At 40.9% G+C, this 238,336-nt stretch overlaps 1 protein-coding gene across 1 annotated transcript; it reads left to right on the top strand.

Annotated features, from left to right (window-relative positions):
* Positions 1–4,438: 4,438 nt before the first annotated feature.
* Positions 4,439–141,588, top strand: LOC136851000 (uncharacterized). Its single transcript, XM_067124974.1, has 6 exons — positions 4,439–5,006; positions 19,890–19,969; positions 58,842–58,931; positions 88,422–88,564; positions 124,225–124,378; positions 141,169–141,588. Exons 1-6 carry the CDS (start codon positions 4,439–4,441, stop codon positions 141,505–141,507), a joined length of 1,374 nt encoding a protein of 457 aa, XP_066981075.1. The 3' UTR covers positions 141,508–141,588.
* The last annotated feature ends 96,748 nt before the right edge of the window (positions 141,589–238,336 follow it).

Below are 238,336 nucleotides of genomic sequence, written 5' to 3'. Positions count from 1 at the left end.
ACATTCGGGGCCCCACGCACCAACCAAAGGGTACCACTGATGTGCACACCTGCTTCATACAGTTCCTTGGCCAGGGATACCGAGTTATAATAATTATCCATAAACAGGTGGTATCCCTGATTACGGAAACGATCCACAAGACCGAAGACAGTGTCAGGCAACGTGGAGAAGACCCCAGAATACATAGAGAAGTCAACGACGTATCCAATGTTGGATTCCGTAATAAAAAGAACTTCACACCATATTTCTTTGGCTTCTTGGGTTTGTACACTTTTATGCTTAGACATCCTTTGTATGGCATCATCCCTTCATCCAAAGAAAGGTTCTTGGAAGGAACCATGCGAAACTGGCACCGTTCACGAATGTAGTCCAACACTGGGCGGACTAAGATGAGGCGATCTGGGTTATTCCGGTTGTATGGCCCTTCGGTTGAAGGCATTGAAATACCTGTCCAATGCTAGGAAACTATCACGGGGCATAATCCCGGTCACATTAGGCGTACTTAAAAAAAATTCCACCTCCAATATTGCCTGACGTCGGCAGCAGGCATCATTCCAAAAAAATGTGGAGCCCCAAAAAATGCGCCATGTCCGTGAGGTTGCAGCCCCACCATCGATATGACAGCATCGTCTGCAGTTCCTCACGGCAGTACCGAGCGTAATCCGCCGTCTCTGCAATGAGGTATTCCAGCAATTCCTGCGTAAGGAAGATCTGAATGAACCCCAGTGCAGTGAGAGGCACAGGGATGGTCACTCCAGGTGCTGCCGTGAATGGGTGCATGTTAGGTGGGGTGGGGTCCTCCAACCACCCTCATCACTTTCGGACGAACGGCCTTCACCTAGGCTGCCGCGACGTTGTGACCTTCTACGGGCACGTGCATGGGCACGACTTCGTACCCCCCCTACTGGCCCACCTCCCTCACTTTCACCATCACTTTCTGTCTCGTTCCCACCAGCCACAATCGGTGCCGCCTCCTCCTCAGACTCTCCTTCATTAGCACTGAAACCATTGAACTCGAGTTCACTTTCATGCTGTGGCTCTTGTACGGACATTGGGGAAAATACTCATCATCACTGACATTGGGCGTGATGTCCTCGTCACTAGATGACCAACTGCCATCAAAATGAGGACTTTCCACCTGCTCTCGATCGAGCTCCAACAAGTATTCATCAATGTCCTTTTGTTGGAGGCCTCCCAAATGTTTATGAATGCCTCTCAGGACACCCCAATGTTTCCTAGGGGTGGTAAAAGGCACAGAGTAGGGCCTTTGGGGCCCACGGTCACTTTCGGCCACGTACAACACGGCGTTGAAAACATGGATCACCTTGGGTGCTTTGTCCCTCTCCAGCATCCAAGTCTAAAACGCATCTCACGCTCACTACCGAGAGGCAATACGTGCCTTTCAGGGTCCTGACGACGTTGGGACATCTCTGCATACTTCCTATTGCGTCACAAACATGGTAACACTTGCACAAGTTTGGCAAAACACGAATGTGTCAAGAAATCGCTCTCTGACGATGCGTCGCTGATGCTTTGTAGTGCGAGAAGAAAGAAATTTGCGCATGCGCAGCTGGGTCATGCTTGTAAACAAAACAACAGCGTGATCCGTGAACTCCCAGCATCCCTCAAGGCGCATGATTTAAAATTTTTTGCAAACTAGGCCTATAAGTATTTTTCTGCGAATATTTAAACAAATTTTTGTAGTTGACGTATTTTACGTCCACTTGGCACCCGACAGACAACTTTTGTCGACGTAAAGTACATTCAGTCGGCGTTAAAGGGTTAGTCAACATTCATCGCTGGTGAGTACCCGTATGATTTACGTATGTAGTAATCTTAATATATAAGTAGTGTTAATATATAAGTACAGTAGTGTTAAATTTTTTAAAAAGAAAACGGGACGCTTGTAACTGTATGAAAGAAAATGTGCGTGGCTGAATATGTAGGGGACTGGATTATTTTCACCTACAGCTGTAAGCCATACAGTATCCATTTATAAATGTAATGATAAAATGTTTAAGATGGCTTGGAAATTATATTAATAGTATCATTTCAAAGATTAATACAGTAATAAGGTAATAGTTTAATGTATATTTGATGTAGGCTGGTATTTTTAGGCATACAGTACTTTGGTGTTTGACCTTTCATGGTAGATAGGTACAAATATACGTAGTGTTAAATTTTTAAAATGTGCATACATTTTTTTATTTTGTCTCTCTTTTTGTGAATTACATACTGTATACGTAAATACCAATGGTTCCCCTGAAAAGAAAACAGGATGGCTTATAACTGTATGAAAAGAAAATGTGTGTGGCTGAATACGTTGAGGGGGACTGGATTATTTTCACCTACAGCTGTAAGCCATACAATACTTACGTATAAATGTAATGATAAAATGTTTAAGATGGCTTGGAAATTATATTAATAGTATCATTTCATAGATTAATACAGTAATAAGTTAATACTGTAGTTTAATGTATATTTGATGTAGGCTGGTATTTTTAGGCATACTTTGGTGTTTGACCCTTCATGGTAGACAGGTATAAGCGTTTTTAGAGGAGCGTTGTAAGCATTCACAGAATTGACCTATTCACAAGTGGGGTGTGGGGACGCATTCCCGCGAATACGGGGGCATTCATTGTTTATGTAACTCACCCAGTAATTACTTAGCTAAGAGTTTCTACTGGAATGGCAGTTAGAATACTGAGTTTCACAGTAGCGATTCTTTTTCGTAGGTGACTATGCCCCACCCACTTTTGAGGTAAGACAGAGGAACATTACCAACACGACAATTTGTGTTCTGCCACTTGTAGAGTCAACATCTGGTGTTGTTATAGCAGCTTAGAGTTTTGGATTTGTTATTTTTTTCCTTGGTGAAGTATTTTTGTAGCCTTTTTGGCATTTTTTCTTCATAGTGACTTTTCTGGAATTGTCTTTTCACAATTTTGACTTCTCAACTAGTCAGGTATGTCCGACACTAGTAGTCCTGTTTCTAGTATTGCAGTAAGGCTGCAATACCCAGATGACAAAATTGACTTATGATTCTCACACTTTGTGTTCCAGCTGTAGAGGACACGTTTGCTCTATTAATTTGACTTGTGACGAGTGCAGGGATTGGGGAGAGCAGAAATGGAAAACTGTAACATCACATTTAGCTAAGTAGAGAGAGATTGTAAGAGGAAAGCAGCCACTAAAGCCAGCGGGAAATTAGCTAGTCAGGCTTTGACTCCTAAATCTGATAAGGCTGACATTTCTGTTTATTCTTGAACTGTTAACCCTTCCTCACCTGCATCAATTAATTCTCCTAAACCACTTGCTCCTTCTCCTGGCTCGATCACTTCCGAACCTGATTGCTTCGCCAGCCTTGAGAATAAATTTGAGCAGTGATTAAATCTGGTAGTGAGTACAGTGGCCCAGTTAGGGGCATCAGTGTGTGTCCTGGTGGACAAGTTTGAAAAAGTGCTAAAGGTGAAGTGTCAGTGCAGGAGGCGGCTGCTCGTCCCGCTGATTCTCCTAGGCGTCGGTCCCTGCCATACTCCCCGCTACCTGGGAGGAGGCATACCAGTAGCTCAAGGGAGGTCAGTCTGACTTGTAGCATCCTAGGTTGTGACTAGAGACAGCTGCTGGAAAGGCGTCTCAGAAGTGCATTGGCTTTTGTCAAGCTCTGAGGAGTCCTCGCCTCTTGGGAGCTACCCTCGTTGCTTTCCCGATGAATTGTGCCCGTCTAAGAGACGTTTCTTGGTTAAAGATCAGTCCCTGCATCTTCCTTGCAAAAGGGTGAGGGAGCCTTCCTTCAGTCCTCAGTCCTCGTGTAGAAAGTGGGACAGTTCGGAGCGCTTCTCCTCTCCTCAGAGCCAGGAGTGAGGATCTAGCTCTCTGCACCTTTCGAGCGAGCAGCTCCAGCTTTTGTATAAGTGCCCTGTTCCTTCTGAGCATCCTGTATCTGTGGAACATATCGGTGAGCAGCATGAAGCAGCCAAGCGCCGGACAGCGGCCAGGCGCCCTGAAGCAGCCAAGCGCCCTGCAGCAGCCAGGCGCCTGAGGCTGTCGGACACTCTATTTCATCCAAGCGCCTTGAAGCTTCCAATCTTCGTCTAGCGCTTGAGCCCCTCAAGACTCCTAGAACCCTGTATCTTGTGATAATCCTTCTCCTGCGTTGGACCCAGCTCTTGCGCCTTTGCAATGTCAACTGGATAATATCCTTCAACTTTTAGAGAAACCTGCAGCGCAGACAGCTCCTGAATTAGACCCAGTTTTGTCTCCAATCTCTTCTGAAAACGAGGAAGGCGATCAGGACTCGTCTTCTACACCGTATGCGGCATTCCTCAAGTTCCTTCTGTAGCAGTTCCCTGATGTTTTCACACTGGCCACTCCTTCCTCTCCAGCTTCGTCATTCTTGATGAGCAATCAGCTAGTAGATTTGACGAGACTTCCCAAGATGGTTCTCACTTCTTCTTCAAAGAAAGCTCTACACCAGGCAGAGAACTGGCTTTCTGAGAAGAGGGAACAAGGGAAAGCATGTTTTAGTGTTCCTCCCTCTTGTCTCACACGTATGTGGTACTTGTCTTATGCGATGGGAGAAGCTCCTTCCCTGGGAGTGGCTGCCTCCTCCCAGGGGAACTTCTCTGCGCTCATTGACGTAGGCTGTGGGTCACCTCTTGCTTCGGCCAAGATGTTCGTTTCAGCCCAGGAGATAGACCATCTTTTGAAGAGTTTGTTCAGGTCCTTCGAGGTGTTGAGTTTGCTTGACTGGTGTGTGGGAGCAGTTGCCAAGAAGCTTCAAGATCCGGCTTTTTTGTGTGATGAATCTTCAGACCTGTTTAATTTCCTCTCCTGCTCAGAAAAAGCTGTTAGAGATGGCTCACAGGAGTTAGCTGCCCTTTATGCCGTGGGTGTGCTTAAGAAGCGAGAACTTTGGATCTCTTTCATATTGAAGGGCATTATGGCCCCACAGAAATCAGCTTTTTTCCCCTCTGGACAAGCAACATTTGTTCCCACAATCCACCGTAAGTGAGATTGCATTGAGCCCGAACAAGAAATCGACTCGATTTATTGACCCAATCAACGAAACCCCAGAGGGATTGGTCTGCTCTCTCAGCTAAACCCTCATCTCCTCTTCAGCCAAAGCCTTTTCATGGAGGGAATCAGAGACTGCTCTCCAGGTCCCAAGAATCAGTTAGATTTGTGCCCCGTGCAATCAAGAAATCTTCTTCCAAGCGAGCCTCTCGCATGGGAGAATTCAGTCCTTCCTGCTCTGGTACGGGCCGGGCTTCGCCTCTTCTGGGAGAGATGGAGCGAAAGAGGAGTGGATCAGTGGGTTGTGAAAGTTTTAAAGGAGGGATACTCCATCCCCTTCTGGGAGAATCCACCATTGACCAACACTCCCGTCGTATTGACGGCTTACTCCATAGGCTCGGAGAGATATTCGGCCCTATCGAAGGAAGTGTCCTCTCCTCTGAGCAAGGAAGCCATAGAAGTAGTAAAGAAGGTAGACTCAAAGAATTTTTACATTCCTTTCTGTAGTGCCCAAGGCTTCAGGGGGTTGGAGACAGGTGCTTGATGTAAGTGCGTTGAACATCTTCATAGAGAAGACAAAATTCAACACGGAAACCATCCATTCGGTTCTTGCTTCCATCTGTCAGGGAGATTGGATGATCTCCCTGGGCGTGCAAGATGCTTATTTCCATATTCCGATTCACCTGGACTCAAAGAAATGCCTCTGATTCGTTTTCGAGGACCAGATCTATCAGTTTCGAGCTTTTGTTTCGGTTTGTCAACTGCCTCACAAGTTTTCACTTGAGTGTTGGCTCCTTTGGTGGGTTGGTTACATCTAGCAGGAGTGAGTATCACGTTATATGTAGATGATTTGCTGATTTGATCGACCACGGAGAAACATTTTATGGAGGACTCACAGAAGACTCTTCTCTTAACCCAGAAAATTCTTTATTTGGGAGTTCTGATGGACTCTGAGTTTTCGGGCTTCTCCATAACTCAGGAGAGTAGAAGACTGCCTGAGGAAGATAGACCTCTTCCTCTCGTTTCCCTCTTGCTCTGCCACTCAGTGGATGAGTCTCTTGGGGACGATGGCTTCTCTGGAGCAATTTGTAAGACTGGGGAGGCTACACATGAGACCACTCCAATTCTATTTAAGAGCTTGCTGGGATCGGTAGGTGCATCAGGACCGTCACTTCTTTTCAATAACCCCGGAGATAAAGGAGGATCTGCAGTGGTGGAGGTCTGCAGAAAGACTTTTGGAAGGGAAATATCTCTTTCTGGTGAGCCCTGACCTAGACTTCTTTTCTGATGCGTCAGATCTAGGTTGGGGAGTGCTCCTCGGGAATCTGGAAGTCGCAGGAAGGTGGTCCTCAGAGGAGAAAAGGACTTCATATCAATGTAAGAGAGTTGAAGGCGATACATCTTGGTCTGCAACACTTCGCGATGCAGGTTCACAACAAGATTATAGCAATACATGTGGACTATACCACAGCCCTAGCATATATCAAACATCAAGGGGTTGCCTATTCTTATTCGCTCTGCGAAGTAGCAAGAGACCTGCTATGTTGGGCAGATCGGAATCAGACTCGGTTAGTCACTTGGTTCATAAAGGGCAAGTGCAATGCCCTGGCAGATGAATTGAGCTGCCACAAACAAATTCTGCCCAGAGAATGGACGCTAGATCTTCATGTGTGTTCCAGCCTTTAGAATTTATGGGGTCAACCAACCATAGATCTATTTGCAACTTTCAGGAATCCTCGCCTTCCTCTGTTCTGCTCCCCTTCCGGACCCTCTAACTTGGGCGACGGATGCAGTGATCCTGGACTGGTCCAACCTGGATCTTTACGCCTTCCCTCCTTTCAGGATGATTCAAGAGGTGGTAAGGAAGTTTCACTCACACCACAATGTAAGGATGACTCACACGGCTCCCTTCTGGCCACAGGAGGAGTGGTTCTTGGACCTGATTGATCTTGTAGATTTTCCGAGGCTCCTTCCCGAGATTCCAAGTCTTCTGAGACAACCCCACGTCAGGAAGTTTCATCAATGTCTGTCCTCTCTGGCCTTGACAGGATTTCAACTGTTTACAAACTCATCAGAGCAAAAGGATTTTCTAAGCTAAGTGGGCACTTTTTTAGGAGTTGGTGTAGAAGAAACAAAATTTCTCCTTCTGAAACATCTATTGCTCAGATAGCAGACTTCCTTCTCTATTTGAGATCATTTAAGGGGGCTGTCTGTCTCAACAGTTAAGGGTTACAGAGCAATGCTCAGCTCTGTTTTTTGCCATAGAGGTCTAGACATGTCGAACAACCAAGATTTATCCGACCTGGTTAAATCCTTCAGTATCTCCAAGTCCAAGAAAGCGGAGGCCTTCTCCTGGAATCTTGATGTGGCTCTTAAGTGACCCTCGTTGTGAACCTATGCGTCCTTCCTCTCTAAGGGATCTGACTCGGAAAACTCTCCAGTTGCCTTAGCAACAGATAAGAGATTAGGTGAACTTCAGGCAATAGACAAAAGGATCGTTTTTTTGCAAGGGAATGCAGTTTGCTCCTTTTTGCTAGGATTCTTAGCGAAAAATGAAAACCCATCGCACCCCTGGCCCCGTTCTTTTTCTATTAAAACCTTAACGGATATTCTAGGCACGGAAGAGGAGGAGAGAGAGCTGTGCCCAGTATGTGCCCTCAGATACTATTTACATCGGACGGAGAAGATTAGAGGTCAGTTTGGTAACCTTTGTTGTTCAGTGAAGAATCCCACTAGACCCCTGTCAAGAACTCCATTTCGTTTTTCTTGAGGGATCTTATCAGTGAGGCATACTCGCAATTAGCGGAAACTGACTTATCGTTATTGAAAGTTAAAGCTCACGATGTAAGAGCAGTTGCTATTTCAGTAGCGTTCAAACACAACCTTTCTCCCTTGATCTTGGAGGCAACTTATTGGAATTGCAAGTCAGTGTTCACGATGCACTATTTGCTGGATGTCGAGACTTTATGATAAATGCAGTACCCTGGGACCTGTGTCCATAGCTGGTGTAGTGATGGGTGAGGAAGTGTAGGAAGTGTCCCTTCCTTTCCTTTTCTCTCACCTTGAACATGGTGTTGAGTTCTTGGGGAGCCTTGGAGGGTACTAAGTACCTGGAGTGCCCACCAGTTTTATTGTTGGGTAGTGGTCTTGTTTTTTATCTTTTAATCGTTTATGTTTTTAAGTTATGGTGTAGGTAACTTTGTTTTCTGGTGTATTATTTTTTGCGGTACTGTGGCCAGGGCAGGGGCAATCATGTGTGCTATGTTGGCCTTCGGTGTACACCTTCGTTGCAAAGCTTGGTTTTATACTTCTTCAGCCTTTGGAGCACTCCTTCGCTGCGAAGTGTCCCACTTCAGTAGAGGTGCATATGGCCATGCCGCCACGTCGCTACGGGTTGAGATGAGTGCGAACCAAAGGTGTATCTACCTGAGCAGCTCTCTCACCAGGTAATGAACAACATTAATCTCATCATTAATAACATAGGCTTTTGTCCATGATTCCCCTCTGCCTTTCAATGTGGACTCAGCTAAGTGCCATCCCCCTGTGGGGTAGGGTAGGGGGCGGACATTTGGGAGTTAGTTCTCACTTGTGCCATTAGTGGAAGAATAAGCTCCATGAAAGGCTGATGATATCTTTTTAAGGTTTTCAGGTTTACCCTTTTTTTTTTTCCTGAATCTTTATAACAAGTCATTATAAGGATTTGAGTTCCCCTGGACCCTTTGATGGTAGCGACTCTGCACCGTTGACAACCGCTGGAACCTCATCTGACAACCCTTCTTTAGAAAAGTCAAAACAAATCAGAATGTAATAACACTGGAACCATATGCTCCAGCACAGAGGAAACCAATAAAAAGTAAATACCGTCTTGACCCAACCTTGACTCACTTTGACTCCCTCTTTGGGAGTGGAAGTTGGCCAAGATTCCTGACCTTAGAAACAGAGAAGAAAATATCGGCATTGAAATTAGAAAACTTCCTGTTGAATCAGCATTCAACTACTGAAATGCCATTCAGATAAGTAAAAGAACAGATGTGGTTGATAGAAACTGCAACAAGAAATCAATCGAAAAATTACTTAAATATAAAAAATATTGACAATGTAAAAGTACATATAAAAAAACATGACAGTATGAACAGTGTACAGGGTACTACAGTACTCCCGGATAATGATGAACCAATAGAAAAGAATGTATTTCTAGATTCCCTTGAAAAAAGGTACAACAATGTACAAGATTGTGAAATATACAACATAACCACTAGACAGAGTGATGGAAAGACACTGAGAATAGCAAAGATAAAATTTGAAGGCCAAGAATTACCCTTAAAAATTAAAATCTCAGGCCAAAGCAGAGAACTGAGACCGTATGTTCCAAAACCACTACAGTGCCAAAACTGTAGTATGTATGGACATACAACGAAAAATTACCGTAATACATTGTATGTGCATACTGTGGATCCGACAAACATGCCACACAGTGGAGGTGCGGTGAACCAAAATGTGTGAACTGTGGACAAAATCACCATGCAAGATCTAAGGAGTGTATCTATTATATATACAATACAGAATTAAAATTACCTCAGGAAAGGACAGGAATGCCTATAAAAGAGGCCAAATTAGAATAAAAGGTTAGAGGAATGTATGATCCCTCTAAGAAACGAACATTTTGTACAGTTATAAGATCAAACAATGAAACAAAAATGGAAATAAATAAAGAGCAACAAAACCCTGATAGATCAGTCTCATAAAAAAATAACCAAGAAATGTATACAAATCTTTGCTTAAATTCATTTGAGATATTAAGAGAAGTGGAAGCACTAGAAGATAATACAAACACCACAGAAATATTAGAAGATAGTTATGATGAACTAGAAACTAAAGAAAAAAGGGGCCTTTAGAGAGAACTCGACCGAAGACCAACAAAAAAACCAACTATTATTAGAGATACATCTATACCTTTGTCTCCTAAAGTAATAATAAAACCAGTGGAAACAGATACCCAGAACATCAAAGAAATAGTAGAGGAACAAACCATTAACAAGAATGATTATGTGATGGGAGAAGAGATTACTCCATCATCAGCAATAGGTGCAGCAAGAGTAAATGAAAAAACAACACATGAAAACACACGTGGATGTAATGAATGTTTCATTGAACTGTGCAACAAAAACGAAAGCATAACAAAGGACAGTTTAACAGACACTATACGAAATTTTATTAGATACAGAAATAAAGAAACTACTAGTTTAGACACTCATGAAAAGAGCTGTATGTGCATTGGACACATAATGTCTTAAAAAGAAAAACAAAAAAATATTGTAAATAGGATTTTAGAAAAAATGCAAATTCATGATCCACAAAAAGAAAATAACACTTGAACACACTAACATTTTACTTTCAATAATTATATTATACAATGGAACGTAAATGGTCTACTGACCAGATTACATTTGGGAGAAATACAATGATTACTGAGGGAATATGAACTAATGATACTATGTTTACATGTTAGCAAAACAATATCAGCAGTGAGTAAATATACCTTAGTATCTACATCTAGAGAAGAAGAAGGAAATTTAGGTACTGCTATATATGTACATAACAAAGTATGTTATGACAGAGTACTTGTAAATTTTACTGACTTGCAAATATCAAGTATTAAAATACGAATAAAAAACGATAATTACATAATTTATAACATATAACCAACCTAATAAAAATTATGACATTGATAAACTTAAAGACTTACTTAATACCAAGGAACTAATATTAATTGTAGGTAATTTTATGCTCACAACCCAATATGGGACTGTAATTGTACAAACTCAAATAGAACAGGTAGTAAAATAGAAGAGTTCATGGATTCAAACGACATGTGCTGTATAAATGGTGCCGAAATTAGCACATATTTTTCAAAAACACATGGAACATTTTCCTCAGTAGACTTAACTCTATGTACAACAAGCATAGTTGACAGATTGGATTGGAATACAGTTGATAACTTGCACACCAGTGACCATTTCCCAATATTAATTTCCTTATTACAAAATAATCCTGCAAAACATGTCCCTCACTATAACATTTATAAAGCAGATTGGGAGCGGTATGAAATGCACACTAGAAATATGCCACCATTTAAATATTTAAAAGACCATAATGAAACTAATAAAATTCTTGTTGATTTCATTAAAAATGCTGCTGATAAAGCAGTACCAAAAGTCAAAACCCCATCCAACAAAACACAAAGTTCCATGGTGGTCAGATGAGTTAACAGAATTGATAAATATAAAACACTCAATAGGGGATGATTATATAATTTGAATAGAAAGTTCAGTAAAATGAATAAAAAATTACCGATATTAGAAAGAACTACAAAAACTGACTGTATTATTACTAGAAACTGATACATTAAAATGTGTATACAACAGAATATCTGCAAAATTTAAAAAAGAAGTAATTCAAGGAAGAATCATTTCATGGAGGAAATACGTATCAGATCTCTCTAATAATACTCCCATGCAAAAAATATGGGAAAAATTCAGGAAAATAAATGGTACCCATGTTAAACCACCTAGACAAGCCATAGTAAAAGATGGGAAAAGAACACTTGATCCAAAAGAAATAAGTAGTATAATGGGAGAAAATTTAGCAAATGTAAGTACAGTAGTGATAAAAATTTAGATGAACACCTCCGCACAAAAAAAATAAAATAGTATTAATAACAATAAATTTTGAAACAATGGAAGATATATATTATAATAGAACATTTAATATGTCAGGGTTGGAATATGCTCTTTGGAACAGCAATAAATCTGCTCCTGGAGGTGACAGTATTTGTTTTGAGATGATCTGCCACTTAGCACCTTTGGCAAAGTCATTAGAGTTTTATAATCATTTATGGCTTCTGAAATTTATTTCAGATGAATGGCGTAAAGCTATAATAATTCCTATCTCCAAACCTGGAAAGGATCCAAGTAATGTAAATAATTACAGACCAGTTTCTTTAACAAGCTGCTTAGGGAAATTGTTAGAGAAGATGGTAAATGCTCGACTAACATGGCACACTTGAGAAAATAAAATTTTAACTCCCACTCAGTTTGGGTCACAGTGTAACAGATCTGCATTAGATTCCCTCTGTAACCTAGAAGACCATATATGTAGAGGTTTTGAATGAAAACAAATTACCGTAGCTGTCTTTTTTTTGACACTGAAAAAGCATACGATACTACATGGAGGTATGCTATATTAAAAACTTTACAAAACAACAACATCCGTGGACATTTACCTAGGTTTATATAGAACTTTTTGACAAATCACAATTTTCAGGTCAGAATTGATGATGATCTGTCTAGAACATTTCCACTTGAAAATGGTGTTCCAGAGGGAAGCGTCCTTAGTGGCACACTGTTTACTTTAGCAATTAATGATATCAGTAAAAATCTACCTATTGGCATTAAAAGTAACCTGTATATGGATGATTTTGCCATATGTTATTCAGCATCCCGAATAAAACATACAGAACGAATCATTAATAAAAGCATAGTAAAAATAGATGAATGGGCCTCATCTGTAGGCTTTAAATTTTCCATAGATAAAACTCAAGCAATCATGTTTTATAAAAAAAAAAGGTGGAAAAAAAGTAGAAGAAATAGATTTAAAAATCAGAAACCATAGTATACCAATTGGCCAAACAGGAAAATTTTTGGGATTAGTATTTGATACTCGCTTGAACTGGAGAGCCCACATTATATGTGTAAAATCTAAAAGTAAAAGAGCATTAAATCTAATTAGAAAACTATCGAACACTACTTGGGGAGCTGATAGACATACCCTTACTGTACTGTATAAAGCAACAGTTCTGTCCATTATTGAAGGAAGCGAAGTATATGGTTCAGCATCTGACGCAGCACTGAAAATGTTAGACCCTGTTCACAATGAAGGCCTTAGAATATGCTCAGGAGCCTTTAGATCATCACCAAAATCATCGTTACAAGTTGAATGTGGTGAACTGCCTTTGTCTCTCCATAGAGAGATAATAACAATGAAAAGTGCTTTAAGAATTCAAATTAGTGATTCTCCAACCAAAAAATTATTTGAATTAAGAGATGTATTTATAAATAACCATCCACCACCTTTCCCAATTAGAGCTAGAAGATTGTTTTGAGTCACTGAATATAAATATACAAGTGCCTTTAATAGTAAAATCACCTCCTCTGTGGACAATGAATAAAATGAGAATTTGTACACACCTCAGGTATTTATCAAAAAGTAAATCATATACACCAGAACACCATAGACAACATACAGTTGAGCATATAAGCCGAAAAGGTCCACATTACGCAATATATGCAGGTGGATCTAAATCAGAACACGGAGTGGGATATGCTGTAGTGTCCCAAGACAAAACTTTTCAGTTCTCTCTTCTAATAATGCTTCCGTATTTACAGCAGAATTGTATGGAATTGCATCAGCTGTAAAAATAATTAAAGAATCATCATTCAATAATTTTGTGATTTTTAGTGACTCGAGAAGCGCTATAGAAGCTGTTCAGAGTTACAGATCAAAAAAATAATATAGTACAACAAATTAAATTATATCTCCATAACTTATATAATAATGGAAAAATTGTAGAAATATGTTGGCAGGGATCAAAGGAAATGAAGATGCAGACAAAGCAGCTAAAGCAGCAACTCACATGACAAGATCAAACGTGAATATTCCTGTTACTGATTATGTAACACACATAAAAATGGGTATCATAAATAAATGGCAATATATGTGGGATGAAGAACCTGAAAGTAATAAATTGAAAGAAATAAAACCTAATGTTAAAAAATGGAGTTCATCATATGAGAGAGAGAGACACGCACAAGTAATTTTAACACGTCTCAGAATAGGCCTTACTCGTCTGACACATGGGCACTCAATGAGCAGCCCACATGGCCCGGTTCCCGAGTGCTCAGAGTGCAGGGTAATAATAACAGTCAGACATGTGTTATGTGAGTGTCTAAAGTTAAGTATACCTTAGTTTTACCAGACCACTGAGCTGATTAACATCTCTCCTAGGGCTGGCCTGAAGGATTAGACTTATTTTACGTGGCTAAGAACAAGTATGACCAACAACGAATGAGAACTTTTGAAAATAGATCAATGAAAGAAATTTTGTCAGAATCTTTTACATTTTCAATCGTTCCAATTTTGAAGTTCTTGAGTAACTGTAATATAATTAACCCTTTAACGCCAACTGGACATATTTTACGTCGACAGAAATTGTCTGTCGGGTGCCAAGTGGACGTAAAATACGTCGACTACAAAAAGTTTTTTTAAATATTCGCGGAAAAATATTTATAGGCCTCGTTTGCGAAAAATTTTAAATCGCGCCTTGAGGGATGCTAGGAGTTCACGGATCACGCTGTTGTTTTGTTTACAAGTGTGACCCAGCTGTGCATGCGCGAATTTCTTTCTTACCCCAAAAGAAAGCATCAGCTAACTCTGCTGAAAATCTCAGAAATTCTTTAGTCACTTTGTCGTAATTTTGACATATTTTCATATAAGTCACGATAAATGCCAAAATTTCAACCTTCGGTCAACTTTGACTCGACTGAAATGGTCGAAAAATGCAATTGTAGCTAAAACTCTTACATTCTAGTAATATTCAATCATTTACCTTCATTTTGCAACAAACGAGAAGTCTCTAGCACAACATTTCGATTTATGGTGAATTTTTGAAAAAACTTTTCCTTATGTCCGTGCTGCGCTAACTGAAAATCTCAGAAATTCTTTAGTCACTTTGTCGTAATTTTTGCACAGTTTTGTATTAGCCGTTACATAAAGTTTTATATGTGAAAATGTGTGCAGTTTCATGTAGAATACAACAAAAAATAACTCATGGTGTAGGTTTTATCAATTTTGACATATTTTCATATAAATCACGATAAGTGCCAAAATTTCAACCTTCGGTCAACTTTGACTCGACCGAAATGGTCGAAAAATGCAATTGTAAGCTAAAACTCTTACATTCTAGTAATATTCAATTATTTACCTTCATTTTGCAACAAACAAAAAGTCTCTAGCACAATATTTCGATTTATGGTGAATTTTTGAAAAAAACTTTTTCCTTATGTCCGCAGGCGCTAACTGCTGAAAATCTTGTAAGAGCCTGACGCCGTCTCTTCCAAACACGTGTGTGTTCGTGTGTTCATCGTCCATCGGAGTGGACAAGACAACAAGAGCGTCTCGTTTTCTTTCTCTAAAGGAATGCGATTTCAACCATACAATATTTCCGTCTGTTTCTCCTAATCATTGTTGTCTTGATGTATGTACAATCACCACTACTTGCATTGCCTTGCAAGCATTCTAATCATGTACTCATAATGTTCCAACGAATCTTCTGTATCAAACTGTGTATGTTTCTGTTTGTGAAGACGCCAAACGTCTCGCCACTCCGATGGGCACGAACACACACGTGTTTGGAAGAGACGGCGTCAGGCTATTCAATCTCAGAAATTCTTTAGTCACTTTGTCGTAATTTTTGCACAGTTTTGTATTAGCCGTTACATAAAGTTTTATATATGAAAATGTGTGCAATTTCATGTAGAGACAACAAGAAAATAATTTATGGTTGTAGCTTTTATCAGTTTTGAAATATTTTTATATAAATCACGGTAAGTGCCAAAATTTCAGCCTTCGGTCAACTTTGACTCGACCGAAATTGTCAAAAAATGGAATTGTAAGCTAAAACTCTTACATTCTAGTAATATTCAATCATTTACCTTCATTTTGCAACAAACGAGAAGACTCTAGCACAATATTTCGATTTATGGTGAATTTTTTAAAAAACTTTTTCCTTACATCCGCGCGTGCTAACTGCTGAAAATTTTAGAAATTCTTTAGTCACTTTGTCGTAATTTTTGCACCGTTTTACATTAGCTGTTACATAAAGTTTTATATATGAAAATGTGCACAATTTCATGTAGAATACAAAAAAAAAAATAACTCATGGTTTAGCTTTTATCAGTTTTGAAATATTTTCATATAAATCATGATAAGTGCCGAAATTTCAACCTTCAGTCAACTTTGTCTCGACCGAAATGGTAAAAAAATGCAATTGTAAGCTAAAACTCTTACATTCTAGTAATATTCAATTATTTACCTCCATTTTCCAACAAACGAGAAGTCTCTAGCTTAATATTTCGATTTATGGTGAATTGTTGAAAAAACTTTTTCCTTACGTCCGCGTGTGCTAACTGCTGAAAATCTCAGTAATTCTCTCGTCACTTTGTCGTAATTTTTGCACCATTTTATATTAGCCGTTACGTAAAGCTTTATATATAAAAATGTGTGCAATTTCATGTAGAATAAAAAAATAACGCTTGGTTGTAGCTTTTATCAGTTTTCAAATATTTTCATATAAATCATGGTAAGTGCCAAAATTTCAACCTTCGGTCAACTTTGACTCGACCAAAATGGTCGAAAAATGCAATTGTAAGCTAAAACTCTTACATTCCAGTAATATTCAGTCATTTACCTTCATTTTGCAAGAAACTGGAAGTCTCTAGCACAATATTTCGATTTATGGTGAATTTTTGAAAAAAAACTTTTTTTTATATCTGTGCGTTACGAATTCATGCATCATTTTGTGATAATATTTTCTCACTGTTGCTTTAATCATTTTAAAATTTGTTATATACCAAAATCATCGCAATTTAATGTACAACACAACAACAAAAAATAACTCATTAGCTTTAACCGTTTTGCTCACAGCACGATTTGTATACAGTTATATATGAAATTTTTTTTTCATGCTGTCATATACTCCAATATTTATATATGATAATGATATTTTTTTTTCATTTCTGATGATTGCATACTAAACTTCAGGCAGTGAGAAAAAAAGGAGCCAAAAATTAATTCTTAATCTTAAAAACTAGCATGCTGTGATTTTTTGAAAAAAATTTTCTTTCGACTTCGGCACTAACTCTCAAACCCCGTCGGCATATGGCAGACACTTTTGTAAATAAAGGCTCGGTGTTTAAGGGTTAATAAAATATAAAAATAAGTAAATAATAAAATAACAAAAACCTTTTTAACATTTGGTGAATTTAAAAAAAAGGCAAAATTTTAAAATGTTGCTTAATTTATATTCTGAATTTTAATATATCTTTTTAGTATGTATGTAAGGAAGTCTGAGTAAATGTATTTATTGTAAGTACAGTATGTGTTTCAGTATGAGAGGATGTGCCTATATGCAGTTTTTAATTTCATTTTAATTCATTCATCATTATACCGAATGATCTATTGGGTCCTAGTGCTTGGCCTCAGGCCTGGACCTAGTATTTTAATATAATCCTTCGGGCCAGCCCTGTGAGAGCTGAAAGTCAGCTCAGTGGTCTGGTAAACTACTTTAATAATAATAATAATAACTCTCTCTCTCTCTCTCTCTCTCTCTCTCTCTCTCTCTCTCTCTCTCTCTCTCTCTCTCTCTCTCTCTCTCTCTTACCAAGATGAGAGAATTTTTATGCATACGTAATATGTACGTTTATTTGTTTTGTGTGATAAATAAATGATTTGCTAATTTTCAAATATTAATATTAATGTAATAAACACAGCAACATTAAAGAAAATATGGTGAATTAGTAAGAATTTAGTTCAGTATAAATTCTTTCCCTCATCTTTTTGAAAGCATTGGAGCGAGGGGCAGGGGATGCAACCTGTCAAATGTGTCAAATATCTTGACAAACTTACTGCAAGGGTAGAAGATGTTGCCAGTCGGTGGTAAAATGAATGTTGTCATTTGGTGGTCAAACACCCTATAGAGGATACTGAAAAATGTCTCTCTCTCATCTAATGTAAATCTTGTTCTTTGTATTTCATATCTCTCTCTCTCTCTCTCTCTCTCTCTCTCTCTCTCTCTCTCTCTCTCTCTCTCTCTCTCTCTCTCTCTCTCTCTCTCTCTCAGCCACGTAAAATAAGTCTAATCCTTCAGGGCCAGCCCTAGGAGAGCTGTTAATCAGCTCAGTGGTCTGGTAAAACTAAGGTATACTTATTACTCTCTCTCTCTCTCTCACTGAGATAGATTTTGTATGCATATGTATCATATGTTTATTTGTTTTGTATACTGTAGTTTTATAGATAAATGTGACGTTACTTTGTTATTAATTTTTGTCATATTTTCCATGCTAAAATTACAACTTTTTGCATTTGTGTAGTAAATTATTAAAAATTTTAAACATATCATTCACAGTCTTTTTCTCGGATTCTTCAGAGCGATGGTCAAGGATACTGAAAAATCTCTCTGTCTCTCTCTCTCTTTCTTTTTTTTTTCCTTCAGAAATCATGCCTTTCCATTTTTTGATATCTAACATGAGAATAACTCTCTCTCTCTCTCTCTCTCTCTCTCTCTCCTAAGATAGATAGATAGATAGATAGAAATGGGGAGTGGTTGATAGAAAGATTCTCTCTCTCTCTCTCTCTCTCTCTCTCTCTCTCTCTCTCTCTCTCTCTCTCTCTCTCTCTCTGTTATTGGATGGAAGGGTTAGAAGTATGTACACATATATGTTTTTAAGGGTAAAAACGTTTAAGATGATTTTGAAATGCTATTAATAATATCGTTTCAAAGATTAATAATGTGGGTGCTGGTTTAAGGTAAACATTTGCTATTTGAACTTTCAAGATAGGCAGTTATAAGCATTTGTAGAGGGGGCATTAACTATTTGCGGATTTCAACTATTCGCAGGGGTTTGTGGTATGCATCCCCATGAATACAGGACGTTTATTGTATGCTGTATATGAAACTTAATTTTATTATGAAAATATCATATCTCTTTGAAAATTAACAATTTTTTTCCTTAAAGGTTGGTAGCCTAACAACACATCATACTTTTCATTTTCACTATGCTCATTCATACTCTCCTTCATTCATACTCACCTCTCCTATACCACACACTTCTCTATTCTGCAACTCACCTGTACCTCTTACATACCTTATCTGGTTATACGATTCCTTTGCTCCAGGCATCCTATCTTACTCATGCTTATACAGTATATTACATTTATACCACTTTGGCTCACCATCTTAATGCTTAAGCACTTGTTCACGTTCTTCATCATATTTATACACATTCATGCAAATCCTTTTCTCACATTCTTTACATTTGCACTTTACACAACCAAGACTGAAGGTTCACCCTGATGAACCCTCTTCATTCTTATTCCCCTGATTCTACTGTCCATTCTTTGCCCCATTCACACCTGGGTTCACACTTGATTTCTAACACACTCCTGATGCATGACTTACTACTTCACATGTTGAACATGCACCCCTAGGCTATCACACATCCAGTCAAAATGATCAGGCTGGCCACAATTGCTGCATACACCTGCTTGTGCTTTGCAATTCAGACATTCTTGCCAAATGCCCTAATCTTCCACTTTTAAAGTATTTCACCATCTTCACATCCGGACAATCTCTTACCCCTGATCACATACAAAAAAGGCTCCCAAAGTATACCTACTTCATTTATCAGATGTCTATCCCTTCCACACCTATAGTTCTGAAAGGTACTCCATTACAAAAGGCTCTGGCTTGCATACTTATGAAAAATATAAATTGTTTTTCAAAATTTGTAATATTTCAAGAACCACTATGCTCTTTCACACATCTAATTAACAAGAACTGTAGAAGTCTTCATATAGTACCTCTGTGCATGCCCAAACATGTACAAAAATTTATTTAGTTTTTAATAATTGAGAGTTTGATTACTTGAAACAGTCTTGTGCTGCGCTTAAACTATAAATCAGATTAATGGGACACAATTACCTATGTTGTTATTTTTTTACCCAGATGATTTGTTAAAATATTTTCTCCTTGTTTTCAGATATTCGATGTATGTACAAGGATCTGATTCAATTGATTCATGCCAATGCCATCACATCACCAGCTGTTTTTCGTGGTGGGGTAAGTATATTATGAGAGTCAGTGACAGCAGTGAAGATTTATGTGGACCCTTATATGCCTCCAGGAGACCACACTCAAACGAAAATCATGTCACATACCCTAAACAACTGCTAATACTGTAGATTCAGAGTACCCTTTAATGCACTGACTGATGCTTTGCATGCTTGAGCAACTGCAGTACTTTATGAAGCACCCTAACCCCATTCATAATTAAATCTTACTTTATAAGTGACACCTCAACTTAATGGACTTCTGTATTTACCAGCTGCAGTATTATTATTTAGGATGAGTCTTACCTACTGTTAAAGTTAGCTTACATCTCGGACCAGTAGGCGAGTCAGCATTAAAAAAAAAAAAAAAAATTGAATGGCTGTCTGGATGACTGTCTAGTTCACTTGTTCTCCACCAGGTGTGTTTCAAATATTTAAGCTCTTGTCAGAATTCTCCTCACTGCCATTGGGTGTAGACGAATGTTGGTATTTTATGGCTTTTTCTGCTACCATGGTAGTGTGCATTTATTTTTCCTAGGATGCCTCCACTGGAATCAAGGCTAAGAATGTCAGGTTCTTTAGGAATGATTACTTTGTTAGCAGAATGTGGATTTTTAGGAGATACACACAGTTTATGCTGGCTGCAATGGTTTTAAGTGTGATCTTGAGAATATATGTGATGAAGTATGGATTTTTGAAGGACTTTCTGCTTAAGTTCATTAGTATAGGAAGAGAAGGGAAGCAGCTAGATTGTGAAGCAATTAGTTAGGTCAGGTTATCAACCTGTCATTTCTTCCCCTTCTCCAGGTCCTTCTTTTGTAGTTATCTATACTCAGTCTAGGCTTTTCCTTTGCTGATGCTTTAGTTAGTACTGAGGCTTCCTCTTTAGCTCCGCCTTGCACTCCCCTTTCGGTTCAGGAAAAGCGTATTGAGATTTTAGAACAGGACATAAACCTTATTTGTTCCTAATACAGTCCTTTCAGTCTTTATGTAGGAATTACCTTTAGCACAGCTGGAGGCCGGCCTGGTCAGTAGAGTGTCACCTTACCTTCAGCCGTGCTATGGTGAGGTTGTGCTACGCCACCCTCTGCCCTGCTTGCCATTGTTTTGCCTTGTTTACGACTGTGACCATCACTTCCTTTCCCGGTGGGATTGTTTCATTCTTGTGTATTTTCCATCTGTTTATGTGTTTGTACTGTATGGTTGCTTTGGTGAAATATGGGTAGAAGTGGCCTGGTACCATGGAGAAGGCTTGTATCCATTACCGCTCGGCTATTGATGTAGACCCTCTTACTCTTTGCACACCGTGCAGGGGGTATAAGTGCAACCCTAATTCTGTGTGTGAGGAGTGCCATGACTGGACTCCAGAGCAATGGTCCAGGTATTTGTTGAGGAGGAAGTACAGTATCAGAAGAAGCCCCAAGTCGTCATCTGAGGTAACACGCCCCTGAAGACTCCTAGGTGGCTAATCCTTCAGATACTTTCCTCCCGCCAGCGAAACTCCCTGCTTTGCTACCACTCCTTAGGGAGAGTTCCCCTTCGTTGTCTTTGGTCGCTTCGTCGGGCGGAGATTGTTGTTGGGACTGGAAGCCAGGACGACCTCCCTTCCAGGTGTAGAGGAGGAGGAACTCCAGGAGACCTGGCAGTCACTTGGCCTCCAAGGAGTTCTCTCGATGCAGGGCATCTTCAGTCACCTGTGAGATGCTCATGCCCTTGCACTTCCTCCAGTGACTCATACTGCAATCACAGTGACCACATCAAGTGTCACTATGATGACGAACTACTTGATACCCTTAAGTGTGTCCACAAACCCCGTGTTGACAACCCCAGCAGTAGTACAAGACTCACGCTCCTGTTATGTCCTCCATGGTGCCTGCCCCTGCTTCCCAGGAGTCTGTTCTGGAGTCTTTCTCCAACCTCAGGCAGCAGATCATCCACGCCCTCTTAAAGAAGGCGAAGAAGAAGCAGCTGAAGTCCAAGAAGAGGAGTAGGAAGGTATCGTTGTCTTCGTCTGCTGCTGCTTCCTCCCCTTCCTCTTCCAAAGTGCACAAGTGGAGGAAGGAGGAGGTAGCTTTCCCCACCCGGAAGATGGCCCACAATGGGTCTTCTGAAGGGGTGTCTCTCTCCCCAAGGCAGACACAGGGATCTCTCACTGGCTCCCCTCGGTCTTTGGACTTGGGGGGGCCACAGGTGCGCGGACCAGCACTTCTGCTTGGAGCTCTGTTCCCAAGCTGAGTGCTGTGCCTGCCTCTACTCTAGTCTCCTCGGACATTCAAGCAGAGGGGTCTTGCGCGGAACCTTCATGTACTGCAGAAGCTTCGAGTAAGGGTGCTCAGGTGTCTGTGAAACCTTGAGTTTCCTTGACCAGTAACGAGGAGTCAGCTTTGCGTTCTAGTTCAGGCACGCAAGAGAGGACGGGGTCCAAGCATGCAGGTGCTTCCCCTCCCCCTGCTCCTACTTGCCCGAGTACACGGCCAGGGTCCCGCAATGGTGTTGCTGACTCAAGGGTCTGCTCACTGGGAGTCACTTCAAGGAGGTCCCCCTTACAGTCGTCTTCTTGACAGGAGGCTTCGGCCTTGGAGATGGTTGGAGTACATTGTGAGGACAATGCAAGCTCATGCCCGAGAGTGTGCGACTGCTCTCCCCGGGCTGCCCCCCGCTTGCATTCACGCGAATGGGCTTGCTTGCTGCCAAGAGCCTTTGCATACGTTCGCATGAGCTTCTGCAGTCTCGTCGGGACAGCCCCCCTCCATGTTCTCATAAGAGGAGGGATCCTCCTAGATCCATGAAGCCATGACCACCACGGGTTGGCAATCGCTCTCGGCCTGCATCTCATGTTGGGACCGTCAGTTGCAACAGGACGGGTAAGGGTACTCGCTCCCTCTCTCCTGTCCCCTCGACTTCCCTGGGGTATTCCAGGAATCGTGAGTTGGACAGAAGGGTCCGTGATAGGGATGCCGCATCCTGTCACAGTCCTACAGCAATGACTTATTAAGGGGGCAAGGTTCTTGGATCTACCTGTTCGTATGCCCAAGTGGTTGAGCAGGGAGCCAGGGTTCTGGTGAGGTTCTCCCACCTGCAAGGAGAGTATCGAGGAGGACTGGGATTGGAAGGATTCGAGGGTCCTCTGCCCTAAGAGACACATTCTCCCGAGATACAGAGGACCTTTTTGGAGATTGGCGCATTGATTCGCCAGCACAACTATTTCAGGGAAGGGACCATGGTTATGTCCATCGACTGTCCTTCTCACCTTGAAGTCTGCTGGGTCCTAAGAAGGAACCCAGAGCTTCTGTAGGCTTGCCTTGGTCCTTGCTTGTCAAGGGAGTTTTAGATCAGGTTAACTCATGTCTCTGGGGAGGAGAGTTCGCTTCAGTCTAATCGCTCAGCCATGCTACTTCCTCCACCTCTGCCTCGCCAGAAGAAGTACTACGCGCCCTCGACAGATCCACTGCCGACAAAATGGTTTGACCTGGACTTGGTTCGCTTAGCTCTGGGTCTCTTGCAGCACCTTGGGGCGGAAGATGTAGTCTTCACACAACAGGAAGCATTGAGCCTGGAAGCCATTGCAATGGCAGCCGTCCAGGCAGTCTCCTGGCTGGACCTGTGGTCTCTCACATTGTCCAAGGATGCAGCTTCCTTGGGTTCCATCAACCCCACAGAGGACTCAACTTTCGGGAGGCTGTGCCAATCTTGTGGTAGGGCTATCTCCTACCTTGCCCACCAGACGGCAAACCTGTGGGCCAACTTGGTGTTGAAGAGGAGGGAAGCTGTCCTCACTCGGATCACCAAGCATGTTGGCCCAGACTTGGCTTTGGCTCCTGAAAATGGACTGTTACTAGATTCTACCTCTCTTCTCTGTCAAGAGGAGGTAGACTGCGGTGGACAAACTTCATGTCAAGGACAACAACCGACTTGTTCACCCGTGACAAAGGCCTCCGGGTCTTTGCTCATTACTATGGCCCAGCCTTCGGTCCGGCCAGCAGTTCCTCAGGTGCTAGAAGCCCCAGGCTTCGAAAGGTGCTTGAGGAACCACCCAGCCTTCTTCTGCCTCTGTGAAGAAGGATGCGCAGCCATGCCCTTTCCACCCCCTCTCCAGTCCAGTAAAGGGAAGGGAGGCAAGGGAAAGAAGAAGAGAGGTAAATGCTAGGGTCAACATTCCCCTCCACAAGCTGCTGTTGGGGCCAGGGGGGGGGGGGGATGTTGCTTGTTGAACCATTGGGCAACATGGCAGCGACATGGAGCTAAGACCTGGGTAATGGATGTCCTTTGGGAGAGCTATCTACTTCCCTTGGAGTCTCAGTCACCCCTCACTGACACTCTAGTCCAACCCCAGGCCTACATACACGGCTCGCCGAAGGATCTCACACTCCGGGAGGAGATTTCAGTGATGCTGAGAAAACACGCTGTAGAAGTTGTGACAGATCAGTCTCCAGGCTTTTACAGCTGAATCTTTCTCGTGGAGAAAGAAACTCGAGGGTGGAGGCCAGTCATCGATCTCTCCCCCTTGAACTGATTCGTTCGCCAGACTCTGTTTCGAGATGGAAATGGCTTTTTCAGTCCTTGCTTCCATCAGGGAGAGCGACTTCATGCTTATGGTGGACATGAGCAATGCATATTTCCAAATACCCATTCATCAGTCCTCATGCAAGTAACTTTGCTTTATCCTTGGGGAGACAGTACAGGCAGACCTTGGTTAATGGTAGGGGTTCCATCCCTGGCCGAGTGCCAGTAACTGAATATCGGCAATAATAGCACTAAAAACCCTGCTTAACCCTTAAACGCCGACTGGACGTATCTTACGTCGACTAAAATTGTCTGTTGGGTGCCAAGTGGACGTACCGTACATCGACTACAAAAAATTTCAACCTTCGGTCAACTTTGACTCGACCGAAATGGTCGAAAAACGCAATTGTAAGCTAAAACCCTTACATTCTAGTAATATTCAATCATTTACCTTCATTTTGCAACAAATTGGAAGTCTGTAGCACAATATTTCGATTTATGGTGAATTTTTGAAAAAAACTTTCCTTACGCCCGCGCGGTAACTCGGCCGAAAATTTCAGAAGTTCTTTCGTCATTTTGTTGTAAGTTTTGCACTGTTTTATATTAGCCGTTACATAAAGTTTTATATATGAAAATGTGTGCAATTTCATGTAAAATGCAGCAACATACAACCCATGGTTGTAGCTTTTATCAGTTTGGAAATATTTTCATATAAACCACGATAACTGCCAAAATTTCAACCTTCGGTCAACTTTGACTCGACCGAAATGGTCAAAAAACGCAATTGTAAGCTAAAACTCTTTCATTTTAGTAATATGCAATCATTTACCTTCATTTTGCAACAAATTGGAAGTCTCTAGCACAATATTTTGATTTATGGTGAATTTTTGAAAAAAACTTTTTCCTTATGTCCGCGCCAGAAATTCTTTCGTCACGTTGTCGTAATGTTTGCACCGTTTTATATTAGTCGTTACATAAAGTTTTATATATGAAAATGTGCGCAATTTCATGTAGAATACAACAGAAAATATCTCATGGTTGTAGCTTTTATCAGTTTTGAAATATTTTCACATAAATCACGATAACTGCCAAAATTTCAACCTTCGGTCAACTTTAACTCGACCGAAATGGTCGAAAAATGCAATTGTAAGCTAAACCTCTTACATTCTAGTAATCAATCATTTACCTTCATTTTGCAACAAACGGGAAGTCTCTAGCACAATATTCGATTTATGGTGAATTTTTGAAAAAAACATTTTCCTTACGCTCTGCGCTTGTGTAACTCGGCCGAACATCTCAGAAATTCTTTCATCACGTTGTCGTAATGTTTGCACCGTTTTATATTAGTCGTTACATAAAGTTTTATATATGAAAATGTGCGCAATTTCATGTACAATACAACAGAAAATAACTCATGGTTGTAGCTTTTATCAGTTTTGAAATATTTTCATATAAATCACGATAAATAGAAAAAATTCTACTTTCGGTCAACTTTAACTCGACCGAAATGGTCGAAAACTGCAATTGTAAGCTAAAACACTTACAGTCTAGTAACATTCAATCAGTTAGCTTCATTTTTTCAACAAACGGGAAGTCTCTAGGACAATATTTCGATTTATGGTGAATTTTTGACAAAAACATTTTTTTACGTCCGCGCGTTACGAATTATGCATCATTTTGTGATAATATTTTCTCTGTGTTGCTTTGATCGTTTTACAATTTGTTATATACCAAAATCATCGCAATTTAGTGTACAATACAAAGAAAAAAAAATAACCCGTTAGCTTTAACCGTTTTGCTCACAGCACGATTTGTATAAAATTATATAAAAAATTTTTTTTTCGCTGTCATATATTTCAATATTTATATATGATAATGATATTTTTTTTCATTTCTGATGGTTGTATACTAAACTTCAGGCAATGACAAAAAAAGGAGCCAAAAATGAACTCTTAATCTTAAAAACTAAGCGTGCTGTGATTTTTGAAAAAACTTTTTCTGCTTGGCGCTAACTCCCGAACACCGCGGCATACGGGAGACGTTTTTGTAAATAGAGGCTCGGCGTTTAAGGGTTAATGGCACCATTAACCAGAGATGGGTGCCAAAATCCCCACTTAACGGCACCATGAACTGGAGATCGGCTCCAAAAATCCGGTTAACGACATCGCTAGCTGGCGCCCGTAACACCAAACGCTGTTAACAGATGCCGCCAGTACTGCCTGTATTTCAGTTCAGGGCACTTTGTTTCAGGCTCTCAACCACTCCCTAGGTGTTCAAGCTCTTGTGTTAGCTTGGGCCCATTCACAAGGGATACGTCTGTTGAGGTATCTTGATGTTTGGCTAGTCATGGCAAAGTCTCATCTGCAGTTGCTCCAAGACAGGGGTTTCCTTCTCAAGTTACCCTGCAACCGGGGGGTTGTGGTAACTCTTGAGAAGTCTGATCTCATACCAAGAAGAGAATAAAGTACCTGGGCATGCTGATAGATATGGCAGCATCAAGAGTCTTCTCCTTGGACTCTTGTATCAGCAGGTTCAGGAAAGCAATGCAAATGTTCCTGTCCTGGCGGGAACAACCAGCTCAGCAGTGGCAGGTCGTTGTCGGTCACCTGTCAAATCTGACGACGAGGCCATTCTCCTGCAGGCGCTGCAGGACCACCCGGATGTCTTCTGGTGCTCTTTGTGGGACCTGGAAAATATAAGGATATCATCCACATAGCAGACGCTGAACTTCAGGTCCACCAGCCTCTGGAAAGTCGCCCCCGCGTTCCTCAGGCCGAAAGTGGAGAAGGCAAAGACGTAGGACCCGAAGGGCATGATGATGGCGGTTTTGGGGACATCTTCTGGAGCAACTGGTACCTGAAAGTAAGATTTTAAAAGATCCAACTTGGAAAATATTTTGGCCCTGTGGAAGGAGGCTGTGAGGTCCTGCATGTTTGGCAGGGGTTAATGGTCAAGTTCAGTTTCGAGGTTGAGCCGCCTGTAGTCGCCGCAGGGTCTTCAGGAGCCATCTGGTTTCTGCACCATGTTGTGGGGAGAGGCCCACGGGCTGGAGGCCTTCTTGTATATACCCATGAACTCCATCTCGGCGAAGGTGTCCTTGGCCTCCTGAAGGCGCCGCGCGGGAAGGAGACGCTTACGACCGACGTCGACTGCCAGCCTGAAGTGGGTGAGAAATCCGCACCCAGGAGCGGGGTCCTTACGTCCGCGACGGCGAAGTTCCACGTATACCTCCGGCCAAGGATGGAGATCGACAGGAGCCTGGTGCTGTAGGAGAGGATGGGGGACCTGTTGACAGCCGTCAGGAAGGCAGCCTGGTCCGGTGGTCGCTTGCGGTCCTCCCTGGACAGTGGAAATATTGATCTTATGGGCCCAGTGTTGACCAACATCATCCTGCCGGAGATGGTGTCGCGGACGTAGAAGCCTAGTGGTTTTGGGCTCCTGGGTTCCTCTGCCACCATGGCATCCTGTTCTGTTGGCTGCCGCCTCCCCCGTTTTTTGGATGGGCGAATGAGCACGGGGGTTGGCAGTTCCAGGCGTCCTTGCCCATTACCGCTGGTGGTAGTAGCAAGGGCCTGGTGGGTTCCTCTTTTGATGATACGGTGGCCACCTTCTGGTGACGGCGCTTATCTCCTCTGCGCCCTCCTCCTGCTGAATGGAACTGATGGGGTGTGCTGGCGCTGATGCCCGCTTTGCTGCCCTTGCGGAGTCGGTCAGCTGCTGCACCATTCTAATCAAATCCTTGAGCGGCGTGGTGTAGGGCTTGAGGATCTGAGTCCGGACCTCCGGGAGGAGCTGGTGGAGGAGGATCTCCCTTGAGAGGCTGATCTCGGACTGCCTGCCGTTGCTATTGGTGCCGGGTAGGGTGAGGAGGCCCTGGATTGTGCCCCACGACTCCATGATGCTCTGGTCCTGCCGCGGGTTGATGACGAGGTCGAGAGCACGGGCGGCCCTCTCAGCGACCGGCAGGGAGCAAGTCTCGATGAGGGATGTTTTCAGGTGGCGGTAGGTGAGGGGGCGTGCAGCGGACACCCACGGGACAAGTCTCCTGTAGACCTCCTCCGGCAGGGCGCTGATTACTGCGTCAGCTTGCAGCACCTCGTCCGTGAGTTCTGCCAGCCTGAATTGACCCTCGACCCTGTACAGCCATGATGATGGGTTTCCCTGTGTGAAGGGCGGCAGCTTTATGGCGAGGGCGGCGTGCAGGGCGCGAGTAGCAGAGTGGAGGAGCGTGTTAATCTTGATGCGGGGGAGGGCGCGGGTGATATGAGCTGGAGGTAAACGTCTGAGTCCGCGAGGTTCGCGTTAACTGAACGTGGGAGAGAATGTCTGCGTCCATGCTTGCTCTAGCCCTCTTAATTGGAGTGGGATGCTCATGTCAATACGCACTTGGGAGCGCGTCGTGTGAGTCTGTTAATGACACTGGTGATTTGCCGACGAGAGTCAGCACACCCGAACGCTGGTTACAGTGCCGTCATAAGTCCGCTAGGACCGTGGGTAGTTCCTGGAGCCAAGGCTACGTCGCCGTGTGAGTCCGCTAATGGCTCCGAAACCACTGCGGGGTCACCACTTTTAAGAGGTGCTAAAGAAATGAGCAGGAAAAAGTTACTGCTGATTTATTGAGGACACAGGCGGTTTATATAGCGGCGGACTGACATCGTGCTGAGGAATACAATGAGAACCAGGGTGACCTGAGGTCAATAACGTTTGACAATAAATACAATGAATAAATACACTCTGAGTTGCAAAAATGGACAATAGTGAAGAGGACGACATTCTGATACATGACCAAAAGAAACATATGCTATACAGGTTAGTAACAGGTACATAATTACATAGATCAGTTTAAATGATTGTGTATGGCTGATCCTGCGTGACCCGTTATCCTAGGAGCAGCATAGAAAATGGGTCGCCATCATAGAAGACCCGCTTAGCGGGGATTTTACACTTTAATTTCTCGAGGAATGTTAATCCATTTCTCTTAACTGCGACTGACAACAACAAAAAAGTTTTCTTTCTTTGTCTTCCAAAGATATGCTTATACCTTTATGTGATGCCTTTCTCTTTATTTCTTTATTTCTTTCTGCTATTCGTTGTCAAGTTAAGAAGATTTACTTTCTTTAAAGATGCTTATCGTTCTGGCTTTGTTATGTACAATAGTAGCGTGTTTGTATTTCAGGAGGTTTGACGAAGACACAATGTAGTTTTCTTTGCTTCATTAACACAATAAGAAAGTTACAGTAGTATACAAATGAACTGCAGTGCGAAGTTACAGTGAGTGTCAATTGTGAGTCTGTCCTCTTCTGTCACCCACAGTTAGTGAGGCTTACAACCCCACCCTTTGCTTCTCTGCTACCCTCTCTGCTGTCCTTTCCTCCTCCCTCTTCTTCTCTGCTTTCTCTGCTACCCAACTGGACTTGATAAGGAATTTTGGAAGTTTTTGTCCCCCCCCCTCCCCTGTAGGCGGAATCTTGGTTTTGGTCCGGCCCTGCAGATGCTTAGTTGGTTAGGCTAATCTAAAGACAGCCCATTTTGGTGGACTTCTGGAAAAAACACCGCCTTCAAAACAGGGGTCGCTTTGACGTCACCAGAACCTATAATTTCTGGTGGCTGTTTATCCTACAAAGGTAACCATGCGTTTTTGTTATGAATTCCTTGTGATTACGAACTCAATTAAGAGCAGTCATATGGCTTCGTAGCCACGACACACTCACAATTTTTACTCGTGTTTTGCTTTATGTTCCAAAACATCACTGAACCCAGGCTTTTAAAACACAACACCTTTTGTTGGCCTCGATACAAGGTGAATAAGCAGTCAGGTCTAGCTTTGTCATGAAATTACAGTCAAAACTCCAAACTTATTCCTTTTCCTCTGTTCGTTTCTCTATTCTCTCTATCTCTCTCTCTCTGTTCATTTCTTAAAATCTCTGTCTATCTATCAATGTCTGTCACTGAAAGGTTTCTCTCTCTTTGTCCCTTTATGTAGAATTTCTAGTTATATCCTTACACTACATTTACGCATTTTTAAAACACTGAACACACACACGCACACAAACAGTGTGCATATGTAAAGAAACTCAAATTACCAGTATCTTTTCCTGAGAGAGAGAGAGAGAGAGAGAGAGAGAGAGAGAGAGAGAGAGAGAGAGAGAGAGAGAGAGAGGCTGAACTAAGTATCTATTTATTTATCTATCCATTTCTCATTCCACCCTTTGGCACGAGAAAGAGAGAGAGAGAGAGAGAGAGAGAGAGAAGGAAGGAAGGAAGGGAGAAATTGATCTTCTACCCTTGGTCAGAATGTCAAGTAATTTGACACATTTGACAGTTCCACCGTCCCCCATAGCTTCAAAGCTTTGGGCAGACAGGGTGTGATATTTCTTTGTTTAAAAATTGAAATAATGTACTTTCAAATGTGTAAATGTTATAATTACAGTATATTATTATTATTATTATTATTATTTAATCTTATTATTTGAAAATTAGTACTTATTTTTAGATTAGTCATTTATTTATCATAAAAAAAAATGGTTAATCCTCACCATCTCCCACAAATTTGTCAAAAAATTCTTGTGCCATCATTCTCTCTCTCTCTCTTACCACAGAAAAAGAGAGAGGAAAAAATACTACTCACCCTCCTTTTAATGTATGCAAAGCCCTTGAGGTACAAGGTTTGTGGTTGGTTAAAATCTCACCCTTCCTGCTAATAGCATGTCGTCAAGGAGAGCGAGAGGTGGAGGAGGGGGCTGTTGTTACAAGTTGTTATTGGCTACCGTCAGTCCTTCTGGCCAATAGTTTATTGTCATGGAGAGGGGGCGTTTGCTATGAGCTCTGTTATTAGCTACTTCTAATTCCTCGAGCCGTTATCGTGTCGTCAAAGCAATAAAAAAAATTGTAACACAACCGATGATGGCATTTCAGTATATTTTTATGTTTATATACAGTAATCCATATTTCTTTGAAGGATATATGTAGTACAGAGAGAGAGAGAGAGAGAGAGAGAGAGAGAGAGAGAGAGAGATGGCTTACTTAAATCTCAAGAGTGTAATTATTCGGGGGGAGAGAGAGAGAGAGAGAATATGGGCAGTTGGCCTTAAATCTCAAAAGTGAAATTATTCATGAATTATTAGGGGAGAGGGAGATTGAATGAAGTGATTACATTGGTAAGCAGTTTTGTGATTTCATGGGATTTTAATTTAAAATTTTATTGATATTTTGCAATGGTTACCACAATATTAGTATTTGAAAATATTAAATCATTTTTTTATCATTAAAAATGTATTTAGTCACGAAAATAGAATAAAAATCGAGAATTGTAAGAAAACCTTACTTTTAATCTTTTGGGTGTCTTGAAAACAACGAATCCTGCATTTTTATTGAGTTTTTCATTAAAAAACCCTTCAAATATTGACCATTCCGCCGGTTTGGATGCATATTTCTTCCAATGGGCATCGGACTGGTGTCATCCGAAGTACTGTTGAAAATTGTAAGAAAACCTTACTTTTAATCCTTTGGATGTCTTGTAAACAATGTATCCTGCATTTTTATTGAGTTTTTCATTTAAAACCCTCCAAATATTGACCATTCTGCCGTTTTGGATGCATATTTCTTCCGATCGATGTCAGACTGGTGTCGTCTGAAATACCATCGAAAATCTTAAGAAAACCATACTTTTACTCCTTTGGGTGTCTTGAAAGCAATGTATCCTGCATTTTTATTGAGTTTTTCAACCAAACGCCTCCAAAATTTGACCATTCTGCCATTTTGGAGCCATATTTCTTCCATTGGATTGGTGTTTTCAGTGTTGTAAACCTGGAACATGCATTGTAAGCCAGGAAATAATGTTTTGATGACTGTATTTGAAGAGCGTCGTAAACTCGGAATTTCATAGCTGAGCCCATCGTAACCTGGAGACTGTCTGTATTGCTCTACGAAAAAATCCATGAATAGGCGAGTTTTCTGCAAATAATTTATAGATATGTTCCACAGAAAAATCCGTGAATTGTGAGTCCATGAATAGCCGGGGTCGACTGTATTATTGTCGATTTTTGGTTAGCGGTGCTTTTCGGTTAGCTGCACTTTTCAGTTAGTGGTGCTTGGCCGGGGACTGCCTGTACAATATATGGTTTGGGTTTGTGTGGGCAGCCAGTTAATAGTGTTCTTTCTGTCTATTAGGGCTGTCCATTCATGGCAACGGGAGCACTACAACTCCCCTTACTCTGACTCTTCAGGATTGCATAGGGAAGAAGTTGGGTGACCTGTTCTCACTGCTCATTTGCTTCTGTTACTTGATCTCTGATTAGGTTACGGGTAGCATAGTAGTGCACTCTCTGTTTATATAGGGCCATAAGGCCAGGGTGACAGGGGAGCACTGCAACACTTCTCACCCCAGTTCATCAGGGTAGCCAAAAGCCGGTAGTGCAACCTATTTGCTTCGTGTGTGCCCAGACTGTGGGTGGGGTTTATTTGTGGCAGTGGGTTTTTTCTCTCTTTGTCTTGGGTCATATGGCCTAGGTTACAGGGGAACACTGCAACTGCTCTCACCCCAACTTGTAAGGGTCGGGTCATACAGAGTGGGGTAACATGGCCCAGTCATTCAGCTTGTTTATTTCTCTTGTGCCTGGTCTTGAATGTTTTTGGGGTGCAAAGTGTTAGTGGTTCTCTTTGTACTTCCACAGTTGGATGACCATAGCGACAAGGGAATCCTACGCTTCTTTTATAGTGATTCTTCAGGGCTTTGCACAACTCATCCACTATCTTCAGACTGGGTTTCTTGGTGGCAACAGGTATTGGTGTGCTTTTTCCCACACTTATTCTCCTTTCTCTTCCAAAACTTCCAAGTGGATGAAGACAGATGCAGTTTATCTTGGGTTTTTCTGTAAGAAGGCTGTCTAGGCTGATTGCATATGGCCTTTTCTGTGGAAGACTAAAGGGACTCACACTAGCATTACCTGGCACTTTGAACACAGGTGCAATGTTTTAAGGGGTCTCCCAGGACCCAGGTGTACTGGTACTGGCCTGGCTAGCTAGAATGGCTAGGGTGCCATGCACTTTGTCAGCAAGACCCAGTGTGAGCAAGGGAATTGAGCATGCAGGTGCTCTTTTCTTTCTCCTCACTCTTTCTCTAGGAAGGGCCTGGGTCCCAGGATTAGGAAAGGGCTTGAGCGGCACTATCAACCTGGGGACCAACTTGTGTTTTGGGAGGCAGGATACATTGTTGTTTCAAATCCCTAGGTATTTTGGCACTGAGTCGGTGCTGATACTGATGATTTGACCAGCTCTACTTGTCCGTTTATTGAACATGGCAGAGTATGTGGCAAAGGAAGTGCAATTGAATAATAGCATCTGCTCATGCTAGGCAGTGCCCTGAGGCTCCCGGAAGAATGCAAAGGCAGCATTCTTCCTCTCCAGCTGCTGTTGGAAAGAGGGTGCCTGTCGAGTCACTTTACAGCATGACAGCGACGTTTGTTGGTGATCTAAGGAGTGGATGCCCTACAGGAAGAGTATCTAGAGTTCTTCTGAGTCCTCAACACCCTTTACTCTTGTTTCTGCTCTATATCCTTTTTTAGGTTCCCAGCATATAGTAGGACTAAGGTTTCAATAGGTGGTGTGTGCAATGCTGAGGACTGGCACAGTAAAGTCAAGAGAGAGCTACTTCTTCTTTGGGAGGATTTCAAGGATGGGAATGTTTCAAATAAACACATCCATAGGTTGTCTCAGAGGTACCTCCACTGTACTTGGTGAGAGAAGGGAAGTCATTCATTCAGGGCTTGCAGCCCTTCCCCAAGTCTTACTTGGTGTTTATGCTGGTTACAGCTTGAACTCATTTTGTAAGGGATGTTTTATTTGCTGTGTTCAGGTAATGGGGTAGTCTGGATGAGCTTGTTACGGTAGTTGCCATAGGACAACTGCTCTCTTGAGATAGTTGCAAGAACCTACAAGATTGGGCAGCAGTGGATCTTTCATTAGGAGCCTTGCATTGGCAAATTCAGGGAGGTTGTATGCAAGTTCTTGTCTTTTCAGGAACAATCCTCTTAGCATTGGCACTCATTCTAGTTCATCTGAGCATTGGCACTCGTTCTAATTCATCTGTCGTCGTGGGAAAGCTGGCCCTTGGGGTATCTCCCCCCCTCTGGCTTAGGGTTTCAAGAAGTTTGGTTCTTTCGAAGAGTAAGACTGGCTGAATGACAGGAACCTTGCAATGGTAGTGCCTCCCTCAGAAATGCCTTCATTTTTGGATACATTCAATGATGGGTGAGGTGCACATCTGGATATTGCTCATATTGTTGAGCCTTACTATGGAGCTGATGGCCAGGTATATTTTGGGCTTTCCAAATGTGCTGGGACACCAGCTCAACCTTCAGAGACAGGTAACAGGGATGGAGTGGCCCCTAAACACCTGTATGGCAAGGGAGTAGTTCAAGGTTCCCATATTCTAAGTTTAAAGCTATTTGCCTTTTCGGCACAGCAAGAAGCTCTTGGAGTGTTTTCCCTCCATAACTGGATTGTAGTAGCATGGAGGATGTTTTTCAGTACTTGTAGGATAACCTTGAGGTTTTTTGCCATTCTGCCTTTTAGAAGGTAATCAACAAGATGTTGGTTTCCCTGTTGTCGGGCATACTCAGGTGGTTTTCACATGTCCATGATGAGTGATATCTGGACAAGCCAGCTCTGTTGTCCAAGGTGCCAAGAGATTTTCCTCTTTGGCACAACTGTCAATTTCAGCCACCCATAGAGAGGTATCACTGGGTAGCGAGACCCCTGGCACTTCATGACTAGAGGGTATCTACTGTCTCTGATGAGAGGTTTTTCTCTCTAGACTAGGCTATGTAGGAGTTTACAGAATACTTTCATTTCCCAAGCATCTTTGTACCAAGATAAGGCTGTCTCCAATGGATATTTTTGGAGATGAGGTGTCCCTGGGTCAGAGCTCCTATTCAACAGTAGTGGTACTTTCTTGCCAGTCTTAGCTGTAAGAAGCTTCTTTAGGTCCTGGTTGTTGAAGGCATAGGTCAACCATAGGCCAGGGTTTGGGACTGTGGAGTAGATCTCACCTCTTCAAGGGAGAATTTTTACACTCCTAAGAGGTTGTGAACAGTCTTATTCTTCTTGGGAGGGGCATGACTCTTGTCCTTAGGATTTCAACACCTAGTTTGTACAAGTCAGTACAAGAGTCATCAGACGGAGCTGACTCTAGAGCCTATGTTTTTGTTACCCCTGACATCGACGTAGGAACAGGTGGGTTATCTGGGCTCTCGTGATGTTTGACACTCGGGAGGATGCTGTCTTGATTGAAGTTGTCCTGATTTTCGTAATGAGACTCGGGACTACTAGTCTCATCAGTTCGAATCCTTCTCATTCTCCTCCATACAGGACTTTTCGGCAGTGATCTGTGCAAGATACCACTGTGTCCTATTTGGATGCTAAAATTCTATATTATGGGGACTCTGCACCTCAGATTTGTGTTTATGACTGACTCTTCATTTAGTACTCAGGGCCAAGAAGGAGTGTCTGCGAACACCGTGTCTTCTGGTCCTTGAATAGATAGACAGGCATTGCTTCACTCAGCATGAAAGTTGAGTACGCATCCCAGACCAGAGCTTGCGTTGACGGGCATATCCGTGTCTTTAGCAGTCAGTAGGAACCTGTCAGCTCATCAGGTATTATGTGTGAAGAGGTGATTGTCTGATGACCTGCAGAATGCTGCTTAATCTGCTCTGCTTAACTAGTCTGCCATGTTTTTCTTGTTCAGGATGTACCAGACTTTTAGCAGCAGTCCATAGGTCTCTTACCACTTGTCCATCTCCAGAGGTAGCTTGTTAACTCCTGAAAGATGGTGCCCCCTTCTGTTAACACATGCCACCACATGCCATGGACCAGATTTCTGACAAGAATGACATAACCGACAAAACATAGAAATATCCGCCCTTGCGCTTGGCCAAAAGAACTTATGTAATATTTTATGTATTGTTTTTCTAGATGAAAAATGGCCAGACATTAAGGATTCGTGACCAAGCTTCTTTATAGCATTCCAAAACTTAGAAGGAACTAGCACTTGTCTGTGTCCCACATCTTCAGAATTTTTACTCTACACATTTTTGGTATATCAAACCATTATTTTCCATATATCTTAGATCTCTGTTCCAGCAAGATATTTCTTCCTTTGACTCCACACACCACCTGACATTTTCTAAGGACTGACATGAACATTGAGCTTTAGCAAATTCTTCAGGGTCTATAGTGACATAAGGAACACTGTTTGGCACACTATTTACCAAGGGTAAACTGGTTTAGCCAACTGTAACTTATGGGACATAGTTATTAACATGAGAGTTTCTTTCATAGCCTCCATTTATCATATTTAATCCATCGATTACATTTTTTTTCAAGCTAGGAATTAAACCAATTAACAAATCAGCACACTGTACACTTAACGTGAGGTAGATACATAGGAATACCAAGAAAATGATAAACTTTAGTAGTTTTCCCAACTTATAGTGTTTTGGAATCAAATCTTCCCTGGTTACAGTGGTATTATAGCCAGTATCAAAAATCACTTCGGCCAGAAAACCAAAGGCTACCATTCGTGTCAGTGATGCAGTTCGAAAGTTTCTCTTCCCTGGATAAAGCAACACTAGTATTGGGAACTCCTGACTGAGGCTTACCGTTATCTCTCGAAAAGTTTCTTGGATTATCAGAGTGGTTGGGTTTAATGTGACCTGACTGACCACACAAATGACTATGTGTACGTTCTTGAGATCTGAATTCTTTACCTTATTGACAGTAGTCTTAGATTTTACCTTCTTACATTTTACAGGACCATGAGCTATCATATAACGATCAGTAGAAACAGCAATTTCATGAGCACTTGAAAACTGTTTCTCTAAAAGGGATTCCCTTAATTCCATAGAATAATTAGCAAGTACCTGGTCCAGTGCCATAAAATCACAAACCCCTTCAAAAGTCTCTGAGACATTAGATAACTCTAACCTTCTTTCAAAGTACTGATGCATACAACAAACAAGCTGAACATAACTTTCTCCACTTTCCAGTGCACTTTTCCTAAATTTCTTCTTATAAGCATTAGGATTAATCTGAAAATTCTTCAACAGTTCATGTTTTAAATCCTCATAACTGTCAGCAATTTCAGGTGCAAGATTGCAATATGCTTTCAGTACTCTACCATGTAAAAGAGTATCTAACAACATGGGGGTAATGATCTTTGTCCCAGTTATAAAACACAGTAATTCTTTCAAATCTTCGTATGTATCTATCTATCTCATCTGTGGTAAAAGGGGGAATTTTGGGTAGAGATTTAACGAGCTTACCTTCTTCAATGGAACTACTATCAATGGCACTTGCCTTAAATTTAGCTAGTTCTATTTCATGCATTCTCTCTCCTTCTCTTTAATCCATCTCTTTCTCTCTCTCCTTTATCTCCTTCTGAGCAATTTCTAGCTTAAACTTCCTATCCTTCTCCTCATCCATGTCCTTCTCCTTTGCCATCTCTTCTTTCCTTTTCGTGTCTTCAGCTTACCTATCTTCCCTATCATGCATAATTTTCAGCTGTTCCTTAACAAATACCTGAGCCTCTTCAGTGTCTGAATCTAGCGGAATAGCCTTATCCAATAACGCAGAAACATCCATAGCTAATAACAGTAATTTATATTTCACAAAAAAATGAGGTTTTACTTGTTCACAAGCTAGGAGAATATTAGAAATTATCGCTGCACAAAAAGCATTCAGCTTAATGGCAAGCAATTTCACCAAAGCCAAACTTATAAGTAACTATTACTAGCCTGGGTACTAAGACCATCACCTGTCATTCATAATTTGTATACTGTAAAAGTACTATGAAATTATAACAATTAAGGAAATCATACTAGGTGTGTCCATCATCAGACAAAAACCAGAGTATTAACATCCTACATATTCCTAACAAGCAACTGGATCCTATGACCATGGTAAAATAAGTATTATCGGAAAGCGAGGTTGTTATTTATTCCTGCCCGAACACACACGTTCCACACTTTAACTACCGAACCAAATTAAGAAAACTGCTCTTGCAGAAGGCTTATGATATTCACCATTAAATCAATACAGAACACAACAAAACCACCTCTCTCTTGATTAAAAGAAACTCCACTAAGCTAATATGAGTGAAAATGTAAAATTCACCTTACCTTAATATGAATCAAGGTCATACACAAGTCTTACACAAAGCAGCCGTCTCACCACTCCATTACAGTGGTATTGCTCATATGACACTGTACATGAAAAAGAAAGAAATCGTTAATCTAAAAACATCCTACTCACTGCGCCACTTATCAAGATTTTGAGTGATGAGTTAGAGATTTTCCTCGGCTCTAGATGGGCCATTGACATAGGTTCAAAACTGGGTATTAATTAGAAAAATGAAATATAAAGATATACATATATTTATGTAAATATATATCATATGCCCTTGTACAGATATACATTAATCACATACAATAAGGATGGTAAGCTATTATAATTGGGCAGAGCAATACATTTAGTCAGAATGATTAAAGAAGAGAAGTCGCTTGGAGCCAACATAAAGCAAAGGTATCAGACAAAATCAGCAGTAGATAGCATCTGCACTTTTACGGAGTCAGTTGGCAAAGTGTGACATGTTGCCTAGGAATCCACAGTAGGCAGAGTACCCAAATGGCCAACAACATGTAGAAAACTATCAGCACTCATCATGTATAGCGCAGTGGTCATCAGGTGAAATATGGAGTATCAAAGAGAGAGGGATTCTGGAAATACTTATATGAACACTTTAGAGTCCATGAAAATTCACTAACAGTATTTCCAGAATAATGAGTGGACAATACATAGATAGTATACTGAACTGTATACATACATAACATTAAAGTAATTAACATAAAAGTAAATAAGGGATTTTGACAAAGGAAAAATCTATTTCTGAGGAAGGTCCCGTGTCACCCCATGAAATTCCATTACAGCACGAATATCTAGGTATAATAATGCTAGATATACCAGAGAAAAAGAGCTTTCAGGAAAGCTGGGGTTACTACCCCAGTCGAGCGTCTTCTAGGAAGACGTCGGTATAAGGAAGGGTGAGTGAATTACCACTACCACGGAAACATACTCGAAAGATCTCTCCTTATCAAAACCCCGGAACAGAGTGGTGAGCCGTTACAGCCCCTACACTCAACACCCGCCAGGACGGCGACACCAGTGCCACCTACCTCATTCCATGCTAGCACTAACCCCAGACTTGGCATGTGCAAGTAGTGGGGGGGGAGTACTAGGTGAGTCAGGGAGGGTCACCGGGTGACACGGGACCTTCCTCAGAAATAGATTTTTCCTTTGTCAAAATCCCTTTTCTGAGTTCAGTCCCGTGTCAGCCGGTGAAATAGTGATAGAGAATCATGCCAAGGCTGCAACTACGAGGAAAAGAGGGTAATCTGAAGAAAAAAACATAAATTACGAAAATAATTTTAATCAGGGAATCTCTTACATGTAGCAAGAATACTAAACCTAAGGCACATCAAAACTTAATACTATGAAAAGTGGGGAAGTCCCGGCACGACGGGGGAAGAGGCCCCAAAAATCTTAACATTACTAAAGCATATTGAAACATGAAATGTGCATAAGATAAATGCATATACAATCTTAAAGCTACACACGTAAACTTAGGCTAAACACGTAAGAGACAAAATCAATGAAAAATAACATATACAGAACATATACATATATCTGGGGTACATGGAGCAAAATAAAAACCACCCAGTACCCCACAAGAAAAAACAATCATAACATGTCAGATTACAGTTTCCACTCAACAGAGACAAGATACATCAATATGAGGAGCCAGGCAGTGAGGCATGATCAACCAGGAGGATAAGCAGAGAAGTAAATGAGGCAGGCGGGCGGGGGGGAAAGGATAGGATAAGGATATGATTAGTTAGGTGGGGAGATGACACTTCCCACAGCTATGGTAGAAAATTTCAGGGCTTCGAGCGATTTTAAATAGTGGCGTTTAAACACTAGAGGTGATTTCCAACCCGTAAATTTAGATAGTTCTGAGAAGTCCATATTATGAAAGTAATTAATGGAAGTAGCAACTGCTCGAATATCATGAACCTTAGGAACTGAATCTGGGTTGGCCTGTTTAATAAAATACAGAATTTGTTGTCTTATAGCATTCAGTGAAAGTGTACCACCTTTCTCCCTGATAAAAAGAGGACCCGACTTACTCTGTGGAGTTCTTAAAAGGTAAGATTTAAGTGTATAAACTGGACATAAAGACTGGTCTTGAAGAAGGGCACCACCTTCCAAGGAGACCATCTGTCTTGTGGGTCTTCGTTCTTGGCTAAAAATCTAGGGTCAGGGGAAAGGAGGACCTCTCCGGACGGGAGGAAGTTCACAAAATTATCACCTCTAGTGAGAGCCGATAGCTCTGAGATTCTAGCACCTGAAGCCAAGCTAATCAGAAATAAAGTCTTCCTTAACAGATCCTGATAAGAGCAATGAAAGTTGTCCATCTCTGATGCTAACTTAAGGACGTCATTGAGAAACCACGTAACAGAATGTGGACGTGATACGGGTCTCAGACGAGCGCATGCTCTGGGGATAGATGAAAAATAGGAATCTGTAAGGTCGATTTTAAAGCCGTATAGAAATACTTTCTTCAGGGCTGACTTGACTGTGGTAATAGTGGCCGGAGCAAGGCCTTTTTCAAACAGTGATCTAAAGAAAGAAACTCCTAAATTAGTCGTCATGATTTTGGCTTCAGATGCTTTCAGGAAGGAGGCTAATTTTTTGACTGCTGAGTCATACTGTCTAAGAGTAGAATCTCTTTTATCTGATTCTAAAAACAGAGTGTTGACAGGGTCAATGTTCGCTCCTTTTTGGGCTGCGAATTTTATAAAGTCCATAAAACTAGGGCATTCTGAATTCTTGAGGAAGCTGACACAGTCTTGGTTTGTACTGTCTGGGTCAGTATGGGCTTGGGAACCGAAGACTCCATAATCCCAGTTCCTGAAGAAGAGGGAACCAATTGCTCTTCGGCCAATAGGGGCTACTAGGGCTGGTTGACCTTTGAATGTCCTGAGTTTGTGTAATACTTTCAACAGTAAATTTATTGGAGGAACAGATAAATTTTCTCCCAATTGTTCCAATCCACTGTCATTGCGTCTGTGGCGTACGCCTGAGGGTCCAGGTTCGGGGCCACGTAACAGGGGAGCTTGAAGTTGCTCTCCGTCGCGAACAGATCCACTTGGAGACCCGGAACCCGGCGGCAAATCCATTTGAAAGATTCCCCGTCCAGGGACCACTCCGTCTCCAACGGAGTAGCTCTGGACAGGGAATCCGCCACCACGTTCCGTACCCCCGCTAGGTGGGTGGCTGACAGGTGCCAGCCGTGCTTGTTCGCCAGGGAGAAGATAGCAACCATTACTTGGTTTACTCGACCTGATTTGGAGCCGCCCCCTGTTGATGCAATGAACTACCACTGCGCTGTCCAATACCAGCCTGATATGAATCCTGTTGGGGGCGGATTTTCTTTAGAGTTAGAAAGACCGCCATAGCTTCCAGGGTGTTTATATGGAACTGCTGAAACATTGTGGACCACGTTCCTTGTACTTTTCTGTTTTGGTGAATATCCCCCAGCCGCTTAGGGAAGCGTCTGTGTGAACAACTAGTGCCGGAGGGGGAAATTGAAGCGGAACTGTTTTGGACAGGCCTCTGACTGTGGTCCAAGGCCGCAGTCTTGTCTTTAAGATTCGAGGAATAGAGGAGACCTTGTCTCTGAGCTTGACATTGGCTCGACTCCGCCACACTCTGTTTATGTCTTTTTAGTTTCGCTTTTAAGAGCAGGTCCGTCACCGAGGCAAATTGAAGAGACCCAAGGACTCTTTCTTGGGATCGGCGGGATGCCGATTGATTTTTGAGAAATTTCCTGGTGAGAGATGCTATCTCTCTTTCCTCTTGGGAGGCGGGAGAGATAACGTGTGAGAGGACAGATCCCACTGGAGACCCAGCCACTGAAACCGGGACTCCGGAGTCAGGCGGGACTTCTCTCTGTTTAGTTGAAAACCTAACGACTCCAGGAAGTTGATGACTATGGACGTAGCCTTCTGACACTCCGGAACTGTTGGTGCCCAAATTATCCAATCGTCTAAGTACGCTGCTAGGGATATCCCTCGGGACCGGAGTTGTTGCACTACCGTGTCCGCCAGCTTGGTGAATACCCTGGGCGCAATGTTTAGACCGAAGGGCATGACCCTGAAGGAGTAGGCTTGATTCCCGAGTCTGAAACCGAGGAATTGAGAGAAGTTCCGCGCAATCGGGACGTGATAATAAGCGTCTGAAAGATCGATAGAGGTGGTGACGGCTCCACGCGGAAGTAGAGTCCGTACCTGAGCTACCGTAAGCATGCGAAATTTGTCGCATTTTATGTAGAGATTTAGACGCGACAGATCCAGGATCACTCTTTGCTGATCGGAGTCTTTTTGGGAACAGTGAATAACCTGCCTTGAAACTTTAGGTGCCTTACTTTCTTTATTGCTTGTTTGTTGAGCAATTCTGTCACGTAATCCTGTAGGATTGATGTGGGTGGCTGGTAAAATCTGGTTAGAGGAGGAGGTTCTTGATCCAGCTCCACCCTAGTCCTTTGGACACAATGCTGTGTGCCCAAGGGCTGAAGGTCCATTGGTCCCTGAACCAATACAGGCGACCACCTACCTGAGTTCTCTCAGTGGGAGGGAGCGGGTTTGTTCCCTCTACCACGTCCAGGCCTTCCTCTTGGGGTGGTGTTGGGTTTTCCTCTATGAGAGGCTCTGCCTCTTCCCCTTTGCGATCCTATTAAGGCCGTGAAAGTATCCACGGCCCTCATAGGTGGGGGTTGTATGCTGGTGAAGCAACATACAAGGGCGCAGCAAGGGAATGAGCTGGTTGGACCAGCACATAGTGTTGGGGGTGAGCCTTTGAGGTGGAAGGCTGTGCCACTGCCGAGACCGGGACGGCTTGAACTACCGCCTGATGGTGGGGCCTCTTATGCCTCCTGAAACGTTTGCCTCCTCTCGTCTGGGGGCCGCCAGATTCTGGGGTCTTGTGCTTGTAGGCAGAAATGCCCCAGCGAGAGCGCAGACTCTGGTTGGCACTTGTAGCCTCGGCCATAACATTCGTGACCTCCTCTTCTGGGAAGAGGTTAGGCCCCCAGATCGAGCTCTTAACGAGCTTGTTAGGCTCGTGGCGGATAGTGGCATCGGCAAAAATGAACTTTCTGCATTCCAGTCTGGCCATGATGAACTCGAAAAGGTCAGACTGAAAGCCAGCTAGCAGGGACTTAGCCAAGACCTGAAAGAATGGCTCGTCCGCGCAGGAGACGGCAGTAGCTTCCGTAAGGCAGACGGAGTTCAAGGACCGGGCTAACTTAGTCCGGGCATCAAACTCCGCCTTCAACAAAGATTCCGGCAGCTTGGGGAGCTGCTCACTGAACTGTGAGGAAGCACAGAAGGGGTCCAGTTTCCCGACAGTGAAAGTGGACGGAGCTTCCACCAGAACTCATCACTTCCTGGGAATACCAGGGAAGTGGGGTCTGTCTCCAGCTCAGCTGTAACGGATTACCTTCAAAGCACGCCGGGCCGTAGCCAGAGCGACTTTGTTCAAGCAAGGGTGGGCAGGTTGTCTCCCAGGGCGAACATTGTGAAGTTGCCCTTGAAAGGAGTCAACTTCGTATTTTCTGCCTGCCACTCCGTCAGAGTGCGCAGGAGAGCCGACTGAGCTTGGTCCCTAGGGACGATGACAGTCTCCCTAGGAACCTTATCCGACCGAATCCATGCTTCCTCCGTTAATCTCACGAAGCCTGGGTAGGGGGGCAAAAGATCGGCGGGGAAGAACTCCAATTCCTCCAGCCGTCTCGTGCCAAGACCTTCAACCGTGAGTTTGCCATCATGTTGGATGGCACGGAGTGCGAAACGCCAAGGGTTACCGACATCGAACGGCGGGAGGTCCGCTGTGTCGGGGATGACATACTGGGGTTCGGCTGGGGGTGGGCGAGCCATTCCCGCCAGTATATTTGTTGTATGAAGGTATTTCATCAGAAATTCCTCCAGGTGTTTGGTTATAAGGACTGTGTTTGGAACTCACTCAGAGTTTGGTTATGACATCTTCAGTTTCTCCATGGCTGTAGAATAAGACTGTTTTTGGAAGATCAGACCAATGTTCTGCAGGATTTCAGACAAACTCCATAGTGGTTTTTCTTGTATTTCGTATAAAGACTTATTTACAAAAGAATACAATTGGTCTGCAGGATGATCTCCCATGTCGATCTAATATCTAAGCTGTCACACTTTTACATAGCAAGACTAAGATGCACACACACGAACAAACATATGACCTCGTTCCCAAGAACTTCCCATGGCTACGTGACTTTGCCTCCAGCTCTGAGCAAAAGGAGAACGCTGAGTTTATGCAAACGGATGCTAATGTATGATGACGCACTGTCTTAAAGCACTACACAGGTACTTATTGATGACGTTTGCGTCGGGTTTGACCAAACGGAGATTTCACAATAGCCTTCCTTTCATGTGCGATAGAGATATATATGTTGGGAATTATCTTAGATTTACTAAGAAACGTAGTTTCTTTAAATGTGGCATAAATGAAATATATGACATTTGCTCGGCCACGTAAAACACAATAGGAACGAAATCATCAAAACAGGCATTCACTAGCTAAGCATAAATTCTCAGAAAGCAAAAAAGAAAATATACGCTTCCAAATATCATTATACTCAAAATGTGAATGAGATATATAGTAATTACTGAAGACAGCAAATACTGAAATATGTTGCATATTTGTGAACACAAGTCTTACTAAAATGTAGCAAAGTGAGAAAAAAAAAGGTAAGTTATATAACTCAAATATTGATTATACTGACAATGCTAATGATTAACATATAAATCATATATAGATAATGCAATCCGGATAAATCAAATAAAATAATGCAATTCAGAAATGATAATGCAATCCTGAAATGATAATGCAATCCTGAAATGATAATGCAATTCAGAAATGATAATGCAATACGTATACGAAGTAGAAACATTTGTGCACAGATTATATGAATACACTTGCAATGATAGAGATTGAAATCAATGCTTAAAAAATGTATCCAAAGGTAATAACCATATGGTAGGTTTATATAAACAAACAGTTATCCTGATAGATTAATCAGTATGGACAACCAAAATGCAAAATGTTGAATGAACAACATGCTACTACACGCAGTTGATACATACATATGTAGTATAGGTTATTAAAGAAATAAATGTAGATAAATGATAACACCAGAAATGTTCAGCTCTTCCCTCACATACATTACCACCGAAAATAGAACCTTTTCAGTCTTTCTCTGTACTCGAGCTTTAATGAAAAAATGGCCAGTAATTTCATTACTGAACTCGGAACATATAATTGCGCCAGTCCAACGTTAACCTTTGAGAAACAGTAGATTTCGCAATGGTCTCCTTCATCTCTCGTGCTTTTTCCAAAACATTACGCTGACGATTACGCCTACGGCTCCAGGAACATACCAACGGCAATTAATGTGTAGAGGAGAAGAAAATCATGGTGATCAGAAGAATGGCTCGCAGGAGACAGCAAGTCTAATGATGCAATAGCGTTTTCGATGGGCCTGCTGTAGGGAATTGTTAGACCTTGCAGCCTAGTGTTTCCCCACGATGTGTTGATGAAGAAGTTGCGGCCTCTGATGATGGATGTGCTAGCTCGGATGAAGAGTGACGACGTTGTTGCAGTGCAGCCATCATTAACGACGAACATGTGTCCTGTTGTCCTAGTACCATCTGGGCAAGTGACGATGTATGGTTCTGCAGAGAAGACGAATGACGTGCCATTCACGAGCCTGTGACGAAACTGATTGTCACGATACCGTACTAAACCAGCCAAACAATGTTCATGTGTATGGGGAGAGGTTCTGTTAAGTACCAAGTCCAATTCGCATGAATTCAATGACGTAATGTTTAAAATTCAAACAAATCGATCCTGCACACTACATTATTCATAACATCATGGCAATCATTTAACAGTGCTTGGTCTCGGACTACATCAGTAAAAGCTTCTTTATTGGCGGAAACCAATACTAGAGCTGACAGATTATTAATAATAGGTGTCGAGACGTTAGATACATACGTGGGAAAAGGCGAAATTTTATACGCTTTCCGCGGCGTCTGATGGGTTGAAAGGAATGTCGATTACGATCTTATCAAGGTCAACTTTAACTGTAATCAAGCTGTAATAAAACTCAACTTTATGGAAATCTACTACTGGAACATAGCGCATTTTATCGTGAGCATTATTGATAATCTGAGTAAGATCTTTAATCGGTAACAAATGAGGAGACAACACGCCTTTAGCAGCAAGTGTTATAGCTTCCACGTAATCTTTTGATTTTTCGATAAAGCTTGAAACTCTCGAGTATACATGATTAATTTTAGCGTGATAATACATCAAAGTTGCTAACAAAACTTGAGTGTCATGAACCTGATTGAAACGTCGTGACTGTTCATTTACTTTACTGATTACGCTGTTCAAAGCTTGAATTTGTTTGTTTAGTTCTCCTGCTAATACCTCTTGTTGATGTTCCAGATTTTCGATTTTAACCCCGTGATCGCGAAGTTTTAAACGATTTGAAATCCCTAACCCAAGACCTGCTACGGAACCAACCAAATTTAATGCCGCTAGAACAAGTGGGTTACGCCTTTCTGTAACGTCATGAGGTATTGACCACATTAGCAAATCACGAGCCAAGATTTCAGCTTCGCTTGTTTTATTCCTTAATTCCCAGAAAAGCATATTAATTGTGTCACTGACTTGATTCGGCGACGTTGGATCGCTGCTAGCTAAGAATGATTTATGCAAGTCTGCCAGAGATTGATAAAAAAGTCAATTCTGATTTCAAAGTTGACTTCATTTTCGCTAGTAAAAATGGCGTTCATATTGACTTCTAAAACTATATTACTGCCAGTTAGAAAGAAATTATTCATTTCCTCTACTATAGAACCATGATGTAAAGTTATTTCAGAACTCTTCCCAGCTACGATAAACATTGAGAGGAATAGTGCATGGTATAATTTGACAAGCTTCATGTTGGAGCCTGTAAAAGAAAATAACTTGTAAATAATGAAACAAAAACATCGCATCATCCAAATGATGTAAAAATTCACACAATAATTAACTTTTTCATAACAAACCATTGTCTTAAGCTCTCACATGAGAGATAGATACTGTTCGAACATCGGTTGAATCGGACTGATTCCGAATTTTAAGTCGGTTACCTATTAAAACTTCTATAACTATGAAGGGACCTTCAAACTTAGGCAACAATTTCCAATTTAGCCCTTTTCTAACATAGACTTGTACATATACTATATCTCCTTCTTGGTAAGGCTTTGTGACCTTAGCTTTTTTATCATGTGCATTCTTCATTAACACTTGAGCCTGTAAGAGGTTTTGATAAAGTGTTTGATATCTACTTTGGCTAACATCTATTATATCCTTCAACGGATCTGATAAACTAGATGTCGGGGATAATATGTGAAAAGGTGACCTAGCAGGTATCCCATATACAGCTTCATGGGGAGACATATGGATTGAAGTATGATAATTGTTATTTAGGGTACTGGACACGGTGGGTATTGCAATATCCCAGTTTGGGTCCATACCGCCTATGTTTACACGCAGTATGTCTAGCACCTTTCTATTAACCCCCGTTCTACCAATCCATTAGATTCAGGATAGTATATCATCGTATTGACTTTCTGTATTTGCAGAATTTCGCACAATGAGTTAAGGAAGTGATTATTGAATTCTCCACCTGAGTCAGAGATTATTATATTTGGAATTCCATGTCTGCATATATAGCATTCGTAAAACTTCCTAGCGCACTCAATGGCTGTTTTACTTTTAGTGGTATTAATTCAGTATACCGTGTAAGGCGTCAATGATAACCAAGAGGTTTTTATTCCCCGGTCTGTCTCGTAAAAACCTGTCAATAAATCAAGGTGTACCCTTTCAAAAGGTTTGCTAGGCACGGGCTAAGTTCCGAGACCTACAGGATTCTTAGTATGGCCCTTGTGACGGAAACATATATCACAGTTTTTAATATATGTCCTAATATCTTTTAACATAGTAGACCAGTAAAATAATGACTTGGCCTTTTGAGAGGTTATTTCGAAACCAGGATGACCATGCAGAGGATGGTTGTGAAGCCATTTCAGAACGATTGGGATTAATGTGATAGGTACAACCACCTGGTCGTTAGTTAACTGTGTTGAACTCCTGGTTCTCCTAGCCACGGATCGGCATAGAATGTTATCCTTAATCAAGAAATATTGATTCGTATATTTCACATATTCCTTATCATCTGGATTCCTATTTAATGCATCTATTATTACTCTTAATTTCTGATCTTTCATTTGTTCTTGTCGTACTGAATCTAGATTCCATTCTATATCTGTAATATTCTCTGTTGCTTGGGCTAACGATTGACCATTTTCGATAGCAATTTTCATAGCTTGCGAAGGAATTGGAATTTCTTCTAGATCAGCGAAAAGGTATTGAGTGTGTTGGTACTGGGTTACGAGATAGCGCATCTGCGATTATGTTTGCTTTACCGGGTAAGTATCCAATTTTAGCTCCAAAGTCCTGGATAATCATGTGCCACCGAGTTCTTTTAGGACTATGATTGAAACCTTTAAAAAAGTCAGTAAGGGCTTGTGATCAGTTAGAACCTTGACACTATACCCATAGATTATATATTTAAAATGTACCAACGAATTAGCAATGGCGAGGCATTCCTTATCTATTACTGCATATTTCTTCTCTGACATTTTTAATTTGCGAGAATAAAAAGCAATGGGGAAAAACTTATTGTCATGCCACTGGAGTAACACACCTCCTACTCCTTGATCTGATGCGTCGGTTGCAATAATAAACTCTTTAGTAAAATCGGGAAACTTTAAAATAGGAGCAGAACTGATTTTTTCTTTCAAGGTATCAAAAGCAATTTGATGTTGGGATTCCCATTTGAAAGTTACGTCCTTCCTTATGAGATCAGTTAAAGGAGCTGCTATTACTGAATAATCTCGGATAAACCGACGATAATAACCCGAAACCCCGAGAAATTGCTGTATGGCTTTAACATTAGTAGGAACGGGAAATTTACTAATAGCAGAGATTTTATCATGGACTACTTTAAGACCTTGCCGAGATACCATGAAACCCAAATAGACTAATTCGTCTTTAAAAACTCACATTTAGAAATTTTTACTTTTAGATGATGTTCTCTTAACCTCTGAAGGACTATTTCTAGTTTACTTAAATGCTCCTCCAAGGTGTTGGAAAATATAACTAAATCATCCATATAAGCATGGAGAATATTCCTAGTAAATCTCCGAACACTATATTGATCATTCTAGTGAACGTAATAGGAGCACAACGTAGCCCAAATGGCATACGTAGGAATTCATAGTGACCTCTAGCTGTACTAAAAGCAGTGTACTGGGTACTATCCTTAGCTAAGGGTATCTGGTGAAAGCCTTTAAGTAAGTCCAAGGAAGTAAAAATTTATTCTGTCCTAATAGAGACAAAATATCATCTGTGCAAGGTACCGGAAACGATCAGGGATAGTTTGGTCGTTAAGCTTATGAAAGTCAACACAAATCCTCCAGGTTTTGTCCTTTTTGGTACTACTATCAAGGGAAAATTATAAGGGCTGTTAGATTTCTTAATAACCCCTCTTTTTAACATTTTATCTACCTCAACATTGATTTCATTCAGAAATTTGGCCGGTAGACGATATGAAGGCACGTAAATGACCTGGTCTTTATCCTTTAAACGAATTTGATGTTCGATGACTTCCGTTTTGCCTAAAGCTCCAGTACTAGTAGAAAAAAAATCACTATATTTGGATAAAAGATAAAAAAATTTCTTGCTTATATCCCTGTCTAAGATGTCTGCTTCGATCTTGCCTTTAATTACCTTTAAAAGAGATTCGTCTGTTGCTGATTCAGTGGAGTTAATTTCAGCAACTGTAAGGATTCGATGTTTATATGCTTCGATATTGACAATATGTTGATTTTCATGTACTGTTAAAGCAGCATTTAAGTGATTAAAAACTTCAATGTTAACCCGATGATCAGAATTTACTGTGTATAATGCTTGCGTGACTGAAAGCCCATTGATCTTTAAGGTATCAGGAAGAATTAAAACCTCTGAGCCTGGCAATTTTCTTTTAACCTTGACCGTGAGATACGATGGTGTGTTTGGCTCGATGGTTTGTGCGAACGCAGCAAGGACGGGTGCCTGAGAGTTATGTTGGGTTGCTGTAACAATATCATCGCTCATGAGACAAGTGACTGGCTCTTCGATATACGTTATCTTCTTACTCTCTGTCTCCTTCTGATCCAAAACGGATTTCAATGTGTGTGAAGACCGATAGAATTTCCTTTATAAACACTCCGTGTTTTTATGGGTGTTAAAATTACGTTATGTAATGACATTGATGGATATCCTATAATAACTACTGGGTACATATTAATATTGCCAACTATGATAAAGGTATCCGTAAAAGTACGTTGCCCCAACCTGTATTGTATCTGAGATGTACCAATTACATCTAATTCATTATTGCCTATTCTGACAAACGAACATCAGAGCGTTCGATGGGAAATCTTGAAAATAAAAGGTGATGGGTACGTAAATCCATTATATTACGTGGACTACCTGAATCAAAAAACAAGGTGAAATGCTTGTGTTCTAAGCTAACTGCATGCAAAGTGGGTCTAACTTCTTCTGAGCCAATAATAGCGTGTATTTTGCAAAAATCTACGGGACCGTTCTCTGCATGTTTGGGAGACACTACCTCGATTTCTGGAAAATTCTTGTCTTCACACATATCTTGGAGAACATTAAACTTATTATCTGATTCAAAAAGTGATGATAACCCAATATCACTCTCCTCCCCTTTAAGCTGGCTATGTGGTGTTTGTCTGCCCGCCGGCATTCGGAAAATTCACTGACGCATTATTGTTTGGAACTGCTGAGCCTGAAGTTGGCTTTCCCGAGGAACGATTTGAATGTACTTGTTTCTGACCTGCATTACTGTTCTGCTTGTAATGTTTGTTCTTTCCCCCATGGTACTGTTGCTTTTAGCGTCATTACCAGTGTTTTGAATGTTTGTGTTACTGTTTAAATTCTTCTTTCTTGCATTGCAATGACTATACAGTACTTATGATGCGTACTGTTATGGATTGAACAATAGCGGGACCTACACTCATTTATCACATGACCAGGTTTTTTGCAATTGTAACAAATGACTGCTGATGGATTATTAGTGACTAAGTTAACCTGTTATGTGATGTAGACGCATGATTTTTGTTTTTTTGCTTTGTAAAATCCTGAATCAGAGAAGGATCGAGATCTGTACACTTGGACAAGTGTTTCCGAACTTGCCTATAGATATCTAATTCTGAGCTATCTGATTGTAATTTTTCATCAAAACACTTAACCAAAGGTTCAGGTAACATTGCTGTTACAAGTGTTAAATAGAATAACCTGCAGACAGATTTGGAACTGATATGCAGATTACCATTGACCCAACTTGAGCCATCAATCTGTCCTTTATACTCTTCAAGCCTATCTCTCTATCAGAGCTGCCCTATCTGCTATACTTAGATTAGTCATAGATGTGAGTCTTATGATGTTGCGTAAAGCAAGAACTTCATCCAATGCATCCTCACTCCCATAAATGGAACGCAGATTGGCTTTGAAACCATCCCAAGTGTTTGTTTCTTTAAAAGATATTCCCCACAAGTATGCACCTGCATCTCCCTTAGCAAAATCTATGAAACTCTTTGCCTCTTGCAATTGTAAAGCCGGATCGGTAATGGATTTTGCCGTGAGGTGTACGTCTATAGACGAAATCCAAGATTCGACACCCTGCGTCAAAAATCCATTGACACGACCTGCGAATGGTACAATTGGCGATCTAGCATTAACTACCGTAAGTACAGGATTCTGTGGGGAAGTGGTGGGGTCGCTCCCACTTGGGGTTGGAGGAGTCATTTTCCTACTAAGTTTCCTATCTGCACGCCTACTCTCTAAGTGATCTTGAAACCTATATGAATAAACACGGCCGCTACGTAACCTCATAAATCTAAACCAGGAACGCAAGTAAATAACAACCGAGATTCATATAACCGCTAAAAAATAACATCACTTATGAAAAATGCATCATAAAATACAATAATGAAAGGTAATAAATGCACTTTCCTGAAAAAGAACAGAGTTAACAATGTGTCAGGCATAAAAATAAAAGGACACAAAAGTATGAAAAAAATGAGGTATCAGGAACCGCTACGTCTGCAAGGCAAAGGTATTAATCTACGGCACTGCTCACCTTATATCAGCAACCTGCCACTCGAGACCCGAACACTGTAAATGAATATACCAACTGTTATAAATAATGGCTGTACTTAGCTTTTTATTGGATTCTGGTAAGTAGGTCGACGAGGTTCCTCTGCTGTCCAACTTCCGTCTGGCTAGATACACGTCATCGAAGGGATGTTATTGTGGATGTTGAACTTCTTATGTCGATGAATGTTGATTGCAGAAACCCTCAAGGAACAACGTGGAGTGTTGATGTGCAATGTTGCGTAGATTTGTGTAGATTTCTCTCTCTGCCATGCGTTGGGGTAGATGTGTTGTGAAGGTCAGATGTTTTCCTCACTTTTTCGTTGTTGATTGTTTTCTTTCCGTCTGCTTGTAACCATGTTTATGAAGATGACAATTGTCTATGGTTTTTGGGCATCTCGCCGCATCGGAGCTTCCGTTTACCAATGTAGACGCCATGTAGAGGTGCTGCCAGAAAGCTCTGTTGTGACCGCTGTTGTGTGTGTGCCACCACTGTTGTATGAAGGTATTTCATCAGAAATTCCTCCAGGTGTTTGGTTATAAGGACTGTGTTTGGAACTCAGTCAGAGTTTGGTTATGACATCTTCAGTTTCTCCATGGCTGTAGAATAAGACTGTTTTTGGAAGATCAGACCAATGTTCTGCAGGATTTCAGACAAACTCCATAGTGGTTTTTCTTGTATTTCTTATAAAGACTTATTTAAAAAAGAATACAATTGGTCTGCACGGGATGATCTCCCATGTCGATCTAATATCTAAGCTGTCACACTTTTACATAGCAAGACTAAGATGCACACACACGAACAAACATATGACCTCGTTCCCAAGAACTTCCCACGGCTCGTGACTTTGCCTCAGCTCTGAGCAAAAGGAGAACGCTGAGTTTATGCAAACGGATGCTAATGTATGATGACGCACTGTCTTAAAGCACTACACAGGTACTTATTGATGACGTTTGCGTCGGGTTTGACCAAACGGAGATTTCACAATAGCCTTCCTTTCATGTGCGATAGAGATATATATGTTGGGAATTATCTTAGATTTACTAAGAAATGTAGTTTCTTTAAATGTGGCATAAATGAAATATATTATCATGACTGGCCAACTTTTCGGGGATTTTACTGAATCTCGTGTCCAAATCCTCCGTGAACTTCCTGAAAGTTGGTTCACAAAGGCCTCTGCGTCAAAGGCAGGCTGGCGAGGAGGGCTTGGTTTTGCAGCCCTCTTACTCGCGCTTTGCCGGAGGAACCTGACTTGCTCCCGGAGGCTACAGGTGCTGAGACCTTGGCCTTCGACGGGGAAGGGCGATGCCTTCTTGGAGGACGAGGACTTATAGCCCTTCGCCTTCCATGAAGTCTTCAACTTCAACTTGGGGATAGCAGACGGAGCTCTATCACCCAAGGAGGAAGACTTCACAAAACCTGTGAACGAAGAAACAGATGAAGCTGGGGAGTCAAAAAGGGGGGGGCCCGCCCCAACAACCTCACCTACCTCGCTACTTACCACCTGGTCCTGCTCGGTGTTCATGGGTTCCAGGTCTAAGTCTAAGGCGGCGACGTCCTCCGAAACCTCGGCGTAGAGGATATCCACTTGGGGTGGCTGGGTCGCATCCCGGATTTGCTGGATGATGGGGGTGGCAAGATCTTCTGGCACTGCGGCCGCCACCCGTGCGCCGGGGTAGAGCAGGTCCCTCAACTTAGCGTCGAGGACGTAGGGCTTCCCCGACGGAACATTCCTGCCAAACCCAGCCACCCAGGCCCGGAGGGATTCCAAGGCAGACTTCTTGGAAGACTCGTCCGCCTGTAAGAAAACCAACAATTAGCCAAGAACGAAAAAACAGTCCGGGAACCTCGTAAACAATATACAATATGAGGAGCGTAAAACGGAGGAAGACTGTCACTTACCGACTCATCCTGGACGGTTGCGCATAGAGCGAAGCAAACCTCACAACCATCAGGGTGCCAAACTACCAGGTCGTCGAGCCGGACCGCACAACCAGCGTGGGTCCGGCACACTACGTGACCGTAGGGTTGTTGGAGGGAAGCGGTACACCCCGGCTCCTCACAGCGAACAGTCTGTAAGTAGAAAAAGTACATGAACCCACCACCCTAAGCAATCTAAAGCCGGCAAGGCCGGGAAATTCGACTACAACCGGAATACTCCGGCGGAGAAGAACTCCCTTATCATAAACTGGGCCAATAAGCTCTAAATTACACAGAGTGGAAGGTAAAGCTTCCAGACCCCGGAATACTCCGGGAATGAAAGAATGAGACACCAAGAACTCACCACAAGGGCTGCCAGTAAAAATAACGGCGGAGCCCCGGGTGTAGAACCGACTCACGTATATATAATATAAAGGAGGAGAGTACTCCGTTAGATAAACAGACTTATCTAAATATATCAATTCATAAACAATAACATTAAACAAATGACGGTACAAGGGGTAAATACTCCGAGACCGGAGGGATCCGCTCCCTTATATAATATAAATCCTTCCTCACTTCCCGCCGGAGAAACAAGATGGGCAAGATGCTCGTATGTTTATAACATAAGCGGAGCAATTATATTTTACCCTATCTACGTGAATCCGACGGGGAGACGAGAGGTGTGGGATAGAGTGTCGAACACGTTCGAGCTAACGAACCACCAACACCAACACAGCGATGCTAGGGACTGTATGGGAGGGAGCGAATCCTCTACCAAATGGAGGAGTCCCTGAACTCGGAGAAAACGCCATCTAGCGTCACCCGCGCGAGTAGAGCAAGGCTGGAGGGGTGGTGAGGGGGGAGGGGTGGAGTAGGGAGAGAGGTAGGCTACCAAGAAGGGAACAGGAGACAGGGGAAAAACATATCACCCACTCAACTGCACCCCATACCTCCAAGAATAATGAAACTTGGGAGGGTAGCCTACTACTAAGGGAAGCTACCCAGCCCGATGCCCGACTCCTTCCTAGGCGAAGCCTAATAGGGACCTAACCTAGTATAGGCTAGGAAAAGGGAGGAGTGCGGAGGGGAGGAGGAAGCAACAGGGAGAGAAATTTTGTGCCGAGAACCAACCGGGATCGAGAAGAGGGGCAAGGAGGCGACTAGCCTAGAGGAAACACATCCAAAGAACTCTATTCTCCCAAATGAAGGAAGAGAACTAAGGAGCTCACTCTGCCCACCAAAAAACGACCCCGGAGGAAACAGCAACCAAAACTCCCTCAACCTGATGATCTCCACACCCAGGGCAAGGGGATGGAAGCAAAACAAGCCTACTCCACTAAATAACCATCACACATAAAAATGGGAACAAAAATGTGCTCAATAGGGTGCGAGCCTACCTCGGGAAGCGGTTAGATCTGAGGCTGCCGCCACCACGAGGAGGTAAACAAAAATAAAATAAAATAAAAAGAGAGCACCATCTCCAAGAATAAAATAATTAGCCTAATAGAGACCAAAAATAATAAGGAACCCAACCGGGGTACCTGGACGGGGCATCACCCTCACAAAGGCCAACAGGCCAATGAAACGTAATTTCGTGAAACAAAGGGGGAGCCACCGCAGGGAACCCACCAGGATGGGAACCAAGGGGCAAAAATCTATCTATAACGACGGCAAAAATCTATCTATAACGACAAGGAGACAACCCCAACAGAAAAGAACTGATGGAGTCGCCTGCATGGTCGACATGGCTGGCGGAGGACGCCGTGGCGCCATAATAAGATCTCAATATTTATGAAAAGACGAGACCATAACAGCCAAAAATAGAACAAACCCCACAAGAAGATGGTACTTAACTTGGAGATGGTAAAGCTGCTCGATGACATGGCGAAGATGAAAATAATCCAAAAAAGGAGGACGAGCACACAAAAGAAATGATCGCAATCACGTGCTAGAAAATGGAATGAGGTAGGTGGCGCTGGTGTCGCCGTCCTGGCGGGTGTTGAGTGTAGGGGCTGTAACGGCTCACCACTCTGTTCCGGGGGTTTTGATAAGGAGAGATCTTTCGAGTATGTTTCCGTGGTAGTGGTAATTCACTCACCCTTCCTTATACCGACGTCTTCCTAGAAGACGCTCGACTGGGGGTAGTAACCCCAGCTTTCCTGAAAGCTCTTTTTCTCTGGTATATCTAGCATTATTATACCTAGAAATTCGTGCTGTAATGGAATTTCACCGGCTGACACGGGACTGAACTCAGAAAATAATTAAAGAGAGCATTTAACCCACAAGTTGGTTAGTGGAGGGCTGCCTAGGTAATTAACAATGGGAGTTTTATGTTCACTCATCGCCTATGAAACAAGGAAACAAAACTCCTTCCGGATATTTAAGCGCCTGAGCTACAGGTGCTCCATCTATTGTTAAGGTTGTTTATTAATAGGAAACTACAGACAAGCAGCTCCTCAGAAAACCCCCTCACCCATCCTATGTCAGAGTGTACCAAGGAAATGGGAGGTCTTCCATCATTGGTGTAGTGAGAATGGTCTTAATCTACTCAAGACAACTGTAAAAGAAGTAGTGGACTTTCTCATCTTCGTACACCAAGAGAAGGCCCTTTCCGCGGATACGATCAAGGGTTACAGAGCTGCCCTTGCTCAAGTGTTCAGACCTTGGGGTATAGACCTCTTGGCTTCTTGGGAACTTTCAGCCATGTTAAAACATTTTTAAAAGAAGCATGCCTCACAAGAGTTGAGGCCCCTCAAGTGGGGCGTGACCAAGATCCTTGCCAGCCTGAGACGGATGCCCTATGAGCCCCTTAAGAAGGCATTGGACCATGACCTGATCCTTTGGACAGTTTTCCTCTTGGCCTTTTGCTTGGGACCTGTGGTAGCTGCCCAAGAGGTTGTGCAGTCACCTGAGCTCCACATTTGGACAGAGTCAGTATATGCAATGTATCTTGGTCTGGCATAAGTCTGGAGGTGTGAATGTGGAATTACTGGATTCCCTTCCTCAATTTTTTTTGGGAGCAACATCAGGGACCAAGTACTTGCTGGCTGGAGTCAGACTAGTTACAGGTCAGTACACTCTGGGTATCCTTTCCCTATTTGTGATAGGGTAGCGTCACCCTTGTCCTCTCTCCTATAGGGAGGGAGAAAGTCACACAGTAGAGTTTAGTCCTGAACCTTTTACTTGTAATAATTGGAACTCAGTTGCCTTCCATGATTCTCTGAAACATTCCCTGCATGCTATAGAAGGAGCACTCAGGCCCAGGGTCCTACTACTCTTGCCAGCCATTTCCTCAGACCTGTAGGAGGTTACAGGAGCCATGTCTTCCTCTGCTTGCATGGGAACTGGGATCGTGTCAGTTCCATGGTAGCTTTTAACTCCAGTCAGTTGAAGGGCACTGACCTCCTACCCAGGGGTAAGTCTCCTATGTAAAAGGTGATGGTTTGTATTGTTGTAGGAACAAATAAATTTTGAGTGCAAATATGTATTTTTCCAGAGTAACCATCCAGAGCCTTTTATATTTTGGTCCCAACTGAACCATGAAGGCAATGGTTGGTGAGTGATACTCCCTCACTTACCCTAATCTCCACCTGGTTAGCTACCCTGTTACCAGGTTTTGACCAGTTTCCAGCTCACAATGAAAACTATAATGTAAAAGGCTGTGATATTTATACCTAGGAAAATGCAGATTTTTTGTTCAAAATTTGTTATATGTACTGTAATAGCATAAGCTGAAAATAATGAATAAATTGTGTGAGTATGTATGTGTTAGGAGATTTTTCTTGATATTGTGCATGGTCATGTAAATGATATCCTCAAAGTAATAAATCATGAGATAATGGTAAATAATGAGATAATGCCAGTGTTTTTTCCCCCTGAATATTTTGTTTAAAGTGTTGCAGAGCATTTTGGAGGTTTAATTATTGCACCGTAATTATTTTGCTTCTACCAATGATTTTTGATGACTTTTCAGGGTGTCAACAAATCGTACATGGGAGATAGAGTCATCAAGATAACTGACAGATCATATGGAAGAGATTATTATGAAATTCGTGAATTCCAGGTAATTACAATTTGTTCCGACACAATATACAAACCCTTGGTCCTTTACATTAGGAGATACTTTCAGGCGTAGGCTGGAAACGGCCGTTAAACTCTTGAACAAGGTGGTTAGGCAGTAACTACCTCCAGGTAGGCGGGGATACCCGCCTGCCCGGATGTAAACATTCCAGTTTGCTTTCGGCCGTCAGCCATTGCTGACGTATTTTTCGTTCTCTCTGCTGACTGTCGTTAAGCCCTTCGGTGGGATCTTTCTGTATTTTTGTTTATATATTGCGTGTGTTTGATATTTGGTAATACAAACCCACGATTTGTGATAACCTTGTGTAAGCCGTCTTTCCCTGCCTGTGTCTTGGGTTTGACGGCCAAGGGCATAGCTGGAGTAGCGTAGCCAAGTGGTAATGCTTCTCTCCAGCGGCCCTTTACGTAATACTGGAGGCGCCCCTGTACTTTCTGGAATAGTTTGGGACGCTTTTTCTTCACTTCCCTTACATCCATTGGGATGTAAGATTAGTCCCTTCTTGGGCTTCCGCCTCCGTGTGTAGGGGCATCACTAATTTCTTCCTTCTTATGCTGAGTGTTTCTCGCCGCCTGCGCTTAGAGATTTGCGGGCTGAGTGGGAGGTTACGGGCGTCGTCGATAAGTTCCGCTTCCACGGCGCCCTTGGTGGCCTCCCCTCTGTTCTTTTTTCTCTTCCCATAGGTTCTTCCTTCTCTCTCCTTCGCCCTCTTCGCTCGCTCGTCGGGTGAAGACACGGGGGAGGGGGGAGGGAGCGAGCAACCTCGTCTGGAGTACCTCCTAATGCTGCATAGGGCTGTCCCCTTGTAGCGGGAGAAGCCTCCCTCTACTAATCTTATTTGTTTTTTCTTTCAGGTTGACAGTGAGTATTGCAGAGACAGCAGTAGTTGGCTGGATATCATATATCAAGAATATCTTGCATGAAGCAGTCCCGACTTTCATTCAGTGATGCTTCGGGATCGTCCACAATACCTGATTAGATGACATATTACCACGTCGGGATTGCTCTGACTCTGTTCCCGCCGATGTAGTTCGATCGCTGTCATTGCTGGTTTTCATGTATGCTGTTGCAATGCTTCCTGCGTATCTGTGGTCTATCTGCTCCTGCTGTTCCCTGTGTTTTGCTCGTGTCAACTCTATGACAGTCTTGGGGCTGCTCTCCTGGTCTCCTGCCGCAGCCGCCCTGATCGCTCCTGTCGATGCTGGTGACTTTCAATGACACTTTGTCTGTTGCATTAGCTCCTGCCTTCCAAACAGCTAACGTAGCTCCTGCATCGAATGTCCTGATGGTGCCCGCTTTTTCTCCTAGTGGTCGTGCCTGGGGCCACTTCCGTTGTGTTCCTGACTGCTGCCATCCTGTAGAAGACGTGGCGTGAAGGGAAGGAAGTCGCCTTTAATGGAAGTGACGTTCCTGGCTGTTGCATAGCTCCTGCTCTCCGAACCTTTGCCAGCCCCCTGCATCGGCTGTCCTGATCATTCCTGCTGCTTCTGGCGGTCGTGCCCCGGTCCGCTTCCTGCGTTCCTGCCAGCTGCCCCAGAGGTTACGATGTCCGCCATCCTGTAGAAGATGTCAGCGTGAAGATTTAGGAAGTGGTCCTGTTGAGGTGATGTTCCTGGCTGTTGCAGTAGCTCCTGCCCTCCGAACTGCTGCCGCAGCTCCTGCATCGGCTGTCCTGATCATGCTTCTCCTGGTGGTGGTGTCCTGCGTGCGTCCGTTGTGTTCCTGCCGGACTACCCTGGAGGTTACAATGTTTCGTGTCGACCATCCAGTAGAAGATGTGGGAGTGGAGATGAAGGAAGCTGTCCTGTGGAAGTAGCCGCCGTCTTCTTCATCTTATCTTCGTTTTCGTCTGCTGCGTCTTCCCTTCCTCTCCTGAGGTCCTGGAGGTCCCGAGAATCGGACAGACCTCCATCGGCCAAAGGAAGGATGCTGCTTCTTCCCCTTGATGCCCTTGGACATCTAGGGACTGCCTCCTTCCGAGGAGGCAGTGGGTCTCTCGTTGGCTCTTCCCGACCCTCGGGTTAGGGAACCGATTCGCATAGCCGTGGGTTTTGTGTTTTGGAAGCGCGGCGCGCAGACCTCAGTTTATGCGTTCCCGTTCCCGAGTCTTAGAGGTTCCGCCTCTAAGATGGGGCTACTTCGGCGCTCGTTCATGAGCTGCTTCGAGTGCTCGAGATTCTATGGAATATCGAGTATCCCGATCTGGTCTGGAGAGATTTTCCTGGGCCCAGTTCGGGAGCAGTGCGAGAGAAAGGCCGAGGCACCCAGGTGTCTCGGTTCCTCTTCCTGCCAGCACCGCAAGCGCTTCCCGAGTGTTTGCCAGTGCTCGGTCGGGTTCCCAGCCTGGTGTCTCGATCCTCTCGGTTCGAACACCAGAAGAAGCAAGGAAGAGATTCACTTTGGGAGTCCTGCGGGACTTCTAAGAGACTGACTCTCTTCCGAAGACAAGTTGGCCGATTCGCATTTTCCTGTGGGATCTTGCGTTTGGGGTCAGCGACAGCGCCTCTCGAGGCCATTCCTCGTTGCCAGTCTTGGAAGTCTGCATCTAAGACTGGTTCTGTGCTTGGCTCTTTTAATCTATTAGGTAACAAGCAGCCGCTCCCGATTTTCGGAAGTCTCGTGGGTAGCTCGAATTCTATGAATCACGAGCGCTCTCCTTACGAGAGGCATAGGACGAGAGAAAGTGCCGAGACACCCAGGTGTCTGGTTGCCGAGACACCCAGGTGTCTGGTTGCCGGGACGCCCAGGTAGACACCCAGGTGTCTGGTTGCCGAGACACCCAGGTGTCTGGTTGCCGGGACGCCCAGGTAGACACCCAGGTGTCTGGTTGCCGGGACGCCCAGGTAGACACCCAGGTGTCTGGTTGCCGAGACACCCAGGTGTCTGGTCGCCGGGACACCCAGGTGTCGGTGTACCGCGACGCCAGGTGTCTCGATTCTGCCCGCCAGCTGCTTCGTTGCTCGGGCGGGCTTCGTTCTGTGTCTCGAACTTTAGGGTTTGAGCATGCAAGATAGCAGACACAGAATTCCCCTATGAACCTTCTTCTCGAGCGGCCTCGACCTCGGCCTCGAAGGAGTTTAGAGTTCGGGAAACTAGCAATTGTTCACAGCAGACGAGTCTGGCATGCCCAGTTATGAGTCTGGCTCTGGCTCGGCTCGACTTGGCTTGCCAGACTGGCTCGGCTCGACTCGACTCGGCTTGCCAGACTGGCTCGGCTCAATTTGACTCGGCTTGCCAGACTGGCTTGGCTCGTTTCGGCTCGCCCCGTCTCACCTGCCTCCCAGTCTGCCGCATACCGACCAGCTGGATCGCGTTCTCATGATCGGCTTGGCTTGGCTCGGCCCTACTCGGTTTTTTCCGATTCGGGTTCTCGTCTATGCTCGAGTGAACTTTTTGCTCTTCCCAGGAGCACTTTGCCACGGCATAGGTGCTCTTCTTTCCCCGTGTGGCAGTAATCTCCTTCGGTTGATTATTGCTCACGGTCCGCCTCTCCTGCTTATCATTCTGGCAGGACAGGTAGGGCTACTCTTTTCTCCTGACCTGTTCTCTTCTCCTTTCGGTTGTTCCGAGAGGAGCGAGACGGACAGAGAGAGCTCCGACGAAATTTTCTTTCAGAGTTCGGCTGCCTGGCGTACTTTGGGTATCGGTCCCCCGATTCTCTCGTATTATAACCAGGTAGCTGAGAAGGGTTTCATGGGATCTGTCAAGGTCTCCCTCCAAGGGGAGAAGTACAGGGGTTTTCACGCATCGGAACAGCGAGGGTCTTCCTCTTCAAGTACGATCGCCCCGTGTTCTTGGGGAACTTCGCGCTGATTCGTCGGCGCGAGGATCCCCGGGACAGGACCACGGCTCCCCCAATGAATAACCTTCATCACTTGCAACCCTTGCAGTTTCCGAGGGGCCGAGAATGTCAGGGACCGCCGCGGTCCTGTCTTCCGAGAAGCGTTCTCGACCTGATGGATTCTTTTCTTCGATGGAGTTAATTCAGGTCGAAACACCAATCTTCCACCCCTGCCTCGGCAGAATATGAATTATTCTTGCCTCGGAGGGTCTTGCTGACCACTGTGTTTTGGGCAATTCTGGTGCTAAGAAGAAGGACTTTGTCCCAATTCGGATCTCCAGTTTCGTAAGTCCCGAGTTGGCTCGACCCTTGGGAACGAACCTTTACTTGGTTCTGCCTTTCTCTTTCAGAGATTTGCCAGATACCCCGGTAATCAAGGTTCCCACCAGGGCACTGCCTTGTCCTTTAGGCAATGGCCAAGAATTTTGGGTCTTAGTCATTTCAACTCGACCTTGGGTTCAAGCCAGCCCACCTCAACTCCTTAGCTAAGAAGTCCTAGGCTTCAGAAGAAGATTGCAACTGCTGATGCCTGGACAAAATGATGCTTATCGAGTCTGGAGCTGGCAGCAACATTGCCGAGACCTGGGAATGGATTCCTTCAGGAGAAGTATCTAATTCCCTTAGGTCTCGGCAATTCTTTCCATCGATCTCTCATCCCACCACCTCTCCCGTGCTCCCGATTCGGGAAATGCCAGCCGGTTAGAGCTAATTGTCTCGGTTTCCTGTCATCTTGCAGAAGCTTCCCCATGGTGGAAAATGGAAGTCTGCTTCCTTTTCCCCCTACTTTCCTCTTCGAGGTATGAGGAAAGAGTTAGGCTAATGCTTGATTATAGGAACCTTCGAATATGCCTTCATATTTCCTCAAATCTTGTGTCTACTCACAGATTCACAGGTTGAGGAATAGGCGCACACTGGTAAAGACCTTGTCTTGAATTTGTGCGACCAAGATGATTAGTACCTTCCGTCACCGTCCTGGGCTCAGGGCAGCCTTTTGGCCGTCCGAGAATCCAGGATGGGTTTTATGGCACTCACTGGTTTCATTGAACAATAAAACCACAGTAGTGACTTTTGTCGACAAACAGGAGGCAATCGTTTTTTCCCCTGTTTTATCTCGACATTTGAAGGTACTCGAGTGTTGTTCTATTGCACACTCGACAGCTCAATTAACCAGATGCATCCCTGGTGGGGATGTATTGGTAGGCAAGCCTGGCCTCGGGTTTGAGTGATCGGGACAGAACATGCTGCTCACTCTTTCTTCATGAAGACTCATACAGAGACTGCTGGACTGAGAAATCCCTACCGTCCTTCTGTTGCCTCCTGCACACAAGTCAGTAGTGTTTTCTCGCTCCCTCATACCAGACCAGGGGCCGCTCTGTTGAGGCATGCTGTCTTTTGGTGAAAACTCGATATCAACGTTTTTTCCTCCGTATTTGTCCGTTTCGCTAGGGGTTCACAAACATTGCTCACCCCGAGTTACAGACAAATACTTAAAGACTTCCCCTTCTTCCGACCTGATTGCCGAGGCATCGAGAAGAATTCCGCTGACCCATCATCCTGTGCAGCTACACAAGAAGCGGTTCTTGAGGCAGTACATCCCTGTGTGTTCAGGACTGGGAGACTTTCCAGCTTTCCTTGCAAGCACAGGCTTTCTCGCTGAGCGGCAACGGATATAGCTGGATATCCCTTGAAGTCCTCTGCAACACTATCCCAGTGACTGGATCCGTCTTCGCTGGTGGTGTCATTGTCAGAACTTCTTCCCGGGTCAGAGTTGCTCGTCAAGTCTGGACTTCCTCGTCTTCTCCGCCGAGGGCTGCTTCTCTCCCTTTCAGTTTTGAAGAATGTAGGCCCTTGCGACCTAGTCTTCTATCTGAAGTAGCCTTCGTCTCCTTAGTCGAGAGTTAGCTACGGACGAGAAGCTTCTTCAGTCATGCTGTCCCAGGAATGTTTCCTGGGTGGCATGCATCTCTCGTTTAGGGTTCCTGTCCGTGCTCTGCACTCGCCCTACGAGTCGTCGGATAGAGATATGCCCTCTTTGGTCCATCTCTCATCTTACCCTGGCCTTGGCGTAGAAGATGGAAGAACAGGGTGGGGATCATCCTTCTCGGATATTGTAGGTGGACTCCAAATCCATTGGCATCGACTGTCGGGTTCGAGTCCTTCTTGTTCCTCCTCCTTGACTTTGTATCGATGATCCAGATCATTCGTTACTCTGTCCTATTGGGAGCTGTGGTACTTTCCGAAAGGTTTGACATTCCTAACCTGGATGTCGTCAACGTTTTCGCCAGTACTGTCTCTCCCAAGGAAGAAGTGTCTAAGGACACATCTTCCTCCTGACTTCGTGAAGCAATCAAGGAGGTACTTGGCAGCTGATGACGACGATACCGGTACCTTTCACCGAGAACTCACAAAGTCGATGGCTTGGTCCATCCCTCGCATTCGGAAGAATATGTCGGTACCACAGGAGCTGAAGGCGGTGTGTGGCCCCAACAGACTACCTTCACCTCCTTCTACCTGGGGATGTTGCACACAAGTCCTTGGACACTTTTCATTGGGTCCTGTGGTGGCTGCTCAACAAGTTGTGTAGCTTATCCAGCTCCTAACGGGACAGGATTGGATCTCGCCTATGTTGTACGGCTGTGATGGGGAGAATGGAGGTTGAGTGACTGGCCTCTCTTCTTTCTCCCCATCCTGGCTCTCTTCCCACGGGCAGGAGCGGACATGCCGTTACAAGCTGGACCGGGCGATCGAGGCAGATAAGCACATAACAGGAGCTCCCATTCTATTTCCGTTCAGGTTAATAGAAGAACCCCACTCCTTCCTCTTGCAAGGGGAGGAAGGAGACCATGACTATGAGACAACCCAACGCTTGTATTTGCCTTATTGTCATCCGACGCCAAATTCTTCCCAGCCTACTTTGCATGAACTGACGTTTCTCTTTCATGCAAAGGGACCCATTAAGTCTGACAACTGATCCTGCGTTTCTCTGGCCCGATCTTTTGTCAGAGGCAGTTTTTCCCTTCCTCGCTCTCACAACCAGGAAGGGAAGACAAGGTGGTGAACTCCAGTCAGTTCAGAGAGACTTTCTCAGATTCCTCCTCCAATCAGTGAGTCTCCTAATGTAAAGGACCGAGGGTTTGTATATTGTGTCGGAACAAATAACAATTTTTAAAGTAAATTGTATTTTTCCTAACTATACAAACCTGAGGTCCTTTACAATTATGCCCACCTCATGCCACCCCTCAATCTGTACCTGGGCCGAAAGGCAAACTGGAATGTTTACATCCGGGCAGGCGGGTATCCCCGCCTACCTGGAGGTAGTTACTGCCTAACCACCTTGTTCAAGAGTTTAACGGCCGTTTCCAGCCTACGCCTGAAAGTATCTCCTAATGTAAAGGACCTCGGGTTTGTATAGTTAGGAAAAATACAATTTACTTTAAAAATTGTTATATCATCATTTTTAATGCTTTAGCTAGTTGGTATAAATGGAAATGTTAGTAGCAGGTATGAAATTGCATCACATTGATGATCAGGTTGTGCCAGTGAATCCATATCTTTTTTATTCTATTACCACTGTATTAATGTCATTAGTTTCAAGCAGTGTTTCTTTATTGTGCATGAATTTTATCTATGGATAAAAGTTAGCTCACATTGGTACACCATAGGTGCAATAGACACTCAAAGAAAAAAGAAGAAGAATGCTTGACTTTCTGGAATGGACTGTCTAGTTCACCTGTTCTCCACCAGGTGTGTGTGTGTAGAATGTTTAAGCTCTTGGCAGAATTTTTGTTATCTTGAAGGCCGGTGCATGCGTGCATTCATTTAGTATTTTACCCGTTTGCGAGTTTTCATGGTATTGTGACCTCATTTTCTTTTCTTTAGGATGTCCTGTACAGGAAACAGTAAGAATAATTGTTCTGCAGAAATTAATTTTGAGTTAAAGTTGACCCACAGGATTCATGGGGGACAGGGACCACAACAACCTGCATATAGCTGAAATCTGCGAATACTTGGCATGTCCCTCTAAAAATGCTTATACCTGCCTATTTTAATAATTCAAACACCAAATGTAAACCTTAAACTATCATTCTATACCAAATACACAAACTATCATCCTAAAACACTTTTATATAATTTCAAAGTCATCTTACAGCATTACCTTTAAAAATGAATGAGGCGTACGGCTACAGCTACGCGTGAAAATTAATCAGGTTACCCACTATACTGTATTCAGACATGCATGTTTTCTTTCATACAGTTACTATTCAAGCCATTCCTTTTTGTTTTAAAATTCGAGAGAGAGAGAGAACAAAATACATAGGCACATTAAAAATATTTCATATTAAGATTACGTAAGTCATATGGGTACTCACCAGTGATGATTTTTGATTAAAGATGATGATGATGAAATAGCTGTGCAGTCTGATGAATGGCGATGAAGATATGACTGCACAGCAAAGCAGAGGAGTTACTTGTCCTCTGGGGGAGCCTGTTCCCCTTCTTCAGGTGCTTAGGGAGGCACTTCTTCAGGTGCTTGGGGGGGATGGGGGGACATCTTAAGGGATTTGGGGCGGCTTTAGGGGGTCCTTCTTCGTCTGTTTGATAAACATGGTGATAGGAGTTGCTGTCGCAGCTTCTTCATGTTGACGAGAGCATTATTATAGTGGGACTAGGCGGTCTTGTTAAACTGTAATAAAACAGGTTTTGACGTGGGAAAAACCTATTTTTGGTAGTCGCTGTTGAATCCTCAAGGAGTTACTTTCCATGGTCTACCGGAGCTCCATGGTGACCAAACTAATATCAAAGAATTCTCTTCTAGTTGGTATTTTTGGCCAGGGATTGTGTCATAATGATTAACATTATAACACATGATGGAGTATATAATGGACTCAAAGATAAGAGGGCACTTCCCCTTATCTTCAGTGAAGCTGAACCCAGTTTTCCAACATCAAAAGAACCTGCAAGAAAGAGAAGTGATTATTGCACATGTGCATCTGCCCTCATGTATACAACTGGGCCATTAAAGACCAAGGAGCCATTACTCTCTGTTGGTTAATGCAGGGTGATATCTTGCCCAAATCCCATGCCTTTTTGTCAGGGAAGTGGGAGGGTTTTAAGGGCTCAACAGCAACCACCAAAAATAGGTTTTTCCTACATCAAAACCTGTTTTTTGATAGCATAGTCACTTGTTTCGTCCTCAAGGAGGTTTACAAAGAAATTGACGTGACAAAAAAGGCTTAAGCTCTCAAGCTCTCAAATTTTAATCCCAACACCCCAAAGGAAAAAACATTTCTGGTCCGAGGTCAAGCCACAGATGTCAAGTCCCATTCTTTATACCAAATACTCTTCAGGTTTTGGTACCAAGGAACAAGAAACTATACACGAACTTACGTTGTAGGATGTAGTTCTACAGTGGCTTACCTAATCATGGTGGGTTTGGCTGCAGTACTGTGGCCCTTCTCCCAGCCATAGTTAGCATACTCACTATCAACATGACCCCTGGTTTTCTGCTGTAGCACCTACGGGTTAGGACTAACCATGACACCTAGTTGAATTTGTTCGAGCACATGGCAGTAATTTAACGGATGACCACCCTATAGATTCGGAGACTTCTTCGAAAGAGACATTTCTGAAGAAGGCCAACAACATACTTACTTTCCTAATATTATGTGACCTAGGAAAGGAGTGTGGATTTGCCTTTTTAATGAGAGACACTACAATCATTCTCAGCCCTTGTAGGGAGAGTGGTTATTTTGTGCTAGGGTGTAGGAAAATAGGACCCTCTGGGACGTTTGCCGTGACTTCTAGGTAAACCTTAAATGCTTGAACCAGGCATAATGTCTTGTCTGCTAAATTGAGTTTTTTTTTTACAAGAATAGGTTTCCTTTTTAAAGGATCCTCATTCTTGGCCAGGAATGATGGGCCAGGGGACAATAATTGATGGTCAGCTGTTTGCGTGATGCATTGTCCCCATCTAAGAGAGCCCAGTTCACTAATACGAGCTCCAGATGGCAAATGCAATCGAGAAGATCTCCTTTTGTAGTATGTGCATTGAGGTTGTATTGGGTCCGCTGAATTGAGAGGTTGATAGAAGTCTAAGCACCTTGTTCAGGTACCAAATAATTAGAATCCTTTTGGGAGCAGGCCTTTGTAGAGCAAAAGACTGCAGAAGGGAAATGACAACTTCTATACCGGATTCTATACTGGAGTCAATCCTGAATCCATAAAGCAAGGGTTCCGTTAATGCAGCCTTGTATGCCATTACTGTTGTAACTGCAAGGCGTTTTTCTTTAAAAGGGTTTGCAGTAAACCCCCCATATTCGTGTTCTCACAATTCGCGGACTCAACGATTCGCGGATTTTTCTATGGAACGTATATGCACATTATTCCTGGAAATTTCGCCCATTCGCGGTATTTTTCACTGAGAAATATTCACTAATCACTGTATTTTCATATTTTTATGACTAAATGTACTTTTTGTGATAAAACTACAGGTATTAAAATACTCAGATACCCAGGTAGTGCTCGAGTTACGATAATTCGAATTTGCGATGGGGTAAGCAATTAATAATATGACAATATTTATAAAATATTTTTAAATTTTGCATGGGCACAGGCAGCAGTGTACAATCAGGCAGTGAGAGAGACCAAATTACAATAGACCATCTTCTTTTCCTCCATCATTACCGTAGTTATGTTACAAGTAACGTTACGTAGCATAGGACTGATATATTTTTACATTATATCCTTTTTCACTACAGATAAAAGACCGGCAAGGAAATATACTGCTAAATTCAAGCTGCAAGTTGTAGCTGAAGCTGAGAAAACAGTGTTCAACCTGCTAATGACTGTAAATTATCGTGCATTGGCAATATGGTTGAAACTTAACCTGTAAATAAAATTGGAGAGAGTATTTTAATCAAAACTGCTTGGCACGAAAGAACACATATTACTGCTGTTTTCATGCCGATAAAATATAAATATGTAAACCTCGAATTATGATGAAATAAAGTGAAAATAGCGAACGGAATCTTGATTATTTTACACAAAACAAACATGCTCCCAAATGGCCATCATCATCTATTAACGAAAAAAATAGCTAAATTAATGTCACAATGAGACATATTTAAGTTATATTTTGACTTAAAAACACTTCGTATAATGAAAAGTAACCTTGCCCCATATAAGTAAATTATCTAGAGATTCATTTATGCTAACTAAAAGCAAGAAAAGCGCTCAGAACTGAGTTAAATATGATGAAATAAACTTACCGCGTAATCGATTTAAATACGGCGAAATGAACTTCCAGCGTAATCGATTTCCAAACCAAAATATTGATCGCAATATATAATACAAAGGCAGTATAATAAGATATGCAATATTATTGGATACAGTGAAGTACAGTAATACCCCGAACTTGTGCGATTCGAGTTGCGCAAATTCACAGACACTCGAACGTTTCATTGGAACCTAACTAATTGTCATACACAAGTTTTTCACAGACACGCGAACATTTGCGAATACTGAGAAACAATGCAAAAGTGATTACAGTAAACCCCCGTATTCGCATTCTCATGGTTCGCGGACTCACGCATTCACGGGTTTCGCTGTGGAACATATCTAGCCATCATTCGCGGAAAATTTGCCCATTCGCGGTATTTTTCACAGAAATATTCACTAATTACTGTATTTTCATATAATTTTCATGAATAAATGCACTTTTTGTGATAAAACTATTAAAATACTCAGGTATAAGCATGTTTACAGGGTTTTTCTTGGTTTAAGGTATCAAAATGGGCAGTTCTAAGTGTTTTAAGAGGGGTTTTAAGCACTCGCGGATTTGACCTATTCACGGGGGCATGTGGGACACATCCCCCACGAATACGGGGGTTCACTGTATGTTTAATTTTTTATATAATTTATAAGTTTTCAAGCTTTAATGTGTAAATTAAATAACATTAAATAATAAAAGTAATCATCTCTCTCTCTCTCTCTCTCTCTCTCTCTCTCTCTCTCTCTCTCTCTCTCTCTCTCTCTCTCTCTTTTCTAATCTCTCTCTCTCTCTATTTTACCGAGAGATGAGAGAATTTTTATGGTACATGTATATGTTAATTTTTTTGTATGATAAATAAATTTTTTACCTAATAATAAGTACTAATTTTAAAATAATAATAATAATAATAATAATAATAATAAAAAAACTGTAAATGCAGAATTCTCATGTGATACGTATTTTAAACAAACAAATATTTTTCCCTCATCTTCTGTAGAAGCTCGAAGGCAAACGCTGTCAGACGTGTCACCTTAACATGACAAGAAGGGGGAGTGTTGCTGATTAGTGGTCAAAGGTTTCTTGTAACTCTCTCTCTCTCTCTTGTTCGTAGTTAGCGCAACCTACATATTACCGTTTCTCCGTATGTCTTTACCTGTACAGTAGATAATATTAAATTGATCTAATTTTACCTGTACCGTTTACAAACTGTAAATGCGCCGTTCTAAAACTTGGAGACATACAGCATTTCAGAACCAAGAGAAAGAGACAGAATAAAGAAGTTTTTAAAAACGAGGTTGATAAGACTTCTAAAAATAGATCAGTGGAATGGGGAGAGAGAAAAATAGTATAATTATCTTCACACACTCCTATATTCTTACATTAACCATTTATTTCTTTTTTTGTAAGGCTAATGTATTAAGCTAACTTTTAAATGAAATTACAGTAACTTTAATTTCACTTAAAAATTAGTTTAATACTGAATTTCCATCTTTTGATATCTAACGTAAGAATAACTTCTCTCTCTCTCTCAGCTTGATATTTCAAGTAAGAACAGTCTCTCTCTCTCTCTCTCTCTCTCTCTCTCTCTCTCTCTCTCTCTCTCTCTCTCTCTCTCTCTCTCTTCTTTGGTAATAATTGATAAATAATTTCACTCTCTTAAGTGAGAGAGAACTCTCTCTCTCTCTCTCTCTCTCTCTCTCTCTCTCTCTCTCTGTGTTAATCTCTGTGATAATTGATAAATAATTTCACTCTTAAGTAAGGACAACCCTTTCTCTCTCTCTCTCTCTCTCTCTCTCTCTCTCTCTCTCTCTCTCTCTCTCTCTCTCTCTCCTCCTCCTCCTCATAGTTAGCACTCACACATTTTTACAGTTTATTATTTCTCTGTACGTCTTTACCTGTATAGTACTGTAGATAGTTTAAATTAAGCTAACTTTTAAATGAAATTACAGTAACTTTAATTTCATTTAAAAGTTAGTTTAATACCAAATCTCCATCTTTTGATATCTAACGTAAGTCTCTCTCTCTCTCTCTCTCTCTCTCTCTCTCTCTCTCTCTCTCTTGTTCTCATATGTTGTTCTCTGTCTCCGTAATAATTCATGAATAATTTAACTTGATATTTCAGGTAAGGACAATATTCTCTCTCTCTCTCTCTCTCTCTCTCTCTCTCTCTCTCTCTCTGATCTCTCTCTCTCTCTCTCTCTCATGATATTTCAGAAAACAATTGTCTCTCTCTCTCTCTCTCATGTTATTCTCTTTAGTCTCCGTAGTAATTGATAAATAATTTCACTCTCTTAAGTAATGACAACCTCTCTCTCTCTCTCTCTCTCTCTCTCTCTCTCTCTCTCTCTCTCTCTGATGATTTTCAGGTAAGGCAATATTGTCTCTCTCTCTCTCTCTCTCATGTTATTCTCTTAGTCTCCGTAGTAATTGATAAATAATTTCACTCTCTTAAGTAATGACAACCCTTATCTCTCTCTCTCTCTCTCTCTCTCTCTCTCTCTCTCTCTCTCTCTCTCTCTCTCTCTCTCTCTCTCTCTCTCATAGTTAGTGCTCACACATTTTTCCAAGTTATTATTTCTCTGTAGTCTTTACCTGTACAGTAGATAGTTTAAATTGATGTAATTTTACCTGTACCATCTACGAAGTGTAAATGCACCAGTGTGGCAAATACGTTCTAAAACATAGACATAATAACTACTAGTTGTTTTAATCAAAATAAAAAACACTGTTTGTTCATGAAAAAGCATTTCAGAACAAAGAGGAAGAGATGTAGAATAAAGAAGTTATTAAAAAGAAGTTGAGAAGACTTCTAAAAATAGATCGGTCAGAAGGGGAGAGAGACAGAAATTCTCTTCCAACTCTCTATTTTTATGTCAAACATTTATGCTAACTTTTAAATGAAATTACAGTAACTTTAATTTCATTAAAAGTTAACTTAATAATTTTGGAGCATGATTATGGTCATATTTAGCGTTTAAACTTTGGAAATGAGCATTTATTAGCATTTTCAGAGACCGTTCCAAACTTAAGCGAAAATTCACCTTGTGCGAGGGGTTTTGGAACCTAATCTCGCGTAAGTTCGGGGTATGACTATAAAGCATAACATTTTAAAAGATCCATGGAAAAGATGCATATTCATTATGTTGATGTGTGTATAATACGGTATTCATATGTGAATATAGAGTACAGTACTGTACAGAATTAGCTGATATTAATAATTACTATACAGTATATGTATAGAGTATAATTTATAGTGTAGGCTAGGCTATCATATATGTATACAGTACATGGTACTGAATACCCTAGTGTAGGCTAGGCTATATTTTAGATAGGTTTTTCCAATAAACGATGGGTTTTTTGGAACCTAGCCCCATGGTAAGTAGAATAATATCTGTATAAGCATTTTTAGAGATTTTTTGTGTGGTTGAACTATCAAAATAGGCAGTTGTAAGTGTTTTTAGAAGGGTTTTAAGTATTCATGTATTTTAGCTTTTTGGTGGGGGTTCATCCCCCCCAAAACGGGGGAGTTTACTGCATAAGAAAAATTAAGTGTTTCTATAGAAATTTCAACTGGGCTCTAAGCATGGATATAATCTAACCATATCTTCCATACAGACTGGTATTGCCGGATAGATGATGTCCGTAATTTTAGCACTAGGTACCTAGCAATGTTGGGTGAGTAACTTTCATGAAAGTTATTTTAAAAAATCCATACGTGAAGGTCTTGGCTCAGAAAGGAGGGTGCGTAAACAACTTTCCCTCCTACTGTCTGGGATAGAACAGAGGATGATAGTGGAATTGATCTTTTTGACCGTTGTTGAAGTAAGAGGAACCAATGCCTGTTTGCCCAGTTTGGGGCTATTAAGTAAGCTGTTCCTATGAAGGTTAGAAGTTTGCTCAAAACCTTCAAAATCTGGAACAGTGGAGGAAAAAGATATTGTCCTCCCCTTGTTCCAGTCTTTAGGAAGGCATCTCTTGCTGTTGCTTGACTGTCCAAGTTCGGAGACACATGTTAGGAGTTTGTGATTCTCGTATGTGGCAAACAGGTCCACTTCCGGTTGTGGAAGCATGTTGGCTATTGTTTGAAAAGAGTGGTCGTCCAACATCCACTCTGTTGAGGCTGTCATTTTCCTTGATAGAGAGTCTGTTATTTTAATGAGACCCCTTGTGAAGTGAATTGCAGGCATGTGCCACTTCCTTGCTTGCACCATCCGGAGGATGGCTAGCATTATCATATTGAGAAGAGGTGAACATGATCCGACCTCTTGATGTAGGATTTTGTAGTTATGTTGTCGCTCCCTTCTGGAGGTTTGAGTGTTTTGCGAGACAAAAAGACAGCCATCAACTCCAGAAAGTTGATATTAGAATTCCTCAGAGCAGCTGATCACCTCCGTCTCCTGACGATCATCCCAATGTCCTCCCAACCTGTCAGTGAGGCATTTGTGTGTATTGTCACTCGCACAGACAGAGGAGTCATGGTGACCTGTTTCACCAGAGATTCCTTCCAGATCTAAGGCCAAAGTATTTCCCCAACTTTTTAAAATCTTTTGATGAGGTTGGTCCTGCATCTTTTTTCTTGCATGTGATAGCCAGATTTTGTTCACATTTTTAGTTGCAATCTAAGCATTGGATCTATTGCTGATGCGAACTGCAGCAGGCCCATCATATGTTCTAATTGCCATCTGGAAACTCTGGGCTTTGCAACGAACCTTTTGAGAACTTGCCTTATTCTGTTTTGAGTATGATGGGGGGAGAGAACAGGCTGTGAAGAGTATCTCAACATAGTCCCAGCCACTGAAATTGTCTTCAGGGCGTGAGGCGGAATTTTTTCAAATTTATTATAAAACTTTTTGACTGTAGTCCGTTGACCATTTCTCTTTAAGTTTTTCAAGCACTCTTTTCTTGTCGGCCCCCAGATCAACCAGTTGTCTAGGTAGGCTGTTAGTTGTATTTCTTTTTGTTTGAGTTCTCGATTGAATACCATTGCTGATTTTGTAAAATATTCTTTAGGCAATGTTTAGTCCAAAGGGCATGACTTGGAATCTGTACGTGTCTTTCCATATCTGGAACCTTAGGAAGGGGGGGGGGGGATGGCTATAGGGATGTGCCTGTATGCAGCTTTCAGATCTTTAGAAACTGTCCAAGTCCTTTTTGGAATGATTTGATGTACTTGGGCAATGGTAATTATCCGAAACTTTTGGCAAACAATGTGCTTGTTCAATGTTGATTGGTTAAGGATCACTCTTCTTTTGGAGGAATCCTTTTTGAGGACACTGAAGAGACGTTACTTGGTGGCGAATATATGCATGTTTCTGTATGGCCCCCATTAACAGGGCCTTTTTGCACATATAAATAATGCTGTCCCCCCACAGGGAAAACTTCCATTGTCTGTGATGTCGTCGAAGCTGACCTCCAACCATATAATTCCTGTTGGTATCTGCCTCTTCCTCTGCCTTCGCCTTTGATAGACATTCCAGGTGTTGCTTTTCCTTTTTTTCCCTATAAGATGGCTTTTGGACCTTGTGAAAAAGGATATCCTTTCTGTCGTTGTTGTCCCTTCATAGGGAATTGTCCCTTCTGACCTCCTACCTGTTTTTTGAGGAAAACTTTTAGGGGTGGCTGAAGGCTTATATGATTTTTGATCAAAGCAGCCTTTTTTGGGGTTGGGTAAAGGGAAATTATGGGTTATTTGTTCCCTGAATTTCCCCTCTCCAGAAGAGTGTACACTGTACAACTCTGTTGGCAGGCATGCTCGTTGAGTTGAGCCACAACAGACTCCTCAAACAGGTTCTTACAGAAGGGGTTAGAATGTGATAATGCAGTGACATTGGAGAGTGATTTGATGTAGCCCTCCAGTGCTCCCATTCACGCTTTTATGCGCAATTCTAGGAAGTCGAAGAGTACTTCCCATAGGGTTCTCATAAGACTTTTGGCCTCTAAAGCAAAAATGATCTTGGAATCTTCTGGAAGCCTTTTGGTGGCAACTTCCAGCAAGGTGGTAGAGATTATAATACTAAAGAGTTAGAGCCTAGCATAAAATTCTGGCAAAGCTGTCCCCTCTGAGAATCTTCTCATAGGGGTCCCAAACTGCTGCGTAGCTGTATCTAAAAGGAGCTTTTTCGTTTTAAAAAGGGAGTTGTAACCTTGTTCATTCCTTGGTGGAATTCCTGAAACTGGGATGACCGTGGCAGATGCTTTTAATTCTGCCATTGTCTCTTGTTTTTAGTCACTACAAATTCTGAAAATCTGTCTTCATATGATTAATAATTTTGAAAGTGAAGGGACAGAAGGCTGGGGGTACTTGGTGAACAACTTGGGTCTTATTCAAAATGGAAGTAGAGATCCATTTTTCGTTGACCTGATAAAGGTGATTTGCCCATTCCTTGGTGGAATTTCCTGAAACTGGGATGACCATGGCAGATGGTTTAAGTTCTGCCATTGTCTCTTGTTTTTAGTCACTACAAATTCTGAAAATCTGTCTTCACATGATTAATAATTTTGAAAGTGAAGAGACAGAAGGCTGGGGCTACCTGGTGAGCAACTGGGTCTTATTCAGAATGGAAGTAGAGATCCATTTTTCATTGACATGGTAAAGGATGATTTCTATAGCTTTTAATGCTATAGGGACAGGTAAGAAAACTGTTTCTGTTAGTGGTTTCTCCATGTCTGGTGAAGATGGTACCAGTTGCCATTCTGTATTAGGGAATGCTGCCCTGTTTCTAAATTCTACATGTACAACTTCGATCATAGTTATTCTCTCATTAATTACATATTTACCATCGGGAGAGAAAATGCACATTGAGGCTTCTCGCCAAGGATTATCAATATCATCAGGGGTGAGTATTGGAGCCCCTATTATGTTTTGATCTGAAGTTCTGTATTCCGAACTGACCATTTTGTTGTTTCCAGTCGGACTTCTAACATTAGACCTTGTTTGGGCAGCATTTGTATCTGCACTCGCTTTTTGGTTACAGGATGTAGTGCTGTACTTTTACACTTTGGGATGTACATGACCGACTTACTTTCCTTTTTGGAATCATGCTTTATGTCCCTTATATATTGACGTTTTGTGGCATGGGCATCTTTAATGGTACTCAGGTTTCCTTAAGGAATTGATCAAATGCCACAAAATGTGTATCCCTTTTTGGGGGAGCTTGTGCAATCTAAATGAGCCTCAGCAACTGAACTGTAACTGCCTGTTGATCAAGGGGCAGAAGTCCTGGGTAAGTTACTGTACCCCCTCCAAAAATGTAGTCATTTCAGTCAGAGTTAGGTGGATCCTAGTACCTTTTTTGGGGGGAAGATCCTATTCAGCAACGATAGCTGCATGGGGGAATAGAATTCCTTCTGGAAGGTTTCTCCCATGGCCAGCTAAAATATGTGTCCCTGAGCCTTCTGGGTTCAACAGGGCCATTTCAGTGGCAATGTCCACCTCATATTCTTTAGTAAGAATGTCAGCCCCATTTAAAGATTCCTCTACTTCCTCTGTGGGGTTAACGTTGGCAGTATTTGGGATTGTTGTTACTGGGTTTGGGCCCAAACATTGATGTTGTTCTGAGAAAGGGTTAAATATCTGCTGCCAGAGTTCTGCCAGAAAGATGTAATCTCCCCCTTCCTCACCCCTACTGAACCCTAGGACCCATCGAGACTGCTTAATAGGAGCTGTTTTGTCCTTAAAACTTGCTGCCAGGAGCATACTACAAATCTCGCCCACATCTGGCGACCAAGCATATTTTCATTGTTTTTTTACAAGGACTATGCTCATGGCAGGAGGTATGGGCCATACCAACTAGCAAAAAGTGAACCAAGCAATTTGCTACTGAACACTTGAACTCAGGATGCTGCCTAATGGCGTCCCTGTAGTGATATAAAACAAGTTGTTATTAGAAGCTGGTTAGCATTTATTGTTTTTAATGAGGGACACGTCTGTAGTTTCTCATATAGTTTCCATATTACAGGTTAACTTGTTTATAAGTGTATGGTTGCAGTACATTTAATTAAATATCTATGTTGACTTAAACCCTCTAAAGTTTAGGTTAGTTTTCATTCCTGTATATGGCTGTATTACCTATACACACTGTTTGTCCATTTGCAGTGGCTAAGTGAAATTTTTAATTCTAATTGTCACGCCATTCAGACTAACTGCTATGAACTAATTTGTTTAACTAACCCAAGCTACCCAAGCTACTGTTTTATTTAGCTTAGGTTAATACTTGTAATATAATCTACGTTAAGCTAAAAATAGAGGATTTCTTAGAAGGTTCTCGCTTAGCCTATTCTAGGCCACTGCCTGTTCTGGGCTTATTTAAAATAATCCTCTTAGAGTCTGGTTGGCCAAGACTACCCTTTTATCTGATATTCAGCCATTGCTGTTTTAGGCTAATAGTAGGATATTCCTTAAAGAGGGTTTCCTACTTAATCTGGTTAGGCTACTGCTTGTTCTAGGTTTATATCGCCTTTAAGGATATAGACTACATAAGACCCTACTAGTATGTACCCTTACAGATATGCTACCAAGTCGTAAAAAACTAGGTTATTTTATTGAGCCTAGGGTACTGTTTATATACAATCCTAGCCTTATTTGTTCTTTCTTAACCTAGTATAGCGTATTGTTTAATCTAGAATATTATAGATCATTCTTAAATGTATAGGCTATATAAAAACAGAAATTTATGAATATGTAACCTTATAGTCAGTGTGCTATTTTTTGTGTAACCCAGGTTGTTGTTTAAATCCAATCCTAGGATATTTGGTCTACAATATAAAACAGTAACTCACTATTGTGTAACCTTATAGCCAGGCTATAACTTACTCTAATCTAGGCCACTGCCTAATCTGGATTATTCAATTCACACTTAAGGGTATGGGTTACATAAAGCATAATTACTTTGGTAAGTAGCCTTAAGACTAGGTTACCATCTCATCCATCACAGATTGCTATTTCATCTAGTCCTAGGTTACTTGGTCTAGGCCAACAGTCTAGTCCAAAAATGGGATGTTTTGTAAAAAGTTATCACTTAACCCTTAAACGCCTACTGGACGTACCATACGTCGACTAAAATTGTCTGTTGGGTGTCAAGTGGACGTACCATACGTTGACTAAAAATGCTTTTTTTAAATATTCGCGGAAAAATAATTATAGGCCTAGTTTGCGAAAGGTTTTAAATCACGCGCCTTGAGGGATGCTGGGAGTTCACGGATCAAGCAGTTGTTTTGTTTATAACAGCCACCCAGACGCATTAATTTCCTCCTTCCCTCGCACCAGAAAGCATCAGCGCGCATTGTCCAAGAGCGATTTTTTGATGCATCCGTGTTTTGCAGAACTTTGGCGAGTGTTTGCGTATTTGTGAGGCAACAGGAAGTTTGCAGAGATGTCCCAACGTCGTCAGGACCGTGCAAGGCGCATACTGCTTGTCGGTAGTGAGCGTGTGAGACGAGTTTTAGACTGGGATGCTGGAGAGGGACCAAGCACCCAAGATGACCCAGCTTCTCAACGCCGTGTTGTGCGGCCACGTGTGACCGAAGGGGACCAAAGACCACATCCCGTGCCTTTTACGACTCTAGGAAGCATCGGGGTGTCCTGAGGGGCATCCGTAAATTTTTGAAAAAAACTTTTTCCTTCGCTGAAAATCCTGGCATTTCTTGAGTCACCTTGTCATAATTTTTTCGCCGTTTTATATTATTCGTTACATAAAGTGTTATACATCAAAATGTGCGCAATTTTACGTAGAATACAACAAAAATAAATCATTCTTTTAGCTTTTAACAGTTTTGAAATATTTTCATTTAAATCACAGTAACTGACAAAATTTTAACATTCGGTCTATCTTGACTCGACCGAAATGCTCGAAAAAACGCAATCGTAAGCCAAAATTCTTACATTCTAGTAACAATCAATCATTTACCTTTATTCTGCAACAAACGGAAAGTCTCAGCACAATATTTCGATTTATGGTGAATTTTTGAAAATTTTTCCTTCGCTCCGCTGAAAATCCTAGCATTTCTTGAGTCACATTGTCATAATTTTTTCGCCATTTTATATTATTCGTTACATAAAGTGTTATACATCAAATTGTGCGCAATTTCATGTAGAATACAACAAAAAATAAATCATGCTTTTAGCTTTTACCATTTTTGAAATATTTTCATATAAATAACGATAAATAGAAAAAAATCAACCTTCGGTCAAATTTAACTCGATCGAAATGCTCGAAAAACGCAATCGTAAGCCAAAATTCTTACATTCTAGTAACAGTCAATCCTTTACCTTCATTTTGCAACAAACGGAAAGTCTCTGGCACAATATTTCGATTTATGGTGAATTTTTGAAAAAAACTTTTTTTTATGTCCGCTCGTTACGAATTCATGCATCATTTTGTGATAATATTTTCTCTGTGTTGCTTTAATCGTTTTACAATCTGTTATATACCAAAATCATCGCAATTTAGTGTACAATACAACTAAAAAAAATTAACTCCTTAGCTTTAATCGTTTTGCTTACAGCGCGATTTGTATACAATTATATACAAGTTTTTTTTTCGCTGTCATATATTCCAATATTTATATATGATAATGATTTTTTTTTCATTTCTGATGGTTGCATACTAAACTTCAGGCAATGAGAAAAAAGGAGCCAAAATGAACTCTTAAACTTAAAAACTAAGCGTGCTGTGATTTTTTTAAAAAACTTTTTCCGCTTCGGTAACTCCCCAAGCGCGACATACGGGAGACGTTTTTGTAAATAGGGCTTCGGCGTTTAAGGGTTAAGGTAATACCTAGGCTAGTCCTGGATTATTTAGATCATGCTTAAGTGCACAGGCTTATGTAAAAGGAAAAAATTATACTAACATGTAGCTTTATTGTTAGGCTATCGATTTATTTTGCCCAGATATTGTTATTATCTGATCCTAGGGTTCTCGCTGTAAGATAGGCCACTTAAGGATACGTAATCCTAGGACATAGGCTACAGACAACATCCACTATTAACCCTTAAACGCCGACTGGACATCGTACGTTGACTAAAATTGTCTGTCGGGTGCCAAGTGGACGTACGGTACGTTGACTACAAAAAGTTTTTTAAATATTCGCGGAAAAATAGTTATAGGCCTAGTTTGCGAAAGATTTTAAATCACGCGCCTTGGGGGATGCTGGGAGTTCACGGATCACGCTGTTGTTTTGTTTACAAGCGTTACCCAGCCGCACATGCGCGAATTTCTTTCTTCTCGCACCACAGAGCATCAGCAATGCATCTCAGAAATTCTTTCGTCACTCTGTCGTAATTTTTGCACCTTTTATATTAGCTGTTACATAAAATTTTATATATGGAAATGTGCGCAATTACATGTAAAATACAGCAAAAAAACAACCCATGGTTGTAGTTTTTATAAGTATTGAAATATTTTCTTATAAATCACAATAAATGCCAAAATTTCAACCTTCGGTCAAATTTGACTCAACCGAAATGGTCGAAAAATGCAATTGTAAGCTAAAACTCTTACATTCTAGTAATATTCAATCATTTGCTTTCATTTTGCAACAAATTGGAAGTCTGTAGCACAATATTTCGATTTATGGTGAATTTTTGAAAAAAAAATTTTCCTTACATCCGCGCGGTAACTCGGCCGAAAATCTCAGAAATTCTTTCCTCACTTTGTCGTAATTTTTGCACCGTTTTATATTAGCTGTTACATAAAGTTTTATATATGAAAGTGTGCGCAATTTCATGTAGAATACAACAGAAGATACCTCATGGTTGTAGCTTTTATCAGTTTTGAAATATTTTCATATAAATCACGATGTGCCAAAATTTCAACCTTCAGTCAACTTTGACTTGACCGAAATGGTCGAAAAACGCAATTGTAAGCTAAAACTCTTACATTCTAGTAATATTCAATCATTTACCTTCATTTTGCAACAAATTGGAAGTCTCTAGCACGGTATTTCGATTTATGGTGAATTTAAAAAAAAAAGAAACTTTTTCCTTACGTCCGCGCACGGTAACTTGGCTAAAAATCTCAGAAATTCTTTCGTCACTTTGTCGTAATGTTTGCACTGTTTTATATTAGCCGTTACATAAAGTTTTATATATGAAAATGTGCACAATTTCATGTAGAATACAACAAAAAAATAACTCCTGGTTGTAGCTTTTATCAGTTTTGAAATATTTTAATGTAAATCATGATGTGCCAAAATTTCAACCTTTGGTCAACTTTGACTCGACCAAAATGGTAGAAAAACGCTGTTGTAAGCTAAAACTCTTACATTCTAGTAACATTCAATCATTTACCTTCATTTTGCAACAAACGGGAAGTCTCTAGCACAATATTTCGATTTATGGTGAATTTTGAAAAAACTTTTTTCTTATGTCTGCTCGGTGACTCGGCTGAAAATCTCAGAATTTCTTTAGTCACCTTGTCGTAATTTTCGCACCGTTTTATATTGGGCCTTACGTAAAGTGTTATACATGAAAATGTGAGCAATATCATGTAGAATACAACAAAAAATAACTCATGGTTGTAGCTTTTATCAGTTTTGAAATATTTTCATATAAATCACGATAAATAGAAAAAATTCGACCTTAGGTCAACTTTAACTCGACCGAAATGGTCGAAAACTGCAATTGTAAGCTAAAACACTTACAGTCTACTAATATTCAATCAATTACCGCCATTTTGCAATAGACGGGAAGTCTCTAGCACAATATTTCGATTTATATGGTGAATTTTAGAAAAAAACTTGTTTTTATGTCTGCACATTACGAATTCATGCATCATTTTGTGATAATATTTTCTGTGTGTTGCTTTGATTGTTTTACAATTTGTTATATACCGAAATCATTGCAATTTAATGTACAATATAACGAAAAAAAATAACTTGTTAGCTTTAACCGGATTGCTCACAGCGCAATTTGTATACAATTATATATGAAATTTTTTTTTTGTGCTCTCATAATATATTCGATATTTATATATGATAATATTTTTTTCCATTTATGATGGTTGCATACTAAACTTCAGGCAATGAAAAAAAAGGAGCCAAAAATGAACTCATCTTAAAAACTAAGCATGCTGTGATTTTTTTAATGAAACTTTTTTCCGCTTTTTCATTTAACTCCTGAACGCCGCGGCATATGACAGACACTTTTGTAAATGGAGGCCCGGCGTTTAAGGGTTAATCAAGTCTAAGCTATTCTCACTTACTGCCTAGATTATTGTAGACATCATATAATCTAAAAGGATTTTCTGTATTAACCCTTAAATGCCGAGCCTCTATTTACAAAAACGTCTCCCGTATGCCGGCGGCGTTCGGTGAGTTAGCGCCGAAAAGGGAAAAAAGTTTTTTTCAAAAAAATCACAGCACGCTTAGTTTTTAAGATTAAGAGTTCATTTTTGGCTTCTTTTTTTGTCATTGCCTGAAGTTTAGTATGCAACCATCAGAAATGAAAAAAATATCATTATCATATATAAATATTGGAATAAATGACAGCAAAAAAACATATAATTGTATACAAATCGCGCTGTAAGCACAACGGTTAAAGCTAATGAGTTAAATTTTTTAGTTGTATTGTACACTAAATTGCGATGATTTTGGTATATAACAAATTGTAAAACGATCAAAATAACACAGAGAAAATCTTCTTCTTCTTCTTCTTCCCAGCTTGTTCCCATTTTTATATGGGGTCGCCGTTCGATGAGCCGTTTCCATCTATTTCTATCCTGTGCTTCTGCCTCATCAATTCCCCTTCACGCAGGTCTCCTCACAGTCCTTCCATCTCTTTCTTGGTCTCCTCTTCTTCTTCCCTGGACCTCCATCCCCATAGCATGTCTACCAGCGTGGTCCTCATCTCTCCTCAACAGGTGTCCATACCATCTCAGCCTCCCCCTCCTGCACTTTCTTTGATATTTCCACCACCTTAGTAGACTCCCTAATGTAATCATTTCGGATCCTATCCTCTCTCGTCACCCCAGCCATCCATCTAAGCATTCTCATTTCTGCCACATCCATCTTCTTCTCCTCTGTCTTTCTCAAGCTTGCTGTTTCCGTGCCATACATCATTGCTGTTCTTACCACTGTCTTATGAAATTTTCCTTTAACCTCAGCGGTACTCTTTTGTCACAAAGAACTCCGAGGCCGCTCTCCAGTTGTTCCAGCCTGCCTGTACCCGATGTTTTACTTCTTCTTCCAGACGTCCTCCAGCATTAATAAAGGATCCCAAATACTTAAAATTTTCAACTCTCTTTATTGGTTCTCCCCAAGCTGAACACTTTCCCTATCACCCCATCATTGGTGGTACACATATATTCTGTCTTAGATCTACTTATTTTCATTCCTCTGTCCTCCAGTACTTGTCTCCATCTTTCCAGTTTCATTTCCAGATCTTCCCTGCTCTCTGCACACAGGACAATATCATCTGCATACAATATGTTCCACGGTACTGCCTCCCTTACTTCCTCTATGATAACGTCCATCACTATGTTAAAAATAAATGGGCTAAGAGCCGACCCTGGTGTAATCCTACTCTCACCAAAACCCTCCGTCTCCCAACACTGCTCCTCACTCTGGTAAATACATTCCGGTACATCTCCTGTATCAATCGCACGTACTTCTCTGGCACCATCCTCTCCTCAGGCTCCTCCATACCTCTTGTCTGGGGACTCGGTCGTAAGCCTTTTCAAGGTCAATGAATACCATATGTAGGTCCCTTTGTTTTTCCCCTGAATTTCTCCATTAGTTGTCTCAGACAAAATATACCATCTGTTGTTCCTCTTCCTTCATAAATCCCATCTGCTCTTTACCTATTTCTACTTCTTCCCTTAGTCTGGCATCTATCATCCTTTCCAGTATCTTCAAAGTGTGGGACATTAGTTTAATACCCCTATAATTACCACAATCTTGGACATCTGCTCTCCCTTTGAAAATTGGGATCAGTATACTCCCATGCCACTCATTTGGTATCTTTTCCTGCTCAAGGATCTTTATCATAAGATCGTAAAGTATATCCACTCCTTCATCCCCTAATGCCCTCCATGCCTCCACAGGTATCATGTCTGGTCCGGTTGCCTTCCCATTCTTCATCTTCTTCAGTGCATCCAGCACCTGTTGCTTAGGAAACCTCATCACCATGCCAATGTTCACCTGCCCATCCCCTCTTATTAGTTTATTATTTTCTTCATTTAACAGCTGTTCGAAATATTCTTTCCATCTCTTCACGATGTCTTCTTCCTTTCTAAGTACTACCCCATCTTGATATTTTATTTGTTTGATATGTGTAATATCTTTGGTGCTCTTATTTCTAGCCTATGATAGCTTGATCATCTTATTTAATCCTTCCTTCATCCCCAGCTCATTATACACATCATCATACGACTTTGCTTTAGCTTGTGCTACCATCTTTTTCACCACCTTGTTTTTCTCTCTGAACCTATCTCTGTCTTCCACTGACTGTGACTCTTCCCATCTCTTCTTTGCCTCCTTCTTATCTTTTACTACTTTCCCAATGTCTTCCTCCCACCACCAACTCTCCCTTTCCTCCCATATGATCCCCGATGTCTCTCCCAGCAGCTCCTTTCCATGTCTTCTAATTACTGCTGCATTTCAGCCCACCATTCTTGAACATCTTCAATTCCTATATCAATGTCCTCCAAAACCCTCCTCTTAAACTCTCTCTTCTTATCCTCCTCCCTCACTAATTTGTACAGAGAAAATATTATCACAAAATGATGCATGAATTCGTAACGCGCGGACGTAAAAGAATTTTTTTTTCAAAAATTCACCATAAATCGAAATATTGTGCTAGAGACTTCCCGTTTGTTGAAAAATGAAGCTAATTGATTGAATATTACTAGACTGTAAGTGTTTTAGCTTACAATTGCAGTTTTCGACCATTTTGGTCGAGTTAAAGTTGACCGAAAGTCGAATTTTTTCTATTTATCGTGATTTATATGAAAATATTTCAAAACTGATAAAAGTTACAACCATGAGTTATTTACTGTTGTATTGTACATGAAATTGCGCACATTTTCATATTATAAAACTTTATGTAACGACTAATATAAAACGGTGTAAATATTACGACAACGAGACGAAATAATTTCTCAGATGTTCGCCGAGTTACCACAAGAGATGTAAGGAAAATGTTTTTTCAAAAATTCACCATAAATCGAAATATTGTGCTAGAGACTTCCAATTTATTGAAAAATGAAGGTAAACGATTGAATATTACTAGAATGTAAGAGTTTTAGCTTACAATTGTGTTTTTTTACCATTTCGGTTGAGTTAAAGTTGACCGAAGGTTGAAATTTTGGCAGTTATCGTGATTTATGTGAAAATATTTCAAAACTGATAAAAGCTACAACTATGAGGTATCTTCTGTTGTATTCTACATGAAATTGCGCACATTTTCATATATAAAAAGTTTATGTAACGACTAATGTAAAACGATGCAAACATTACGACAACATGGCGAAAGAATTTCTGAGATGTTTGGCCGAGTTACATGGCATGAGAGACGAAAGGAAAAAGTTTTTTTTTTCAGAAATTCACCATAAATCGAAATATTGTGCTAGAGACTTCCAGTTTGTTGCAAAATGAAGGTACATGATTGAATATTACTAGAATGTAAGAGTTTTAGCTTATAATTGCGTTTGTTGACCATTTCGGTCGAGTTAAAGTTGACCGAAGCTTGAAATTTTGGCAGTTATCGTGATTTATATGAAAATATTTCAAAACTGATAAAAGCTACAACCACGAGTTATTTTCTGTTGTATTGTACATGAAATTGCGCACATTTCCATATATAAAAACTTTATGTAACGACTAATATAAAACAGTGCAAACATTACGACAACATGACGAAAGAATTTCTGGCGCGACATATGAAAAAAAAGTTTTTTTCAAAAATTCACCATAAATCGAAATATTGTGCTAGAGACTTCCAATTGGTTGCAAAATGAAGGTAAATGATTGAATATTACTAGAATGTAAGAGTTTTAGCTTACAATTGCGTTTTTTGACCATTTCGGTCGAGTCAAAGTTGACCAAAGGTTGAAATTTTGGCAGTTATCGTGATTTATATGAAAATATTTCAAAACTGATAAAAGCTACAACCATGAGTTATTTTCTGTTGTATTGTACATGAAATTGTGCACATTTTCATATATAAAACTTTATGTAACGGCTAATATAGAACAGTGCAAAAATTACGACAAAATGACGAAAGAATTTCTGAAATTTTCGGCCGAGTTACCGCGTGGGCGTAAGAAAAAAGTTTTTTCAAAAATTCACCATAAATCGAAATATTGTGCTAGAGACTTCCAATTTGTTGCAAAATGAAGGTACATGATTGAATATTACTAGAATGTAAGAGTTTTAGCTTACAATTGCGTTTTTCGACCATTTCGGTCGAGTCAAAGTTGACCGAAGGTTGAAATTTTTTGTAGTCGACGTACGGTACGTCCACTTGGCACCCAACAGACAATTTTAGTCGACGTATGATACGTCCAGTAGGCGTTTAAGGGTTAATGATAAGTTGTGGAACATTTCTTTTAGTTCAAACATTTAGTTATTTAAAACAATTTTCGCTTTACAAAACTAGCAATCAATGAGCCGGGTTCCGACTTTCACAAACAATTTTTAGAACTAAAATTTTTAACTAGAAGTTAATATTAAGCACTTATCTTGCTATTTCTGATGTTTCCATGATCATCGATAAGGAAATTGGAGAAAAAAGTCTAATTTTTTCAGACTTTGCTATAGTCCAGCAGAGAGTAATGGCTCCTTGGTCTTTAATGGCCTGGTTGTAAACAATAGGGCAGACGCACATGCGCAGTAGTCACTACTCTTTCTTGCAGGTTCTTTTGGCATTGGAAAAACTGGGTTAAGCTTCGCTGGAGATAAGAGAAAGTGCCCTCTTATCTTCGAGTCCATTATATACTCCATCGCGTGTTATAATGTTAATCATTACGACACAGTACCTGGCCAAAAAGACCAACTAGAAGAGAATTCTTTGATATTAGTTTGGTCACCATGAAGCTTCGGTAGACCATGGAAGGTAACTCCTTGAGGATGAAACAAGCGACTATGCTATAAAAAATGTAACTTTTTATGTATGAGTTTGGTGAAGAAAGGCCGTTGTGGCTTGTGAGAAGTGTAGCAACTCCTGAGTTGCCTTGGATGTTTTCACTACATTTAAAAGCCTGGCTGATCTGAAACAGCACTTTTCAACCTGTGGTGTTGTTTGTTATGAGAACTGGTATTCTGTAGGAAATGTAGACCTAATACAGTACAGTACTTTAAATACCTTGGTTCCATGCTGTATGACTTGTTTTAACCAGTTGGTCTTGGAGCTAGATTCATTTTCTTTCAGAAAGACAACATCTTGATGCGATACATATTTGTGACAAGAGCTTATAGTGAAAATGTGATTCAAGAGCTCAAAGATGTCAGAGAAGGAAATAAGGTGGCACCAAAAATCATCTTGATGAACTCTTTTTTATGGGATTTGACAAGGTAAGTGTTGAGATTGATTAATTTTTTGATGCCCTTTGTCTGTAGGAGTTACTGTAATAGTGTTGATAAATTAACTTTGTTGTTTAACTAATTTGGTAACTTCTGTTGCTACTCTGCATTCATATTCTTGACTTAATTTTTACAGTTTGGAAGAGATATATAGATGACAATTTTGTGTTGAGCAATTGTCTACCGTGGATATTGTAGAGAAATTTTTAGCTAATGACTTAACTTTTTCTAATCATTGAATAAATGTACTTAGAACACAAAACACTTGAAAATAGCTAGGAATGACTGTGAAAATATGTTATCTTTCTTAAATGAATCTCACCTCTGTATTATGATAGCTGTTAAGTCTTGTACCATCAGGAGGATGACAAATTGTAAAACAAAATTTTATGGAGATCGTTTTCTATATATTGACTGCCTCTCTTTGCCTGGTTCATGTGTCTATTGTTCTAAGTTTTATTTTTTGTCATCATGGTAAGGGGACCAGTGGACAGTTTTGTTAAGTTTGCTCGTATGTTGCTTGACTGGATTGTTTTGCATTTTGGTTTGATTTTGATTGGCTTTGTGGATTCTTTAGGATGTTTTCTATGGATAACATTGATAAATACATTAGAATTTGTAAGGTAAGTGGGTGTATCGCCTGCCTTTACTTGTTGGCTTACAACAGTCATGAACTTTGCATCAGGTACAGGAGTAAGGGTTGTTTGTTCGGTGACTGATGTAGTGATTGTATTAATTGGCCAGGTAGTGTCATTGATATATAATTATTGCAAATGTCATTGATATATAATTATTGCAAATGTAAGAAGTGGAGAGATTATAGAGATACGGATAAGTTTTCCGGAAAATAGTTTTGGCTGTTCCTCTAGAGAGGCAACAGTTGGGAAATGACCTTTTTGGGGTGTATAGACAAGACTATCCAACATGCTCAGAGAGTTTTTTCACCCTTTCACCAATTTAATAACTAAATTGCAGGAGCAGCTTTGCTCCTTCCTCACCTGTTCTGTTTCTCCAGCTCAGAAGGCTGATATATTTGCATAACACTCATTATCTGCTTTGTTGGATTCTTCAGCTTCAGGCACTATTGTGCAAGAAATCAGATCAGAAACCAATTCTTAGACCTGTTACTCTTAGATATTTAGGCATCATTAACTTTATCTTCTCTCTTCTCTCAGTTAAAAGTCCAAAAATTCAAGTAGGCCAGGAAGTAAGGCTTCCATTCCCTCAAGCCAGTCCTTTCAGACATCCAAAATTATGTAAAATGTCCTGGAAAAATCCAGTTATTGCTCAGAAGGGAGGATTTAAGCTCTCAGGCCCCTGTAGGAGAAAGGCTGACCCCTTTTATTTGGTTTGGCAGGATTAGAGGTGGATTCCTGGATGGTGAAGGTGTTGAGGGAAGATTACAAACTTTCTTTTCTTCCCCAGCCTCCTCTAGTGGCTGCTCTGATAGACATCCCTTTTACCTCTACAAAGAGAAGCTCCAGATCGTACAGCAAGAAACGGATTCTCTGATGACAGAAGGGTTAGTAGAGATAGGCTGTTCTTTCCTGGGGTTTAACAATAAATTTTTTAAACCAAACAAAAACTTCTTTCAGTTTTCTTCTGAAGATGGAAAGAGAAACCCACAAGATTCTTGTGTATAACTTGTTTACTGGTAAATATTTACATATTACTTTGATCTCGAGCACTTTCAGGTCCTAACTGTGACCCTTTTTTCAAGAGATGAGGTCAGGCTGGTTCAAGGTCCAGCAATCTTCTGGAACTTCTTCTCCTGTGCTGTCATTTATATGATGGCTGTCCTGGTTTCCATTCTCTTGAGAGTTGTTAATCTCCTCATGTTGGTTTGATATCCTGATCTGATGGTCAGTGGTATTAATCCTTGTGGTATGTGAGTAGTCACCATCCGTCTGTTGGGCAGGAGACCTAACCTCCAGGTCAGAAGGGTCGACCTTAGCTTCTTTTAATATTAAAGATCGGCTTATGGGATCTTCTGAGGTAAATCCTTTGTTTCCTGCTATCACTTTAATCTCTCTGATGAGTGCCCCTTCCACTACCCTCCTATGACTGATGTTATTGCTTTTGTATATAAGCCTACTGTTTTTAAAATCCATCCTATGGTCCTTTTCCCAACAATGCCTAGCTATAGCACTCCCCTGTGAGTTGAGTTGTACTACCCTCCTGTGTTCTTGGATTCTAGTCCTTATTCCCCTACCTGTTTCACCCACATATTTGTCTCCACAATTGTTGCAATTAATTATGTATACTCCCCCTACATCATCTGCATTACTATCTTCTCCTTCCAGTTTATTTTTACATACTTTGTTTTTTACGGTGTTGTCAAAGGTATACACAAATTTATATTTAATTTCTTTCATTTTTGATGTAATTTGTTTCATTTTAGGCATATAAGGGAGGGAAACTATTTTCTTGTTTTCTGTATTCCATGTACTCTCCGTATTTTCCTGTACAAAATCCTCCTAGCTTTGTTGAGTGCCCTTTTTCTGAACCATTCCAGGTATGCTAATGTATCAAAGCTTTTATCAATGTAATTTATTTCTTTATCTATCTTACAAGGGCCACACGTTCTCATTGCCCTGAGAAATAAACCTGTTAGAACACCCATTTTTATATCATGACTGTGAAAAGAGAAGAAATGAATATATGAGTTTGTGTGTGTGGGTTTTCTATATGTGCTGAATTCATATCCTATTTCTTTCCTTTCTATCAGGATGTCTAAAAAGGGCAGTTTATTATCGTTACTTTTTTCTAGAGTGAATTGGATATTGTTATCAAAACTATTGAGTTCGCCTAGAAAAGTATCTATTTCACTTTCATCACCCTGCAGAATGGCAAAAATATCATCCACATATCTCCACCAACCTTTCAATTTCAAGTTAGGGACATTAATATTAGGAACTAGATTAGTCTCAAAATATTCCATATATATATTAGCAAGTATTGGTGATAATGAGGACCCCATACCTACTCCATATTTCTGTTTGTATACTTGTCCTTCAAACGTAAAATAAGTATCACTAACACATAATTTGATCAACTCCAGGAAGACACTTATTTCTATGTTTGGATTGAAAATGCCGTCATTATGCTTAGTTTGTAAAAATTCTAAAACTTTATCTAAGGGGACATTAGTAACTAAAGCCACTACATCAAAACTAACCATATATCCCTTTATATTCTTGTTCTTAACTTTCTCTATGAAATCTACTGAATGTTTAACATGTGATTCTGAAAATTTACCTAAGTATATTCCTAGTTCTCCAGCAAACCACACAGCTAGGTTTTTGTTGGGAGATTTCATACTAGAAACAATAGGGCATAGTGGGCAGCCATCCTTGTGTATTTTGGGGCTGCCATATATGTATGCAAGTTCAGTTAGTTTACTTAAGAATAATTTATTGCATAGTGTGTCCTTCCCATTACATAGTTTACTGATTATTTTCTTCACATTCTGGTTGAAGGTATTCTGAAGCTTTTGGACTGTGGGAGGATTCTCTATTTTGGCGTAGGTAGTTTCATCATCAAGTAGCCTGTACAATTTTTCCCTATATTCTGAACTATTCATGATAATAATGCTACCCCCTTTGTCAGCTTTCATAATTCTAATATCTTTGTAACTTTTTAATCTCTGTAGAGTGGTGCTAAATCTCACTGGCAAGATATCTCCAAGGTTGTTTTCATTACTCCCTATCATCACTCCTCTGAGAAACAGGGCTAAATCACTGTGTTGTTCAACATTAAGGTAGTTAATCTTGCTATTGAATTCTGTATTGATATTATTTGTAGTCCCTACACAGAAATAGTTTCCTCCTTATATGCCTAAAATGAAACAAATTACATAAAAATGAAAGAAATTAAATATAAATTTGTGTATACCTTTGACAACACCGTAAAAACAAAGTATGTAAAAATAAATTGGAAGGAGAAGATAGTAATGCAGATGATGTAGGGGAGTATACATAATTAATTGCAACAATTGTGGAGACAAATATGTGGGTGAAACAGGTAGGGAATAAGGACTAGAATCCAAGAACACAGGAGGGCAGTACAACTCAACTCACAGGGGAGTGCTATAGCTAGGCATTGTTGGGAAAAGGACCATAGGATGGATTTTAAAAACAGTAGGCTTATATACAAAAGCAATAACATCAGTCATAGGAGGGTAGTGGAAGGGCACTCATCAAAGAGATTAAAGTGATAGAAGGAAACAAAGAATTTACCTCAGAAGATCCCATAAGCCGATCTTTAATATTAAAAGAAGCTAAGATCGACCCTTCTGACCTGGAGGTTAGGTCTCCTGCCCAACAGACCGATGGTGACTACTCACATACCACAAGGATTAATACCACTGACCATCAGATCAGGATATCAACCCGACATGAGGAGATTAACAACTCTCAAGAGAATGGAAACCAGGACAGCCATCATATAAATGACAGCACAGGAGAAGAAGTTCCAGAAGATTGCTGGACCTTGAACCAGCCTGACCTCATCTCTTGAAAAAGGGTCACAGTTAGGACCTGAAAGTGCTCGAGATCAAAGTAATATGTAAATATTTACCAGTAAACAAGTTATACACAAGAATCTTGTGGGTTTCTCTTTCCAATAAATTTTTTCTTGTTCTAAAAGCCCCTGGAAGTTGGAGACCAGTTTTGGACATCTGAAGATTAAACCTTTCCATTCATCTGACTCCGTTCACTTTGGAGTCAGTGACTCGGTTCTTGCAGCTATACAGAAAGAAGAGTGGATGATATCTGTAGATATGATGGATACATACTTTTATGTACTGATTCAACCCACCTCAAGGGGATATAGTGATACTGCAACTTAATGGACTTTTGTACTTATCAGCTACAGTAATATGATTAGTTTTTGCTTTGCTACCATCTGAGATATGGTACATTTTAGAATAAATTTCTTGAATTGAATGTTAGTTTAGGTTGGGAACTATGTGGAATTGCTGTTAGCCATAACATATTTGGAGAGTATTCAAGTGCAGGCTATAACTTATGATCTTCGTTACTTTTCAGGAAGGCAGACCCCAAGGTGTCTGTTTAGTTGAAGAGCTAAAGTACCCTTGCTTTGGCTTCCAAGGAAAGTTTTCATTTTCTGGTGAAGTGCTTTGGCCACAGCCCTACCCATGAAGTTTTTATAAGAATCCTGTCCCAGTTGAAGAAATGGGTCCACCCTCTGGTCATTGGTATGGATCTCACATCCAGTCTGGAGGGTATCTTGAGGGCAAAAGATTATTTACTGAAATTGGCAAATACAGTATACTGGAGATAATGATAAACTTTCAGAAGTCACCCTTGACTGTCTCAAAGTGTTATGTATCTAGGGATGATATTTGATACATACCAAGAATTTTGTGTGTTTCTCCGAAAAAAGAGGCATGTAGGCAACTTTTTGTCAACCTTTGATGAATTTTTGTCCTTTACTGTACTCCCTTGCCAGCCAAGAGGTAGCATCTCTAGAGAAGCTGATGCCTGGAGCCAGGTTAAGGATGAGACCTATCCAATTTCATCTCCGGTAGCATTGGGACAGGAAAGTGCATCCAGACTCCTTCCAGGTTCAAGTACCCAGAGAGTTGTCTGAACTTCTGAGGTGGTGGAGCCACTGACCTCACCTCTTACAAGGAGTCTCCCTCCATTTCAAGAGCCCAGTCCTCACTTTGTATTCAGATGCATTGACTGAAGTCTGGGGAGCAGTTGCAGCAGGCTGATGTCACAGAGGTTTGGTCTTCAGAGGAGCGGGAGCTCCATATAAATCATCTTGAGATACTAGTGGTGAGGAAAGCTCTTGTGGCTCAAGAAGAGCTAGTTCAAAGCAGAAAGGTGTTATTCTTAGAAAACACCATGTTTTACTTGAGAAACCAAGGAGGTACAAGGTTGGAGTACTTGTTTCTCATTACGAGCAGGATCCAGAAAAAAGGGTCATCTCTCTCTCTCCTTCCACAGTTCATGCCTGGGAGGATGAGTATTATGGCAGACAAGTTAAGCAGACAGGGTTAGTGCTGTCATCGGAGTGGACATTGCATCCTCAAGTCTGCGAGGACCATCGAAGGTTGTGGGGTAGCCCCTTCTGTATCTTTTCACCATAAAATTCAACAGCCGGTTGCATATGTACTGCTTGCATTAAGGGTAATAAACAGTGTTACTGTCTGACCTGTTAAATCTGGCACTCCTTGGTCCGGCAACTCCTATGATCCAGGACTTTTTCGAATCAGCCGCCAGAGTTCTTGAGCTGCTACGAGGGTGGTACTGCATGTCACTTCAGTTCTTGAATTTTTTGGATTTCGGAAATGAAGCTTGCTCCGTAAATGCACAAGCACAGTTTGTTTTCAACAAAAACATTCCGTAAAACTAAAAAATATTCAGCATGCAAAAGAACCGTAATCTGTACATTAATCCTTTGGTTATCCGAATCGTCGTTACAGTTGACCCCTGCCTATTCACGGTTCAGGATTCACTCCTTCACCTATTCGTGGATGCTTCTGTTGAATGCATCACTGAATTTGCGAAAAATTCAGTAATTTGCAGATTTTTTTTTGAGAAATATTCACTAATTACTGTATTTTCATGTTATTATCATGGCTAAATACATTTTTTATGGTAAAAAATTATTTACTAATTTTCAGACATTAATATTTATGTAAACACTGTAAACTATCAGTAAAATGTACAGGCAGTCCCCGGTTAATGGCGATCCAGTTTTACGGCGCTTGTTCAGCAACGAAAATTGGCAATTTTTGGCGTAAAATTGATGATTTCCGCTTATCGGCGCCGATATATGCCTAACCAAGTGCTGATAACCAAAATCAGTGCTTTTTTAATGATAAGCCCCAAAAAAGCGCCGAAATTGCCGATTTTCGGTTAGCATCAATTTTTGATTATCATCACACCCTCAGAACGGAACCCCTGCTGATAATCGGGGACTGCCTGTATTCTTTTTTCAATGCATATTAAATATTAAGGTACTGTATACAGTAATTAACTTTCCAGGGTCTCCTTTTATACTGTACAGAGAAAACTGTACTGCTTCAGTACTGTACGAGAGAAAATGATGTACAGTAGAACCTCGGTCCTCGACGCTATTTTGTTCCAGAAGAAGTGTCGAGATTCGATTTTGTCGAATTCTGAGTTAATTTCTCCCATAAGAAATAACTGAAAATGGATTAATCCATTCCTGACCACCAGTCATTACCCCAACCTTGCCTATTTATACAAAACTTTACACAAATTACAATTAAATAAGTTCAGAATTGAATAACTTACCGTATCAGAAGCACTTTTTACATTTTTAAATGCATACTGTATAAAAAAAATTGGCCTATGACCAATGCGGCCGCATTACTGATGATAGACCGAGCGCCATAGGCTAGGCTAGGTAGCCTATAGGCACTACCAGAATATACTGCAACGGGTACACATGAAAACTGTTGTTAATAATGATAACATTGAAAAACAAGCCAGATTATCACATTAAATTAATAATACAGTATTTATAAGCCGAATTACTGTATGTCTGTTATCATAAAATTAAGAAAAATTTCCTAAATTACTTTGAACTCGGCAGCTTGTGGCAGATATAAACAAATATTTACTGAAAGATGTTTTACAGTAATTTTGTACACTATTCCAGTAGACTCTGTATGAAATTTACCATAAGTATTGAATGTTTATGTAATTAGTACCGCGATACACCACCAGGGTGGCGCTGTGGTTTGTTTATATCTGCCACAAGCTGCCGAGTTCCGACGTAATTTAGGAAATTTTTCTTAATTTTATGATAACAGACATACAGTAATTCAGCTTATAAATACAGTATTATTAATTTAATGTGATAATCTGGCTTGTTTTTCAACAGCAGCAGCAGCAGCAGCATGTGTGGGCTTTAAATGCTTAAAATAAGCATGGGAAGAACGCCACCAACAACGCCAACTAGCGGCAGCCGCCCGAAACTCTTTTTTCTACAAACATCATATGATTCATCGGGTCGGATTCCGGTTTGTTGTTTGAGCTCCGACGCAAAATTTACTCAGCATTTCGTGTTGAAATCCGATTATGTCGAGTTCTAGTACAGTCGAGGACCGGGGTTCTACTGTACTTGAAAATAGGGGTCACTTGAATAGTTTTCACACTTAGCTGTAAGCCATATATTTTTAAGGATAATGTTTTAAGATGACTTTAAAATTATATTAAAGTGTTTTAGATAATAGTTTAAGATATAATCTGTGTAGGATGATAGTTTAAGGTATGAGAGAAAATGGATGTACTTGAAAACAGTGGTAACTTGAAAGTTTTCATACTTAGCAGTAAGCCATATACAGTATTTTTAAGGGTAATGTTATAACGTGACTTTAAAATGATATTAAGGTGTTTTAGAAGATAGTTTAAGGTATATTCAGTATAGGATGATAGTTTGGAGGTATACATTTGGTGTTTGAATTATTAAAATAAGCAGTTATAAATATTTTTAGTGGGGAGGTTTGGTTTTTGAACTATTTAAATAAATATTTTTAGTGGGGGAGGTTTGGTTTTTGAACTATTTAAATAAATATTTTTAGTGGGGGAGGTTTGGTTTTTGAACTATTTAAATAGCCAGTTACAGTATAAACATTTTTAGAGGTGAATGTCAAGTATTTGTGGGTTTCAGCTATTCGTGGGCATTTGTGGTCCCTATTCCCCATGTATACCAGGGGTTGACTCTATCTGGAACTCGAGATTATCCGACGCACCCAGACCAGGGATCAAGGCCCCAAACGTATGCATTTTGTCCCCTGTAATTTTGGGGGTTCGGGACCACAACCACCCATGAAAAGCAAAATCTGGGATAAGTTATCCCCCCCCTCTAAAAATGCTTATTACTGCCTATTTTAATAGCTCAGACACCAAATATACCTTAAGTATCATCCTAAAACACTTTAATATCATTTCAAAGTCTTCTTACAACATTACCCTTAAAAATATATCGTTTACAGCTATGTGTGAAAACTAATCAGTTATCCGAAGCTAAATAGTGGGAACTGTGGTGGAACCATCAACTGCCTGATAATGTTTGGACCTGAGAGTCATCAGATTGATATCTCAAAGGCGGAACTATTCACTAGGGCTGGACCACGGATTCCAAGGGGTCTGGTTCTGGGGATAGAGCTCTCGGCATTCCATCAGGTTTGCCCATGATGTGATTAGGGTGGGGACGATTGTATTCTTGTAACACTATCAGTCCTAGCAAGCGGGTTTGTCTTACACTTGGGCTACTCTAATCATGTTGTGCCATCCCCCTGTGGGGTAGGGTAGGGGGTGGACATTAGGGAGTTGTTTCTCACTTGTGCCATTGGTGGGAGAACAAACTCCATGAAAGGCTGATGATATCTTTTAAGGTTTTCAGGTTTACTTTTTTTTTCTCTCTCTCCCCTCAGTCTTTATTACAAGTCATTATAAGGATTTGAGTACCACTGGACCTTTTAATGGTAGCAACTCATCACAGTTGACAACCACTGGAACCTCCTCTGACAACCTTTCTTTAGAAAAAAATCAAAACAAAATCATAATGTAATTACACTGGAACCTTATGCTCCAGTACAAAACAAACCCAAAAGAAGTAAATATCATCTTGACTCAACCTTGAAACAGAACGGAAAATTTCAGCTCTGAAGTTAGAAAACTACCTATTACTCAGACACTCAACGACAGAAATGTCGTTTAGACAGCTAAGAGAAAAGTCGTGGCTTATAGTAGCCACAAAAAAGCGTCAGTCTGAGGGCTATATGTCTATAACAACAATAGATAGTATAAATGTAAAAATTAAAAAACATGACACTGTGAATAGCATTCAGGGTACCATTGTGCTTCCCGAGAACAGTGATGAACCAATCAAAAAGAATATTCTCTTGGACTCTCTTAACCCCTAAACGCCGACTTGACGTATCGTAAGTCGACTAAAAATTGTCTGTCGGGTGACGAGCGGATGTACCGTGTATAATCGACTACAAAAATTTCAACCTTCGGTCAACTTTGACTCGACCGAAATGGTCGAAAAACACAATTGTAAGCTAAAACTCTTACATTCTAGTAATATTCAATCATTTACCTTCATTTTGCAACAAATTGGAAGTGTCTAGCACAATATTTTGATTTATGGAGAATTTTTGAAAAAAACTTTTTCCTTATGCCCACGCGGTAACTCGGCCAAACATCTCAGAAATTCTTTCGTCACTTTGTCGTAATGTTTGCACCGTTTTATATGAGTCGTTACATAAAGTTTTATATATGAAAATGTGTGCAATTTCATGTAGAATACAAGAAAAAATAACTCATGGTTGTAGCTTTCATCAGTTTGGAAATATTTTCATATAAATCACGATAAATAGAAAAAATTCGACCTTTGGTCAACTTTAACTCGACTGAAATGGTCAAAAACTGCAATTGTAAGCTAAACCACTTACAGTCTAGTAATATTCAATCAATTACCTTCATTTTGCAACAAACAGAAAGTCTTTAGCACAATATTTCTATTTATGGTGAATTTTTGAAAAAAACTTTTTTTACGTCCGCGCATTAAGAATTCATGCATCATTTTGTGATAATATCTTCTCTGTGTTGCTTTGATCGTTTTACAATTTGTTATATACCAAAATCATTTCAATTTAGTGTACAATACAAAGAAAAAATAACTAATTAACTTTAGGCGTTTTGCTCACAGCGATTTGTGTCCAATTATATATGAAATTTTTTTTTTTGCGCTGTCATATATTTCAATATTTATATATGATAATGATATTTTTCCATTTCTGATGGTTGCATAGTAAACTTCAGGCAATGTCAAAAAAAGGAGCCAAAAATGAACCCTTAATCTTAAAAACTAAGCGTGCTGTGATTTTTTGAAAAAAAACTTTTTTTTCCGCCTCGGCACTAACTCCTGAACGCCGTCGGCATACGGCAGACGCTTTCATAAATAGAGGCTCGGCGTTTAAGGGTTAAAAAGATATCCCAGAGTCCAAGATTGTGAGGTATATAATATGCTGAGTAAGCAAAATAATAAGAAAATGTAAAAAATCACAAAAATAAAATTTGAGGGTCAAGATCTACCCCAAAAATAAAAGTGTTAGGTCAAAGCAGAGAAATAAAGCCCTGTGTCCCAAAGCCACTACAGTGTCCAAACTAGTAAATATGGGTATGCAGAAAAAATGTTGTCAAAACGAATCTGTATATGCTTATTGTGGATCTGAAGAACATGTCACACACAATGGAATTGCAACGAACCAAAATGTATAAACTGCAGGCAGAATTATCATGCAAGATCCAAAGAATGCATGTATTACATATACAATGTGGAATTGAAAATGCTACAAGAAAGAACAGGGATGTCTATTAGAGAGGCTAAATTAGAATTGAAAGTGAGAGGAATTCAAGATCCTGCTAAGAAACTTGCATATGCCTCAGTACCAAGAACTAGTAATGAAACAAAAATACCTACAGATAGAAGTAACAAAACACAGGAAAATAAATCTCAAGAAGAAAATAATGCTTTAAAGAAAAAACTAAAATGGCAAAGAATCAAGAAACAGGCGCAAAGGATATGGGTAACATGTTATCCAACTCATTCAAAATGTTAATGCAAATAGCACAAGATGATGATACTACTACAGAAGAAGCAGAAGAAAGTCTCGATGGAATGGAAATTAAAGATGAAAAAGGCCTTTGGAGAGAATGCCACCCAAAACAAAAAAACCAACTATAATTAGAGCAACATCGGTTAAACCAAAGACAAAGAATATGGAGCAAGAACAAAAACGAACTAAGAATATACATTTATCTCCTAAAATAATAGTAAAACCTATGGATACAGATATCCAAAACACTGAAGTTGAAGATAACAATGTTTAAGTCAAGGGAGAAGAGATTATTACTCCATCACCAATAATTGGTACAAGAGCAAATGAAGCAAGGAATGTACATGGAAACACACGTGGATGTAATGATTGTTTTGTAGAATTGTGCAGTAATAACAAAAACATAACCAAAGATGGCTTAAGAAACATTATAAGAAATTTTATGAAATATAGAAAAAAAGAAACAACAGATTTGGGTACCCATGAAAAAGGTTGCACGTGCATTGAGCACTTAGTATATTATAAAGAAAAACAAATGAATGTCATGAGTATATTATCAGAAAAAATCCAAGTTGATAACACAAAAAAGAAAGCAAAGCTCGACCACTGTAACATAATATTTTCAATAGCTATATTATATAGTGGAACATAAAAGGTCTACAGGCCAGTTTACGTAATAAAGCCAAGGTACCTACATTAATAGTAGGTATATTATACAATGGAACGTAAATGGTCTACAGACCAGATTACACCTAGGAGAAATACAGCGATTACTAAAAGAATTTGAACCAGTGATATTATGTTTACAACATGTCAACAAAACAATATCAACAGTAGGTAAATATACCTTAGCATCAACATCACAAGAAGGAAATGTAGGTACAACCATATATGTACATAACAAAGTAGTTTATGACAAGGTATCTGTAAACATTGCTGACTTACAAATATCAGGTATTAAAATTTGAATAAAAATGATAATTATATAATTTATAATTTATACAACCAACCTAATAAAAATTACGACATTGACAAACTTAAAAAATTACGTAATAATGCCAAGGAACCTACATTAATAGTAGGTGATTTTAATGCCTCACAACCTGAAGTGGAACTGTAATTGTACAGACTCAGATAGAGCAGGGAGTAAAATAGAATAATTCATAGATTCATATGACATGTGCAGTATAAATGATAACAAAATCAGCACATATTTTTCTAAAACACATGGAACATTTTCCTCAATCGACATAACTCTATGTACAACAAACATAGTAGACAGATTGGATTGGGATACAGTTGACGACTTGCATACAAGTTATCATTTCCCAATAATTTCATTATTACAAAATAATCCCACCAAGCATGTCCCTCAATATACTGTAACTCCTTAGTGTACTGTAACATTTATAAAGCAGATTGGGAGCGATATGAATTCCACACGCCCAGGAATATCCCACCATTTGAATATTTGAAAGACCATAATGAAACTAATAAATTTCTTGTTGATTTCATTAAAAATGCTGCTGATAAAGCAATTGATTTCATAAAAATGCTGCTGATAAAGCAGTACCAAAATCAAAATCTCGCCCAACAAAACACCAAGTCCCATTGTGGTCTGAAAAACTAACAGCATTAATAAAAATAAAACACCAAATTGGTAGACAGTTAGATAATTTGAATAGAAAGTTCAGTAAAATAAACAAAACATTACCGATATTAGAAGGAACTTTACAAACAATGACGATATTATTATTAGAAATTGATACATTAAAACCTCTATATAACAAAATATCTGCAAAATTTAAAAGAGAAGTAACTCAAGGAAGAACATTTTCATGGAGAAAATATATATCAGATCTCTAAATAATACTCCCATACAAAAATATGAGAAAAATTTAGGAAGATAAATAGTACTCATGTTAAACCACGTAGACATGCCATAATACAAGATGGGAAAAGAATACTAGATCTTAAAGAAATAAGTAATGTAATATGAGAAAATTTAGCAAAAGTAAGTTGTGACAAAAATTTAGATGAACATTTCTGCACAAATAAAAATAATGTAGAATTAATAACAATAAATTTTGAAACAATAGAAGATATATATTATAATAGAAAATTTAATAAGGAAGAATTGAATTTGCTGTGTTGAACTGAAATAAATCTGCCCTGGAGGTGACAGTATTTGTTTTGAAATGATCTGCCATTTAGCACCTTTGGCAAAGACATACTTATTAGAGTTTTATAACCACTTATGGCCTCGAAATTTATTTTTTGGTGAATGGCGTAAAGCTATAATTATTCCTATCCCCAAACTGGAAAAGATCCCAGTAATGTAAACAATTACAGACCAATTTCTTTAACAAGTTGTGTATGCAAATTACTAGAGAAAATAGTAAATGCTCGACTAACATGGCACATTTAAGGTACTCAGTTTAGGTCAAAATGTAACAGATCTACATCGGGTTCTCTATCTAACTTGGAAGACCACATATGAAGAAGATTTGAACAAAAACAAAATACTATAGCTGTCTTTTTTGGCATTGAAAAGGCATATGATACTACATGGAGATATGCAATATTAAAAACGTTACATAAAAACAGCATCCGTGAACATTTACCAAGGTTTATCCAAAACTTTCTGACAAATCACACTTTTCAAGTGAGAATTGATGATGTATTCTCAAATACATTTCCACTTGAAAATGGTGTTCCACAAGGAAGCATCCTTGGTGGCACACTTGTTTACTTAGCAATAAGTGATATCAGTAATAATCTACCTATCAGAATTAAAAGTAACTTATATATGGATGATTTTGCCATGTATTATTCAGCATCTCGCATAAAACATGCAGAGCGAATCATTAATAAAACTATAATAAAAATAGATGAATGGTCCTCATCTGTAGGCTTCACATTTTCTATACATAAGACTCAAGCACTATGTTTTATAAAAATAAAAAGTGGAAAAAAGGTGAAGAAATAGATTTAAAAATCAGGGGATTAGTATTTGATACTCACTTGAACTGTAAATCCCACATAACATACATGAAATCAAAATGTAAAAGAGCATTAAACCTAATTAAAAAACTATTGAACACTACTTGGGGAGCCGATAGACATACCCTTACAGTACTGTATAAGGCAACAGCACTGTCTATCATTGACTATGGAAGCGAAATGTATGGCTTGGCATCAGACACAACACTGAAAACATTAGACACAGTTCTTAATGAAGGCCTTAGAATATGTTCAGGAGCTTTTCGATCATCACTTACATCTTTACAAGTTGAATGTGGTGAACTACCTCTCTCTCTCCATAGAGAGCTAGTAACAATGAAGAGTGCTCTGAGAATTCAGACAAATGATCCTCCAACCAAAAAATTATTCGGATTAAGAGATGTGTTTATAAACAATCATCCACCTTCTTTCCCAATTAGAGCTAGAAGATTATTTGAGTCATTAAATATAAATATACATTAACCTTTAATATTAAAATTACCTCCTCTTTGGACATGAATAAAATGAGAATTTATATACACTTAAAGTATTTATCAAAAACATATTCATATACCCCAGAACACCATAGACAGCTTACAGTATAATCCGAAAAGGTCCACATTACGCAATACAATAATACTTCGATCTTACACGATTCGAGTTGCGCGAATTCACACACACAAGAACTTTTCACTGGAACCTGACTAATAGGCATACGCGATTTTTTCACAGACACACGAAATTCTCGAGAAACCCTGCAGAAGTGGATGATTAATTTTTGAAGTAATTTACAAGTTTTCATGCTTTTATGTGTAAAATCTGTGAAAAATGCATTTCATGCTTTTATGTGTAAAATCTGTATGAAAAATGCATTTCATGCTTTTATGTGTAAAATCTGTATGAAAAATGCATTTCATTCTTTTATGTGTAAAATCTGTATGAAAAATGCATTTCATGTTTTAATGTGTAAAATCTCTATGAAAAATGCATTTCATGCTTTCATGTGTAAAATTGTATGGAAAATGTATTATTTTTATTTTTGTACATGCATAAATATGATGCAAAGGTAATTTCAGCACATTCACTGTGTGTACTTTTACAAGATGTGATACCCATTTGCAAAGTTACTGCACTTTTCAAAGATGATACCCTGCAGAAAATGCTTGTTTAATGTTTGAAGTACATTTTAAGTTTTCATGCTTTTAACTGTAAAATCAATATGGAAAATTTATATTTATATTTCTGTACATAAATATCATACAAGTATTATATCCATTTGCAAAGTCTTTGTCACAAGGACTTTACATGACCTTGAGATGAGGTTTCTCAGTCGTGCTCATTTGATAAAATGAATTAGTTAATGTAATATCAGAGATGTAACTAAGAGTTGTATAAGTGTCATTCTTTGAAAATTACTCTGTTCACCTCGGAGAAAAGTGCTGGTGCAATCTGTATGTGCATGTAATTACAGCATGTTCAGTTGGTGTACTTTTACAAGATGAGATACCCTTTAGTTACTGCATTTTTCAAAGATGATACCCTGTACAAAGTGTGTTTAATTTTTAAGTTTTTCGTGTTTTTAGGTGTAAAATCAGAATGGAAAATTTGTATTTATATATTTGCGCATAAATACGATACAAAAGCAGTACAGTTACTTTATTACAGTATCTCTCTCTCTCTCTCTCTCTCTCTCTCTCTCTCTCTCTCTCTCTCTCTCTCTCTCTCTCTTAGTTAGCGCTCAAACATACTTTTACAACTTATTATTTCTCTGTACGTCATTACCTGTACAGTATATAGTTTTGAATTGATTGAATTTTACCTGCACTGTACTACCTTCTACGAATATTATGTACATGTTTTCGATATTTTATGGAATTATAATTTTGTTATGACTGACACATGATGTTTTGCCTAGTGACGCAAAGAAAACGGCTTTTACTCTAAGTGACAAAGAAAACGGTATCCCATGAATTAGGGGTAACATTAGTATACGTACGCACCTACTGTAAATGCGCTATTTTGAAACTGTGCAGTACTCACTTATTATGTCAACCATCTACTGTATTCCTTTTTTAAGGGTAATAAGCTAAATTTTAAATAAAATTACACTAACTTTAGTTCATTTAAAAGTTAGCTTAATACTTTGGGAGCATGATTAGGTCATATTTAGTACTTAAACTCTGGAAATAAACATTTATTATCATTTTTAAAGACCATGCCAAACTTACGCGAAAATTCACCTTGCACGAGGGTATCCGAACCTAACCTCAAACAAATTTTGAGGTATGACTGTGTATATATATATATATATATATATATATATATATATATATATATATATATATATATATATATATATATATATATATATATGTATTATATATACAGTATATATATATATATATATACATATATATACTATATATATGTATATGTTTATATATTGTCATAAACTGGTCGTCGTGGTTGGGAAGAGAATTGAACAAATTTAAAACTTATGCCTGCAAAGGAACCAAGTGCACCCTGATTATGAACAAAGGAAAAGTTATTTGAAACCTATCTTAGATTTTCCTGGATTTACAATTAAATGAGTAAGGTCGCCATTTGGAATTAGAATTCTTTACAATTTAAAGGGGTTTATTTACAGAGATTTAGCAATTAAGCAAGGAGCCAAACAATGCAAAATGGTACCCAATGGCCAGGCTCATGAATTATATACAGTGAGCAATAATGCAGTGATTGGCAACGAGTAAGCTAATTAATAAGGGGCCAATGTACAATACAATTATTCCCGTTATAATAATAATAACTTGGTTAGGCCAAGATTACATTAAATTGTCTCGTAGGGTAATCCATAAGGAAGGGAAACTCCAGGCTAATAAAATCCGTAATGTAAATGTCTGAGGGGCCAGCAACGGAATCTTGCAATCGTGCTGCGACCAGGAATGGTTTTCAACTTTGAATGGCAGTCAGGCTTAGCATACACAGAGCGCAACGGAGCCGACGATATCTCCCCTATAAGAGAGTTTATGAGTTAGCCCTGCTCAACTGAGAGAAAGGGAAATCTACCTATAAAACATTACACAATGCACGTTATTAAATACTAACCATGACGTAGCCCAGAAGATAATGATAAGAAAATCACTGTTATGGGATCGGTTTCGATTGGGCTTTTGAAACAAGAAACATGTGATCGCCGTCACCCGAAGGGGGGAGTTTGGGAAGGGAAAGGATTAAACTGGGAGATGAATGAGAGAAATGGAAGGAATTTAGTAGAGAGAAACGGTGGGTGACTGGCGCCATACCTATGTCAGATGAATATTTGAGCTCCGAAATACTACGTCTCGGCCGTCCAATCGTAAAGTTGGGTCACCACCTGAGACAAACGTGTGAACAGGATAGACACGGGTGAATCTGCTTGGCCTGCTTCCTCGAGCAGGCTTCGGAGCCATAGGTCCCACCTGAAGGTGAATTCTTTGCCAGTAAACAGGTCAAAGGAATAGCAGTCTTAAAGATAATGAGCCTAAGGTTTAAGGTCCTAGCTTCCCCCCGATTGGTTTACGCCCTAACGTCTATTTTTTCCCTGGGCCTACTTTGAAAACATTACCCCAAAAGGGGGAAATCTAGGTATGTTCTGGTAGCCGGGGTTGGGGGAAGTTGAAAGAGGGAGGCCTATTGTTTCCCAGGATCAGGCGATTTGGAAGGAACTCCCATACTGCCCCACACTGGTGCTAACGGCTATTATCTGGTTCAAAATACTTTCCCTACTGTCTCGCCCGCCATATTGCGCCGACTATAAGCTAACTGAAATGAGAAATTTCCCTTGAAGTTAGCTAGATAACAGCTAAATAGGAGGGAGGAATATAAATCCTTGATAGGTTCCCCCTTAAAAAAGGCCCTTCACACCCTTTCGGTGTGAGGGTCTTAGCTAATTCCTCCCGACGGGCAGCCAGGGACCCTACACAACGTGCTTTGGCACTGCAACAGCTAAAGGGGCCTACCTAACTGCTAAGGAGGGGTTCTGAATTGGCTAATTTACAGGCGTAACCTACTTAAGGATATAGATACAGCTACCTACTGGCTATGAGGACAGGAGAAATCTACGCCTAGACAAACGCACACGGTAAACACCTAACCTAACCTAACCTACTCTCCCCACGACTCTGGCACTGAACGAGCGGGCACTAACGAATGGCACGCACTGAGTTATGATCAGCACTACGCTTTATGATTAACACGCAACAAATTGAAACATGACTAACCTGAAGGGTAATTCGCAATGCATGATTAAGTAATGCATCAGGAGTCTGGAGTGGGTTGGAAGGAGGTTAGGCGGAAAAGGGTTAGTAGTACAAAGGCCTAAGTGGTTAATGTTTAATGCTATGGGATCAGAGGTCACACAGGCTACCTTCTCTGGGCAGGTGCCAGGATCGCTCTGAGATGGGAGCAGCACTGTGCCAACGGGCACGAGTGCCAAGAGAGCTTATGGCTCTGACTCACTAAGTGGATTTCTTCCGCCCCTTCTTCTTCGGGGGCCTCCAGGGTCTGGCTAGGCCAGTCCTAGGGAGCGATGAGGATACTGACTCTGAAGAAAGGCCAGGAGTGCCATCAGGAGCAGGATCAGGGGCAGCCTCAGGGGCTTCAGGCTGGTTTCCTGCTTCGCCTGCTGCGACAACCATCGTGGGAAGAGAATCAGCGTATGCATCCTGGCCGGACAGTTCCTGGTTGACCAGAAAAGAGGTAATGTCTAGGCCTACCAGAGGGTCGTCCTCAGCAGGTGGAAGAGTGTGGGAAGAAGAAACATCAGGTGTCGGAGGTTCGCACTGTGCGATGATCATGGTTGGGAGATTTGGTGGATCTCCCGTAGGAGGATCCGGGTCAGGTTCTGGATCCGGCACTGGCACTAACTCAGGGCCAGGCACGTGAAGTGCGTTTGGCAGGGAGCATTCTGCCGAGACAGATGGAGCTTGGCACTGACCAGTGCCCGCAAGTGGCACTGGCAGCGAATTGGTGTGCAGAACCCAGGGGATCAAGACCCCTCGGTGTCCCTGGTGTGATTTGGGACAGCGATTCCTGTCTTGATGAGAGGGCTGAGCCTCTCGGTTTGGTGGAGTTGGCCGCTGCGGCTAGCCTACTGGGGCACTTCAACCATCTCTCTGAGTGCCCTCTTGCGTTGCAGGTCCTGCAGCGATAGTGTGCGAGGTCCCTTTGTGATGAGGGAGTGATTCGTCGGTGGCCATCCGGTCACAAGATCTGCGGACTAGGCCTAGAATGTGGACGTGGTGGATTAGGTGCTGTCGCTCTTATGCGAACGGAAGGTTCGGCTGACGGTTGCACAGCTGTCACAACGGCTGTGTCCCGATCCGAAGAGGTTGTTGCGGATGTGCTGGTGGAAGCAGTCAAGCAACAGAAGGGTGTGGGGGTGGGACGTCCCCAGATGATGTCTCGTCCAAGCAGGAACTCCACTTCGTGCCTAATTCGCTTGACAACGCCAAGACGGTGAACTTTGTCGCTCCAAGGGGTGGTCACCCTGAGCTCAACTATGGGGATGGTCAGGGACTGTTCATCCACCCAGGTCACGGTCCACTTGGTGTGCTCCTCTACCTTGGCACTGGCTGGCACTTGGGCCCGATCGATCAGACTAATGTCCGAGCCAGTGTCGGCAATAGTTAGCAGGTGCACTGGTGGGCTGGAACCATCCAGAGAAGCCACTGAGACGGACTGTGTCCAGACCCTCTCAGGGTGAGTTCTCTCCGGCGGCTCAGCTAAGGAGGCGGTGGCACTAATCATGTGGACGGGCCTGGGTGTGACCACATCTTTTGGGCATGCAGGATACCCTGAAGAAGAGTGTCCTGAAGCTCCACAGTCTCGGCAGGGGCCCCGGTGATATGTTGATCTCCTGGCAGTGACGGTGTGCTGGGAGGACGGTGTTGAATTAGGCGGAGAGGAAGACTGATGGTTGTTGGTAGGCTGCCGAGGGTTGTTGCCTTGCTGATTGCTATCTTTGTAGCGGCAATCAGCTTCGGCATGGCCGTACCTTTTACAGATGGGGCACGGAGGTTTGTTAGGCGGTCCTTTCCGTGAGCGACTGAAACCAGAGAGGTGTCCGTGTGGCACTATTTTGCGCGACAAGGTGCTGTGGGAGGGATTGTATGTCCCAGGCATCAGCTAAGCAGCAGGCTTCCTTGAGAGTGGCTGGCTGCTTATCACTGAGGTACACAGCCAGAGGCCTGGGCGCACACTGGAAGAGGTCCTCCAGCATGGTCCGGTTGAACAAATCATCAAAGGTGTTGCACCGCGTAGACTCGAACCAGCGGGTCCCAGCTTGGGTCTTGTGACAGGCCCTTTCTGTCCAGGACCAGCCGACATTCTTGGCCATACCTCGGAATCATTGTCTCCACCTCTCGGGTTATTTCATACGCCTTAGCGATGGCCTCACGGACAGCAGCCATGTCCCCTTGTTGATCTCTTTCCAGGGCTCGGTGGCAGCTGTCTTCTCGTCCAGGTGCTTGGTAAGCAGTAAGGCCCTCTCAGCCGGGCTGACGTCATAGGTCTTGAAGAGGAATTCGATCTCTTCGAGCCATTGTTCCGGCTTGTCTTCAGTCCATTTTCCCACAAGGTTATTGACTGTCGACAGAGAGGTATTTAGTGCAGGATGGAGTGGGGCTAGAGGCTTATTGTGCTGCTAAAGCTTCGGCACTCTCCTTCTTGGCTCTCTCCAACTCGAGCTCCCTGTCCTTGAGGGCTAGTTCAGGCTGTCTCCTCCGCTCCTCTCTTTCTTCTTCATCTCTCTGCTGCTCGTCTTCTTGCTGTCTTTGTTCTTCTTCATACTTTCTCTTCTCAGCAATCTGTTCCTTTACAAACCTTTGAAGGGCCTGACTGGAAAGACCATCCTCCTTCCCTATATCCCTAAAATATTGGTGCTCCTCGGTTGACATGTTACTGATGGGGAAGGGGTGCTGAATGAGTTAACTGGGTGTTCCCGGAGGAAAAGGTTTGTGACGATGAGGAAGTGTCCTTAGATTATTGGCACTTCAGTGAGTGGCACCTTTGAATGAGGTGGTACTGTGGATGAGTGTGCCGTGCGAAGGTCACACTAGGGGAAAGCGTTCCTGAAGGAAGTCCGAGTCCTTATGGGCGGATACGCTAGTAAATGGAGTGCTCTTGAAGGCTCTATGGTTCTTATGGGCGGATGCACTGTTAATGAGGTGTTCCTGAAGGAGCCGCGGTCCTTATGGGCGGAAACACTGGTTGTATGGCACTCTGTTTCTTCAATACAGGTGCAATGGCTTATAAGAGGTTGCTTTGGTTGGGTGGCACTGTGGTGCCGGTGCGCTCCGTGGAGCAATGCAAAATGTCAGTGCATGAATTGGCACTGAAGGTGAGGTATTCTGCCTGAGCAGAAGGTAAGTAGGGAGTAAAAGGTAAATGAGAGACTCTAGCAGAAGGGAAGAGAAAAGAAACTGGAAGGAGAAAGATAAGTGCTTCAGTGATTTGGGTACTTAGCAGTGCCGCAGATTAGTGGCACTAAGAGAAATGGAAACTGGATGTGACACGAGTGGGTGGCTAGTTATAAGAACTAGAGGGCTCTGCCTGACATGAGGACAAGTAGGATACGAGAGATGCACACAATGTGCAGTTTTAGCACTTGCAGCAAGCAAGTCTAAGATAAGATATACCCCAATCCTGCACTCCAGTTGGAAAATGCGTAACGAGATAGATTTACATGCGTTTTATAGCGTATGATAAATTATCTGAGCTGAAGCACTTGAAAAGAAAAAAAGCTGTTATGCGCGATTATTCGCTAAACACAAGTGCTCAAACTGCACACACTGTGTATACGGTAAAATTTTCAGCTTGGGAATTGAAAGAGAAGTCTTTGTATTTGCTTTTAGGATTCGTGGGTTGGTTCCCAAACTCGTAAATAAATTATGTCGGTCCCGTGTTAAGGTGAAAGGATACATGAGGGGAAAAAAAAGAAAAATTCTCTCCTCTCTTGGTGAGCGTTGTGTAATGGAACGTATTTGTTACGAAATTTGTTAAAGTGGTTTTCCTTTATGCTCAAGAAAAAAAAAAGTATTTTGCAGAATTATGTTACATTAAGGCTTCTTTGCACTGAACTTTGAGTATTTATGTAATTTCTACTGTCTTGCATGCAAGGTTCGATATGGTAAGCAAATGGTTTTCAGATTGTTTCAAAGAGTTTCCTGGGTTACTTTAAGGCACACATGGAGGGAGGCTCATTCCGTGAACGAACGTTGTGGGACTGCTGCGCTCGTGGCAACAGCTGATCACGTAGGAAATGAAATGAAATTGAAAGGAAAACGCTCCTTCTTCAGTAATTCGGGTTTTGGATGAAAAGATGAATTTTAACGTTAAACCATCAATAATGTCTTTACTTTACTTTACTTTAATATACGCTGGGAGGGTGGTTAAAGACTACGCTTGCAACTGTTTTTATTTCTCCAACACTGGGACGATTCACGCATGCGCTGATTTGAACAAAACGTTTCTTGCTAGTCGTGTAAATGCCAGATACCACTACATGGTTTCCTGTAAGCTACTGGTTATCTCAAAATTTATCACTGACCAAGAAATGTACACTTTCTTTGTTGTAAATATTCCAAAATAAACTCTTAGCTACTGTTCCTAGCTTACACATGCAAAATTCTCTAACTACACACTCCCTAATTCTTAAGTGTCAACTCACACCTGTCCCTACACCCTGGAAATTTTACTGGGTGGACACTTTGCGCTTACCTATATGTTTTCGCTAACATAAAACCCTATACATTCTCCTGTGTTTTGAATGCTTGTACGGACACGAGAATTGTTGCGTTTATTTAAAGAAATATTGATATCACTTCTCTTATTTCCTTAATATTAGAAACATGCACATACACTCTTTACCAACGTCCTCCGCTCTGATCGCTTCTGTGCCCTTTGAATAATGAAATTATTACTGTAAATTTAAAATAATTGATCATATATTCCTGGTTTTTTTCTTGTCTAGCTTAATAGCAAGGCTAATTAATGCTAATATGAGTAGATCCTGACAAGTGTTCGTCACTGTCATAAACTGGTCGTCTTGGTTGGGAAGAGAATTGAACAAATTTAAAACTTATGCCTGCAAAGGAACCAAGTGCACCCAGATTATGAACAAAGGAAAAGTTATTTGAAACCTATCTTAGATTTTCCCTGGATTTACAATTAAATGAGTAAGGTCGCCATTTGGAATTAGAATTCTTTTACAATTTAAAGGGGTTTATTTACAGAGATTTAGCAATTAAGCAAGGAGCCAAACAATGCAAAATGGTACCCAATGGCCAGGCTCATGAATTAGATACAGTGAGCAATAATGCAGTGATTGGCAACGAGTAAGCTAATTAATAAGGGGCCAATGTACAATACAATTATTCCCGTTATAATAATAATAACTTGGTTAGGCCAAGATTACATTAAATTGTCTCTTAGGGTAATCCATAAAGAGGGGGAACTCCAGGCTAATAAAATCCGTAATGTAAATGTCTGAGGGGCCAGCAACGGAATCTTGCAATCGTGCTGCGACCAGGAATGGTTTTCAACTTTGAATGGCAGTCAGGCTTAGCATGCACAGAGCGCAACGGAGCCGACAATATCTCCCCTGTAAGAGAGTTTATGAGTTAGCCCTGCTCAACTGAGAGAAAGGGAAATCTACCTATAAAATATTACACAATGCACGTTATTAAATACTAACCATGATGTAGCCCAGAAGATAATGATAAGAAAATCACTGTTATGGGATCGGTTTCGATTGGGCTTTTGAAACAAGAAACATGTGATCGCCGTCACACGAAGGGGGGAGTTTGGAAAGGGAAAGGATTAAACTGGGAGATGAATGAGAGAAATGGAAGGAATTTAGTAGAGAGAAACGGTGGGTGACTGGCACCAAATTCACTCTCGGCTTACCTATTTCAGACGAATATTTGAGCTCCGAAATACCATGTCTCGGCTGTCCGATCGTAAAGTTGGGCCACCACCTGAGACAAACGTGAACAGGACAGACGCTGGGGTGAATCTGCGTGGCCTGCTTCCTCGAGCAGGCTTCGGAGCCATAGGTCCCACCTGAAGGTGAATTCTTTGCCAGTAAACAGGTCAAAGGAATAGCAGTCTTAAAGATAATAAGCCTAAGGTTTAAGGTCCTAGCTTCCCCCCGATTGGTTTAACCAAAAGGGGGGGGGGGGATCTAGGTGTGTTCTGGTAGCAGGGGGCCGGTGTTGAAAGAGGGAGGCATACTGTTTTCCAGGATCAGGCGATTTGGAAGGCACTCCCATACTGCCCCACACTGGTGCTAATGGTTATTATCTGGTTCAAAATACTTTCCCTACTGTCTCGCCCGCCATATTGGCGCCGACTATAAGCTAACTGAAATGAGAAATTTCCCTTGAAGTTAGCTAGATAACAGCTAAATAGGAAGGAGGAATGTAAATCTTTGATAATATGTATGAATAAAAGGAGAACTACTGGAAACTCACCTCAGAATCTAACTGGATTTATGTAAATAATGAAAGTAGCCCTTTGGAATTAGAATTCTTTTACAGTTAAAAAGGGGTTTATTTACAGAGAGTGGGGCAAATATGCAAGACCAAAAAAGAATGTAAAATGCAAACAATTTACAGACAAATTACATACGATAGAGCAATAATGCAATAATTTGCAAATAAGCAATGTAAATATGAGGGGCCACAGAGACAAAATCCCCGTTATAACAAATGACTCTGTTATGTTAAAAATGCATAAATTCACAGACAGTAATTCTTTGTAAGGGCTGAACTCCAGGGTAATGGCAATCAGTTAATTAAGATGGTTTCTGTGTGGGCAACGGATTCTTGCAATCAGGCTGTGACCAGCTCTGAATACAATGCTGGGGGAACAGAGCGCACATTCCACTTGTTGTTTGGTTCAAAGCCTCAGCGTACGTCTTACCTGCAAAGTCATACAGCCAGCAAGAGTGGAGAAAAAAAAAGTGGTCTTAAGATTAAGTACTTAGAGGTTAAGTTCCTATCTCTCTCACAGCCTGGCTACGTCCCCATGCCCATAATGGCCTAGCTACTCCCATATCACGTGATGGGGATGAAAGGGGTTTCACTATTGTCCACCCCAGGTCAGCTGAGGTGGGAGGCTATCCCTACATGAGTGAAAAAACAGGCTCTAACCGCTTTGCTCTAATTCAAAATACGCTTGATCCTATCTCACCCGCCATGTTTTCTTGGCCCTACAGTCAAATGAAAGGTGATAATGCTTCACGGAATAAATTACTCACTTTTACCAGATGAGGGAGGGATAAATTCTTAAGAGGTCCCCCCTTTGGAAAGGCCTTCACATCCTTTCAGGCGTGAAGGTCTTGGCAAATTCCTCCCAACTGGCAGCCAGTGACCCTACATAAATTGTGCTTTGGCACTGCAACAGCTAAAGGGCCTACCTAACTGCTAAGAGGGGTTCTCAGTTGGCTAATTTACAGGCTTAACCTACTTAAGGGTATAGATACGGCTACTAACTGGCTATGAGGACAGGAGAAATCTACGCCTAGACAAACACACATGGTAAACACCTAACCTAACCTAACCTACTGTCCCCACGACTCTGGCACTGAACGAGCTGGCACTAGCTGGCACTAACACGCACTGAATTATGATTGGCACGCTTTATGATTAACTGAAACATTATGATTGGCACAACGCAGTTTAGTCTGGAGTGGGTTGGAAGGAGGTTAGTTAGGAAAAGGTTAGTGGTACATTAACACACTGCACATTGAGGTGCCAGGATCATGAATAACCTGATTGGTAAATCACAGTGGCTCTGATTTCTTCCGCTCCTTCTTCTTCTTCTTCGGGGGCCTCCAGGGTCTGGCTAGGCCATTCCTAGGGGTGATGAGGGTACCGACTCTGAAGAAAGGCCAGGAGTGCCATTAGGAGCAGGATCAGGGGCAGCCTCAGGGCTACGGGCTGGTCTCCTACTTTGGCTGCTGCGACAACCGTCATGGGAAGAGAATCAGCATCTGCATCCTGGCCGGACAGTTCCTGGTCGACCAGAAAGGAGGTCATGTCCCGGCCTACCAGAGGGTCATCCTCGGCAGGCGGAAGAGTGTGGGAAGAAGAAACGTCAGGGGTCAGAGGCTCGCACTGTGCGATGATCATGGTTGTGAGGTTTGTTGGATCTCCCGTAGGAGGATCTGGGTCAGGTTCTCGGATCCGGCACTGGCACTAACTCAGGGCCAGGCACGGGGAGTAAGGTTGGCATGGAGCTTCCAGCCAAGATAGGCAGAGCTTGGCACTGACAAGGGCTCGCAAGTGGCACTGGCAGTGAATTAGTGTCAGACAAAGCTGAAGGTGGACCCGGAGAATCAAGACCCCTCACTGTCCTTTTCATGATTTGGGACAACGATTTCTGTCTCGATGAGAGGGCAGGGCCTCTTTGTTCTGTGGAAATGGCCGCTGCTGCTAGCTTGCTGGGGCACTTAGACCATCTTTCGGAGTGCCTTTTGTTGCAGGTCCTGCAGCGGTAGTTGGCAAGATCCCTACATGATGAGAGAGTAGGTTTTTGGTGGCCGTCCGGTCGCGAGATCTGCGGACTAGGCCTGGAATGAGTTCTAGGCGGATTGCGTAATGTCGCTCTTGGGCGAATGGAAGGTTTGGCTGATGGTGGCACAGCTGTCACAGAGGCTGTGTCGCAATCAGAAGAGGTTAATGAGGATGCTGGCGGAAGCAGTCAGGCAACAGAGTGGTGTGGGGGTGAATTTTGTTGCTCAAATTTTGTTGGGGTGATCACCCTGAGTTTGACTGTGGGAACGGTCAAGGATTGTTCGTCCACCCAGGTCACCGTCCACTTGGTGTGCTCATCTGCCTTGGCACTGGCTGGCACTTGGGCACGATCTATCAGGCTAATATCTGATCCAGTGTCGGCAGTAGTTGGCAGGTGCACAGGTGGGTTGGAACCATCCAGAGAAGCCACTGAGACGGGACCCAATCCATCTCATTGGCTTCTCTGGGTGAGTTCTCTCCAGTGGCTCAGCCAGGGAGGCTGTGGCACTGATCAGTTTGACGTGCTGGGGGGGCGACCGCATGGTTTGGGCATGCAGGATACCCGGAGGAAGAGTGTCCTGAAGCTCTACAGTCTCGGCAGGGGCCCCTGGGATGGGATGATCTCCCGGCAGTTACGGTGTGCTGGGAAGATGTTGTGGAATTAGGAGAGGAAGAGGGATAGTTATTGGTAGGCTGCCGAGGGTTGTTGCCCTGATGGTTATTTTCCAAGTAGCGGCACTCTGCTTCAGCATGGCCGTACTTTTTACAGGTGGTGCACAGAGATTTGTTAGGCGGTCCGTTCCGTGGGCGATTGAAGCCTGAGAGATGTCCGGGTGGCACTATTCTGCATTGCAAGGTGCTGTGGGATGGGTTGTACGTCTCCCAGGCATCAGCTAAGCGGCAGGGTTTCTTGAGAGTGGCTGGCTGCTTGTCACTAAGATACAAAGCCAGAGGCCCAGGCACACACTGGAAGAGGTCCTCCAGCATGGTCCGGTTGAACAAATCCTCGAAGGTGTCACACTGCATAGATTCGAACCAGCGGATCCCAGCCTGGGTCTTGTGAAAGGCCCATTCTGTCCAGGACCAGCCGACGTTCTTAGTCATACCTCAGAATCGTTGTCTCCACCTCTCAGGGGTTATCTCATAGGCCTTGGCGATGGCCTCACTGACGGCAGCCATGTCTTCTTGTTGATCTCTTTCCAATGCTCAGTGGGCGGCCTTAGCTTTCCCGTCCAGATGTTTGGTGAGCAGTAAGGCCCTCTCAGCCGGGCTGACATCGTAGGTCTCGAAGAGGAATTCAATCTCTTCAAACCATTGCTCCGGCTCATCTTCAGTCCATTTGCCAACGAGGTTATTGACTGTTGGTAGGGAGGTATTTAGTGCAGATGGGGTGGGGCTAGATGCTTGTTGGACTGCTAGAGCTTCTGCATTTTCCTTCTTGGCTCTCTCCAACTCAAGAGCGCCAGCTCGCTTGCCTTGAGAGCTTGCTCGCTTTCTTTGAGGGCTAGTTCATACTGTCTCCGCCTTTCTTCTTTTTCTTCTTCTTCTCTCTGCTCGGCTTCTTGCTGTCTTCTTCGTTCTTCTCCTTCTTTGTCTTCTCTCCTCTGCTCGGCTTTTTGCTGTCTTCATTTTTCTTCTCTTTCCTCTTCTCGCCTTCTCTATTCCTCTTCATACTTTCTCTTTTCAGCAATCTGCTCCCTTACAAACTCTTGAAGGGCCTGGCCTACGAGGCCGTCCTCCTTTCCGATATCCCAGAAATATTGGTGCTCTTCTGTTGACATGTTGCTAATGGGAAAGGGCTGCTAATCTAAAGTGTCCTTTAGATTATTGGCGCTTCAGTGAGTGGCACCTTTAAGTGAGGTGGCACTGTGGGTGAGTGTGCCGTGCAAAGGTCACACTAGGGGAGAGCGTTCCTGAAGGAAGTCTGAATCCTTATGGGTGGACACGCTAGTAAATGAAGTGATCCTCAAGGTGTATTATTCCTTATGAGCAGAAACACTTAGAACATGGGAGTGCTTCTGAAGGCTCTATGGTCCTTGTGGGTGGATGCACTGTTAATGGGGTGTTCCTGAAGGAGCTAAGGTCCTTATGGGCAGAAACACTGGTTGTATGAGACACTGTTTCTTAACTACAGGTGCAAATGGCTTAGGAGTGATTATTTTGGTTGGGTGGAACTGTGGTGCCGGTGCGCTCCGTGGAGCAATGCAAAATGTCAGTGCATGAAATGGTACTGAAGGGGAGTGGTACTCTGCCTGGGGCAGAAGGTAAGTAAGGAGTAAGAGGTAAATGAGAGACTCCAGCAGAAGGTAAGGGAGAAAAGAAAGGGAAAGAAGAAGGATAAGTGCTTCAATGATTGGGTGCTTGGCAGTGCCGCAGATTAGTGGCACTGTGAGAAATGGAAACTGGGCGTAACACAAGTGGGTGGCTAGTTATAAGAACTAGAGATCGCTGCCTGGCATGAGGACATGTAGGATATGGGGAGTGCACTCAGTATGCGGTTTAGCACTTGCAGCATAAGCAAGTCTGGAATGAGATATACCCAACTCGTGCACTACAGTTGAGCAACGCGTAATTAGATAGATGTACGTGCGCTCTATAGCATAAAAGAAATTATCTGGGTTGAAGCGCGAAAAGGGAAAGCAGGTATGCAAGATTATTCGCTAAACACAAGTGCTTATAAATTTCACGCACTGTGTATATGATAAATGAGTAATGAGTTTGAAAGTTTAAAAGTGAGTTACACTAAAGAAAATTCTTTGTAATCAGCTTTTATGATCTGTGGGTTGTTTTTTCCAAACTCGCATACAAATTTGTGTCAGTCCCGTGTTAAGATAAAAGAAAAGCGAAGTGAAAAAAATAATCTTCCTCTCTGAGCTCGGGTGTAATGGCACATATTCGTTACGAATTTTAAAGTCACTTTACTTGGTGCTTATGAGCAAATAAATGAGATATGCAAAATTATGTTAAGTTACTTTTCTTGTATAATGAACTTTTAGTATTTATGTAATTTCTTTTACTGTCTCACTCACGTCATGACAAGTGATATGGTGGGTAAAGGTTTTCAGATTGTTTCAAAGATTTTCATGTCTTTCATGGTTTACGTTAGGGGAGAAAAGTGAGGAAAATTTGTTCAGTGAATGGAAGATGTGGAACTGAATCGCTTGCGTGGGACACAGGTGATCGCTCGCTTTGTCGTGCGACAGAGACTAAGCAATGAAATGGGAGGGAAAAGACAAAACACTCTACTTTCTTCGATAAATGCGGGGTTCGAATGCAAACTCAACTTAATTAACTTTACACATCAGCAATGTCTTTACTCTACTTTTGGAAATTTTTTTCTACTATGACAATGGAATGTTTTGCACATGCTCTGATTGTACACACTGAATGGCCTGCGTCAGATGCCAGATATCGCTACATGGTTTCCTATAGATTACAGAGTTATCCCAAAATTTATCACTGATCGAGAAATTGTACGCTTTTCTCAGCCGTAACTAGTCTTGAATAAACTCATAGCTACTTGTTTTTGCCAATTTTACGCATGCACATTTCCCTAACTTCGCACTCCCTAATTACTATGTTCATTCATATGGCAACACCACACTGTCCCTACGCTTGGAAATTTTGCGGATGGGAAATTCGCGCCTACCTCTCTGTTTCGCTAACTTAAGAACCTATGAGCTGTCGCCTGCGTTATGACTAAATTCTAACAACAGAGGTTCGTTGCGTTTCTTTAAAAGAATGTTAATATCACTTTTCATATTTAACCTTATGTATCCTTAATGTTAGAAGACAATGATAATACCCTTTCACCTTAATTCTCTCTGTTCCAGCCGCTTCTGTGCCATTTGCGAATAATGAAATTATTTTATTTAAATGAATGATTAAATTTAAATGCCTGTTTATTCCTGGTTCGTCTCTTCCTATTTATTAGCCCTTTTAGCGATATTACTTGGCTGTTCCATAGGATTCTTGGCAACGGTTGTCAATGTCATAAACTGGGTTCTTGGTGTAGGAGGGAATTGGATTGACTTCGGGAACAAAGTGATGGAAAAACCAGTCTTCGAATATGGCAAGAGTCACCCAGGCTTTGTTATTGGACTTCCAGATTATGGATAGAGAGTTCTTTATGATGCTTTTGTCTACCCGTGAATTTGCAGCACAGTACACTAAGAGCGGTTTTCGCTTGAAGTCTCCTGATGCGTTGCCACCCAGCAGTAAGGTTAGACTATCCTTCGCTGCCTTATATCCTGGCATCGTCTTCACTTCATATCTGATATATAATTTTTCTGGCATTATTTTTATGGAAAAGGCCTGTCTTGTCAATAGTGAACACTTGCTGAGGGGTATAACCTTCCTTATCAGTAATTTCCTTGAGAGTCTCGGAAAATTTTTCGGCAGATACGTTTTTTAAATCTATGAAACCAACCATAATTTGCAGCAAATGTTTCATCGCAGCGCTTTCTCCAGTCTTATCCGTCAAGTTGTCGAAAAGGCCTTTTCCTGACTCCATAAAGCTAAGTGGTACTGACCTTTGTCTTTGGTGTTACATTTAGATACCCAGAATTTTTTCCATTTCTTCTACCAGCTTCCCCTTCTCATGCTGATAATTGTTGACTGCATAGGCACAGCACTTTTAACGTGTTCCATGATTTGCTCTTTGTTCTTAAAGATTGTGCCAGCATTTGAACAATGCATATACTGGTGTGCTGTGTCCACCATTTTTTCACTACTATCTAATTTCTTTATAGTCATCACCTTAGTTTCCATTGAGGTAACTTGCTGCTTTTTACCAATGCCACTATCTTCACTTGCCTTACACTTGCCATGAGCCATGATAGTTAAAGGATGGGCTAAATATATCACAGGAATAGCTTGGAGCACGACAGAGAATGTCCTACCACTAGTGCAGGTCCAAGAATCTGGGACAGTGGGTTGGTGTGGGCCACGGTGCTGTACGCTGTGTGTAGCAGCAAAAATTGTGACTTAGCAGAATAGGCACACAGAACAAAATGTAAACTTACGGATGGCAAAGGGAAGTGCTCTTAACACAATTTTAATTTATGATTCACGTTTTTTCGTATTTCCAAATGTTCGTAAGTAGGGTAGTGTTTTTATGTTTGTGTATCATCCAGTTTCATGCCTCATGCAATCATGAAAATTTCATCTGAAAACATGATTTCATCATGTACATCCTATATAGTGTGAGCTGTATTTTTAGTAGATTACACTAGGCTTGGCTTTCTATGCCTGTCTCAGTTTCGGTAGATACCATTGAAAATGCGTATTATATCCGAGTTATCTTTTAACAAGTAAATAGGCCTAGAAGCAAAAGTTCATTAAGTTAAATGTGAATCTTCTTACATTAAATCAGGCTTGCCAACCTTGTGTTTTGTTTAAGAATTCATTATTATTTCTTATAATAACAACTACTTACTACTGCATGCAAGACACTGACATAAACAACAGCAAGTACAGTATTAACATAAACAATTGAATCAAGAAACAGCTGTTTGCCAATGTAAGTTACCATAAATAACATTTTTATTAAGTGTTGCGTTACAGTTGACGACTCTGAAAATTTGCTAATTTTCAGTGGTGACTTCCATAATTGAAAATAAGATAAATCTTTAAACATCCCTCACGCAATGGAGAGGGAATTGTTATGAAAGTATGCCACAAAATTTACAGCTGTAATTGTGGCTGAAGAAATGAATAATGTGCAGGCCACAAAATGTTTTGGAAGAGGCAAAAGCAACATCCGATACTAGTGAAATCACACCTTTACTTCATTAAATTACTGTATTTATAAATAAAATATGTTGCATTTTTCAACCCAGTTCTGATAATTAAAAAAAAAAAAATGATGGCTGTGATGATGTTGGTAAAACGCAGTCAAGTGATGATTTTAAGAATGTAAACATGACAAGAAGACAAATGGTGCCTGATCACTGTGCTCATAAATTATAATATAAAAAAAATTATATGGCAGTTATGCATGGAATATAATTGCATACAGTACATAAAACAGCAGTTTTATCAAAATTATCATTATTCTTAATACAACTGTATTATTTGACATTTGTAATGGATATCTGTAGGTGTAACAACCTAATTCTCTCTCTCTCTCTCTCTCTCTCTCTCTCTCTCTCTCTCTCTCTCTCTCTCTCTCTCTCTCTCTCTCTCTCTCTCTCTCTCTCTCTCTCATGCAGGTTTAAAGAAACAAAAGCAGCAGATTTTTAGGATTTTGCTGAAAATGAAAGCCTGGAAAGTTTAAAGTGCTGGAAAACATTAAGAGGTACCAGGAGATCAGAATTCTATGGTGCACCTATAGAATGATTTAAGCTCCATCATAGTGAAGGTGTAAGCATTTACAGGGAGATGCTTATGGAGCAGCCCAGAATTTTCATAAGGAACTAAACCTAATGAATGACAGTGATTATTCAAAAGCTTTATTCTACTTTTGATAACAGTAATATATATGTGGAATGAGCCAGCAAGACTTTGTTTATAAAGGGGATGTTTAGGGGTGATTTCTGTCATCTGGGATTTTCTGTGGTCTGGCAGTGGCCTGGTCCCAAGGGTGCCAGTTTTAAGAGGTCAGACTGTATTAAATTGGTCTGGTCTAGACCATTGTGTCTTTACCCCCTGTGTTGTGATCCAAAGGGTTCTAGTAAAATTCCATTAGGCTGTGGAGCCTTGAATGACTTTGATGACTCGTTGCTGGCCTTGCAGAGAGTGGTTCCTTGATCATCATCATCTTCAGGTGGACCAACCAAGACTCCTTCGTTTCATCAAAACCTCTCCATGCATCAGCAGACTGCATGGAAACTCTCAACTGCTTCCTGTGAATGAGAGACTTTGTCAAGGAGTGCAGAAAGGCTATCTTTAATTTCAGGAGGCAGTCAACGAACACCTTGTACCAGAGGTGATGGTTGGTTTATAGAGGGATTTTCTCTACTCACCTCTATAAATAATCTGATTAAATTCTTAATTTACCTCTGCTACCTGTAAAAGTTTGTCGGTATAGCTATCAAGGGTTATTGTTCCATGTTATCTTTAGTGTTAAGGCACATTGGAATGGATTGTTTCCTCCACCATGGATGTTAAGGAAGCTACACATTTTTCCCAGACAGAGATTCCTAAATACCCTTTTGAAGCCTTTGGGATAGAATTTGGTTATAGACTCAAGTTCCTGCCTTCTCCTGTAATATTGGCTGTACATCCCAAGGAGCAGGCTTTTCCTTTTTGCCAGTCATCAGGGAAAAGAATTGTTTTAGGTTTTGAGCTCTACCTCATTCATTTGAAGTCCCCATCATGTCCTTGGTTCTGGTTAAGGAAAACTCTTCCCTATGTCCAGTCAGAGCACTCTTGTTTTATGTGCAAAGTATTAGGAATCTCTGATTTAATGTCAGGAACCTTTTTATAGCCCTAGGAAGCCAGATGTCCCAGTATTTGAGAACAATATGGCTTTCTTCTTTTAAGACCTTGGTTAGGAAAGTACGTGCCAACCTACCCTTCCATTTTGCCTCTGTTGAAGGTCAGGTTCCGTGACATGAATATGTGGCAACCTCTTATAGTTTGCTTAAAACCTCTCACTGGAGAAGACTGTAAATGCAGGGCAATACAGGTGACTATGGAAATTAGTATGAAGATTGCAGAGCTTTTTCAGCCTTCATTTCAGCAGGGAAGATCATATGAACAATTAGTTTTCTCATTTAGTCAAAGTTAGGAATTTATTTGTTGACTTTTGGGGAGTATGAACATGCTCAGTTTTGGGTTAAGTGAATCCCCTTATTCTTTTATCATCAGACAAAAAGTGGTTTCCCTTGCAAGGAACCCTCAGTTATTTTCAGAGGTCCTTGTGGCGTAATGAATTAGTCCTTGGTATGAATTAGTCCTTGATACGAATTAGTCCTTGACTGGTGGTAGTACCAACAGATGGATCCTAATAATTAGGTAATTAGCATCTCATTTTGGACAGAATTTATTGACTTCTCATGGAATTTTAGTTTTTGGGTCCTCATACACTTAACCACCACATTTTTTATGTGAAAATCAGTTATTACAATAGAGAGGTGAGATTCGTTTCAAAAATAGAAATTTTCATAATGAAATTTGTTATTAAAACACCTCTTTGTTTTGATGAATCACTGCCCCTCAACCTCCCACTCATGTGGACAGAAACAAAACTGAGAACAATAGATGCATGAACCATGGTTCACTCTGAATGAGAGGAGTCAACAATAGGCGGTATAACTATATGACCTAGGTAATATTTTTTGTTTTTAAACTATCATTCTCCCGCTGGCATGGGCATTTATAGCTATTATATAGAGGTAAGTAAAATATTTGAAAAATATGAAAATTTCTATTTTGTGTTGCTATGTTTGGCTGTTCAAGGAAGCCAGTAAGAAATGTTATTTTCTTTTGATGACTTTTTTCCATATTTGCAGGTGGGGTCCTTTGAAAGAGGATCAGTACAAAGAAGATATGGTGAAGTTGTTCAAGGACTTGAAGCGAAGTTTACCCTCTGACACCTTGGTAATTTGGCTTTCAACACTCCCTGTTGCTACAGAGAGAGTTAAAGGTGGAGTTTTTATCCAGCAGGTTTGTGTATATAATTTTTTCAAACAGTGCTAATTTAATGTTTAAACCAATTGAATTAGAATTGTTAGTTTATTTTATGAAAAGCTTATTATTTGGAATGAAATTTACCTACTGTTAAAGATACCTGTATTTTTGTGCTGGCGTGTGTGTTCTACATTCACAATAAAAAGATCGCTTGGCTGACCCAGGTGTCAGTGGTGGATTTAGGGGGGTGAGCAGCCCCCCCTTTCAGCTATGAATGACACCCCTAATAGTGGATTATCATCAAACATCAAAGTTAGATAAAATTGTTGACAAGGTAAAGAAAGCTTATTTTTTCTCTGGTTTGGCTGATGAAACTATAGATATGACAAGAAAAGAGCAAGTGACGACTATATGTTTGAAATACATTGAAGAAGTCACTGTTAAGGGAGATTTTTTAGGCTTTGTGAATGTTACAGATTTGTCTTGAGGATCTTACATTGACATGAATGGGATAATTAGCCAGGTTTATGATGGTGCTGCTGCCATGAGTGGGAGATTGAATGGTGTCAGGCTTTCATATCTAATAAATATCCAGCAGCATTTTATGTACGCTGTGCTAGCCACTGTTTAAATCTTACTCTAGTATCTGCTAGTTCAATTGTTTCAGTTAGAAATGCACAAGCCACCATAATGGACTCCACAAATTTTATTAATCATTCTGCCAATAGAGTTGCTTTATTACAAACTCTAATACAAGAAAGCTTTGGTGATGAGACCCAAAAAGTCATTTTGAAACTCTGATCCCCACTCGATGGGTGGAGAGGTATGAGTGCATTCTAACACTTTATGAATTATTGCCTGCTGTCAGAGATTTGCTAAGGCATTATGAATTAGGCAGTGATACAAATGCAACAGCTAAATCATTAACACTGCAAAAAGCGATACAGTAAGTCCCCTGTACTTGCGGTCTCATGATTCACGGACTCACCTATTTGCAGATTTCTGTGCGGAATGTATATACGCATCATTTGTGGAAAATTCGCCCATTCACTAATTACTGTATTTTCTTATTTTCATGACTAAATGCACTTTTTTTGTGATAAAACTATTAACCCTTAAACACCGAGCCTCTATTTACAAAAGTGTCTGCCGTATGCCGACGGGGTTTGAGAGTTAGCGCCAAAGCGGAAAGAAAGTTTTTTTAAAAAAAATCACAGCACGCTTAGTTTTTAAGATTAAGAGTTCATTTATGGCTCCCTTTTTTCTCATTGCCTGAAGTTTAGTATGTTTTGTTTACAAGCGTGACCCAAATGCGCATGTGTGAATTTCTTTCTTATCCCAAAAGAAAGCATCAGCTAACTCTGCTGAAAATCTCAGAAATTCTTTAGTCACTTTGTCATAATTTTTACACCATTTTCTATTAGCCTTTACATAAAGTTTTATATATGAAAATGTGCGCAATTTCATGTAGAAAACAACAACAAATAACTCATGATTGTAGCTTTTATCAATTTTGACATATTTTCATATAAATCACGATAAGTGCCAAAATTTCAACCTTTGGTCAACTTTGACTCGACCGAAATGGTCAAAAAATGCAATTGTAAGCTAAAACTCTTACATTCTAGTAATATTCAATTATTTACCTTCATTTCCCAACAAACAAGAAGTCTCTAGCACAATATTTCGATTTATGGTGAATTTTTGAAAAAACTTTTTTTTACGTCTGCGCGTTACGAATTCATGCATCATTTTATGATAATATTTTCGCTGTGTTGCTTTGATCGTTTTACAATTTGTTATATACCAAAATTATCGCAATTTAGTGTACAATACAGTGACTGTATGTACTGTATATACAATACAGAGTTAAAAATATTACAAGAAAGAACTGGAATATCTGTAAAAGAAGCTAAATTAGAATTGAAAGTGAGAGGAATTCAAGATCCGTCTAAAAAACATACGTATTCTTCAATAACAAGAACGAATAATGAAACAAAAATGCTTACAAATAGAAATAATGGAGCACAAAAAAGTAAATCTCAAGAAGAAATTAATGCTTTAGAAATAAAAACTAAATGGTAAAGAGTAAAGAAACATAAAAATGGGATGGATAATATTTTATCCAGTTCACTTGAAATATAAATACAAATAGGAGCACAGGAGGATGCTCCTAGAAAAGTAACAGAAGAGGGTCTTGATAGAATGGGGATTAAAGATAAAAAAGGCCTTTAGAGAGAACACCATCCAAAACGAAGAAACTAACTACAGGCAGTCCCCGGTTTATGACGAGAAACCGGAAAATCGTTGAAAATCGTCAAAAATCATAAGAAAACCTTTACTTTTAATGCTCTGGGTGCATTGAAAACGATGTAAAACTGCATTTTTATTGAGTTTTTCATCAAAAACAAATTATGATTATTCTGGTCAAACCAACAGACAAACCTCGAACGTCGTAAGCCGGACCCGGAAACCGGGGACTGCCTGTATTATTAGAGAAACATTGAAACCAAAGACAAAGAATATTAAGAAAGAACAAAAACAAAAGCAAGCTAAGAATATACCTTTATCCCCTAAAATAATAGTAAAACCTATGAAGGCAGATATCCAAAACACTGAAGAAGTGAAAGAGAACCACACCAATGATTATGTCAAGGGAGAAGAGATTACTCCATCTCCAGTAATTGGAACAGATGAAAAAAGATATATACTTGATAATATATGTGGATGTAATGATTGTTTCATTGAATTATGCAGTAGTAACAAAAGCATAACAAAAGATGGTTTAACAAACATTATAAGAAATTTTATGAAAAAGGTTGCATGTGCATTGAGCACTTAGTATATTATAAATAATAGCAAGTGAATGTTGTGAGAAAATTATTAGAAAAAACCAAGTTGATAATACAAAAAAAAAGAAAGTAAAACTCAACCGCAATAACATAATAGTTTCAGTAGCTATATTATACAGTGGAACATAAATGGTCTGTAGACCAGATTACACCTAGGAGAAATACAAAGATTACTAAAAGAATACGAACCAGTGATATTATGTTTACAACAAAACAATATCAACAATAGGTAAATATCCTTAGCATCTACATCTAGAGAGGAAGAAGGAAATTTAGGTACTGCTATGTATGTACATAACAAAGTATGTTATGACAAAGTACCTGTAAACTTTACCAATCTGCAAATATCGAGTATTAGACTATGAATAAAAAAGTTATAATTATGTAATGTATAATTTATACAACCAACCTAATAAAAATTATGACTGACAAACTTGAAGAATTACTTAATAATGCCAAGGAACCTGCGTTAATAGTAGGTGATTTTAATGCTCACAACCTAATGTGGGACTGCAATTGTACAGACTCAAATAGAGCAGGAAGTAAAGTAGAAGAATTCATAGATTCATATGACATGTGCTGTATAAATGATAATGAAATCAGCACATATTTTACTTAATCACTTGGAACATTTTCCTCAATCGACTTAACTCTTTGTACAACAACCATAGTAGACAGAGTGGATTGGAATGCAGTTGACGATTTGCATACAAGTGATCATTTCCTGATGTTAATTTCACTATTCCAAAATAATCCCACTAAGCATGTCCCACAATATAACATTTATAAAGCAGATTGGGAGCAATATGAATTCTACACAAGGAATATCCCACTATTTGAATATTTAAAAGACCATAATGAAACATAACTGTCTTGTTGATTTCATAAAAAATGCTGCTGATAAAGCAATACCAAAATCAAAATCTCATCCAACAAAACACAAAGTCCCATGGTGGTCTGAAAAACTAACAGAATTAATAAAAATAAAACACCGGATGGGAAGACAATTAGATAATTTGAATAGAAAGTTTAGTAAAATAAACAAAACATTACCAGTGTTAGAAGGGACTTTACAAAAAAGGGATTTTGACAAAGGAAAAATCTATTTCTGGGGGAAGACCTGTGTCAGCCAGTGAAATTGGTTCCAATTAGCACATTTCTAGGTATAAGATTGCTATATATACCAGAGAAAAAAGCTATGTAGAATGCTGGAGTTACAACCTCCAGTTCGATCATCTTAAACAGATGTCGATATATACCAGGGGTGAGCTATTACGCTTCCACAGGCCTTCGTCCAATAGACTTCTCAATTCTCAAAATCCCAAATTGGATGAGCCGTTACACACTTCTAACCCAGAATACTCACCCGACCGCCAAGTAGGCGTCATCACGAGACTGACACGTCATCCCAAATTTAGCACCCACCAAGCTGAGTATTTCTCCCGGGTGGGAAAAAACGAGGGGTGGGTCACTGGGTGACACAGGTCTTCCCCCAGAAATAGATTTTTCCTTTGTCAAAATCCCTTTTCTGGGTCGACCTGTGTCAGCCAGTGAAATAGTGACAGAGAATTAGCTATACGAAAGCTTGGTGGCCTGCCTCAAAGAATACACAACCGGAAATAAAATAAAACATTTAAAGAAAACTTCACTGTGTTTTAATACTGACAATTCAAACATTATCCACAAAACCAGAATTCAGAGGCACACAGGTAAAAAATTCAGAAATTCACAGTAAAATTTTGAGGTACTCAGATAAAAATTTTGAATACTATGATATTAATCCAACTAGGATACTTAGGGCTAACAAAAATAAATGACAATAAGGCATTTGTGGAAATAAATGGGCTAGGCTAAGGGGCAGAACTGACCCAAGGGTAGACGTAGGGCAAGCAGGTGAGACAGGGGGTCAGGGACTAAATTCATATAAACTAAACCTGAGTTGGACCAGGGGGAACCACATTACCCACCGCAACTGTGGAAAATTTAAGGGCCTCTAAAGACTTAGGATAGTGGCGTTTAAATACTTTTTTTTTTGGTGATTTCCAACCCGTATACTTCTTAAGATCATCAAAATTCATATAAAGTTAGTAGAAGTGGCCACCGCACGAACATCATGGACCCTAGGTACTGATTCCGGATTTGCTTGCTTAATAAAATAAAGAATTTGTTGTCTGATGGCTTTGAGTGAAATATTGCCCCCTTCCCTAACAAAAAGGGGACCCGAAGTTCTATTAGAGGTCCTATCTAAGTAAGCCCTTAAAGTATTGACTGGGCACAGAGATAAATCTTGTGGAAGAGGGACAATCTTCCAAGGAGACCACCTATTCTGCGGGTCTTCGTTCTTTGCTAAAAAACTAGGATCTGGGGATAACAGAACTTCACCTGACGGGAGGAAATCAACATGATTAGATCCTCTAGAAAGAGCAGACAGTTCAGAAATTCTAGCCCCTGAGGCTAGACTTACTAAGAACAGAGTTTTCCTTAACAGACTCGGGTATGAACATGAAAGATTATCAGTGTCTGATGCCAACCTAAGAACATCATTTAAGTACCAGGAGACCGTGTGTGGACGGGTTGCTGGTCTAAGGCGCGCACATGCTTTAGGGATAGATGAAAAATACGAGTCTGAAAGATTAATATTAAAACCATGTAAAAATATTCTTTTTAAAGCAGATTTAGTTGTAGTAACAGTATTAGAAGCCAGACCCTTCTCGAATAATGACCTAAAGAAAGAGATTGCTAGGTTCATGGTCATCTCATGAGCATTTGATTCTCTCAGAAACAAGGCTAATTTCTTAACTGCCGAGTCATACTGCCTGAGGGTAGATTCTCTTTTATCAGATTCAATGAATAATATATTAAGAGGGTCAATTTTGACGTCTTTAAGCACTGTGTATTTCATGAAATCCATAAAGCTATGGCACTGAGAATTCTTGAGGAAGCTGACACAATCCGAGTTTGTACTATTTGTGTCAACTGTGGGTTGGGAATAGGTCTGGGAGTGAGCTTCAACTCTAGAAGTAAAGGAAACCAACTGCTTTTGGCCAGTTGGGTGCCACCAGTGCTACTCGGCCTCTGAATGATCTCAGCTTGTGCAAAACTTTCATCAGCAAATTTACCGGGGGAAACAGATAGATCCTTTGCCACCTGTTCCAATCGATTGTCATTGCATCTGTGGAATAAGCCAGAGGGTCCAGATTGAGAGCTACATAACAGGGAAGTTTGTGGTTGCTCTCTGTGGCAAACAGGTCTACCTGGAGACCCGGTACCTGAAGACAAATCCACGCAAACGACTTCTTGAGACCACTCCGACTCCAGTGGGGTTGTCCTGGAAAGTGAGTCTGCAATGACATTCCGGACACCTGCCAGGTGGGTGGCTGACAGATGCCAACAATGTTTCCTTGCTAGGAAGAAAATTGCTATCATCACTTGATTGATATGACCTGACTTGGAGCCTCCCCTGTTCAGGCAATGTACTATAACTGCATTGTCTAGTACCAACCTGATGTGAATCTGTCTGGCCGGACAAAGTTTCTTTAACGTTAGGAACACCGCCATGGCTTCTAGGATGTTTATATGGAACTGGCGGAACACTGTCGACCACGTTCCTTGGACTTTTCTGTGTTGGGAGTATCCCCCCCAAAAGCTCAGGGAGGCGTCTGTATGTACCACGAGAGACGGAGGGGGAAATTGGAGAGGCACTGATCTTGACAAGCTCTTGACTGTCGACCATGGGCGAAGTCTTTTCCTCAAGATCTGGGGGATCAGAGAAAGTTTGTCTCTGCTCCGCCTGTTGGCTCGTTTCCGCCAAACCCTGTTTATGTCTTTCAGTTTGGTTTTCAGCAGCAAGTCTGTTACCGAAGCAAACTGAAGAGAGCCGAGAATCCTTTCCTGGGTACGACGAGAGGCATGCTTGTATCTGAGGAACTGTCTGGTAGCTTTGGATATTTCTTTTCTCTTGGCTGGTGGTAAAGACAGTTTGTGAGTGCTGAGGTCCCAATGAATCCCTAGCCACTGGAATTGAGCTGCTGGGAGTAAGCGTGATTTCTTCCTGTTTATTTGGAAACCGAGGTATTCCAAGAAATTGATGACTATATGGGTTGCTCTTTGACACTCTTTGGCACTGGGTGCCCAAATAATCCAATCGTCCAGATACGCAGCCAACATGATCCCTTGGGACCGAGCTCTTGGACGACTGTCTCTGCCAGTTTGGTAAAAATTCGGGGTGCGATGTTGAGCCCGAATGGCATGACCCTGAAGGACTAGGCTTGTTTTCCTAGTCTGAATCCCAGGTAAGGGGAGAAGTTTCTCGCAATAGGGACGTGATAATATGTGTCTGTAAGATCTATAGAGGTGGTGACGGCCCCACGAGGAAGTAGGGTCCGTACCTGTGAGATTGTAAGCATGCGGAATTTGTCACATTGAATGAATGAATTGAGACGGGACAGGTCCAGAATTACTCTCCGCTTGTCTGAGTCCTTCTTCGGAACACTGAACAGATGGCCTTGAAATTTCAAGTGTCTGACTTTCCTTATTGCATTCTTCTGCAGGAGTTCTTCTGCAAAGTCCTGTAAGTCCTGGGATGGGTGTTGAAGGAACCTGACTGGTGGGGGAGGCCCCTTGCACCAGCTCCAACCCAGTCCTTTCGAGACTATGCTGTGGGCCCACGGGCTGAAGGCCCAACGGTCCCTGAAGAGATACAATCTCCCTCTCATTGATTAGGGGAAGGTCTGCTACCTTTGGTCCCGCGGCCTCCCCTTCCCCGTGAGAGGGGCCTGGATGTTGCTCTACCTCTGTAGGCAGCTCTAGCCCTGCTTCCTCTCGCATATCTGTTATAGCCTCGAAATGTTCCCCAGCTTTCAAACGAGGCGTTGAAAGCTGGGGACGTCACGAAAGTTGGTGTAGCGGAAGCATGTTGATTCGGATGCACAAAAACAAACTGCTGTTGGGGTTGCGCCTTAGATGTGGAGGGCTGCTCGACCTGTGAAACTGGAACAGCCTGAAGCACAGTCGGGGCTTGAGGTCTCTTAAAGCCCTGGAACCTCCTGAACCTCTTCCCTTTAGGCTGAGGGCAGGAGGTCTCAGAAAACTTCCTCTTAAAAGGAAGGCCCCAACGAGAACGGAGACTTTGGTTGGGTCTAGTAGCTTCAGCCATAACAGTATTAACCTCATCCTCCGGAAAGAGATTAGGTCCCCAGATAGAACTTTTTATTAGCCTATTAGGTTCATGTCTGATGGTGGTCTCCTTAAAGATGTGTTTTCTGCAATTTTGTCTGGCTACTACAAAGTCATAAAGATCTGACTGGAAGGAAGCCAGAAAAGACTTTGTAACCACCTGAAACAAGGGCTCGTCATGATAGGCTAGAGCTGTTACTTCTGACATAGTGACTGCGTGCAGGGAACGACCTAACCTGCACCTGGCTTCAAATTCTGCTTTGAGCAAAGCTTCTGGAATTCGAGGAAGATGCTCACTGAACAAGGCGGAGGCACACTCAGGATTGAGCTTCCCTACTGTAAAAGTTGCCGGAGCTCCCAACCAACACTCCGAATCTCCGGGAAAAAGGAGAGAAGTGGAATCCGTTTCCCGGAGCTGAGGCATAGGCTTGCCATCCAAACCCGCTTGAAGAGTTAACTCCGCAATTTTAGTAGTGCAAGGAGTCGGAATGGCATCGCCAGTAGAGAACATCGTGAAAGTCCCTTTGAAAGGAGTGAGTTTAGTGTTCTCGCACTCCCAACTGGTAAGAGCGCGCAACAGAGTAGATTGAGCCTGATCCTTTGGAAAGATAACCGTCTCCTTAGGGACCTTATCAGACCTAACCCAGGCTTCTTCCGTTAGCCTGGCGTAAAACTGTTGGGGGAAGAACTCCAGTTCCTCCAAGCGACGGGTGCCTAACCCTTCGATGGTCAAAGTGTCATTATGCAAGGGAGCATGTAAGGCCAGACGCCATGGGTTCCCTTTATTGAAGGGAGGCAGTTTGGAGGCATCCGAGACAACATGGGACTGGTGCGCTGCTCCAGACTGGATGAACCCGGAAATCAGACTTTCTTGGGCTTCTACCTTCTCTGTCAAAGATTGCATAGACTCTCCGGAAGACTTCAGGCTTGAAGCAATACCATCAAGCTTAGTGTCAACTTTAGAGTCGATCTTCTCCATCAAAAGATTTATGAAGGCCTCAGAATCAAAGTCAGGCAGAAACTTAGCTTTTGAAATTCTGGATCTCGACCCCTTATGAGGGGGAGCAGCCTTAATTATTGGTGGCACCAGTTTGGGAACCGGAGATGACAGAGAGGGAAACCTTTGAGATTTAGAAGGTTTTGAAGAATCTTTCTTTTTCTGTGTTTTTACCTTGGGCCTGACAGATTGAGATCTGTCCCCAAGGTTAGCTGGATTCGGGAAACCCTGGAAGGAAGAGGAAGAAGACGACGGTGAATTAAGAGATGGAACATACACACCAACCCCGCCTGTCTCTCTTACCACCCTACCTTCAACCTGATGGACGTCAACTTCGACAATCATGGGTTCTGAATGTAAATTAATAGCCGCCACCTCTTCCGCTACTTCTCCGCACAGGGCGTCGTCTTGGGAGGATTGTGTATCCAGCCGAATCTTTTCAATGATCGGCGCGGCTAAGTCCTTTGGTAAAGCGGCGGAAATCCGGGCACCAGGGTAGAGGAGATTACATATCTCCTCTGAAAGAACGTACGGTTTGCCGGCTGCCACATTCCTCCCGAATCCGCCGACCCAGGACTTCAGAGATGACAGCGCTGCGGAGCGGATTACAGGTTTAGCCTGGAAGAGAAGGCGGGGTTAATAAAAATCCCTCCTGAAAGGAAGAGCTATAAGAGGTAATATAATCGAAAAGAGACTACAAATTAGTCGACTCGACACTTACTGATTCATCGGACGCCAGTCCGTAAAGGGCGAACAAATCTCGCAGCCTTCTGGGTGCCAAACGATTCCATCCCCAACATGAACCGCACAGCTAGAGTGCGAGCGGCACACTTCGTGACCGAACGATTGCTGGAGAATGGCCGAGCACCCAGGTTCTTCACAACGTACCACCTGTAAGTAGGAGGATGGTAAATGAATACCATAAGAACAGGCGCCGCCGGAATAAGACCGGCGGCGAGAGAGATTGTTAATAGCGTAAAATTAATACAAGGAAAAAACAAGGCAAAAAAGGGACGAATGTTTTTAGAATCATAAATAAGCGGAGACGTTATAATGCTCCGCCGCAGGGGATGTTATAATGCTCCGCTGCAAGTCACTGATTTCGCTGCATATACATTTATGGGAACGGAGTCCCCATGGCGGAGAAGGGGGAAAAGATATACCTCCCCAACAACCGCGGTTAATATCACCGTAGTGATAGAACAACGAAAAACAGGACTAGACCGGCGGAGATGAAAAATAAATAATAATAATAAATATCCCGAATGTTATCATGTATACGCGGGACAATGTTCGACACACAAGCTTCCAACCGGATAGACATTGGAAGCAAATCTACGAAACACCGCCTGGATGAAAAGGGAGTAAGTGACATAAACCTGGCGGAACGACGACTGGTCGAGTGGGCAGCACTCTCCAGACGCTGAATATACCACCCAGGGGAGGGGGGAAACTGAACAACAGTGAGCGGCTACCCCCCCATACAGGGGGAAACGCACAGGTGACGTCACAAATCATATGACGATAACTGAGCTGCATACACGAGAGAGGAAAGAGACCGTAGCCTACACTCCAAAACCCAAGCTTTTGGACTAGACGGGGGGCCAGTGGGGTATGCCACTGTGATGGGGAGAGAAGGACCAAGGTCCTAGCTCAGCCAGCCACACGAGACTAGAACAAACAGGGAAGGAGGAAAGTGAGGATTCCTCACGCTACAGGCACTCGTAAACAAGGCAAACCTAACCTCCCAAGCCTAATGGCTGAACGGGAGATTAAGGTAGCCTAACACCGTGTAAGAGCACAGCACGTCTAGCCTAAAGAGAAAGGCTAAAAAACTATATCTAGGATAACAATACAATAAAAACATTCAAAAGAGGAGCCTGAGGATAACATATTAAATACGTATATAAAAGCATAAACGAATTGACGAAAAGACAGGCCAATAATAAGCTGCAGCATCGGACATAAGGATACCGTGTGTATCCCAAGATGGCCGCCAGAACGCCAAAACGAATGCCAAACTTAATCTAAAAATATAAATGTCATCCTGCCTTGTAAAAATCAGCTAACATCATGAATAAATACTTCACACCAAGGAGTACAATTTAAAACTGGAGGGGAGGAGAAACTGAAAAGAGGGACCCAAATTCTATTGTCAGAAAATGGGAGACCCACAGCCTAAATGATAGTGGATAAGCAAAAACACGATCTCGTCCCCAACCAGCAACTCGATGCAAAGTAAAATATATATTTTCTCCACACAAACTCCAAATTATATGGAGTCAACAAAAACAAGGAGAAAACACACACAATAGTATAAAAAATGTTGAGATTGAAGATCAAAATGTAAGAGGCAAACAAAAAGCATACGCTGCATATGACGCAGCGCTGCAAAACACTAAGACAGAAAATCATAAGATTAAAATTAAATTGCCTCTAAGACCAACAATCCAACCAGAATTAGTACTTAACTTAGATGGTGAGAAAATCTCGGTGGAAGACATGATGAGCTGCCAAAAGGAAAATACGATCACACACAGAACGAGGTGTTAACACAATCAGTGCTAAAATTGGAATGACGTGTCAGTCTTGTGATGACGCCTACTTGGCGGTCGGGTGAGTATTCTGGTTACAAGTGTGTAACGGCTCATCCAATTTGGGACTTTGAGAATTGAGAAGTCTATTGACGAAGGCCTGTGGAAGCGTAATAGCTCACCCCTGGTATATATCGACATCTGTTTAAGATGATCGAACTGGAGGTAGTAACTCCAGCATTCTACATAGCTTTTTTCTCTGGTATATATACCTAGAAATGTGCTAATTGGAACCAATTTCACTGGCTGACACAGGTCGACCCAGAAATGACTATATTATTATTAGAAATTGATACATTAAAATTTAAAAGAGAAGTAATTCAAGGAAGAATCATTTCTTGGAGGAAATATGCATCAGATCTCTCAAATAATACTCCCATACAAAAAATATGGGAAAAATTCTGGAAAATAAATGGTATCAATTTTAAACCACCTAGACATGCCATAATAAAAGATGGGAAAAGAATACTTGATCCTAAAGAAATGAGTAATGTAATAGCAGAAAGTTCAGCAAAAGTAAGTAGTGACAAAAATTTAGATTAGCATTTCCGCACAAAGAAAAATAATATAGAATTAATAACAATAAATTTTGAAACAATAGAAGATATATATTATAATAGAAAATTTAATACGGAAGAGTTGGAATTTGCTCTGTTGAACAGTAATAAAGATCCCAGTAATGTAAACAATTACAGTCAATTTCTTTAACAAGTTGTGTATGCAAATTACTAGAGAACATGGTAATTGCTCGACTAACATGGCACATTCAAGAAAATAAAATTTCGGCTCCCACTCAGTTTGGGTCACACTGTAATAGATCTACACTGGATTCTCTGTCTAACTTGGAAGACCACATACGAAGAGGAATTGAACGAAAACAAGTTGTCAGAAAATTTTTGACATTGAAAAGGCTTATGATGCTACATGGAGATGTCCAATATTAAAAACATTACATAAAAAGAGCATCCGTGGACATTTACCTAGTTTTATCCAAAACTTTCTGACAAATCACACTTTTCAAGTGAGAATTGATAATGTATTGTCAAGTACATTTCCACTTGAAAATGGTGTTCCACAAGGAAGCATCCTTAGTGGCACACTGTTTACTTTAGTAATAAATGATATCAGTAATAATCTACCTATCGGAGTTAAAGGTAACTTATATATGGATGATTCTGCCATATATTATTCAACATCTCGCATAAAATATGCAGAGCAAATCATTAGTAAAACTATAATTCTATACAAAAGACTCAAGCAGTAGTTATATAAAAACAAAAAGTGGAAAAAAGGCAAATAAATGGATTAAAAATCAGAAATCATTCCATACCAGTAGGCCAAACAGAAAAATTTTAGGGATTAGTATATGATGCTCACTCGAACTGGAAAGCCCACATAACTTACATGAAGTCAAAATGTAAAAGTGCATTAAACCTAAATAAAAATTTATCGGCACTACTTTGGGAGCTGATAGACATACCCTTACAGTCTTACAGTACTGTATAAAGCAACAGTGCTGTCTATCATTGATTATGGAAGCAAAATATATGGCTCGGCATCAGACACAACTCTGAAAATGTTAGACCCAGTTCATAATGAATGCCATAGAATATGTTCAGGAGCTTTTCGATCATCACCAATGTCTTCTTTACAAGTTGAATCTCTCTCTCTCTCTCTCTCTCTCTCTCGAGATAGTAACAATGAAGAGTGCTCTGAGAATTCATACAAAAGATTCTCCAAACAAGAAAAATTATTTGGATTAAGAGACATGTTTATAAACAATCATCTGCCTCCTTTCCCAATTGGAGCTAGAAAATTGGTTGAGTCGCTTAAATATACAGTTACCTTTAATAGTAAAATTACCTCCTTGGACAATGAATAAAATGAGAAATTGCACACACTTAAAATATTTACCAAAAAGTTATTCATATACCCAAGAACACCATAGACAACATACAGTAGAACATATAATCCGAAAAGGTCCACATTACGCAATATACACCGACGGATGTTAAGTCACAGTGCGGAGTGGGATATGCTGCAGTATCCCCAGACAAAATGCATCAGTTCTCTCTGCCAGGTAATGCCTTAGTATTTACAGCTGAGTTATGTGCAATAGCATCAGCTATAAAAATAAGTAAAGAAGCTTCATGTAATGATTTTGTGATTTACAGCGATTCCAGAAGCGCTGTAGAAGCCATTCAGATCTATAATAAAAAAAGAATATTGTACAACAAATTAAGTTTTCACTCCAGAAATTGTATAATGATGGAAAAAATATTGAAATATGTGATCCCTGCCCATGTAGTGATTAAGGGAAATGAAGAGGCTGATAAAGCAGCTAAAGAAGCAGTCCACATTACAAGCGCAAATGTAGACATCTCTATTAGTGACTTTATAAGATTTATAAAAACAATCATTGTAAGTAAATGGCAAAATATATGGAATAAAGAACCTGAAAATAATAAATTAAAACTGATAAAATCAGTGATGGAAAATGGAATTCATCATATCAGAGAGAGACACAAAGTAATTCTGATGTGTCTCTGAATAGGCCACACTCGTTTGGCACATGGACACTTAATGAACAGTCCATGTGGCTTTCCTTCCAAATGCCCAGATTGCAAAGTGTTGATAACAGTGAAACATGTATTGTGTAAATGTCCAAAATATAACCTGCAGCAATTATCAAATTTTGGAAATAGATCAATAAAGGAAATTTTGTTAGAATCTCCCACATTTTCAGTAATATCAATTTTAATGTTCATGAGGAGCTGTGATTCAGTTGATAAAATATAAAAAGTAAATAATAGAAATATGAAAACCCTTAGGGGTCTAATGAGTTTTAAAACAACTAAATTTAAAAATTTTAATGAACTTATTTTAATTTTAATATCCATTTTTAGTGAGTTTATATGGAAACGTAAGTATAAATGTTTTATTGTGTGAGTGTGTTCCAGTATAAGAGCGTGTACTTTTGTGCAGTTTTTAATTTAATTTTCATTTATTCATCACCATACCGAATGACCTATTTGGTCCCAGTGCTAGGCTTCTAGCCTAGACCTGTCATTTCATCCAAATCCTTCAGGCCAGCCCTATGAGAGCTCATAGTCAGCTCAGTGGTCTGGTTAAACTGTTTTAATAATAAAATAATAATTCTCCTTGTAGTCTACTCCTTCCACCTATATCATCTTCAGCTTCAGCTTTTCTGGTTCCTCTTCTACCATCACCTGTATTGTTCCTATGCTGACTTCTGCTTCATTAGCAACCTCCAAATTTAGGATAAGGAGGATGCCATTCTAGCAGCTGTATTGGCTCATGTGGCTCATGATTTGCCTTCTATTAATGATATTTGGTCTCATGAGGCAGCTACAAGTGAGTAGGCCACGTCAGGTATTGCTAACCCACCTGTTTCTCCCCTCTCTTAACTGCCCTCCCAGCCATCGCTACGCTTAATATTCATTGTTTTGTCTTTTGCCTCTTGGTGCTTCAGATGTTGAGCAACAAGAGGGTGTGCTCCCTGTGTTTAATGATGTTGCGTCACTGCTTCCTCTTTTACCTCTCAGCAATTCTTTCTAAACACTGGGTCTCTTATCTTCATGCCTGAGGGGAAACTGGGCGTCTCCATCTATTTTTGCCAACAGTACCAACCACTCTGGTGGTGGTGTTGTGAAAATATTCATTTAGGCTAGGGCTGGTGTAGAAATTGTCAGTATACAAAATAGACCCATCACCAAGATAAGGGGGCCATAAGTGCTTTCATGACAGCTCCAGAGGACCAAGAGGATTGTTAGTGGGAGTGTCAATGTTTGTTCTGGTGTAAATAACAATATCCATGACATATCCAGTTTTGCAGTCACAAATAGTGTATATTTTTATACCAAATAAGTGCCTTTTTGATGTAATATACTGCTTGAAAATTAGGGGTCCCATGAACAGCACAAGACTTTTATCAGTCACAATTTTTTGGAAAGGATGAAAAAATCTTGAAAATCATTCTCGTATCAAGAGTCATAATTTTCCTCATTTTCCAGAGTCTATCATCGGTATTGGAGTCTTGCAAATCGTTGTCTGTGAAGTACAAAAATGTTTACGTTGTCTGGTATTGATCACGAGGCATGAGCTGTGGAAATGCTGACTTGTGAATAAAAAACATTCGTTGACCAGTAGTCCCTGACACAGTGGGGGCATGAGTAATTATTGTGAGGAATACTGTCATTTCTCTCTGGCTAACATCTGTCAACTTTGTCATCTTGCCAAAGCCTTGTGATCTCCCAGTAACACGTTACCTGTGGTAGTGATTCGTTTCATCTGCCATGACATGTATCACATTGCCTTCAGCGAAAAGCCTTAAGTAGTCTGATTCCTTGCTCTCATTATTCAAGCTGCAGTTTGTTACTCCTGCCAATCCAGTAAAAACATAATCATTCGGCATATAGTCTTTTCCATCCATCCACTCATCACGTTCGGAAGTTCCAGCCAACACGCCACGCATCCAAGCACCACTTGCACCACATCGGTGAAGAGACCTCCTCCCCACCAGCCTCTCTGTTTCATCGCCTATAAACTCACTTTTATACTGACCACTTATATCACTTCCTGCATGACTAATATATTGCTGTTGATCATCATCATCATCATCATCATCAGCAACATTTCTTCTTGTCAGTGTCTTTTTAGAGGTGTTACAGTTTACACTCTTATCTCCCAATAAACCAAATTCCCCAGAGTCACCACAGGATGTACTGGGCCAGGGATCAGCGGGAGACGCAGCATCACCTTCCACCACGAGTTCTAAGCAGTGGCTCAGATAAGGCTGCAGGGTTACCATTTAATTATTTATTACTCACACAAGTAATTTGAATGTTTTCCTGCAAAATTCAAGCAAACTTCATGGTGCAAAATATGAATTCTCACCTGAACCAGTCTGGATTAGACACCAAAAGCTGTTATTATGCCTCACATGATCATACCCAGACACAATTGGTTAACAGTAGTTATGATTCATTTCAAATAACTTTTTTTCTTAAAATTATTGTATTTTTGGATTATTGTCAATGTTGAAGAAAAGCTGTTTATTTTTTAACTCTGAGAACAATTTTAACCCATAAAACAAGGACCTTCATCATGACGGCTTTAAAAAACATTTTGGAAATATTTTTAATTCATTACTCAATTTTTGTAAGTAAAAATAACTCTTTCAACCAGGTGGAGTTTGTGAAACACAGCATGCGATTTTGGATTCTAGAAGGTAACAAGTTTGCACAGCAGTTGTGCATTGCATTTGGTTTCAATCTTCTAGATCTTCATTACCATATGAGGCATGAACTACACAGGCAAGTGATGAAGAAACTGTATTTGTTTCACCACAAACCTTTACTTACAACTATTCCTTTAGTGTGTAAGGAATCCATCCCAGTCACTTCAGTCCATGTTAACCCTTATGCTTTGGAGGTAGTGATTTTTTGTTGTAGACCAGAAGGCAGAAGAGGTAAACTAATAAGTATTGAAGAAAAAAAAAATTTTACTTTTTTGTTGATAAATTAGTTTTAATAATAAAACTATAATTATATATCAAAATTAAGCTAAAGATCTGAAGTTTGTGTTGAAAGTATTGAAACTCAAGAATTCTAAAAAATAAGACCATATTTATTAACCAAAAGTAAAAAAATAAATAAAAAATAAACATGGCCTTACTTTCACTCCACCCCAAATGTGATCTGAAATAATTTTATTTAACAAAAATGGTCTTATTCAAGTGTGTATATTATTAATAGAATGGACTTTCAGCTTGCAGTGGTATAGCATCAAAGGCAAAATCTTCCTATCCCCTCTTGGACATAACCTAAAAGGAAAAGTCCAAACTAAGAAATAAAGTTATGTATGTGCTCATTTCATATAAGTAACTTACCAAGTAATTACATAGCTATACTTTCCACTAGTGTGGCAGTTTAAATTTTAAAATCCGCGTGCTTGGCAGTGGTTACCAAAAGTTCGACGCCAACTCTTGAGTGCCCCGCACCGATTCCTGAACACTCGGCGCCGATTCTGGAATGCTCGGCGCCTACTCCAGTGTCAATATCTGTCCAGTACTTGACTGCTGCCTGTGAACATTTATCACCCGCTCACGGACAGTTTTCTAGTATGCACTGTGGTTCTTTCTTGAATGTCAGTTCCCAGTTGAGCGCCTGGCTCTGGTTTTTTCAAGTGACCAGCACCAGTTCTTCAGTATCAGTCCCACATTTGGGTGCCATACTGGGAGCATTAGTCTGCGTATAGAGAGGTCTTCTTTTCAGAGGACATTTATGTTAAGTATTTTTGAGCTTTGTGAAGAAAGCTCCCTCCTCTTAGACAGCAGGAGCACTGGTTAAGAAGATAGAGGACTTCCAGTTTTTAGTTGAGAGACATTACCTCACTTTGTCTAGGAATCCTGTCCTGTGTAGGTAAGGACAATTGAGGTGTCCTTTAGAGATCTCTGCTCTTTACTTTGAAACCTCAAGAAGAGAAACTGCGGTGTTCTTTTACTGCTGAGGGAGTCACACAATTGCATTCAGTCCTGTTCTTTTTGCCTTCAGGCCTACATCTCCTCTTCCCTCAGGCCACAGTTGAGAGAACTGTCTGTTCTGCAGAAGGGTTTGGCTCAGTTTGTCAAACCCAAAGTTATGCCTGTGCTAGGTTTCTGTGTTTTCCGCATATGTCTTCGGCCTGTGCGTAGTGTTATCAAGTCCATTATCATTGAGTCCACTTGAATGTCCAAGTGTCCGCCAACTGTCAAAGAGTCTGCAGGGTCGGCAGCCAGTCCGTATGGTGTTCTGCAAGTCTGGACGAGGATCTGCAAGTTTCCTTGGTTGTCCACAAGACCGCATAGTAGTCAGCGAATCTGCACAGCCCACAATGCCATTATTTTCTCTTAGAATAGAAGACAAAATTCAGGATAGAGACAATCTTGTCATCCACTCTCCATGGGCATTTGGATGAAGACCTGAGTTATGCAGGAAGTATCCTTCCATGTCCCCGCTGGACTCTGAGAGTATCTCGAGTCCGTCTGGCAGGACAACGTCGTCTTGCGCGAGGATCCGTGTTCTGGCCTCTCTACGACAAGCCTACTCTCAAGCCCTCACTCCTCTAGTGTTTGACTTCATCTGCTGGGCCGTCATTCTTTGCGTGGGTGACTGACTTTTTCGATTACCTTCGAAGGAAAGTGCAAGGAGGTTTTCTAACTTTTGGGACAGGGAAATGCAGCTGGACACCTTTGTTGATCCCCTTAGCCCTGAGTTAGGTGGGACCTACAATAGTGGCTGTCCAAACATAAACCATTGGAAGGAAAGTGCCTTCATACTACAAACCCAGACCTAGTTTTCCATTTAAACATCTAGGATCTGGGTTTGGGAGCCTGCTTGGGGAACTGGGTAGTTTCCAGGATGCTGCCCTTGGAAGAACATAATCATCTCAGATAGCGGAAAGCTTTTCACTTGCAGCTTCAATGCTTATCGACCCTGTTGCACTCCTAGACTGTGGTAATCTTGTTACAAGACCACAGTCCTAAGTATATTCTCATCTCTGTCAGATAGCAGAAAGCGTTTCACTTACGGCTTCAGCGCTTATCAACCCTATTTCACTTCTAGACTGTGGTAATCTTGTCACAAGACCACAGTCCTAAGTATATTCTCATCTTTGTCAGATAGCTGAAACCTTTGCACTCACGGCTTCAATGCTTCTCGACCCTTTTTCACACCTAGACTGTGGTAATCTTGGTTCTAGACCACAGTCCTTAAGCATATGGAGAAGAAGGAAGCAAGGACACACACACACACACACTCTCTCTCTCTCTCTCTCTCTCTCTCTCTCTCTCTCTCTCTCTCTCTGGGCATATCGGCATATCTCTCTCTCTCTTTTTGGGCATATCGGCATATCAAATTGAGTTTTCCAGCACTCGACTTTTTCAAGGCACGTGAATTAGTTATGGCTGATGCACTGAAGTGTCAGAAGCTTCTCCTTCCTGCCAAGTGGACCTTTGATCCCCAGGTCTGGTGGAATTTGTGGAATCTCTGGGACAGGCTGATTATGGCCTGGTTTGCTGCCTCAAGGAACCTTTGCCTTTCTCATTTCGTTCTCTGGTCCTAGACCCTCTTGCACGGGCAACTGATGCCATGCTGCAAGTTAGGTTCAACCTGGACCTTAACACCCTTCTGCATTCCAACTTGGTTAAGGAAGGGCTGAACAAGTTTTCAGGTTCATCGCAACGTAACATTGACACTTGTAGCCCCATTCTGGACCATGAATATTGGTTCCCAACCAGGTATGTTGTTGGTGGACCCTTCACGATTCCTTACACAATCCATATCTACTCAGATAACCTCACTCCAAAAGATACCGCTAAAGGGTGGATGACTCTTTTCTCAGACAGATTTACAGACTGGCCGGGAGCTTGCCTGGAAGAAGTGAACTTTTCAAGACTGACTGCGGAGACTGTTGCACGATGCAGACGGCAGGCTTTTTGCCAAGTACTCCAGTTAGAACTAAGTAGGTATTCTTCCGTCCAAGGTGTAATGGTTAAAACGTCTCGTCTGCAAATTCCTCTGTAGCTCAGATAGCGGAACTCCTCCTATACCTGAAGACTGCCAAGGGGGGCTCTCTTCTTCCACCTTACCTGAGGACTGCCAAGGGGGGGCTCTTCTTCCACCTTACCTGTTCTTAACTTTCTCTATGAAATCTGCTGAATGTTTAATATGCAATTCTGAAAATTTACCCAAGTATATTCCTAGTTCTCCAGCTAACCACACAGCTAAGTTTTTGCTAGGAGATTTCATACTAGAAACAATAGGGTGTAGTGGGCAGCCATCTATGTATGCAAGTTCAGGTAGTTTACTTGAGAATAATTTATTGCATAGCGTGTCCTTCCCATTACTTAGTTTACTGATTATTGTCTTCACATTCTGGTTGAAGGTATTCTGAAGCTTTTGGACTGTGGGAGGATTCTCTATTTTAGCATAGAGACCATTAGGGGTGAGTGGTACTATCAAGTTGTTGGGCAGGTCAGCAGTAGAGTAAACTTTGATACAAATCGTAACGTGGTCAACATTAAAAATAAGTTTGAGAGATTATTTAGTAATTCCATTTGGATCAAATTTAGCAATATGGATAATATAAAGAATATCTCAAGCAGATTATTGACTAGGGATGAAACAGCAGCACTAGAACTAGGATTACATTTCTGTGTAGGGACTACAAATAATTTCAATATAGAATTCAGTAGCAAGATTAACTACCTTAATGTTGAACAACACAATGATTTAGCTCCGTTTCTCAGAGGAGTGATGGTAGGGAGTAATGAAAACAAACTTGGAGATATCTTGTCATTGAGATTTAGCACCGTTCTACAGAGGTTAAAAAGTTACAAAGATATTAGAACTATGAAAGCTGACAAAGGGGGTTAGCATTGTTATCATGAATAGTTCAGAATATAGGGATAAAATGTACAGGCTACTAGATGATGAAACTATCTACGCTAAAATAGAGAATCCTCCCACAGTCCAAAAAGCTTCAGAATACCTTCAACCAGAATGTGAAGAAAATAATCAGTAAACTAAGTAGTGGGAAGGACACGCTATGCAATAAATTATTCTCAAGTAAACTACCTGAACTTGCATACATATATGGTAGCCCCAAAATACACAAGGATGGCTGCCTACTACACCCTATTGTTTCTTGTATGAAATCTCCTAACAAAAACTTAGCTGTGTGGTTAGCTGGAGAACTAGAAATATACTTAGGTGAATTTTCAGAATCGCATATTAAACATTCAGCAGATTTCATAGAGAAAGTTAAGAACAAGAATATAAAGGGACACATGGTTAGTTTTGTTGTAATAGCTTTATTCACCAATGTTCCCTTAGATAAAGTTTTAGAATTTCTATAGCCTAAACATAATGAGGGCATTTTCAATCCAGGCATAGAAATAAGTGTCTTCCTTGAGTTGATCAAATTATGCGTTAGTGATACTTATTTTACGTTTGAGGGACAAGTATACAAACAGAAATATGGAGTAGCTATGTGGTCCTCATTATCGCCAATACTCGCTAATATCTACATGGAATACTTTGAGACCAGTCTAGTTCCTAATATTAATGTCCCTAACTTAAAAATGAAAGGTTGGTGGTGATATGTGGATGATATTTTTGCTATTATGCAGGGTGATGAAAGTGAAATAGAGACTTTTCTAGACAAACTCAATAGTTTTGATAACAACGTCCAATTCACTCTAGAGAAAAGTAACAATAATAAACTGCCCTTTTTAAACATCCTGATAGAAAGAAAAGAAATAGGATATGAATTCAGCACATACAGAAAGCCCACACACACAAACTCGTATATTCATTTTTTCTCTTTTCATAGTCATGATATAAAAATAGGTTTTTATATAAGTAACTTACCAAGTAATTACATAGCTATTGGTTCCCTAACCTACAGCAGCTTAGAAATTCAAAATTCGCACGGTGGCGCTGTTATCGTTAGTGTGTAGGTGACAACATCCCCCCACTATCTGGGACTTGAGGAAACAAACCAGCGGACAGCCCAATTCGTCTTCTGCTGGCTTCTGGTTAACATCGGAAGTTTTCACGCAGCTGGTTCTTCGCCTTTTGGCTTTGCTTTGCATGAATTTGGTGAAGTACTCAGAATTTGTTACTTTGTGGCTTGCTTCCATTGTTGAATTGTTGTTTGAGTTAACTTTAGTTTATTTAGTTAACAATGTTGAATTCCAGTTCACCTAGTATTCGCTTTTGTTCCGAGGGTTGTAGAACTAGGCTAACTAAGCTTTCATACGATTCTCATACAAAATGCACTAAATGTAGGGGGCAAGAATGTAGTAAGGATAATACTTGCATAGAGTGTCAGGATTGGGAGGATAAGAAATGGAAAACATTGAAATCTCATGTAGACAAATTAGAAAGGGATAAGAAGAGAAAAGCAGCCATTAGGGCTGAAAGTAGGGCTAATGCAGAGTCCATTCCTTTGGAAAATGTAGGGGATGACAGAAATATCACTCCTCCAGTTCCTCCTCCTCCTCCTCCTATCCTCCTACTTCACCATCTCCTCCTGTTCCAGGTTTACATGGTTCATCTGCCATTGCCAGTTCCAGGTTTGATCATGGTTTACTGAATTATCTAGTACCATTATGGAAACGGGCCTCTCTAATGGAAAAAAATGTAAGTGTTGATCAGTGCAAATTTAAGTGATAGTGCTGTGAATATTGAGGAGGTGGCTGTCCGTCCCATCAGTGCTCCCTCCCCGCACTGGGGAGAAGACATACCAGAGGTCCAAGGGAGGCTGGCAGGGTTTGCCATGGGCAGTGGCCCCTCTGTGGAGCCTGTTGTGCGTTCCCATGCACTAAACGCCAGAAATGCGTTCAGATTCAGAATCTTCCAGTCCGCAGAGCTACTCTTCTGTCGCCCACTCAAGAGACATGCAACTTCCCCCTGGCTGTCAAGAGTAGAACGCCCTCAACCTTCCTGCAGCTTTCACCAGCCTGATTCTCCTGCTCATTTTCATTATTTCTGGAAGTCCAGTGCGTTCTAAGCGCCATCTTCTTCCGAGCACCAAGCACCCGCCCGACTCGCCTGACTTTCACTGATGAGCCCGCGCCCGCTTGTTCTCAAGCCAGAATACCACCGATGAGTGCCAGAATTCCGCCAATGAGCACCAGGCGCCTGCCGTCTCACGCCAGACTTCAGCTCTAGAGCGCCCGGCGCCAACTCCTGAACTTCCAACGCCCGCAACCGAATTCCCAGTTTCTTCTTCTGGAACCAGTGCACCTTCTTCGGCTATTCCGCCTTCTTCATCGGCCCAGGAAGATTCTTTAGCCCCACTCAAGCGCCAATTGACCGAGCTTGTGGGTCTTTTGAAAAAAATCTGCGTCTGCTCCAGAGTCCAAGGATAAATCATTGTCTCCTATCTCTTCAGAGGAGGAAGAGACTGTTCAGGATACGGTTCCCTCTTCTTCCTACTCGTCTCTCCTGCGTTTCCTCCTTCATGCCTGCTTCGCCTACTTCAGCTTCTACCTACCTCATGAACAAGCATCCGTCAGAAGGTACCAGACTACCCAAGCTTGTTCTTTCCTCCTCCTCAAAGAAAGCTCTCAAAGAAGTTCATGCCTGGCTGGCCGCTAAGAGAACAGGGCAAAGCGACTTTCCCCTTTTGCCCAGCAAATTGTTGAAGATGAGACACTCTTACTATGCCACTGGGGAAGCTCCGTCCTTGGGAGTTCCTGCCTCCTCCCAAGGGGACTACTCTGGTCTGGTGGATTCATCCCGTAGAAAGGCTTTATTGTCAGCCAAGATAATGTTTTCCTCAGCCGAACTAAACCACCTTATCAAGAATATTTACCTTAAGATATATTTAGTTTCCAAAATTGGGCCATCGGGGCGCTAGGGAGTAAGATTGAAGACTGCCTGGATTTAGCTGAAGATCTTGCCTCCGATTGGCTAGTAGTTATTTCATGCTCAGACAGAGCAATTAGAGATGGCTCTTTAGAACTCGTCTCCCTTTTTTCTATGGGTGTCCTTAAGAAGGGGGAGCTCTGGTGTTCGTTTGCCTCGAAAGGAGTCTCGCCGACTCAGAAGTCAGCTCTACTCTTCACTACCTTAGACAAGTCTCAGCTCTTTCCTCAGCACATAGTGAAGGATATTCTTTTTCAGAGTTACAAAGCAAGTCCACCTCTGACTTGTTGACTCAGTCTACTAGACGTCCTAAAGAGCCTGCACCTTCCTCATCTAGATCATTCTCCCCTCTTCAGTCTCAACCCTTTCGTGGAGGGAGAGCTACAACCCAGCCTCGACCTAGATCAAACTTCTGACTTCCTACGAAGTCCATTAAGAGGTCTTCTTTCAAATCCACCCCCTAGAAGTGAGAAGTTAGTTCTCTGCGCCTAGGTAGGAGCCAGACTTCTACTTTTCTAGAAGGAATGGGAGAACAGAGGAGCAGACCCCTGGGTGATCAAGGTTCTCAAGGAGGGCTACTCCATTCCTTTCATAAAGACTCCTCCCTTAACTACATCTCCAGTCGCCTTGACAGCGTACTCAAAAGGTTCCACGAAGTTTTTTCCCTCTTTCAAGAAGTCGAACTCCTTCCCAAAGGAGTAGTGGAAGAAGTGCTAGAGCCCCACTCAGAAGGTTTCTGCAATCGCCTTTTCGTGGTCCCGAAGGCCTCGGTGGGGCTGGAGGCCCGTTCTGGATGTAAGCACTTGGAATGTGTTCGTACTGAAGACGAAGTTTCACATGGAGACCGTTCACTCTGTCATGTCCTCAGTACAACAGGGGACTGGATGGTCACCCTGGATATGCAGGATGCGTATTTTCAAGCCCCTGTTCATCCAGACTCACGGAAATTTCTACACTTCATTTTTCAAGACAGAATACTACAGTTCGGGCCCTATGCTTCACCTTATCGATGGCTCCTCAAGTTTTCACACAAATCCTTGCTCCTCTGGGGAATTGGCTTCACCTTCTGGGAATCAACATCAACTTGTGTCTAGACGATTGGCTTCTCCGCTTGTCGTCAAAGGAAAAGTGCGCGGAGGACTTGAGAAGAACTCTTCGCCTGACACAGGAGTTAGGCATCCTCATAAACAAAAAGAACTCCCTTCTGATTCCGTCTCAGGAGATTCCCTATTTAGGGATGACACTGAACTCTCAGATTTTTTGGGCTGTTCTGTCACCCAAAAGAGTCGAGAACTGCCTTCAGACTGTCAGTCAGTTCCTTGCTCTTCCTTCCTGCTCGGCAGTGCAGTGATGAGTCGTCTGGGGACCCTTGCTTCAGTAGAGCAGTTTGTAAATCTAGGCAGACTGCACATGAGACCCCTTCAGTTTTTCCTCAAAGCAAATTGGTGCAGAAAAACCCAGCCAGACACTTTCATCTTCCCAATTACGTTGGAAACCAAAGAGGATCTCCAGTGGTGGTTGTGCGGAGAAAGACTTTAGGAAGAGAAGTCTCTTCTCCCAGTGCACCCAGACCTTCAATTTTATTCAGATGCCTCCGACCTAGGCTGGGGCGCGCTTCTGGAAGGTCGGGAAGTCTCCGGAACATGGACTACAGAACAACAGAATGCTCACATCAACATAAAGGAACTGAGAGCAATTCACCGGGGCCTTCAATACTTCTCGGATCTGATCCGCGGCAAGAAGATTGTAGTACATGCGGACAACACCACAGCTCTTGCATATATTCACAAACAGGGGCACTCATTCCTTCTCCCTGTATGAGACGGCGAAGGATCTCCTTCTGTGGGCGGAAGTGAACCAAGTCTCTCTTGTCACCCAGTTCATTCAAGGGAGGATTAATGTGATTGCGGATGAATTAAGCCACGTCAAACAGGTCCTTCCAACTGAATGGACCTTAAATCCAGTAGTCTGCGACAGTTCTGTGGAAACTGTGGGGCAAACCCACAGTGGATCTTTTCGCGATGTCGAGAAACCACCGTCTGCCCCTCTTTTGCTCTCCGGTTCCTGATCCTCAAGCAAGGAGCACGGGCATCATGCTCTTGAATTGGACAAACTTAGATGTGTATGCCTTCCCTCCTTTCGGAATGATCAGGGAAGTAATCAACAAGCTGTCAACACATCAGAACACCTCCATGACCCTTGTAGCCCCATTTTGGCCGAACAAGGAGTGGTTTCCAGACTTGATTCGACTTCTGGTAGACAACCCAAGACTTCTTCCACAAAAACAGTCTCTGTTCAGACAACCCCAATTCCTCAGATTCCACCAAGGATTATCCGCTCTGACCCTGACAGGCTTCAGTCTGTGAAGCACCTTGTCAGAGCAAAATGGTTTTCGAGACAAGCTGCAGAGGCAATTGTGAAATGCAGACGAGCTTCTTCTGCAAAGCTCTACCAATCAAAATGGACAGTCTTCAGTAGGTGGTGCAGCCGCCATAATGTCTCATCTTCTGAGACATCTATAAGCCAAATAGCCGACTTTTTGAAACTCCTAAAGTCCATCAGGAAGTTATTGACCTCTACCATCAAAGGGTATAGGTCGATGCTCAGCTCAGGTTTTTAAGCACAGAGGAATGGACCTGTCTTCTAATCAAGATATCACTGACCTGATCAAATCCTTCAATACTTCCAAGAAAGATAGTTCTACCAACGTCTCTTGGAACTTAGACGTTTTACTGAAGTGGCTCTCAGGCCCTCAATTTGAACCTCTTCACTGTGTTTCCCTCAGGAATCTCACGAAAAAGACTCTCTTTAACGGCTCTCGCAACTGCCAAACGTATTAGCGAGTCACAAGCAATAGACAAGAGAATAGGCTTTGCACAAGAGGACGCAGTCTGCTCTCTTTCTCTTGGTTTCCTCGCAAAGAACGATGACCCTTCTAGACCCTGGCCTAGGTCCTTCGTTATCAAGAACCTTATGGATATCTTAGGAACTGAGGAAGAAGAAAGACTCCTCTGCCCAGTGAGGTCCGTCAGGTACTATCTTCAGAGGACGGAAAAGACGAGAGGACCTTCGAGCAGCCTCTGGTGCTCTGTTGAAAACCCAGTTCGCCCGCTCTCCAAAAATGCCACATCCTTTTTTCTGAGAGAATTAATATTAGAAGCCCATTCTCAGATCCAGGAAGAAGCTTTTCCTCTACTTAACACAGCTTGTCTCTTTCTTCAATCCTCCAGTTGACGTTCTGGAGATGCAAGTCCATATTTGCCTCACACTACCTCAAGGACATAGAAACTGTGTTTGAAAATTGTAGCACTTTAGGGCCTTTATCCGTGGCTGGCATGGTGCTGGGAGAGGAAGCATGAGGAATCTATCTGTTCCTTTGCTATACGCTCACCTTGACTTGAGGTTTTGAGTCGTTGGGAAGCCTGGGGGTACATTGTACCTGGAATACCCACCAGTTTGTACTTTATCTTTGATAATGGTTTTTTTTTGGTTTTATTCTGTGGTGTAGGTGACAGTGTTTTCATTTTGTATTCTGGTCTTCGCCCAGGGCAAGTGCATCGTTTAAAAACTTTGTCAACATACGGTGTACTTCCTCCACTGCAAAGTTTCACACTAATGTAGTGGCGACCCTTGGTTATACTGCCACGTCCACTACAAGTTGAGAGAAGCGCTGACCAGAGGCAGTACCTTCCTGCAGCAGCTCTCTCAACAGTTAAGGAAACAACAAACATTTATTCAATGTTAGCAACCTTTCTAGTCCAAACTCATTACTTACTTAATGTTTTAGAGTAGAATATGTCCATGCTCTTTCCCACCTATGTTTTGGAGTAGAATTATGTCCATGCTCTTTCCCACCTCCGTACAATGTGGAATCAGCTATGTAATTACTTGGTAAGTTACTTATATAAAAATGACATTTTTATGATAGAATAAAGTTTTATATATACTTACCAAGTAATTACATGATCAGAGCCCACCCTCCTCCCCTTGCATGAACATAAGAGCATAAAACGAATTGAGCTGTCCGCTGGTTTGTTTCCTTGAGTCCTAGATGGTGGCGGGACGTTGTCACCTACACACTAACAATAACAGCGCCACCGCGAGAATTTTAAATTTCTAAGCTGCCGTAGGTTAGGGAACCAATAGCTATGTAATTACTTGGTAAAGTATATATAAAACTTTATTTTATCATAAAAATGTCATGTTCTAGCAGGTTTATTTCTTAGGGCAATGAGAATGTGTGACCCTTGTAAGATAGATAAAGAAATCAGTTACGTTGATAAAAGCTTTGATACATTAGCATAACCGGAATGGTTCAGAAAAAGGGCACTCAACAAAGCTAGGAGGATTTTTTACAGGGAAAATTTAGAGCATACATGGAATACAAAAAACAAGAAAATAGTTGCCCTCCTTTCATACCTAAAATGAAAGAAATTACATAAAAAATTAAAGAAATTAAATATAAATTTGTATATACCTTTGATAACACTGTAAAAAACAAAGTATGTAAAAATAAATTGGAAGGAGAAGACAGTAATGCAGATGTTATAGGGGGTATACATAATTAATTGCAACAATTGTGGAGACAAATATGTGGGTGAAACAGGTAGGGGAATAAGGACTAGAATCTAAGAACACAGAAGGGCAGTACAGCTCAACTCACAGGGGAGTGCTATAGCTAGGCATTGTTGGGATAAGGACCATAGGATGGATTTTAAAAACAGTAGGCTTATATACAAGAGCAATAACATCAGTCATAGGAGGGTAGTGGCAGGGGCACTCATCAGAGAGATTAAAGTGATAGAAGGAAACAAAGGACCCATAAGCCGAGCTTTAATATTAAAAAGAAGCTAAGATTGACCCTTCTGACCTGGAGGCTAGGTCTCCTGCCCAACAGACTGATGGTGATCACTCACTCACCACAAGGGTTAATCCCAGTGACCATCATATCAGGATATCAGACTGACAGGAGGGGATTAACAACTCTCAAGAGAATGGAAACCAGGACAGCCATCATATAAATGACAGCACAAGGAAAAGAAGTTCCAGAAGATTGCTGGGCCTTGAACCAGCGTGACCACCTTCACATCTCTTGAAAAAGGGTCACAGTTAGGACCTGAAAGTACTAAAGATTCAAGTAATATGTAAATATTTAGAGGTAAACAAGTTATACACAGGAATCTTGTGTGTTTCTCAATAACAGTAATAATATTTTCCATGCATTTGTGTATTAAATTTTTTAACATTTTAAACAAATAAATAGTGATTCCCAGTCTTTTTAAGCTGACTTGAGAAAGGAGGGTGGAGGGTAAATGTCAATTTACTTGACAGTTTGACATATCGGCCAGAGGGGAAGGGAGCTCTCTCTCTCTCTCTCTCTCTCTCTCTCTCTCTCTCTCTCTCTCTCTCTCTCTCTCTCTCTCTCTCTCAGGAAAAGATACTGTTTTTGTGTGTGTGTTCATAGTGTTTTAAAAACATGTAGTAAAGATATTAAACCTTTGGAAGAAAAAACAAACATGTAAATTTTTTTGTTGTCACAGAAATTAAAAAGATAATCTCTCTCTCTCTCTCTCTCTCTCTCTCTCTCTCTCTCTCTCTCTCTCTCTCTCTCTCTCTCTCTCTCTCCAGCCTTGTTGAATATAAGTCAAAGTGGTAACTCTCTTTCTCTCTGCTTTGGCTGTAAGGCTTAGAAGTACGTATATATATTTTTTTAAGGGTACTAATGTTTAAGATGACTTTGAAATTATATATTAATAATATAATATCAAAAGTTAATACAATAGTAGGATAATAATTTAAGGTATATTTGATGTAGGATGATATTTTAAGTATACGTTTGGTATTTGAACTTTCAAGACAGGCAGTTATACACATTTTTAGAGGGGGTGGTTAGCGAGTATTCGCTGATTTTAACCATTCGCGGAGGGTCTGGAACGCATCCTCCGCGAATACGGGCGGTTTACTGTATGTAGCGTGTACTACGCATTCAAACTGCTGTATTAAAAAATAACATACTACAAACTATCGTCAGACATGTCTGCAGATTTACATGAAATAAAGGTTGCTTCCTTCTCATCAAGAAGAAAATTAAAATGTGATTGGCTGGCTGGTTTTCATAGAAACTTGGTAGCCAATGACAGCCCTCTACCTCTGTTCTAAAAAAACATCACTGCCAGATGTACATATTAGGTAAATGGCTGGAAGAAGTTGGATTGCCAAGATTGTGGCAATTCAACTGCTGCCTGCAAAGTCACAATTGTGGAGTTCCGGAGCATAAGGGTTAAACAGAAAATGGTTGCGAGGGTACAGTGCCAGATCCCATGGTTCCCAGCAAAATACTTGCATAAACAGCAGTCAGCGCTGACATAAACAACTGAATCGAGAAACAGCAGTTTGCTGATGGTAGCTACTGTAACTATCATGCATTTATTAAGAGTTGCGTTACAGTTATTGACTTACTAAAAACTTGCTAATTCTCAGTGATGACTTCTATTAGTAAAGAAAAGTGATTTTTATATATGTAACTTACCAAGTAATTACATAGCTATTAGTTTCTACTTTAACGACAGCTTTAAAATTGAAATTCACGGTAGCTCTTTTGTTTTGGTGCAGGTAAGTGCCCCGCCCACTTCCGAGGAAGTACATGTACAACATAGCTGAAGAGCTTAGTTCATTTCTGCCACTCAATGTCCATACAGTGGTTGTTCGGTAGTTTTGTTTTTGAAGTTCAGGAGTTTCAGCGGATGGTTTTGATTGTTTTCAAAGGATTTGGTGAAGTATTCTTTACTTTGGTAGCCTCTGCACTATATTTTTCTAGCTTAGATAAGCTTAGCTTAGCTTTTGTGGATTTTGACTTAGTATATCAGACTCGAGTGTGACTAGTAACTGGTATTGCAGCAAGGGCTGCAATACTAGGTTAACCTCTTCTAAATATGACAGTCATTTAATATGTTTTCATTGCCGAGGACAAGTTTATTCTCCTGACTTGACGTGCAGGGAATGTAGGGACCGGGACAATGTTAAATGGAGGATTTTGACTAACCATTTAGATAAGTTAGAGAAGGCTAGGCATAAAAAAAGCTGGCTACTAGAGCTGAGGCTAGAGCTTCTGTGTCCTCTACTCTTAGACTTGCTCGCCTATTCATACTTCTCTCGCACTCCCTACGACTCCGTTACCTGGCTCCCTTCCCTCTGAACCTAGTGCCATTGCCAGTCTCAAAGCTCGGATAGACAAGAAATTTGACGCATTAGTGAACATGGTCGCCCAAATAGGAGCTTCTGTAAGAGTGCTTTAGATAAAGCAAGTGGTGATCCCTGTGCTAGTGTCGGTGCAAAGTGCTAGTACTAGTGTTGTGTCAGTGGAGGGGGTGGCTTCTCGTCCCACTGATGCTTGTAGACGGAGGTCCCTGCCAAGCTCCCCTGCACCAGGGACGAGGCAAACTGTTAGTCCAAGGAAGTTTGGTGGGGTTTGCCCACAAGTAGTTGCTCCCTCAACCAAACCTGTTGCTAGTTCCCAGGTTGCGGTAGCTAAGTGCTGGAAAGATGTACCAGTGGATCACACCTTATCCTCCAGTGGCTCTGATTCTGAGACCAAAGGATGCAGTTGGCAGTTTCCTGATTCCTCCAGGTTTTTGAAGAGGCACGTTTTGGACGATCAGCCACGATTCCTCTTAAGCACCAAAAGGACCAAGAACCCTTTTCTAGCTATTGGGACGACAGAGAGCTCCCGTTGGATACCAAGCTCCCAGTGGCTTGTAAGCACCCATTGGCTCCCAAGCGCCAAGTGGCTCACAAGCGTACCAAGGGATCAACTTCTCCCATGGGATCTGTTCTCCCAGTGGCTCATAAACATGCAATGGGATCAGTACGCTCAGTGGCTCCTGATATCCCATGGCTTCCAGCTCTCGTATAGTGTTAGATTACGTGTCTGAGGGCTCTTCTGATTCAGATGTCCCTATTACAGCCAGTCAACCTGTTTCAGCGCCTTCTGTTAAGCAAGTTTCGAAGACTGTACAGTACTTGCTTCTCCTGTCACTGAGCACCCAAAGCGACCGTAGTACCAACTCCTCAAGATCCTTCATTGCTACCCATTCAACAGCAATTGGACAACATTCTGGAGCTTCTGAAGAAACCTTTGTCTTCTCCTCAGAAACCAGAGGAACCACAACAGGACTTGGCGCTGTCCACTATTTCTTCAGCGGAAGAAGAACCTGAGCAAGAGCAGCCTTCATCTTCATATGCATCCCTGTTAAATTGCTTTTTGTTCTGCTTCCCGTCGTACTTTACCACTGCGGCGCATTCTTCTCCTGGGTCTGTCTTCATGTTACGGCAACCAGCAGTGTCTGCTAAGCTCATGAAGATGGCTCACTCGGTTTCATGCCAGAAGGCTTTGAAGGTATTGACTCTTGGTTGGCTGAGAAGAGGGAGTTGCGCCTGTTGAAGAGGAAGTACATATGTGTTTTATGCGACCGGAGAAGCGCCCTCCTTGGGGGTTTCTGTCTCCTCCCAAGGGGACTTCTCTGGCCTGATTGATCCTATATGAAGATCGGCCTTCGACTCAGCGAAAGATTATGTTTTCCTCCTCTGAACTTGATCGCTTGGTTAAAGACTCTCACAAAGTCTTCAACATCTTCAGTTTCCTCGACTGGACAGTGGGTGCCTTGATGAAGAAGATTGAGGACTGTTCTTCGCTGCAGGACAATTTCGCAGCAGACTAGCTCAGGGTTCTGTCTTGTGCCGATAAGGCCATTAGAGATGGGGCACAAGAATTAGCTGCTCTCTTCTACAGGCATGTTGGAGAAAAGGGGGCTGTGGTGCTCTTTCACCACCAAGGGAGTGACTTTGGCTCAAAGATCTCTTCTCTTTGCACCGCTAGACAAAAGTAGCCTTTTCCTTCATGCAACAGTGGAACGAGTAGCTACAGAGCTTCAGAAGAATGCTACACACGATCTAGTATCTCAATCGACCAAACATTTGAAGGATTCGAGCCGTACCCCTTCTGTCTCTTTTAATCCTCAACCATTCTCTCCCCTTCAGCCATGGACCTTTTGAGGTGGCAGAAGAGGGCTTCTTCTCAACCACGCATGAATCCTAGATCCGTTCATCCCATTACAAAGAAATCATCATCAAGACCAACCTCTAGCAAGCAAGGATCCGGTCCTCCTTGTCCCAGTGGGTGCCAGATTCCTGCATTTTTGGAAGCAGTGGGAAGCCAGATCTGTAGAACCATGGGTACTAAAGGTACCCAGAGAAGGATACTTGATCCCCTTCAAAGAGAGACCTTCGACATCTTCCATCGCCTTAAAGGCATACTCAGAAGGCTCGGAGAAGTTTTCAGTTCTCTCGAAGTTGCAGCTCTTCTCCAGAAGGAGCAATAGAGGAGGTAGAAGATTTATCGTCGGAGGGGTTTTACAACCACCTTTTTGTAGTCCCCAGGTCACCAGGGGTTGGAGACCAGTCTTGGATGTAAGCACTATGAACATCTTTGTCCAAACCACGAAGTTCAGAATATAGACGAACAACTTGGTTCTTGCTGCGATTTGTCAAGGGGACTGGATGGTTTCCATAGATATGAGAAATGCTTATTTTCATATCCCAATACACTGGGATTCCAAGAAATTCCTGAGATTTGTATTCTAGGGCAGGGTTTTCCAATTTCAGGCTCTGTGCTTCGAGTTGTCCGTAGCCCCTCAAGTCTTCACCAGAGTACTCGTCCCTTTTAATGGCTTCACCTAATGGGCGTGAAAAGTTTGCCTGTACAGTCATACCTCGAAATTACGCTCTTCCCGACTAAGGTGAATTTTTAATAAGTTTGGCATGGTCTTTAAAAATGCTAATAAATGTTTATTTCAGAGTTTAAGTACTAAATATGACCCTAATCATGTCCCAAAGTATTAAGCTAACTTTTAAATGAACTAAAAGTTAGTGTAATTTTATTTAAAATTTAGCTTATTACCCTTAAAAAAGGAATACAGTAAATGGTTGACATAAAAATTGAGTACTGCACAGTTTCATAATAGCGCATTTACAGTAGGTGCGTACCTACTAATCCCCCATGGGATGCTGTTTTCTTTGTCACTTAGAGAAATTTTCTTTGCATCACTAGGCAAAACGACAGTCAACAAAGTACAATTCCATAAAACATCGAAAACATGTACATAATGTTCGAGAAGGTAGTCTGGTAAAATTCAATCAATTTAAAATTATATACTGTACAGGTAATGGCGTACAGAGAATAATAAGTTGTAAACATATGTTTGGAAGCAGTGAGCAGAGAGAGAGAGAGAGAGAGGAGAGAGAGATGGGAGAGAGAGAGAGAGAGAGAGAGATACTGTAATAAAGTAACTGTACTGCTTTTGTAGAGAATGGAAATATATAAATACAAATTTTCCATTCTGATTTTACACCTAAAAACACGAAAACTTAAAAATTACTCACACTTTCTACAGGGGTATCATCTTTGAAAAAATGCAGGGATCACATCTTGTAAAAGTACACCAACTGAATGTGCTGTAATTACATGCAGAATACAGATTGCAATAGACTTTTCTCCGAGGTGAACAGAGTAATTTTTGTCGGAATGACACTTATACAACTCTTAGTTACATCTCTGATATTACATTAAAGAATTCATTTTATCAAATGAGGCGACTGAACAACCTCATCTCAAGGTCATAAAAAGTCCCTGTGACAAAGACTTTGCAAATGGACATAATACTTATATGATATTTATGTACAGAAATATAAATATAAATTTTCCATATCGATTTTACAGTTAAAAGCATGAAAACTTATAAATGTACTTCAAACATTGAACAAGCATTTTCTGCAGGGGTATCATCTTTGAAAAGTGCAGTAACTTTGCAAATGATCTCACACTAAGTGAATGTGCTGAAATTACCTTTGCATCATATTTATGCATGTACAAAAATAAAAATAATACATTTTCGATACAGATTGTACACATGAAAGCATGAAATGCGTTTTTCATTTTACACATGAAAGCATGAAATGGTTTTCATAGAGATTTTGCACATTAAAACATCAAATGCATTTTTCATACAGATTTTACATAGAAGCATTGCATTTTTCACAGATTTTACACATAAAAGAATGAAATGCATTTTTCATACAGATTTTACATAAAAGCATGAAAACTTGTAAATTACTTCAAAATTAAACACCCACTTCTGCAGGGTTTCTCGAATTTCGTGTGTCTGTGAAAAAATCACCCCATTAGTTAGGTTCCATTGAAAAGTTCGTGTGTTATAACTCGAATCGCTCAAGTATTACTACTTGAATGAATGGCTCCTACAATTGTCATCCCAGAGGAAATGTATGGAAGTTCTTCTCAAAACTCTGCAGGTAGCCCAGGATTTGGGTATTTTAATCAATCAAGAGAAATCCCAACTTTTCGGGCTTTTCTGTCAGACAAGAGAGTGCAGTCGTGCACCCAAAAGATCCGTCACTTTCTGAATCTACAGTCCTACTCTGCCAACGATTGGATGAATCTACTAGGAACCCTCTCCTCCAAAGAGATATTCGTACTGTTGGGGAGACTGTATGCGAGGCCTTTGCAATTCTTCATAAAGGCTAATTGGAGCAGGAAGACTCTGCCAGACTCCTTTGCCGTCCCCGTCACTCAGGAAATAAAGGAAGATCTTTGGTGGTGGCTCAAAGAAGGGAGGTTTCTTACAGGAAAGTCTCTTTTTCATCTGAACCCAAGCCTAATTCTTCTCCGACGCATCAGATCAGGGTTGGGGAGCAGTTCCAGGACGTTTGGAAGTACCAGGAACATGGTCTCTACAAGAGAGGAAACTACATATCAACCTGAAAGAACCGAAGATGGTTCACCTGGCGCTTCAACATTTTGCTGTAGTGAATCGAGATGCAGTGGTCGCAATGCATTCCAACAACATGATGGCGCTTGCATATATTAGGAACCAGGGGGCACTCACGCCCTTTCGCTGTGCGAAGTAGCCAGAGTTCTTCTCTTTTGGGCTTACAACAACAACACCCAGATACTCACCCACTTTGTTCAGGGCAAGTTGAATGTGTCAGCAGACGAGTTGACCTGTTGCAAACAAGTTTTACCCACGGAATGGTCGCTGAATCACAGTGTGCACAGTGTGCTTGGAAAAACAGTTGGTAGACTTGTTTGCAACGTCTAGGAACCATTGCCTTCCCCTGTATTGCTCTCCAACGCCGAACCCTCAAGTGTGGGCAACAGATGCGATGCTCAAGGACTTGGCAGACTGGGAGGTATACACCTTTCCTCCATTCAGTTTAGTGAGGGAAGTCATAAACAAGTCATCCCATCACATTCTGTTCAGGACAGCCTCCAAAGGAATGGTTCCCGGACCTTCTGGAACTTCTGTCGGACTATCAACGGCTCCTTCCACAGAGGGAAGATCTGCTCAGACAACTTCATTTCAACTGGTTTCATCAAGGTTTGTCCACTCTCACTTTGACAGGCTTCAGACTGTCAGGAAGCTTGTCAGAGCGAAAGGGTTTTCAAGAGAGGTTGCGAATGCTTTTGTAAGATGTAGACGTGAATCTTCTTCCAAGCTCTGCCAAGCTAAGTGGGCAGTATTTTGCGGATGGTGTAAGGAACGTAACATCTCTTCTTCTACCTCTATAGCCCAACTAGCTGAATTTTTACTCTTCCTGAGGTCTTCCTGGGGTCTGTCAACATCTACGATCAAGGGCTACAGATCTATGCTGAACTCAGTGTTCAAGCATAGAGGTTTGGACCTTTCTTCAAACCCAGAAATTTCAGACTTGGTTAAGTCCTTTGACACCATGAAACAGAAATTGCAATCTCCGGTTTCTTGGAACCTAGCTGTAGTACTGCATTGGTTTTCAGGCTCTCCTTTTGAACCAATTCACCCCTCTTCTTTTAGGGATTTATCCAGAAAAACAGCCTTATCCACGGCAAAGTGAGTCAGTGAGTTGCAAGCTCTAGACAAACATGTTGGTTTCTCCCAAGAGAAACCAACATGTTTGTCAAGAGCTTGCAACATATCGCATTCTCCCAAGAGAATGCAGTATGTATGTACATCTTAGGTTTTTTGGCTAAGAACGAGAACTCTTCTAATCCATGGCCATGTTCTTTTTCCATTCAGAGTCTTTCGGAACTGGTGGTCCTTCAGATCAAGAGAGGGTGTTGTGCCCCATTGAGAGCACTGAGACATTACCTCAAGAGAACCAAGAATATCAGAGGGGATTTTCGTAACCTCTGGTGCTCAGGTAAGAGTCTTTGTGCCCCCTCTCCAAGAATGCTTTTTCATTCTTTTTGCGAGACAGTATTGTGGAATTTCACTTGGGGATTCAAGAAGATGGTTTACTTTTGTTAAAGGTAAATGCCCATGAAATGCAGGCAGTAGCCCCATCATTGGCTTTTAAACACAATCTCTCTGTCTGTGATTATCCAACCGACATACTAGAAGTGTCGCTTGGTCTTCTGCAACCATTATTTACATGATGTTGAGACAGTTTTTGAGGACTACAGTACATTGGGTCCGTTCTCTGTGGCTGGCGTGGCACTAGGGAATGAGGGTAGGAGTGATCCTTCTATTTTCCTCTTATCTCCTAGCCTTGTTTAAGGTTGTTGAGTTTTCGGAAGCCTGGGGGTACTTGGTACCTGTAGTACCCTCTGATCTGTGTTTTTAATGGATGGGTAATAAGTTTTTAATTGGTGTTCAGGTAATATAGTTTTTTATGGTCTTATTTTGGTTGGTGTATGTTCACACCCAGGGCAAGGGCAGTTGTTTTGTTTAGCTTTGTCAAGTCATAGGAGTACTCCCTGCCCACAAAGCTCCCACTGAAGTTGGGACAATTCCTGACATTACCGGTCATGTCCATACTGGTCGAGATGAGCAACGACCGAGAGGCAGTATCTTCCTGCTCTTGCTGTCACCCCAGGTAAGGTTACAACAAGCATTACCACAATGCTAGCTTTTTATCTATTTTGAATGCATTTCCATTTATAAATGGTTTTTGAGTAGTACATGTCTATGCTTCCCACCATCTGTCAATGTGGGATTCAGTTATTCAATTACTCAAGTTACATATATAAAAATTACATTTTTATAATAAAATGAGGTTTTATATATACTTACCGAGTAATTACATGATCGGAACCCGTCCCTACTCCCCGCACATGGACATAGAGCATAAACGAACTGAGCTCCTCAGCTATGTTGTACCTGTATTTCCCCAGAAGTGGATGGGCACTTACCTGCACCAAAACAAAAGAGTGCTACCGCAAATTTCAATTCTAAAGCTGCCGTTAAAGTAGAAACTAATAGCTATGTAATTACTTGGGAAGTATATATAAAACCTTATTTTATTATAAAAATGTCATTTATATTAATCCTTCATGCATTGGAGAAGAAGGTCTAAAAAGATAGCACTGGATTTAAGCTTCAGCCGAAACAAAATTAATAATGTGCAATCTTCAAAATTTTTTGTAGTAGGCAAAAGCAATATTTGAAAGTGATGAAATCACATCTTGACATAACTTAAAATTTACTGCATGTATAAATAAAGGTAAGCTGCATTTTTTAACCCAACTTGATAATTTACAAAAAAATATATCTGTGAATTACATTTCATTTACCACTAGTGGCAATAATGATGTCGGTAAAATGCTATCAGGTGATGATTTTGAAAATGGAATTATTACCAGAATGCAAATTGTGCATGATTACAATGTTTATATTTTATAGTATGATGATATGACAGTGAAACAAACAATATACAGTACTAATTGAAAACAATATTTAAAACATTTTATATAAGCAACTTACCAAGTAATTACATAGCTAACAATTTCTAATAACCTGCAGCTAAAATTTGAAAATTTGCCCTAGCGATTCTTTTGTTTATTATGGTGTAAGTAGCTAGCCCGCCCACTTTCGGGGAAGAAGAGGAACAACATAGCAACAATTTATATCTGCCGGCTTTCGATGAAGGTTGTGAGCAGCAGCTATAGTAATTTGGATTTTCGTAGGCTTTACTGGTTACTTTCCCAGAAGTATCAGTGAAGTACAGTAATACCCCGAACTGGCGCGATTCGAGTTGCACGAATTCACAGACACACGAATTTTTCATTGGAACCTAACTAATGGTCATACACGAGTTTTTCACAGACACGCAAACATTTGTGAACACTGAGAAACCCTGCAAAAGTGTTTGTTTAATTTTTTATGTAATAAGTTTTCAGGCTTTTATGTGTCAATTAAATAACATTAAATATTATTAAAAGTAATAATTTCTCTCTCTCTCTCTCTCTTTAGCTCTCTCTCTGCTCTCTCTCTCTCTCTCTCTCTCTCTCTTTTAGAGATGAATTTTTATGGTTCATGTATACAGGTATGTTTATTCTCTCTCTCTCTCTCTCTCTCTCTCTCTCTCTCTCTCTCTCTCTCTCTCTCTCTCTCTTTTAGCGAGATGAATTTTTATGGTTCATGTATACAAGTATGTTTATTTGTATGATAAAAGGGATTTTAACAAAGGAAAAATCTATTTCTGAGGAAGGCCCCATGTCACCCGGTGAAATTCCATTCATGCACGAATTTCCAGGTATAAATTGCTAGATATACCAGAGAAAAAAGAGCTTTCAGGAATGCTGGGGCTACTACCCCCAGATCGAGCGTCTTCTCCAAGGAAGACGTCGGTATAACCAAGGGTGAGTGAAAGGATCACAACCACGGAGCTACACTCGAAAGATATCCCTATGTTAAAACCCCCGGCAGAGAGCGGTGAGCCGTTACAGCTCCCACACACCGACGCCCACCAGGCCGGCGACACCAGCGCCACCTACTTCATTCCAGGCTAGCACCATCCCCAGGCTTGGCATGCGCAAGTAGGGGGGGGAGCAGAAGCTACTTCTGGGAGGGTCACCGGGTGACACGGGGCCTTCCTCAGAAATAGATTTTTCCTTTGTCAAAATCCCTTTTCTGAGTCCAGCCCCGTGTCAGCCGGTGAAATAGTGATAGAGAATCATGCCAAGAATGCTAACTACGAGGAAACAAGGTAACCTGAAGAAAAAACACAAGCTATGAAAATGGTTTTAATAAGGATATCTCTCACATGAAAAATTGAATATTAATTCGAAAAGTACAGTAAACAACCTTAAAATTAGGGTAGAAGTTGACATAGCCAACAACATGGCAGGGAAATACATCAAAAATACTTAAGACTATAAAGGCATAATGTACATTCAAAAAAAAATACTTAGACTAAAGAGTAAACATAACCTTATAGCTACACAATGAGAGAGACAAATACAACATGGGAATATATATATATATATATATATATATATATATATATATATATATATATATATATATATATATATATATATATATATATATATATATATATATATATATATATTATATATATATTATATATATATATATATATATATATATATATATTATATATATATATATATATATATATTATATATATATATATATATATATATATATATATATATATATATATATATATATATATATATATATATATATATATATATATATATATATATATGTATAATATATATATATATATATATATATATATATATATATATATATATATATATATATATATATATATATATATATATATATATATATATATATATATATATATATATATATATATATATATATATATATATAATATATATATATATAAAATATAAGATATATGTATAATATATATATATATATATATATATATATATATATATATATATATATATATATATATATATATATATATATATATATATTATACATATATATATATATATATATATATATATATATATATATATATATATATATATATATATATATATATATATATATATATATAGAATATAATATATATATATATATATATATATATATATATATATATATATATATATATATATATATATATATATATATATGGGGTACATGGAAAAATAAAACCGCCCAGTACCCCAAAGACAATCCATAATCATAACATGTCAAATTACAGTTTCCAATCATAACAGAGACAATAATAATATCAATATGAGGAGCAAGGCAGTGAGGCATGATCAACCAGAAGGGCAAGCAGAGAAGTAAATGAGGCAGGCGGGCGGGGGTAGGGGAAGGATAAAGGATGATGGCTAATTAAGGTGGGAAATGACACTCCCCACAGCTACTGTAGAAAATTTCAGGGCTTGAGTGATTTTAAATAGTGGCGTTTAAACACTAGAGGTGATTTCCAACCCGTGTATTTGGAAAGTTCTGAGAAATCCATATTATGAAAGTAATTAGTGGAAGTAGCTACTGCTCGAATATCATGAACCTTAGGAACTGAATCCAGGTTAGCTTGTTTAATGAAATACAAAATTTGTTGTCTTATTGCATTTAAGATAGAGTACCACCTTTCTCCCTGATAAAAAGAGGACCCGACTTACACTGTGGAGTTCTTAAAAGGTAAGACTTTAAGGTATAAACTGGGCATAAAGACTGGTCTTGTGGAAGGGGCACCACCTTCCAAGGAGACCACCTGTCTTGAGGGTCCTCATTTTTAGCTAAAAATCTAGGATCAGGAGAAAGGAGGGCTTCTCCGGTCGGGAGGAAATTAACAAAATCATCACCTCTAGAGAGAGCCGATAGCTCTGAGATTCTGGCACCTGAAGCCAAGCTAATCAGAAATAAAGTTTTCCTTAACAGATCCAAATAAGTGCATTGATAGTTGTCAATCTCAGATGCTAACTTAAGAACATCATTGAGGAACCACGTAACAGACTGTGGGCGTGATACGGGTCTCAGACGAGCACATGCTCTAGGAATAGATGAAAAGTAGGAATCTGTAAGGTCAATTTTAAAACCATATAAGAATACCTTCTTCAGGGCTGACTTGGCTGTGGTAATAGTGGCCGGGGCAAGGCCTTTTTCAAACAATGATCTAAAGAAGGTAACTGCTAGGTTAGTAGTCATGGTTTGGGCTTCAGATGTCTTCAAAAAGGAGGCCAATTTTTTGACTGCTGAGTCATATTGTCTGAGAGTAGAATCTCTTTATCTGATTCTAAAAACAGAGTGTTAACAGGGTCAATGTTTGCTCCTTTTTGAGCTGCGAACTTTATAAAGTCCATAAAACTAGGGCATTCTGAATTCTTGAGGAAGCTGACACAGTCTTGGTTTGTACTGTTTGGGTCAGTTTGGGCTTGGGAATCCGAAGACTTCGCAACCCCAGTTCCTGAAGAAGAGGGAACCAATTGCTCTTCGGCCAATACGGGGCTACCAGGGCTGGTTGACCTTTGAATGTCCTGAGTTTGTGTAATACTTTCAACAGTAAGTTTATTGGGGGAAACAGATAAATCTTCTCCCAATTGTTCCAATCTATCGTCATTGCGTCCGTGGCGTACGCCTGGGGATCCAGGTTCGGAGCCACATAACAGGGAAGCTTGAAGTTGCTCTCCGTCGCGAACAGATCCACTTGGAGACCCGGAACCCGGCGGCAAATCCAATTGAATGATTCTCTGTCCAGAGACCACTCCGTCTCCAACGGAGTAGTTCTGGACAGGGAATCCGCCACCACGTTCCGTACCCCCGCTAGGTGGGTGGCTGACAGATGCCAGCTGTGCTTGTTCGCCAGGGAGAAAATGGCAACCATAACCTGGTTCACTCGACCTGATTTGGAGCCGCCCCTGTTGATGCAATGAACTACCACTGCGCTGTCCAATACCAGTCTGATATGAATCCGGCTGGGGGGGCGGATTTTCTTTAAGGTTAGAAATACCGCCATAGCTTCCAGGGTGTTTATATGGAACCGCTGAAACATTGTGGACCACGTCCCTTGTACTTTTTGTTTTGGCGAATACCCTCCCCAGCCGCTTAATGAAGCGTCCGTGTGAACTACTAGCGCCGGAGGAGGAAACTGGAGTGGAACTGTCTTGGACAGGCCACCGACTGTGGACCAAGGCCGCAGTCTCGCCTTTAAAATCCGGGGAATGGAGGAGACCTTGTCTCTGAGCTTGACATTGGCTCGACTCCGCCACACACTGTTTATGTCTTTTAATTTTGCTTTTAAGAGCAGGTCCGTCACTGAGGCAAATTGAAGAGACCCAAGGATTCTTTCTTGGGTCCGGCGGGATGCTGATTTGTTTTTCAGAAATTTCCTGGTAAGGGATGCTATCTCCTTCCTCTTGGGAGGCGGGAGGGATAACGTGTAAGAGGACAGATCCCACTGGAGACCCAGCCACTGAAACCGGGACTCGGAGTCAGGCGGGACTTCTCTGTTCAGCTGAAAACCTAACGACTCCAGGAAGTTGATGACCGTGGCTGTGGCCTTCCGACATTCTAGAACTGTTGGAGCCCAAATTATCCAATCGTCCAGGTACGCTGCTAGGGATATCCCTCGGGACCGGAGTTGCTGAACTACCGTGTCCGCCAGCTTTGTAAATATCCTGGGTGCAATGTTTAGACCGAAAGGCATGACCCTGAAGGAGTAGGCTTGATTCCCGAGTCTGAAACCCAGGAACGGAGAGAAGCTCCGCGCAACCGGGACGTGATAGTAAGCGTCTGAAAGATCGATAGAGGTGGTGACGGCTCCACGCGGAAGTAGAGTCCGTACCTGTGCTACCGTAAGCATGCGAAATTTGTCGCATTTTATGTAAAGATTTAGACGCGACAGATCCAGGATCACTCTTTGCTGATCGGAGTCTTTCTTGGGAACAGTGAATAACCTGCCTTGAAACTTTAGGTGCCTTACTTTCTTTATTGCTTGCTTGTTGAGCAATTCCGCCACGTAGTCCTGTAGGACTCTTGAGGGTGGCTGGTAAAACCTGATCAGAGGAGGAGGGTCTTTGATCCAGCTCCATCCTAAACCTTTGGACACAATGCTGTGTGCCCAAGGGCTGAAGGACCACTGGTCTCTGAACCAATACAGGCGACCACCTACCTGATTGTTCTCAGTGGGAGGGAGCGGGTTTGTTCCCTCTACCACGTCCAGGTTTACCTCTTGGGGTGGTGTTGGACTTGCCTCTGTAAGGGGCCCGACCTCTTCCCCCCCTTGCGCTCCTATTAAGGCCGTGAAAGAATCCACGGCCCTCATAGGTTGGGTTGTATGCTGGCGAAGCAACATACGAAGGTGCAGCAAGGGAATGGGCTGGTTGAACCAGCACATATTGTTGGGGATGGGCCTTCGAGGTGGAGGGCTGTGCCACTGCCGAGACCGGGACGGCTTGGACTACCGCCTGATGATGGGGTCTCTTGTGTCTCCTGAACCGCTTGCCTCCTTTCGTCTGGGGGCCGCCAGATTCTGGGGTCTTCCGCTTATAGGCTGAGATGCCCCAGCGAGACCGCAGACTCTGGTTAGCTCTTGTAGCCTCCCTGAGTACACTGGTAACCTCTTCTTCAGGGAAGAGGTTAGGGCCCCAGATCGAACTCTTCATGAGCTTGTTAGGCTCGTGACGAATGGTGGCATCGGCAAAGATGAATTTCCTACATTCGAGCCTGGCCATCATGAAATCAAACAGGTCCGACTGAAATCCTGCCAAGAGGGATTTAGCCAAGACCTGGAAGAAGGGCTCGTCTGCACAGGAGACGGCAGTCGCTTCTGTGAGGCAGACGGAGTTCAATGACCGGGCTAGCTTAGTCCGGGCCTCAAACTCCGCCTTCAGCAGGGCTTCCGGTAGCTTAGGAAGCTGTTCACTGAATTGTGTTGACGCACAGAAAGCGTCCAGCTTTCCCACAGTAAAAGTGGACGGAGCGTCAACCCAGAACTCATCACCCTCTGGGAATACCAGGGATGTGGAGTCTGTCTCTCTCAGTTGAGGTAAAGGATTGCCGTCGAAGCACGCTCGGGCCGTAGCCAGAGCGACTTTGTTCAAGCGAGGAGTCGGCAACCTGTCACCCAGGGCGAACATTGCATAGTTGCCCTTGAAAGGTGTCAGTTTGGTATTATCTGCCTGCCACTCCATCAGAGTGCGCAGGAGAGCCGACTGAGCTTGGTCCCTAGGGAAGATCACTGTCTCTCTAGGAACCTTGTCTGAGCGTACCCAGGCTTCCTCCGTCAGCCTAACGAAGCCTGGGTAAGGGGGCAAGAGATCGGCGGGAAAGAACTCAAATTCTTCCAACCGTCTCGTGCCAAGACCTTCTACAGTTAAAGTGCCCTCGTGTTGGATAGCACGGAGGGCGAAACGCCAATGGTTCCCGACGTCAAAGGGAGGGAGATCCGCCGTGTCCAGAATGGAATACTGTGGTTCGGCTCCGCCAGGGCGAGCCATCCCCGCCAGTATATTGTCATGGCTGGTAAGCTTTTTCCGAAATCTTCGTGAATTTTGACTCGACCTCCGCCGAGAACCTCTCGAAAAAGTTGGTTAGCAAACGCCTCGGATCAAAGGCAGGCTGGCGAGGAGGGCTTGGTTTTGATGCCCTCTTACTCGCGCCTTTGCCGGAGGAACCAGGTTTGCTCCCGGAGGCTACAGGTGCTGAGGCCTTAGCCTTTGACGGGGAAGGCATGGCTTTCCTGGAAGACGAGGACTTAAAGCCCTTCGCCTTCCATGAAGTCTTCAACTTCAGCTTGGGGACAGCTGATGGAGCCCTGTCACCCAAGGTGGAAGACTTTACAAAACCTGTAAAGGAAGAGATACAGATGAAGCTGGGGAGTCAAAGGGGCCCGCCCCGCAACCTCACTTACCTCGCTACTTACCACCTGGTCCTGTTCGGTATTCATAGGCTCCAGGTCCAAGTCTAACGCGGCGACGTCCTCCGAAACCTCCGCAGGATGCCCTCTTGGGGTGGCTGGGTCGCATCCCGGATCTGCTGGATGATGGGGTGGCAAGTTCTTCCCGGCACTGCAGCCACCACGAGCGCGCCGGGGTAGAGCAGGTCCTCAACTTGGCGTCGAGGACATAAGGCTTCCCGACGGAACGTTCCTCCCAAACCCAGCCACCCAGGCGCGGAGAGATTCGAGAGAAGTTTTCTTGGAGGACTCGTCCGCCTGTAAGAAACAGACAATTAGGTTGAACGAAAAGATGGTTTGAGAACCATATAAACACTATTTCAAATATGAGGAGCGTAATGAGAAAAAACTATATCTTACCGACTCGTCCTGGATGCCCGCACACAAAGCGAAGCAAACCTCACAGCCGTCGGGGTGCCAGACAATCAGGTCATCTAACCGGACCGCACAACCAGCGTGGGTCCGGCACACTACGTGTCCATAGGGCTGCTGCAACGAAGCGGTGCACCCCGGCTCCTCACAACGAACAGTCTGTAAGTGTAAAAAGTACATGAACCTACCACCCTAAGTAACCTAAAGCTGGAAGGCCAGGGTATTTCAGCTTACAACCGGAATGCTCCGGTGGATAGGAAACCCCTCGTCATAACTAGGCCACCAAGCTCAAAATTAAACAGAGTGGGAGGTAAGATGCCAGTCCCCGGAATACTCGGCGGAATGAAAGGTTTGAGACAACAGGGACCCACCACAAGGGCTGCCAGCAAAAACGGCGGAACCCCAGGGTGGAGCACCGGACTCAATAAACATATGAAATAAATGTAGTGGCGGAGTGAGATGCTCACTCCGCTAGATAACATATATATATATATAATATTCAAATAATAGAATATACAAGTGATGGTAAAAATAAAATCCACTCCGGGGACGGCTCCCTCTATCTCATACACTCCCCTCTCGGACCTCCCGCCAGTGAAACAAGGTGGGTGAGATGCTCGTCATGACAGGCCAAACATAACATAAGCCGGAGCAGGTGTCAACAACCCAACCAAAGAAACCTGACGGAGAGTAATAAAGATAAAGAGAATGTTCGAAACCGCTCGAATCGGAGCGAGTAAACGAAACATCAAAACAAACACAGCGCTGCCGGGGGCTGGTTCTGGGAGGAGCGAATCTCTCCCAAAGAGGAAGTCCCCAACTCGAGAAAACGCCATCTAGCGTCACCCGCACGAGTAGAGCAAGGCTGGTAGGGGAGGTGGTGGGGTAGGGAAGAGGAGTAGGCTATGAGAGCGAAAACAGGAGACAAGGGAAAATGATTCACCGGCTCAACTGCAAACACACTCCAAGCCAAGAATATAATAAAACTTGGTAGGGTGGCCTACCCCATAAGGAAGGGATGCGACCAAGACTCAACGCCCAACTCCTGACTAGGCAAAGCCTAAATGAATATCCTAACCTAGGCTAGCCTAGGCTAACGGAAGGAGTAAGGAAGGGTGGAGGAAGGTAAAACAGGGAGAGAAATTTTGTGCCGAGAACCAACCTGGACTGAAAAGAGGGGCAAAAAGGCGATAGCCTAGAGGAGACACTTCCAATGAACTCTACTCCTTTGAAAAGAAGGGGAGAACAAAGGGGCTCACTCTGCCACCCCAAAAACGACCACAGAGGAAACAGCAACAAAACTCCCTCAACCCGATGGACCACTCCACACCTTAGCCTATAAGGGCGAGAGGGACAGGAAGCAATAAGCCTAACGTGATAGGCAAGGAAAAAGACCCACACATATATAAACCATCACACAATAAACAAAAGAATCATTCTAAGAATAATTCTAAGAATAATGTGCTCATGAAAGTGCGTAGCCTACCTCGGAACAGTTAGACCTAAGGCTGCCACTACCTCTGAAAGCGGTAACAAAATAATAATAAATATAGAGCACCAACGCCAAGAATAATAATAAAAATATAATCTTAATATTAATCTTAATATTAAGTTAATACCAACTAGGAACTCAACCTGGGGGACCTAACCGTGGCATGGCATCACCTAATAGGGACTCGTATAGGTCTATCGAAAATCTAATAAGACTCCAAAAACCACCGCAGGAAACCCGCCAGGAGGAGAACCATGGGAACAGATAAAAATATAACGACAAGGAGACAACCCCAACAGAAAAAACTGAAGGGTCGCCTGCGCTGATCGACATGGCTGGTAGGGGACGCATACCTAAACAAAGATCTCATAATTGTGAAAAAGGAGACAATTTCAGCCAAGTTTATCGAAAAAACCCCACAATAAGATGGTACTTAACTTGGAGATGGTAAAACTGCTTGAAGACATGTCGAAACAGTTGAATAAATCCCAAAAAGGCACAAGCACAAAATTCTGCTGGAACAAGTCACGTGCTAGAAAATGGAATGAAGTAGGTGGCGCTGGTGTCGCCCCTGGCGGGCGCTGGTGTGTGGGAGCTGTAACGGCTCACCGCTCTCTGCCGGGGTTTTAACATAGGGATATCTTTCGAGTAAGCTCCGTGGTTGTGATCCTTTCACTCACCCTTGGTTATACCGACGTCTTCCTTGGAGAAGACGCTCGATCTGGGGGTAGTAACCCAGCATTCCTGAAAGCTCTTTTTTCTCTGGTATATCTAGCAGTTTATACCTGGAAATTCGTGCATGAATGGAATTTCACCGGCTGACACGGGGCTGGACTCAGAAATAAACTTTTTACCTAATAATAAGTACTAATTTTCAAATATTAATAAGATTAATTAAATTAAATAATAATAATAATAATAAACTATAATTACAAAATTCGTATTATTTTAAACAAACAAATTCTTCCCTCATCTTTTGTAAGAAGGCTGAAGGTAAGAGCTGTCAGACATGTCATTTAACATGACATGAAGGAGAGTGTTGCTAATCAGTGGTCAAATTTCTCTTGTAATCTCTCTCTGTGTTTGTGTGTCGTAATAATTCATAAAAAATTTCACACTTAAGTAAGGACAACTGTTATCTCTCTCTCTCTCTCTCTCTCTCTCTCTCTCTCTCTCTCTCTCTCTCTCTCTCTCTCTCTCTCTCTGCTAGTTAGCCAACCTAAAGTATTACAGCACTGTTTCTCTGTATGTCTTTAACTGTACAGTAGATAATTTTGAATTGATATAATTTTACCTGTACCGTTTACAAACTGTAAATGCGCAGTTCTAAGACATGAGACATAGAGCATTTCAGAACAAAGAGAAAGTGACAATAAAAAAGTTTTTAAAAACGAGGTTGAGAAGACTTCTAAAAATAGATTGGTGGAATGGGGAGAGAGTCACACACTATATTCTTAAGTCAACCATTTATTTCTTTTTTAAGGGTAATGTATTAAGCTAACTTTTAAATGAAAATCTCTAACTTAATTTCATTTAAAAATTAATTTTAATACTAATCAATTTCCATCTTTTGATATCTAACTAAGAATAACTCTCTCTCTCTCTCTCTCTCTCTCTCTCTCTCTGTGTTATTCTCTCTCTCCGTAATAACTGATAAATAATATCACTCTTAAGGACAACCCTTGAACCAGGCGATCAACCGTAAGGTTGGTTCTCTCAATATCTCTCTCTCTCTCTCTCTCTCTCTCTCTCTCTCTCTCTCTCTCTCTCTCTCTCTCTCTCTCTCTCTCTCTCTCTCTCCCCTCTGGTGTTATTCTCTCAGTCTCCGTAATAATTGATAAATAATTTCACTGTCTTAAGTAAGGACAACCCTTATCTCTCTCTCTCTTTCATAGTTAAATGCTCTCATTTTTACAACTTATCTCTTCTCTGTCTCATCTTTACTCTTGTGATAGTTTCAATTGATCTAATATTTTAAAGGACAACCCTGAACCAGGCGATTCTTTACAAAGTTGGTTCTCTGCGCTCTCTGCTCTCAAAAAGTTCTCTCTCATAGTTAGACATACACATTTTACAACTTATTAATTCTCTGTCATCTTTACCTGTACAGTAGATAGTTTAAATATTTAATTTGACCTGTTTGTTCAATTTAAATGCACTTCAGTGTTGCAAAGAAAAAACATAGAGACATAATAACTAAGAGTTGTATTAAAAAAATGTAAACATTGTTTGTTCATGAAAAGCATTTCAGAACAAAGAGAAAGAGACGAGAATAAAAAAAGTTGCCAAAAAGAGGTTGAGATGATTCTAAAATAGGTCGGTTGGAAGGGGAGAGAGAGAGAAATTCTCTTAAACTCTGAATTTTTATGTAAACCATTTATTTCTCTTTTTAAAGGGCAATGTATTAAACTAACTTTTTAAATGAAATTACAGTAACTTTAATTCCATTTAAAAGTTAATTTAATAATTTGGGAGCATGATTAGCATCATATTTAGTGTTTAAACTTTTTAGAAATAAGCATTTATTAGCATTTTTAGAGACCATGCCAAACTTACACCTGAAAATTCACCCTGCGTGAAACGTGGGTTCTGGAACCTAACCTCGTGTAAGTTTGGAAGTATGACTGTATTTTGCTATTTAATAACTTGGTTTTATATGAAACTTAATTTATTATGAAAATATAATTTTTGGAAAGATGACAGCTAGAAAGAGTTTTAACCTTGTTTCCCAAATTAATAATTTTCAATTAAATTTTTGGCATTTGTTTAAATGTTGAAGGACCCTTCTTTCCTTGTAATGCAGGTGATATAGAAGTATGCATTTTAAATTACTGATTTTCAGTCGTGAAGGGGAGAATGAAAAAAAGATCATAGAACTTTCTTCTTCTTTCCCAGAGCTGACAAACTTAGTGTCCCGAATTTGTCATCCTGTCAACTTGTCTTATCCCAGTGAATTAAAATTTACTTACTTCAAACTGCTTCCTTCACCAGTATGGTTCCTTCTGGGACTGTTCTTATATTTATCTGAGAAAGAAGTAAGAACCAAGGATTCTCATGAATCTCTTCTGTCAAGGCATTCATCTTAAGAGTCTTTTTAATTATTAAACAAATTATTATAAACGTTTTATATTTTACAGGTTCTTGATTGTGGTGTAGGCTCCAGGTACTTTTGTGGGGGAGATTTGGCTATAAGAATTAGCAGAACATACCTTCTGTCATTGCCTGGTCTGTGAATGGCTATTATTTCCCAACTGAAGATTGGCATGCAGTAAAAAGCCATGTTTACCCAGCATTCAATCTGCAGATTCGAGGCTATAAGAAAGATTTTCATGCTGGAATTATGATGCCTCTGCTCTTCTTCACCTGAACGTAAATTAGTGGAGAAGTCACAGATGTAGAATGGAAAAGAGTCAATCAGCTTTTTCTGGTTCTGAAGTCTTCAGGAGGATGGAGACCAGTGCTCTGGAATCCATGCTCAGCTTGAATGTCTTTGTTGGAAGACAAAATTCAGGCTATCATGTTGAGTCAAACCTCTGCTGGACATTTTGCACCTCCATTCGTCAAGGGGACTTTGCTGGTCTTTCCAACACAGTGCCAGGGATCTATTTGCTATGTCAGTTCAAAATACCACATCCAGGTACAGGCTTGGGAAAAATAAGGAGCTTTTTCTGGCATCAATTGTGGAGAAAAGCAATTTCAATGATGAAAATAAGCAAATATGCCTGTGAGGAGTCAACAAATAGGTGTTAAATTTGAAAGTGATTACTGTATTTTTAAAATTTTGGCTTCATCTTTCAGAACAGGTTCTAATTTGAATGACTGGCTCATTCGTCCACAAAGATTTTTATTTATTCAAATTGTTCAGTTGGTTTTGAAGGAAAACATGTTTTGTATTCATCTTCAAAAGAATTCTATTTTAAAATTTTTGATTAGTCTAGTGTATTTGGGAATTAATTTTATTCCATTATTCACTTTAAAATGGCTTCAGGCACTTTACGCACTTGCTAGATGAACATGAGTAATTGCCTGAGACGATGTACCAATTCGTTTTGTTGAAATCCACTCCTCGGCCAACAAGTGGATGAGCTTCTCTAGAAACACTGGCTTCCATTGAGCATTTTGTCTCCTTGGGGAGACTTCACATGAGGGCAGTTTTACCTCACAAACACATCACTTAGTTAAATTTGTGAATATTTAGGATTTTAAACACCATTTTTTAAACAAAGACGCATAGAAATATCTGCTTTGGTGGATCTGAGGTCCAAAAACAGAAAAGTAACTAGACTGGCTGATTTTGTTTTATTATTTTATTACTGAAACATCTTTTTATCACAGATTTTATTATCAGAAATATCTGATTCCCATTTTATCATCCTTTGTTACTTCACCTGGAAGTTGGACAAAAAGGAAGTACAGTCTGTGTATATATTTACTGAGAAATTACTGCAATCAATTAGCTTCCAAATTTTCACTTTGGAATTTTATTTACCATTGCAATGCACTCTTGATGAGTTATTGATTACCAGGAGTTGACTACATTAGCTATTGCAAGGTAACCCAGATCCCTTCTAACTCCAACTTTGTGCGGTACCTTCTTTCCTGTGTGTGCTGGAGCAAACTGTTAAGGATGTTAACGAACAATTTTACTTGCAAGATGTATATGCACTGTTATCAGTTATCAAAACCAGTGACTAGTGGAACTGAACATCATCCAATTGTATTAGAGTACTGGAATCTGTGGAAAGGCCGACAATAAGACCGATTAGCTGGTTTTTCCAAAAATCACCACCTTCAAATTTATTGTTCTCCAGTTCCAGATCCACCATGGGCAATGGATGCCACAGGTTTCATTGCCGGTGAACCCCACTGTCATTCAACACTTTGACCTGATAACTATGAAGGGCCAACAAATACAGGCAAATTAAGAATGCACTAAACACCTATTACAGCTAATAACCATCCTTCACCTTCCCAGATAGAGAATTGTTTTAATGACCTGATAAATCTCCTCTGATTTCCCAGAACAAGACTACCTTCCTCAAAAATGCAAGCTTCTCAGACAACCCCATCTCAAGAATTCAGAATTATCATAGTAGCTCTGAAGGATATGAAACAACTCAATAGATCATTTGAGAGCAAAGATCAGGATTATGGAAAGATACTGATGGTTCCAAATCTCTTTGATGCATAGGTATTGTCTTCAAGCATTATGTCTATAAAACAAATGCACTCTTTTTCACATTGTTTTCCTTCTCCCCAGCAGAACTGAAGGAAAATAAATTCAGCATATGAGATTCTTAAAAATATATTACCAATTTTCTTTGTTATTCTAAGTGACTGCTTTTGCAGCCCTTCAGAACTAATGTCCTAAAAATTTGCATCTAACCCAAATGAGGTATACATTCCACAGACTGTTTGGAAGCTGGTTAAATGCCGAACTTACATTAGATTCCTGTTCGATACAATGAAGGCAAATTTTGCCAGTAAAACAGCCAGAATTGGACTTGGTATGAAATAGGTTAAATATAACCAAATGAATAGTTATTCTGCCCTTTATGCAGAAAATGCAGGTCAACAGTATAAGTTATAAATATCTTATGTGACTGTCCAAACTTCATCCAACAGCAAATGTCAAGTTTTGAAATTTTATACATGGAAATTTGGATAGACTGTTCATCATTTTCAGTTATTCCAGTTGCCAAATTTCTCTTTTACTGCTTATCAGGTCAAATTTAAATAATATTACTGTAAATCCAGACCAACCTTGAGAGACTGTTCTTTTAGCATTATCCAAACCTTGTTTATTGGAAACTGGTTTTCATAACAGAAAAGTCAGTAAATTTGTTATGTTATAAGAAAGAGTGCTCTCAAGTTGTCTATCTCCATAAGACTGACAAAATAAGATTTTTACATTCTTGGCACCTTTGGTGTTCAGTGAAGATATCTCAAACATTTCTGAATGAAGTTCTGATCTTAATAATGGGAAAGAGCTTTTTCCTTTTCTATTAAACAGGTTGTTGAGATTAGAGGCTGTGGCTACATCCTTGTTGTTCAGACAAATCTTTTTGGAGACCCCAACAAACTGTCCAAGTCCACTTTATGGGATGTAAATCAGTTTTTCTCTCTCTCTGCAAGCTGTTGAACACATTTATCAACTTAAGATCAGCATGGTAAAATTAAACATCTGGCACAGTGCTGGGAACTGGAAAGATGAGAGACTTCCTTCATCCTTGTCTCTAATCCCTTGAGTACTTGGTGATGAGTTTACCTGTGGAAGACCTGGGAGTCTCTGTACCCACTTCACCATGTGCAGGAAATTAAGTGGTTGGGTGCCCCAGGTGTTTTTAAGCAATTTGGGTAATAAGATTTTAATGACAAGGATGGCTTTTGTCTAGAAATTGCGTATCCTGCACTCAGGGCATAAAAACTCTCCAGGCTGGTAACTCCCAGCGTTCAGAAATCCTTCAGCTAAAAACCCACTTATGGACAGAGAGTCAACAATATATCTGCTGAGGGGCCCTATCTCATCCACAGAAGACAGGATTAAGATGTTGCCACTAGAGATGGTATCTTCATGCACTCACTCTCCCTACCAGGTAAGGAGTTATTTGTAACATTGTATTGACGTTAGATACTCCTTTCTATTCTCGAAATATCTACTTTGCAATACAAACATAGTGGAAAAGTCAGACATCAAGTCCTCCTGAAGAATGGCAGAATCAGCTCTGTAATTACTTGTAAAACATGTTATATAAAAATGACATTTTTATAATAAAGTCCTTAAGTTTTATAATACTTAACAAGTAATTGCAGAGTGAACCATCCTACACTATCAGGACATTACTTGAGGTTCATAAACATCCCTTGAACCTTCTTGCTGCAGTTCCTCTTCTTCCCCGAAAGTGGGTGGGCTAAACACCAAAAATATTCTTTACTCCATCTTAATTTTCAAATTTTAGCTACTGGTTATTAGTGCAATTGTTCACTGTCAATTAAGCACTGAATAACCTATATAAAACAGTGTTTTATTGTAAAATGTCATTTTGTATAAAAAGTCATTATTTTCCATGGATAGACTGGCATTATTTTAGAGGTGTACAGTCTATACTGTTTGACACTTTGTGACATTTGGTTATTAGTCAATGTAACTGGGGCCAGCAGTTTTTCCTCAAGAATACACACACACACACACACAAAAAGAAACAAGAATTTGATCACATGGCACACACACTTTTATGGAGGAATTGGAAAGGCTTTCTAATTTTCTTTTACTAGCTCTTAAACCCATCTCTCTCTGGTATGATAGCAAAATTTTTTTGGAAATCATGAGATCCCATGATTATCCATTAAACTGAACATGAATTTTCAGATTTTGTGGAACTATAAACAGCATTTCATGGATCTTAAAATGGCAGAGACCTCATCAACCCTCTTAAAAAATGTCAGTTTTAAAGTCTTTGAGATTTAAGTAATATTTAAAGACCTTTGAGTTAACCCAGGCTGTTTTTGTTGTAGAAGAGGAGACCCTCCTTTACTACACCATTCCTGCAAAATGTTAGCTTTTTTCCATGTGTTAAAAATTATTGGGCATAACAGTAATTTTTCCAGTTTTTAAAAGAATTGCAATGAAGTCCAATTTTCCTGTGTTCTGTTGTCTGTAAAACCTGTTGGTATGGCAGCTGGGTCAAAGATTCCCATTCTAGATTAAAGCTGCTGATCTAATACCTTTCCACCAAGTGTCGCATGTTAAAAATAGTTGAGAGAGCCTCATTAGTTTGAGTTACACACTACTAAATGACCACATGATGACAGCTTATTACTCATTTTCATTTAGCCAGTAAAAAGCAATATTTTAAGTAATGCATTACAATCCATTTTCCTAATATCAGAAATTACTAGGCCCAGAAATCAGAAATATTTCACAAAATGCAAAGTAAACAAGCAAACCCTCTTGACAGTGAGACAAAAAGGTAAAATTACAAACCTTTGTTGATAATGTATTCATTTTTAATGTCATTTTATGAAATAGATGCATCCTTCGTGGCATATAATCCAGTGTAAAAATAAAAGATTTTGATACTTTGTATATACTTTGTTTTATTTGTTTGTATGATCTTGTCATTTGCTGTGTCAGATAATGTTGTAATGTTTATCCTATGGTTTCAGCCTGCAGCCAAACAAAAACCTTGTTCTACTTGATCCTTCATTCATTCATTCACTCTTTCTTATGATGCTTTTAGATTATATTATTAATTTTACAGAGATCTTCATGCATGGAATATGTGTTAGCAACAGTGTCTTTAGTATACTGTAATTAGATGATTGTTTAAAAATGATGTTTTTAAAAAGAAGTTTAAACACAGACAAGTCATTTAAAAATAATTTGTTTAAGTTTCACTAACCCTGGTTTGCATAGTCTTAACCAAGAGTCCACAAAAAGTGTGGTTCCCCATGATGGGTCTAGTGGATTTTTTAGTATTTGAAATTTTGGTTTTTCCTGATAAAGATTCATGAAGACTTGATTATTGCAAAATAAATGTTTTATATTAAAATTGTTGTGAAAAGAAAACTAAGTCATTCAGTGATACAGTATATAGGCAGTCCAAGGAGTGGTTATGCGGCATTTCAGGTTACTGGCATCCATTTAATGTAAATTATTTGCAACGATAACCAGATTTTGTAATCTGATAACTTATATTTATATATTATCACTTCTTATATACTGTGCTAACTGGGTTCAGTGCTATTATTTATTCATTTTCGGTTGTCGTATAAGAATGAAAATCAACGGAACCCGCCGATAACTGGGGACTGCCTGTATATGGAACATATTATCAAAATAATCTTGTTAGAAAGAACCAAACACAAACTAAGAACTGCAGACCAAGCTATGCTATTCATTTGTGTACATGTGCATGTCTGATATGTTTCAGAGCAGAAAGTAAACAAAGTAAAGTATCTGCTAAACATAAGTACAGTACTGTCTCTCTTGCAAATATTTTAAACCAGGTTCTATAAAACGTAACTGAGAAATCAGAACAGAATTAAACCATTAAGGAAAAATTTTATGCATATTGTAAACAAGTCATTGCAGCCATTTAATTTAATCGAGTAAGAAGATGCTTAGAAAAAAGATAAAACTGATATACATAATCATGGTTAAGAAATATTCAAAAAATAAAGATACAAGTGCAGCTTTAAATATACAGCAAACAAGGTTAAGAAGCTCTCTCTCTCTCTCTTCTCTTCTGTTGTTTGATATTGATTGTTGTTTTGCAAAAACGTTGATTTGCTTCAACTAGGGGAGATTTAGGATATTCAATGGCTGCATTTATACCAATAAAATGTGGTGGAATTTGGTCTGTTTGCACCATGCCATGTAAGTACAGATTCCATTTAGGCCAGGCTAGGATGGCTGTACCTTTACACATATTCAGTATAAGCATTGTTAATAAGTAAGTTCAACATAAATATTATGTTTGATAGCTTGTTTGATTAAATAATGGTAAAATTATAAAGCTTCTCATACAGTATAGTGGTAGGAAGGAAAAGTAACAGTAGTTTGTCAATGAATAGTCAACTACTTATCATAGAATATGTTTTGGTTAATAATTTTTCCAAGATTATTTTTGTAACTGTTTGGTATATCATAAAAATGCTTATATATTTATCTGAGATAAGAACACCTTGAAAAACATAATGATAACCACAGTTTGAGTGCCATTGTTACTTGCAAAGGTAACCATTGTGTCATGAAAGAGCTTAAAAGCTGAGAAATTTTTAAGAGCATTTTAATGGCCAGTTAGTTCAACATTTTTGTAAGTCTAACCTGTTGTACTGAGAAGTCAGGCTAGCTACAGGTTAACACATGGGAGCCTGGACTGTGGCTTGGCTTTAACAAATTTAGTCTTGACTCATTGTATTAGTTTACTCAAAGAATCTGTTGCTGATTTTTTTAAATGGAAATGCATATAGGTTTATTTATAGATAAGCTAAGTTGACAGAAGTTCCCATACACAGAAAAGGTTGGCAGTGGCAAAAGAAAATAGATACAGTAGTTGAAAATTTGAGAAGATATCCGTTATGCAAGTATTTCAAAAAAACTGCAACTTTTCAGTTACAGAAGGACTGATTTTTTACAGGTTAACTAGTTCAGTTGGGGATGTTGTCAAAATGTCGAAGAAAAAGCTTATGTGGCCAAAAAGATGATTTTCACAGGCTCTTAAGGTTACCAAGAGGCCATCATTTTGCAACATTGCCATTATTTATCCTTAAAAGGCAACCTAGAGAATTTTGCAAAAGGCCAGAGGTCAAATTATTATCATTTCTTTGCCTGTGGATTAAGCTCAGTCCTGTTGGAATTGGAAACAAAGAAAGTACTCCATGTAGAGCAGTATTGCAAGTATATGTAAGGAGGTCATATTACAACCTCAATAACTCTGGTATAAAAAAATATCAGCATTCAAACTAAATAACATTTTCATAAAACAAAATCAGATGTATATATATGATGTGCTCTGTATATATATGATATATATAATAAATATAGTTCAAGATTGTGTAAATAAGGAAAACTATAAGTCTGTAGTATAAGGAAGATGAATCCTAAAGAACATATAAATAAATATAAGTAGTTTTAACTGTAAACAAGTGATTTAAATATATATAAACACACAGAGGTGAATCTGCAAAGGATGGAAGCCAGCAAATGGAAATTTGGGCAAGAAAACATTTTATAAATATTGAGGGATAAAAAAGGTTCTGGAAAGTCCTATAAAGATTATCAAACATTACTTATGTAAGAAGAGGTTATATAGTACAGTAGAACTCTGGTCCTCGACTGTACTAGAACTCGACAAATCAGATTTCAACACGAAATGTTGAGTAAATTTTTGCGTCAGAGCTCAAACAACAAACCGAATCCGACCCGATGAATCATATGATGTTTGTAGAAAAAGAGTTTCGGTTGGCTGCTGCTAGTTGGCGTTGTTGGTGGCGTTCTTCCCATGCTTATTTAAAAGCATTTAAAGCCCACACATGCTGCTGCTGCTGTTGAAAAACAAGCCAGATTATCACATTAAATTAATAATACAGTATTTATAAGCCGAATTACTGTATGTCTGTTATCATAAAATTAAGAAAAATTTCCTAAATTACGTCGGAACTCGGCAGCTTGTGGCAGATATAAACAAACCACAGCGCCACCCGGTTGGTGTATTGCGGTACTAATTACATTACTGAAAGATGTTTTACAGTGATTTTGTACACTATTCCAGTAGACTCTATGAAATTTACCATAAGTATTGAATGTTTATGTAATTAGTACCGCGATACACCACCAGGGTGGCGCTGTGGTTTGTTTATATCTGCCACAAGCTGCAGAGTTCCGACGTAATTTAGGAAGTTTTTCTTAATTTTATGATAACAGACATACAGTAATTTGGTTTATAAATACTGTATTATTAATTTAATGTGATAATCTGGCTTGTTTTTCAATGTTATCATTATTAACAACAGTTTTCATGTGTACCCATTGCAGTACATTGTGGTAGTGCCTATAGGCTGCCTAGCCTAGCCTATGGCGCTCGGTCTATCATCGGTAATGCGGCCGCATTGGTCATAGGCCAATTTTTTTTATACAGTATGCATTTAAAAATGTAAAAAGTGCTTCTGATATGGTAAGTTATTCAACTCTGAACTTATTTAATTGTAATTTGTGTAAAGTTTTGTATGAGGATTAATCCATTTTCACTTACTTCTTATGGGAGAAATTAACTCAGAATTCGACAAAATCGAATCTCGACACTACTTCTGGAACGAATTAGCGTCGAGGACCGAGGTTCTACTGTATATGTATATATATATATATATATATATATATATATATATATATATATATATATATATATATATATATATATATATATATATATATATATATATATATACATACATACATACAGAAGTAATTTAAGTGAGGTGTGAAGACACAGTCACTTTACTTATGAATTGAAAATCATAGGTGTGCTATAACCAATTCACTTAAGGTAGATTCTTGGGCCTACGAGACGTTTGTTTGGCGGCCTCTGATTGGCCGGTACTGGGAGGTATGCAGCTTGCTCACTGTTTCATTTTAATGTCTGTAGCTCAGAAAACTTGAAATATCTTTATATTTCTTCACTTATCTCACGTTTAACACAAGATAGGAAAGTTTTGGTCATACCATAGGATTCGGTATTAGTTGTACAACTAAATCATGATTTCCTGAAATCAGTAAGATAAAACACAAAGGGATTACAATGAGTAAAAGTGAAGAGAAAAGCATTTAATTCTTTATACCTGTGTTTACATATTGTCAGATTTTGCATCATTCATGCGATCAAGGTAAAATAAAACTTGTGTTTTCATGCAACAAATTCACCCTGAATACGCTGGTGCTTTCAGATTGTAGATGCGTGTGATATGTGAAGAGAAAATGAAGAATGTGTCTTAATATGTTGCATCCGTTCTTGACTCAGTTTGGCAGTAGAAACCGAGAGACGGTGATCTGCAAAGCTGAGTCGCCGTCGACAGTTGCCAATTAGCAATATGAGAAGTTAACAGTTTCAACAATATTTACCGTATTTTACGTCATTACATTTTCTGTAAATAAAGGCATAGAATTCCCGTTATGAATGGCGAACTTTTTCACTCCAATATCATATAATTATGTCCGTATGTCTGGACATATCTGATAAATAATAATTAATAATCATATGGATGCATCTGGATGTGTTGGCTTCAATTTAGACTAGGCGAGAAATTTGCATACTGTAGGCTACATGATAAATAACAGGCCTGCACAATTATCAAATATAACATGTATATAGAGGAATAAACGTTCTGGTGTAAGGGCAGCTCAAACAAATTGTGAAAAAGACAGAATTTTATATTCGTTGAATGATCATACAGTATAAAAGCCATCAATTTTTAGTGTTATTGATCAGAGAAGCAAGCGGCCATAATAATGAACTCATAATTATTTATCCTGCTATTTATCATGCAGCCTACTGTATGCAAATTTCTCATCTAGACTAAATTGAAGCCAACACATCCAGATGCATCCATATGATTATTAATTTTTTCTTATCAGATATGTCCACATATACGGACAAATATGATATTGAAGTGAAAAGGTTCGACAGTCATAATGTGAATTCTATGCATTTATGTACTGAAAATGTAATGACATAATATGGTAAATATTGTAAAAACTGCAAACTTCTCATATCGCTAATTGACAACCGTCAACAACGCCTCAAAGCTCTCGCTGTTTGCAGATCACTGTCTCTCGGCACTGCTGCCAAACTGAGCCAAGTACGGATGCAACATAATACGACATATTCTTCATTTTCTCTTCACATATCACACACATCTAAAATCTGAAAGCACCAGCGTATTCAGGGTGAATTTATTATATGAAAATACTAGTTTTATTTTATCTTGATCGCATGAATGATGCAAAATCCGGCGATATGTAAACACAGGTATAAAGAATTACATGCTTCTCTCTTCACTTTTACTCGTAATTCCTTTGTGTTTTATCTTACTGGTTTCAGGAAATCATGATTTAGTTGTACAATTAATACCGAATCCTATGGTATGATCAGAACTTTCCTATCTTGTGTAAAACGTGAGATAAATGAAGAAATATAAACATATTGCAAGTTTTCTGAGCTACAGACGTTAAAATGAAACAGTGATTGAGCTGCATACTTCCCAGTACCAGCCAATCAGAGGCCACCAAACAAACATCTCATAGGCCCAAGAATCTACCTTAAGTGAATCGGCTATAGTATTGAGAATGTTTTCAAAGGCATTGTACCTTGTATGAAATTACACACTGTATTTCCTTTATTGTAAGGTTTTTCAAGTATTGATGATTACCAGTGAGCTGCTTCCTATCAGTACTGTAGGTTTTTCATTTATCCATGCGTATTAAAAGTAAGAGCAGCTGACGCTACGTCTATTCAAGTCACCTTATTCACAAACACTGCCCTAAGACACTTTTACAATTTATGAAATGTACTACATTCACAGTGCACTTTATTTTACTAAATTACTATTAATTAATGTTGTGATGCAAGTGGATAGTTGACAATCAATAAGCTATTCATACAATAATTGGTTATTTTGGTACTGGCTGTGTAAAAGTAGTAATACTGAACATGTTTTTGATTGTGATCATAGCCTTAAACAGCAATGTGTGTACTGAAACTTGGATATAAACATGCTAGGAGTTTACACATCTTGTGGTGGAATGTAAAAATTTTTGAAATTAAACTTACCCTTTATTATGACAGCCAATTCCCTGCATCAGTGGAAGGACAAAAGTGTGTGAAATAGCATAAAAATTAAGTAATTTAATAGGATTGTTTATTTTTTCATGTCAACACACCCACACCCTTCTAGATGAACCAGTTTTGTTCCTATCCAAAACAAACCCTTGGTCTTAACGTAAGGGGATTTCTAGTGCTGAGCTGGAGTCTGGTTTAAATAGCACAAGAGCCAATAGGGAAACGAGGTGGGCAGAGCCCAACCCTATTTCCCCTCAGCGTAAGCTGCGACATACCAGTTCTTTCTTGACCACCTTCCTAGCAAGACAGCACTGTCTTTCTCACCAAGAAGCCGGTTGTTTTAGCACTTCCTGCCCAATTTACGCCTTGGCGTTCTCATTTTTCTTTCTGTTTGTTGCTGTGTGTTTCTGTTTGATAATGTGGCATGTGTGTGCTTTTGCATTTCCAGAAATGCAAACCCATGAATCATCTAAGTAATCCAGGCCTCAGAGAAGATGCCCGGGTGTTGATAAGAACCCATGCTCTTGTTATTTGGCCCCCTTGGAGACAGACCCACATTCCACTGGTAGCAGATGCAGATATAACAATTGTAATGTAAGTAACCCCTGTTCCGAGTGTTGTGATTGGTCTCCTGAGCAATGGAAGAATTTTAGTAAGAAGAGGAGATATAAGAGGAAATCGGTTGCTGCATCTTTGGAAGGATTTCCTCCTCCAGTGGTGGCAGATGCATCCATTCCTTCTTGTTCTACCTCATCCTTGCCAAAATCTCCTCTCATTGCATCTTCTTCTCAAGAAGATATTACTCCTCATTCTTCTGTTGCTTCATTTTTAGTTGATTTAAGGAGGGGTGTGGGAGATCTTGTAATTGATGTCGGTGGCCCATTCTTTTTTGGTGGGAAGCTTCCCCCCACCCTTGAGAGGGGAAGCAGCTTCCCAGGTACAGTCTTTTCAGGCATGGATGCACAGAAGCTTACCAAGTGTTGGGCATCTTTAGACCTACCAGGGGTATCAACCTGTGATGGCCAACTGTCCCACCTCATGTCTTCCTGCGCCCCTGTGTCTGATGCCATGACGGTTTCCAGAGCTACAGCTTCCTTGACGTCATCCCGAGTTTTCATGGTGGCTCTCCCCGCTCTGTACACCTTTCGATCATCAGCTGTGTCACTCCCACTGACTTCCATTCCTGAACTTTCTGCGTCTGCTGCTCCTGAGTCTCATGTTTAATTTAGCAGAGTCAAAAGATGTTCTTCTGAAGAAATTGGCCGTTCCAAGTTGCTGAAATTGGAGATGGTGATGTAGATCTCCATCCTCATCCTCGTCTTCCTCTTCCTCCTCTTCCTTGTCATATGTTCATTCCATCCCTGTCAAACGTTGGAAGAAGAAGGACTTCCTGCTCCTCTGCGCAAGAAGATTCACAGGCCCTCTTCTCCTGCAGCTGATCCTCGTTCATCCAAATACGTCGGTGTCGAACCTGTCCCTGCTTCCCGCTGCTTCGCAGTGACGTGTGTCTATCAAGGCACACCCCCCCTCGATGTGGGACCACCTTGACGTGGTGAGGGCGCTCTTGAACCCCAGGAATCTGTTCCCGGTTTGAGTCCAAGAGTTTTATATATGATTATATATTCCTTTGGATTAATTTTTGTGGAATTTTCCACTTTTGCTAAAAATTTATTGGAACTGTTAAATAGGAAAAGGTATCATAGGTGGAATTGGGTTTATATCTGAAGCTAAATAGTGGGAACTGTGGTAGGACCATCAACTGCCTGATAATGTTCGGACTTGAGAGTTATCAGATTGATAGCTCAAAGGCGGAACTATTCTTTAGGGCTGGACCACAGATTCCAGGAGGCTCTGGTTCTGGGGATAGGAACTCTTGGCATTCTATCCGGTTTGCCCATGATGTGATTAGGGTGGGGACAATTGTATTCTGGTAATATTGTCAGTCCCAGCAAGCGGGCTTGGCTTACACTTGGGCCACTCTAATCATGGTGTGCCATCCCCTGTGGGATAGGGTAGAGATGCAGACATTTGGGAGTCGGCTCTCACTTGTGCCATTGGTGAAAGAATAAATTTCATGAAAGGCTAATTATACCTTTTTAAAGTTTTCAGGTTTAATTTTTTTTTTCCCCAAATCTTTATGCCTAGTAGTTGTAAAGATTCAGGTACCCCTGGGCCCTTTGATGGTAACAACTCGTCACAGTTGACAACCGCTGGAACCTCCTCTGACAACCTTTCTTTAGAAAAATCAGAATAAAATCCTAATGTAATTACACTGGAACCTTATGCTCCAATACAAAACAAACCCAAAAGAAGTAAATATTGTGTTGACCCAACCTTGACTCACTTCAACTCCCTCTTTGGGAGTGGAAGTTAGTCAAGGCTTCTAACCTTAGAAACAATGGAAAATTTCAGCCCTAAAGTTGAAAACTACCTATTAAACAGACATTCAACGGCAGAAATGTCGTTTAGACAGATAAGAGAAAATACGTGGCTTATATAAGCCACAACAAAGCATCAGTCTGAGGACTGTATGTCTATAACAACAATAGATAATGTAAATATAAAAATGAAAAAACATGACACTATGAGTAGCATTCAGGTTACCATTGTGCTTCCTGAGAACAGTGACGAACCATTTGAAAAGAATATTCTCTTGGAGAATCAGAAAAAAAGATATCCCAGAGTCCAAGATTGTGAGATATAATATACCAAGTTAGCAAAAAATAAGCAAATGTTAAAAATCACAAAAATAAAATTTGAGGGTCAAGATCTACCCCAAAAAATAAAAATTTTATTCCAAAACAGAGAAATAAGGCCTTATGTCCCAAAGCCACTGCAGTGTCAAAGCTGTAGTAAATATGGGCACGCAAAAAAATATTGTCCAAACGAACCTGTATGTGCTTATTGTGGATCTGAAGAACATGTCACACAACGGAATTGCAGCTAACAAAAATGTATAAACTGTGGGCAGAATCATGCATGATCCAAAGAATGCATGTATTACATATACAATACGGAATTGAAAATGCTACAAGAAAGAACGGGGATGTCAATTAGAGAGGCTAAATTAGAATTGAAAGTGAGAGGAATTCAAGATCCTGCTAAGAAACTTGCATATGTCTCGATAACAAGAACTAATAATGAAACAAAAATACATACAGATAAAAGTAACAAAACACAGCAAAATGAATCTCAAGAAGAAATTAACGCTTTACCGAAAAAAACTAAAATGGTAAAGAATCAAGAAACAGGTACACAAAGGATATGGGTATCATTTCATCAAGCTTAGTTGAAATGTTAATGCAAATGGCACAAGATGATGATACTACTACAGAAGTAACATAGGTAAGTTGTGATGGAGTGGAAATTAAAGATAAAAAAGAGACCTTTGGAGAGAGCAACACCCAAAACGAAAAAACCAACTACAGTTAGAGCAACATCAGTTAAACCAAAGACAAAGGATATGCAGAAAGAACATAAGGAAACTAAGACTATACCTTTATCTCCTAAAATAATAGTCAGATCTATGGATGCAGATATCCAAAACACTGAAGAAGTGGAAGAGAAGCATACCATATATAACAATGATTATGTCATGGGAAAAGAGATTACTCCATCACCAGTAATTGGTACAAGAGCAAATGAAACAAGAAATGCACATGAAAACACATGGGGATGTAATGATTGTTTTATTGAATTGTGCAGTAATTACAAAAAGTATAACAAAAGATGGTTTAACAAGCATTATAAGAAATTTTATAAAATATAGAAAAAAAGAAACAACTGATTTGAGCTCCCATGAAAACGGTTGCATTATATTGAGCTCTCATTCAATGTATTATAAAGAAAAGCAAATGAATATCATGAGTAAATTATTGAAAAACCCAAGTTGATAATACAAAAAAAGAAAGCAAAACCTGACTGCTTTAACATATTTTCAATAGCTATATTATACAGTGGAATGTAAATGGTCTACAGACCAGATTACTTAATAAAGCTAAGGAACCTACATTAAAATAGTAGGTGATTTTAATGCTCACAACCCAATGTTAGACTGTAACTGTACAGACTCAAATAGAGTAGAAAGTAGAATATAAGAAGTCATAGATTCAGACGACCTGTGCTGTATAAATAATAACGAAGTCAGCACATATTTTTCTAAAAGACATGGAACATTTTCCTCAATCAACTTAACTCTATGCACAACAAACATAGTACAGTAGACAGATTGGATTGGAATACACTTGACAACTTGCATACCTGTGATCATTTCCCAATATTAATTTCATTATTACAAAATAATCCTGTCAAGCATGCCCCTCAATATAACATTTGTAAAGCAGATTGGGAGCAATATGAATTCCATACTAGGAATATCCCACCATTTGAATATTTAAAAGACCATTATGAAACTAATAAATTGCTGCTGATAAAGCAATACCAAAATCAAAATCTCATCCAGCAAAGCACAAAATCCCATGGTGGTCTGAAAAACTAAAATAAAATACCAAATTGGAAGACGAGTAGATAATTTGAATGGAAAGTTCACTAAAATAAATAAAACATTCCTGATATTAGAAGAAAATTTACAAAAACTGACCATATTATTATTAGAAGCTGATACATTAAAACCTCTATATAACAAAATTTATGGAAAATTTAAAAGAGAAGTAATTCAAGGAAGAATAATTTCATAGAGGAAACATGTATCAGATCTCTCTAATAATACTCTCACACAGATAATATGGGAAAAGTTCAGAAAAGTAAATGGTAACCATGTTAAACCACCTAGACATGCCATATTAAAAGATGGGTTGAATACGTGTTCCAAAAGAAGTAAGTAATGTAGCCTAACAGGAGAAAAACTTAGCAAAAGTAAGTAGTGATAAAAATTTAGATGAACACTTCCGCACAGAGAAAAATAGTATTGAGTTAATAACAATTTTTGAAACAATAGAAGATATATATTACAATAGAAAATTTAATATGGAAGAGTTGGACTTTGCTCTTGAGCAGCAGTAAATCTGCCCTGGAGGTGACAGTATTTGTTTTGAAATGATCTGCCTCTTTAGCACTTGTGGCAAAGTCATACTTAAGGGATTTTGACAAAGGAAAAATCTATTTCTGAGGGAGGCCCTGTGTCACCTGGTGAAATTCCTATTAAGCACGAATTTCTAGGTATAGATATTGCTAAATATACCAGAGAAAAAAGCTATCAGGAATGCTGGGGTTACTGATCGAACATCTATTGTGAAATAGACGCCGGTATAGATAAGGGGTGAGTGATTGTTGTCACTGCCACAGGACTGCACTCTGTAGATATCCCAATGACAAAACCCGAACGTGAGGAGCCGATCTAACGCCCGACTCACCTGCCCGCCAACCGACATACCCCAGCGCCATCTGTACTCATTCCAGGCTAGCACCCCCACAAGCTTGGTATGCCTACTCGGGAGGGAAACCTAGATCCTGGGAGGGTCACCGATTACAGGGCCTCCCTCAGAAATAGATTTTCCTTTGTCAAAATCCCTTTTCTGAGCTCGTCCCTGTGTCAGCTGGTAAAATCATGACAGAGAATCATACTAAGCTTTGGTGAAAGTCTAAAAGGAACGAACAGTTAGGTGAACATGTATAAAAACACTATTACTGAAAATAGTTTTAATTATCCCCCAAAACATGATTAAATACTAAAGGTATAAACAGAGAAACTGAGTTATAACTAGGGATACAATTAATACCACAGTAAAGGACATGAGAAACAACTATGTACATAATTAATACTATGGTGGGAAGGTACCAAAACTAAATAAACGACAGAAAATTTATAAAGGTACCTCCGGACTTAAAACTAAATCACAGTAAGTACAACATGTCACAAACTTAAAAACTAACACCGCAAGATTGTACATCATAATATCAGGAGCCAGGCTGTGAAGCATGTCTGGTCCAGGAGAAAATGGCAGGGCAAGTAAATGAGGCAGGCGGGCGGGGGGAAAGGATAGAGATTAAAGGTTAATTTAAGGCGGAGGACAATGCTCCCTACAGCCACCGCAGGGAACTTCAGAGCTTCCAGTGATTTCAGGTAGTGGCATTTAAACACTGATGGAGATTTCCAGCCCGTGTATTTCTTAAGCTCATCAAAATTCATATTATGAAAATAATTAGTGGAGGTAGCCACTGCTCGGATATCATGAACCTTAGGGACTGAATCCGGGTTAGCTTGCTTAATGAAGTATAGAATTTGTTGTCTGATAGCCTTTAAAGAAAGCGTTCCTCCCTTTTCCTGATAAAAGAGGACCAGACAAACACTGAGAAGTTCTCCGTAAATAGGCCTCAAGGTAGCAACTGGGCATAAAGACAGGTCTTGTGGAAGAGGAACAACCTTCCAGGGGGACCACCTATCTTGAGGGTCTTCATTTTTTGCTAAGAATCTTTGATCTGGGGAAAGCAGAACTTCTGACGGGAGAAAATCCACGATTCGCACCTCTAGAGAGAGCAGACAGTTCTGATATTCTGGCACCTGAAGCTAGACTAATTAGGAACAACGTCTTCCTTAACAGATTCAAATAAGAACATTGATCGTTATTAGTTTCTGAGGCTAATTTTAGAACATCGTTAAGAAACCAGGAAACTGTATGTGGACGGGTCGCTGGTCTCAAACGAGCACATGCTCTGGGAATGGATGAAAAATATGAATCTGTTAAATCAATCTTGAAGCCATGCAAAAACACCTTTTTCAAAGCTGGTGTTGCTGTGGTAATGGTGGCCGGAGCCAGACCCTTTTCAAACAGTGACCTAAAGAATGATATTGCCAAATTGGTGGTCATGACTTGAGCTTCAGATTCCTTCAAAAAAGATGCTAACTTTTTAACTGCTGAATCGTACTGTCTGAGGGTAGAATCTCTTTTATCTGATTCCAGAAACAGAGTATTAACGGGATCAATATCCGCACCTCTCTGAGCGGCGAATTTCATAAAGTCCATAAAGCCAGGGCATTCAGAATTCTTGAGGAAGCTGACACAGTCCGTGTTTGCACTATTTGAGTCAGCTGTGGCTTGGGTATTTGATGACACCGTAGTTTGAGCTCCAGAAGAAGAGGGAACCAATTGCTCTTCGGCCAGTTGGGAGCTACCAGGGCCACTTGACCTTTGAATGACCTGAGCTTGTGCAACACCTTCATCAGCAGGTTTATTGGCGGGAACAGATAGATTTTCTGCCATTTGTTCCAGTCCACTGACATTGCATCCGTAGCGTGAGCTTGAGGATCCAGGTTGGGTGCAACATAACAAGGGAGTTTGTGATTGCTCTCTGTGGCAAACAAGTCCACCTGAAGGCCCGGAACCTGACGGCAGATCCATTCGAAAGAAGCCTTGTCCAGGGACCATTCTGACTCCAGCGGAGTTGCCCTGGACAGGGAGTCTGCAACGACATTCCGGACTCCTGCTAGATGGGTAGCTGACAGGTGCCAGCCGTGTTTCTCCGCCAGGGAGAAAATGGCTATCATCACTTGGTGTATCCGGCGCGATTTGGAACCCCCTCTGTTTATGCAATGTACCCCTACTGCGCTGTCCAGCACCAGCCTGATATGAATCTGGTTGGTGGGGCAAAGTTTTTTCAGAGTTAGAAACACTGCCATCGCCTCCAAAATGTTTATGTGGAACTGACGGAACAGTGTGGACCATGTACCCTGTACCTTTTCTTTTGGTGAGTACCCTTCCCAGCCGCTTAACGAAGCGTCTGTTTGGATTATTAGAGCTGGGGGAGGGAATTGAAGGGGAACTGACTTCGAAAGACCCTTGACTGTGGACCACGGCCGGAGTCTTTTCCTCAGCACCGGAGGAATTAACGACACCTTGTCCCTGAGCTTGACATTGGCTCGTCTCCGCCACACTCTGTTTATGTCTTTCAGTTTTGCTTTTAGAGCAGATCTGTTACAGATGCGAACTGAAGAGAACCCAGGATTTCTTTCTTGTTCTGCGAGAGTCTTTCCTGCCTTTGAGGAATAGCCTGGTGGCTTTGGCTATCTCTCTCCATTTGGCTGGCGGAATAGACAGCTTGTGCGAGACCAGATCCCACTGGATACCCAGCCACTGAAATCGAGCCTCCGGAGTTAGGCGGGACTTCGCCCTGTTTATCTGAAAGCCTAGGGATTCCAGAAACTCAATCACTATGGCTGTAGCTCCGGCACTCCTCGGCGTTGGATGCCCAAATTGTCCAATCGTCCAGGTATGCGGCCAGCGATATCCCCCGGGACCATAACTGCTGCACTACCGTTTCCGCCAGCTTCGTGAAAATTCTGGGTGCTATGTTGAGCCCGAATGGCATGACCCTGAACGAGTAGGCTTGTTTCCCCAGTCTGAAACCTAGGAAGGGAGAGAAGTTCTGCGCAATCGGGACGTGATAATATGCATCTGAAAGATCTATAGAGGTGGTGACGGCTCCACGAGGAAGTAGAGTCCGCACCTGCGCGATTGTAAGCATGCGAAATTTGTCGCATTGTATATAAAGATTGAGACGCGACAGATTCAAGATTACCCTTTGTTGACTGGAGTCTTTCTTGGGAACACTGAACAGCCCGCCTTGAAATTTCAGGTGTCTCACTTTCTTTATGGCCCTCTTTTGGAGTAATTCCGCCGCAAAGTCCCGCAGAGCTTTGGAAGACGGTTGATGAAGTCTGATCAGAGGGGGAGGGCCCTTGATCCAACTCCACCCCAAACCTTTGGAGACTATACTGTGGGCCCATGGACTGAAGGTCCACTGGTCCCTGAACAGGTGAAGTCTGCCGCCCACCTGATTGGTCTCACTGGGAAGGTGAAGGCTTGCCTCCTCTACCTCGGCCTCCTCTCCCCCGTGAGAGGGACCGCAAGGCAGCCTTGCCTCTGAAGGAGGCTCTTGCTCTACTCCCCCTTGCGCTCCTGTTGAGGCCTTGAAACGACCCCTGGCCCTCATAGGAGGGGTTATACACAGGAGACGTTATGAAGGTAGGCGCGGCAAGGGAGTGCTGAGCTGGCTGCACCAGCACGAACTGTTGAGGCTGGGCCTTCGAGGTAGAAGGCTGGCCAACTGGCGAGACAGGTACAGCTTGGACAACGGCTTGTTGGTGTTGTCTTCTGTGCCTTCTGTATCTCTTACCAGGCCTGTTTTGGGGCCCAGCGGACTCGGGGGCTTTCCTTTTGAAAGCAGGGATACCCAGCCGGAGCGCAGACTCTGATTAGCCCTGGTTGCCTCAGCCAGGACATTATTGACCTCTCCTTCGGGGAAGATACTAGCCCCCAGAAGGAGCTTTTCATGAGCTTGTTAGGCTCATGTCTTATGGTAGCGTCAGTGAAGATGTATTTATGGCAGTTCATCTGCTCTACCATGAAGTCAAACAGGTCCGCCTGAAATCCTGCTAACAGAGACTTCGTCAGGACCTGGAAGAGTGGCTCCTCGGAGTACATCACTGCGGTGGATTCCGCCAGGCACAGGGAGTTCAGTGATCGGCTCAGCCGACACCTAGTCTCAAACTCTGCTTTCAGGAGGGCTTCTGGCAGTTCGGGAAGCTGCTCACTGAATAAGGTGGACGCACAATCTGGGTCCAGCTTACCCGATGTAAAAGTGGCCGGGGCATCCTTCCAGAAATCATCGTCTCCGGGGAAGATCAGAGAGGTGGGATCAGTCTCCCGGAGCTGAGGCGACGGCTTACCTTCCATCCGTGCATGCCTGGGCGGTCGCAAGAGCCGCCTTAGTCATGCAAGGGGTTGGGATTTTATCACCCAACAAGAACATCGTGAAGTTGCCCTTGAAGGGGGTCAACTTCGTGGTCTCCGCCTGCCACTCATTAAATGTGCGCAGCAATGTAGACTGCGCCTGGTCCCTTGGGAAGATAACTGTCTCCTTCGGGACCTTATCCGTCCTTACCCAAGCTTCCTCCGTCAACCTGGCGAAGCCTGGGTAGGGGGGCAGCAGGTCAGGAGGAAAGAATTCCAACTCTTGAAGCCTGAAGGGCCAAACGCCAAGGATTTCCCTTGTCAAATGGAGGAAGGGCGGAGGCATCCGGAATGGGGTAATGAACCGCTGACCCACCGGAGTGCATGAACCCGGAGAGCATACTCTCCTGGCTCTGCAACCTCTCCGTAAGCTTGTTGAGCTTAGCATCCACCTCCGAGGTAAACTTCTGCAGAAGTATACCGGCAAACTCCTCCGGATCAAAGGCAGGTTAGCGAGGAGGGCTAGCCTTAGCTGCCCTCGAACTCACTCCCTTAGCAGAGGGAGTGGCCTTGTTTGTGGAAGCCACCGACTAGTATCCCGTGGCTTCACCGGAGGGAAAGGGGGTTGCTTTATGGGAGGTTGCGGACTTATAGCCCTTCGCCTTCCAAGACTTCTTCAACTTGGGGACAGCCGATTGCGCCCTGTCCTCCAAGTAAGAAGACTTTTGGAAACCCTGAAATGAAGAAGCAGTGGATGAAGGGGAATCAAAAAGGGAGCCCGCCCCCACTGCCTCACTTACCTCCCTACCTACCTCCTGGTCCTGTTCCGTGTTCATCGGCTCCAGGTCAAGGTTTATGGCCACCACTTCCTCCGACACCGCCACGCAATGTACAGATTCTCGTCCTGGGAGGCTGGGTTTCTACCCGGATCTGCTCGATGAGAGGAGCGGCGACTTCGATGGAACAGCCACTGAGATCCGGGCGCCGGGGTAAAGCAGATTCCGGATGTTCTCGTCCAGAACATATGGCTTCCCCGATGGAACGTTCCTTCCAAAACCAGCCACCCAGGCTCGAAGGGAACCCAAGGCGTCGCTGCGGGAAGCTTGGTCGGCCTGGAAGAGAGCAGGGACTTAATAACCGAGCACTCAGTGAAGAGATATATAAGCAATATATCAGGAACATAACGTACTTGAAACAAGTGAGGCAACCAGGTAAACTAAAGGCAGTAACTATAGGCTTACCGACTCGTCCTGGATAAGCTCGTAAAGAGCGAAGCAAACCTCACAACCGTCCGGGTGCCACACGATGAGATCGTCTATTCGGACTGCACACCCCGAATGGGAACGGCAGACAACGTGCCCATAGGGCTGGTGCAGCACTGCAGTGCACCCGGGCTCTCACAACGCACTGTCTGTAAGTGGAAGACGGTATATGAACATACTAATTTAAGGCGCGCCGGAGCAGAACCGGCGGAGATAGGGACCTTAAACTATAGCAGGTAATGGAGCATGCTAATTAATTTATACCGGACCTGCCGGAGCATTCCGGTGGGACGATAAACCAGAGCAAAACATGACACACACTAAATTAAGGAGCGCCGGAGATAGTCCGACGGAGCAGGACCTTAACTTAGGATCATGCAACTCTTAATTGTAAAATCAACTTAAAGTATAATTACTGCCAGAGTCCGGCAGTAAGTATTAATTTATACCGGACCCCTCCGGCGGGACGATAAACCAGAGCAAAACATGACATACACTAAATTAAGGAACGCCGGAAATAGTTTGACGGAGTAGGACCTTAACCTAGGATCATGCAACTCTTAATTGTAAAATCAACTTAAAGTATAATTACTGCCGGAGTGCGGTAGTAAGTAAATGGTTAACAACATAGGATAGCAGTACACTGCTGGTCATGGTGTTCCGGCACAGACCCCTCCGAGATCCCGTGCCTCCGTCACTTGGTTACAGCGGGGAGGGCGGGGTAAATCATTACCTCCAGTTATTATACAGCTAGAGAACTAGGTGTGACTAAGGCCAACCTACTGAAAACCAAAACCACCGTAGTGGTAACAGGTAAGAAGGCAACGGGAGGACCTGGGACGGGCGGAGCGGAACCAGCGAGGAAGTGTTTGAACCCTGAAGGTGATCGTTCAGCCCGACCCGGAGGAGAGCGAACCAACGAAACACTAGCCGAGCGGTTGACACCAGAATGGAGGCCAGGAGGGTGGGTGACTCTCAACTGGGAACCGGACTAGTCCCCCACGGGGTGACGATCCAAGAGACCGACGTCCCACACGCAGGTAGATGACACACCACTGGCAAAGTCAGGGAGGCAGTACTTAGAAGGTGGAATCGAGAGTTATGTTCAAGTGGACGGGGGACACCCCCATACACTGACTGTAACTCCCCACGGGGCGTCGAAACAGACGTATCGACTTCCTGCGCGCAGGGAGACTCATAACACTCACCAAAAGTACTAGGGGAGGATAGGACTACAGCACTAGTCTAAAGCAACGCCAAACTCTCACCTCCCTCTGAAGGCCAGCCCAGACAGTAAAAGGGAGGAGAGAGAGGAGAGGAAGAGGGGTGGAAGGGAGAGAAATTCCCGTGACGCAGTCCAACCAACAACCGACCCATAGGCAGAAGTGCAATGCATAAAGAAGATCCCCCTTTTTATTTTTCCTCCCTCCCTCATTAGAGGGAGGAGGGGATGGGGGCTTCAGATGCCCTAGCAAACCCGAAAACGAGCGGTAAGGCGGATGGAACAACAAACAGGAACTCCCTCGACCAGCCTACCCCTCCTTCCCCCGCTCAAGCGACATAGTCGGGAGAGATGGGAGCTAAGACAATGCCAAAGCCTAACCTGAATAGCCTAACCCACCGATTGGAGCGAGAGGGCTGGGCTAGATCCCCAATTTCTGATAAGTACCGCTAAAGTTAACCAATAACCACGTAAGTACACGTAATATGATCGAATATACAAAATTATAAGAACTTGTGCTAAGCGTATAGCCTAACCGAGCGAGGCGAACAGGAGGTAGGCAGCCAACTGGCTGCTCCTGACGCCGAGCCCGGACCACAATAAATCCAAATTATCCATGTCATCCATTACACTACAAATCAGAGAAACTGACAAAAGAAAGCACCACCTTGGAGAGGGAATCTACTCAAAAGGAGAGCCTGGTATAAACTATGAATTAACTGTAAGAACCCAAAATAAGGGAGGAAGCCTCCGTGAGGAAGGATGCTAATCAAGGTACCAGGAACCGCCCGACATAGATAAACGTCTCCAAAAGGAACTTCTTGAAGGGGAATTACGAAACATGAATAAAATTGTAAACGACCGAGAGAAACCCCTGCAGAAACAAGCTGTAAGGGTGTACCTCAAGGTCATCATGGCAGAGGCGGCAAACGCCGGGGAGCGCCCGATATATGACCCTGTAAATATTAACTTACGGGCCAATAAGAGCCTCACTGATAATAAAACCCCACAAGAAGATGGTACTTAACTTCATAACGGTGAAATTGCTTGAAGACATTGTCAACTCAAGGAAAATTGGGCAAAACCAGCACAAGAAAAAGCCTTCTTAAAGGAAAAACGTGCTAGAATGGAATGAGTACAGATGGCGCTGGGGTCGCCGGTTGGCGGGCAGGTGAGTGCGGGCGTTAGATCGGCTCCTCACGTTCCGGGTTTTGTCATTGGGATATCTACGGAGTGCAGTCCTGTGGCAGTGACAACAATCACTCACCCTTATCTATACCGACGTCTATTTCATAATAGATGTTCGATCTGGGGTAGTAACCCCAGTATTCCTGATAGCTTTTTTCTCTGGTATATTTAGCAATATCTATACCTAGAAATTCGTGCTTAATAGGAATTTCACCGGCTGACACAGGGATGAGCTCAGAAATTACAGTTTTATAATCGCTTATTACCTTGAAATTTATTTCTTGATGAATGGAGTAAAGCTGTAATTATTCCTATCCCCAAACCTGGAAAGGATCCCAGTACAGGCAGTCTCTGGTTATCGGCGGAGGTTCTGTTCTGAGGGTGTGATGATAACCAAAAATCACTGCTAACCGAAAAATGGCGATTTTTGGCGCTTATCGGTGCCGAAAAGCTCCAATTTTTGGTTATCAGTGCCAATACCCAATTATTGGCGCCGATAAACGGAAATCAGCAATTTTTGGTGCTGAAAATTGCCAATTTTTGTCACTAGACAAGCCCCATAAAACCGGATCGCCATTAAGCGAGCCTGCCGTTAACCGGGGACTGCCTGTAATGTAAACAATTACAGACCAATTTCTCTAACAAGTTCCTTATGGAAGTTACTAGAGAAAATGGTAAATGCTCAACTAATGTGTCAGTTTCTAGAAAATAAAATTTTAACTCCCACTCAATTTGGGTCACAATGTAACAGGTCTACATTAGATTCTCTGTCTAACTTAGAAGACCAGATACAAAGAGGATTTAAACAAAAACAAATTACTATAGCAGTCTTTTTGAAATTGAAAAGGCATATGATACAACATGGAGGTATACAATTTTAAAAATGTTACATAAAAACAGCATTCGGGGACATTTACCCAGGTTTATCCAAAAATTTCTGACAAATTGTACTTTTCAAGTGAGAATTGATGATGTAGTGTCAAGTACATTTCCACTTGAAAATGATATTCCACAAGGAAGTGTCCTTAGTGGCACAATGTTTACTTTAGCAATACAGGCAGTCCCCAGTTATGTGGGTTTCCATTCCCGACAGCGTGATGATAACCGAAAATCAGTGATAAGAGCACTGATCTCCGGTTATCGGCGCCGATAACCGGGGATCGGGTCCGATAACTGGGGACTGGCGTCACCGATAAGTGGGGATCAGTGCCGGTAACCAGGGATTGGTGCCGATAACTTGAGATCGGTGTCGAAAATCCAGTTATCGTCGTCACCAGACAAGCGCTGTAAAACCGGATCGCCGATAACCAGGGACTGCCTGTAAAAGGCATCAGCAATAATCTACCTACCGGAATTAAAAGTAACTTGTATATAGATGATTTTGCTGTATAGTATTCAGTATCTCACATAAAACGTGTAGAGTGAATCATTAATAAAATTATAATAAAAAGATGAATGGGCCTCATCTGTAGGCTGTAAATTTTCAATACAAAAGACTCCAGCAGCAATGTTTTATAAAAGTAAAGTGGGGAAAAGGTGAAGAAATAGATTTAAAAATCAGAAATCATTCCATACCAATTGGGATAGTATTTGATACTTGAATTGGAAAGCCCACTTAACATACATGAAATCTAAGTGTAAAAGAACATTAAACTTAATTAAAAAACTATCAAACACTACTTTGGGAACTGATAAACATACTCTTACTTTTAATTAAAAAGCTATCAAACACTACTTTGGGAACTGATAAACATACTCTTACTTTACTATATAAAGCAACAGTGTTGTCTATCATTGATTATGGAAGCGAAATATATGGCTCAGCATTGGACACAACACTGAAAACATTGGATCCAACTCACAACGAAGGCCTTAGCATATGTTCAGGAGCCCTTAGGTCACCACCAACAAAATCTTTACAAGTCGAGTGTGGTGAACTACCACTGTCTCTCCATAGAGAATTTGTAACAATGAAGAGTGCCCTGAGAATTCAGACAAGTGATTCTCCAACTAAAAAAATTATGTGAATTAATAGATGTATTTACAAACAGTCATTCACCACTCTTCCCTGTTAGAGCTAGAAGACTGTTTGAGTCATTGAATATAATTATGCAGTTGCCCTCAGTAGTAAAATTACTATCTCCTTGGACTATGAATAAAATAAGAATTTGCACACACTTAAGATATTTATCAAAAGCTGCACACATACCCCAGAGCATCATAGACAACATACAATAGAGCATAGAAGCCGAAAAGGTCCACATTATGCAATACACACAGACGGATCTAAATCAGAGCATGGAGTGGGATATGCTGCAGTATCCCAAGACAAAATATATCGGTTCTCTCTACCTGATAATGCCTCGGTGTTTACAGCTGAGTTATACGCAATAGCATAAGCCATAAAAATAATGAAAAACCTCATGTAATAATTTTGTGACTTTTAGCGACTATAAGTGCCATGAAAGCCATTTAAAGCTACAAAACAAAATATAATATTGTACAAGAAATAAAGTTATTTCTCCATAATTTATATAATAATGAGAAAAATATAGAAATATGTTGGATCCCTGCCCATGTAGGAATTAAAGGAAATGAAGAGGCTGATAAAGCAGCTAAAGAAGGCCCATATTACAAGATCAGATGTAAATATCCCTGTTAACAGTTATATAACACAAAAGTAGGCATTATAAACAAATGACAAGATGAATACAGTAGAATGAAAAACCTGAAAATAATTAAGTTGAAGTAAGTGAAACCGGAGTTAAAAAATGGAGTTTGTCATACCAAAGAGAGAGGCATGCGCAAGTAATTCTGACATGCCTCCGAATAGATCATACTCATCTGATACATGGACACTTAATGAGCAGTACATGAATCAGTTCCTGAATGTTCAGAATGCAGTGATAATAACAGTTAAGCGTGTTATGGGAATGTCCAAAATGTAACCAACATTGGTTATCAACTTTAGGAAATGGATCGATTGGCAAAATTTTATTAGTGTGCAACATTTTCAATTGACCCAATTTTAATATTCATGAGGAAGTGTAAAGTAATTGATAAAGCATAGAAAGTAATTTATGAAAATACAAAAGCCCACTGGGCAACTAATATATGTAAAAAAATCTGAATTTAAAAAATGGTAAGCTATTTTGATTTTTATCATTACTCAGTTTTATTTATTTTGTTTTTATTGTGCAGATGGAAACTTGAGTAAATGTGTTTAATGTGTGCAAGTGTTATAGTGTGGAAGTATATACCTTGTTGCATATTTTTAAAGTTTCATTATTCATTCATCATTTAGTCCCAGTGCTTAGCCTATGGCTTAGACCTGGTACTCCATTTTAATTTAATCCTTTGGGCCAGCCCTATGAGAACTTTTAATCAGCTCAGTGGTCGGGTTAAACTATTTTAATAATAATAACAATATCAAGGCACATGACCGTGTTTTTTTTCTGCTTTAGCTGACGAGCAACATACAGTTCCTGATTCTTGTGTGGCAGCACACACGTCAAAGAAAGTTTCATCTAAGAACCACGAATCTGTGGATCAGACTTATCTACAAGAGGTCTCAGTGATCTCATCTTCTACCCGTCCTGCCCAAGGAACGAGTGTTATTGCCAAAACCGCGAAGAAGGACGACAAGTCTTCCATTAAGAAGTCTTTATTTTGAGGGAATGTTCTCAGGATTTGGATCATTCTCCTCTTAGATCTTCTAGTCCTTGCTCTTGTTCACAAGGCCATGACTGTTCTACCCAAAATGGGAGCCCTACACAGTCATGCATTCATCCACGGCTGTTGCCACCTGTTCGTTTATCTCGTTATTGTTCTCCTGGATGGGACCGCAATCCCCACTCTTGATCACACGGCTGTGACCGTTCTTCACTTAACGGGAGCCCTGCAGTAGCGGTTCAACCCATTTCTCGTTCTAGGGGGTCTTCGACTTCTGTATCCCAGGTACAACCTAGCACTTCTTGTCAGTTGTTCCTGTTTTGGAGATTGCTGTGTAGCTCAAGAGTTTTTATGGAAGCTTAGAGGTTTTTTTTGATCAGGGAGCAGGAGTTCTGCTGCTACCACCCCTGCCCCTCCTTTGCCAGCTTCTGAGGTACTTGAGGCTGCCATTCATGACTCTGATGTTTAGAAGGAGCATGAAGTCTATTGACCATGTCAAGGATTAATTCGTTTTTGTGTGGAGAAGTATACAGACTTTTCTGATAAACCTGTTTTATAGGCTTCCAGGTTGATGAGGGCTTCTGAGTTAAGAGGTCAAGCTGAAACCTTCTCAAACTCCAAAGTTAACAGAGTTGTCACTGAGTAAATTTGATTCAGTGGCCAAGACATTGCAGAGGAAGGGTATCATAAAGTTTTCCCCCCTTCCTCCTTTTGTTTTTTTTTTTTGAGGCCAAGACATTGCAGAGGAAGGGTTCTATAAAGTTTTTCCCCTTCCCCCCCTTTTTTTTGTGAGGAGGAGTGTTGAATTGTTGGAAACCAAACAGTTGCCAGATCTTACCATGTCAACGTTTATATACGTTTATATACATGAATTTTTCTCTCTCATCGATCCAGCTAAGAAGGCAGTTAAGTCTGGAAATACAGTCTTGACCCCGCATGATCTCGAGTTCTTTTGCTAAGTCTGCTTTTTGCGTTAAAAGAGGTTATGCCTTTTTCAGAGATGACTATTGTGGCTATGGATGATTTGGCAAGGGAAACTGTATCTGATCTCCCTCTAGAGCATCAGCACTTAGGAAATGACATAGTGGACTCCTTGGGCTGTATGGATAGGCCTGTTCTGGGTTTGATTGAGGAGTCAAGTTCATTCTTTCATGAATGCAAGGGGCGGCCACCTTTGGTCTCTGTTATGTCGGATTGATGCTCTATTGAATGCTTTGGTATTGGGTACTGTTGTTCAGGAAGTACACGAGGTGGAGATGTGATTATTTATGAGGCATTCACAGGTTCTATAAGTCAGCAAACTGCTCAGTGGCCTGTACAACAAACCTCTCAAGGTCAGAAGTTTATGAGTAGGCAGTCGGGTATGGCTTCTGTTGCCACAAGCCAATCCTTTTGAACATCAGTACAAAGTGAGAGATGTGGTGGAAAGTCTGTGAAGTCTTCTAGGAAGTGAGGCAATGAGCCTTCAAGTCCCTGGTCAGGGGAGGTTAAGCCTTTTCCACACAGTTTGTCAGGTCTGGAGGCAGATTTTTGTGTTGTGGAAGTATTGAGGAAGGATATTGCCCCTGGCAATGTTTTCCATGTCTTTTCTCTCGTATCTCATTGACAAGGAGAAAATCCAGATCCTGCAGGAGAAAGTAGTCTCCCTTATGGGCAAGGGAACCATTGAGGTGATCTTGGGACTGTTGCCTGACTTATGCAATTGGCAGCTTGTGTAAAAGGCATCGAGGGGTGGAAACCAGTGCTGGATGTCTCCAGACTGAATCAAGTTGTTCACCTGACCTCCTTTACCATGGGGTCGGCCGCCTGTTCTAGTGACAGTTCATAGAGGTGACTGGATGGTGTTCTTGGATATATTGGATGCCTGCTTTGATATCCCAGTTCATCCAAGCTCCAGAAAGTACCTGCAGTTTGTCTTCCAGGACAAAGTATATAATTTGTGAGTCGTGTGCCTTGGTCTGAGCCTGATCCCTTATGTCTTTACAAGAGTTCTATCACAGCTGGGCAAGTGGATATATCTTTTGGGAATTTTGTATGCTCCTGTATCTGGACAACTGCTTACCTTAGTGTCCAGTCTAGGTGGCATTTTGAGAGCACAAGATGTTATCCTGAATTAGAGAATCTTCAGGGAATATTTTAAACATACCCAAATTGAATTTGACTGAAGCTCAGAAGTTGATTTGGAGAATTTCTATGCTTTGGTCTCTTACTTGCCTGGGGCATAAGCATAAGCAAATCTTTAGTTCATTGGAAGGATGGGTAGAGCTTTCAGCTAGCACGCTGTTGGCCCAGCGTTCGACTCTCCGAGGGGCCAATGAAGAATTAGAGGAAATCATTTCTGGTGATAGAAATTCATTTCTTGTCATAATGTGGTTTGGATTCCACAATAAGCTGTAGGTCCCATTGCTAGGTAACCAGTTGGTTCTTAGCCACGTAAAATAAACCTAATCCTTCAGGTCAGCCCTAGGAGAGCTGTTAACCAGCTCAGTGGTCTGGTTAAACTAAGATATACTTAACTTCAGGCTTCCTAGGGCTGCAGAATAAGTTCCCAGCATTCTGCCTAATGTCCTTTGCCCTTGTAACAAACAACAAAAGTGCCCTTATTGGACACAGGGTTACCTCTTCTCCATCTGGTGCCAAGGTAGAAAGACTGGGGATCTCAAAAGTCCTCACTGGTTCTCCATCTGCTATACTAATGTAGGAATCAGCTATCATAATAGAGAGGCAAGTTTACCTTTAAAAATGGAAACTTTTAAAATAAGATATATTTTTTAACCTTATGGATTATTGATGACATATACCGTATAAACATCAACAAAAAACAACACCATTGCTTACCAATGACAGGTAGATGTCATAAAGAAAAAATTAAAATAAAATGCTATTTTTGCACTTGCATGCCTTTTGTTCCTGAGTGTAGGGGGATATTGAGAGGTGAGTAGAGGGGTAATGAGAGGTGACGCACAAAGGCTAGTAACCTTACATCTCTCGTGGTGACCCACAAGGCAGTGATGTTGATCAGTCTTGCCATGCTTGTGAAAGGGTAAGCATCTACGTTCGCCTCTCTTGTGTGAAAAGTGTTGTATCTCTGTTATTTGTGATCCGATTTTCACTAATTATTTTGTAATCATTGTAGATATAATTGAAAGTGTCAACACCTGTAAGCATGAAGGGAAAGGGCCCTGGAAGTGAGCACAATCTTGGGGAAGGTGATGCTGCTCACAGTGGGGTGAATGCTGGCATTTCTACCTCAGCGAGTGAACAGTACATCTTGTCACTCACTGAGTGTCAAAAACACAATTTCACCCCGAGTAAGCAAGAAGAACTTTTTGAGGCTTTGTTTGAGGATGAAACTGAAATCTAAACAAATGAAGAGGATTTGGAAGAGTTGGAAGATGAGCATGGAAGAGATGAATTTGAGACAATGCTTGAAGAAAATTTGAGTTCATATGTGAGGGATGTGATTGGTTCAGGGATTGATGAGATGGGATGGGGAGAGTGAAAGTGATGATGATGATATAGTGATGCTAGTGCTGGTGGTGGTGATGATGAATAAATGGGTGAACAGTGTATTTATGCAAAATGTGTGGTTTATCTGTGCCACTGCATAAGCGTGGCTTCATGAGTGGGAGAGGGAGGGGGAAACAAAGCAAAGCACAGTGACATCTCAAGGTGGATGAGGAGCCTGAGTAGTAGCAATTAAAAAAGGTTGTCCGTCAGTTCAGTAAAAAAAGTTAAGTATACCTTAGTTTAACCACACCACTGAGCCGATTAACAGCTCTCCTAGGGCTGGCCCGAGGAATTAGATTTATTTTACGTGGCTAAGAACCAATTTGTTACCTAGCAACGGGACCTACAGCTTATTGTGGAATCTGAACCACATTATAGCAAGAAATGAATTTCTGTTTCCAGAAATAAGTTCCTCTTATTCTTCATTGGCCGGTCAGAGATTCGAACTCGCGGCCAGCAGACTGCTAGCTGAGAACGGAACCCACCTGCCCAACGAGGAACATCATCAGTTCAGTGATACCCAAGGGATGTTTGTGCCCATCTGTATCCCTTGGTTTCCTCAGCCGTTCCTTACACTTGAGAATCTTGAGTATTTAGTGACAACAAATAAGTATGCACAGTTCTGCAGATTGTACTTGCAGATGGGGATGAAGTATTCATGGCATGGATATTGCACATTACCTGGGGCTACACATATTCTTGATATATGCCAATTGTCTTGGGAATAGGGCTATTGGTCGCCAGACCCATGGCCCACACATTGCCAAGCAGGTTATGACATATAATCTGTGTAGGCAAATTAGCAAATATCTCACTTCTTCAGTCGAGAGGCAGTGCCAAAGGGCAACAGGGATAAGCTTGTGCTAGTCTGGACTGTCATGGAGTATGTACAGGAAAAGTGCTGGAGATTGTATACGCTGTTGTAAAATCTTTCTTGGATGAGGACGTGCTTCCTTACAAAAGAAGATAATCCATAAAAATTTACAACCCCCCTGAACCCTGACAAGTATGGCACCAGGTTTTATTTCCTATGCGATGCTAAAAGCAGATGTGTCCTGCATTTTACATTCATCATGGTGTGAAACACACTCTTTGTGATACTGTGTTTGGACTTTTGTCACCATATTTGAATAAAGGATATCATGGCTTTATGGATAGAGCTTGCACATTCCAAGGTGCCTTGAAATATGCAGGACTATTGCTTCAAAGGGAATACCTTCATGATAAAAGTAAGTATGGAAGCACAGGAAGTCAGCACTGCAACCAGCCTTCTTAGAATGTCTGTATGTGATACAGAGTACATCAAGTGCTTGAGAGGTGTTGATAGATTTGATGAGATCAAATATTCAGCTTCACCCATAGGAGTGCCAGGGGGACAAATAAGTTTTTACTTTATCTGGTCTAGGAGTTGCTGCAGAATGCCATGTACTTCACCTGAAGTACAGCATGGATACTTGGAAACTTAACCTGGAATTTTACAAGATAGCATAGGGTGCACTGCTCTTCTTTAATATCAGAGAATGGTCTGCAGGTAGCACTGAACGCCCTCATGCTCCTTCACTACCTGTTGAAGAGCAGGAGTACTATCACCCTTCTGGCTACCAAGCCTGCTTGGTAGCACCCTCTTTCAGAGCTGTTGATCCAAGTGACCCTGTTAAGTTGGAGGGAGATGATAGTGACGACTGTGGTGATGCCAGTCTTCTCCAGGAACACCATCACCCAGGAAGAGGTCAAGAATCTTGAATCATTCTGGACTTCTGAAGACAGCATTGCTTTGACATGTCTTCAAACAGGTAATGCCAGCAAGGAGGCAGAAATGCCACAAGAATGGCAAAATGAGAGGTATTATATCAGTGTGGCAAGTGTTACAAAAATTGTTGGAGCTACATGTCTTTGTCCTTTCTTATACAGTAATTACAGCTTTTTACATTGCAGTAATGAGGTAATTTGTATGGGTGTATCCTGGGACAAAAATTAAAACTCTATCTCAAATGCATTGTTGGGGGGGACTGGAAATTTTATTGTATTGTAATACCTCATTATTTCACATACATAATGTTTTTTGGGGTGACCTTTTTTTGTGCCATGTATAGAGCAATCATTCAGCTGTAAAATGGGTCAGAGTTGAGCTGTCTACTATGAAAAGTCTTGGAGCTGTGCATCTGAACAATAAAAGGTATACAGTAATGAGTTTTTGCATGTATCACGCAGGTGTGTCACTATTGTTTTATGGAAAGCATCGTACTACTTGGTCATTCATTTTTTCAATATCTGGTGTTAAAATTACATTTTGCAGTGCAATAATTAGGTAATTTATCTTGGTGTTTTCTGAAACAAAAACAAGAGCTCTATCAGAAATAATTTTTAGGGGAAAATGCAAGATTTTCTCTTATTGCCAAACTTTTACTCATTATATTTTACATACCAAAGTTTTTCAGGTGGCCTTTTTATGCCATTATATAAAGCAATCATTCAGCTGCAAAATGAATCAAATTGGGCAGTCTGCCATGAAAAGTGTCAGAGGTATGTCTTTGAACAAATAAAAAGTTATAAATATTTTTATGCATGTTGCTCAAGTCACTGCCACTTCCCACAGACATCGTTTATAAGGGTCGCAAGCCAAAAGGTTAAATGCTTACCTTGCTGTTATGCGGTTAAACCCCCATCATCCCCACTTAAGTGAACAGTGACAGATTGAACAACAGAAGCTCGAACCAGTGGTTTGCTCAGAGGAGATGGTGCATAGACAATATAAAATGAACAATCCTATTACCTATTAATTTTTCAATTTTTTATGCTGTCTGTCATCCCCTGGCTGGTGTGGGAATTCAGCTATCATAATAGAGAGGTAGGTATTTAAAAAATAGATTTTATTTTGAAAATTTGTTTTGTCTGATTAAGTAGGCATAAAATTGTGCCGAAGTACGTCAGGTTAACAATAACCATAATTATTTAGTAGTAGGTCCAAAATGTAATAATTTGTTGAAATTAAAAAATAACAAAGTAGAGTTGGCAGTTTGTACTTGCCAGTATGTAATGCTGTTAAATCCTTTATTATTTCTTCTCTCAAAATACATAGCTAATTTTGGGGTACATCTTACCATTTTTAATGTCTCATGAAACAGGAAATGCAGGATTTTTTTTTTTTTTTACTGTTCAAAGCTAGTTGGTGTAATTAGTTCATGAAACAGTTGGCATATGTTTGCTTGCATTATTTTCAGCTGAGTTTTTATGCATTTTATAAGGAAACTTCCTTATTGCTGAAGATAGCTATAACTTTGCGCTCGCAGGTGCAGTCAGTATGTAGAATTAAGATTGCCTGGCTGACCTTGATGACTCGAGTTTGTCAGTTTTCCTCCAGGTGTGTTGTGAATATTTTGGCTCTCGTCAGAATACCTCTTTCTACTGTTTTGTGTGTTGTACTGTGCATTCACAAGTTTGGCTGTTGGCTGGTTTCCTAGGAATTTTAACCTTTTCGCTGTTTGTTCAGGATGTCTTTAACTGGCTGTAGGAATGAGAACATTTGGTTTTGCAGGAATGATTTCTGCATTAACAGAACATATTCAATAGAGTAAGATAGGCTTACAGTTTGTGCTAGTTTTAGGGGGCAGGAGTGCGATGTCTGCTACATGTTGGAGAGTGCAGGTAGTGGTCATTTGAACTTATGAATAGATTCCCTAAATATAGGAAGAGGAAAGAGACAGATAAACTGACAAGGCAATTAACTAGAGCAAGGCATAGGCCTTGTACTTCTTTTCCTTCTTCATCACCAGTCTTCCTCCTAATTACCCTCCTCCATCCCTTACACTCCCTTTACCTCTACCTGTGCCTAGACCTTAGCGTACAACCTGAACTTATGCCTTCTTCTCCACCTTTGGTTCAGGAAAAATGTATTCTAAGTTAGAGCAGGATATTACTGTAGTCCTGTTCTAGAATCTGTTAAGGGTTTGACCAGATTTGTCTTGGGGTCACCAGTTCTTGTCCCCCTCATAATGTGTGCTTTTTTTTAGTGACCCCTTCTTAGGGGAAAGGTGTCAGAGGCCTTGCCTGTCAGTAGCCCAAGCTCAGGACTACCTCACAACAGCTGGAAAAGTCCATTGCCAGGGGATTGGGTCAGTTCTTTGGGGGGGGATGTTGTTTTGTACTCTCTGACATATTCCACTCAATTGTCTTGATCTGTTACGTAGCTTGTTTGCTTGCCAAAAGATTGTATCTGGAAGTGTAAGTTGTCGTACCAATTATCGATGACGCCTTTTTCAGAATAATAGCAGTGAGGTTAGCGTAGCTTTAGCACCTAATTGATAAGAGGCTAACCATAATGGTACTGATAAGGCATATGTTTTTTGTTCTGTTGTGGGTTTGTTCAAGCTGTGAAGCTCACAAAGGGGCTGACTGCTGCCAATGAGGCTAGAGTAAATAACAAGATTGCTACAGTGATCAGAAGTCTGTAAAAGGATAATTTAAAAAACTCAAGCCTTATACAAATTCTTTGTTTGAAAAGTATGTGCATCAGACACTCCAATTCCATGTGACAATACAACCCCACCCAACCAGTCGGCTAACTTGAATCTAAGCATACATATACATAGCAATATTTTCTTCCAATTTCTTCCTTTTATTTAAATTTTGATGGCCATCAAATCTCCTTAACCTAAATACCTTAACCTAACTAACTTAATACTAAGTAATCTTCTTCTGAGTAGGGTTTCTTTTTTTCTTTCTTTATTTTTACAATAATTATCTAACAATGCTTATTTTACAAAAATCTCAAAAAAAAATATAAAAAAGGTCTTTAAATCTAAATGCTTAAACTCACTTTCTTTCAACAAAAACTTGTCTTCACTGTGATACTCAAAGCTGCTATCATACTCTAAATAATAGAAGTCTCTTCCCTCATACTAATATAAAATGCATTTGTGTCACAATTTAGTAGTCAGTTTATTTCACACCTTGAGAACTGTTCATGCATCAGAAAATGTCTTCTAATAACATTAAAACAATGAAAAAGAACCCTTCCTTTCTTTGTACTAATACAGAATACATTTATGTCGCAGTCTAGCAAGTCCTTTCATTCCATGAGAATTATTATTGCATAAGGAAATGTCTTCTAATAATGTTAACACAAAGAAAACTGACCTACTAATTACATTTAAAATAATTAAACTTTGTCTGTGCAAATTCAAGCATTATCCATTTGTGCAGGTATAAAGGTAACTTCCATAATTTAGATCAGTGGTTGCCAACCTATGGCCCGCAGACCGGTGCTGGTCCATGGTGTATGATTTGCTGGTCCGCCAAATTGCTTTACTTTGTACATATCATTTATTCATAATCTAAGAAAAATTATAATCTGTCAAACTAACTGTATATGTTTTTATTTCAAGTAAGTAGCTATTACAAATAAAATGAAATATATTGAGTGTGGCTATTAATTGTATAGGCCTATAGGGCCAGGCTAACGCGCGGCTATAGGACAGACATACTACATAAAGTTGTGCAATCAACGCCCGTTAATAGTGGCGCTATGACCACTTCTCCTCCCCTTCCCCACCTGACTGGTGAGCAGTTTTCCGCCTCAGTACGTTTAATCTTGAGGTATCAGGAAGCAGGACTTGCCGTAGGGGTTGTTTTGGCGCAGTCATGTCTAAACAAACTTCCTTAATTAGTTATTTCAACAAACCAAAGGCGATTCCAGGAATTGATAATGGCCACAGGATTAATAGTATTAGTGATGATGAAGACAGCGTAATGGAACATAATGCAACTGCTAACATTACAGGTCACTCTGCCAGTGATGAGATGCTCACGTGAACAGCCTGATGAAGGAACAAGTGAGCCTCCAACTAAAAGAGTAAAAAACGAGCTAACTATTTTTGTTCGAAATATGATTCTTCATATATAAAATTTGGGTTTACTAAAATAAATGAAGGTGAATGTGACAAACCCAAGTGATTATATGTTAGTTTTATAAGTTAATTGTCATTATTTTATTTTTATTTTCTGCATTAGTGAAAAGGTATGGGCATTACAAAATGTATAAAAAGCACATGTTTAATTTTATAAAATGTTTTTATAGCAAAGTATTCATTATGTTTAAAAAGGATCTGTTCTTGTTGTGACATCATAGGAAGTGAAGTCATAGGTCGGAAATGGCGGGAGGGAAAGAAAATGTAAACAAATACGGGCAGGAGTGTTGAACTTGGAACAGAGTGTAGTGCGGTAGAGAGAGCTCTCTGATGGTTAGGTCAGTAATTTTGGTTTGTAAGTCTGGTTTGTGGTTTTTGTTGTCGTAAGTGGGATTGCATAATAAAAGAAGAACAACGTGAGCAGGTGGGTGGATGGCATAATTGAAACGTTTTTGGACGGGTTAGGCTAGGAAAAATTTCACCACGTGCATAGTGTGTGGCATTCTTTCTAATGATGCAATGAAACCGTCCAAGCTAAAAAGACATTTAAATACAAATCACATGAACTAGCTGTGAAACCTCAGAAATATTTTGAAAAGAAAGCTGTTTGGAACTTAAGTGTGAAAGAAAAAGCCTCAGAAATTTGTCTCTACAAATCAGGCTGCATTGAGAGCTTCTTACAAAGTGTCACTTTGCATTGCAAAAGCTTAAAAGCCTTACAGTATTGGAGAAGACTTAATAATGCCATGTGTGAAAGTTATATGTGCTGAAATGTTTGGTGAGGAGGATTGGTGAACTAGCAGAAGAGGTGGAGGATCAGTTGTTGCAGCAACTACAGGCATCACAATACTTCGCGCTACAAATTGACAAATCTACTGATGTTGAATAACACAATTTTATTTGTTTATGTAAGATATGAATACAGTGATGACTTTAGGGAAGAATTGCTATTTACCCATGAACTGTCAACACATACACAGGTGCTGCAATTTTTTGAAGCTTTGAATAACTGTAGTAAAAAATGGGTTAAAATGGGAGTGTTGTGTTGGTATCTGCACTGACGGAGAGGCAGCGATGACAGGACGTTACTCAGGTGTCACAGCAAAGGTTAAGGAGGTTACCCCCAACTGTAAAACTACACGCTGTATGATTCATCGAGAAATGCTAGCAACTAAAAAAATGGATGTGGAACTCAAAAATGTTTTATCGGAAACTGTTAAAGCTGTGAATTTTGTAAAGGCCATTGCACTCAGTTTGTTCATGCTACTATGTGAAGATATGGAGAGTGAACACCAGTGGTTGCTATTCCATGCAGAAGTGCAATGGCTGTCGCGAGGTAAGGCTTTAACACGTGTCTTTGAACTATGCAATGAGTTAGTAATGTTTTTGAAAGACAGAAAACCTGATTGGGCAAATATGTTTGAAGATACTAACTGGGTTGCTAAGTTAGCCTATTTGAGTGACATTTTTTGCTTCTAAATCAGCTTAATTTGTCCCTACAAGGCAGGAATTCTTCAATTTTTTGAATGTCAGATAAGATTGATGGGTTCAAAAAGAAATTGCTGGTCTGGCATAATAGTATAGAAAGAGCGTGTTTTGATACATTTCCCAGTGTTGCCTCAGTTGTTGATGATCAGAGAAAGGAGTTAAATATTGACAGTTTGAAATGCATCATTGCAAAACATTTAAATTCTCTTTCTGACCATTTTTCTATTTACTTTCCTGAAGAAGAGGATCCATGGACAGGAAATGAATGGGTTTGTAGTCCTTTCTCAGACTCAAATGAGAAAAAATTTGAATTCACTGCAAGAGGATCAGCTAATTGAGTTGTCAAGTGATAAGGGATTAGACTCTGTATAAAAGTAGTGTAACATTACCTGCATTTTGGATTCATACCCATGGAGAATTTCCTGAACTAAGTGCTATTGCTTTGAAACTGTTAATGCCATTCTCTTCAACTTACCTGTGTGAAGCAGGGTTCTCGGTACTGGTTTCAATAAAGACTAAATATAGAAACAGACTGAAATGAAATCGCCACTTCCTCTTGCACTTAGTGACATTGAACCACGTCTTGAGAAACTTGTTTCAACAAAGCAAGTGCAGAAAATTCACTCATTTAGCTACCCTGGTTAAGCTAACTAACTAATAAGTGTTTTTTATTTATATTTAGACCTCTTGTATTTCTGAGTCTTAAATACACTCAAGAATCGGTTAAATTATGAATTATAAAAGTTTTGCACAAACATGAAATTATATAAAGTTTGAATTGTAAAATATGAAGCATGATTCGGAGAAGTGTATTTTTTATTGCTGATATATGTAGGCCTATTTCTCATTTCATTTGTTAAATATGAAATATTACATTTTGATGTATTGATAGTTCCTTGCAATACAATTGAATACACGAATCTGTCACCATGACTCCCATTTCTACTGCAGTATTTTTTTTTAACCACCATGGCATGCATTTGATTTGGATTTTTTTTTAATCAATTTACTTTTTATAATGTGAAACATATACATTATGATTACATGGCATTCTTGCATAGAAATTTGAATTGCTAAAAAAATAAAGTATGTTGAGGATATGTGCATTTGTTATGTCTTTGGTTGTTTATGTTGATTAATTGGACTAATTAAATGCCAGTGTATGCCTGGATGAATGTACTGGTCCACAGAATTTCTTTCACTCTCTTGACTGGTCTGTGAAGTTGAAAAGGTTGGGAACCACTGATTTAGATGCACAAGTATTATAAATGTGAATGAATAGCATGTACCTCAGACATTCCTATATCTAGGATTTCAAACTACACACTACATATGCATGAATATACTACATGGAATGAAACAAGTGCAACAGTCACTTTCTTCAAACCTTATACACATTTCTTTGTTGCAGTCTGTATCATTTCCTATTTCATAAAACCACTGAGTTGAGGAAAGCATTCACCTTGCATTCCTTACAAGCTAAATTGAAAAAGGTGTAGTCTCCCCTTCCATTACACTGGAAAGGAGAAAGGTTCACCTAATAATGAGTGCATTTTGTGAACAATGACTCTTACAATAGCAATAATAACTGAAATAAAACATTTAAATAATATTGCAATACACTCCCTGAACACCTGAATTAGCCCTTAATCCCACTAGCCCGAACAACTCTCAGCTACCCATCCCACTATAGTGGGAATTTTAACAGCCAGCATTACCAACGCTGCAGGTAAAATCTTGTCACTTGAGCTACCATAACAAACTGTTGGCAACGCTGACACAGGTGTTGCCCGACACGCCCCATTTTCATCAATTGCTTTTTGTTCGCGCTGCTGGAAGGTTGTTTCCCTCTGCAGTGTGAGGTTTTAATCCTATTGCCTGACTTCTCTTTGTATTTTGGACTTGTGGTGAAGACCTGGATTGTATTTAACGGTTTTTCTCCTGGATTTTCTGGGTATCTTCGACGTGGAACGTCTTTTGGATTTGGACTCGCTGGTTCCTGGTCTCAGTTGTGTGTCACGGACTTTTCACCTTCTACTACCGTGCCATCAACTTTGACGTCGGCCTCGACTGCCTACGACAGTGGACTCTGGCGCTCATCGCTTCTTCTTCTTGCAGAGACGGATGAGTACCTTGAGACATGATAGACATTCTGTCAGGTATGTAGGAAGGTTAAATGTGATGTCCAGACTCATTGCGATGAATGTTCCCATTGGAAGGCACAAGAGAGGGATGATTACATTCGTCATCGCAAGTCTTTGGCTAGTAACGGCGGCAGACGTTGGTCAGATTCTCATTGCCTCAAGTGTCTCAGACTTCTGCTATAGATCATTTGATGGATTTATCGAGTTCAATGGTAGTCAGACAGATAGAGGATAGGATTGCAATTAGTAAGGAGAATTCAATAGCTAGTCTTCTTCAACATTCAGATTGGGATAATAGTAGTATTAGGATGTCTAATTCTTCTTCCTTTTCAGCTCCCCTGCCTGTTCCAGAACCAGCCCTAACTGGTGCCGAGGGTAATGGCAGAACCGCAACCCTCCGAGTGGGTAGGGTCTGCCGGCCCCTCGGTGCGGCGCAGGCAGTGAAGGATTGCCCCCCCAACCCCCTTGTAATATTGATAAATTTAATGTTGATAATGTTAGGATCAAGATCTAGGTGTGATAAAAGAGGATAGGTTTGGGTTTGGTAGTGAGAAGGTTTTAACGGTGCAGTGTCGTTCTCTTGAACGGGTTCCGGTTTCGGGTTCGAGTGGTTTTTGTGGTCTGACAAGAGTTTCTCCATCTCTTCTTTCTATCTGGCTCAGTCTCAAGTCAGTGTTTCAGTTACGGTGGGGCAGAATCCTTCTGCTTTCGCTTCTAACTCACTTCTTACTGTTTTCTAAATCTCCTACTGTAGCTTCCCCCTTCCCTGTACTTCTACTCCTCCATCTAGTAAGGTGGAGTATGGTGTGTCCTTTCGGATGCGGGGTTTTTTCGATGGGTATAGACCTATGGCAAGAGGTTATATTTTTTTTCTCGAATGTTTTCTCTAACATTAGAGAGTGTGTGACACAGTAGTGTCCAGAATTCATGTCGGATATGTTTTCAGGATAATTGAGGGAGGCGAAAACCCTGTTTCGGCAGATTTTGGCCACAGGGGTCTCTTGTTCCATCCCTTCGGGTATGCGCAACCCCTTGCTTCTGCTTCATGCGGCTGTTTTGATAGTATCAGGTATTTCACAGGGTTTTCCCGTCGATTCCAGTTCGGGTTTGCGCTCCACGGTTTTGGCAGAGTGCGCGGTACCTTCTTTGAGTGGTCCGCGGCTTTCATCGCCTGCATTTTCCGCAGCGGTAACTCAGACTAGCTTCTACCTCTTTCATTCTCCCTCCTTCATCTTCTGTCCCTCTGCAGCGGTTTCGTTTGTGCATCCTCCCCCAAGATTTAACAATGTTGGTTTGTCTACTCTCACTCGTCTTCCCCTTGGTAATAATGGGGAATCGGCTCCGGGTTTTTATCAGTTCAGCCTTCTTTTCCCGGCGGGTCCAACAATGCGGATTCAGCTCCGGGTACCCGATTAGGTGCGGGTGCGCCGCATTCTGGTTAGGTTGGTCCGATTGCGGACTCTTCATCCTTGTCCGGGGCTTCGTCCAGTGCCTCCTCCTTTGTCAGTCTTAGACCGTTCGGACATTGCGGAACAGGATTCTTATCCGTAGGTGCAGGAGATTCTGGTGGACTTAGAATGTCCTCTTGCCAGCAGTACGATTACGGACACAGGCTTGAGTATGTTACTTCTTCGTACCCTCAAGCAAGAGCTCCGGACCTCCCGATTTTGAGGTTTTTTTTATGACACTAAACCAGCTCCTGCCTCTTTTTCGTGTTGGCTGGTTTGGTTTGATCGGGTTAGCCAGGGTTTGGAGGAGGCGGACGTTCGCTTAGCATCGGTAATTGCTTCTAATAGACAGCATTCTTTTCTTCTCTCTCTGAGTAGGACGATTTACGCAGTTCGAGGTAATCCTTCGGCAGGTGTCAGGTTGCCCCTCAACGAATCTGTTAAGGCATTCCTGTTTAAGTCTCCGGCGTCATTTCAGCTCGTAGGGACTTCTCTTAGGGAAGCAGTTGCTTGGGGGTATGTGTTGTGCAATCAGACTGAGGCTCTTGCGCATTCTTTCTGGATGCGGTGAAGTTATTGTAATGCGGGTTCTAAAGAGTGATGGCTATGTCCCTTCGGATCCGTGGCTGTTGGCAGCCTAATAAATTTATCTCGAGGGGTCTGGCTCACCAGGCGAAAGCTTTGGCTTCGTCTACGACGTTTGGAGCAGGAAAGTCGAAATTTCTATCTTGGTCATCTTCCCCCTCAGTATCCGGACGTTCATAAGAGGGATTGCTTAGAACACCATTAGCCTTAGCTATTCTTGTTCAAGGATGATGACATAGCCAGTATGACGAACATGGTTTCTTCTACTCATGTCTCCGGTGTCGGCAATTATGCATCGTCGAGGATACAGAGTGTTGAAGTATCTAGACGATACAGAGTGTTGAAGTATCTAGACAATACAGTGTTGAAGTATCTAGACGATATAGAGTGTTGAAGTATCTAGACGATATAGAGTGTTGAAGTATCTAGACGATACAGAGTGTTGAAGTATCTACTGTGGACAATAGTGTTTTGAAGTATCTAGATGATACAGTGTTTTGTAGTATCTAGACAATACAGTGTTGAAGTATCTAAAGGATCGTTTTACTGGCCTCCTCTCCAGAGGAGCTAGTAAGAGCGGGGAATTCTATGGAATTCTTAACATATTCAGGTAAGCGGATTCTCTCTCTTCCTCTGAGGGATTTCACAACCCTAGACAGCGTCCAATCGGTCCTTCACAGATAGAAGGGTTCCCGTCCAGCAGGGAACGGCCAGTATCAGCTCGGAAAAGCCTCTTAGGGCTCTCAGAAATGCATCTGACAGGGGAAAGGTCTATCGACTCCCCTCTTCCTGACGATCATCTGTACACAGATGCCTCAGATCAAGGTTGGGAAACAACCTTGGAGGAATCCAGGCCTTGGAACGAGAGTAGTCAGTAAATCTTTGGGAGAATCAGTGCTGTAAAGGAAGCCCTCAGTTGTTCTCAGTCTTAGTACACTACAGAGTAGTGGCTATGTTTAGCAACAGCGTAATTGCCGTGTCGTATCTGAAGAACTCAGAGGGGAACAGGCACAACAGAACTCAATACTATACTATAGCACATAGTCCTGAGAGGGTGCGAAGAACTAAAGTGTCTCTTCAGCCCCCAATTTATATCTGGAGTCTCAAAGTACGGGAAATTCGCTTGGTCGCTCTCGTTCAGGTATTTTGGGGGGGAGAGTGGACTTTGACTCTGGAAGTATCATGTCAGGTTCTCCGGAAGTGACCAGCAACTGTCGACTTATTCGCGACATGATTAAACCATCGTCTTCCGGTTTATTTCTCTCTAATTGTGTCCCCATTTCAATAGTCACCAAGGTGATGTTACAAGTTGGAATCACATCAAGGGTACGCCTTTCCTCCATCCGGTCTCATTAATCAGGTAATAGGGAAATTGCGGGAGAGTGTCAAGACGACCTTGACTCTAGCTCCCTGCTCGCCATAACACGCTTGGTTTCCGGAACTCCTAGAGCTCCCTACGGAAGTTCCGTTGTCCCTACCAATGCGAAACTCCTTCTTCTCAGACGACCGCATTCTTTCTATTATTATCCAAACCCTCGCGTGCTGGACCTAGTTGCAGGGCAACTGTAGAGAGAGCCGCTAAACAGTCTGGACTCCCTAAAATTGTTCCTAAATACTTTTCTTTTTGATTAAGTCAACCCATAAGCCTTACCAGGTTCAGATAGAAATGGTATAGAAGTTAGTGTCGTAAGGAAGGTCATTCCATCTCTAGACCTTCCATAGCCAAAATAGCGGATTTTCCTTTATTCCTCCGGAAAATCAAGAGTTTTTCGTATTCGGCTATTGCTGACTACCGCTCAACGATTAGCGGTATATTTAGTTTCCAGATTCCTGAAGTTTCAAGCAGTAAGATAATCAATGATTAAGTCTTTGTAAGATTGAACGCCCTGTTTTGCCCACTTGGGCCCCCTTCGTGGGACTTATTGGAAGTATTTCAATATTTATCTTGCTTTCCCCTGCCTTTGAACCTGTTGAAACTATAACGTTAAGACACTGAGAAGTTGCCTTTTCTTACGGCTTTAGCTTCAGCTAAAGGGTTGGGCGAGCTTCAAGCAGTTTCTAGGTTGGGTTCTTGTGTGAGAATGATACATATTTGTCTGTCTTCCTGAATTTGCGGTGAAGACAGAGTCGGAGGTTAAAACTCTGCCTCGTTCGTTTAAAGTTCCTTATCTGCAAGTGTTCATTACTGGTGATCCAGCAGAGATACCTTTATGTCCGGTGGGAGCATTGAAGTCTATTTATCAAGGGTTGAGAAACTCCTTCCGCTTCCGCACACAATTGTCTCTCCGCGAATCCTTCCCGTCCGCTGTCAGAGAATGTGATTAGTTACTTTTGGAGGGCCTCTCAGGGTTGTTCTTCGTCGTCTTCAGCTCTGTATTTTCCCGACCACACAGTATTCCGAAGTATGTCCAATTCATCTTCCTTTTCCCAGAATTATTTACTGCCGTCTTATTCTGGAAGCAGCTACTTGGAAGTCCGTCTCAGTGTTTACTCATTTTACTTAGAGATGTTCAATTCACCTCACAGTGTTTAGCGGCGAAGTCTATTATGTAGGGTGCGTTCATTTAGCTGAGGTGGTATTAACGTGGAGGTTCGGAGGGTTATTCTCTTAACCCTTTCCAGCCCAATTGACGTCATATTACGCAAAACCCCTGCCCCCTTTTTGTCTGACTGACCTGTGTTTGAACGTGATGTTCAACATTTTTCGTATGTGGGTAAATTTTTTTGTCGAACGGACAGTTGAAAGTTTGTTAAAGCATACCTGACTTTAACTCAGGCATCGATTCTCCAGGCAAACAGTTTGCCTATACTGTGAGAACCCTGGCATAGTAAATCAAATGAAATCAGCTGATCCTACCCACGTTTCTCTCTGTATCTAACATTTTTTTATAAAATGTAGGATTACATTATTGAAACACTCTGTTTGGTATCCTCTATTTGTCTATAAATTTTTTAGTTCCTCTACATGTATGGCGAATCCATGGCGTTATCTAAAATTCTCACAATTCAGCTGATCGTGGTATTTGCTTAGTGTGACAGGCCACACTTTTCAGAGACCATGCGTTAGCAGCAAAGTCTAACACGTGTGGCTGTTTATTTACAGCGACGTCAATCGAGAACAGTGAACATGATTCTTAAGTTTTACGGTAAAACTAGAGGAAATTTGTTAGTGCATCACATAAGAGATGTTGGATTTTAGGCAACAGTGGCTCTGAATCTCATTTTTTCATTATCATATATATCGATATTTAGAGAATTTTGTTGGCTTTGAGAAAAATAATTCATTCTCCCAACTGTTATAGCTTTTTCTACGAACGATAATGTTGACAACGGTAACATTTTTTTTTTTTGTCCAACAGCTTATAACGTCAAAATGAAACTGTTGCTGTTACTCAAGCCATTTTTCTTGACTCACATTATTCCTCAACCTTCTGAAGAACCACATATTTACAAAGTAATTTCTATGAAAAAACGGACCTGAGGGCTCTTCAAAAAAATGTCTAGCATAATTCTCACACCAAAAGCAACGATTGATAAGGTGAGTTTTACCCACTTTTCTATCAATTTTCACCAACTGAGTTATTCGTTTTTCATTTTTTTATATGTCGATATTTAGAGAATTTTCTTGGCTTCTCTTCACTAAAAATAATTGATTGATATGGTAACTGTTATAGTTTTTGAATGGAACAATAATGTTGAGCAATTGGTAACTTTTTTTCGTTTCGATCAATTTATAACGTCAAAATGAAACTGTTGCCTTACTCCTAGCCATTTTTGTTGAATTTCCCTTTATTTTTCAACTTTTCCTCTACTTTTTCGTATATTTATTGTAATTTCTATGAAAACCTAACCGAGATAGGGCTCCTTCAAAAAAAAATTTTTTGAATAAAGCAATTGACACCATAGGCCGGGCAGAGCGCTCTGTTTCTCACCCTCTTTTCTATCAATTTTTTCACCAACTGGACTTATTCGTTTTACCATTTTTATATGTCAATATTTGTTAGGGAATTTTATTGGCTTTCTGGGATAAAAATTATTGTTCGCCTAACTGTTATAGCTTTTGAGGTGTTCAACGATAATATTGACAATATTAGTTTTTTATTCTTTCAATCAAATTATAACGTCAAAAAAACAAAAGAAATAAAGTTTGTTTTTTCTTGACTCAACTTTATTCTCCAACTTTTTCAACATTTTCTTATATTTACAAAGTAATTTCAATAAAAATAACCGAGTTCAGTCTGTTCAAAAAAACTTTTTCTGTAATTCTCACCTCAGGCCCAAATCGCTCTGTTTCTTACCCTCTTTTCTATAAATTTTTCATGTCCTTATTCTTTTTTTGTTTTATTATCAACCTCATTTAGAGAATTTTAAGCTTGCCATTCTCTCAGCTTTAATGAATTTTGATTTTTATTCTTTTGAGCTGAACGATAATGTTGACAACGGCAACATTTTTTGAGGATGCAATCAATTTATAACGTCCCATAAAACTGTGGTTTTGTTTGAAAATCCATTTTTGCTTGACTCTCCTCCTTCTACCCTGGTGGATGAGGAGAGCATTTTCGTAGTCATCTTTGTGTAATTTCAGCAACTAATTGATAGTTGTGCTTTCAAAAAACTTTTTCTAGTTGATAATTCTGGATATGAAAGAGACTCGGTCTCTGTTTCTCCTTCTTTTCTATAAATTTTTTCACCAACTGGAAGACTTATTTGTTTTTCATTGTTTTATATATCAATATTTAGAGAATTTTGTTCTAGCTTTCTCATAAAAAATAATCATTCAGGTAACTGTTATAGCCTTCTGCCTCGATATGATGACAACGTGTAACATTTTTTTCGTTTCAATCAATTTATAACGTCAAAATAAAACTGTTGCCTTTACAAAGCCATTTTTGCACATTTTCAATTTAAAATCTAAAACTTTTCTCTAAATTTACTGAAACAAAGTATGTTTCTAGAACCATTGTATTTTCAGATAGGGCTCTTCAAAAAAACTTTTGCTAGCGATATATCTTTTAGGACGTAAATTATTGATAAACCCTCTTTCTATAAATTTTTCAAGAAAAATGGCACTTATTCTTTTTTAATTGTGACTATATATCAATATTTACTAATAATTGGCTTTCTAGCAAATAATCAATTCTCACACTTTTATTTTCCACATTGGCAACGTTTTTGTACACTTTAAATCAATTTATAACGTCAAAATGAAAACATGGAATGATACAAAGATTTTTTTGAACACACTGATTCAAAAATAGGTTGTTTGCTTTCTCTTACATTTTTACGTATATTTACAAAGTAATTTCTATGAAAAATAACCGAGATATACAATCACTAAAAAACTTGTTCTAGGTTTTGTCAACATACTGTGCTGGAAAATGCCTTTCAGTTAGTCTTTTCCATAAATTTTTTACCAACTGGACTTATTTGTTTTTTGCTGTTTTATATATCAATATTTAACAAAGTGTTTCTCATAAAAATAATTTCTCCTAACTTTTTTAGCTTTTGAGCTACGAACGATAATGGATAACGGTAACATTTTTTTGTTTTAATCAATTTATAACGTCAAAATAAAGAAACTGATGTCGTTGGTACCATTTTTCTTGACTCTTTTATTCTTCAACTTTTCCTCTACATTTTGATATTTACAAAGTAATTTCTATGAAAAATAACAATAGGGCTCTTCAAAAACTTTTTTATAATTCTCACATGAACGGAGGGCAGAGCAATTGTTTCTTCCCCTTTTTTTGATCAATTTTTCACCAGCTGGACTTATTCGTTTTCCATTCTTTCCCAAAACTCGATATTTAGAAATTAACCTGGTTTCTCTTGCCAAGAACAAGCAAGACATTCATAGTTTTTGGGTTACGAACAAAACATGAAAATAAATAAAGATTTTTTTTTTTTCACAATAATTTGTTTGTATTTAGAGCTGGGACTCTTATTCTATCCTAACTGTTCCATAAAATATAAACATTTAGAAAAAGGACAGCAAAATGAACGTTTTTGGCATAAAATCCATATTTTTATAAAACTTTCCATGTAAATAATTATTTTTTCCTTTGTTTTCATAACCCTCCCAAAGACAAAACAACATGAGTACCCAACCCTTCTGATGGCTGACGCAACTAATCCTTCCCAGTATATACATTAAATTTAAGCAGGTAACCTGTATGTGCATCTGTCATTGACCAGACCTTTATTCCCCATTTAGTTGAAGGCTTTGATGGTCGAATATTGTTTGAAAAAAATCTACCTTTAAATTTTATCATGCTTTCATCAATACTGAACCGTTTTATTGCTTACATAGTACATCAAACATATAAATCTTTTGCCATATCTAATATTGACTCTGATCTGATAGTCTATCATTTTGCCATCTTTCTTATCATTATCACTAAAATGAATAGCTGATTTAGATCAACTGATACTTATCCCTTGAAAAAGGGTTATTTTCTTGAAGCCAGGGTATCAAATAAAAATCTACTTTCACTAAAGTAACTTTCAATTGTGGGTTTATGAAGTTAACCCATTGAGGAATTCCTTTCAATAGTCTTTAACAATTTTTAGCTTTTATATCATCATAATTAATCTGACCACTGAACTTAGGTTTATCTTCTTGGCAAAGGATGTTTTTAGCTATCATTGATATAAAATACTTATTAGTTTCTTTTGTCAACATGTTCATAAATATTTTCCGGAAAAATCTGGTGAAACAATCATAAGAGGCTTTAAGTTTTCAAAATCAATTACCTTATGGGAAGCTGTGTAATCAAGAACATTACCTAATTGAAAGGGGCGATCAAAGTATTATTATCAATTTTATTCACAATACAATGAATTTATGGTTGATGAGCATGTTGCTGGAACGTCTTCATCATATCATCTTCATCCATTGATTGATATCATCATCAAATGGATATCTTATCAGAGCAGATTGGTGAGCTAGGATCGTCTGTATCTGACCCAAATTCTGAATCAGATCCAAATAAAATGTCATCAATTTCTTCCAAAGATAACTTTTCACGAGAAGTAGAGGCCATCTTATACCTATAAAAGAAAAGGAAAAATTACTAGGCTACCCCAGAGTTAAAGGGAAAAATTAAAGGAATAAAGTCAATTGACTCAAAACAAAGCAATTTCACACCTATTTCAGCAATAGTATATCATATATTTGATTTTATTACTAAATGCAAGGTTTATTCTATTGGAAAACAAGAATTTATCTACAAATTTGATCTCATATCGGTAAAACAACGAAGGGTCCAATAGGATTAGCCAAAGCAGCTGTTCAGCCTACAAGACAGTGACATATGTAAACAAAAATCTGGCTTAGGAAAACAAAAGAAATAAAGTTTTTTCTAAATGTGCTTGTCATTTGACTATTATTCATTTACAATAAGTAAATATGTTTATCAATATCTGGAAACACCATTATCTACCTTACATTTTGAACTTCATGCACGATGAAATACCTATATCTGCTTTTGTAATTCTCATGGCAACCCTTCAGATCCTAATGTAAACAAGCTATCACTTTTGGTAATTTGACTTTTGTTCTGTTATATGACGATAAATCCATGAATAATATTGATTTATATAGCAAAATACATATGCTGCTATCGTAAAATATGGATATATATCATGATTTCATGATGACATAGCGTAAAAATGACAAAACTTACCAAATTCAGTGAGTGACTTGAGAGAAGATTGAAGTTGTGCTCTAATCTTCATTTAGTTGATAAAATCGGCAACAGATGGTCTCTGTATCTTGTGTATGTTGGCACGTCATCTGAAAGAGGCTTGGGCAAAACATTTCTCACGTGACGCGGAGAAAGTCGTTCTAGCTCAGCGAATCATTCAGGCATCTATGGCGACTCATTGTCGTTCTCCGCAGCGAAAGGGTTAAACCATCTCTAGATCAGTATGCAGAATTTTTACCTATTTTCACTTTATGAAGAGGTGAGTTCTAGGTACTTGCAAGTTTCTTTGGTTTAATGTTGAAGATGAAAATTTGTCCAGGTCACTTTTGTGCGTTATTGAAGTTTTGTCTGTTGCTGAGTTTGCTTTGCATGATTGACCACTCCTTTTGCCAGTTTATGGAGTTTCTGGCATTGGAAGGGGTTAGAATTTTGGGGGAGACTATGGAGATTTTGACTTGCTGCTGAGCTCAGGAAGAGAGAACAATTGTGCTCTTACCTCACTGCAAATTGATCCCTTTTGTATTAAGAGGGCTGCAAGTTTTTACTAATTTTCTTAAATGACTTTTAATCAGTATCTCTTCAAGGTGGTTAGGTTAGATGTTTCTGTTGACAACCATGAATTCTTGAAGCAGTCCTGAAAGTCAACCATGAAGAGGCCTGCACCTGTGACTGCTCCTGGTCCGCCTTCTACTTTATCAGCTTTCTCTCAGGCTGCTGCATCATCTTCGAAGCCTTTTTGTAGGTCTATTTCAGGGTTCAGTAAAAGCAAGACTTCTCACATCCTCAAGAAATACTGACTCATGAAGCCCCCAGGTACTGTACCCATAGAAGGCTGTCTGCAGTCCCTTTTTAGTGTTCGGCAAGACTCAGGAACAGAATCCTGGGTGGTGGAAGCACTAAGGGAGGGTTGTGCCATTGCTTTTCTGGCTCCTCTTCTGTCAGCATCTCTGATAGCCTTTCTTGCATACCTTCATACCAGGAGAAGTTCATAGTATGCAAGACAAAATCTTTTCTCTGTTAGAGAAGGAGGTAGACAAGCAATTATTGATAATCTCCTGGTTTTCACAACCATTGCTGGTTCCTAAAGTATCCAAAGGTTGGCGCCCAATGTTGGACATGTCAAACTCCAATAAGTTTATTTGGCTTACTCCGTTTTCCGTGGAATAATCCAGTTCAGCAGAATGATTGGATGGTATCAGTAGGTATGAAGGAGAAGTATTTCCATGTCAATACAGTCTGACCTCTTAAATATAGCACTCCATGGTCCGACACCTCACAAGCTCTGGGACTTTTTTTTTTAATCAGCCGCTATTAGTTCTTGAGGGCCTACAGCTTTAGTTTTTTATTTTTATGGATTTTGGAACTGAAGCTTGCCCTGTAAATACACAAGCACAGTTTATTTCCAATGAAAACATTATGTGATACTCAAAAATGTAGAGCATACAAAAGAACTGTTATTTGCGTATATATTTGTGTATCATCCGATCTTGTGTCTCATGCAATCATGAAAATTTTGTCCAAAAACATGAGTTCACATTCATCATGTACAGTTCTGAGATGTATTTTCAGTAGGTTTCACTATGCTAGGCTTTTTATGCGTGTTCCATTTTCGGTAGATACCATTGATAATACAGTACATGTTATATCCAAGTTAGCTTTTAACTAATAAATATGCCTAGAAGCAAAAGTTCATTAGGTTAAATGCAAATTTTCATACAAAATCAGGCTTATCAATGTTGAGGCCTGCCTAATAATTCATTACTATTTCTTTTAATTAGCAACCAGAAAGTACTGACATAAACAATCGAATCAAGAAACAGCCGTTTGTTGATGTCAGTTACCATTACTAACACGCATTTATTAATTAAAGGGTGGTAGTCATCGACTTGTTAAAAAATATGTTCATTGTCAGTGGTGACTTCTATAAATAGAGATAAATCTTTTTCATCCTTCACACAATGTAGAGGAAAATGTTTTGAAAGTATGCCACTAAATTTATGGATGTACCCGTGGTTGAAGAAACGAATAATGTGCAGGCCACAGAACGTTTTGGAAGAGGGCAGAGCAACGTCCGATACTGGCGAAATCACACCTTTACTTCCTTTAATTTACTTCATTTGTAAATAAAGCCAAACCAAATAAATACATGGCAAGTGTGTACTGTGTATAACTGTGATGCATACGTGTACATACTGTATACGCACTCTCACAAACTTGGTATGTGTACACTTGCACACAAAGTGAGAGCGATGGGAAAGAAAAGTTCTGATGCAGCATGGCTGGGCAGTTTATACCAATACAGGCAGTCCCCAGTTATTGGCAGCCTCGGTTATCGGCGATCCGGTTTTACGTCGTTTGTCTAGCAATGACGGTAACTGGATTTTCAGTGCTGATATCCGCCGATCTCTGGTTATCTGCTCCGATTCCCCTTATCGGCAGCACCGATCCCGGTTATTGGCGCCGATAATCAGATATCAGCACTGCTGATAACCGGATATCAGCGCCAATAACTGGGGATTGGCGCTATTATTGCCGATTTTCGGTTATTGATGATTTTCAGTTATTGTCATGCCATCAGGAACGGAACCCCGCCGATAACTGGGGACTGCCTGCACTATATTGTAATCTGTTCAAGTTTTTCAGTTAACTGATATCCCAGCTTCATAATACAGTCTGACCTTGAAAATCTGCCATTCTGTGGTCCGGGAACTCCCAAGGTCCGGGACTTTTTTGAATCAGCCACCATTAGTTCTTGATTTGGATTTTGGATTTTTTCAGACCTCAGAACTGCACCCAGCTCCATAAATACTCAAGCACAGTTTATTTCCAATGAATACATTGTGTGAAACTTAAAAATATTCAGGATATAAGAACTGTAATTTTCCTGTATACTAGTGTATCTTCTGATCTCATTCATCGTGTGATCATTAAAATTTTATCCAAAAACATGGTTTCATCATATACATCATGTATAGTGCAAGATGTATTTTCAATAGATTATGCTATGCTAGGCTTTCTATGCCTGTCTCGGTTTCGGTAGATACCATTGATAATGCATATTATATCTGAGTTAGCTTTTAATTAGTAAATAGGCCTAGAAGCCAAAGTTCATTAGCTTAAAGTGAATCTTCATACATTAAATCAGGCTTACCAACATTGTGACATGTCTAAGAATTCATCACTATATCTTATAATTTAACACCCACTACTACTGCATGCAAGACTCTGGCGTAAAGAATAGCAAGCACTGACATAAGCAATCGAACTGAGAAACAGCCATAGGCTGATGTCAGTTACCGTAACTACAGACGTTTATTAAGGGTTGTGTTACAGTTGTCAACTTGTTAAAAATTTGCTAGTTTTTAGTGGTGACTTTCCATATATAAAAATAAAATAAATATTTATTCATCCTTCACTCACTGGAGAGGAAAATGTTAATAAAGTAAGCCACTAAATTTACAGTTGTAGCTGTGGCAGAAGAAACGAATACTGTGCAGGCCACAAAACATTTTTGAAGAGCCAGAAGCAACATCCGATACTGGCGAAATGAGAACTTTACTTCATTTAATTTACTACATTTATAAATAAAGTAAGTTGCATTTTTAAACTCTGCTTTGATAATTTACTTATAAAACGAATCTCCAGAATGCGTTTCATTTAGCAACTGATGGCTGTGATGATGTCAGTGAAATGCAGTCAGCTGATGATATTAAGAATGTAAACAATACCAGAATGCAAATGGCATCTGTTTGCTATGTTCATAAATTAAAATACGATAATATGACAATAATGCATGAAATATAACTGCACACAGTGCATAAAACAACAGAGTGTACTAAGATTATTATTATTCTTAATACAACTGTATTATTTGACTTTTGCAAATGGATATCTGTCAGTGTAACAACCTAACTGGGCCAGTAATTTCTCTCTCTCTCTCTCTCTCTCTCTCTCTCTCTCTCTCTCTCTCTCTCTCTCTCTCTCTCTCTCTCTCTCTCTCTCTCTCTCACACTCACACACACACACATATGCATGTGCAGGTTTAAAGAGACCAAAGCAGCAGAGTTTTAGGTTTTTGCTGACAACAAAGGCCAGAAAAGTTTGTCGTGCTGAAAAATAATGAAGGGTGTGAGGAGATCAGAATTTGACAATGTGTTATAAAGAGGTTTAAGCTCTGATATAGGGAAGGTGTAAGCATTTCTGTTGAGATGCTTATGGAACAGGTAAGAATTTTTCAAAGGAACTAAACCAAATGAATGACAGTGATTATTCATAAGCTTTGTACTACTTTTGAAAACACTATATATGCGGAATGAGTTGGCAAGACTGTTTACATAGGGTTTTTTTTTAAGGGGTGGTTTCTGTCATCTGGGATTTTCTGTGGTCTGGCAGTGGCCTGGTCCCAAGTGTGTTGGATTTTCGAGGTCGAACTGTAGCTTGTTTAATATTAAAATTGATGGGTGTGAAAAAACATATAACAAAATGTTTTTAAAGTAAGATGAAAGAAGTTAAAAAAAATGACATGAGACATTTGAAGCTGATGAAGCCTTGCCTAACCCTCCCCACTCAGTTCTCCCAGCCATCCACCCTGTAAATGCTTACCCTGGCCTATCCCTCAATACTCAGCCACTCAAAAGCTATAAAGAGTATGATGTTTAAGCAGTGTTGATGCTTTTAAGCTAACAAAATTTGCAAAAGCTTTCAAGAATTCAAACACCTCCCTTCTCCCTTCCCACCCATCCTGCCTAACCTTGCCCCCTCTTCTAAACTCTTTCCCCAGCCTGCCACCCCAACAATAATCCTTTCTCACCAACATTTCTTTCTGCCTGTGCTGCATAGCCAACTGACCAAGCATGTTTTTTTTTTTAGATTTTTATGAGTTGTATATATATTTTACTTATATATTGTGATGCTGAGGATCCTCCAGATAATGTCGAGGTCAGAATAGTGTGAAAGCAGGTACTTGAAGGACTAGAGTAGTAAACATTTTTTCCCAAATATGCACTCTCATGTCTACATTTCTACTCTCACACTGTTCTTTTTACCACCATCCCTAGGTATTTTGACACCTTCAGCAGTTCACAGTGCCATATCACTGATCATTGTTACCCCCACACTTAATCATTGTTCAGATACCATTGAATTCAAGCACTATCACTCACTTTCATTTCCAAATCTCCTTTCTTGGATGTACAGCTGTCTTAGTCACTAGCTTAAACTGATATCCTATTAACATGCCATACTTTTTATTTTCACTATCTTCTATACAAAACTCATCATCATTTATCCATGTACCCCCTACTAAAATCACTTCACACACCTTGAGATAATCAGTACACTGAGGTTGCCCATTCCTTTTACAAATCTAACACTCCTGTATTGCCCTTCAATATCTGTCAGCCTGTTGTATTCATCCGTATACGATCACATTTATTCCATATCCTGTATTGAGTAGAGTGCTCTTTTTTTATATTTTGGTGTTCAGTTTTCACATTCAAACACTTAATCATATCTCGTCCCCAGTTCATACCCAAGCAAAACCCTCTCTCACATTTTAACACACATCCCTTTGAGATTAGAGGGTTCACCTTTCAGACCCCCTTTGTACACAGTTTTCCTGCTCTATTTTATCATTCATTATGGTAATTTCATTCAGTATGGGGCCCCTCACATTACACACTGCACACTTGGTCTGGGGTGCCCTACACACACATGCATAAGAGCTATTCTGACCACAGTTGCCACATACTCATACAAGTATCTGTCTTACATGTCCTTGCCACATGCCCTACATTTCCACATTTAAAACACTTAACCTGGCTGGCCTTATTACATTCACTCTTCTGGCATCCTTCTCTTCCACATTGAAAAAATTTCACATTTAATCTTTAATCCATAACATTTGCATTCTAGTTTTCCTTTGAGCATTCACACTCCTGCCATATCTCACACAGCTTTCTCTCCTTCCATTACGGCCTTGTTCTTTTAAGGGATTTTGACGAAGGAAAAATCTATTTCTGGGTGAAGACCTGTGTCGCTCAGTGAAATGTCCTTATATAGCACACATTTCTAGGTATAAATATTGCTAGATATACCAGAGAAAAAGCTATACAGCTAATAGGATGCCAGAGTTACTACCTCTGGTTCAATACATCCTTATAGGATGTCGGTATGTCATCTAGGAGCGAGTGGAAGCCACTACCACAGATGCTTAACCCAATAGATTCCTCCTCTCCAAAACCCCTCTACCTAAGAGGTGCCGATACAACGGTCCTTCACCACTCGCTACTACTATTTCTACCCATAATGCACCATCCCGAAATAGCACCCAAGCTTTTTGGCTAGCCTAGGGTGGGGAATATAGAGAGGGAAGGGTTCACTGAGCGACACAGGTCTTCACTCAGAAATAGAATTTTCCTTCGTCAAAATCCCTTTTCTGGGATCGCCCTGTGTCGCTGAGTGAAATAGTAGCAGAGAATTGACCAAAAAAGCTTGTAAACATAAAAGGATTAATTGTCAAAATATAAATTTTACTAAGGAGAAATAAAATTAATTTTGAATATGCTTTTACTTATCCAAATTAGAATAGAAAATATAAATATGTACAAAAAAGCTTTAACTATCTTAATTAATGCAAAAACAATGTAGTTACAAGAATAAGGTTAATAATTAAACTAGAAACCATCACCTAAAATAACAAGATTTGGTGAAAAATTTTTAACAAGGATGGTAAAACAAAGCCAGGAGTGGATTGTGAAGCAACCCAAACCCAGTCAACAAGGTAGAAAGGACGGGAATACAAGCGAGGCAGGTAGGTGAGAGGTATACCAATTGGTAGGGCAAGCAAATTACAATATAATTACAATTACAAATTACAAATAACAAAATACAAATAATAATATAATATTAGGCTGACTCTGGGGAAACAATGTTCCCTGCAGTGACAGCAGAAAATTTTAGAGCCTCCAAGGATTTAAGGTAGTGACGTTTAAAGACTCTAGGGATTTCCAGCCCGTATATTTCTTAATTTCATCAAAATTCATATGTTGGAAATAATTAACTGAGGTGGCTACAGCCCAGATATCATGGACCTGGGGGATTGAATCCGGATTGGCTTGTTTAATGAAATAAAGTATTTGTTGTCTAATACCATTCAAGGAGATGGTTCCACCATTCTCTCTAACGAAAATTGGACCTGAAGACCTCCGAGAGGTCCTTTCCAGGTAGGCTTTTAATGTAACTACCGGACATAGAGAAGGATCTTCTGGAAGAGGTATAATTTTCCAGGGAGACAACCTAATAAGAGGGTCTTCATTCTTAGCTAAAAACATTTGATCCGGAGAGAGTAGAACCTCTCCTGATGGGAGGAAATCCACATGATTCGACTCTCTAGAAAGGGCTGAAAGTTCAGAGATTCTAGCTCCTGAAGCCAGGCTAATTAAAAACAGAGTTTTTCTAAGAAGAGTCGAATAAGAGCAAGATTCATTATTTGTGTCTGAGGCCAATTTTATAATGTCATTTAAAAACCAAGAAACCGTTTTAGGACGGGTTGTTGTTCTAAGACGGGCACAAGCTTTAGGAATAGATGAAAAATATGAATCCGTTAGGTCAATGTTAAATCCCCATTGGAATACTTTCTTTAAGGCGGATTTAGTTGTAGTAATGGTACTAGCCGCCAGACCTTTGTCAAAAAGGGCCTTAAAAAATGAGATCATAAGATTTGTAGTCATAGTATGAACGTCTGATTCTTTCAGGAAGTTAGCAAGTTTTCTTACTGCCGAATCATACTGACGAAGAGTAGATGCTCTCTTATCTGATTCCAAAAACATTGTGTTCAGAGGATCAACATCAGCATTTTTCTGAGCCGTAAACTTCATGAAATCCATAAAGTTAGGGCATTCAGCATTCCTGAGGAAGCTGACACAGTCTGAGTTTGCACTACTTGGGTTAACATTGGATGAGGAATTTGCAAGGCTCTGAGTTTCAGCTCTAACAGAAGGGGAAACCAGTTGCTCTTCGGCCAGTTGGGGGCTACTAAGGCTATTTGACCTTTGAATGACCTGAGTTTGTGTAAAACTTTCCACAGAAGATTTACTGGAGGAAATAGATAGACTTTCTGCCATTTGTTCCAGTCTATTGACATTGCGTCTGTACCGTAAGCCCGAGGGTCCAGGTTCGGAGCTATATAACATGGGAGTTTGTGATTTGATTCCGTGGCAAACAGGTCCACCTGAAGCCCGGGAATCTGTTGGCAAATCCAATTGAAGGGTTTCTTGTCTAGAGACCATTCCGATTCCAGAGGAGTCGTTCTTGACAGAGAATCTGCAATCACGTTCCTTACTCCTGATAGATGTGTGGCTGTCAAGTGCCAATGATTTTTCATTGCTAATGGAAAGATTGCTATCATTACGTGATTTATGTGGCTTGTCTTGGAACCTCCCCTGTTCAGACAATGAACTATCACTGCACTGTCCAGAACTAATCTGACTCTCCGGACGTTTTCATCAAGAAAATTGCCTTGCTTTAAAGTGGCTTGTCTTTGAACCTCCCCTGAACTTTTGTATGAACTATCACTGCACTGGTCAGAACTAATCCTGACTTGTTGAGAATCTTTGATTGGGCGAACCTTTAAGATTGGAGGTAGGAGGGAGACTTTGTCTTTTGCAAAGAAGGTCTTTTGCATAGTCTAACAGATCCTTGAGTGTTGGAGTCTTTGAATCTCTTTGCATTTTTTGCTGGGGAATAACCTGACTTTCTTTGTATTTAGTGGACTATCTTGGTCGACTTCCAACATTCGGAGTCGCTGGAGGCCCAGATGCAATCCTAGATAAGCCCAGCTCCAGATCTCAGTTCCTGTAGGCCCTTTGAAATAAGACTGTGGGCCCATGGACTTAACCCCAGATGTTCAATGGTCCCTGAAGATCTATAGAGCGCAATCTCCCACCTACCTGGGGAGGCTCATTTAGTGGAGGGCTTATTATCTCTGCCTCCTCTTGAGCCTCTACCTCTGTTGATTGGAGCCTGGTGGAGCCCCTACCCAGCTCCACCCTAGGCCTGGATCTAAAATGTTCAATGGTCCCTGAAGAGGCGCAGTCTCCACCTACCTGGGGAGGCTCTTTAGTGGAGGGCTTATTGCTCTGCCTCCTCTTGAATTGATTGGAGCCTGGAGCCGGGCCTGGATCTAAAACTTCCTCTACCTCTATTGCCCCTGAATTGGCGGTAGCTTTGAAAGGTCTGCGACTCATAGGTAGGGTTGAAGGCCGGGGAGACATAAGTTGTTGAACCAGCAGGATGGTGAGCTGGTTGGTTCAGCAAAACATATTGCGGATGTCCCTTGGAGGTGGAAGGCTGAGCAATTTGGCCTACTGGAACTGCCTGAACGATTGTCTGGGTCTGGGGTGCCTTGTAAGGGTGGAACCTCCTAGATCTCTTCCTGCCTTTGGGTTGGGGCCCCGAAAACTCTGAAGACTTCCTCTTAAAAGGGAGTCCCCAACGAATCCTTAGATTTTGATTAGCCCTTGAAGCCTCACTAATCACCGAGTTCACCATGTCCTCGGGAAAGAGGTTGGTCCCCCAAACAGAGGATTTTATGAGTTTGTTCGGCTCGTGACAGATGGTAGCATCGGCCAGAACAAATTTTCGGCAGTTCCTTCTTGCCACTATAAAGTCAAATAAATCACTCTGGAACGAGGCCAGAAGTGATTTAGTCAGGATCCTGAACAGAAGTTCATCCTTATATACAGCAGATGTCAACTCCGCTGAGGTGACGGAATTGATGGACCTGCTGAGACGGCACCTAGCCTCATACTCAGCTTTGATCAGGGACTCCGGAATCCTGGGTAATTGCTCGCTAAAGAGATTTGAAGCGCACTCCGGATCTAGTTTACCCACAGTAAAGGTTTCCGGAGCTAGAGCCCAGCATTCTAAGTCTGCTGGGAAGAGAAGAGAGGTAGGCTCCGTCTCACGAAGCTGTGGCATAGGCTTCTCCTCTGTTCCGGCCTGAAGGGTTAACTCCGCTACTTTGGAGGTGCAGGGAGTTGGGACATCCTCATTTACGGTAAACATCGTAAAACGACCTTTATGAGGGGTCAATTTAGTGTTCATACACTCCCAGTCAGATAGGATCCTAACCCATGCCGACTGCGCTTGGTCCCTAGGAAAGATCACTGTTTCTTTGGGAACCTTATCTTCCCTTACCAGGGCTTCCTCGGAAAGCCGAGCATACCCCGGGAAGGGAAAAACAAGATCCGCCGGGAAGAACTCGTAATCTTCCACAGGGCGGGTGCCACAACCTTCGATGGTTAATTTACCATTAGCGAAGGGGGCATTGAAAGCGAGTTGCCAAGGGTTACAATCCTCGTAAGCTGGCAGCTTAGAGGCGTCTGGGATAGCATAAGTCTGTTGCTGTACCGGACCTGAACTAACCAGTCCGGCCAGCGACTCCTCTTGCGTCTTCAGTCTCTCCGCCAAGGATTGAACATACTTCCCTGATGACTCAAGGCTCGAGGCAAGATCGCGAGACATTGCCTCGAACTGAGAAGAGACCTGTTCCGAGAGCATCGTCATCATTGACTCCGTGAAGGCTTCAGGGTCAAAGTCAGGTTTTCTAGACCTGCTTGACTTTGTTCTCGACCCCTTAGAAGGGGGAGTAGCCTTCTGGGAGGAAGTCGAAGGTTTGGGAGTCAATGATACCTTGGCGGAGCTTGGTACAGATGGGGTTTTCGGGGGTTTAGACAATTTGGGTAAAGCCTTTGTCTTCATAGTGGACTTCACCTTGGGGATCACCGACCCCGAACGGGTCCCCAAGGTGGAGCCCTTAGAGAATCCTTGAAAGGATGAAGACGAAGACGCAGGTGAGCTGAAAGACAAAGGATTAACGGATCTACCTGCCTCACTTACATCCCTATCTTCCTCCTCTGGGTCAATGGCCATCGGCTCGATGTCCAGATTGATGTTGGCCACTTCCTCGGCCACTTCACCGCATAGCTCTTGATCTTCTGGTGAGACCTGGGTCTCAAGCCTAATCTTGTTGATCAGAGGTTCTGCCACTTTGGGGGCTACAGCTGCAGAGGCTCTAGCATTAGGATAGAGAATATTACAGATATCCTCTGCCAGCACATAGGGGAGCCCCTGACCAACGTTGCAACCGAAGCCGCCAACCCAGATCTTCAAAGTCGCCAGAGACGAGGCTTGACGGGACCGAGGGACTTGTTAATCAAATGCAATGTCAATAAAAGGGATTGACAAGGATACTATCTTATATCAATTATACATAGAATTGCTTGAAACGACCGTGATGGTAAATCCAATTGAAGGTTAACGTACCGAATCATCAATCATATCGGAGTAGAGTGCGTAGCACACATCGCAGCCATCTGGGTGCCAGACGAGATGGTCGGCGACCTCGACTGCACAGCCAGCATGCGACCTGCATGCTACGTGGCCACAGGGTTGCTGCAAATATGCATTACAGCCTGGCTCCTGGCAATGCACCACCTACAATAAAAATTGATACATGAGTATCTAAAATAGGTGCCGGAACAGCTAAACTAATAAAACTTAAAGTAATAATATTCTCTACACGCCGGAGTTGAGAACTGTGGTTACGGCGGAACTCTCCAATGGGATCCTAAACAGGTGGGCCAAACCTGAGTCAGATCACGCCGGAGCGTCACGAAAATTAACCACACACACAGAAATCAACAACCAGGGAGGACTAGTCGCTGGAGCGAAGGTTCGGGACTGAATCACCGAACACCGCTCACAGAAACTACAGAAATAATAACAGTAATATAAACAATATTCATTCCGGCTCCTCTGCAATTCCGCCGTAAACAAAGCAACGACGCTCAAGCAATAGTCTGACTAGGAACTAAGGTGAGCTAACGATAGCTGCCGGAACGAGTGCGGATGACGGAACAGTAGAGAAGCAGGAGCAGAACAAAAATACAATTACTACCAACAATATTCATCCCAGCTCCTCTCCAATTCCGCCGTAAACAAAAGGCAACGACGCTCAAGCTAAAGTTCCTACTAGAAGCTAAAGCGAGCTAACGATAGCCGCCGGAACAAGTCCGGATGGCGGAACGGCAGAGAAGCGGGAGTTGAAAACCTGGCGACAACAACAGGTCAGGTGCCTAGGCACCTTCCACGAAGTGTCATCTCAACCGAA

Source organism: Macrobrachium rosenbergii, chromosome 23 (genome assembly GCF_040412425.1).
Source record: "Macrobrachium rosenbergii isolate ZJJX-2024 chromosome 23, ASM4041242v1, whole genome shotgun sequence".
Classification (NCBI taxonomy): Eukaryota; Metazoa; Arthropoda; class Malacostraca; order Decapoda; family Palaemonidae; genus Macrobrachium; species Macrobrachium rosenbergii.
This window is presented reverse-complemented; position numbering and strand designations above follow the sequence as displayed.

What these genes read in the sequence shown, in the direction of transcription:
- LOC136851000 (XM_067124974.1), top strand. Translation starts at nt 4,439, where the DNA reads ATGGTTCTCACTTCTTCTTCAAAGAAAGCTCTACACCAGGCAGAGAAC. An exon ending in ATTTGTTCCCACAATCCACC is followed by an intron (nt 5,007 to 19,889) that starts GTAAGTGAGATT and finishes CCTTGTTTTCAG; the next exon opens with ATATTCGATGTATGTACAAG. An exon ending in ATGAAATTCGTGAATTCCAG is followed by an intron (nt 58,932 to 88,421) that starts GTAATTACAATT and finishes ATTTTCTTTCAG; the next exon opens with AAAGACAACATCTTGATGCG.